At 36.4% G+C, this 288,358-nt stretch overlaps 14 protein-coding genes across 39 annotated transcripts; 10 read left to right on the top strand and 4 right to left on the bottom strand.

The window, feature by feature from the left end:
- The first annotated feature begins 19,242 nt into the window (after positions 1-19,242).
- Positions 19,243-43,193, top strand: LOC106078620 (axin-1-like). Of its 5 annotated transcripts, none has more exons than XM_013239553.2 (11): positions 19,243-19,632; positions 33,545-34,612; positions 34,961-35,098; positions 36,684-36,792; positions 37,074-37,226; positions 37,723-38,399; positions 38,943-39,083; positions 39,292-39,513; positions 39,996-40,124; positions 40,905-41,048; positions 41,600-43,193. In XM_013239553.2, the coding sequence occupies exons 2-11, from the start codon at positions 33,618-33,620 to the stop codon at positions 41,733-41,735; spliced, it is 2,844 nt and encodes a 947-aa protein (XP_013095007.2). In that variant the 5' UTR covers positions 19,243-19,632; positions 33,545-33,617; the 3' UTR covers positions 41,736-43,193. The 5 variants fall into 5 exon arrangements, with proteins under 5 accessions (XP_013095007.2, XP_013095010.2, XP_013095008.2 ...); XM_013239556.2 differs by lacking the exon at positions 19,243-19,632 and adding an exon at positions 28,264-28,416; XM_013239554.2 differs by lacking the exon at positions 19,243-19,632 and adding an exon at positions 29,524-29,641.
- A 3,710-nt stretch (positions 43,194-46,903) lies between these two features.
- Positions 46,904-59,573, bottom strand: LOC106078646 (uncharacterized). The gene is made up of 4 exons (XM_056019294.1): positions 59,414-59,573; positions 56,030-56,131; positions 47,534-47,676; positions 46,904-47,208 (listed from the first exon to the last, which is right to left on the bottom strand). Exons 2-4 carry the CDS (start codon positions 56,126-56,128, stop codon positions 47,028-47,030), a joined length of 423 nt encoding a protein of 140 aa, XP_055875269.1. The 5' UTR covers positions 56,129-56,131; positions 59,414-59,573; the 3' UTR covers positions 46,904-47,027.
- Positions 59,574-59,595: 22 nt separating this feature from the next.
- LOC106078583 (uncharacterized) lies at positions 59,596-78,391 on the top strand. Of its 10 annotated transcripts, none has more exons than XM_056019288.1 (10): positions 59,596-59,747; positions 61,655-61,794; positions 62,667-62,773; positions 63,112-63,193; positions 64,879-65,158; positions 69,020-69,091; positions 69,823-69,915; positions 74,151-74,246; positions 77,084-77,149; positions 77,982-78,391. In XM_056019288.1, the coding sequence occupies exons 6-10, from the start codon at positions 69,081-69,083 to the stop codon at positions 78,085-78,087; spliced, it is 372 nt and encodes a 123-aa protein (XP_055875263.1). In that variant the 5' UTR covers positions 59,596-59,747; positions 61,655-61,794; positions 62,667-62,773; positions 63,112-63,193; positions 64,879-65,158; positions 69,020-69,080; the 3' UTR covers positions 78,088-78,391. The 10 variants fall into 10 exon arrangements, with proteins under 10 accessions (XP_055875263.1, XP_055875264.1, XP_055875267.1 ...); XM_056019292.1 differs by having other exon boundaries at positions 59,597-59,747; positions 69,826-69,915; positions 77,982-78,241; XM_056019289.1 differs by lacking the exon at positions 62,667-62,773.
- LOC106078565 (histidine-rich glycoprotein-like) lies at positions 65,113-67,093 on the top strand. Its single transcript, XM_056018621.1, has 3 exons — positions 65,113-65,158; positions 65,789-65,857; positions 66,678-67,093. The coding sequence occupies exons 1-3, from the start codon at positions 65,113-65,115 to the stop codon at positions 67,091-67,093; spliced, it is 531 nt and encodes a 176-aa protein (XP_055874596.1).
- Positions 78,392-83,504: 5,113 nt separating the features above from the next.
- On the top strand, positions 83,505-104,690 carry LOC106078640 (chitinase-3-like protein 2). Its single transcript, XM_013239583.2, has 10 exons — positions 83,505-83,665; positions 86,692-86,878; positions 88,209-88,455; positions 89,576-89,700; positions 90,745-90,847; positions 99,669-99,854; positions 101,205-101,327; positions 102,325-102,467; positions 102,979-103,268; positions 104,230-104,690. The coding sequence occupies exons 1-10, from the start codon at positions 83,605-83,607 to the stop codon at positions 104,397-104,399; spliced, it is 1,635 nt and encodes a 544-aa protein (XP_013095037.2). The 5' UTR covers positions 83,505-83,604; the 3' UTR covers positions 104,400-104,690.
- A 1,859-nt stretch (positions 104,691-106,549) lies between these two features.
- LOC106078585 (uncharacterized) lies at positions 106,550-130,776 on the top strand. Its single transcript, XM_056018620.1, has 15 exons — positions 106,550-106,919; positions 107,981-108,072; positions 108,242-108,304; positions 111,318-111,493; positions 115,954-116,016; positions 116,176-116,262; positions 116,770-116,889; positions 117,694-117,819; positions 120,524-120,664; positions 121,777-121,864; positions 122,124-122,233; positions 123,305-123,527; positions 126,429-126,571; positions 127,985-128,087; positions 128,704-130,776. The coding sequence occupies exons 2-15, from the start codon at positions 108,006-108,008 to the stop codon at positions 129,234-129,236; spliced, it is 2,043 nt and encodes a 680-aa protein (XP_055874595.1). The 5' UTR covers positions 106,550-106,919; positions 107,981-108,005; the 3' UTR covers positions 129,237-130,776.
- A 3,309-nt stretch (positions 130,777-134,085) lies between these two features.
- LOC106057621 (protocadherin beta-14-like) lies at positions 134,086-155,996 on the top strand. Of its 3 annotated transcripts, XM_056019269.1 has the most exons (11): positions 134,086-134,412; positions 135,420-135,488; positions 139,811-139,989; positions 141,370-141,432; positions 142,926-143,015; positions 146,662-146,781; positions 148,412-148,525; positions 151,614-151,754; positions 152,197-152,284; positions 153,310-153,419; positions 155,304-155,996. In XM_056019269.1, the coding sequence occupies exons 1-11, from the start codon at positions 134,313-134,315 to the stop codon at positions 155,700-155,702; spliced, it is 1,473 nt and encodes a 490-aa protein (XP_055875244.1). In that variant the 5' UTR covers positions 134,086-134,312; the 3' UTR covers positions 155,703-155,996. The 3 variants fall into 3 exon arrangements, with proteins under 3 accessions (XP_055875244.1, XP_055875245.1, XP_055875246.1); XM_056019270.1 differs by lacking the exon at positions 141,370-141,432; XM_056019271.1 differs by lacking the exons at positions 134,086-134,412; positions 135,420-135,488 and adding an exon at positions 135,506-135,618.
- Positions 155,997-158,130: 2,134 nt separating this feature from the next.
- On the bottom strand, positions 158,131-179,424 carry LOC106078566 (oviduct-specific glycoprotein-like). Its single transcript, XM_056019249.1, has 10 exons — positions 179,239-179,424; positions 172,224-172,410; positions 171,543-171,789; positions 171,013-171,137; positions 169,671-169,773; positions 168,686-168,871; positions 165,116-165,238; positions 161,783-161,916; positions 159,422-160,614; positions 158,131-158,330 (listed from the first exon to the last, which is right to left on the bottom strand). Exons 1-10 carry the CDS (start codon positions 179,297-179,299, stop codon positions 158,161-158,163), a joined length of 2,529 nt encoding a protein of 842 aa, XP_055875224.1. The 5' UTR covers positions 179,300-179,424; the 3' UTR covers positions 158,131-158,160.
- A 3,651-nt stretch (positions 179,425-183,075) lies between these two features.
- LOC106078624 (uncharacterized) lies at positions 183,076-195,789 on the top strand. The gene is made up of 4 exons (XM_056019239.1): positions 183,076-183,276; positions 187,506-187,578; positions 188,548-188,617; positions 191,516-195,789. Exons 1-4 carry the CDS (start codon positions 183,213-183,215, stop codon positions 195,329-195,331), a joined length of 4,023 nt encoding a protein of 1,340 aa, XP_055875214.1. The 5' UTR covers positions 183,076-183,212; the 3' UTR covers positions 195,332-195,789.
- Positions 195,790-197,505: 1,716 nt separating this feature from the next.
- LOC106078644 (IQ domain-containing protein E-like) lies at positions 197,506-220,514 on the top strand. Its single transcript, XM_056019250.1, has 21 exons — positions 197,506-197,659; positions 200,969-201,010; positions 203,089-203,167; positions 203,594-203,659; positions 204,633-204,722; positions 205,024-205,167; positions 205,335-205,408; positions 205,522-205,599; positions 207,042-207,077; positions 209,665-209,786; positions 210,118-210,243; positions 210,975-211,129; positions 212,105-212,163; positions 212,341-212,422; positions 213,101-213,233; positions 214,840-214,878; positions 215,741-215,948; positions 216,679-216,771; positions 217,263-217,417; positions 217,519-217,705; positions 218,104-220,514. The coding sequence occupies exons 2-21, from the start codon at positions 200,999-201,001 to the stop codon at positions 218,173-218,175; spliced, it is 2,010 nt and encodes a 669-aa protein (XP_055875225.1). The 5' UTR covers positions 197,506-197,659; positions 200,969-200,998; the 3' UTR covers positions 218,176-220,514.
- Positions 220,515-221,255: 741 nt separating this feature from the next.
- On the bottom strand, positions 221,256-233,527 carry LOC106078568 (THUMP domain-containing protein 1-like). Of its 5 annotated transcripts, none has more exons than XM_056019275.1 (3): positions 233,454-233,527; positions 223,568-223,780; positions 221,256-222,414 (listed from the first exon to the last, which is right to left on the bottom strand). In XM_056019275.1, the coding sequence occupies exons 2-3, from the start codon at positions 223,778-223,780 to the stop codon at positions 221,389-221,391; spliced, it is 1,239 nt and encodes a 412-aa protein (XP_055875250.1). In that variant the 5' UTR covers positions 233,454-233,527; the 3' UTR covers positions 221,256-221,388. The 5 variants fall into 5 exon arrangements, with proteins under 5 accessions (XP_055875250.1, XP_055875248.1, XP_055875249.1 ...); XM_056019273.1 differs by lacking the exon at positions 233,454-233,527 and adding an exon at positions 231,871-231,970; XM_056019274.1 differs by lacking the exon at positions 233,454-233,527 and adding an exon at positions 225,418-225,552.
- LOC106078623 (glutamic acid-rich protein-like) lies at positions 225,872-242,373 on the top strand. 4 transcript variants are annotated; one of them, XM_056019251.1, is made up of 5 exons: positions 225,872-226,009; positions 238,333-238,567; positions 238,834-239,565; positions 240,546-240,799; positions 241,397-242,373. In XM_056019251.1, exons 1-5 carry the CDS (start codon positions 225,999-226,001, stop codon positions 242,052-242,054), a joined length of 1,890 nt encoding a protein of 629 aa, XP_055875226.1. In that variant the 5' UTR covers positions 225,872-225,998; the 3' UTR covers positions 242,055-242,373. The 4 variants fall into 4 exon arrangements, with proteins under 4 accessions (XP_055875226.1, XP_055875227.1, XP_013095013.2 ...); XM_056019252.1 differs by lacking the exon at positions 225,872-226,009 and adding an exon at positions 233,382-233,529; XM_013239559.2 differs by lacking the exon at positions 225,872-226,009 and adding an exon at positions 233,511-233,629.
- Positions 242,374-242,375: 2 nt separating this feature from the next.
- On the bottom strand, positions 242,376-263,903 carry LOC106078633 (serine/threonine-protein kinase/endoribonuclease ire-1-like). 2 transcript variants are annotated; one of them, XM_056019241.1, is made up of 22 exons: positions 263,649-263,903; positions 259,799-259,910; positions 259,526-259,562; positions 258,847-258,989; positions 257,888-258,016; positions 256,933-256,975; positions 256,651-256,709; positions 255,442-255,501; positions 255,131-255,308; positions 254,781-254,862; positions 254,413-254,575; positions 253,279-253,490; positions 252,327-252,420; positions 251,410-251,497; positions 250,710-250,839; positions 250,304-250,463; positions 249,444-249,637; positions 248,735-248,876; positions 247,606-247,733; positions 247,288-247,411; positions 246,873-246,940; positions 242,376-246,374 (listed from the first exon to the last, which is right to left on the bottom strand). In XM_056019241.1, exons 1-22 carry the CDS (start codon positions 263,793-263,795, stop codon positions 245,613-245,615), a joined length of 3,255 nt encoding a protein of 1,084 aa, XP_055875216.1. In that variant the 5' UTR covers positions 263,796-263,903; the 3' UTR covers positions 242,376-245,612. The 2 variants fall into 2 exon arrangements, with proteins under 2 accessions (XP_055875216.1, XP_055875217.1); XM_056019242.1 differs by having other exon boundaries at positions 263,644-263,776.
- Positions 263,904-264,107: 204 nt separating this feature from the next.
- On the top strand, positions 264,108-283,050 carry LOC106078622 (testis-expressed protein 2-like). Of its 3 annotated transcripts, none has more exons than XM_056019245.1 (10): positions 264,108-264,337; positions 272,112-273,525; positions 274,621-275,107; positions 276,064-276,212; positions 276,506-276,820; positions 277,945-278,177; positions 278,743-278,829; positions 279,589-279,795; positions 281,474-281,594; positions 282,007-283,050. In XM_056019245.1, the coding sequence occupies exons 2-10, from the start codon at positions 272,119-272,121 to the stop codon at positions 282,103-282,105; spliced, it is 3,105 nt and encodes a 1,034-aa protein (XP_055875220.1). In that variant the 5' UTR covers positions 264,108-264,337; positions 272,112-272,118; the 3' UTR covers positions 282,106-283,050. The 3 variants fall into 3 exon arrangements, with proteins under 3 accessions (XP_055875220.1, XP_055875221.1, XP_055875222.1); XM_056019246.1 differs by having other exon boundaries at positions 264,108-264,345; XM_056019247.1 differs by lacking the exon at positions 264,108-264,337 and adding an exon at positions 271,383-271,535.
- Positions 283,051-288,358: the final 5,308 nt, after the last annotated feature.

The raw sequence follows: 288,358 nt of genomic DNA, 5'->3' as shown, positions 1-288,358 counted from the left end.
CATTGGTTAATATGCATGACTAAATGCATGACGCGTAGGACGTAATATCTTCTTTTTTGAACTAACGTCTGTATTATATAAGAAGAAGAAGAAGAAGTTCAGATTCTTGTTGTTGACCAAGCAGGGCCATATTCCAAACTTCATCAGGGCAAGGCACTGCCTCTGGTGGGCTTCCACAGCAAGTTCTAGAGAACAAGCATTGCCAAGACGTTCAAAAAGAAATATAGCTAGTCATCACTTTACCCATGACCGCAAACACAGGATTACTCAAATACCATCTTAATGGCTCTTCATCTAGAACTCTGTCGGTCTCAGAAATTATATCTCCCTTCCATTTAGTAAAGTTTTTTATAAGTGTATAATAAAGAGTCGTGCCAAAGTGCATACAAACAGTTCACGAGTATCCACACTCCTACCCTGTACCGCCACATCACTGTGAGTGGTTCCCCCCCCCCCCCGCCCCCCGCGTTTACTAGCAGGTTGAGATGGTGTGGGGCGAATCATCGCAAAACAAATAAATAAGTAAACCTTGAGTTACATATAACCTCTTTGGTCTTTTTATGTATTGTCAGCTAACTTCAATGGGCTGGTTAGCACCGCATGACGGTCCGAATGTGGCCCGCGGGTCGTAGGTGCTCATCTCTGCATATTAGACAGACAAATGGATTTTAGTTCTTCACTGATTCATCAGGGTGTGTGTGTAGTTGTGATGCTCCATTCTTTGTCACAATCGCTAATTGCATCTAGATCTAACACACATACACACACACCGTCACAGACAAACACACACACGCAAGACTTTTCTCTCCCTCCCCCCTCCAAAAAAAAAAAAAAAAGAAAAAAAAGGCATGCACTTCTTTGATTGAACTCATTCCCAGAGAAGCAAATCTCCTAGACGTGTCACAATGACCTACATCAAACCAAAGTTTTCGATTAGTCACACCAAGCATTTCATTGAGAAATATTTTCCAAACGACCTGTCGCCATTGGTCCCACGCACTAACGCCAACATTGGTCACGTGCCTCATCCATCGTATGAATACAACAAACGCATAACCTAATGAATGTTTGCTTTCAATTGACATGAATGGGTCTTTTGTTGTAGTCTTGTTGTTTTAAATATTCAAAGGAAATCGAATCTGTGTTATTGTAGCTTTTCTTTCACCATATTGAAAGAACAAAACAATACGTTCTAGCGGCGTGTTAAATATACATAATTAAAGTCAAGTCCTTAAGCACCTTATCAAATCGCATCACTATTTTTTCATCCAATTTACATTTGTAGGTAAATATGACATAACAGGGCTGCCAACCAAGTTGATAGTCGGTATATTTGTCATTTTTAGATTTTTAGTAACATGCTGTGAAGTGGTGTGTGGTGGCTGAGTGGTAAAGCGGTTGGCTTTCGAACCAAGGGGTCCCGGGTTTGACTGGGAATTTAAATATCTGGATTCTTAGGACGCTCCTAAGTCCCCCATCTCTAATGGGTAGTTGAATTTAGTTGAGGCAAATAATGGTGGTTGGTCGTTGTGCTGGCCTCGTGACATCCTTTTTAACCGTCGGCCATATTAAAAAAAAAGACCTTTACATCATCTGCCCTACAAATCTCCAGGTCTGAAAGGTGTAGCCTACTTAACTTACATGCAGTGATAATAAATAGCAGAACCGAGATTAAAAAACTGTAGGAGGGGCCTCTGTAGAAGGGAAATGATCATCCCAGTGGCGTAGCTAGGGTGGGAGTTCAAGTTCAAAAGCCCCCCCCCCGCGGGAACCGAATGGAGGGGGGAGTCCAAATGAATGTCCTAATTTTTTTTTACCTTAAATATTAAACATTACGCTACTGTCATGTAATCTTGTTATTCTCTTTGAGTAAAAAAAAAACACATTCTTCTGACATCTACAACTCATTATTCATCGTATTTAAAAGGACCTTTTGAAAATGCTTAATTGAAAAATATTCTAATATGAATGTACAGGCCCTTACTTCATTGCAAATACAACCAATTTGTTCCTTGAAAAGATAAGATACCCCACAGATTTAATTAAACTAAAGCTTTAAGGATGGCCACCGAAAAAATAATTATTTGAATATTAATAATAAAATAAACAGCCATGGTAAGGCCTTTCTTTTGACAGCTAGGTGGTCTGGGGGAGCGCTGAAAGCTCCCCCAGTGGGGTCCGGCTAACAGGGGAACGACAATATAAAGATCGGTTAAAATATCAATAACAAATTTAATTACATAGATATTTAATTGTTTCTGTTAACACGCTATAACTTTTTACAAATAAATTGGACCGCCACTCACTCGAAAGTTTATGGTGGGGGGGGGGGTCGGGATGGATGCCACCACCACCTCCCCATCCCAAGAAATCGGCCAACATTCTAGAGAGGGGGGCAGTGGCGTAACTAAGGGGGGGGGGAGAATTTTAAAATACCCCCGGGCCCCCACCTAGGGGGGGGGGCCCCAAATGGGTGTCCGAAATTTATTTGTAAATACATAAATTAATATGTTTGATTGACAAATAGTGTCAACTGGTGTCTTTTTTTTTTCAACATTTATGGATTAAATTTATCACAAAGACTAAACCTAGATCTAGGTCTATCAGTACTGTAGAATATTTGCGTTACACAAATAACAAACTAGTGTTTAAGAGGGAAGACATATTAGGAACTCCATTTATTACGTAAACACAAGCGGTGTTGCACTGACGCGCTAGTGTGCAAATGTACATATATTACTATTATGTTACATCTCTCTTCTTTAATTCAGAAAATCTATTTATCAGAATAACTAACAAACTAGTCAACTAAAAAGTCAATTCACAAATCAAGTCTCTTGGGTTTGTTAACCATTCTGCCTGAGCGTGTTACGTAAGGTTCATGTGGTCTAGCGGTGTTGGAAGAAGCAGTGTGTAGTGGCGGCTCACAATCTAGTGTAGTTTGTAATCTTGGACTCTCTAGATCTAGTGGTTCTGGTTGTTCTGAGATGTCATCTGGAAAGTCATAATTATTGTCAAATCTGTTTGCTTTCTCAGAAGACTTTCTGATGTGTTTTCTGTTTCTTCTGTAGACCTTATTTCCACTTTTGACATTATATCATCTAGGCTTAGAATGCTTCGAAACTACTATTCCTGGTTTCCACTTAGAATTAAGTTGCATTCTGACTGCTGTTCCGTCTTGTAGAATATTTGCGTTACACAAATAACAAACTAGTGTTTAAGAGGGAAGACATATTAGGAAGTCCATTTATTACGTAAACACAAGCGGTGGTGCACTGACGCGCTAGTGTGCAAATGTACATATATTACTATTATGTTACAAGTACGTTGACTTTGTTGACATTTTACTAATTTTTTTCCACACGGAGATCAAAGTTTTTTTTAAAGTTCGTTTTACATTTTAAACTTTGTTGCCACGAATAAAACTGCATGATATACAGCGAATTCCAGGTATCTTGTTACCTTTACTAATAATAGATCTAAATGGCGAGTATTTTATGGCTACACTAATTAACCTTGAAGCAAAATTTACAGAATCAAGTATAACAGATTCAAAAGTTATTCTTAATAATGCTAGAATAGTCCATTATTCGGGTTTGGCGTCTATAATTTCAGAATTAAACTTCACACTCGAGTTATTACCCCTGTATTCATCTTTCCTCAATCCAATGGAAACTCTCTTTTTATTTCCATCTAATCCTTTTGCTTTCGCACAAAACATAAACAACAAACAATGACGTAATATCATATAATATTAGCACATCATTCCTTTTGAAGTTATTATCACACCCATCGTTTTAAAGTTCTTAAGAGTGATATCTACTAGCAGGGCCGGCTCTAGCATTTGCGGGGCCCTATGCGAAACGGATCGCGTGGGGCCTAGTCTAGGTAGGGATGAGCATAATGTCAAAATTATTTTTTTTTAAATTAGAAAATAGGCCTACTTTCGTCTTTGCAATAAATTTTTATCAAATGAAAGCTCGCAATGCCACTTTTTATTCATAGGTACCCCAAAATGTCGATTTCGTCTATTCTTCAGGAGATTTGAATAAATTCAAAAAAGTTCAGGACTTTATCGTATATTTTGCCTTTTCATGAGATTTTCTGGAGGCCCTGGAAAATCAGGAGGTCGCGAAAACCCTGTTATTTTTATATACGTTATAATGGTTTAATTTAATAATGTACACTTAGAATTAGCGCGGGTCCTATGAAAGCGCCGCCCACTGCGACCGCATAGGCTGCAGTGGCCTAAGGCCGGCCCTGTCTACTAGGAACTTTAACAATTCGTCCACTTCTGGTTGTCTTGACTGGCACAACAAGTTCTCTAGATGTTGGTGTATAACTGTCTGTTTCGTTTGTTCCAACAGTTTGCAGTTCATTGTCTCCATCGGTATCATAGTACCCAGAGATGTCTTCATCGAAACTCTTATTCAAAAAGCGTTGATTTCTTCTGTATGTTTTTCCGTTTGTCTTTATGATGTAAGATCTGGGTGCTGAATGTTTTTTTTTATGACAACTGCTTTCTGCCATGTTTGACCTAGACGAACTCTCCGACAGAATAATCTTTAGGTAGTCTAGCTTTAGCATTGCATTTCACTTTGCTTTTCATCTGCCGTTCGTTGAGTAATGTCTCTGCATTTTCAGCTACCGATGGTTTCAATAGTTTGGGATCAGTTGGAATGATTCCCTGAGTCTTCTACTCGTCAGCAGTTGTGATGGTGAATACGGCAGTCCACTTATCGGAGTATTTCTATACTCGAGCATAACGAGATATGGATCTTTCCCACTTTTGTATGCTCTGAATCCTTTTGCTTGCGCACAAAACATAAACAACCAACAATGACGTAATACCATATAATATTAGCATAGAATCTTCTTCATGCAGTGGAAAATTAAGAATTTTTTGCCTATCTTGAATTTTGGTCAAAGCTCTTGCGCCCAATTAATATAGTTCAGAAGAAACTACAAACGTCTGGATTGCATATACGGGAAGCTGCTAAAGAAATTAATACCCTTTCATGCTTTCTGCAAAATGATGAAAAACTGACAAATACCCAAATCCATCGAAAAAGCAAAAGAAGGTAGTGAATACTATGGATTCCCTGTAATCAAAACAACCAGAAGAAAGAAAAGACTTGATGGGAAGTTCTAATGTAGGACTGTCAAAAGAACTGCAATTCAAACGTGTTGCGACAGAAGTGCTGGACAGATTTCATATGGAGATGAAGGGCAGATTTCAAAGGCTGGAAAGAAAATGGATACCTTTGGGTTTCTTCTTGAACCAAGACACTTGTTAGATGAAGACCCGCTTATGACTAACTGTGCTACTTTTCCTGTTTGTATGATGAAATAAATGGCAAATCGCTTTTTCAATGATGTCATTGATGCACGAGCACTTTTCATCAACAAACCAGTAATACAATCACCAATAGACATTTTGAGGAAACAGGCTTCATATGGTAATTACGTGTGCTCAAGTTTTGCAACCTCCTCCGAATACTGTTAACTCAGGCCACTTTTATTACGTCATGTGAGAGATCATTCTCAAAGCTCAAGATCATCAAAAGCTATCTCATGAGCACAATGACACAAGAAAGGCTTATCGTGGCTTTAATGTCAGTGAAGTCACAAATACTAGAAAGTATCGATGTAGTTAATGTTATAGATGTCTTTGCTGCACAGAATGCACGACGTGAAGCGATATCAATTTAGATTTGTCACTTTGGCATTATTTAACTAATAAACAACGGTATTATTCATTAAAAGAGTCTTGATTACTTTTTGTTAAGTTTACTGATATACTGAACAATTTTATTTGGGGCTTATATATTTTTTATATATATTTTATTATCCCATGTCATATGTCGAATGTCAAAATGCAAGGGGCCCCCAAAGAGGTCAATCCCCCCGGGCCCCCAAATCCCTAGTTACGCCCCTGGGGGGGGGGGCGAAATAATCTAAAAATAGATTGAAATATAAATAATTAGTATATATTATTAACATAACTAATAAGTTCGTAAACAAATTGTGTGACTCCTTTATTAAAATTCGCCCCTACCACCTCCCCCCCCCCCCCCCCCAGATCCGCCAGTGGTTAGGACGTAATGATCTTCATTTCTGAAACATCGTCTGAAATTTAAATACTAAGTCAAAACATTACCCGATAAAAGACAGTAAACGAAATAAAAAAAAAAAAACAGAAACGGAACATATCACGTATATAGATCTAGACAAAGTGCAAAGAAAACTGATCTGTTTACTTATGACATAGGAAATCGAAAGAATTTGAGGCGGAAGAAAGAAAACGAAAGCAAAAAAAAAAAAAAAAAAGGATAAAGACATGAAGGAATAAAGAAATAGCTCCTTTATTGTTGCCTTTGACTCTGCTGCTTTGCTTGTGAACATTGCTGATTGTCTTTGTGTGGAGCTAGCAGATCACATGACTTAGAGTTGTGACGTGTTTATGTATGGAGCCTAGCCTACAACAGCTCCATGTCATCAAAGGGAAACTAATGCTGATTGCCAGAACACATGTCAAAGAAACTTTTGATACCAGAGCCGACGAATTCCCCGCCTTTGATACTGCGCGGTACACTCCCAAGCGATTGCGGCTTGAGACTATTGCTGCTGCAACCCTGATCTATGAGCAGTGATTTACTGGTACCGGTAATAGATTCTTTAACTTCTTTATTAAAGTGTTTCTAAGATACTCTCAAAATGTATTTTTCTTTTCCCCCACTTGAATGAAAACTTTTAACACAAATAGCAAAGCTAGAAATGTGTGTTGTGACTTTCTTCTATGACTTATTAGTCGTATAACTTTAAATAGCTTACTATTAGGTGTATCCGGTGTAAATGACTTGATTAAGAATATAATGTGGAAAGTATACTATACATTTTTACAACTGTAAAATCACATTTCCGAACTCGATCACTTCTAACACAATCTATAATATAAGCGCAAAATACCACTCACTGACTGATCCATTGATCACGAGATCTCTTAAACAACCGCACGTATCCGCATAAAATTTCTTACATAGGTTCCTTTGACCTCCTAGGTGCTCACTAAGAACAGTTTCTGATAGATTCACCAACCGAGGACCGCTATTCACAAAAACAAAACGCAAGCTTTCTATCAAACCTTTTTTTTTTCTTCGGTATTTCCCCAAAAGGTCGCAGTCATACACTTATGTATAGTATAATATGTAAGTCTAAGGTCGCAGTCATAGACTTATGTCTACTATAATATGTAAGTCTAAGGTCGCAGTCATAGACTTATGTCTACTATAATATGTAAGTCGAAGGTCGCAGTCTACATTAAATACCACGAATTCCGTATTTTTAAAGCAATATTCTTCTTTTTTTCCCCTAAGTCTACTTATTTGTAATATGTTTTACGTCATTTCCGCTTCCTCCTTTTCAAAATAGACTCAAAAACACTGCATGAATTATTGTGTGACCTAGATCTGATGAGAATGAATAAACGTCTTTCATTTGATCCGTTTTGGTGTCCTGAAATAAAATGTTCAATTGTGTATCATAGAATAACGTCCTTGGTGTGGTTAAATTCGAATATTTTTCGTGAAAATCCTCAATGCGTCAATGTGGTGAGTTGCTTTAGGAAGAAACAAAGCGCAACGGACCTCATTCACCAATCGTAAACAAACAACATTTATCTCTTCTATACTGTGACAGGTGGGGAAATGTGACGTGTGTTTGGCACGTTTTATGTCTAGGGGATGATTATTTTTAAATGCTATCACACCCCCACTTATCCGCATATGAATCGGGAGCAGACACGCAACGAGACAAGCAATGAGAGATTGATACAAATGTTAAAATAAAGGATATTTATTTACATAAATATACATATAATAATAAAAAGGGGGAGGGTTTGCATCTATCTCTAGTATATTCTATGTTTAATCATCACTCCTGCACCTAATAAGAGAGTATGTCACTTTGTCCTCTGACTTAGCTGGTTGTCCTGTTGATGTCGCAGCTGGCTGTGTCCTGGCTTGAGGTTCTGCAGCTGGAGGTGGCGCTCTAGCGGATAGAGGGACGCCGGCGATATAGTTCTTGTGGAGTCTCAATCCCCAGAATCTAATATCTGTAGTGGGCACAGTAGGGCGGGTGGCCGGCTACCGTGGGCACAAGGATACTGCGGGCAGAGCTGATCTGCCGTGGGCAGCGTAGTTGACAGGATATGTCCAGTGGGTTGCAGAGGGTTGGCGTAGCTATGACGTCTCGCACGGATCTGCCTCTATAGGGACGTCGCGCCTAATAGCCTGACAGGTGGGCTGTCGAATAGGCGGGCAATGCCGATAGCGCCAAGTGGTAGAGTTGAGTAGATCTCAGTGGGTAAGTGCAGCGCTGAATAGCACTAAGCACATATGCAGGTAAATAGATCGTTGATCCAATAGTTAGGCAATAGGTGATTCTCGATGGCAAATACAGTGCTGAATAGCACTAAGCATCTAAATAGGCAGACACCTGAGGGAGGCTGCGGATAAATAAAGACAAGTTAGGACATGTCTCTCATGCATCTTATCGATGCCCTCGACTGAGGTGCATTCGTCAGATTGGTAAAATTGCTTTAGAGCACAAGGGGAGATGACAAATGGGATTTGGAGAATAGATGGCAGATAGTAGCAATATAGAAATGTACATAAAAGGGAAAGTAATAATATAAAAATGTACATAGCAGGGGAAATAATAATCTCAAATAACCAACACAGGTGGATAGAGAAAGAAAGGGGGGGGGGTTGAATTGGGCGGTGGTCAGCGACCCAGATGATTGTTTACCGTGAGTGGGTCGAGAACAATGGAGCGTGCTTGAATGTCCCTTCAAGCGGCGCAACTCTCATTAGAGTAAAATGAGTAAAGGGGAGATAATTCATTACAGGGGAGATAACTCATATCTCCTTTCTAAGCGCAGTATTAGTGCGATAGTAAAATTATCAAGGCGGCCAACCGAGATAAAGGAAATAGACTAAGATGTACAAATATATACATGGTTGCATCAACGATCAATTGAGCAACGTAGCATTAATAGATTAATGCAATACATAAATAAATACATAGGACATGTTTATGTTTTCTACTTACGCCAGTGAGAAATACACAATGCACTAATTAAATATAAATGAACCAAGCAAAATACACATGATAATATCCAATGGAAATATACACAGAGTAATTAAGATGGAACTTGTGATTAAGTTCGGCTTACCACCAGGTATTCCTCTAGGAGGGAGAATAAGTGATATAGTCCAGACTCGATAGCTCAGCTCGAATGGGAAAGAGAGGGTCTGACTTTATTTAATCTACTTATATATGCCTGGGAAATGTGGGCGGACACAGGAAACGTCCTAGGCTAAGAATTAGCTTACACGTGGGTGAAGTCCGACAAGCGACGCACCTTGGTGTATCACGCGGTATGTTGACCCGTGTAATCTCTTAGATCAAAGAGAGACGTGGGAGAAAGGGGGGGGGGAGGAGGATTAGCTTGCATTCAAACCAAGGTGGGGTCAACCGCGACCGTCCTTCAGACATCCGGCGGGTAAGACAAAAGAGATAGTGTGATTATCTTTCCCCGATCAAGGGCAGATAAATGAAAGGACTGGCCTAGTTTTCTCCAAGGTGGTGGACTAAGTCTAGCCTGGTATAGAGGAAAAGGTGTGGCGGGTGAATAATTTAGGGGTAGGATGGGGAAATAATTCAAATAAAATAAATAAATAATGAAAAATAATAATTAATGCTGTGATAATTTAGAGCGACTCTGACAGCGAGTTTTTGACTTGTCACATACGCCGCCGCCAAGATGGATCTATCGCAGAAAGATCCATAAAGTGCGAGCAGACTGATGTCACTCTAACTTTAAGATCAGTTGTTATCACAGCATTAGAAAAAAAAAAATTGGAAAAATAAGGGATAGCCATGCCAGGATGAGAGTCTGTCCAAGTCTGTCCGTGGTCTACTTTCCGTCCCTGAGTATGTAGTCACCTGGGTGAAACATTTGGGGTTGCTCGGGAGAGTAGATTGGGCGATTGGGTGAGTAATAATTCCTTCCTGGGGCGGATTGGGGAGGGTGATTGGGGCTTAGGCGGGGTGCCAAAGGCACGTGTGCTCGTTGGGGCTTACCTCCGAAGCCGCTGTGAGGCGCTTCTTTACGAGAGTAAGTAGGCAGCTTACCTCGGTATCGTCTGACACGATCAATGTCAGGGAAGAGTGGCCTGATAAAGAATGTGGAGTTCTGCCGGAGAACGTCCCCACGAGTGCAATAATGTGGCTTACATCGTGGCTTCCTGACATGGTCAATGCCAGGGGAAGGTCGATATTGAATGGTGGCTGAGGAGCCATGGTGAGAAGCGTTTTCACGAGCGCGAGGGTTCGGCTTATCTCGTGACTTCCTGACACTATCAATGCCAGGGGGAGGTTGATTTAGAATGGTGGCTGAGGAGCCATAGGGAGAAGTGTTTTCACGGGCGCGAGGGTTCGGCTTACCTCGTGACTTCCTGACACTATCAATGCCAGGGAGAGGTTGATTCGGAGTAGTGGCTGATGAGCCATGGAGAGGAGTGAGTCCACGAGAGCAAGGGTTAATCTTACCTCGGGGCATTCTGACACTGTCAATGTCAGAGGAATGTTGCATGATTTTGGCTGAGTAGCCTGTGTCAAGTAGACCCTCACGAGCGCGGGTAAACGACTTAACTCGTGACTTCCTAGCAACGTCAATGCCAGGGTGGAGTGGTTTGAGCTTCGCTGATGAGTCAGGACTATGCGTGTTAGTGTGGCGACCAGGGCTTCCAACCTGCTGGTTGCTGCCACGTTTCTGCTTCGTCGATCTACCGACGGGCAGAGAGAAATACGGTTTGTTGACTACTCCAAGAGGGACATATTTGGAGCCTAGAATGAAGTCGTACACTGGCGTGTCCATGACAACTGCATCAATGGTGCCATGTACGTACTTGCATTCTACGTGGACCCTAGCAATAGGAAGAATCTTTGGAGGAATCTCACGGTCAAGGGACTGAATCGTCACAGTTCTATCTGTAAGATCAGCCTGATCAACCAGTGCTTTGCAGATAACTGAACTTACCGCACAGCCTGTGTCAAATAAGGATCGGACGTACCGCCCGTTAACCAGAATGGTCTCTATCCCTGGGGAAGATGAGACAGGGTGAGGAAGTGCCTGTAGGACTTCCGTTTTCGTAGAGCCAAGGGCATTGTGTTCAGGGGCCACAGTCAGTGTTGATATGACGTATGGGTCGCCCGCTGTTCTATCAGTACGTGTTTGCTGATTAGACACAGAGGGTTTGGGGACCGCGGTCATTACTGAAATGCGCTGTGAGGCCTGCTGCTTTTGGTGGTTGGGTTTGTGGCTACGCATGCTGTCGTAGCAGTCACGGTAGGCACGGTCAGTTTTGTTGCCACGCGTGCTGTTGTTGCAGTCACGGTGGGCTTGGTTGTTCTGGTTATGACGAGGCTTACGTGCTTGGTAGTTGCAGTTTTTGTGCAAGGCTGGCTGTTGGGTTGGTGCCTTTCTAGGTTGGGATTTGCTTGAGGGCAGGGGCTGGAATGGAGCGTCGCAGTTTGCAGAACTATTAGACTGAGCTGAAGGGTTGGGCTGGGTAGACAAGGTGGACTGGTCGAGAGAAGGGGCATCAGGTGTGGTATTTTCACCTTTATTAGCAACGTCTGTGTCTGATGGGGCGGTGTGCTCTGTTTCGACATGAGTCATGATTCCACTCTCCTCTGCTTCCTGGTCTTGTCTTGCGGGTGTGCTGTTCAGCTCCAAATTCTGCGGTCTATTGCGCTGTCTGATTTCTAGTATTTCCTGCCTGATCGCATTCATTTTTAGTTCATGGGCTTCCATTCTTTGTGCCCTTTCAATCTGTCTTCGTACGTAGTCTTCTAACTCGAGACCTTCAAATCCACATAATATTCCTTCAGCCTCGAAATCGGAAGCTAATTCAGCTAAGTCCATGGTTAAAGAGGCCGGATTAGGAAGAGGATGAGGTGGAAGATAGTGAGAGGTAAAATGTAGAAAGGAGCCGCTGAATGTAAGAAAGAGTAAAAGGGGAATGTGGTGTCTGCCTACGTTAATCACAAAATTCCTGCAATGAAATAATACAAATTAAATACAGTTGTACTAATAATATAAAAATATGACAGAAGTGACACTCTTGATAATGCGAAGTGATGATACTTATAAATATTTTAAGGAAAAAAAATATTGATATGGAATTTAGTTATTGCTGCCTGTTCGTGCCTGCTGTACTAATGGGTTAAATCCACGGACGGGCTCGCCAAAATGTGACAGGTGGGGAAATGTGACGTGTGTTTGGCACGTTTTATGTCTAGGGGATGATTATTTTTAAATGCTATCACACCCCCACTTATCCGCATATGAATCGGGAGCAGACACGCAACGAGACAAGCAATGAGAGATTGATACAAATGTTAAAATAAAGGATATTTATTTACATAAATATACATATAATAATAAAAAGGGGGAGGGTTTGCATCTATCTCTAGTATATTCTATGTTTAATCATCACTCCTGCACCTAATAAGAGAGTATGTCACTTTGTCCTCTGACTTAGCTGGTTGTCCTGTTGATGTCGCAGCTGGCTGTGTCCTGGCTTGAGGTTCTGCAGCTGGAGGTGGCGCTCTAGCGGATAGAGGGACGCCGGCGATATAGTTCTTGTGGAGTCTCAATCCCCAGAATCTAATATCTGTAGTGGGCACAGTAGGGCGGGTGGCCGGCTACCGTGGGCACAAGGATACTGCGGGCAGAGCTGATCTGCCGTGGGCAGCGTAGTTGACAGGATATGTCCAGTGGGTTGCAGAGGGTTGGCGTAGCTATGACGTCTCGCACGGATCTGCCTCTATAGGGACGTCGCGCCTAATAGCCTGACAGGTGGGCTGTCGAATAGGCGGGCAATGCCGATAGCGCCAAGTGGTAGAGTTGAGTAGATCTCAGTGGGTAAGTGCAGCGCTGAATAGCACTAAGCACATATGCAGGTAAATAGATCGTTGATCCAATAGTTAGGCAATAGGTGATTCTCGATGGCAAATACAGTGCTGAATAGCACTAAGCATCTAAATAGGCAGACACCTGAGGGAGGCTGCGGATAAATAAAGACAAGTTAGGACATGTCTCTCATGCATCTTATCGATGCCCTCGACTGAGGTGCATTCGTCAGATTGGTAAAATTGCTTTAGAGCACAAGGGGAGATGACAAATGGGATTTGGAGAATAGATGGCAGATAGTAGCAATATAGAAATGTACATAAAAGGGAAAGTAATAATATAAAAATGTACATAGCAGGGGAAATAATAATCTCAAATAACCAACACAGGTGGATAGAGAAAGAAAGGGGGGGGGGTTGAATTGGGCGGTGGTCAGCGACCCAGATGATTGTTTACCGTGAGTGGGTCGAGAACAATGGAGCGTGCTTGAATGTCCCTTCAAGCGGCGCAACTCTCATTAGAGTAAAATGAGTAAAGGGGAGATAATTCATTACAGGGAAGATAACTCATATCTCCTTTCTAAGCGCAGTATTAGTGCGATAGTAAAATTATCAAGGCGGCCAACCGAGATAAAGGAAATAGACTAAGATGTACAAATATATACATGGTTGCATCAACGATCAATTGAGCAACGTAGCATTAATAGATTAATGCAATACATAAATAAATACATAGGACATGTTTATGTTTTCTACTTACGCCAGTGAGAAATACACAATGCACTAATTAAATATAAATGAACCAAGCAAAATACACATGATAATATCCAATGGAAATATACACAGAGTAATTAAGATGGAACTTGTGATTAAGTTCGGCTTACCACCAGGTATTCCTCTAGGAGGGAGAATAAGTGATATAGTCCAGACTCGATAGCTCAGCTCGAATGGGAAAGAGAGGGTCTGACTTTATTTAATCTACTTATATATGCCTGGGAAATGTGGGCGGACACAGGAAACGTCCTAGGCTAAGAATTAGCTTACACGTGGGTGAAGTCCGACAAGCGACGCACCTTGGTGTATCACGCGGTATGTTGACCCGTGTAATCTCTTAGATCAAAGAGAGACGTGGGAGAAAGGGGGGGGGGAGGAGGATTAGCTTGCATTCAAACCAAGGTGGGGTCAACCGCGACCGTCCTTCAGACATCCGGCGGGTAAGACAAAAGAGATAGTGTGATTATCTTTCCCCGATCAAGGGCAGATAAATGAAAGGACTGGCCTAGTTTTCTCCAAGGTGGTGGACTAAGTCTAGCCTGGTATAGAGGAAAAGGTGTGGCGGGTGAATAATTTAGGGGTAGGATGGGGAAATAATTCAAATAAAATAAATAAATAATGAAAAATAATAATTAATGCTGTGATAATTTAGAGCGACTCTGACAGCGAGTTTTTGACTTGTCACATATACAAATTACGATCTAATTTTTAATACTCAATGGCTATCACGTGACAGTTTTTTTTTCCCGTTGTTTTATCAATCTTATCACGTGACTAAATGTTTGTTAACGCCTGGTGAATGCGGTCCATTCCAAGCACCTCATCTCAAAGGAGTACTCAACAAGATTGAAACGTGGTGTAGGCATCATGATGGCTTCTTAGCTTTTTTTTTTTTAAAGGGAGAGGTTACAGGGGTGGAGTGGTCGGCTGCGCCGAGACTAATCGTCATAGAAAGCATGAACACTGACCTGCAACGTCGCAGCTCGTAGGCAGTGACCAATAGCTCGTTGCCACGTCACATGTGTGTACGACGATAGGTCTCGGTTACACTTTTGAAAGTTTGATGGACAGACTTACTCTCAAGACTTCTGCTCGGAATAGTGTACATTTTGAAATAACTTGATCACTTCGTTGGAGAACAAAACTGAACTTAGCTTTTATGACAATATAGACAGATTTAACTTAAGATGAAATACATAACATATAATACACTTTAGTAATAATATAAAACGGTATTTTGAACAAAATCTAACGCACTACAAAACGCTGGCATTCTGGAGTCGTCTCCCGTATCTAACCACATAGCCACGTATCTTGCATTATTCACAACCAATTGCTAAACTCTCACCAACGTCACCATAGAAACACATACACACACACACCATAACACGTTACCAAAAAGTGTTCATTTTACCGGTGTCCTTAATTCCAGACACTGATAGCGACGGACAATGATATTGGATGTTATCTATGATGTACAATCATAAGCCAATCACCATTCGCTCCGTCATAATTACTTGACATTGCCTTGAAATGGACGACCTCTGTCCAGACTTCTGCTTCTAGCCAGCTTTTTGCTGCTGATCTGTAAGCTCTTTTGTATGCTGTTGTTTTTGTTCAGCACTGCAATACAGAATGTTGGTTACATTGGGCTGTGGTGGTGGTAGCGTCTGACTAAGGTTGATTAAGATGGGGCATTCAAAAAAGAATATGGTTTTCGGTTTCATGAGGGCGGGCGCAGTGTCCACAAAGGGCTAGGTGGGTGGAATTTATTTTATTGAGGTGTTCTGTCCAGACAAGAACGGAATACTGCAAACATTCATTGGTTCCTTACTCAATATGTATCATCCGGTGTCTGGAAATTTAAGCACTGGATTTTTTGGCACCGGGAATTTAGACACCGCAATTTAGGCACTCGGTAATTTAGGCACCGGTAAATTAGGCACTTGCTGACAAGGTGAAAAATTAGGCACCAGAAAATTAAAACGACCTTTAATTTTGATCATAATTTAAAATGTTGGGACTGATACACTTGAAGCTACGAAACAAGAAGAAACAAGAATAGATGTAATTCATGGCATTCATCTGATTCTAATTCAGCCATTTTCCTTTATGTCTATGTAGGCCAATATACAGATCTACATTTTAGTGAAGTAAACACTCCATTGAACATTTCCTGACAAATCCCAGCCATTGTATCAGCAGGTCTATAATGTGAATTTTTTTTAAAGGGGGGTGGTGGTGTGTGTGTGTGTGTGGGGGGGGGGGTGAAATTGGTAATCCACGAGAGACTGCTTTTATTGTGGTTCTAACATTTGGATGTTCAGCAGTGTGACGTGAACAATCATTGTTCATCCTCCGCATCACGGAGCCCTGTTCTCCCAAGTCAGAACAAAAGCCAATGAGTCAAACGGCAAGTTAATGAAGTAGTGCATTGCCCCCCCCCCTCTCGTTTTTTTTTCCTATGACTTGATGACGTCATTAATAATTCTCTTTGCTAACTGTCTCTCACACCATGAATGTGCGCACCCTCTCGTTCGGTGGGAGATGTGCACTACTGGGGCGGGGGGGGGGAGGGAGTTGAAAGCTAGGGCATCATGACCTCAAACTCACGCCATCTAGCAGTCTTTGAATATTTCTTTTAAAGTCTACACTAAGCCTTTTACTCTTGATCATCCCCCCACTTATCCTTCTTTAATCATTGCTCTCTCCCTCCAACACACACACACACATACACCAATCCATCCGTTCCCCCCCCCCTCCTCCTCTCTATAAAGCCTTCCAAACAGATTAAAGATCTTTGGTGCGACTCAAGGCGACTCCGCTTCCTTTGATGCTGTGCGGAGGGACTGTATCTCTCGAGGCGAGGCATGCCACGCTCCAAGCGTCTTTAAGAACCGGTTGTAAAAAGAGAGAGAGAGACAGGTCTAGGTCTAAGAGGGTCTCAAAGTTAAAAGAGGCCCTTTTTATTTTTAATGAATTGATCTTTTCGTTCAAGTTATTGAACCTAATGACGCAAAAAAGAATGCAGTCGTGCTTAGTAAAATTTAAAATAGAATAACCAAGTGAGCCTTAAAAATGTCAGAGAAAAAATGACGCGCTTGAAATTTCGAGCTTGACCTTAAAGATGCATTATTTCGGTCGCCAATCAATTCTACGAGTTAAGTTTATGAAATTATTAAGCATAGTCTAAGGAGCTTATTATGAGTTAATGATACACAGTAACAGTATGGTAGAACTTCAAGAATCATTCCACGGACAAGGATGTCCACATCTAAGTAAGCCCCATTACATGCATTGCTACAGGGGGTCAGTGGGACAACTGAGCCAGGCCCCACAATTGCAGAAATTGTTATCTTGTTTGTTGATGTTTTTATGCAAAATGTTTCAGAATTATTAGTTGGGTTGATTAAAGGTCACTAAATCAGTATTAGATGACTGGGAACAAAATCTAAGAAGCAAAATCTTACATGCAAAACAATTACAATACATTGAGTACTGTTGTCAAACGGCCAATAGTACCGCACCAACGTAATGTACTATGTTTTGTAACAATAATAAAACTTACTGGTCCCTAAAACATTAAAGGCGGACGAGTCCGTTAGTGTGCTGGGGTGCGGTATATAAAGTCTACGCTTACGGTCACGGGCTCACGTCTGACACTCGCCCCGGGGTCCCGCGTACTGCTAAGGCTGCCTCTGACATCAGTCAACAGATCTAAATACAAGGTCATGTAATCTCGTAGGGCACCTCCTCTAGTGACTATGAAAGCTTACCGAGGAGAAACCTTTACGTTCGTATAGAACACAAAAAGCCTGTGTCTCTCTCCCGGTATCTGGAAATTTAGGCATTGGAAGCAAAAGCAATGTTATTCTGACTTTCTCAATATTTAATAATAATAATTTAATTTAATATAAAACGAAGTTAACAATAACAATGTAAACTCAAGGCGCTGTGAGAACATAAGAAACACAAACACAAGATTCTTTTATTAGATGATCTGTGAGCCAGTTCTTCTTCTTCGTTCTCATTGGAGTGTTCAGAAGACTAGACCAATACATGAGATGAACTGCGCAGTGGTTTCCAAATCAGGGAGCTCTCCATATAGTTTTCTTTCTATTGGGTGTTTTGGGGCCAGTGTCTTATACGGGCCTCTTGGTAAAGAGAGCAGTTTCGGAGGACGTGGTCGGCATTCTCTGGTGATACTCCACATGAGAAGATTTCACTGGTTCCAATTTTAAGCTTCCGGTACATGTGTTGTCGCATTCTGTTGTGTCCGGTCCTGAGTCGAAAGATTAGACATTTGTCTTGTCGGGATAGCTTATAGTAAGCGTCATCTTTCTTGTGATTTGGATGAGAGCTCGTCATTTTCTCATTTACTTTATTTACAATTAATAGAGTGCAGAGTTTATTTGTGAGCCAGTCATAATGTTATTTTTCGATGCCATTTTTTCCGGTGTCATATTTTCTACAACTAATTTCAGACTTTATACTTTAAAGAGCTAGCTTTTTTGGTGTATCCGCTGTACAAAATCAAGGATGTGGAGATGTGTCTTTTTTTTTTTGGATGGTAATTTGTGTCCAGTATTTAGCGCTGGAGAATCGAAAGTTTTAAGACTTTTTGCTCTTCCTATTCCAACACGAAATAATGACGGATTAAACTTTTACTCAATGACTTAAAAACTTGTGTAGAAACAAATGGGCAACTAACTAGCGGCAATAAAGGAGATTTGATACAAAAGTTAACTGCCTCGCTGGAGTGGAAGAAGAGTTGCTGCTCTTCTCACCACAGAGCGTAGAAGGAAACATAGACAGACTTACCGCGAGGGCCAAGATATAGAGAAAGGGAAAAAAGTGTGGGGAAGAAGACGAGAGACAGAGCGAAAAGAGAGAGAGAGAGAGATGAATAAAAGAAGAAACAGAAGTGATTCAAATAAAATACAAAACTGCAAAATTAAAGAAAATTAAAAAGGGGGAGAGAATCATTTGACAGCAGACGATGTTTTAGTTTGTTCTCAAACCGAGGCTTTCCCACAAACCTTATCCGCTCTTCCAACAGAGTGTCCAACATCAAACAAACTCTTAGGCCTAGAAATTTTTTTTGAAGAGGGCGGGATGGGGGGTGTTCGCTAACTTGTGTGTGTAGGCCAGTTGAACATGCAAGATGACGCTATATTGCTTCACCGTTCGACTCTATCAAACTTTGTTCTGCCAACGACTTAACTCGCCCATGCATGAGAAGGCGAAGTAAGAGCGGGCCAGTAACACACCGGCCTCACCCACCCCTCCGTCTCTCGCTCGGCCTTTGATGTCTAAAAGTCCTTTGTAGTGAAGCCATGGGCCCGTTTTTTTTTTTTTTTTATCTCTGCCTTTGAAGCCACAATAACAAAGCGGGAGAAAGAAAAAAAAGAGCGTTGAAGGGAAGGGTGAAGAGTGGGGGGAAAAAAAAGCCCGCCGTCAATAGATCCCCTGGTTGGAAAGGGGAAACTAACTCGCAGAGGGAAGTAACTTGTAAAAGGGGAACTAACTTGTTGATGAACGTCTGCTAGGAAGGTAGCTATGTTGTAAACTCCTCAAAAATTATTTTTAAAACGTTGGCCGTGTGTGTGCTGGTGTCTGTGGCAAGAGGACTAGATCTAGACTCTACACGATTCTGTGGTATTTCAATCTTTGCTTTTCTTGTCTAGATCTAGATCGAAAAGTTTTACGTCTACATCTAGATCTAGACCACATTATTCTAGATTCTAGATCAGTAGATGTGCTAGGAGTCTGTGATTTATTTTTTGGATTATAATTACAAACGCCAAACTATGATCAAATTCAGTACAAGACTACATAATATTGATGATATTATTCGACACATTCGGATTATTACCGGTAAGTAGAAATTCACTTATTAACAATGACTATTAACTCTTTCTCCGTAATTATTTACCACATTCTAGTCAATAGTGGAATCAACGTCGACAACGTTGGTATCGTCAGTTAGGAGAGAAAGAGTTAATTGTATACAAAAACCTATTAATACTAGATCTATTTAAATCTATTAAATTTATTAAAATATAGACTAAATTCTAAAGGTAGACTAGATCTATTATATAATCTATACTATATATAGTCTATTCTTATTATAACTAAGTGTTTCGAGCTATTATTATTATTAGAATTGGAGCTAATAATTGTAGACTCAATGACTAGATTAGTCTAAGTCTACACACAGTGACATAGGCATAGATCTCTAGATCTAGACTAGAATCAAGACACTAATGATAATGATTATGATTATAGACCCTGCCCTAAGAGTATTCTATATTCTAGATATATCTAGATATAGATCTACAATCGATGAGATGTTTTTATGTTGATATTAGATTAAGAATTAACTGGATCTATTATTAATATTATCATATTGAATTTTTGCCATAGACGACATAGATCTGTTTTAGTCACAGATCTGCTTGATCTATTTTTTAAATATAAATCCAGATCTAGATCTAGTCTAGTAAGAACAGGCTACAGCGACATCTTCTTCACTTTTTGTAAATTGACTGATAAACAGAAAGTTGAGAAAGTCTGAACGTGTATGATAGGATACAGATCTACTGAACTAGATCTACATGTTTATATTTTTTTTATTCAAACATTTATTATTTAACCATTTATAGACTGCATGCATATAGATTTATAATTCTATAATATTCTATATAGTGTATGTGTAGGCCTATATTTTATGCTAGATTTATAATCTAGATTCTAGAGTAGTCTATATAGTTACAATCATATTAGTAATAATATAATATTATTAGGCCTACATTATAGATATAGTATTAAATTTAGTAGGCCTTTATAGATCTAGGTCTAATAAAATTGTGTCATGGCCAGAGACTGTGACCTGTGTAGTCAAGACACAAGTGTAGTGAGCACGTTTTGTTAAAGATTTCTTATAAATTAAAAAAAAAAAAAAGATAATTTGATATACATGGAAGACTTGATTGGCGGTTAAAGGATTTTATTGTCTATTGTTATGAAGACGTTTAATGTTGAACATTATATAATAATATGTTTTATTGTGATTGTCCGGCCTTAGCACATTTCTAGTGATATATTTATTTATCTGATGGGTGAAGTGACAGTTTTATTCAGATTTTAAAATTTTATCATTGTATTTTAACAAACAAATTACATTAAAACAGCTGAATCAGAATTAAAATAATTGGTTCATCATCTTGGCAACTTCCGCAAACGTGATTTTATTTTTATTGATGGACGCCATTCCCTTTGATTTGAAGCAATTTAACGCCAGCCTAACAAAACATTAATTGAGAAGAACATCTTGTGTTGAACTTTGACCTCCCTTTTCCCCCCCACCTGTCTCTGTTAAGGTTTTCATATTTCCTATTCAACTCGACTTGACTTATCCGACCGTTTGCATTCACACTTTGACCTATATTTTCTGGCCACGATTGTTGGTGGAAAAAAAAAAGGGGGGGGGGAGGCACGGGTATGCGGGATTATAAATGAATAGCTAGAAAGAGAGCAGAAGTTGGAAAGGGGTGGGGGGGGGGGGGGAGAGGGAACGAACAAGACGCCTCAGGGCTTGGCTTTGTTTGGTCAATCTTCAAAGGCGCTCCACACGATATAAAGTAGGACCATCATCGCCAGACATTTTCTTGGTGTAGTATATTAATGATGAAATGGTTTGTTTGATGTGAATACACCTGTCCGTCGCTGGCGTTGCATTAATTATTGACATTTGTGGCTGTGTGTGTTTCGACACTTTTTTTTTCAAGGGGAGTCAACTAATAGTTTTTATTATCTAAAATTTGTAATGTGTCGTTTAATACAAAATTATCGGTTTAATGTTAACAAATAATAAGTAAATGAAAAAGACTTATTTTATGTATTATAAACCTTTTCAAGTTTAATTTTCCTTTTGGGTACACATTAGGACAAGGAAATCATTCCTAACTTATTATTGATGTGTAAATTACCCCCCTTTATTTGTTGAACTTAAATTTGGCAGGGCAACGTGAACTCTGGGAAAACGTTTAATTATATGTTAAGGACGAAATGAACAAGAAAAGTGTGAAGCGTCCTATAATCCTAGTTCACTGCGGCCAAAGCAGTCACACACACACACACGCTCCCACAAATCTACGCGTAATTAGAACCTTTCGGCTACCGGCAGCTACCAGCCTTTGATCTTTGTGTTAGCTTTTTCCGCCCTCTCTCGCACATTATGCTTTGATGTCGCTGGCCCCTTCGAGGCCGCGCGTCCCAGGGTAGCCGTGTGCACGCGCAGTGTCGCGAAGAGCGTTCGGTCGTGTCCCCCCCCCCCCTCCTATCTTTTTGATGTTTGATGTGAGTACTGCCCGACATCTGGTTTGATAGGATCACACTCACCTCCCCCCCCTCCTTACTCCTTCTCTGCACTCGACTTGAGTTTTTTTTTCTTTTTAGTTGACGACACACCGCCACACCATCGCCTCTTTTTTCCCCCTCCTCTTGTCATCAAAGGGAGGTAGTTAGGTGTCACGCTGAGCGGAGAGACAACGGGGTTACCTCCTCTTGTTTTATCAATCGCTTTGTTTTTGTTGTTGTGCGCGCGTCCGCGTGGGATTGTATTTCCTGGTCTTTGTGCGCATGTCAATAAAGGTCACTTTATAACCGTTTGATATTGTCCTTGTCACTCGCCTGGTCATTAAGACAGCCATCACATCTTCAAACCATTTTTTTTTTATCTTTAGCTAAAAAAAAAAAAGAAATTTTATAGTTTTTAAAAATTCTTTTTGCCCCTTCCCCCATTTTGTCTATTTTTTTGGTGTGTTGATTTATTATGGGCGTCATAGTCAACAGCAAGTTACTGCGGCCTAGAGTCTATACTATAAGCAATGAAGAAATATTACGGCATTAGGAAGGCCGCTCAGTCCTTTAAATTCTTTCTAGGTTAGAGTAGTGTGTATGTGAAAGTGGGAAAGAGGAGGATCAGAGGATCTTGCAGATTTAGCCCCCCTCCCATTTTTCCCCAACACGCTTCGCTACTCGCCCGCGACAGCGTATTGAATATTAAACACAAGAAAGTGGCATAAACAATGTCACAGCTGGTACAACAAGCTTGACCTGGATATTTTTTTTTTTTTACCATACCTGCACAGAAGTCTGTAGGGCTTGTTGGATGATTTTCCGACCAGTTCATCCCCATTCCTGTTTCCAGAGCGTCTCATCCAGCTTCGAGGGTTTTTTTTTTGTTGTTGGCTTCTCGTTGCTTCTTTTGTTTCCCCCTCTATTTCTTGCTGCTGTACATTTCCATGGGAGTTAATGTCTAGGTCTCGAGACACTACAGACTTTCTGACACATAAACCAAAAAAAAAAAAAACGATGCTAATTTTAGCCTTTGTTGGAACTCAGTTAATAATGCCTGATTTTAAACTTGCATTATCACAACGTCGGCTGGTAGAGAAAAGAAATAAGAGAATCTGAAATCAATTATTTTAGAAGCTGCTTCACCAGTACAAAAGCCTCTCTTTCATAGTAGTCCCAAGAACAAAGGTGTCTTTCTTCGCAAGAGAGCACTTGCAGCTACCTCTGTCGAAATACTACCAGAATAGTTTAGCCGTTAAGAAGCTTACATGGGTTGAAGTAGACATTTTAGATCTATTATTTATTTCCCAACGGAACACTTCACACATTCACACCGTTTTTAGAGAGGTTCATTCACGTGGTGGCCTACCAGTTAATTATTCCTGTAGTTCGTGGAACACCTATTCAGGCCTCGAGGAACACTAGGGTTCCGCGGAACACAGTTTGGGAAACACTGATTTATTTGAATTACACTCCATTGTTTTTTTTCGCCACTATTAATTTCAATTTGCAGAACGTTATTGCGGTCTTCCTCCCCCTCCACCAAGCTCCGTTTGTCATTTCTTATAGTAATGGAAACATCATATATTTATATACCACATAAGACAGACATTTTTCTTATCTGTCAGTCTGGAAAAAAATGTTTCCTAACGTCATTTGTCCCACACCCATCCTAGGATCAAGTTGAAACGTTAAGCAATTATTTATTGCACCTAACAAAACATGAATCAATTTTTAAAATTAACCAATTGGTCTATTAATTATTATGTTTTGATATCGAATAAGGGAAATAACCTCTACATTATTGACAGATAGTTGTGCGCGTGGAGTTCTTCCCCCTAGATAAGCTTTTTTTTTTTTTTTTTAAAGAAAGCATTTTTTTATATTTTCAAGTAGTTAAATAGTCCCCAACCCTTCCCCCAACTAAAAACTAAATGAAAAGCGCGTGAAACTATTGCAACGATCCAAAGGTTCTTCGTTCTGCTTCGAAAAAAAAATACCAAAACATTACCATTTATCTCTACATCCCGTGCAGTAAAGTGGTTAGGAGATTAAAGGTCAAAAGTAAGGTTAGAGATTAAAGGTCAAAAGTAACTGGCAGACTTACATTCTACACATTGCATTCACTTCCATTGCGTGGGTGGGTACTGGCGTCGATACCATCACAGGGAGGATGGTGCGGTAAAAAAAAAAATAAAGGTGGATAGGGGTTAAAAAGGGTTGGAGCGAAACACACGTTTTTTTTTTTTGTTGTTTTTTGTTCTCTCTCAGTCATTGTGTCTGTGTTTCGTTTCATCCACAATGCTCGTATTGTCTTTTATCAAGTAGTGAACTTAACATTGTGGGGTGGGTAAAGATGGGGGCTGAGCAGCAGAGAACAATATTAGATCTGGCCGATGGATATTTACTTTTTCATTTTTACACAGCGTATATCAACTCATTCTGTCTGGTAAAAAAAGTTTGTACATATTATTTCTCCCACATCGAATGTCGGATCGAGCTGAAATTTTTCACAATTATTTCTTTTACCTGACAAAAGAATAAATTAAATAAAAAAAAAAACAATTAGTAATTAAATATTGGTAATTTATTATTTTATTAGGTATCTCGAAAAAAGGAAAGAAAATGTACTTTACTGATGCGGTGATATAAGTCGAATTAGTCCCCCTTTATACTTTCTAGGTCGCCGCTTTACAATTTAAAGCTAACAATACTTAACTATAAAAATTCTATTTTCATAAGCGATTCGCTTGCATTTTGATTAATTGATTTGCTTGAGTAATAATACGCTAAATTCTAAAAAGACTAATAACATTAACATTGATGGCGAAGTTAACAATGTACGAACTTGCTGAGGAAGGAATTAACTATAAGTACTAGTCTAGTATAGATTGCCTATTTGATAATGTACATTTTAAATTGTTATGCAAAATAAATATATAACTATAAAGAGAGACTTCATACACACTGTTACCGTACCATAAATATTAATATCTAATATCGGCAACTCTTTGGTCGTACGCATTTATTCATTACAGTTTGGAGTTGCTTCCCTTTTGCCTCTCTTGCTCTCGAGCGTCACCAGCCAAATCAATTTCTATTATCTCTCTCTCGCATAAACCATATTAAAATATTCATCATTCGCCCTTAGGCCGTGGGGCTTCCCCAGGACCCACTTCTTTATCTTCTTCTTTAATCATCCACACAGTGCACCTTGAAAATTAGGAGTGTGTGCTCAGCTTACGAATTTGGTACGAAATGCAGAAACATGGAGCTAATATATGCGAGGCTCGAATCATGGTCAAGAGGGAACTGGATCTATATTCCTTATTCCATTCCTTGGATGTATATAACCACTCTTAGTTTCTGTAATGGAATACCACTGTAATTGGTCTATTGAGCCGTTGGGACACCACACAAGATCTGCTGTCTTTCTCCACTCCTTGGATAGAATTTCTTGCAATGACATGTCTATCCATTCTTTATATTATCTTCGTGTCGCTTTCTCTGTCTGCCTCTTCTTCTTTTTCCTGGTACTGCTACATGAGGGAAGGTCTTTACGAGTCCCGAGAACCTTGTGATATGGCCTTAGAGTTTAAGTTAAGTTTGCCTTTTTATTTTTTTTTACATATGAAGAAACGTTAAAGGTATAGCGTCAATGTTACATTTAGGATGACTTTTTATAGCTATACACACACACAAATAACATATAGAGCTAAGATATTGATATCAATATGTTCTCAAATCTATTGGCTAATTTAACAAGATAATGTAGGCGGTTTTCTAACTTTTTTTTTTAACGTCATTTAAATTAATTTTTTAAAAAATCACATGAAGGCTACAGGAAAAACATTTTCAACAAATTAGATCTATACTGGTTAAGCATTAGGCTCTCAAACCTGGAGTCCTGGGTTCGAATCTCGGTGATTTTGAATTTCGGGATTTTTAGGACCCACTGAGTTCATCCAACTCTAATGGCTACCTGACTTTAGTTGGTCTGAAAGGGAAACTTACTAATCTATGTTTAGTGTCTAATATTGGGTGAGATCTCCCAGCAAAAGCTATATGTCGTCTTCAGTTAAATAAGTCGTAAGTTGAATTTGTTCGCATTGCAAATGTAGCGAGACTGAAGTATTTTAGTTACTTTGAATGTCTCAACATCGCCCCTGAAGTATCTCAGTTACGTTGAATGTCTCATCATCTCCCCTACATTGCCGCTGGAGCCTAACAAACACTGTCGTTTTTTATTTTGAACAGACGCCGTGTCTCCCATATGTGGATGCTCTAACAGCTACACCATCTTTGCCGACTTGGATAAAATAAATGGGCCGAGAGAGAATGTGACTACGGTAAAAATCGGTGTTGGTGGAGGGGGGAAAAAAGAGGGGGGGGGGGCTGACGGCGATCGGCAGATGGAATAAAGCTGAGCAATGGAAACAAGTCGCGCACCTTTCTTTTAACCAGTTTCAGCGATTCGCCTAATGTGCTAGATTACATTGTAACATGTGGTAAGCAGTGGAGGTGGTATTTTTGAAGGCAGAACCCCACCCCTCACATTGTATACCTTCTTCCCAGTTTTTCACATTCTTCGTTTGTTTCTGTACGATCCACGTGCCGTCGTCGGTGCTAGGGCGTCACTAGAACCGGATATGTTACATGTCATGTTTCCTCATCACCGCTATAGTTTCTAACTTCATTTATAGAAATGGATAGGCATACAAGCATACAGTGTAACGCAACACGAGGCGGTGCTACATACATTAAATATGCACGACTACATCACCGGTGTTTCATTAATACTGGACTATATTTAAACATGAAAGACACATAACTAGTACAAAGTACATCCATTATCAAGCCCCAGAGGTGTCCACTCGTAGTATTACATTATGTCTACTAACCGTTACATGTCCGTATGGCACACTAATAGCAGTCTGTTTTGGCTGTGCAGTACTGTTGCTTGCTGGTGGTCCCAGGCTGTCACAGCCGATATTCATAATGATGTAAACCTAAAACATCCACAATTTAAGAGGTTCTTTGCTAGCAGACGTAAAGCATACATATAGCGATTGATACTATAATAGAACACAAGATGTAAGTCATGTATTGAACAAATTGCTTTAGCAAAAACCCTTACCATAAAAAGGATTTTTTTTTAAATAATCGGCCCTTACAGGACAAACGCACAATCAGAACAGAAACATTTCTGAACTTATTTTGGAACAGAAACATTTCTGAACTTATTTTGGAACAGAAACATTTCTGAACTTATTTTGGAACAGAAACATTTCTGAACTTATTTTGCTGTTGTTATATCTAGATCTAGACCTCCAGGTCGCAAATCATGTTGGTTGCAATCTTGACAACTTTTTGTTCTTGTTCATCCTGCTAAAATGTTTAAAGTGAATTAATGTCATTTCTTTTGAGCACCGCAACCATTTCCATTTTTTTTCTCCTCCACGATTCCCTTTGTCTGATTTAATGCTTGGGGTAATGGGGAATGGAGCGAACATCAAAGGCAACACGAAGAACCCGAGTGTAATTTATAGGCCGAATGCTTTTTTTTTTCCTCCTCTCCTTTTTCTCTTCTCTCCCCGTTTCAAAGGCAGTCGAGACTCAGTAGTCTCACCTTGCTCTTTCCCTCCTCCTTTTAACCTTTTCGTTTGTGCGGCATGTGTTTGGTTTTTTTTTTCTACTTTTTTTGCCAATGCTTCTCTCACTTTAAAGAGAAGATGGAATATATAATGTTGGCATTCAAAATGGTGTGAAAAAAAAAGAGAAACAAAAAAAGGGGGGAGGGAGGGAGAACTAATTTGTAGATTAATGATAATTAAATAAAAAGCCTATGCCTCTGCTATTTCAAAATAAAAACATAGTCTTGGTAGTTCCTAAGACTTGAGTGTTTGAATGACCCATATTCATTTTTACAATACAAAACAGTCCTTTTCGTGTTAACAAAAACAATAGTCATTTCAGATGTGTTTGATTATTCTTTAATCTGAAACTTTACTATAAGACCAGTTTACGGTAGTAAAGATTAGCACAGAGTAAGCACACATCATTCTGTATTCTTGGAGGCTTGCTATTGAAGGTTTTACTTTTTTTTTCTGTATTCCGATTGGTGCGGTACTTCTGAAGCGTGTGACGTCAGATCAAATTGGGGGAGGGCACTTTTCGGCGTCGGAACAAAATAGTGACCTGGATTTCCTGTGTAGCTTGGTGTGTTAAGTGTGTAGACTTTTAAAAAAATATTATTATTATTTGGACTTAGGAAATTAAATTAATAAAATGCTTCCAACGGTAAGAACATTTTAATTAGATAGAGGCTATCTGATAGCCTATAGATCTAGATCTATAAAGATCTCATGATCTTCATCTTCAAATAGAGTAATAGAGTCTAAATAAAGTCTCCTTTTTTTCATCATATTATTATTATAGTTATAGATTTTTCTAATTATAATTATTAACTGAAATTTAATTCTAATAGTTACATTTAATCTACATCTAGATAGAATCTTTCATGAGAGATTCTGTTTAAGCTATCTAGACTAGATCTAGTTTAGACCTAGTCAAATCTCCATGATACATCTAAATAAAAGCCTTAAAAAAGGCCATCTGGATTAGATTATTCAGATCTAATAACTTATATTAATGTAAAACAATAATATTTATAAAAAAAAGCAAACAGTGACATAATTACAGCCTTACACTTATAGTTATAGTGTGAACTCAAAACCATTATGTGAATATTTTAAATGTAATAATTTTAGAAGCTAAGTAGAAAACTGGCGTTTATAAGTAATATAGATCTACGTCCAGACCACCCAGAACTTGAATTATCTAAAATTGCAACGAGGAATGGTCCATGTTTGCTATAATTTTTTTTAAAAAAGTATATGCACAAAATGTAGATTTATCTAAGGTCAAAATTTTCTTAGTGTGTGTGTGTGGATGGGATTGTATGATCTAGACTCTTATATCTTCATTTGGACAATCTAGAATCTATCTACTCCCGTGGAAGACTCAGATCTAGAATGTAGCTAGTGCCAGGCACACAAAACGACTAGATCTAGATCTTAGTCACAAGTCTATTACAAAATTGTTACTGAAAATGTAGTTGAAAATAACTAACTGTAACCATGGGCCATGGACTATGCACATAGATAAGACTATGTGTCACTAAGAATTCTAGATAAATAGGTCTATAATATAGAATTTAGATTTTCCCCCTGTATCTAATGTAATCTAGTTTGGAACAGTTTAATTATAAATAATTACATAGATTATATCTAGATATAAAACTATATCTTTATTTAGGCCTATACTAGATATATCTAAATCTTCCATGATCATGTCCATGTGCAAAATAAAATGGGAATAAAAATAGTTTCATTGAGTAGCGCCCCCTATGTGTCCGACCACTGAACCAGAATGGCGTTCGTTCATGGCGGCTGTTTTTATTGTGGAATAAATGGATATGCTATTGTTTTCATCTTTTGTGATAATGTTTCAGTAAACTTGCAAAGTACTTAAAAGTATTTTAGACGTTGTCGTGATGTACATCAAGTAATAATAGGTCTAGATTGTCCACAACATTGAATTGAATTGGAGAGGCATCATAAAAATCGTTTTATTACTTATTTACTAGATCTAGAGTCTAGTCTAGATCTAGACTACTTTAGTACTTACTACTCCAGACACTCTAGTCTAGATTTTAAATTCAGTCTTAGAGTTAGAGTCTAAGTCAGTAAGTGAGTCTATTCTGATAGATTGAAGATTCATATTCATTCTTTTCAAGCCAATTCAATGTTATTCTTATAAATCTAGACTGTAGAAGTGTAGATAATAGATCTAGTGACTGGACCTAGAGACAGAGTCTATAGAATCTAGATCTAATCTACATCTACTAATAGTACTATGTAGTCTAGATCTAGATCTAATTATTAAAAATTATATTTATAATTTATAGAAAAGAAATAGATCTAGATCTGTCTATAGTCTATAGACACTATACTAGTCTAAAAAATACAAATAGATCTAGATTTCTTTAGACTTTAGACTCTTTAACTAATATCAAATAATGAATTATTATTAATATCTAGATCTATATTAAAATTTAAAGATAGATCTAGATCTAGGTAGATTCTAGATCTTAGAAATCTAGATCTAGGATCTTAAATCTATAATACTAAATATATTAAAGATAATAATGGTGATTCTCGCTTCAATATCTATCTGTATATTTTAGATGTAGTCCAGACCGACAACTTCAGTGTTTGATACTAGACTAGATCTATATTCTATATGTCTAGTAGATGAGACCTAGGGCTAAGGTCTAGGACTAGACTATCAAGAATAGATCTCTCTACAATCAAAATGCCATAGATCTAGAATGCTTGATTAGTTCATAATCATTATTAGATAATCATAAAATGATAAATCATTAGAATTAATCTAAATCTAACCATCATGACATGTAGATCCAAGTCCAAGTTATTAAAATCTAGCTCTAGACAATAAACTAGTCTAGATCTTCATTTGTAATGTCAACTAGGTCTAGATATGTAACGAAAAATGGCCAATGGCCATGCGCCCCCATTTTGAGGAGAACAAAAAGTCTAGATTTAAAGGGTTAGTGTAGACCTCACAATTGATTGTTTGTAAATTACATTCATCACCCAAAGAGATTTAAATATTGATATTGTTTTTTTTTTTTTTTTTTCTTTTGTATTCTTGTGTGGTGACAATTTTGTACACTAGTTTTCATTCTTGGCATCTAAAAAAAATTCAGATTCAGATTATCACTCACTTGATTGTTCTCTTTCCTAACTAAACTAGTGAGAAAGAATATGCAAATTTTTTTCTGTACGATCAGCATTTTGATTTGCAACTACAATAAAGCTCAAAAACATTGTTTGAGGGGATTAGTGCTGGGTTTTAGAAAATCCTTTTGTGATGCAAATTTCACCAAATAATGTATGTCAAATGTTACACAGCTCAGTATTTATACAAAATCAAAAAGCAGGAGATCTGACAATGTAAAAGAAAAAAAAAAAAATCCACTCCACATCTTTGTGAAGTACATTTTGTTGCTGTTCTAAATTATTGAATCCTTTCACAATAATTATTATTAAAATAAAAGTTTAGGAAGAATGTTGATTAGTAATTAGTTCATGTTTAGATGTTGTGGCTCATGCATCTTAAAGTTTTAACAGTACTTTCCTTGAGTAGCATGAAAAAAGCAAGTTTTTCTCATTATCAAAGATCTCCCACATGAAATAGTTGCAGCAGTTTTATTGGAATCTTTTCTGTTCTTGAAATCTGCAAAGTTGTTGTTTTATTTGTAATATTTGATTCCATAATAAATTATCTATTAAAAAAAAACTACATCAGAATTTCCCCCTCCCACCTTTTCTCATTTCCCAAACTCTGCAGATGGCAGAGATTAAAAGTCATTACCAAAATTATCCATTCTAACTGTACAATCTTACTGGGCACAGCCTGGCTCACTTATTAGGGCTATTGACATTGCTCATGCAGATCTGTTCAATAATGCATACGAAGGCATTTGGTGTTGGGATGTGTATATAAAGAACCAGCAAATGCATCTTATATAATCCTATATATTTTAGATATTTATTTGTACAAGAACTGAAATTAAAAAAACAAATTGTTAGTTTCTATGCTATCGACCTACCATCAAAATGCTAATATGTTATTTTTCTTAATATTAAATTCTGAAAATTCTTCTGTTTCATTGTCCTTTTATGGCCCTAGATATCTAAGTAGAATAGTTTTGTAAATACATGCCCCTTTTCATTTTTAAAGTTATTAGAATTTGACATGTTGAAAAATGAATGAGTCTATATAGATAGTTGCACTGTTTTTAATCTAAATAAAAATCTCAGATAATCATTAGAAGGCATAATGTTATTTTACTTGATATTTTACAAGTAAGAAAAGACATTTTTATTTAAAACCTGCTTCTTGTTTTTTTTTTTTTTAATTTTGCTTTTTTTTGTTTTGGTGAGAATTTTAACAATTTGCTGAATCAACTAAAAAGTTGTATTATTTATATTTAATAATTGATTTTCAATATATAAACTATGTAATTTTTTTTAAGCATAATTCCTATAAGATGTGAAGTGATTTTGAAATAAACATTCTGGTAGTTCTTTTGTTTGTAATGAAAACATCTTTTACAAAATCTCATAATCAAATTTGTAAGCTAATATCTTTTACAGATTTAAGAAAAAGCTTATTTACTTATATTTTTCTCATTCTAGAAGTGGTGTGCTTATAATTTTTAATAAAAAGTTTCAATAAGCTATTGATCAGGAAAAAAAAAATTGTTAGATTTTTCTTGTCAATTTTCATAGAAGCTTTGAACAAAACTTGTCCACTGCTTCAATGGAATACTTACTGTGTTTGATAAAACTAACATCACATATGTTTACAGATAATGCATATAGTATGTCTATGTTAGTTAATCAGTTTTAAATGCCAGATAAACAAATTTGAAACACTCATGCTTTTGTTTTCCTCGTCTCACTTTAGAAAAAAAAGTTGTAAAAATTTTTTCCACTGTCCACATAATTTTGTCTTCTTCATTCTCACCTCTCTCTTCTCTCCTTCTCTCTCTCTCTCTCTCTTTTGATACTAAACTGGATCTTAGCAAGTTTGATGTGTGTTCCTCTTGGGCTCAGTGTTAAGTATTTTACCAGGTAGACAGCAATGGCTTTGGGATAATAAAGTGGCAAACATGTGCTCAGAGTGGGGCTTTACTTCAGTCCAGAGTGGATTTGATTGGGGGAGTATAATCCTTTGATGTTCTCAACAGCTCTAAGCTTACTCCCCTCCCTACTCCTGGTTTTCTGCCTTCTGTGTATGTTTCAGAAAAAGAGATCAGGATCAAAGGTTTTAGTAAAGAACAAAAAAAAAATTTAAAAAAAATAGAGAGCTACATAGGTAGCATGAGATGTTAAGTTGTCTCCCCCCAACATTTTTTTTTTTGAATATTTCTAGCTTTTACAGTGTCTGTGTTTATTTTATGGTTTTATTTATTTACAAGTTGAAGCTTCAAAGTTAATGAAAAAAAATGTTTGTAGTCATAGTTATCTGTTGCATACTTTACTTAGTTGATCTTGGACAGGGCTTTTTAAAGTATTGGTGTAAGTTTTGTATGCAATGTTGGCAAGAACTACAAAAATAACTCTCTTAACTTTACTCCTTCTTGTTCAAAGATTCAAGAAGTATTTTGTTTTAGAAGACAATTAATGACATAAAAACGTCTGTTTGTTAATACAGTAGTAACGAAATTCCAGTTTACAACTTGTTATGCATAACTGTATTAGATTCTAAATAGTGTTTGTAAAGGACATTCAATTGTTGTTTGTTTTTTTTAACTTTCTTTTTTGTTTCTCCTCAGATAATGATGATGATATAAGTTCAGACTGGCTTTGAGGCTGCACAGGCCTCATGGAATAACACTCACATTTGCCATGACTACTAAAGTAGTTGACTTTTTAAATGAATCAGGGGGAAGCAATTTCACAGAAAATGCTCCACGCCCTCCAACCTACGGGGAGGAGAATGAACTCCAGTCTAATGGTGGGAACTCCACCAAGAGCAGCAGCTCACACAAGAGCCATGTCTCCAACAAATCACATACTTCCTCCAAAAGTGGGACATCCACCAAGGGGGATCATTCGCACTCGCCCGCCACGACACCTCGCAAGTCCAATCTGGAAGGGTTTAAGACAACAGATAACATGACTCACACGAGTCTTTGTGAATGTGAAGACAGTGAAATGGCTGCCCCTCTGGGGTTTGAACCTGAAGGGAGCGCTGCAAACTCACCCCCTTATTCTGAAAATGGCACCCCACCACACCTGAAATGGGCTGAAAATCTCAGCTATCTTTTGGAGGATTCTGAAGGTGTGGATCTCTTTCAAAAATTCATGGATAATGAATTGGAAGGTGGATCCGAAGTTCTTCAGTTTTGGTTTGCCTGCCAAGGGCTCAAAAGGAAGATAGGATTAAATGAAGCAGACAAAATTATCATAGATTTACAGAAAGTTATTTATAAACGTTATGTCAGAGGAGATAAAGTTCGGTGTATATCAAAAGAAGTCAAGAAGGAAATAGCAGAAAATGTTTCAACGTCAAGTACTCTTGACAAAAGTATTTTTGATTCAGCGCAGGAAGAAGTGGAAAATTATATGCGCAATGTGACTTACCCGGCTTTCTTGAGGTCGGATAGTTATGTGCAATACGTTCAGAATTATGTTGAGAGTCCCAAATCGAGTCATTCAAGTGGTTCAAATAGTGCTCGTCCAGTTTCACAGTCAGGTCTTCTTCCTGTGGTGCATGAGGATAAAGAGTTGGAGAGTAAAGACTTTTTATCGCTTTCTTTACCTGTGATGAAGGCTCCTTTAGCCATTAAGAGACCTGAAACTTTTGATCCTCCAGTTCGCCGAATGGAGACAATGACTGGGTAAGTCATTGTAGGTTTAACATTTCCCCACTGATGCTTTTTTTATTTCTGAAGCTTAGCGCAGTTAACTTTGGAAGTGGTGCAGCAGCTGTGTTTGCTGGTATATCATGGCACAAATCTTATAATGTATTATCTTAAACATTAATGTTTGTGAAATCCTGACTTAAAAACAAAAATTCTATATATTTTTGTGATGTTTAAATTAGTTTTGACTAGTTTTTTTTAGTGATTTTTTATTATTACTAATATATTGCTATATTTTATAAGCAGTAAAAATATAAAAACTATCCAAAGAATAATTGGAAGCCACATATTGATTTAAACCTTTCGTCTTTTTTTTTTTTAAAGCTCTCAACTGTATAATCAACGAATACCTTATCCTGTGCATGTTTCGTATGCCCCTGTTTCGGCACAGGATAGTGAGTTGCAAAGTTTATCCAGCGATGCCCTAACAGATGATACTATTTCTGTAACAGACAGCAGTGTGTAAGTTGACCAAACAATATTTTAAAAATATCTTTCCATTCTTCTCTCTCTATATGACTCATTCCTACATTAAGGCTTTACAACTGTGTAATGTGAAATTGTGACCTTATGGATAGGCTTGGTGATTCAGATTGCTTTTATCTGTGGCCTTTATTTTAAAGCATCAAGAACAGAACAATTATGTACAAGTTTACCTGTGAATATTTTATTACTTGTTAACAAAACGAGAAGGTGCTACTGAAAACCCAAGATATCTCAGTACAAGTAAACAATTATAGTTATTTGCTTAAATAAAAGCTTAGACAAATTTCAAAGTTCTGTGTATATATTGATTTGTAGCAACTCTCCTCCCTCCTCCCATTACTGAATTCCCCACTCCAACACTAGTGCATCCTACCAGGCAGACAGGGGAAGAAAAAAAAAGCTCCCTCTCCCTCCCCTTGAAGGAATATCTGTTTGCTCTGCTGTGTATGTGCTGTGTGTGTGTTTCTGTGTGCACTGGCAGTGTGTGTGTGTCAGACTTGTGAAGTTGTTTGATCCTATATTTGATTGATGTCCTTGGCTTGTCTTTGATGTTCCTTTGATCTTTTCAAGTGAGAAACTAGTCAAGGGAGGTAATAAGTGTTTTTTTTCCCCCTCCATTTTTTTTTTTTAAAAGCTTTGCTTGCTAAATAAAAAAGAAATAGTGAAATTAAAGGAGCTGTTATTGGAATATTTAATTACCGTCCTTTTATTCATTTATATTTGTGTGTGTGTGTGTTTTTGTTTTGCCAGTACTCTCCATTCTCTATAATTTTCCTTCAATCTGAATGTTTCAAAAGATGGGAAAAAAAAATGCCATAATGGTATAAGCTTTTATCATAAAAGGATTAGTTATTTTATCTGGTTTTGTAACACAGAGTTTCAAGCTGATTCACTCTGCCCTTTCTTTCTTGGCAAATGCCTTGATGTATAACTTTATCTTCAAATGTAGAACTCATCTTTAGCAATATTTCTTTTGATAGACTTAATTCTCTTTACTTCAAACAATGGCTAACTTTAGGCTGGAGCTTTGGGGGGGGGGGGGTATGAAAAATGGTAACACATCTCCTGGGTCAAAGGAAATTTCAAAGTATTGTATATTTTTTAAAATTTTGTTTTCTTTAACACCATAAGGAAAAAAAGTTTTGGTGTTAGCAAGATGAATAAAAATATAGCTGACATTAAATTTATTTTGTTAATGAAAAAAATTGTTTTCACTAAATACAGAGTTGTGTATGACTTTATTTTTTTTTTACATTGTAAATTTTAACTTTATATCTACTCTGATAGTGACAGCCATGGATATGGATCTATATTATTATATCTAATATTAGATAATCATAAGTCTGTGTTTTTTTTTTATTGTTAATCTTTCTATAGTGCTATAATCAGCATCAATGCTAGTTTCTCAACGTTTTAGCTTTCTGTTCTCACCTTTTCTCTCCAATGTGAATGATCTGAAAAGATGTGTCTAGTACTACTTCCTGAATGATGTACAATTCAAATTGGGCATCTATTTATTGTTTTAAAGGCAACAATATAATTAAAACCAATTTATTCACAGAGATGGTTATCATCATCCGCTAAGAAAAAAACATAGAAAAGCTGTGATGAAAAACCTAGCCCAGCAGAATAGAGAACTTAGAACAGGATTGCATTCACAGATCATCCCAGTATGTAATTTCTTGAACTTAGTATTTAATAACTAGTTGTTTGTTGTTTTTTTTTTGTGTTTTTTTTTTTACAATAGCAGTGTCTTTTGGTTTCAACTCTTGTTTTGAAGTTAAGAAATACTGAACATTTCAAGAACATAAAAAAATTGCCTAATTTTTAAGAAATAGGCTAAGTCGACACAAGTTGTCAATTCTTAAAACATTCCTAAAATACTATTACATAACAATAACTTGAAATGTTAAGAGTGTCTCTGAAAGAAGATTTGACTCTATTTTCTTAGCGTACTGAGCATGCACCAAAAGATAGGAATATAGCCGAAGCTGAACCTAAGAGGTTTGCTGAATTGCTTATAGAGAAGCTAAACAAAGTCTTAGAAGAAAGAGAAACAACTGCAAAGATGGAAGAGAAGCTGAAAAGTATCAATTCTGTTGAGGTAGGTGCTTCTTAAGTATAGTTTCCATGTTTCATACCAACTAGAATAGTGGACATGTCTTGTTTTAAAAATAGCTTTTCCCCATATTTATATTGCATTTTGTTACATATTTTATTCCTCCAACGTTGGCACCATCTGGTTGAATTAGATCTTGGTGGTCCTATATAATTTATTGGACCTAACAAACACTCATACTTCAAAAAAAGATAAATTTTACTTTCTTTCAAAAATCTTGATAAAAGCACTTCTACTGATGTAGATATTGATAGCCAAATTTAAATTGACATTAATTTTCTTAGATAGCTTTATGATACTTTTTTTTTTTTGGTATTGATCAATAACTTAGAAAAAAATTTTTTCTATGTATTGTTTTATTGAATAAGTTCAAAAAGAAACTTTTGACTTTGTTTTTTCTTTATTTTCTAATGGAAAGCTTGTAACACAGTTTAGATTCATTATTTTTACTTATTGATCAATAATTTTATTGTGTTTTCAGGTGGAGAAGGGGGAAGTATTCAGTGATCATGTAGTTTTAAATAAAGGAAATACATCTTCATCATTTATGCCTCTAATCCGTCCTGTGGCCATGGAAGAAGAAACAGCCGAGAGCATTCTAGATCAGCATTGTTCTCGAATCTGGGCATCTTCCTCTCATCACACCCCATCATACTCACCTCCAGGGCATCAGTCGCCGCCACATAACAAGTCCCCAGACCGGCACAAAGATGCTCGCAAGAAAAGCATGAATGTACCCACAATAGCCCAGAATCCTTACCTAAACAGAAGCTATCACAAGAAGAGGGACTTTGCTTCTGTTTCGCATGATAGCGGAATAGAAAATTGTAACTTGATATTGTGTGGCACTGAGACCCACAGGCACATACACCATCACCACCACCACCACCACACGTCTCGGGACTCTTCCAGCAAGAAGACATTTGCTGAGGTGGAGGCCCAGGCCTGTGGCTTGGGCTCCTGGAGGACAGAAAACCCTGCTGGTATCTCTATTGATTACAATCAGGATATTGCAGGTAGAGGGCGATCTAACCTCAGAAAAAGTGCAGGTGGTGTTGTGCGCAAGAGTTCAGATACTAGTAGTAACATTGATAGTGGCATCAGTGTTATGGATTCTGTTAAAATACCACCAGCATGGAATAACCCAACCAATGAAAAGTAAGTAGTTTTTGTGTATGTTCTTTTAAAATTTATTGAATCTCGAGATTTTGAAATCTTTCATGTAAGTTCCTTCAAAAGATGCGTCTCTGAATCATCATCCCCCAGAAACCATATCTACTGAATGTTTATTTTAGTCATAGAGTGGACACTTGTCCAAACTCATTTTCAAGTTTCCATTGTTTCAGTCATGAGTGGACACTTGTCCAAACTCATTTTCAAGTTTCCATTATTTCAGTCATAGAGTGGACGTCCAAACTCATTTTCAAGTTTCCATTATTTCAGTCATAGAGTGGACACTTGTCCAAACTCATTTTCAAGTTTCCAATCTGGATTGTAAAAAAAATAAAAAAATTCATGGTTGACATTTTTCTATTCATCTTATTTTTGTTTTTAATTGTTTTTATGTCAGCTTCAGTCTGGTGCATTAGTTTCCCATAATGGCAAAAGAAAAGTCACTATGTCAAACCTGACTTAACAATCCTTTTACTTTTGAAGCTAGTGTGAAGTCTTAATGAACTATTCTTGTCTCTCACTATATAGGGTTATGAAATGGATGATGGATAGTGATTCAGTTCATCCCGATGTTACTCTTGTACCAGATGTGGATAAGAGTTCTTCCTCTCATAGGCGAGCACAAAAGTTGAATCAGTCAGCCGTTCCAGCACAACAGTCACGGCCAAGGTCAGTGCCAATCTGTAATTACATTTTATGTAAGACTCTTACTGAGCCCAGCCATATGCAGCTAAGTTATCCTATCTCTGAGTATATATATATATATATATATATTGTAATCAATCTTAGCTCTTAGAACTATAACTGACACTTAAGTAAGCGCTGTCCATAAAACAAACATTTATCTTTTTTTAAATTTGTATTTATTTTTGTACAGTACGAAGTCTAAAGCTTTTCCAAGATCCACATCTGTTGATAGAGCTGACAGGGGAGCCTGGAATGGACCATCTGCAATCATGCCAAGCCAACCTTTTGCCCAAGATTCTTCTATGCCTCTGCTAACACCACCAAATCCAACAACGCAACTAGAGGAAGCCAAAAGAAGACTTGAGACCCAGTCTAGAACAACGATAACTTCAGCTTCTCCAGCTAAATCCAAGTTAGTATTGTATCAGGCTCTTTTTCTTCCATTAGGTTCAACCTATTATATATATATATATAGATGTAGATATATAATATATATATATATATATATATATATATATATATATATATATATATATATATATATATATATATATATAAAATGTAAAACTAGAATTGTTGTCAACAACTTATTTACTGGGGATATTTTTGTGGTTTAATTGTCTTTACATCTTTTCATATCCCTCATTTTCTTTTTACTGCTTAAAAAAAACTAAATTTTATTCAGAAATGATGTTATTACATAACATTTTTTTTCTGCAACTTGTATTAGATTTTAAATAGCTGGTTGCTATATTTAAGTTTTGATTTATATGGATTTCATGGCTCTGGGATAGTTGTTGATGTGGGAACTAACAATGTCCAATGATTTAAGTTGTGAAGTACTATTTGTGATTTTGAGTAGACACAATATCTATTGCTGTTTCTTTTCCTCAGAAGTTTTACGGGTATGCGGCCACCACCTTGTGGTACACCTTTACCAGCAGGTGCTAACATGAGATCAGTGCAGCCAGTTAGAAATGTAACCACACAATTGGACACCTCCTCAGCTAGTCAAAGTCTAGAGTAAGTTCATGTTAACTTTAAAGATTATTCAACATTTATTTATTTATTATTAAACTACTTACATCAAGCCACTCTGTCTGGTTGGAATTTTGGACACATTTCTCCCACTTCCACACACAATTATTCATTGTCGATGACAACACATGAATTGATCAAAAAATTAATCAGTTCATCAATAATTGTAATCAATTAATTTAGATTTATATATAGAAAATGTTTTAGCCGAGGGGGGATAATCCTTGTGTAGAGAATAAGGTTATTGCTAAAAATATACTTTTTTAAAAGGCTAAAAACCTTCTGTTTTTATAAATATTTGAATAGCTCAGTGACTAATGTGCCTGTCTTCCATGATGGAGGCTTGAGACCTTGAATTCAGATTTCAGCAACTTTTTTAAAAATGCTTTTGTAAAGGCAACACACAAATCTTTTACCAACTACCCATTCCCCAACTGTCCACACAAGTGATTGAATCATAGGGCACTGAGCATGCTATGAACATTGTGCTGAACAAAAAAATAATAATAAAAATGTTTCCAATGGCATGAATTTAATTATTGTTAGTCTAGATCTATTACAAATTAATTGCATGATTGATTCAAAATAATTGATGCAGTTTCACTCAATATAGGTTTTGGTTTTACTTTTTTACTGCTAATAATCTCTGTATTCTGTTTCAAGATTCTTGCAACTTTAATTTTATATATTCATTTTGATATTGTGATAAATTTCCAGTCATATGTTGCAGCCAATTAATGATCTCTGTATTTATGACTGTTTCAGTTATCGGTTAGGCCAGCCAGCCAACGAAACTATTATAGGTATCTACATGGGCACAGAACCTATCCCTTACAGACACCAGTTACCAGGTCGTGCTATCACCTTAGCTCAGATCAAAACGCTGATCACCAAACGAGGAGTATTCAAGTAAGTCTCTGATCTAAGTCTTCTTTGTATTTCCTTTTGTTTTGAGTTTACAAAAATAATTATTTTTGCATGAATATTGCAACTCATTCATTTATTAGCTGAAGGCTGCTTAATGTCCTAAACAAACAGATTGTCCTTTTAAATACATTTCTGAGTACACTGTGAGGCCCAGGTTTTAGACGTTGGCTTCCAGTTCTTAGGAAAAGTGTTAGTGAGCCTGTTGTTACAGATCTCAGCACTAGTAAATGACTCCTGGCTTTACTGCTTAGTTGCACTTGATGAAAAGTTCTTTCATTACTTTACTGACAAAACAACAACTAATTAGTTGCAGTTAACTATTCTATAACAAAAGAGATCCTTCTAAACATTACTTTTTATTTTTTGAACATTTTGTTTCTAGTCTTTTTAAACAATTAATTATTTTTGTAACTTTTTGTTTTAATCTCAGTTTATGATTTTGTCTTGTCATTTGTTTAAAAGGACAATTATTGCAGTAACTTCAATAACTGTATGATGTGATGTTTTACTATGGTTTACTTTTTACTTGGCAGATATTACTTTAAACGTCAGAGTGATGAATTTGCTGATGGAGCAGGTGCTGTGTTTGAAGAAATCTCAGATGACAATACTATCGTTCCTATGTGGCAAGGCAAGATAGTTGTCAAAGTGGACAGGCAGGAGTTATGACACGAAGTCTGATAGGCCAATAGGATTTACCCCCCCTCCTTTTTCTCTGTGCTCAGAGGCCTACTGCTGTAGCTGTGATTCTAAGTTAATGTCGACCACTGTGCTGTGCAGCTCTGCGCTGACTCAATAGAAGCAGCAGAACTTTCCTCAAGTATGACCTAGCGCTGAGGTTTACTTCTCCATGACATGAAAAATATAGGTCACCTTCACCTCTGGAAACTAACACCAACATACCAATTATTTCCCCTACATTGGGTCAGATTATCTTATAAGAGAAGACATTTGTGTAGTATCATTGCATGTTCAAGGGAAACATATCTGTGCCAGTGCCGCAGCTTCTGTCCCATAGTGTTGTATGGTCAGGTTATGTACATTGTATATTTATTGAACTCAAATGTGTAGGTACACACCATTATGTTGGTTGTGAGGGTACAGATGGCTTGGCTGCAATTAGGTAATTGTTTTAATTGTGTACAAACTATAAATACAAATATACACACAGATATATATTTATAAATATATATATATCTTAATCTCAATATTTAGTGTGAGGCATGTATAGTGGCATGTGTGTGGTACTGGAGAGGGGCATTTTATGTGTGTGTGTGTGTAACATGAGCCAGTGTTACAAATGTGAGGTCTAATTGATAACCTCAGTTGTGCTAAACTTACCATCTTAAATTACTCAGGGAGCTGACCTTGTCCTCTAATGGGGAAGGGTCATTTGGTTAGTGCAACCACAGGGATTTCACATTTGAGCTCACAGCAACCAGTGTGAGTGTGTGTGTGTGTGTTTGTAGAAAACATTTTGAAGTTGTGGTCTTCCACAGTGTTGTGAGGTGTCCACTTGGAAAGTTATTTGTCTTGAGAGAGTTTAGCCGTCCTGGTTCTCCAGCTAGATAATTAGATATTTATTCTTAGTGTTCAATAGCCTATCCTTTAGACTGACAAACAGTACATTAAATTATGAGAGCAATGGTTTGTTACATGCAATACCTAATTGACTGTAATGAGTTTATAATGCATTAAACTGGATTGTTAGTTCATGTTCTTTCACTTAGATCCATGTATAAAGATCAAGAAATGTTAGTAACACTTGTGTTCAAAACTAAAAGCTAATTGCTCTGCAACATTAGTTCTTATTTGTAGTTCAGACAAAATCTTGTGTTACATGTTAGTTCTGGAGTGCTGGTCACTCCAATAAAAGTCAGCCAAAAAGGCAATTCTTATGACAAGGTTGGATGGTTGATGAGGTGTGTGTGTGAACATAGTTTGATTGCTTGCGTGTGAGTGGACAAGGTTGTGTATAATTTATTGTTCCATGGTTTTGTGCAGAAGTTGATGTACAGAAATTATTTTTGTAATTCTGTTCAGTTTTAGTTGGAACAAAACATGATCTATATATATATAGGAAACTGTCATGAAGTTTTAAAACAATTAAATTAATGTCTAAATGTTTCCTGTGTTTTCAGCTCATTTTTTTTAAAATACCGGTATATGGGTAATAAAGGCTATCTGGTACACTTCAGCATTCAGATATTTGTAGTATAATGCTGAAATGTAATATTAAACTTTAAATTGGTGGGGGAAAAGGTAATTGATTAGAGAACTTAGATTTGATTATTTGACACTGATATTTAGGGAAAATTCAATACCATATATTGGGTAAGGAAAAACTTTCGTACATTACCTGCAGAGAATAAGTATTCATAAGTCACAACACTGAAGTACTTGACAATAGTTGTGTATAAAGACACCCACCCCCTTTCTCTCTCTATACATTTGTATAAAATTTTTTATTGTGTATTCACACTGTTACCTGCTTTATAAAAAACTAGTCTGACATTACCCGCGGCCTGCGGGTCTAAGTTTGTGTTTACTAATCTAGTGGATTGGATTTAGATGTTTGTTAAAGTTAGCTAATGATCCTTTCAAGTTTTTTCTCTTTCGCTACGAAAATAAAATTAGTTTTGCGAAAATGGGTTTACCCGAAGCCGATACATTCATATCTATTAAAAACGAAAAGAGCGATAGCTTTGTTAAATGAGTTGGATTATAAAGTTAACAATTAAACGAAATAATTTTTAGTTCGCGATTCATGAATGAATATAGATCTAGGCCTATCTCAACTCGGCTTCGCAGCTTTCGTAAACGAATGTAGTCTCTTAAAAATGCTTTAGAAAACCAAATTTGAATGTTTATTTGATCAAAATATGAAATGAATGGACTATAATTAGTATGTTCATGTGTTAAAGTATAAAACTATCTGTGCGAAGAGAAGTGTTATCATCTTAAAGTAGAATTAGAGTATTAGATCTAGGGATGGGATTATAAAGTAAACAATTAAACGAATTAATTTTGAGTACGCGATTCATTACGGTATTGTCTAATGAAAGTATGTTCGTCAGGAAATCTGTAGTCACAGATATAAGGAACTAATTTATGAAAAAAAATGCTTTTGAAACACAAAATTGACGGTTAATTTTATTATATAATGAAATCAATGGATCTTCTTTTGTATTTTCATGTGTCAAAGTAAAAATCTATCTGCGCAAAGTGTATTTCTTAAAATTAGATCTAGGTCTAAATCCTTTCGATCTTTTCTCATGTCAACATTGTAGACATTGCCTAGATCCATAAAATACTATAGCTGTAATAGAGTCGGACAACTTTTTTTTTTTTTTTAGGGTCTTAAGTTTGTTTTAGGGCTACAATACATATACTAAGGTCTAAGTTGGTACCCAAGAAACATTTCTGCCAAGTTTTATCAAGATTGGTTAAGCGGTTTTGATGTCTATAAGTCACATACATACACCTCACATTCTACTTTATAGTATAGATGTACACGTATAGGTCCATCGTTTTTTTTTCTAGGCCATCAGTATTTACTATAAGTGTTACATTCGAGAACATAATACAAGAAGAGCGGAATCTGAAATATAAAAGCATGGGACATAACTAGTACATTTACTTTCATAAAAACAAATTCTGAGCTTAGGCTTGCACAGTCTGGGCGATAATCTGTGCTCTAGTTCAGACCTAAGTGTAGCTGTCGGTTGGAAGGCCACGAGCTAGTGACTGACACTTTCTGACTGTTGTGGCAGTGAACTCTAGCTGTTGCCTAGTAGCAGCACACTCTAGCTGATGTGATAGTGATGCAAGTTGCAACATTCTGTCTATTGAGTCAGATTTGTGACTGCATACTCTAGCTGTTGTATTAAAGCATACTCTCTTGTATTACCGCATACTCTGATTTATTACAGCAAACTCTGTTGTATTACTGCATACTGTGTTGTATTACAGCTTACTTTGTTGTATTACAGCTTACTCTGATGTATTACAGTATACTTTAGCTGTTGTATTACAGCATACTCTGATGTATTACAGCATGCTTTAGCTGTTGTATTACAGCATACTCTGATGTATTACAGCATGCTTTAGCTGTTGTATTACAGCATACTCTGATGTATTACATGTCTACATGTAGCTTTCAATTGCGATACAAATGACTGGATAGGAAGTCCAAAGGTCTACTGAACCCAAGGGAAGGCAGAGAAATGTGGTTTCCATTGTTGGGTAATGTGAAGTACGTACTCTGGAATAGGGTACTGGGGTACCACACTCTTGACTTGTTTGAAAATACCCCAAGCCCCTGCATGTAGCGTAATATTTAGTTTTTAATGTAAAAAACACTCATTAGGCCCCCCCTCAAGTGGGGGCCCGGGGTATTTTCAAATCCCCCCCCCGAGCTACGCCACTGGGGAAATGTCAAAACGTTATTTCTAATCTGGTGATCACGAATCGTCCATCAGCGCTCTATCAATTTAACTTTTCTGTTAATTTATTAGCGGCCACCGAAAGGGGAAAAGACGCTATTAGTTTTGTGTGGCCTGTCTGTCCGTCCGTCCGTCCCGTTTAGATCATTCAAAGATCTGAAAGCGAAAAATCTGTTTTTTTAAATCAATTATGCAAGCAGTTTTTTGATAAAAATACACCATTTTTACAACTATTCACTATTAATAGTAACAAACACTGGAGGCTTTTTAGAAAGGGAGAACATACTCTACCTTTTTTTAAAACGTATTTATGCAAATGGTTTTAGATTTTTGATCAAAAAATTTTTTTTTACAATTGTATTGCTAAGTTATGTAAGTTCTGTCATACTAAGTACTACATAAAAAAATTTTAACTTTTTTTTTTTAAGGAGAAAAAAATCTTTTTACTATGCAATTTTATGCAAATAAGTTGGACATAATTTTAAACAAAAATTTAAAATAGTTTTTCATATTATCGCGTGAACTGCATAGGGAGCACACCATCGCAGAACACAGAACTAAAGGAATTTTTTTTTTACGGAAATGTTTTTTTTCTTGAGGCTTTGAATAAGAGATTGACCCTTTACAAAACAATTAAATCAATCAGATACTCATTATAAGACATCAGTTAGGCCAGAATCATATCTAACCTCACATTCACTTTCACCTATCCCTTGGTCTGCTGGACCTTTGGGGCACCACACAGGATCTGTCTACCTTCGTTCTCCATTCTTCTCTGTCATTTGCCTTTGATAGAATTTCATTATGATATTCTTTCTGAAAATACTGAAACCTGCCTTTTTACCTGCCTGGGTGGACCACTTCTGATAGAATTTAATACAGATATTCTTCTGAAGATATTGAAACCTGCCTTTTTTCCTGCCTGGGTGGACCACTTCTGTGGCCAATTTTGAGTTTGTGTTTCCACACAAACTGTCTTTGTAACCTTGTTATAGATACAGGAGGTTTTAATTAAATGCATATATTTCGGCCTTAATGTTTTTGTTTTTTTATTTCTTTTGGAGCCACCGTATTCACTTCGCCTAGGGCCTCCGATTATCTAAGGCCGGCCCTGCACATAGAATTAATATTGTATAAAAACAATAATAATAATGGAATTTAACAAATAACTAAATTTTCTAGGTACCGGTACTATGTAAGTCTCCTTATCATTGAGTCTGAAGAAATGTGTATGGGCTACATCGAAAGATGAACACCGTACCGGCGTACCGGCGTACCGGCACTTTAATTGGGATTTCATATTTATGACATTAGTTGATTATCTTCATCCCTTCGTAACCGTTGACTTTGATTAGTTCTTTTACCAGTGTCAAGAAAACAAACTACAATGACTTTAGTTTAAGTTCGTAATTTTACTGTGTGTCCCTAGTCATGGTGACTTCTTGTCAATGGTTTGGAGAAAGGGAAGCAATCGCGAGTATTAATATGTCAAGAATTATTGTAGAGTTGCATCCTTTTATTGACATTTGAAAGTTGGTGGACCAAGAAGATCTCTAAAGTTAGTGTTGGTATCACTGACATAAGGGTTCCAGTGGAACGTCCTCTGAGGCAGATTTGGCATCCAGTTAGGGCAGCTACGGAGTGACATCCACTCTGTCGGTGGATAGTAGCTGGGCAGTTCTGGAAACGGAGGCAGTCTGAGGACAAATAAGAGAGATTTAGATGACATGATTTCTCCGCGGGCAGTCGGCTTGGGCAGTGCCGTCATATTTTTTTTTTCCACCCTAAAAAAAAACAATAAAACATGTAGATTTTATGTTTCTATTTCAATATAGACTTTATTATTAATATCATTATAATTTTATTGATTTGAAAAAAAAAGGAATAACCGTTAGTTAGTAATGGGAACAAAAAAACAATGAGACGCAGGGCATGGGAAGTAAGTTATATAGGTTAGGACCAGGTGATAAGTCCAAGTCAAATATGCACAACTCTGAAATTAACAAAACGATGTCTGCTTACTGTCTACTGAGAACTGGCGCTGGGATCTTGGGCAGAGCTACAGTCCACATAGGCTGCAGCGGGTAGTCACTCCAGTACACTGGGTTCCAGCCGAAGTGAAGCAGAGTGTCGGGACGTCTCTCAACGCCAAGTGGGAAGGTTGGCTGAAAGAAAGTAACCAATGGAACTGTAAGATGAGAACCCCTATAGTAACCTGGGACAACACTTCGGTTTAAGATCTCCAGGTCCACGCCTGGCTGTTAAATAAATTCCTTACTAATGGTCAGTCTGGATAATGGAGCCTACGGTGCCGATTCCATAATGGACTTAAAGATTCCTTCCTGTCTGTTGGAGAAGTTTAGGGTATAAACACAAGGGAAGACAATAAACGGGGTCAGTCAATAAGTGTCAAGCTTCATGTAAGTTTACTTTTGTGAATCTATTAATGATATCAAGTTTAATTAAGTGTTAATTGTGTGTGTGTGTGTTGTCTTTTTACTAATTTTACTTGGATAAATCGTTTTATTTAATGAAGAAGAATTCCTCTCTTTCTCCACCTGAACAAGATTTCCCGGGACACATTGGACTTCAAATCACTTAATTTAGATTAAAAATATATGAAGACACTGTAACAGACAGTAAAAGAAACATACCCCCTCTGAACCCACGCATCAAAAGAAACATATACCCATTATTTCAACCGTAGCGCAGCACGGGTATCAGCTGGTAATTTATACAACTAAAATCCCCATTTAAAAAAAATGGTGACCGCGATTCCTGCCGTCTGGTATCTCCATGACGTCATCCTGTTACATCAACACGTTCATGTAAACATTCGTATTGCACTGCACCATTGAACACAAGTACGTGTACATAAGGTACGAAACTCATGCATTACCTCACAAAAACATTCGTCTGAGCGGTAAAGAACTTATAGTAGATTTCAGAAAAAAAAAAAAAGATACACGAACTCCAAATAATGATCACATCGATAGAACAAGAGAAGTCATATAAATATCTAGGCGTCATCATTGAGAACAAACCCACATAAGAAGACCACATTGGAACTCTGACAAAGAAAACAGTCCAGCGACTATTTTTCCAATATACACTTCATAGCTTTAAACTAAATGAGAAGATCCTAGATAATTCATACGGCACGACTATACAAAATCTGCTAACATACGGAATAACTTATTGGCAAGGCAACACTTCATTTAAAAAGTTGCGCCGCCTAGAAAACATTACAAAAAAGGCATCAAAAATCACACGCACATTACTATATTTATTGGAGCTTTTTTAAACAGAAATGTCTAAGAAAAATCGCAAAAATCTTGGAAGACAACAGCCACCCGCTCCATCATAACTACGTCAAGTCGTCGCGAAGTGTGCGACTTCTGTCAATCAAGACAAGAACAGAGCGGTACAAAAAATCGTTCGTACCTTACTCGGTCAGACTTTATCAACGCCACCCTTTGATCAGGAAACATGAAAAGCACCAAGATGCCTGTGTCTAGTCGCTGAATGAATTCTTAATGTTTTGTCTGTTCTATTTATGTGTATGTTTCTGTTGTGTTGTCTTTATATGAGAAAAGAGTCCTTGTAATCACAACAAATTTTCATAAGGATCAATAAAGCAGTCTTAGTCTTAGTATAATACACTAAAAAGAAAACAAAATAGATCTAGGTACTGTTGAAGAACTGTTCAGGTAGCACCTGTTCTCCCTATATCATCTCCAGGTTCTTCAGAATGATCGATCTAGTTGGCCGATCCATGTCCTAATGAACACGCTTTGAGAATCCTCTATTTCATGCCAATCTTTAAGTAATGTTCCATTCCCGATACGCATACATATTCCTGCCATGTCCTACATATTACAAAGAGCAAGTGTTTGCTGTGTAATGTAAGCCTAGATATGAAAGTAAGGGCCCTACTTGAATCTCATTTAAATCTCCATGACCATTTTTAAAAAAAAATACCTGTATATCTAAACGTAGTTGGCATTTTAGGACAGAACAGTATATATTTAAAGGAGTCTACTTTGTAAAGTCAATGTTTGTTAAAAATTGTGTTATGTCCCTTTCACATAGCTCTATTCTTCAGACGATAATATTCAGTTTGAATCACTCTCTTACTAAAGAAGAACAATTCAATACATTCGATTGAATCACTCGGTTAATATAGATACATTTAAGCCAAGTTCGCTTTTAATTATGTAGACATGATTGATTCGAATCAATCGCTATATCTACAACGTGCACATCATATATTCGAGAGAGAGAGAGAGACAGAGAGAGAGAGAGAGAGACAGAGAGAGAGAGAGACAGACAGAGAGAGAGACAGAGAGAGAGAGACAGAGAGAGAGAGAGAGACAGAGAGAGAGAGACAGAGAGAGAGAGAGAGACAGAGAGAGAGAGAGAGAGAGACAGAGATAGAGAGAGAGACAGAGAGAGAGAGAGAGACAGAGAGAGAGAGAGAGACAGAGAGACAGAGAGAGAGACAGAGAGACAGAGAGAGAGACAGAGAGAGAGAGAGACAGAGAGAGACAGAGAGACAGAGAGAGAGAGACAGAGAGAGAGAGAGAGACAGAGAGAGAGAGAGACAGAGAGACAGAGAGACAGAGAGAGAGAGAGAGAGAGACAGAGAGAGAGACAGAGAGAGAGATTAGTTATGTCATTAAAAAAAAAGAATTACACTTTAACAAAAAGCAAAAATATTATTATTGTTATTATTATTATTATCATCATTATCTAAATCAACGTTTTGAACTTCGTACTGTTAACAAGTGGACTCCTGGTTAAACTATATTTGAACTTTTTCTGAACAATAGCTGTGCTTTATAACATTACAGCGTAATTTGATCTGTACAACAGATTAGCCATTCAACATTGCCTAGAATTCTTCACTGCCGATGTCGCTAGGCGCGGCTCGACCGACCAAAAAATGAGTTAATAAAATTCATATGCAATAAATTGTATCATTGGCGATATAGATGTAGAAAAAATATCACCTTTTTCTTGTCTATATAATTATTTTATTGAACTTTTAAATCCGTTTTACTCACTGAGTATAACGTAAATGCAGGTTTGATATTAATCAAAGATGTATACATTTTAAACGGACTTTATTTTATATTCCTACTGAAAACAATATGATATACACAGTGCTTTGTATTCATGGCGGCGAACATATGCAGGATTAACGCGGGTGGAAGTCTCTTGTACAATTAAAATTAGTCTAACAGTAATTTATATAAAAAAAAGATCAAGTAACGAAATTAGTAATTAGATCTATTCAGAAATGCTTGTTAGTTAAAAATACATTTAAAAAACTGAAAAAAAAAGGTCCAGAAAATCGTATTTATCTTTAAAATGTTTTGGCGGAGCCCCTCCGAGTGGCGCCCGTGGCATGATGCCCCACCTCACTAGGCGCTGTCGTCTCGATGGTCCTGGAGTCGGACCCTTCCCCTTCCCTGGGCGTCTTGCAGGAGGGTTTTGCTTGGATGTAATCAATTAGGAATGAACACACGAAACATGTCAAACAAAACTTTGACTGATCTAGATCTAGATACAAGTTTACATTTTCATCTAATTGCTAGTTAGTCTGGAAGCCAACTGCTTGGTTGCCAACAAGAACACGAGCACAAGAAACTACTTGACTACCAACTAAAATATCTAGTTAAGAAATTGCTTGACTACCAAATAAAATATCTAGTTAAGAAATTGCTTGACTACCAAATAAAATATCTAGTTAAGAAATTGCTTGACTACCAACTAAAATATCTAGTTAAGAAATTGCTTGACTACCAACTAAAATATCTAGTTAAGAAATTGCTTGGCTACCAACTAAAATATCTAGTTAAGAAATTGCTTGACTACCAACTAAAATATCTAGTTAAGAAATTGCTTGGCTACCAACTAAAATATCTAGTTAAGAAATTGCTTGGCTACCAACTAAAATATCTAATTAAGAAACTACTTGACTACCAACTAAAATATCTAGTTAAGAAATTGCTTGACTACCAAATAAAATATCTAGTTAAGAAATTGCTTGACTACCAACTAAAATATCTAGTTAAGAAATTGCTTGACTACCAACTAAAATATCTAGTTAAGAAATTGCTTGGCTACCAACTAAAATATCTAGTTAAGAAATTGCTTGACTACCAACTAAAATATCTAGTTAAGAAATTGCTTGGCTACCAACTAAAATATCTAGTTAAGAAACTGCCTGACTACCAGCTAACAATGAAGACTAGATGTGGCCTCGCAATGAAACTGGATTACTAACAAATTTCAGATGTATAAAAGTAAATACTTGGTTCTTGCAACCAAAAAGTCAATACGAACTAAAAGCTAGCATGGTAGAAATTTTCTTTTCTCTCTCTCTCTCTCTTTCTCTCTCTCTCTCTCTTTTTCTCTCTCTCTCTCTCTCTCTCTCTGTTGCGGACCGACTCAAATATTTGGCGGGTAGATGAAACATTTTGACAGGCTGTAGCCTCGATCTCAATCCGTCGTCTGACACATACATGCAACTCAGTGAATCAACAAAGACTTCACTGACATGTTCAGATATAACGGACGTGGCGATGTGAGAGAGACAAAGTAGAATAGTTTACTTACGTATTTTTTCAAACATGACGTGGATATGGAAATCTCGGCAATACATTAATCGTCCAGCGTAATGAATACGCCTGGTCGTGCGGTTTGCACGCTGGACTGTCGTTTGAATTTATCGATGATCCCGGGTTCAAACTCTACCCGCTCCCATTCCCCGTCGTCCTGCGGGAGGTTTGGACTAGGAAGTAAACTATCTTCAACTCTGAAGGAACATCCGAAACATGTAAAGCATTTTTTTTTTACAATAGTAAATAGTCGTTCTATTGTATTCATCTCGTGTTTTGTTTCGTCGTGGCTAAAAGAATTTTTCTTTTTTTTTTCTCCCCCTACTCTTTGGGCCAAGTTATGAATGTAAAAAATGGGATGTAAATTAAAAGTGTTTCCTTCTTGAAACAAATGCCACATTTCGATCGAATTATTTTCAAAGACGTTTTTTTTCCTCACTATGAAGCCAAAAGTTTTTATTTGATTGTTCTCCAATGAATCTCAATAGTTAGGTAGATCGGCACTTTGGACATAGGTCACGGAGGTCACGGGGAGATGCACTGTCGTATGAGGACGTTGGTCTCCAGTAGACCGAAAGAAAATATGCTGCCGTGGACAGATCGTGGACAGCGAAAAGAAAATCTAAATCGACCACCGGCGGACAATGGTTATGCCTGCGCTGAAAGTGGCAAAATATGTAGATCACAGCTGGGGCTGCGCAGCCACGGGAAATACTGTATTTCTCATTAATGTTCGGACTCGAAGATAAGCCTTAAAATGGACATGGATTGTGAAAGTCACGAAACTACTTGCGTCATGAGGCCCTACAGGCAAGACTTCCGTGGGGCCCACGTCTAGAAGGTTTCCTTACAACCCAGTTTCTAGCCAGTACATTGTGGAATGCCGAAGTGCTGTTGACGGCCGTTGACTTGTAGCCCCAAACTGCTGGTAGACAACTAAACCGCTGCAGGCGTATTATGTTTTAACTTATTTAAACTTGAAATTACTTGAACAACTTCTTTGTGAACCAATTTAATTCACTACCAAAAACACGTCTTTACACTCTGGCTTTCTTGAGACGTCTGGCGTATTTAACACAGCTTACTACAGCGCCGCCTGTCTTGCATAATTCTACAAGACTAACATTAAATTTTTAATGCTCTCTCTCTCTCTCTGTGTCTACAACTAACGCTATATACTACCTTTCTAAATCACAAAGAAAACACACTCCACAGAACGAAGAATACTTTTTTACTATCTTGACTTTAATCGAATTTCATCTCATTCGATACGACCTTTGACCAATACCATCTCCCCCCACAAACACACACATACAAAACAAAAAAATGTAGCAGGTATCCGCAGGAAATTTCGTAATCAGGTTCCTTTTACCCCCCTAGATGCTCACTAAGAACCCCATTTGACATATTTGTAAACTTGACCACTGCTATTCGCTCTCTATCCAACCTTTATATTTTATTTTCTGTATTTCCCCCAAAGGCCGCTGTCCTACTTATATACCAAGGCCGGTGTCCTTCTTATAAAGCAAGACCGCTGTCCTACTTATACAACAAGCAAAGCCGCAGTCTCTACTTATACAACAAGCAAGGCCGCAGTCTCTACTTATACAACAAGCAAGGCCGCAGTCTCTACTTATACAACAAGCAAGGCCGCTGCCCTACTTATACAACAAGGAAGGCCGCTGTCCTACTTATACAACAAGGAAGGCCGCTGTCCTACTTATACAACAAGGAAGGCCGCTGTCCTACTTATACAACAAGCAAGGCCGCTGTCCTACTTATACAAAAAGCAAGGCCGCTGTCCTTCTTATACAACAAGGAAGGCCGCTGTCCTACTTATACAACAAGCAAGGCCGCAGTCTCTACTTATACAACAAGCAAGGCCGCTGTCCTACTTATACAAAAAGCAAGGCCGCTGTCCTTCTTATACAACAAGGAAGGCCGCTGTCCTACTTATACAACAAGCAAGGCCGCAGTCTCTACTTATACAACAAGCAAGGCCGCTGTCCTACTTATACAACAAGGAAGGCCGCTGTCCTACTTACACAACAAGGAAGGCCACAGTCTCTACTTATACAACAAGCAAGGCCGCAGTCTCTACTTATACAACAAGGAAGGCCGCTGTCCTACTTACACAACAAGGAAGGCCGCTGTCCTACTTATACAACAAGCAAGGCCGCAGTCTCTACTTATACAACAAGCAAGGCCGCTGTCCTACTTATACAACAAGCAAGGCCGCTGTTCTTCTTATACAACAAGGAAGGCCGCTGTCCTACTTATACAACAAACAAGGCCACAGTCTTTATTTATACAACAAGCAAGGCCGCAGTCTCTACTTATACAACAAGCAAGGCCGCAGTCTCTACTTATACAACAAGCAAGGCCGCTGTCCTACTTATACAACAAGCAAGGCCGCTGTCCTACTTATACAACAAGGAAGGTCGCTGTCCTACTTATACAACAAGGAAGGCCGCTGTCCTACTTATACAACAAGGAAGGCCGCTGTCCTACTTATACAACAAGCAAGGTCGCTGTCCTACTTATACAACAAGGAAGGCCGCTGTCCTACTTATACAACAAGCAAGGCCGCTGTCCTACTTATACAACAAGCAAGGCCGCTGTCCTACTTATACAACAAGCAAGGCCGCTGTCCTACTTATACAACAAGCAAGGCCGCTGTCCTACTTATACAACAAGCAAGGCCGCTGTCCTACTTATACAACAAACAAGGCCACATTCTCTACTTATATAGCATTTCAAAAGCACGAGACTAGAACGTTCTGTATATTATTTCTTTTCCCCTAAGTGAACTTTTGAAATGTGTGCTTGACGTCACTTCCGCTTCCCTTTAGACGCTGACTAAATACAATTTAAAACAAAATCTTGATAGCATACAAAAAGATAGATGTAGATCTATAGTCATTTTGCTACATTCAAAAGGGGGGGAACAAGTACACAATAAAACCAATTTTATATTTCTTGTTATTTAGAGGACACAATACCCAAATAAATGTAGAGTTGGGAACGGGAATCTAACATGCAATTGGGGCCTTAATAAAATGCATTATTTTAACTCTATGTCTGAAACGTGATGAATAGTCACTCAATGGGAGGAGACTTCAATCAAAAGTTAAAAGTTGTCATTGGGGCACAAAGTGTGAAAGCAGTTGTCAGTGTGTGTCAATGTGTGTGTGTGTGTGGGGGGGGGGTTTACGGTTGAAATGTTAATATAGATTGAATTGAGAAGCCCAAGAAAAGTCCTAGAGTGTACGAAGGACTAAATTTTGTTGGCGGTGTGGAGGGAGGGGAGGGGGAGCGGATCAAGTAATACTAGAATCAACGGTCCCAAAATAGGAGTGCGTGTATAATTCCGGGTCGTATTTGTTGAAGCGTTTTTTTTTTGTTTTTTTTTTTTTTGTTTTCAAATCAAGTCAAAAGTCTATGTCGGAGAAATGCAGGTTAAAAAAAATAAAATAGGGTTTCAAGAGAGAGAGAGAGAGGGGGGGGGGGAAGGAAAGAGAGATCAGGTGGCGAAATTTCATTGTAACAGATACACTAATTGAAGAGCTAAAAAAGTATGTTAGGTTGATCGTTGAAATGTGGCCCGTTTATATAAATAAAAAAAGGGGATGTTCCGGCCATAATAAACTATATAAAGGCTGGGGAAAAAAATCAACGGGAGTATCCGTCGTGTACTGAGAGCTTATTTTATGAACAATACTTTTCTAACAACATACGCCAATGTGATGTTTCAGACAAGGTTAGGGTTAGGGTTATGGAAGCGTGCACTGATTTGAGATTTGAGAAAGCTATGGTGGGTAACAGTCAAAATATATCAAATGGAAAGAAGGAGTAAGAGAGAGAGAGACATCTTATACACATTCTCAATTACCTTGTCAACCGTCTCCACCAGTGGATCTGTTTGCCTTCTTCTCAACTCCAGAAGAACCGCCTCATTAGTGGGTACACCGGCTGGCCAGTCGAGATTCATTGTCTAGAAACACAAAGTGGAACGAAACTGATGTCAAGAATGATCCGGTTGGGGGGGGGAGGGTAGATCATTAATAGAGAAATGTGACTAGGAAAAAAAAACACATCTGTCATTTATTCAGTGAGTACGTATCTTTGTTACTACTATGGATATCTTATCTAATCAAGATTTCCAATGTGACTTGAATGGAGGTCTTGTATTCAAACGCCTAGAAAGACTAAGATAAAGGCACATTTCTTTTTCCATTTGCAAGGGTAAATTTTGTGTTTAAAAAAAAAAAAGTAAAGTTCCCCTCTCAGACCTTGCGATCTATAGGGCAGATGATGTAAAGGTCATCTGTTTCTGTGGCCTACGGTTAACGAAGGTGTCATGTGGCCAGCACAACGACCAACCACCTTTACTTTTCCCCAACTAGTGTCAGGTACCCATTAGAGCTAGGTGGACTCAGAGGCGCCCAAAGATCCCGAAAATAAAAACCCCAGTCTTCACCAGGATTCGAACCCGCGACCCCCGATTTGGGAATATCAGAAATTTTGAACTACAAGCTATCAACAACAACAACCCTATCCCTATCTCCGTCGATACAAAAAGAATAGATTAGTGACCATTGAAAGTGTTGCCAATAGTATTGCGACTGTTACATATAAGACGTCTCATTTTCAAAGTTTGTTTCGCTTTTATCTTCCTTGTTTGACCTGTTTCTAGTTTTCAGTTGTGATCTATTATAATCTACATAATTAATCTATACTTCACTACAGTCAAGATATAAAAAAATGTAAATAAAGCTCTCAACCTTTCGAAAATAGTACTAATTGTATTAATTGTACTAATTCATGTCTGTAGCTCTTCCTTCGTGATCGAAGATGAGAACATTTCTCATTTCCTATGGACTCGAAGATGATTGTTAAGTCCAATCCTCACTTTAAAAAGTCGGCCGAATACGAGGCATGGGTGGGTTGGTCAGTTGCAGATAGGCCTGCTTCTTCTCTCAGTTTTTTTGGTGGTTAGGCGTTCTTTCACCCTGGCCACTCTTCGATGGGCGGGACATATAGACCACATGCCAGACAAGGGGGAGTTGTGTGCAGGAAAGCGCTCCCAAAAAGGTCGATACAAGTGCTATAAAGAGACTCTCAAGAGCTCCTTCAAGGAATGCAATATCGGCATTCACGGCTGGGAAGCGCTAGCTCTTGATCGCTCCTCATGTCTTATCTTATCTTATATAATACAGACGTTACTTCAAAAAAGAAGATGATTACATCCTACGCGTCATGCATTTAGTCATGCATATTAACCAATGACTTAAATTCTGCCAAGTCACTGGTTTTCCTAGCTAGCTCAGGCAACCCATTCCATGCTCTAATAGCACTAGGAAAGAAGGAGTATGTAGTAGAGTTCTATCAGAATTATTATAGATCTAGACTCTAGACATGTGTATCGATAGTCAGATAAAAAAATAAATGAACCCTAGTACTAATACATAGCCTACTAGATCTAGATCTAATATTTATAATAATAGAATCTACTGTCAAATCATAAAAAATCATGATTCATGGGATTGTAGATTCGAGTCTTGAATCAAGACTCTTGATCTATACTCTAGATCAGTGGTTCCCAAACTTTTTTGTCTCGTAGACCCCTTGTCATGTTTTCTGGTTTTCGATAGACCCCCTGCTAAACTTTAACATTTTTGAAAATTCATCAACATTTTTTTAAAACTAATTTCTATCTGTGGTGAGTTGAAAAGTGAAAAAGTGATTTAAAGCTACATATCAAGTTATAGAGATCTATCTTTTTATTGATAAAATTCATAAAATAATATTTATCGATGGAATCTCCAAACACGCTGGAAATGGGTTTTTTTTTTGTCGGTCTATCATTCGTTGCTATGGGTTTTATGTTTCATATAGGAATTTGTTGTTCTTTGAAGTAAGGCTTCAAACATTAAATATTAATTAATTAATTAATTAATTTGCTTTAAGTATCATTGTTAAAATTTTTGCAAAGAGCAGTTTCTCGTGTATTTCTTGATCTTTTTAAATATTGAGTCCGCGAAGATTTTATCACTAACAAGAGAAGGGGCGAAGTCGAGTAACTGTCGTTAAAACCAGTAAGCTTCGATCAGGAAGGGCTTTTTAGCCTTGGCTGGCTAGCAGAAGTACAGCTGAATTCAAAACTCTGCAGCCTTGCAACATGGGAAAGGTTTTATGGGTCAACCCTGAGGAAAAATAAGGAGCTAGCGATCCTTAACAGTTTACAACACTCATCACTACACCCTGTCAGAGCCTGTGACACCGCTGATCCCAAACTGTATATATGTCGTTTGTAAAGAATTACATTAGAAGCTTTTAATTTTATACTTCATGCCACCGAAGTGACCTTGAACTGTATTGTTGCTTAAAGAAATGCTTTTAATAATGATGTTTTCCATATTTTGCCAAAAAAAAAAAAAGTTAATTAAGTTCCCCTTTCAGACCTTGTTTCTTTGGCCAACAGTTAACGAGCAGGGTGTTATGTGGGCAGCACAACGACTTTTCCTAACTTAAGTCAGGTTCCCATTAGAGTTGGGAAGACTTGGGAGCCCTAAAAATCCTTAAATTTTAAAATTCACCGAGATTCGAACCCAGGACCCCAGGTTCGGAAGCCAAGGGCTTAACTACTACCACCGCGCTCCCTATTTTGCTATAAGTAAACAGATATTGTAAGACGTCCACAAACCATTACCATCTCTTTATGATGTTGACGAGAAATTTTATGGGTCTATTCTGAATTTTATCTTTCAATGTTCGAAAGTCTTTCAAATATTTATCTTTTTATTGGGGTGGCATTGTCTCAGATGATCTCCAGCGTAAATAGTTTCATATCATCATAAAAATGGCAATTGGCAACCGCTAGTTTGACAAGGAAGGAATGAACAATTTTAACTAATCACGCTATACAGTTTACATTTTTTTTGTTAAACATTATTTACATGTAGACAAAATTAAGTTATTTAAATAAATATTGAAATTAAATACAACAATTTTTCGTTTAAATAGCAGGATAAATATTTTAAGGATTTACTATGGTACAAATTAAAATTATATCTTAGTGTGAAGAACTACATTAATGGGATGTAAAAATTAAAGTCACGACCTGCTTAAATAAAATCCATTATCGTAGACCCCCGTGGACATCTCATAGACCCCCAATCTATTTTTTTCCTTTCGTAGACCCCTTGGAAGTCTTCGTAGACCCCTGGGGATCTATATAGACCACTTTGGGAATCACTGCTCTAGATGTACTTACTTGAATGAACAGACAACTCGTCCAAGAGGTGCTCTCTAAATAGAAGGCGTCCTAAGGTTGAGACAACTGCTACACAGACATTATCCACTGGAGCAGACGATTTGTTTTCCCAGCTTCTCTCGACGACTACAAGCAAGCCACCATTGTGTCCTGAAGATGGACTACCGATTGACGTCAACTACGGAAGTACGTCATCAATAAATGCATCGTGCACAAACCACACTTTTCCGTCTCACTCTTCACAAACAAAATCGAGTCTAGTCTAAATCAACTCAATCTTCTGGACTGTAGAACACTTTAAAGTTTCGCTTCCAACAGAGAAGAACAACAAAAGGTTTTGTTTAAGAATTAGAACGTTTATAAGATTATACATTTAAAAATGTCTTATTTACATACAAAAATGTCTTATTTACATACAAAAATGTCTTATTTACATACAAAAATGTCTTGTTTACATACAAAAATGTCTTATTTACATACAAAAATGTCTTATTTACATACAAAAATGCATGATATTTTTAATATCAAAGTGATTTGTACAATTGGAAATTTCCGCAAATTAGTTACATTTAAAACAAAAAATGGAATCACGAATCAGACTTTACAAGTTAATCTAGATCTAGATCTATTTGTTTAGCAGACCTATAAAGTTCTTTGGAATTTTACTATTACATAGAAGCTCTAAGGGCTCAAAACAAGTCTACATAAACCTAATGAAATCAATATCTGGTGGTATTGAGTCTATGTTTTGAGTCATTTCTTTGGGAACCTAACGTTATTTGGAGAACTAGATTAGTGAGACGAAAGGCCAATGTGATGGCCACACCACGCCTTAGTAAACCATTGAACATCTAACTGACTTGAGCTATGATTTATTATTTTTGTATCTGGAATGACAACGATATTGAATTTTTGATGTTTTGTGGAAAAGTGAATAAAGTTTATGAGCCTATGTGGAAACCTTTGCCTGTAGCTCTTTCAAGACTTTTCGATCATCTTGTGGATGTGGGAGAGGCATAACATTGTAGAAATATTTTTTTTGTCTGGTTATAATGATAAGATTTAGTGCAGTATGTCTCGTGACAACGCAGACCCAGTTGGAAACAAAGCCGGGGTGTCTTTATGGCGTCTGCGCCAGTGTTCAACAAGGGAATGACTTTGGGTCTGGAATGTGTGTTCTCAAACCTTTGTAAGAGTTTCACTTCACTTTTCTCTTTCAGTAGCTGTCTGGAAAAGTAGATACACATTTGTTAATGAAGTGAGAGAGGCAAAGAAAGAGAGAGAGAGAAAGAAATAGAGAGAAAAAGAGAGAAAGAAAGAGAAAGAAGAGTGAGAGAAAGATAGAAACAAATAAAGAGAGAAAGAAAAGAAAAAGAGAAAACGAGCGAAAGAAAGAAGTGAAAGAAAGAAAGAGAAAGAAAGAGGAGAAGATGAAGAAAGATATTTGGAGAGGAATAATTAGCACGTTTAAAAGTTAGTTTTTTCCTATTTACATTTGTAATTCATTATTTCTTCCTTACCATTCAAACTGGAAGACAAAATAGATCAATTAAACAAGAAATGGTTTATCATACGGGAATGTTGTTGATCTATGGAAATCTATCCTCATTAATCTAGATTCTAGACACACATGTAGATTTAGTTTAAAATCTAAAGTTACTTTAAAAATCCTATGAATACATATGGTAATTTCATGATGATATAAGGTAACCTGTCAATACTAGTCCAACAAATGATCTCTACACAGAATCTTCAAATATAACCTTTGAAAAGCTCATAGGCTCTACATATTTTCCAGATCATTTTAAATTGTGAAAAAAAATCAATCTTTGCTTTTGGGGATTGTAGAAAATAAAACTCAGTTTTTTTTTAAATTTTAATATATTTTTTTTTCTTATTTGCCAGAGGTAGTGGCTTAAGTTAGTTCGCTTCAAGACAGCATCCTTTCCACTGACAGCTTTCAGAGCGACCATCAGTGGCATCAGTCACATCTTTACAGCCATGGATTTAACCGACAGATTCCCTTCTGTATACCTCATAGGCTGCCACTAAGGACGTTCATCGTGGTGGTCCTCAGTTCAATATCTACCCACCTTACCTCCCCTTGCTGTTTACCCAATTATTAACAGTCCTGATGGAACTTCTAAACACTTCAACAATAAACCCAGTCAAACTGAAAGCTATTTTAAAAGACATCTCCAGGAGTTATTCTCTACATTGAATTTAAAATGCATATTTCAGACATGATTAACGCGGAGGGACGGATGGTGGCCAAGCTGACACCCCTCAGAATAGACTACCCCTTCCCAGCTGGAAAAGACAGTAGCAAGAACCCGGATATATACAGGAGTGGGATCGTCATTTCGTCTGCTCCACTTCTGGTAAATGTTAGAATTATTGAGTTAGTTATGTGTTATGTATTGAAAGTCGGTTAATAGAAGTTTCATGGGCGTAGCCTGTGTCTGGGAGGGCTCTGAAAATATTTACACTCTGATCTGTTTATATATAAAGAATTCAAGCCACAGGCAGAGAAAAAAATAATTAAACTACTGCCAACTGATTTGAAGTTTTTGATGTTCGATCCTCCTCCAATACAAAAAATTAATTTAAAAAGTCTCCAAATTCCATGAACATTCAGTCCGAAACATGGGGAGTCAGGAAAACTAACATGGACAAACTCCAGACCTTTGCCAACTGTTGGATATTGGTGGCCCGAAAAGATATCTACTGTCAATTTGTGGAAGAGAATCAAGCAAAAAACCCATAATCCAAATATTTATAAGCGAAAATCTAGCTGATTAGGATACACCTTGCGAAAAGCAATTAACAATATTGCAAGTCAGCACATGATTGGAACCCACAAGGAAGTGGGCAGACCCAAGCAAATCTGGAAGAGGTCAGTCATCAGCGAAGCTAAGGATACTGGAATGACATGGGAGCAGACAAAGAAGCTACCACTTAGACTCAGAGGAATAAGTCAAGTCAAGCCAAACAAAAAAAAAGGGGGGGGGAGATGATTAAGATTCACATAGTCTTCCAGTATAAGAAAAGAAAAAAAAAGTAAAGCAAACTACAATGAACATATTCCTTGATGGAAGGTTAAACCCTTCTCTCCAAATAAAGTCGCTGAAATTCATCAATAAAGAAAACTTTCAAAAATTCAAGATCGAGAAAAACGAAAGTAAAACTTAAAGTCACCAACATTTCTGGGAAGGGTGAGTGAAGCTTTCAGTGTTTAAATTTTTTTCCCCAGAAATCTGCCCCTGGAGCTCATTGGAATTTGCCTGACTCAAGAACGTTTAGCGCGTGCCCAGACCCAATCATAGGAGTACCATTCGACACATCTAAACCAAGGAAAGGGTACGATATATTGCGACCCCCCATACACACCTTTTGGAAACGACACTTGTCCTATACATACAAAGTAGTCCTTTACGATATAAACTAATCTTATACAATTCAAACTAATCTTATTTAACAAAAAACTGATCCTATACAATACAAACTATTCATACACAATACAAACTATTCATATACAATACAAACTATTCATATACAATACAAACTATTCATATACAATACAAACTAGTCCTATAAAATACAAACTAGTCCTATAAAATACAAGCTAGGCCAATTCTAATACAATGAACACAACTATTCAGTAATCTTTTTGTCTGTTCCATGTAACAACCAAACAGGCGATGGGGTGAAACAATGAATACGACAATTTACAGGGACTCGTTGGAAGTAGATAAATATTGGATTGATTACCATGCAGGGGTAAGTATCTTACAGTAGATATAACTGGTATGTCGGATATAAAAAGGTAAAAAAATATAATTACCACTTAAAAGTTCAGTGATGTGTTTCCTGTGAAGAAACCAACAACTAAATTGCAACGATACCATTCTTGACAAACGTACTGTGCCTAAAAAGTAAAGTTCCCCTTTCAGACCTTGCGATCTATAGGGCAGATGATGTTAATGTCATCTGTTTCTTTGGCCGACGGTTAACAAGCAGGGTGTTATGTGGCAAGCACAACGACAAACCGCCTTTACTTTCCCCAACTAAAGTCAGGTATCCATTAGAGTTGGGTGGACTCAGGGGCGCCCTAAAAATCCCGAAATTCAAAATCCCAATCTTCACCGAGATTCGAACCCAGGACCACAGGTTCGGAAGCCAAGCGCTCACTCAGCCACCGCGCCCCGTGTACTGTGCCTAAACACAATGTATTGTTGTTGTTTTTATTTGGTTTTACGTGTTTTAGATGTTCCAACAGAATTAAGGATTATTACATACTAGACCAAAACTCCCGCACGACGGCGGGGAATGGCAGCGGGCAGGGTTCGATCCCAAGACTATCGAGACGACAGTCCATAGCACATACCACAGGACCAGGCAGCCATCCTACTAGTGTAGAGTAGCTAAGAAGTGTAGTGTAATGTAATAGAGTAAAGTAGAGTAGAATAAAGTCATGTATAATGTAGTGGAATCTATCCTTTGGTAGACTAATGTAGCGCATTATGAGGAAATGTTGTGTGGTAAAGCATTGTATAGAAATGTAATGTAGTGTATTGCCATGTAGTTTAATGTAGTGATGACACAGTTTGTTTCGTGAAAGAGAAAGTCACTAACTATAAGTCTATAAGTCAGTTAACTAAAAGAAAAACTAAAGAAAAAAAAAAACTTTAAAAAAATTGTTTGACCATTACTGATTAAATTTGTTTTGTTTGAAATTGTTTTTATATAAAAAAAAAACCCAGCAAAATAAACAGATAATCCTTTTAAAAAAAACAAACAAACATATCTAGGGGAAATAATCCGTCCTTTACAACTATATCTAAAAATAATGTAGAAGTTATACCCCTTATTCGGTATCAAACGAAATAATTAATTACCAATAATTAATTTACTAGTTGGTAATTTTTTTTCAAATTCATTCATGCTCCGTTAGGCACAATAAATAAATCATTGTTTAAAGTATCAACTTGATCGGAGAACCAGTGTAGGTAAAATAGCGTTAACAATTATTTAAGGGGACTAAACCCAACAAATTTAGCCACATATGTCAATACTGAGGAATTGATTTCCCATGTTGGTGTCAAACACAATATTTAATTACCAGTAATTACTTGACTAATTGGTTCACTTTTTTAAAATTAAGTCATGTCTTGTCTACGCCATTGAATAATTGTGCAAAGCTTCAATTTGTTCCGGTAATGGGTGTGGGATAAATAACCTGTACAAACTTTTGACCAGACAGACAGATAGACCCACTAAATGTGTTGCCATAAGCTTTGTTCTAATAATGTATCATACATGACTTTAAGATATTTCTACTCAGATATATTGAACTATTACCACCCAATTCTCTCTGGTAAAAATTCTCTTTTATTCTCTTGATATTTTCCCTGAACTTATTTCCTACTGTCACGTGATGAAGGTTATTACATGTATTCATATAGACCTATCGTTGGAGGAGAGAAGACCTGTCCAAGCAAGACGCAAAGAGAGACCTGCAGAAGAGAATAGAGATCTGTCTGTACGGGGAACCTCGGCGCTATGACATCTTGAAAAACTGTGATTCGCTGGAGAGACAAACTTAACTAAAGAAACGAAATAAATGATAAATAAACAGCAACGATGAAAGCCTCTGTCTAGGATGAATTTTTCGTTCACCATATGACTTGCGTTATGAGATGCATTTAAGGGGGTTGTCCTCCGAGTGTGAGACTGTTATTCTACGTAAGAGAGGCTGTTGTCCTTTATGTGTGAGACTGTTATTCTACGTAAGTGAGGCTGTTGTCCTTAATGTGTGAGACTGTTATTCTACGTAAGTGAGGCTGTTGTCCTTAATGTGTGAGACTGTTATTCTACGTAAGTAAGGCTGTTGTCCTTAATGTGTGAGAGTGTTATTCTACGTAAGTGAGGCTGTCGCCCTCGATTGTGTGAGACTGTTATTCTACGTAAGTGAGGCTGTCGCCCTCGAATGTGTCAGAGTGGTATTCTACGTAAGTGAGGCTGTCGCCCTCGAATGTGTCAGAGTGGTATTCTACGTAAGTGAGGCTGTCGCCCTCGAATGTGTCAGGGTGGTATTCTACGTAAGTGAGGCTGTCGCCCTCGAATGTGTCAGGGTGGTATTCTACGTAAGTGAGGCTGTCGCCCTCGAATGTGTCAGGGTGGTATTCTACGTAAGTGAGGCTGTCGCCCTCGAATGTGTCAGGGTGGTATTCTACGTAAGTGAGGCTGTCGCCCTCGAATGTGTCAGAGTGGTATTCTACGTAAGTGAGGCTGTCGCCCTCGAATGTGTCAGGGTGGTATTCTACGTAAGTGAGGCTGTTGTACTCCGTGTTTGAGAGTGTTATTCTATTTCAGTGAGGCAGACCCAGTTGCGACATACATATTTTGCCAAATCTATGCAGACAAAGTCATTGTCCTCCGAGAGTATGTTTTCTTATCGTCGTCTGCTTTATCGTCACCAAGGTTTCAAAAGTGTGTCTCACCATTCCAGCAGTTGTCTCTTTCAAAGGTCAGATGCTGCTAGCTACTTTCCTCTATGCCAGTGAACTCAAAATTGCGCCTCATTTCATCTTTATAGTGCTACCAGGAAGGGGAAGGGGCACATTTTTTAAACGCCGTCCTCCTCGCCAAAAAACAATTTGACTTGCTTGTGGTCATCCCCCGTAGCGGATAGTGTCCGACCATGCGCAGCGGACAAATTGTAAGTAGTGCTTCTAAACTATTCACACTATTCTCTACCAGAACTTGGTTACAAACATCTTGTAATGAAACAACAAATACTAGTATACCAATACCATGACCATATTCGACAAAATTAGACTACAATAAACAGTGAATGAAACCAGCACGTCTCGCATAACACTGATGCAGTCTATACACACACGCACACACTGGAATGAAACACACACACACTGTATATGACCTTCTGACACGCTGGACGCACGCAGAAAATCAACTCAGTTACACTACACAGCTTTATATTGCTAGTTAGATTTGTTTTAGAGCCCGAGAAACTCTTTTTAATAAAATTTTGGTCACAAAAATATTAGAGGTGGTGTCTAAATTATTTTAAGATAAGATACTTTTATTGTGCCCATGCTTGTGGGTGGAGTTAGGTGGACTGAAACAAGATCTTATTGAATCCACATACATCACCACCACATCACCACCACATCATCACTTCACCACGATATCGCCACAACATCACCACTTCACCACCATATCTCCAACACATCATCACCAGTTCACCACCACATCATCTCCACTTCACCACCATATCACAACATCATCACCACAACACTACCATATCACCACCATATCGCCATCACATCACCACTTCACCACCACTACATCACACCTTCACCACCATATCGCCACCACATCACACCTTCACCATCATATCACACCTTCACCATCACATCGCCACCACATTACACCTTCACCACCATATCGCCACCACATCACCACCACATCACCACCATATCGCCACCACATCACCACCACATCAACACCACCAAATCACCACTATCACCACTACTTCACCACCATATCATCACCACTTTACTAACACCTCACAACCACATCACCAACACTTCACCACTACATCACCACCATATCACCACCACATCGTCACCTAAGGGACAGAATTTTACAAAATAATTTAGAATGCAATTAATTTTTGCGCACGTATTATGGAAAATCCCGGAAAAAAAATGCGTCATTCCAAATAAAATTCATTTCGTTAACATCCATTCCTCTGATGTCTTGTGCACTAAAACAAACAGGTAGCTCTAGTTAAGCTTATCCTAAAATAGTATAGTACTCAATATTAGTAGACTAGAAACTAGTGACACTTGAACATAAAGTGTTTAGTCCAGGAAGTTTCAGCCTCTCTAGATCCTGCTCTGTGTTCATCTCGACTTCAAATAGCTATTTCATTAAAATGATTTGATTGAACAATCCACATCTAGCTCTTCTAAAATCTGTGATTCTATTATTTCTATGCAGACCATACTATTGACTTTCTCAACCCTCTTTAGCATTCTGACTTCATATTGTGCCCCCTTAACTCATTATACTGACGTGCCAGTTTCTTTTTCTTATTCAAACATCAAGCTTTCAGCAAGACCGCGTCTAAATCTCTTTTTATTTTGAAGGCCGAATTTGAATCAGGCGTAGTGAAGGAACAACCGGTAGTGCTACTGAATCTTATGTGAATCAGCAAAATGTGTGGGAATGAAAATGTGTGGGAATGAAAATGTGTGGGAATGAAAATGTGTGGGAATGAAAATATAAATATGATGAGGGGTTGGAAGGACAGACTAAAAGAGTGTGACTCCCACAGGAGTCCAGTGTTTGGAGGGGTGTGGGGGTGAAGGGAGCAAACAAGTGTAAGGCTAAACAAATGCGGTGTGGAAAAAATGCAGAACAAAAATACTTTAAAAAAACAACAACATCAAAGCTTATCTAAGGGGAAGAACTCTAAATTTAAAATTATACCCTAAAATGATATGGAATTTGTTTCCATTTTTTTATCCCAAGCAAAATAATTAGATACCAATAATGGATTGACTTCTTCGTTCTCATTCTTCATGTTGAAGGGTTCAGGTCATCCTATATCTGAGATGAACCAGATCCAGATCAGGCAGTCCCCATATAGTTGTTCTTCTATAGAAGGACTTTTGGACCAAGAAGATACTCGGGCCTCTTGATACAGTATACAGCTTTGAAGAACATGGTCAGTGGGAAAATAAGGTGTACACTTATATAAGGGGACACAACCCCACATGTTAATACTAAAAGATTAATTTCTCTTATTGGTATCAAACAAATTCAAATTAATTGGTTAATTCTTTATATTGAATTATGTTTTGTTGTAAACATGGTTTGAAAAAACACATTAAATCATCCCCTACTTTTTACACCTCAAAGGGTCAGAATTCGGTACCATCGTGACGATTCCAAAGCGCCTACCATACGACTAGAAAGCCATCTTTTTGAGAATGTGAGGTTCCCACAACACAGTTGCTCGAAATTTGAAATTTCAACATTCTCTAAGAGAAATTGTGTCTCACTTTGACTGAAGGTATAAACCAATCTCTAAGGGAAACTGTGTCTCACTTTGACTGAAGGTATAAACCAATCTCTAAGAGAAACTGTGTCTCACTTTGACTGAAGGTATAAACCAATCTCCGCAGTCCTCCCCTCCTCTTATAGTAAAATATAGGTCATGTCACTTCAAGCAGAATAGAACAAAAGATATAAGTAATAATGAAAGTTCAGTACAGACCGTTTGACTTAAAGTGCAGATGATGTAAGAACTACTAAGGTCATCTGTTTCTATGGCCAACGGTTAACGAGGGTGTCATGTATCAAGCACTCAGACCAACCGCCTTTACTTTCCCCAACTAATATCAGGTAACCATGACGTCCCCCGGTCTACGGATATTTATGGGTTGAAACGAAGAATCTAGATGCAATACTTCACTTTCTGGCTTTGTTTACATAGTTTCAGATTTTTTGTTAGAGTCCTTTTTTTTAAAATATAAATAAAGTAATCTTATATTATTGACACTCTTTTACCAGATTTCATCTGTAGAGTAGATTTAAGCAGTCAGAAGTAGCCACCACGCACCACATCGTCACCATGAACAGAAGGTAAGTAGACATCACATTGGTTACGTCTCAAAATCACTCGTCTGTGACAGAACCAACGGATGAATTAAGCAGCCCTGTTTAGATGTAGGTGAAATATCTCCCCCCACATACAATTCTTAGAATGCCGAAACAAGAAAAGATTCTTAAGACGATGGATTAAAGAGTCTATGTGAATCACATGACAGCGCATGCGTAACCTAATTCTTAAACATGTTTGGAAAGGGGAGAGATGTTCTAAAAGTTTGGGTTGCCTTTTCAAGTTTTAATTATTTGCACTAGTCACTTCACACTAGCTCACCCCCTCCTTTTTATGAGTTGTTTTTTTTTTATACGCTACTTCAGTGTAAAGCAGAACTCTTCCCTAGACATGAACAATTGTATAAAATCTGCAAGTGAATGAACAGATTTTCTCTACGAATGTAACACATTCGCTTATGTCACTCTGTAGCAAGCCACCAATACAACGTCTTGAAGCTGTGACACTCCGTAAATGTCTTAGAATAACATTTTCATATTGGTAAATACACTTTTTTTATGTTTCGGACTTTCCTTCCAATTTGAAGACAACTACATTCTAGCCTAAACCTCCCGCAGTCCTTGGGGGATGGAGACAGGTTTGAAACCCGGAACTATCTAGAACGCATACCAATCGACCCGGCAGCTACCTATTTTTTTTTATCTATATCCGTGTTTATTATAAAAACTAAACAAGGACTTTCTTCTGTTGCCAGTAGATGTTGTCCAGCACGTCTACAGTGTACAGTAGAAAGGCTTTGTCCCAAGGCAAGTGATTGTCACCTGGGCTCCAATGATTACCAGTTCAGGTAGGTCATCAATAGAAACGTCATTAGATGTGCTGCGTTGTGGCCAGTGGTAAGACGCTTGGCTTCCGAACCGAAAGATCTCGAGTTATGACTCAGGGTTATTATGACGCCTCGAAGTCCCCCCCCCCCCCCCCAATCTTCAATGGGTACCTGACTAACGAAGTGACGCTGAGGAAATAAACCTAAAGGTACTACAAGCAACTTTCGTTCATCGTCGGCCATAAAAAAAACAACAACAGATGAGATTTACATCTGCCCCATAGGTCGTAAGGTCTGAACGGATCATCATAGATTTATGCTACAATGTATCTCCCACTTAGTGATTCCTTCCCCTCCTGGAAACAAATCGTTCTTGCTGTGTGAACATTTGTTGCCCACCCCCTCGCGAAAGTCTCCTTACCTGGTTGTGTCAGGAGACGTCTAGGATTCTATTTATCTGTTTGTGTCAGGAGACGTCTCTAGGATTCTATTTATCTATTTGTGTCAGGAGACGTCAAGGATTCTATTTATCTGTTTGTGTCAGGAGACGTCTAGGATTCTCTCTACCTGTTTGTGTCAGGAGACGTCTCTAGGATTCTATTTATCTGTTTGTGTCAGGAGACGTCTAGGATTCTCTCTATCTGTTTGTGTCAGGAGACGTCTAGGATTCTCTCTATCTGTTTGTGTCAGGAGACGTCTAGGATTCTCTCTATCTGTTTGTGTCAGGAGACGTCTAGGATTCTCTCTATCTGTTTGTGTCAGGAGACGTCTAGGATTCTCTCTACCTGTTTGTGTCAGGAGACGTCTAGGATTCTCTCTACCTGTTTGTGTCAGGAGACGTCTAGGATTCTATCTATCTGTTTGTATCAGGAGACGTCTAGGATTCTCTCTACCTGTTTGTGTCAGGAGACGTCTCTAGGATTCTCTCTATCTGTTTGTATCAGGAGACGTCTAGGATTCTCTCTATCTGTTTGTGTCAGGAGACGTCTAGGATTCTCTCTATCTGTTTGTGTCAGGAGACGTCTAGGATTCTGTTTATCTGTTTGTGTCAGGAGACGTCTAGGATTCTCTCTATCTGTTTGTGTCAGGAGACGTCTAGGATTCTCTCTATCTGTTTGTGTCAGGAGACGTCTAGGATTCTGTTTATCTGTTTGTGTCAGGAGACGTCTAGGATTCTCTCTATCTGTTTGTGCCAGGAGACGTCTAGGATTCTCTCTACCTGTTTGTATCAGGAGACGTCTAGGATTCTATCTATCTGTTTGTGTCAGGAGACGTCTAGGATTCTCTCTACCTGTTTGTGTCAGGAGACGTCTAGGATTCTATCTATCTGTTTGTGTCAGGAGACGTCTAGGATTCTCTCTACCTGTTTGTGTCAGGAGACGTCTAGGATTCTCTCTACCTGTTTGTGTCAGGAGACGTCTAGGATTCTATTTATCTGTTTGTGTCAGGAGACGTCTCTAGAATTCTCTCTATCTGTTTGTGTCAGGAGACGTCTAGGATTCTCTCTATCTGTTTGTGTCAGGAGACGTCTAGGATTCTCTCTATCTGTTTGTGTCAGGAGACGTCTAGGATTCTCTCTACCTGTTTGTATCAGGAGACGTCTAGGATTCTCTCTACCTGTTTGTGTCAGGAGACGTCTAGGATTCTATCTATCTGTTTGTATCAGGAGACGTCTAGGATTCTATTTATCTGTTTGTGTCAGGAGACGTCTAGGATTCTATTTATCTGTTTGTGTCAGGAGACGTCTCTAGAATTCTCTCTATCTGTTTGTGTCAGGAGACGTCTAGGATTCTCTCTATCTGTTTGTGTCAGGAGACGTCTAGGATTCTCTCTATTTGTTTGTATCAGGAGACGTCTCTAGGATTCTCTCTATCTGTTTGTGTCAGGAGACGTCTAGGATTCTCTCTATTTGTTTGTATCAGGAGACGTCTCTAGGATTCTCTCTACCTGTTTGTGTCAGGAGACGTCTAGGATTCTCTCTACCTGTTTGTGTCAGGAGACGTCTAGGATTCTATCATCTGTTTGTATCAGGAGACGTCTAGGATTCTCTCTACCTGTTTGTGTCAGGAGACGTCTCTAGGATTCTCTCTATCTGTTTGTATCAGGAGACGTCTAGGATTCTCTCTACCTGTTTGTGTCAGGAGACGTCTCTAGGATTCTCTCTACCTGTTTGTGTCAGGAGACGTCTAGGATTCTCTGTACCTGTTTGTGTCAGGAGACGTCTAGGATTCTATCTACCTGTTTGTGTCAGGAGACGTCTAGGATTCTCTCTATCTGTTTGTGTCAGGAGACGTCTCTAGGATTCTCTCTACCTGTTTGTGTCAGGAGACGTCTAGGATTCTCTCTACCTGTTTGTGTCAGGAGACGTCTAGGATTCTGTTTATCTGTTTGTGTCAGGAGACGTCTAGGATTCTCTCTACCTGTTTGTGTCAGGAGACGTCTAGGATTCTCTCTATCTGTTTGTGTCAGGAGACGTCTAGGATTCTGTTTATCTGTTTGTGTCAGGAGACGTCTAGGATTCTCTCTACCTGTTTGTATCAGGAGACGTCTAGGATTCTCTCTATCTGTTTGTGTCAGGAGACGTCTAGGATTCTCTCTATCTGTTTGTGTCAGGAGACGTCTAGGATTCTATTTATCTGTTTGTGTCAGGAGACGTCTCTAGGATTCTCTCTATCTGTTTGTGTCAGGAGACGTCTCTAGGATTCTATTTATCTGTTTGTGTCAGGAGACGTCTCTAGAATTCTCTCTATCTGTTTGTGTCAGGAGACGTCTCTAGGATTCTATTTATCTGTTTGTGTCAGGAGACGTCTCTAGGATTCTCTCTATCTGTTTGTGTCAGGAGACGTCTAGGATTCTCTCTATCTGTTTGTGTCAGGAGACGTCTAGAATTCTCTCTATCTGTTTGTGTCAGGAGACGTCTAGGATTCTATTTATCTGTTTGTGTCAGGAGACGTCTCTAGGATTCTCTCTACCTGTTTGTGTCAGGAGACGTCTAGGATTCTATTTATCTGTTTGTGTCACCTGTTTGTGTCAGGAGACGTCTCTAGGATTCTCTCTAAATGTTTGTGTCAGGAGACGTCTCTAGGATTCTTTCTATCTTTTTGTGTCTGGAGACGTCTAGGATTCTTTTTATCTGTTTGTGTCAGGAGACGTCTCTAGGATTCTCTCTACCTGTTTGTGTCAGGAGACGTCTAGGATTCTCTCTATCTGTTTGTGTCAGGAGACGTCTCTAGGATTCTATTTATCTGTTTGTGTCAGGAGAAGTAATTGGCCACTAAGAACTTGGCTACTGACCATTTGGAACTTAGCCAGTGACCACTAAGAACTTGGTCAGTGACCATTAAGAACCTGGTCAGTGACCATTAAGAATTCGACCATTGGCTATTTAGGCAAGGACTTGGCAAGAGACCATTAAGAACTTGGTCAGTCACCACTAAGAATTAGGACAGTGTCCATTAAGGACTTGGCCAATGAAATAAAGTAACAACGAACTTGCCATTTGATAGTAGACATGCTGTATTCATTTAGCGATTTGCCCTGAATGAAGAAACATCTAGAATAATCTTGATTAACTATCTTATTAGTAAACCTTGACCCTTCACTCCATTCTGGGAATTATTTATTATGTCTGCATTTTAAGTGATTTGTTTTGTCTAATTCTCTTGTGCCTTAGAAGAACGGGCAGACTTAACAGTAATAAAACACAAGTATAATGCATAAACAAGAAAAACATTAAAAACTTAAAAAAAAACAAAGCTTATACGAAGTGTAATTGTATCAATTAGTTTGGATCAGTCATGTCATTACATCTGTTATAGATCTAGACCAACAATAATAAGGGAGAGAGAGAGAGAGCAGGGCGCGTGTCTGTGTAAATGTCACCGTTATCACTTCTTTAATGCATTTAAAAATAAGTTGGTAAGACTTAATTCAAACTTAGGGCTCAAGCCTCGTGAAAAGTACTAATTCAACTTATACTGCCACATCTGTCAAGTACAATTTCTTTCCCTTGTTCGATACCAAACAAAATAAATAATTACCAATAGTTAATAAACAGATTAGTTAATGCTTTTTTTTTTATTTTATTGATTCTTGTTTTGTCAGGTAAAAGAAATAATTGTTCAAAATTTCAACTTGATCAGAGATTGGGTGTGGAAGAAATAACGTGTACAAACTTTTTACCAGACAGACAGACAGAAAGAGTGAGTTTATATAAGTTTTGTAAAAAATTCAAGAAGTGTTTCCATGTTCCACAGATATAATGATGGTCTGTCGTCTGCTATTGGAGCTAAAAAGACCCCACTTGTTTATCATTGCAATGATATGGACTGTATACTGTCCCCGGACCTGTAGTAAGTCATGCGAGATCTACTCGGTTTACTAAGTGAAACATCCATTCATTGAGATCTACTCTGTTTACTAAGTGAAGCTTTCATTCATTGAGATCTACTCGGTTTACTAAGTGAAGCTTTCATTCATTGAGATCTACTCAGTTTACTAAGTGAAACATCCATTCATTGAGATCTACTCAGTTTACTAAGTGAAGCTTTCATTCATTGAGATCTACTCGATTTACTAAGTGAAACATCCATTCATTGAGATCTACTCGGTTTACTAAGTGAAGCTTTCATTCATTGAGATCTAGTCGGTTTACTAAGTGAAGCTTTCATTCATTGAGATCTACTCGGTTTACTAAGTGAAACATCCATTCATTGAGATCTACTCGGTTTACTAAGTGAAGCTTTCATTCATTGAGATCTAGTCGGTTTACTAAGTGAAGCTTTCATTCATTGAGATCTACTCGGTTTACTAAGTAAAACATCCATTCATTGAGATCTACTCGGTTTACTAAGTGAAGCTTTCATTCATTAGATCTACTAGGTTTACTAAGTGAAGCTTTCATTCATTGAGATCTACTCGGTTTACTAAGTGAAGCTTTCATTCATTGAGATCTACTCGGTTTACTAAGTGAAGCTTTCATTCATTGAGATCTACTCTGTTTACTAAGTGAAGCATTCATTCATTGAGATCTACTCTGTTTACTAAGTGAAACATCCATTCATTAAGATCTACTAGGTTTACTAAGTGAAGCTTTCATTCATTGAGATCTACTCTGTTTACTAAGTGAAGCTTTCATTCATTGAGATCTACTCTGTTTACTAAGTGAAGCATTCATTCATTGAGATCTACTAGGTTTACTAAGTGAAGAATATATTCATTGGGATCTACTCAGTTTACTAAGTGAAGCTTTCATTCATTGAGATCTACTCGGTTTACTAAGTGAAGCTTTCATTCATTGAGATCTACTCAGTTTACTAAGTGAAGCTTTCATTCATTGAGATCTACTCGGTTTACTAAGTGAAGCTTTCATTCATTGAGATCTACTCGGTTTACTAAGTGAAGCTTTCATTCATTGAGATCTACTCAGTTTACTAAGTGAAGCTTTCATTCATTGAGATCTACTCGGTTTACTAAGTGAAGCTTTCATTCATTGATGTCTACTCGGTTTACTAAGTGAAGAATATATTCATTGGGATCTACTCGGTTTACTAAGTGAAGCTTTCATTCATTGGGATCTACTCGGTTTACTAAGTGAAGCTTTCATTCATTGAGATCTACTCGGTTTACTAAGTGAAGCTTTCATTCATTGATGTCTACTCGGTTTAGTAAGTGAAGAATATATTCATTGGGATCTACTCGGTTTACTAAGTGAAGCTTTCATTCATTGGGATCTACTCGGTTTACTAAGTGAAGCTTTCATTCATTGGGATCTACTCGGTTTACTAAGTGAAGCTTTCATTCATTGAGATCTACTCGGTTTACTAAGTGAAGCTTTCATTCATTGAGATCTACTCGGTTTACTAAGTGAAGCATCCATTCATTGAGATCTACTCAGTTTACTAAGTGAAGCTTTCATTCATTGAGATCTACTCAGTTTACTAAGTGAAGCTTTCATTCATTGGGATCTACTCGGTTTACTAAGTGAAGCTTTCATTCATTGAGATCTACTCGGTTTACTAAGTGAAGCTTTCATTCATTGATGTCTACTCGGTTTACTAAGTGAAGAATATATTCATTGGGATCTACTCGGTTTACTAAGTGAAGCTTTCATTCATTGAGATCTACTCGGTTTACTAAGTGAAGCATTCATTCATTGGGATCTACTCGGTTTACTAAGTGAAGCTTTCATTCATTGAGATCTACTCGGTTTACTAAGTGAAGCATTCATTCATTGAGATCTACTCGGTTTACTAAGTGAAGCATTCATTCATTGCTTTTATTTCCTTGCCGGAGTGTAAAGATTTTAGTTTCTATTTGTATTTACAAAGCTTATATTAACTCACTCTGTCTCTCTGGTAAAAAGTGTTTACATCTCCCACACCCGTTCTCGGATCAAGCTGAAGCTTCGCACAATTATGCGTTGACATAGACAAGACATGAAAAATAAAAAAAACCCAACCAATTAGACAGTTAATTACTGGTAATTAATTATTTTGTTTTATTACAACAAGGGAACTAATACTTTACTATTGACATATATGGCTAAATTTGCTGAGTTTAGTCCCCTTAAATAATTGTTAACGCTACTTCTCCCTCTCACATTCTCCGATCAAGTTGAAACTTTAAACACTTTTTTATTGTACCTAACACAACATGATCGATAAAAAAAAAAACAACAATTAGTCAATTAATTATTGGTAATTAATTATTTTGTTTGAAATCGAATAAGGGAGATACCTTGTACATTACAGGTTGATATAGCTTAAAGGACGAAGTTCTTCCCTTTAGATAAGCTTTTTTTTTATTTTGCTTGTTTTTTAAATTACAAAGCTCACTCTGTCTTTCTGGTAAACATTTTGAACACGTTAGTTAACCTACACCCATTCTCAGAACAAGTTCAAATTATTTTTTGGCGAAGACTATACATAAATTAATATTACAAATTAAACACTTATTCAATTATTGCTGGTTATTAATTATTATGTTTGATACTAACAATTGGTAAAAATATTAATAATCGCACAGATTTATTGTTGTTATTCTAGATCTAGTAAAATTTAATTAGATGACTGATCTAAACTAATCGATACAACTACACTTAACATAAGCTATGTTTTTTTAAAAAGTATTTTTTATTTATATTTTTCTTGTTTAATACTTTGCTTGTTAATGCGTGAATTGATTTCAGTGGACACCAGCGCCCAACAAGACAACTTGGCCCAAAGCCTGTCAACTGGTGGCCCAGCATTCAAGGGTAAGTATTGTATAGGCGTGAAGGCGTGTGAGACTGATGCCTGTCCGCATAGAACTCTCCACAATCATTTCAACCAAACACTTGTACACATCACACATACATCACACACACCACAAACAACACGCACACAACACACCATAGATCACATACATCACCTACAACTACATACCCTATTCAACGATTATATAACACACTACATTTATATACTCAGTGATAAGGTGCCGGTAATCGGTAGTTGATTGCCTCACTTTTAACTACTAAAAATTAATAATATACGTTAAAATACAAGAAAACTATTTTTTTTTCATAAAGGTGCCGGTTCGCCGTAGCGGTGCGTACCGTCACAAATAAAGCCCTGGATATATATATATATATATATATATATATATATATATATATATATATATATATATATATATATATATATATATATATATATATATATATATATATATATATAGTTCGTCCGTCGTGGTTCGATGATGACCACTTTTGTCATCCAGGGGGCTGAGGGCTTTGCACTGGGGTCTTGTGCCTCTCATGTGGCTGGTGAGACCTATGTGAGCCCGGAATGTTCGGCTTCACACCGGGTAGGTTATTCCAACTGGAGCTAGTGTCATTGGCCTTGCTTTTCTTCTCTGGCGCTTTTCTTCTGCCGGTTAACTGGTGCTCCGCAATTAACCAAATAGCTTTTTTTTTTCGTAATAAATATGACGCGTTAAGTCTATAAATTTAATCCTCTTGTTGGAGTCCAAGATTGTTACATTAGAAAACATTTTTTTTTAAATATTGACAATGAACATACACCAATATTCTTATTTTTTTTCTCTAGACCTGTCTGTCACAATAAGAAGCCAGAATCAAGAGCACGTTTTATTGGACTCCATTATGACATCACTAGAGCCCCGCCTACAGAATATGAAATCCAACACTTTTAGAAGCCAGCGTCTCTATTGCCATGAACATATTCTAAATATAGATTGTTGTACATACAAAAGTATGTAAGGAAAAGAAAGCTAAGCTACGAAACAAAACAAAAAGTGTTAAAATAAAACTAAACCTTTTAAAAAAAAATCAAGTATTGTATTGAATGTATATATCCGTTGTTGAGAACAAAATGTGCTTCTACCAGACCACACATGCCACACTCTCATCCCTCACGCGCACCACACATCCCAAACACACCACACCCTTTTCCACACATATACACCGTACTCGATACAATCGCACCACACCATACACAAACACACACACACATCGTCCGGAAGTCAAAGGTGAATATGGCGACAGTTTACGTGTGTGTGTGGGGGTCTGAATAGTTTCCGATCAAACAGTCAAGTCTCTGAGACTTGTCTTTCAATTGTTTTAAAATGGTTCTAAATCTTCTGCTACATCTATGCACTTCTCCCAGAAAGATAGATAGATAGATAGATAGATAGATAGATAGATAGATAGATAGATAGATAGATAGATAGATAGATAGATTAGATAGATAGATAGATAGATTAGATAGATAGATAGATAGATAGATAGATAGATAGATAGATAGATAGATAGAGAGAGAGAGAGAGAGAGAGATAGGTAGATAGATAGATAAGGATAGACAGAGAGACAAACAGACAGACAGACAGACAGACAGATAGATAGATTAGATAGATAGATAGATAGATAGATAGATAGATAGATAGATAGATAGATAGATAGATAGATTAGATAGATAGATAGATAGATAGATAGATAGAGAGAGAGAGAGAGAGAGAGAGATAGGTAGATAGATAGATAAGGATAGACAGAGAGACAAACAGACAGACAGACAGACAGATAGATAGATTAGATAGATATAGATTAGATAGATAGATAGATAGATAGATAGATAGATAGATAGATAGATAGATAGATAGATAGATAGATAGATAGATTAGATAGATAGATAGATAAATAGAATAAATAAATTGATTTTCCATAAATATTTGTCTGTAACTTTCACCATCACTTTTTTTAGCGGCCCCGTAAGGGGAAAAAGCCGCTATTAGGTTTGTGCAAAAGGTCCGTCTGTCCGTCTGTCCGTCTGTCACACTCAGATCTCGAAAACTAGAAGAGATATGAAAAATATTATTTCATCATTAAATGCGGCTTGAAAAGTTTAGGTGCAACGGCTACTTTTGGTTTTCTAAAAGCAAACCGTTTAATTTATAAAATTAATTATGCAAGCGATTTTTTCATAAAAATACACCAATTCTAAAACAATTACGTAAATGTAAGGGAGGCAATGTTACAATATGCTAACAAAGATGAACAATTTTTGTGTATTTTCAGTATCACTATGTCAAATATATTTTAAAAATGTACAGGAAATGTTTACAACAAATATAAATAATAGTTAAAGATGTTTTTTCTGGTCAACTAGCTGCTAAAATTAAAAAGAAAACATTTCTGTTTGTTTATAAAGGCTAATAATGCACTTTGTATGTAAATATCACGCACATTTTTTTTAAATGGACTTTTTATGCAGCGATTTTCGTGCAGTAGCGTAACGTCGCAACATGATCAGGTGTTAAACCAATTCCTTAAACTTTTTTAAAAAATCTGATTTTATTTATTTTTTGTTTAGTGCCCCCATCCGAATAAAAGAAGATTATTTTTGTGCGTTTTGTCTGTTGGTCGGTCTGTCCGTCACGATTAGATTAAACAAACTAGAACTCTAAAAGCAATTGAAAATCTGATTTACCCTTTTATTTTCCTCCCGTAACATCTCAATAGTTTTAATTATCTAAAAATTGATTGTTCCGGATTTTTTTTTTAAACTAATCAACCCCAACAAATGTTTGTTTGCTCTTCTAATTTATATTACATTCAATTTCCATGCTTAAACGTTGCAAAAACACATTATCAATAATATGTTGTTCCGTTTTTTATGTAAATAGCATATTAATGCTAAATCAAAATCTCTATACTGACTTATATTTCATTAAGTGTAAAAATGTTCTGGATATTGTTTTATAAAACATGAATTATGCCTAATGATTGTTTGAAATCGCATAATTTACTAATATTACACTTATATTATTTGACAATGCGTCACTATAATTTGGTTATCAATATCAAATTGTTCCGTATTTTCATCTTTAAACAAATTTTAAAAATATCGACAATAGGTTGTTCAGGGCTTTAAAAAAAAGTAATTTACTAGAATTGATTACTGAACATTACTTTTTAGACATTTAATTTTCTTGCTGAAACATAACATAGAAGTTTTGTAATCAATAAAGAATTTCCGGATTTTGTTTCTTACAAATCGTCGCCAGAAAGTTCCGAATTTTTTTTAAAATCTACTAACGCCAAATAATTGTTTGAACTCCCTCTTCTAATTAATAAACAAATAATCTTCTCTTTCACAAAATATTTTTTTTACGGATTTTTATGAAAAATATTTTAACTCACTACTCTCATAAAGTACATTTAACTTTCTACCTAAAACATTAAAAAATCTAATTATCGTTAATATTATGTTCCGATTTTTAAGGAAAACAGAATCCAAACACCAAAGTAAGGTATGAAAATCTCTCCACATGGCTGTAGTACATCTAATTTTTATACGAGACCATCCAAAAAATTTAATTAACGGCATTACATTTATCTGAAATTCTCTTTTTCTTTTACTATTTATACAAACATCCGGAACAATCTATTACATAAACTTTTCAATTGTGTTCATACCTAAAAATTATTGCGATGTTTTAATAAAGGTTAATCAATTTTTAATAACTTTTAGTTGTTTTTTTTTTATATCAAGATGACGGACAGACCGACTGACGGACAAAACGCAAAAACAATGCGGCTTTGATCCTCTTTAAATAAATTCTATTAGAACTCAGTGCACCAATGTCTATGAACCCTCGTTAAATATCTCGTGTAAATAAAGACATTTTTTTATGGTAACGGTACTAGCCTATTGTGAGGTAATGGAATTTTTTTTCTTTGACGTCATATAAATGACTCTTTAAATGTAATGCTAAAAGAACGCACTCGGTGCACCAATGTCTATTAACCCTCGAAAATTGCTCGTATTGATGAAAACATATTTTAGTCTAACTAAGCCATGTGATGTAGTGTTTTTTTTCCTTTGACGTCATATGGAATGAATTCTTTAAATGAAATGCTAAAAGAACGCACTCGGTGCACCAATGTCTATGAACACTCGATAAATGGCTCTTATTGATGAAGGTGATTTTTAGTCTAGCTAGGCCGTGTGACGTAGTGTTTTTTTTTTCCTTTGACGTCATATGGAATGAATTCTTTAAAAGAAATGCTAAAAGAACGCACTCGGTGCACCAATATCTATGAACACTCGATAAATGGCTCGTAATGATGAAGGCGATTTTTAGTCTAGCTAGGCCGTGTGACGTAGTGTTTTTTTTTCCTTTGACGTCATATGGAATGAATTCTTTAAATGAAATGAAAAAAGAACTCGGTATAGTAATGTTTATTAAGCCTCGTTATGTGACTCGCGTTTAAAAAAGGAATGATATCTTGATTTAGATCTAATCTAGATTTTTTAAACTAGATCTAGATTTTTATTATAGTATATCTAGATCTGGATTTATATTCTAATTAAAATTATTTTAGAGTCTTGATCTACAATTTCTAGATCTAGTTAAGACTAAAATAGACTAGATTAAGATGTAGAATTTCAATTTCTAAACTTTAAGTGTAAAAAAAAGTGTAGATTTTCATTTCCAAACGTTTTGATCAATATTGCAATGTTTTAATATGCTAAAACTAATCTACTTTTTTAAATTTAATTTAAATTTAAATTTACGGCAAATGAATCTTTGAAACATTATTACTTCTGACCATCAAAATTAAATCACCTCTTGAATATTATTTGCGAATATGCAGAACCGACAGGGATCCGACTTCGACGGGGGCCGCCTCTGAGTTTGTGTAACACAAACTCTCTTTGTAATCTTGTTTTGGACATCACAGTTTGTTTTTCTTATTGTGTAATAACGAAAGCTGATTCTAGGTCCTTCTCTAGTGTAGAATAAGCCGAGACCAATCATTATAGAAAGCCAGAACCTACTACGTTGCAACACGTGGGCAGTTTAGACAAATAGCTCGGTGGGGTTTCGGGGGTTCAGACCCCCGCCCCCCCCACACACACACACACGAAATGAAATCCTCTCCGAAATGTAATGTAAAGAAATATTTATTGCGTACACACACATATATCTATATATATCACCTCATACATACATGACTGTACACCCCGGTACGGCGTACCGGCACCTTTTTAAATGTGGAGAAACGTTTATTATTAATTAATTAGTAGTTAGGCAATATATATATATACCCGATCGTTCAATTGCTTAATTACACAAATATTCCCAAAATGATTTCGAGTATATATCCTTCCCTAAGAAATTATCACCTGGTAATCTCTCTCCCTCTCTCTCTTTATATAAATAATTAATTAAATAATTAAATTATATATATATATATATATATATATGTATATATAGTGTGTGTGTGTGTGAGGAAGTAGAAATCCATTCCCCTACCCCCCCCCCCCCCCGAATAAAAATCCTGGCTACACCAATGGTCTAAATTGCCCACTGGTTGCAACGTCGCAAGTCTTTATATAGGTCTAGAATAACAACAAATTTCGATTAAACAAACAAGGGTCCTCGGATATCCAGGTTAGTACCTTGTGTAGGGCTACTTTTAGTTTTTGTTGAACAGAATCGTCCAAGGTTTATCTTCTGAGTTGTTTCTTAAATAATGCAATAGTTATCTTTTGTTATTTATGTCATTATCTTGAGAGCCCGTCCAATTAGACTGTTGCATGTTAGATTGTCAATTTTATTCCTGATAATAATAATGTTCAACTTTGCACAGCACTCTTTAAATTTATCTTTCATAATACGCCTGGTCGCTTGTACAGGCGTTAGCACAAGATGTCTTATGTACATTAATAGATTATCTCTCTTTGATCAAGAAGTCTACTTGCTAAGCAGCTCAAAGTTTTTCAAACTTATTTTCCCATGACCAAGACCAACTCGTAAATCTGGACCATGATGATGTTGTTGTGTCCATTCGTCGAGACCAGACAACAAAGTCTTTAAAAAGTGGTAAATCTTTGTACTGGATCCACAACCCATTTGGATAAGTTGACACACACAAAAAGAAAAGAAATCTAGATTTGAGAAACATCAAGACTTTCTTTTTCTTTTTGTTAACTGTAGCCTACAATTGTATGAAGATGTTCTCTTTGAAAACTGCCGTGCCGTCATCGAAAGTTTGGGGGTTGGGTTTAAACAAACACTGAACAGTATATAAGTTGTGACAGTAAGTTTTGGTTCATTCGTTCTGTGTCACGCTTCAGTGGATCGTTTGTTCTCTCCCCCCTTCTCTCTCTTTTGAGTTTGAACAGATCCTTCAAGCTGACCGCTAGGATGATTTCACTCAGGACTGTGTCCATGCTGCTCGTTGGAGCTCATTTGTTACTCCTGATTGGTAAGTGTGGCTATCTCTGCATGTTTCTAAATATAATCTTAGCCAACTTAAGGGAGAGACGATTTTTTTTTGTACGGTCTGTCTACCACTTTTAGATTCCAGAAACTGAAATATTGAATTTTCAAAATTTATTGCTTAAAATTATGCCAATAACAAGTTGCAACGTCTACTAAAGTCTTATGAACTTAATTTTTAACAAATTAGATATTCATTTTTATTAAACATAGATCTTCTTGCCAGTTTTAAAACAAATTTATAATGTTATATAATTTAAAAAAAAGGGGAATACTGCATATGGCATGGGAATATCAACAAGCATAGACGCAATTTATTGCTTCAAATAGTTTCATTGAACCCTAACTGCATGTAAAACACTTATATGTGAGCCGATGTGTATCGCAACGTCCATCAGAACCCGCAGCGGCTGCCTTTGAACACAATTGACACAAACTCATTTTATTTAAAAAGTATTAGCAAAGGTAAATTTGTAGCAGAAAACATGCCTCACAGCTGCTATAATAATACGTGTATTGATGTGACTGATTTCACTTTGCCTCTTGACTTGTAATGCCTTTTCAAGTCGTTATAAAAAAATGTTGGATGTCATGATGATTGCCAGAGTTTCCTGCTAGCACCAAGAAAACATAAAAGTCCATTTCTTCAGACAAGAATAAAGCTGTAAGGTCATTGATCACTATACAGTCACATCCAACAAACTTATGGCACAGAAACGCTAGAAATATCTTTCACCCACCTAACATTCACGTGACCCTTGATGGTGGCCAGGGTTTCAGGAAATTATGATTCAAATTTAATATGTACAACAAATAAGTTGTGCTTGTCACAAACAGCCATTGCTCTGGAAGTCAAAGAGTCATCAATGTAAAGATGGCACTAATAAGTTCTCATTGTTTTGTCCTACGCCTTTGCAAATTCATTTCCTTGATAGCAATTTCGTTTGAACCCACCTGATTCTTTGTTTACCATGTTTTAATTGATGGATGATTAATTGTTGATTTGATTCTAATTTGATGATTTTATTATTATAGTATTTACTTGATTCTTTAGATTTCAATAAATATTTAAACTGTATTTTCCACTGCTTAGTAACTAACGTACAATTTACCAAGGTATTTTGCCCATTATATCAGGAATAAAAAAAAAATAGGTACATTAAAGGATTACCCTAGTTAATTTGCACAATACCATGATAATTTGTAAAAAAAAGTTGATTTCTGTATTTTAGCGGTAACAAGTGTATGATCCTTTCATTTTTTTCACATAAACGAATTTGTTGTAGGATATTTGCACATTTACTTGATAATTAAAGTATCTTCTTAGTTAATCCAAACAAGACCTAGATAAACTTCAAATGATCTGATTTATGCATTTTAGCATTAGTGAATTACTAAGTCTCTTCTGTAAATAGACACTTTTAGCTGTTAGTAAAATTTTGTGCGTAACAAAAAAAAGGTCATTTTTCCCGTGAATACGAAGCGGTCTTAGAGGAAGATGATGAAAAAAAAAAATAATTTTCTACCCAATTGTTAATGGCCAACACAAGGAATGAATGAATTTCTCGAATGAATGTCAGGCATGTAGTGGACTCAGTAGGGTCCTAAAATGTCGAAGAAAATGTCCAATATGTACGAGCTAAAAGAAAGAGAGAAGGAGGGAGGAAGAAAGAGAGAATGAGAGAAGAAGAAAGAGAGAAGGAAGGAGGAAGAAAGAGAGAATGAGAGAAGAAGAAAGAGAGAAAGAGAGAAGAAGAAAGAGAGAAGAAGAAAGAGAGAAGGAAGGAGGAAGAAAGAGAAAATGAGAGAAGAAGAAAGAGAGAAGGAAGGAGGAAGAAAGAGAGAAAGAGAGAAGAAGAAAGAGAGAATGAGAGAAGAAGAGAATACACAGGGAGGAAGAAAGAGAGAAGGAGAGAGGAAGAAAGAGATGGAGAAATAGAGGAAGAATTCGAGAGGGAGAGACAGTGTAAGAAAATTTGCAGAGAGAGAGAGAGAGAGGCTGAGTTTAAATGACCTTTAACTGTTTGAGATTTTCAAAAAAATATTTTAACGATATATTGTGTCACAAATTTAAACACTCGAAAAAAAAACAACATTCTATTGAAAGACACTGACTCCATTAGCATTTCAGGTTTGTGCTTAGACTTGATGTGACGTCTTTACAGAAGAGTTCTACATTTCTGACGCCTTACTGCGAGGCCTTGTCAATATTGAGCATATTTAAATATCCATTGAAATTTGGTATATTTGATCAGGGGGGGATGAGAGACGGGTAGATGATGAAATAGATAAAGTATTTTAAAGAGCTATTCGGGAGGGGGGTGGGCAACAAGAGGTTAATAAGAAAGAAAAAAGAGGTAGGGTCAGATCAGGAGAGACTTTTTTTTTGAAGAAACCTGAAAGGAACTGATGTTTTAGTCCGAGAGTTGTGATTACAGGTCTAGGAACTGTTACTTTCAGAGCTCGCTGACTCTTAACGGGTTGTAAGCGGGTTGTAAATGAAATTGAACAACAAAGAATAAAACAAGAACATAAAACAATAAGAAATGGGGAGTTTCAAATAATATGGTGGTTAATAACTAACTTTTTTTTTTGGCGTAAATGGTGTACAAAATATAGAAATTGTTGTTAGGCTGAATTGTAAAAGATATAGGATTTTTTAAAATACTTTTAGCACTACGGAGTCTAATTTTAAAACCCATTTCTTTGTAGCAAAATAACAAAGTATTTAAAAACATATGGGCAACTCTTTCGAGGTAATACTATAGAATTGATAGGATCAAATGGTTTCTAGATCAGGCATGAAATATTTAGTTGACAACAGTAATCTTTCAGTTTAGCGTCATTAATCTTCAACTTTATTTTACGAGGTAACATTTTATGTTTTCTTTTGTGAATTAAAGCACACACACACACACACCTCACAAACACATTTTGATTGGTTAGTGTTTAGCCTCGACCTATTACAGATTTTAAATGCCGCCATCATTGTTCTCCTCCTTACCTTTGCAGCTCCTGTGTCGTCCAAGAATGTCGTCTGCTACTTCCACAACTGGGCTCAGTACAGGCCCAGCCCAGGACAAATGTATGCCAGGAACGTCAATCCTTCGCTGTGCTCTCATTTGATCTTCGCCTTCTCCCAGCTAAGTGGAAACAGCATGGTGCCCTATGAGTTCAATGACGACACTTCTGGTGGACAGTGAGTAGCATATTGCATTTTAGCTGTAGGTTTCATGCTTTCATATTTTTGCAGCATCTAACACTCTGGCTAGCAAATAGAAAGAACTCCTCAATACTAAGAAGAGACGAAAGCTGAGGCCATTCGGTTATATTGCAAGACTTTCAAAAGTCATTCTACAAGGCACAGTGGAGGGAGCATGAAGAAAGGGCGGGGTCCAAAGAAAACAAAGCTGGCTGGACAACGTCAAAGAACAGAGCGCCTCTTTATTGATACCTTGCTTACCGAAAATAAAAAATGGATGGATTTGGTTACGTCAAGTGTCACAGCACCCCTACGACTAACCTCGAGGGGAGAATAATGAGATTATTGACAAAATACACGAGAAGATAGTAAAATGTAAATGTACTACTAAAGAAGTACAGAAGTGTTTATCGCACAGGGTGACGCCGACTCTAGCGACGTTTCCGGCCGAGAGATTGTATATCTTAACACCAGTAGTTGTCGCATTTTATTTTTTTAATATTTTTTTTTTTTGGAATCCTTGTGAAGAATACACAATTAAACTTCGGTATGTAGGGGCTATTAATATGTTTATCGAGTCTTCAAACACAGCCTTAATATCCTTTACAAGTTACTGTATTAATAATAATAGTAAGGCTTGATTAAGTCCTAGCTGGACTATACGGTTCAGAGACACAGAGAGTCACTAAAAAAATTACAGGAAAAAGTTCCAAGACTTTGTTAACAGATGCATACGCCGGATATTAGGAATTAGGTGGCCAGAAAAGATAACTACTGTCAATTTGTTGGAGAGAACGACAAAAGCCCATAGACCAAGACATCAAAAAGCGAAAGTGGAGCTGGATAGGACACATCCTGCGAAAACCAGCTAACAATGTTACAAGGCAGGCACTTGATTGGAATCCACAAAGACAGAGGAAAGTGTGCAGGCCCAAGCAAACCTGGAAGAGGTCAGTCGTCAGAGATGCTGAGGATACTGAAAGACATTGGAGCAGATAAAGAAAGCTGCTCAGAACCGAGAGGTGTGGCTTCGGCCTTATTCCTCTCCAGGGAGTGCACAGGATTAAGTCAAGTCTGTCTAATGTCTCTTGCTAGTCAACTTTACCACTAGTCCTTTTTTCACTTCAAGTACGACAGACCAGGTCATGGTTCCATCAAAACTCGTCAGCATACACAACCAAACCCAAGCTTATTCGCTCTACTTTCTTCATGGTTGCTTCATAAACACTAACATTCACTCCATAACGCTTTGCTTAGATGTTAGAGTAGTTATCTAAAATCAAAGACCCGATTCATTCTCTAACAAGATACAAACTTTCCCCACCAGGTGGCAGCAGTTGAACGAATTGAAGTTGGCCAACCCCAAGCTGAAAACTCTGCTCGCTTTGGGCGGCTACTCACACGGCTCGGCCAGATTTCACCAAATGGCCAGCTCACAGGCCAGCCGAGCTGATTTCATTTCAAAAGCCATTAATCTGCTGCGATACAAGAACTTTGATGGCTTGGATCTTGATTGGGAGTACCCTAGTGATTTATCGCCTGATGATTTCAACAACTTTGCTAATCTGATCAAGGTAAGTGTTTTTCTATCTCCATAATACTATGATGAGCATACTTTTTTAAAATAGAGGAAAAAGGAATTCAAACCTCAGCTGTTTTGCGGGTAAACCCATACTTGGGAAATGTTTCGGGAGTCAACCCTGATCAAAAAAATTCAGAGCCCTGTGACCATTTTAAAAAGCGCTTTACCCTGCGACACCGCTTATCCCAAATTGTATCGGTTATTGCTGTTTCTTTGGACACATCAGCTGCGCGGAGAGAGGGACACTATGTGTCGTCGACATAGATCCGACCATTAGCTAATGCCCAGACTAGCATTCACCTTTTTATTGCTTTTCAGAATCCATTTCTCCTACCCTTATTACTTATTGTGTGTGAAAGTGTGTGTGTGTGTGTGTGAGTTGACTGTGCCGTGTGGGAATGACCGATAAAAGAGAACACCGAATTCAAAATCATTTCAAAATCATCTCTTGATTTCATTTCGATTTCTTAGACTCGATTTCTACACTGATATGAAATTGAGTTTATTTTCTTCATAAAAGATATTTTCAAGCTTTTATTTCAATGTGTAGATCTAGTTAAAAGGTACGCCTACAAATGGAGCAGATCTGTGTGTCTGACCATACAATTACACGTCAAATGAAGGCTGTCCAGACTGATACTCTGTAACAAAATGCGAGCACAGGCCATGTAGCTCTAACGTTGACAATTCCTCAGTACTTTGACTCTCTGTGTTCCTATTTGGGTTATCTTTATAATTATATGCTTGGCTTCCGAACCGAGAGTCCCGGGTTCGAATCCTGGTGAAGACTGGGCTCTTTGGGCGCCTCTGAGTCCTCCCAGCTCTGATGGGTATCTGACAGTTGGGTAAAAGTAAAGGCGGTTGGTTGTTGTGCTGGCCACATGACACTCTCGTTAATGGTAGGCCACAGAAAAAGATGACCTTTACATCATCTGCCCTATAGACCACAAGGTCTGAAAGGGGAACTTTATTTTTTTTTTTTTACTTTAGTTGTTTTAGCTATTTAACATTGTAGAATACATAAAAGCTGTCACAGATAGACGTAGATTGTGAGTAGTGTCCAACCTTTGCCCCGACGTCTTGCATTAAAAGAAACTTGTATATTTGTATAGGAAACAAGAGAAGCCTTCGAGCGAGAAGCCACCATCGTCAACAACCAACGTCTGATCTTGTCTGTGGCTGTAGCGGCAGGACTGAGGAACGCTATTGGTTCTTACAACGTCACGGCGTTAGATCAGTAAGATACGGTTTTGATTATGTAACTATAGCAATCCAAAGTTGGTAAGGATGCTTCTTTTTTTTTTTGAAAGATAAAATTAGTGTTAATGAGATCTAATCCGGGAAGTATTCTTTCAAGTCCTGACTTCCTTTGCAACATCATTCGAGCAGATTATTGTTATTTGTGGGTATTTTATATACAAATGAAGATATTAGAATCACTACAATTGAGCGCAACGATGACCTGCTAACTATCTGTAAAAAAACAACAACAAAAAAAAAAAAAACACCATTTTATAGCTATATCACAAGGTATTCCGGGCTCGCAAAGACGTTCCTTCAGGGAACAGTACCAGGAAAAAGAAGATCAGGCAGACAGAGAAAGCGACGGGAAAGAGAACAGATCCAAGGCAAAAGAGGAATGGAGAAAAACGGTCGACAGATCATGTGTGATGCCCGAACGGTTCATCAGACTAAGTGATGGGTGAAGGTGAAGTTGAAGTGATGTCACAACGATGTCAAGTTGCTGAGAGTGAAATGTAATAGTGACAAAAATTAATGACATCCGGGTCACTGGTGTAGGTCTTAAAAACATTATTTTGGCAATGATATCCATAGCAACGGTCCAACGGGTTCGTATACATTGAATTTCATTTTGTATGTTGATATTGTATTTCGCCATGTTGATATCATTCTTCGATATGTATGCTCTCGATTTTTCATTTCTTCATGAAGTTCATATAAGCTGATATGCCTGTTGTATTTTTCTATGCACATAGTTATTTTATTGTACCGTTTTTTATATTGTATTTTATCATTTATTTTGATATTTCATCATGCATTTTGATATTTCATCATGTATGTTGATAATTCATCATGTATGTTGATATTTCATCATGCATGTTGATAATTCATCACGTATGTTGATATTTCATCATGTATGTTGATATTTCATCATGCATGTTGATATTTCATCATGTATGTTGATATTTCATCATGTATGTTGATATTTCATTATGTATGTTGATATTTCATCATGTATGTTGATATTGTCTTTGTCCAGGTATGTTGATATCGTCAACGTTATGAGCTACGACTATCACGGGCTGTGGGAGAGCGTGACAGGTCTGAATGCCCCATTGTTATCGATGGATGGGTTGGATGTGGTGAGTGTCAGGTTTAGGATTTATTTGCGTTTTTAACTAGCTGTATACTATTAAGGTCCCGGGGTTCAACCTGACAAGAACATCACTCACACACAGTCGTACATACAGTAACCAACTAGATGAATAGTTTAAATAACAAAAATAAATGAATTTAATTGTATGTATGTGTATGTACAATGAGGATGATAAATAGACAATATATATATATATATTGTTATAAACTTGGTGGTGGCACAGATGGGGGTAGTGGTGTGAGTGTAGTCAGCCGACGCAATTCGCCCCAGGCCAGCGCTAGACGAGCGGTCAACCGTGACGAGCTACGATGGTCAACCGAGACGAGTGTCAACAAGAGAGTTCGGGAAGGATCGCCGACGTGAACAGAGCTCAGGGGCGTCACGAGAGTTGTAGTCATCTGACCACCTAGAAACGTCGAGCGGCGTTCTGTCCGGTTCGAGAAGGCCAGTAGGGACCCTATATAAGAGCGGAGGTGACGCAGTCAAGACGGTTCAGAAAGCGGGTTTACGACAGGAGTTCAGAACACGGTCGACTACAGCACAGTTTAGCGGTGTGGTTCTGTACGGAGCATTACGACGGTTCAGTGCGGAGTACTATCAAGTACAGTTGAGACGAACGGCGTCTTGATCTTGGTCTGTGATCGAGTCCGACACAACGAGCCCAAGTGTGTGAAGTCAGTCCCGAACTGTTGAACCCAGTGCAAGCCCGGAACGAGACGGAGAGGCCAGTGCAAGACTTGATACGGCGGAACGGTGTTATCGGAGAGATATTTGTTATCGCAGAGCTATTTGTACTGTTCTACGTGCTGCCAATTGTACAGTATTGGCTGTTATTTATGAACATTAAACCTTTACGTTATTTTGGAGCCCTGACTTGTCAAGTTCTTTAAGTTGGTGGTGTATGGTGCAGTTTGCAGAGAGCCTGGATAGTGAGATTCGTAACAACTGGTGTCAGAAGTGGGATCGGATCGGAATCGGATTGGATCGGATCTACTATGGCTCGTCTGAAACTGCTGTACGAACTTGAATTTAGAGAACTGAAAGAAGAACTCCGTGGACGAAGGCTGAAGACATATGGAAACAAGGAAACTTTGCAAGCACGCCTCCGAGAAGACATGTTGGAAGAAAAAGAAGATCCGGACACATATCTTTTTGAAGTCGAACCTAACTTGCTGGAACAGCTCACCAGTAGCATGCAGCAACAGATCACCAGTACCCGTATCATGCTAGACGAGATGAGTGCGACATTGAAGAAGAACACCAAAGAGTTCTGTAGAGAGATTAAAAAGATGGGTACCTCAGTGAAGGAAATGACGAGCCCCGTGGTGAAAACGATGGACGTGGTGGAAGAAACCCTGTACGACCAAAGAGACTTGAAAGATAAAGGAGCTGCGCCATCGTTAAACAATGAACTACTACCCACCCAAAGCTTTGAAGAAATATGCAGTGACAACGGCAATGCTGATGAATGTGGTGCTGCCTGTGAATCTGAAAACAAGGAGTACAGACCTGTGGAGCCGAAAGAGACAGATGAAGAGACAATGGGAGCTGCCCATAGTTCGAACGAATCTTGTGCTGAAGCTTTACCTGATATGAGCACCTCAAACAGCAAAACAGATCAAGAGAGCGCTGATTCTGCCTACAAGCCTGTTGACGAGGGACGTTTACATGATGAAAGCTACCAGCGAGGCTTGGACCCTACAGACGTTCGTCCAGATGCTAAGCTCAGCGAGAGAAGCCCTGGTGGTGACAATGAGGACCCATTGAAACCTGACGAAGCCGTTGAGAGACATACGCAAGTCGAGAGATACCAGCCAGGTCCGAAACTAACAGACGTTGGTCCAGCTGCCAAGACTGGAGAGGAAAGTCCTTATGGTGGTGAAGAGAATCCAAGAAAGCTTGACGTTGAAGTTGATGGACATTTGCACGATGAAAGTCATCGACCAGGTCTGAAACCAACAGGTGATTGGCCCGATACTGAGACGAGAGAGAAAGGTCCTGATGGTGATGAAGAAAGCCGAATGGAGCCTGAAGCCGAAGACGAGGGACATTTGCACGAGAAGTGTTACCAACCTGCCCCACGAGCATGCCCTCCAGACAAGGCTGAAAATGATGACATGTCCCACAATTCCCTGTCCTGTGGATTTGAAGCCCATCCCAGTCCTTCTTCGCAAAGCCCTATGAAGTCACCTCTTTGGCCAACGATCTTGGTATCCCCAGCCCTTAAATCCTATACCTTTCCATGTGCCAAACGGCTGCCCTCAATACCGAACGACAAGAGAGCGATGCGACCACGACATCACTGCAGTCACATGAAGACTAACTGGCGGAGAAGAAGAAGGCTACTTTTGTTGAATGCAAGATGGATGACGATGCAACCTCGATATCACTGCAGCCACATGAAGACCAACTGGCGGAGAAGAAGAAGAAGGCGACTTTTGCTGAGTGCAATATGGATGACCATGCGATCACGAGGTCGATACAACCAGATGAAGGCTAACTGGAGGAAAAGAAGAAAACGTTTTCTGAACTCAACGTGGATGGCGATGAAACCACGACGGCGAAGCAACCAGGTTAAGGCCAACTGGAGGAAGAGAAGGAAACGACCATTGCTGACTGCAACATGGAAGGCTCCATCAAGCTCAAGAGGCAAGCCAACTGCCACTGATCGACCCCCGCCTGCAGCGATGAAACTTTACAGCCAATGGCATGATGTTGATTCTGTCCGGGACGGACAGATCTAAGGAGGGGGCAGTGTTATAAACTTGGTGGTGGCACAGATGGGGGTAGTGGTGTGAGTGTAGTCAGCCGACGCAATTCGCCCCAGGCCAGCGCTAGACGAGCGGTCAACCGTGACGAGCTACGATGGTCAACCGAGACGAGTGTCAACAAGAGAGTTCGGGAAGGATCGCCGACGTGAACAGAGCTCAGGGGCGTCACGAGAGTTGTAGTCATCTGACCACCTAGAAACGTCGAGCGGCGTTCTGTCCGGTTCGAGAAGGCCAGTAGGGACCCTATATAAGAGCGGAGGTGACGCAGTCAAGACGGTTCAGAAAGCGGGTTTACGACAGGAGTTCAGAACACGGTCGACTACAGCACAGTTTAGCGGTGTGGTTCTGTACGGAGCATTACGACGGTTCAGTGCGGAGTACTATCAAGTACAGTTGAGACGAACGGCGTCTTGATCTTGGTCTGTGATCGAGTCCGACACAACGAGCCCAAGTGTGTGAAGTCAGTCCCGAACTGTTGAACCCAGTGCAAGCCCGGAACGAGACGGAGAGGCCAGTGCAAGACTTGATACGGCGGAACGGTGTTATCGGAGAGATATTTGTTATCGCAGAGCTATTTGTACTGTTCTACGTGCTGCCAATTGTACAGTATTGGCTGTTATTTATGAACATTAAACCTTTACGTTATTTTGGAGCCCTGACTTGTCAAGTTCTTTAAGTTGGTGGTGTATGGTGCAGTTTGCAGAGAGCCTGGATAGTGAGATTCGTAACAATATATATAATGTATATATATATATATATATATAATAGGTATATATAAAGATATTCAATAATTAATTTAAGCACCTTTGCTACTGCTATTAACTTGTCACCCTGGCTTTATGGTCCACCAGACTCTGACCGACTGGCGTCACAACACTGCCAACCTCGGTAATAGTAAAGTTAGACCTCAGATAATCGCCAATTTGACAATGACAATGAAAAAAACTGCAATATGTATTTCTGAGACGGCAAGCGACGCCCACAATTCCAACACTGGCACCCTATAAACGAAATAAACACAATACTCTCAACTTCTACACTAAAAATAGAAATAGTGACAACCTCATACAACATGCATGACTGGGGCATGTCCATTAACACAAAAAAGACAACATATACCATATTCTCACTGTCAACAAAACAACAAACAATAAAATTAACATTAGATAAGGAAGCTTTAGAAAAAAATGACAGCCCTACTTATCTTGGAGTCACCTATGACCCGAGACTAACCTGGAAAAACCAAATAGATAAAACACAGAGTAAAGGCATCCAGAGACTATCCCTCTTGAAAAAATTAGCTGGCACAGATTGGGGAGCTAATCACAACATCCTGAAAAAGACCTATACCAGTTATGTAAGACCTGTACTAGAATATGGTGCCACAGCATGAGGCTCAGCAGCCCAAACCAACCTTAGAAAAATAGACAAGGTTCAAAATATTGGTCTAAGGATAATGACAGGAGCAATCAAAACAACACCCATAAGAGCTATGGAAGAAACCGCTGCCCTGATTTCTCTGGATGAAAGAAGAGAAATAAAATTCCTTTCCCAATTCACTAAATTGGAAACCTTGGAGAGGCACCCACTCAGAACAAAAATCCACAAAACTGGCACAAAAAACCGTCTCAAAAGGACCAATTTCATACAGGAATATCTAAACCTAAAAAAGAAACACCAACTTGAAAAAATTACTCTGGAATCCTCGATACACTATAATGAATCTCCACCCTGGGACGAAAGCCCTCTTCCTACTATAAGGGACCATATTGAAAACATAAAAAGAAAATCTGATTACAGACCAACAGAGCTCAAGGAAATAGTGAACTGTTTTCTACATACCAATTACCCTAGCAATCAGTGGATCAGAGTTTACACGGATGGCTCATCCCATAAAGCCACCACACATGGAGGAGCTGGAATACTTATCGAATGGCCAGATGGAGGAAAACTAGAAAAATCCATTGCAACTGGAGAGCTCTCTGACAGTCACAGAGCAGAAAGGGAAGCACTAGCACTAGCTGCTACCATGCTAACAAATCATCCAAGTTCCCCTCACAGTCAGATTGTCTTTCTAACAGACGCGAAAACAACCCTCCAAAGCTTGAAAAACTCTGATTCCCCTTATATTAAAAACCTCAGAACAGCACTTACAAAGCTCAACAACAACAGCAAAAAAAAAATGTTATTCAATGGATACCAGCTCACATACAACTAGCAGGAAATGAGAAGGCTGACACACTCGCCAAGAGTGGGAGAACAAACTCACAAGTAAACTCTGCACTCTATCCAGAAGAAATGAAGAAATTAATTGTACATAAAATAAATGAGAAATGGACGAGCTCTCATCCAAATCACGAGAAAGATGACGCTTACTATTAGCTATTCCGACAAGACCAACGTCTAATCTTTCGACTCAGGACCGGACACAACAGAATGCGACAACACATGTACCGGAAGCTCAAAATTGGAACCAGTGAAATCTGCTCATGTGGAGTATCACCAGAAAATGCCGACCACATCCTCCAAAACTGCTCTCTCTACCAAGAGGCCCGTATAAGACATTGGCCCCAAATCACCCCAATAGAAAGAAAACTATATGGAGAGCTCCCTGATTTGGAAACCACTGCGCAGTTCATCTCATGTATTGGTCTAGTCATATGAACACTCCAACATAACAATGAGAACGATGAAGAAGAAGAAGAAAAATCTATCTCCCTCTCTCTGGCTTTATGTGTGACTGTCTCTCTCTATCTCTGTTTCTCCCCTCTCTCTCTCTCTCTCTATCTCCCCCATTCTTTCTTTTTCCTCGTCTCATCTCTCTCCATCTCTTCTATCTTTACCTCTCTGTCTCTCTCTCTATCTCTCTCTCTCTTGGAGTCCTAACAAGAGAAGACAACAATTTTTAACTGTAAGTTAAGATGGACAGATGGTGAACATTTACATTGAACCTTCTTATGCAAAGAAATCGTTGAATAGTGAGACATTTTGTTTTAGTTGTGTTAGTACCTCTTCGACTCTTTAATTTAGTTTAAATCTTTATAACTATATTTTACAAGTATAATTATTATATTTTCATTACTATCATTATTATCATGTCACCTTTAGTTATCTGCTAAATATCAGATACAATCTACAGTTCTGATTCTAAAACTTTTTGTACCAAACCTTTATTCAAGTCACTCCTTCATGGAGGAACCTGGATGGATGCGCGGACAGCTGATTTCAAAAAATGGTTCTAACGATTTTCCTAGAAATTTAACAGATGATGTTTATCTCTGAGAAAAGAATTACTAGCTCGCTGGCCACATGCCCGATATAATTTTTCAAAGTAAAAAATAAATAAATGTAAATTTGGCTGGAAATTCCATCTAGGTATAGAGCCAACATGGCGTAGTAAGACAAATAAACGTAATTATGCCATAATTGAGTAAATTTAAAGTTGCTTCAATTTTATCGAAGTTTATAAGTGTTGCTTATATTTGTATGTAAATCTCAAATAGACTAGATCTAGATTCTAGACTAGATCCTAAGAATTCTAAATCAGAACTTGAGGTCTAGTGTTAGATCTAGATGTCCATATAACGCACATACCAATAAATGATTGCACAAGTATACCTTCCTCCATGGGCGTAGCCAGGATTTTTTTTCGGGGGGGGGGTTTTGGGGGGTGGATTTTTTTTTACCCCCCCCCCCCAATTTTTTTTTATATGTATTTATGTGTGTGTGTGTGTGTACATAATCTTTATTGCATTCTGACCCTTCATTCTTTCGGAAGACGTTTATTGTGCCCTAGAATAGGTTCTTCCATGAGTTAGTGGAAAAATTGTAGATTCCCTGCCAATACTAGCAAGGGGGTCTGGGCGAGCGCTAGGAGCTCCCCCAGCGCGGGGCGAAGCCCCGCCGCCAAGCTCTATTTCTGATATTGAAAGCCAACAAAATGCATATTCTGAGATATCTACAGTGCATTTTCCTATTAAAAAGTTTTATTCCAAATACCTAATGTGTTATTCTTACTGACTTAGACCCTCCCGCGACGTTTGGCGCATTTGCCGTCAAGCTGTTTCCATAAAATTGTAGATTCCCAGCCATTACTAGCAATGGGGTCTGGGGGAGCGCTAGGAGCTCCCTTAGCGCGGGGCGAAGCCCCGCCGCCAAGCACTATTTCTTGTCTTGAAAGCCAACAAAATGCATGTTCTGAGGTATCTACAGTGCATTTTCCTGCTATTAAAAAGTTTTATTTCAAAAACCTAATGTACTATTCTTACTGACTTAGACCCTCCTGCGCCTTTCGGAGCATTTGCCGTCAAGCCGTTTCCATAAAAATCTGTCCCTGGTAATGTCTGAAGCCTCTTCCCACCTGCCATGAGGACCTCAATGAATAAGTGGCGTCAAGTTGTACTAGGATATCATTACAACTCTTCTTATGCGTAATTCATTTTGTCGGAGAACATGTCCCGCAAAACCTCATGCGTCGCTCTCTCACAATCTTACTAAAGGGTCGACTCCCAGTTCGGCATAGGATTTCCTTGATTTAAACCCGATCTCAATAACTGACTCTTAAAATCTGTCTTAGCCATCTTTGTTGAGCCATATTTAGTGTTTTTCAATTTCGGCAGATGACTATTCACTGCAGTTTATTAAGGGAGCCCTGCCACTGGTAAAAATATGTAACCTCTCTTGAATACGCTCTTAGAATTATGTGACTGTAATTTGCTTTAGATTTTATATCGAAAAGAGAAGTTTTATCGTCAAAATCATCTGTTGGGGGTTTTCCAACTCAAAATGCTCTGTGGGGGGATCTTAAACTCAAAACCATCTGGAGGGGTTTTAAACGAACTCAATCTGTAGAAGAGGGGTTTAAACTCAAAACCCCCGATTGGATTGGCTACGCTCAAATAATTTTAGTGTGTAATTTGCTTTTATTTTTTATATTGAAGAGCTATTTTTTAGCATTAAACCCCTCTGAAGGGGGTTTAAACTCAAATTCTTTTGGCAACGCTCATAGCATTTTGAGTTCGTAATTTGCTTTTTTCTTATACTGAAGATGTATTTTTTAGCCTCAAACCCCCCTAGCGGGGGGTTTAAACTCAAAACCCCTTTGGTTGCGCTCATAGAGTTTAGAGTGAGTAATTTGCTTTTATTTATATTGAATAGGTACTTTTTAGCTTCAAACTCCACTGGAGGGGAGTTTAAACTTAAAACCCCTTTGACTACACTCATAACATTTTGAGTGTATAATTTGCTTTGTTTTTATTATTAAAGAGTTATTTTTTACCTACAAACCCCGCTGAAGTGGGGTTTAGACTCAAAACTATGTCAAAACCCATTTAGCTACGCTCATAACATTTTGAGTGCCTAATTAGTTTTTTTTTATATTGAAGAGGGGGTTTATCGTAAATTTTGGAGGGGGTTTTAAAATCAAAATCTCCCTTAACTGTGCTCTTGGAATTAGGGGATTTTCGTTTGCATTTTTTTTTGTTTTATAGAAGAGGGGGAGTTAGCTGCAAAAAACCAAAGTAAGCGGTTTAAAACTCAAAACCTCTAGTAGGGGGTTTTAAACTCAAAACTTCTGGTAGGGGTTTTTAAACTCGAACCCCCCTGGTAGGGGGTTTTAAACTCAAAACCCCCTGGTAGGGGGTTTTAAAATCAAAACCCCATTGGTAGGGGGTTTTAAAATCAAAACCCCATTGGTTGTGCTGGGGCAAGTGATGGTTTAGTATTAAAATCTCACCTTAAATAAGCAAAATCAAAGCAAAAAATCATTCACTAAATTCCGATCCCCCCCTCAAGGGGGGGGGGATTTAATTTCGGGGGGGGTTTGAACCCCAAAACCCCCCCCCTGGCTACGCCCATGCCTTCCTCGCTGGCAATTGACGGTGTCGCGGGTTCGATACCCGAAGTGAATCAAAAATTGTTTAAATTATTATTTCAAAAAATTATTTTACTATATTTGCGGTTTAATAATGGAGGTATTGTCTGGTTTTTTTTTTTTAAATATTTTTACCATGTTTTTCTTGTTTTCTCTTTGTCTAGAGTTCAACAATCAACTGGTATTTAGGCCAAGGTCTCCGACCATCAAAGATCCACCTCGGCTTTGCGTTTTTTGGGCGAACATTTACGTTGGCTAACCCAGCCAACAACAACATAGGTGCCCCGACCGTCGGAGGGGGCATCAACGGCACGTACACAAGAACTTCTGGAATTCTGGCGTACTACGAGGTTTGTGCTTTAACGGATACATTCCCAGAGACATTTTGAGGAGGGTTAGCTTTAAGAACATCGATGCTGTGTTATTGCTAGTTGACAAAGTGTTGGGGGGGGGGAGGGGAACAAGAAAGAAAAACACAACTTCATAGGGCGCCTGGGAGTCTAATAGGATTATTTGGTTCAGTGTAGATAGCACATGTGGGAGCGCTTGGCTTCCGAACCTGGGTCCTGGGGGCGAATCTCGGAGAGGGCTGGAAATTTAATTTCGGGATTTTTAGGGCGCCCCGAGTTCAGCCAACTCTAATAGGTACCTGACTTTATGTGGGGGAAAGAAAAGGCGGTTGGCCGTTGTGCTGGCCACATGACACCCTGCTCGTTAAAAGTTGGCCAAAGAAAAAGATGACATTAACATCATCGGCCCTATAGAACGTAAAGGGGAACTTTGCTTTACTTTTTATAGCACATGCTCTAGCTTCATAGGGCGCCTGGCGTCTGATAGGATTCTTTTGGTCGTTGTAGATAGCACATGTAAGGGGCTTGACTTCCGAACCTTGGAACCTGCGTTAACCAGTACAAGAAACTATAACATTTACCCAGTAGTCAAATGAGTTCAAACGTTTTCCAAATATGTTAAAGCTTCAATCAGTTGACTTCACTTTGTACTTTAGTATTCTCCTATATGTAGATATCTATATAGGACTACATCCTGATTAGGTCTCTGTATATGTAGATATCTATATCAGATCACACCCTGATCGAGTCTTTGTTTTGTTGGTGGTTTACTTTTGACACCTCACACAATTTGGACGTTCACCTTCTGAAGAAGAGCCAGTGTCGTCACCAGGGTCAATGTCGCCCGGTGCGGACCATACCCTCTAGTGACGCCAATGAAAAGGGCCCAAATGAACGATTGCGTTTGATTAGTTTGTTTACTACTACATTAGATAATTTGTAAACTTTGCCCATTTTTAGTTTTGTAAATCTAGATGAGAATGTCCTCTTATAAGTACCCGTAGGACGTAATTATCTTCTCTTTTGAAGACACGTCTGTAATGTATAAGAAAGTGTTTCACTTAATTATCTTACACAGAGGATTCATGGGTTGGTTTTTTACTTTTCGACGTCTTATCAATGTAATGAATGGTTCAACGTTTATAGCAATACAAGGGATAGATTCGAGAGTCTTCTTTCAAAACTAGGCTGTCCCTTCATAGATCTGTGATTCATCTCTTTAAAACTATCCCTTCATAGATCTGTGATTCATCTCTTTAAAACTATCAACTCATAGATTTGTGATTCCTCTCTTTAAAACTATCCCTTCATGGATCTGTGATTCATCTCTTTAAAACTATCCCTTCTTAGATTTGTGATCTAATACTCAAAAAAGGCTACACTGTTAACTACGACGCATTTGGCCAACAGAAATATGCCTACAGCGGCAACCAGTGGGTCTCTTATGATGACGTGGACACCATGAGCGTCAAGGTAAAAAATACATGTAGATTTGTTATAGCTGTTAAGTTTAATCACGAGTCAGCTAGTTTGCTGGAAGGAATGCATCCACCATTTATTTTAAAGCAAATAGGTTAATTGACTCTCAACAAATAATCGTTATAGTCAGTCTGGTGCTCACGACTAGATTTCGTATTCCACTGAATCATAATATATGCACTAAATTTGTATCTTCGTGTAAAATCAAAGCGAACTTAAAGCTGATGAAAAGAATGTTCCAGCACGGACTCATCATCGCAGCCTGAGGGGCCGTCTGGTGGGACTGCTGATGTCCCCGAAGTGATCGTATTGGAGATGTTTATACTAAAAGTTATGCACAATAATTTGCTCTTATATACACTGATTTTTTGAAAGAGTTCATTGACGTTTTTGAAGCAATCAAATTTAGTCAGAGAGAATAAAAAAAGAAAAGAAAGCGATAGAATGAAATGTAGTGGGGATATAATGGAAGCTAAAGAAAAATATAAGAAAAAGTATGGAGGAAGATTTGAAGGAAATAATGTCAAAGACGTCCTACAACTAAATCATAGAAAACTACTTTGTGCTACAAGGTAAAGAATGTAGAAATTTGATGATCAGTCCTGCAAAATGCACAGAAATTATTATATGGTTTATTAACATACTTAAATTTCAATGCTTCCGTATTCTGTACATCGGTTACTTAAAAAATCTCGAAAATGCTTCTTAAACTGCGTCGCTAATCTGTACACCGAATAGACTACTTCTAAAAGTCAAGTCAGCAGTATAAAAATATATTTCGTTAAGGCAGAGAAGAAATAAAGCTAACGATCTTGTGAACCCAAACTAAACTAAGTTACCAATTCTTACTATTATTACACTATCAAAAGTATTATTATTATTTGAATAAACACAGGCTTATATCAATACTGTTTACTATTATCAAATCCATGTTTCATACATATTATCAGCCCTTTTCATTAAAAAAGTGAAAGTAATGATTTCCTCCCAGGTTGACTATCTGTTAAGCCAGGACCTTGGAGGTGCTATGATCTGGTCTCTTCCTGACGATGATTTCTCCGGATTGTTTTGTGGCCAGCACACTTACCCACTGACGTCATATATCAGCGGCAGAGTTTTGAACGCTCCAGATAAGTGAGAAACAAATATTTTAGTTCCTCCTGGTTTGTTGCAGGATGTCGCCTTAACTTAATAAACAAGGAAAATAAAAAAAATAATTTAAAAAAAAAAAAAGCTTATATTAAATGTATCAAGTAGTCATTAAATTAAATGTGTAATAAGCATCAAATGACAATCTATAAAGAGGACTTAATCAGTTTATACCACCACTTCAGTCAAGTACTATTTCTTTCCCTTGTTCGAGATACCAAGTAATTTATTACCAATTGTAAATTAACTAATTGGTTGTTGTTGTTTTTTTTAAATTGATTTATGTGTTGTCAGGTAAAAGGAATAATTGTGCTGAATTTCAGCTTGATTTGAGATTGGGTGTAGGAGAAATAAGGTGTACAAACTTTTGTCCAGACAGACAGATACACAGACATACACACAGAAAGACAGACAGTGTGAGTTAATATAAGCTTTGTAAAAGGAACAACGTAGATCTGTTTAAGTTCAGTCATAATTTAGTGTTTTTTTTTCTCAGAACAACGGCATCTACAGCAGCCTCTACTTCGACAACCACAGCCTCAACAAAGACATCCACTACAGCCTCAACTACCACTCCTATCTCGTCGACTATAGCCTCAACTACCGCTCCTATCTCATCGACTACTACTAAAACAACAACCCCTACAGCTTCTACTTCTACTTCCACCTCATCCACTACCACTAAAACAACAACCCCTACAGCCTCCAGCACCACGAGCTCAACAACCACTGTAAGCTCAACAACAGCCTCAGCCTCTAGCCAGCAGCCAATCAAAACAACGTTTAGTAAGTATTCATTTCTGGTAAGGTCACCATGGCCTGAGTGTTAGGGTATGTGTATGCGTGTTTCTGATGTGACCATGAGTACAAGTAGGCGGGTAATTTGGTTGTATAGAATGACTAGATTCTGATGTAATCATAAGTACAACTAGGAGGGTAATTTGGTTGTATTGAATGACTAGATTCTGATGTAATCATAAGTACAAGTAGGCGGGTAATTTGGTTGTATAGAAAGACTAGATTCTGATGTAATCATAAGTACAAGTAGGCGGGTAATTTGGTTGTATAGAATGACTAGATTCTGATGTAATCATAAGTACAAGTAGGCGGGTAATTTGGTTGTATAGACTCTCTTGAAAATTAACAGACGATGCTCTGCAGATCAGTTTCGGAGCAGGCATATAAAGCACAGTCATCACCAAATAACAGGTCCCCGATTATTGCTGATTTTGTTTTTGATTACGCTGAACAGTGTGGATGCAAGGACACAACCTTGTTTTACACCATGGGATACCGCACAGGGTTCTGATGGTTCTTCGCTCTCCTGTACACGAGCCTTCATGCCAAGGTTGTTAATTTGTGAGGGCATCAGTATTTAGTCATGCTCTTTCAGAGTCCTTCTCTGCAAACAGTTTTGAATGCTTTTGTTAAATCAACATATAGAGAGATCAAGTCATTTTATTGCCCCTGGCACTTTTCCTTGGGTTACCATTCGCAAAGAACATGTCTATGGTTCCACGTTCCTTTCTGAAGCCGCATTAACTTTCTGGTTGTAGACCATGCTCCCTTTTCTGTACCAAACTAATATTTTTTTTTTCTATACAGTGTTATACAGTGTCTAACCTCGCGACAGCAAATCTTTTTATTTTTAACAATTAGAAAGTTATTTGAATACTGTTACGTCTTTAAGAAAACTAAAAAAAAAAAATCTTAAAAATAAAAAAAAATGTTTCTTTGTATGTTTCAGCATGTCCTAGCAAATATGGCTTCTTTGCTGACCCCACCAGCTGTCTCCATTACTATGTGTGTAATCAGGACGTTCCTCTACGTGTGCAGTGTCCAGCCAACACCATCTACAACAGTGTCAACGTTGTATGCGAGAATAAAATGACCACACGTTTTGTTTGTACCATCTAAAAATAAACCACTTTTGGTGACTGGGCTTTAGAAGTTGTTGAAAACATTCAGACCTAGCCTACATAGATTACTTCATTTAAGAACAAGAAAAAAAAAACTTTGCTTATGATGTTACAACGTGCTATTCAGAGACGAACTTTGACCTTGATTGCATAAAGTCAAAGTTGAAGGATAAGTCCCCTTGCTGCTTGTAATATAAATAGTATATTTAAAGTTACTGAATACAAATATTTGTAATAAAATCTGTTGAATGAAAGACTTTTGCTTTGGATTAAACTTATTTTTTTGTTTGATTTTGTGTTTTATTTCACGGCTCGGGTAAGAAAGAGCTGTGCTATTGTTTTCGTGCTGTCTTGTCTGTCCTTTTGGTATGTCCGCTTGTTGATTTTAGAGCTAAAAAAAATCAAACAACAACAAAAAAAAAACAAAACACTATTTCAACTCCAATTCCACTTTTGACTTTAGGGTGCTCGATAAAGGTGCAACAGCTACTTTGGGTTTTCTGGAAACGGATATTTTTAAGAATTACTCTATGCGCATACACTTAAGCAAGGAGTAAAACTAAGAATATGAGTTATTTTTTTTATTATTAATTAAATAATGACGATTAAAGCACAATATATCTGAATGTTATCGATAGGAAGATTGCAACACAGTCTGGCTTATCTTGATGAGACTTCAATTGAATTCCTGCGAAGGACCCTAAATTTTTAAAACAAATTATAGAACTAAATGTATTGCCACAAAACAGTGGCGTAGCTAGGGGGAGGGGAGAATTTGAAAATCCCCCCGCACCCCACTTGAGGGAGAGCTCCCAAATAAGTGTTTTTTACATTAAATATTAATGAAAATGAAGGGCCTCCCAAAGAGGTCAAGCCCCCAGGGCCCACAACTGATGGCAAATCCCTAGCTACGCTCCTGCCATAAGATGTCAGTTTAACTTTAGGGAACATAAGGGCACCTTGTATGATGAAATGAAATCAATGCTGGTAGTGTATATATAGCGCTCTGGGCTCACGAACACTCAGAGCTACATGAAAAAGTGTTTTTGGGGGGTAGGTCTAATTAGAATAAGGCTTGTAATGTTCCAGCTTCAGAACTATCTAACTATCATCTGTTTCTTTGGTTGGCAGTGGCCAGCACAATGACCAACCGCCTTTACCTTCAAAATCTAAGTCAAAGCTGGGTGGACTCAAGGACTTCCTAACAAAATCCCGAAATTAATATCCCAGTCTTTTACCCCTCGGTTCGGAATGGCATTGCAAGTTGACCACTACATGGACTGGCTAACCACTAAGCACTACATGGACTGGCTAACCACTAAGCACTACAAAAAGTATTTATTTCCTCAGTTCAATGTGTTTTACTGTCGTCATCGACTGCATCCACTGTTTGTTTTTGTCGGGAGGTCAACAAACTATCACGCACTATATATGGCGCCCAACGCAGCACTCACAAACTGTCACGCACTATATATGGCGCCCAACGCAGCACTTAACAAACTATCACGCACTATATATGGCGCCCAACGCAGCACTTAACAAACTATCACGCACTATATATGGCGCCCAACGCAGCACTTATAAACTATCACGCACTATATATGGCGCCCAACGCAGCACTCATAAACTATCACGCACTATATATGGCGCCCAACGCAGCACTCATAAACTATCACGCACTATATATGGCGCCCAACGCAGCACTCATAAACTATCACGCACTATATATGGCGCCCAACGCAGCACTCATAAACTATCACGCACTATATATGGCGCCCAACGCAGCACTCATAAACTATCACGCACTATATATGGCGCCCAACGCAGCACTCATAAACTGCCATCCATTAATGGATCAGTCTGTGTGCGTTCAATTAGATAAACACACACACACGAAAGGGTCTCTCCCATCTCCCTCAATCGCCTCGTTCCTCTCCCCTTCCCCTCCCCAGTCGTGTCCGGTACAGGTGATGACATTCTCGGAATGACCAGTTCAATCAACTTGTCACTTTCTTCCCAAGACACAATCTATTGACATTGACTGGACAGTCTTCCTCCCCCCTTCCCCTTTCAATTTCCCTGTTTCAAAAAAAAAATCAAATTAGATTCACATAGCTGGCCCAAAACTTTTTGTCTGGACTGGTCTAGTACATGGCAGCGATTTTTTGGTCTGTTTTAAATGTGTTAACATTTAGCGTTGATGTCACATTGTTGTAAGATGAATTTCATTTAAACAAGAAAAATGGATTTGGTAAACATAGATCTAATGGCGGAGTCATAGTCGGAGATTTCTGAGGCCGTTCTTTGTTTACATTTTCTTGAGAACCAGTTGTTAAAATAATGTGAATGTTTCATTTAAACCCTTGTCGTGGATAATCTAATTCTGTTTATTTAGCAGTAACGGATGAGCGCGATCTCTCTGTGTCATGTGCAGTATGATGAGTGGACGCTAGTTCTTCTGTTCGAGAGCGAATGTGTAGGCCTATATTATGTGAGAAGCCAAGAGATCGAGACTCAGGTGAGTCTGTGATACTTTTGGTCTTCAGTTCTCATCTCTGTCGTACTGCCCAATTTCTATGTAACTCTTCTATTGATTTTATGAAGTTCTGGTAATTGTGACTGACCAATAGTTAACAAGAAAGAGTTGTGGCCAGCACATTGCTGCACATGGCTCTCTACTCGGTACGCCACTGGGCCAGCACAATGACAAAATGAATTTACGTAGTTTAATATTTACACGTAGCAAGCCGAGTGGATAAAATATTCAACATTGTCGTTCAAGCTTACAACATTGAAGCGCTCTGCCAGCTCTGGTGGAGGCTATCAACTTTAATATAGTTTTACTCAGTTGTCAATCTTTCTGTAGTCATGTACAAAGTAGACATGTTATCCATGCTTGCAGTAGATACTTATGAAACAAACAAGTACAAATACTCCTTCTCTCCTATTGCCATTAGAACATGGAATGGGTTGCTTGAATCAGCCAAGAAAACCAATGAGTCACTGGCTAATATGCATGACTATATTGACACAGGGACACGCGTAGGACGTAACTGTCTTCTCTTACGTCTATAAGATAAAGAAGAGTATTTCGTTGATGATGCTGTTGTATGGTTTTCAAACTTCAACAGCCAACAGGACAGCTAGCAGAAGAGTCAACAAAGTTCAACTAAACATTGTTCCGTCCTAGAGCTTGCTCGACCAAACACTATGGCAAGATCGAAAGGGAAAGCGGAAGTTCTTTAAAAGCACACAAAAAAAAACGTATTTGCATTAATTCGCTGGAAACTCAAAGAAATGTGAAATATTACTTAACAGTACAAGGTTAAAACGTTAAAATATTTTAAAATATGTTTTAAATATGCATTTATGTTATGGGAGTGAAAATACGTTTTTTTTTTGTCCTTGTATTAAAACCTTACATCTAAGTTTTATTGTGTCTTCTATTTAATCTATGCATAGAAACATTGCAGTCCACTCGTAATCCTAACACAACTTCTTGGTTTGTTGCGAACTATAGTTCCATGAGTAGAAATGTCCACAACTACATGACACGTACCTGTTTGTGTTCTATTGCAGAAGTCAGTGAGGAAGTGTGTCTAACATGTCTCCTTGCAAGTGCAGGCAACTCCTATTTACGATTCTCGTGTCCATTTTGATTGTCGTTACAGGTTAGTAGCGATTGGTTTACAAGTGTTGATATAAATGCCCTTTGAAATACTCCAGCTACATGTTAGAGAACGATTTATAAGTTGTTTTCCTTGAGTTACGGACTCGAATTTATGAATTAGAAAAAAAAAAAGGGAAAGAAACGTTCAAACTTTTGATTTTCATCTCCAGGTCAACAAGAGTGTGACGTCCAGCTTCCTGATTTGATTCACGTGAAGGAGACAGACCCAGCAGGTCAGTGGTCAGTTCATTTTTACAAAGCTTTACCAACTCTGTCTGTCTGGTACAAATTATAAACATACTATTTCTCCAACTCCCCATTCTCGGATCAAGTAGAAACTTTTTACAATTTCAAACAAAACATGAATCAGTAAAAAAAACAAACAATTATTTAATAAAATATAGGTATTTAAAAGTATTTTTTTATATTTTGCTTGTCATTATTGTAATTAAGATAAATTAATAAATCTCTGGCTAATAGATCAAATCCTCAACATGTGTACACAGAATGACAGCAGGAATCAATCAAATCAAGTGCCACTAGTATATGTATATACCATATACGTACATATACAGTCTGGCTAGAGACTAGATTAGTGTCTTAAACTAAGACACTTTGTTTCTGTCCTCTGATTGTATTTTCTTTAAGACCTAATGTAATCTAGTCATAATAGGATGTCTGCCCTATGCAGAAGTTTTCGGAGGTTCCTACCATCTTAGATCGCTGGGAGTATAACAACATATAACGCTCTTTTGAGAGGGGGGTCACTTATACAATTTTGAGAAACATGGTCAAGGAATAAGCATATATAAAACAGCTTAGAACTTTGGTCACTGTTATGTTCCTTGCTTTTATTTTCTTTAACCATTTTCTGCTAGAGGACGGTGTGGGCAGTGTAGAAGCATTAATTATCATTGGACAAAAATCAAAGAACCAGCTGCGTTGGTCGGAAACTAATCCGCATGGGGTACGTGGGAAGCGTAGTGTAGAGGCTAAGCACGCTTGAACTTGGCTACCTATGAAGGGGTCTCAAGGTTCGACACCCGACTCGAGCAGAGTTGTGTTTACTGAGCGCCTAAAGGCAGCACGGAAAACCTTCTCCCAGATCCCGCCCCCCACTGGTCTACAAATAAGATTGGACCAAAGCGCTCTGAGCATGCTATAAGCATGAAAGTAGCGCTATAAAAAAGCCAAAATTTATTTTAAATTTATTTACGACCGCATGCTTACGATCTTTTTTGACGAGCTTAACGGAGGACAGCGTAACAGAGATTCCCCCGGTAAGCGATATAGATATCAATTCATGCGCCATTTTGCCCTCACTGGCATAGAGGAAAGTATATGCCAGCAGATGAAAGAGTTGGAGAGCTCTGATCACTTACGTTGTTGAGTGCTGTGTGACGACCAAAGTTCTCCAAGCCTCCAGCCAAAAGTTATTATCAATAAAGTATCATCGTTCACAAATCAAGATCAAACTGTTTATGACATTAAGATCACAATCTAGATCACAACAAGCAAAATACAAAAAAAAGATTACAAAGACAGTTTGTGTGGAAACACAAACTCAAAATCGGCCCCCGAAGTGGTCCACCCAGGCAGGCTTCGATATTTTCAGAAAGAAAATCCAAATGAAATTATATCAAAGACAAATGAGAGATAAGAATGGAGAAAGAAGGTTGACAGATCTTGTGTAGTGCCCCAACGGTACAGCAGATCAAAGGATAGGTGCAAGTGAATGCAAAGTTAGATGTGAACCTGGCCTAACTAGTTCCCCTTTCAGACCTTGTGGTCTATAGGGCAGATGATGTAAAGTTCATCTGTTTTTGTGGCCTACGGTTAACGAGGGTGTCATGTAGCCAGCACAACGAACAACAGCCTTTACTTTTCCCCAACTAATATCAGGTACCCATTGGAGCTGGGTGGACTCAGAGGCGCCTAAGGATTCCGAAGTTGAAAATCCCTGTCTTCACCAGGATTCGAACCCGGGGCCCCCGGTTCAGAAGCCAAGTGCTTTACCGCTCAGCTACCGCGCCTCTCCTGGCCTAACTGAAGTCTTATAATTGATGTAATTGTTTTGAAAAGGCCCAATCTCTTATTCGAATGCTCAAAAAAAAATAAAAAAATTTCGCAATTAAAAAAAATATTAACGAAAATGACATTTACAAGATTACTATTCGTTTTAATTTAGGTCTAAATTATAATGCATACTAATTAGCTTTTTCTCTTTAAAAAACTGCTTGCATGACTGATTTTAAAAATTAGATTTTTCGCTTTCAGAAAAAAAAAAAGTAGCCGTTGCATCAGAACTTTGAATGGTTTAAAATATTGTGATGTCGGATTTTCAATATCTTTTCTAGTTTACGAGATCTAAACGGGACGGACGGACAGACGGACAGACATTTCGCACAAAACTAATAGCGTCTTTTCCCCTTTCGGGGGCCGCTAATAAAAAAATGAAAACAAAACAAAACAAAACAAAGCTTATCTAAGAGAAAGAACTCCTCATTTACAGCTATATTACTCGATAAAGTTGAAGTTATTTACCTTATTCGATGTCAAACGAAAAAAAAATAAATTACCAGTAATTAATTGACTAATTGGTTAACTGTTTAAATTGATTCCTGTTTTTGCTAAATAATTGTTTAAAGTTTCAACTTGAGAATCTGTGAAGGAGAAATAATGGGTTCAGTTGTCTAAAGGGACGAAACCCTACTTATTTAGTTGTATCTGTAAACACTGTAGGATTTATTTCCCTTGTTGGTATACTAGTAATTAATTGTCTAATTTTTAAATTTTATTTATTGATTCATGCCTTCTTTATGTCAATGAACAATTCTGCAAAGTTTCATCTTGATTGATCCCAGTATGGGTGTAGGAGAAATAACATGTACACATGGACAGACAGAGTGAGTTGATATGGCTTTTAAAAATCTGGAAAAACTTTTTACCTGTTTAGATTTCAAGATAACACTGTTAAGGAATGAAGATCCAACTATTCAGAAGTCAAATGGTACCGTTTATGAATCAAAATCACATTGTTTAGAAATCAAAATCATACTGTTTAGAAATTAAGTGCATCCTGTTTAAGAATTAAAATCACACTGTTTAGGACACAGGATCACACTGTTTAGGACACAGGATCACACTGTTTAGGACACAGGATCACACTGTTTAGGAATCAAGATGTTTAAGTTTTGATACAAAACATACTCAATGCATTATTGTATTGTTCTGTATTCTACCCAGGCACAGAAGTACTAACAGTTAAAGCTTCTCTTGGGACAGTCTGGACATACAGCCTGGAGTCTCCTCAGCACAGTGCACTCAAAGGCTATTTTAATTTTACGCCAAGCGACAACAAGCTGACCTTCATTCTCAGGCTGACCCGACCCCTTGACCTGGAAGCAATCAAGAGGTCATTGGTATGTTCTGCTTTAAAACTGGGCAACTATTACCTACACTTACATATTTACAAATATATGAAGAGAGAGAGAGAGAGAGAGAGAGAGAGAGAGAGAGATTTATGGCCCCAAACTTTTTCTAGATCCTTTGATTGACCTTGAGCTTTAGTTTTCTTATGATTAACTACACATATTTACAGATATAAAAGTTAGTGCAACAGGAAATTAAGTCATCAGATTTCGTTGATTGTTTAATGTCACTCGTGCTTCATTCAACGAAGTGTTTAGTTAAACGATCACTCCCTGTCATAAGTAAACCATGATGAGTAAAGAAATCTAACTTGTTATCCGCTTGAGAAGGTGGGTTGAACCGAGACCATTTGTTGCGACGTCGCAACCTGTGGGCAGTGGAAACCAATAGGTCGTTGCGACTTAGCGTGGCATGTCAGTGTTGAGGTCTACTGTAACTATTGGTCTATGTTGACGAGTCCTGGACGAGTATCATATCAAGGCCCTGCATATTCGTATGATGACAAAAATATATCTTTCGCGGACCCCCCCCCCCTCAGTGAGGAGCTAAGGGCAGTTGCCTCTCTCGCTACCTTTAAAGACCGCCACTGGTGGGCCAATCTTTTCCATCCACAAAATTCTCCAATAAATATGGACAATGCTCCGGAGATAGACCCTAGATTCAAGTTGTTATACCCAGGAGCCACATCTCAGCCAACCAACCAATGTCATACACAGGAGTCACATCTCAGCTAACCAACCAATGTCATACCCAGGAGTCACATCTCAGCCAACCAACCAATGTCATACCCAGCATCCACATCTCAGCCAACCAACCAATGTCATACCCAGGATCCACATCTCAGCCAACCAACCAATGTTATACCCAGGAGTCACATCTCAGCCAACCAACCAATGTCATACCCAGGAGTCACATCTCAGCCAACCAACCAATGTCATACCCAGGAGTCACATCTCAGCCAACCAACCAATGTCATACCGAGGATCCACATCTCAGCCAACCAACCAATGTCATACCCAGGAGTCACATCTCAGCCAACCAACCAATGTCATACCCAGGAGTCACATCTCAGCCAACCAACCAATGTCATACCCAGTATCCAAATCTCAGCCAACCAACCAATGTCATACCCAGCATCCACATCTCAGCCAACCAACCAATGTCATACCCAGGATCCACATCTCAGCCAACCAACCAATGTCATACCCAGGAGTCACATCTCAGCCAACCAACCAATGTCATACCCAGTATCCAAATCTCAGCCAACCAACCAATGTCATACCCAGCATCCACATCTCAGCCAACCAACCAATGTCATACCCAGGATCCACATCTCAGCCAACCAACCAATGTTATACCCAGGAGTCACATCTCAGCCAACCAACCAATGTCATACCCAGGAGTCACATCTCAGCCAACCAACCAATGTCATGCCCAGGATCCACATCTCAGCCAACCAACCAATGTCATACCCAGGAGTCACATCTCAGCCAACCAACCAATGTCATACCCAGGATCCACATCTCAGCCAACCAACCAATGTCATACCCAGGAGTCACATCTCAGCCAACCAACCAATGTCATACCCAGGAGCCACATCTCAGCCAACCAACCAATGTCATACCCAGGAGCCACATCTCAGCCAACCAACCAATGTCATACCCAGGAGCCACATCTCAGCCAACCAACCAATGTCATACCCAGGAGTCACATCTCAGCCAACCAACCAATGTCATACCCAGGAGTCACATCTCAGCCAACCAACCAATGTCATACCCAGGAGTCACATCTCAGCCAACCAACCAATGTCATACCCAGGAGTCACATCTCAGCCAACCAACCAATGTCATACCCAGGAGTCACATCTCAGCCAACCAACCAATGTCATACCCAGGAGTCACATCTCAGCCAACCAACCAATGTCATACCCAGGAGTCACATCTCAGCCAACCAACCAATGTCATACCCAGGAGTCACATCTCAGCCAACCAACCAATGTCATACCCAGGAGTCACATCTCAGCCAACCAACCAATGTCATACCCAGGAGTCACATCTCAGCCAACCAACCAATGTCATACCCAGCATCCACATCTCAGCCAACCAACCAATGTCATACCCAGGAGTCACATCTCAGCCAACCAACCAATGTCATACCCAGGATCCACATCTCAGCCAACCAACCAATGTCATACCCAGGAGTCACATCTCAGCCAACCAACCAATGTCATACCCAGGAGTCACATCTCAGCCAACCAACCAATGTCATACCCAGGAGTCACATCTCAGCCAACCAACCAATGTCATACCCAGTATCCACATCTCAGCCAACCAACCAATGTCATACCCAGCATCCACATCTCAGCCAACCAACCAATGTCATACCCAGGATCCACATCTTAGCCAACCAACCAATGTTATACCCAGGAGTCACATCTCAGCCAACCAACCAATGTCATACCCAGGAGTCACATCTCAGCCAACCAACCAATGTCATACCCAGGATCCACATCTCAGCCAACCAACCAATGTCATACCCAGGATCCACATCTCAGCCAACCAACCAATGTTATACCCAGGATCCACATCTCAGCCAACCAACCAATGTCATACCCAGGAGTCACATCTCAGCCAACCAACCAATGTCATACCCAGGAGCCACATCTCAGCCAACCAACCAATGTCATACCCAGGAGCCACATCTCAGCCAACCAACCAATGTCATACCCAGGAGCCACATCTCAGCCAACCAACCAATGTCATACCCAGGAGTCACATCTCAGCCAACCAACCAATGTCATACCCAGGAGTCACATCTCAGCCAACCAACCAATGTCATACCCAGGAGTCACATCTCAGCCAACCAACCAATGTCATACCCAGCATCCACATCTCAGCCAACCAACCAATGTCATACCCAGGAGTCACATCTCAGCCAACCAACCAATGTCATACCCAGGAGTCACATCTCAGCCAACCAACCAATGTCATACCCAGGAGTCACATCTCAGCCAACCAACCAATGTCATACCCAGGAGTCACATCTCAGCCAACCAACCAATGTCATACCCAGGAGTCACATCTCAGCCAACCAACCAATGTCATACCCAGGAGTCACATCTCAGCCAACCAACCAATGTCATACCCAGGAGTCACATCTCAGCCAACCAACCAATGTCATACCCAGGAGTCACATCTCAGCCAACCAACCAATGTCATACCCAGGAGTCACATCTCAGCCAACCAACCAATGTCATACCCAGCATCCACATCTCAGCCAACCAACCAATGTCATACCCAGGAGTCACATCTCAGCCAACCAACCAATGTTATACCCAGGAGTCACATCTCAGCCAACCAACCAATGTCATACCCAGGAGTCACATCTCAGCCAACCAACCAATGTCATACCCAGGATCCACATCTCAGCCAACCAACCAATGTCATACCCAGGAGTCACATCTCAGCCAACCAACCAATGTCATACCCAGGAGTCACATCTCAGCCAACCAACCAATGTCATACCCAGCATCCACATCTCAGCCAACCAACCAATGTCATACCCAGGAGTCACATCTCGGCCAACCAACCAATGTCATACCCAGCATCCACATCTCAGCCAACCAACCAATGTCATACCCAGCATCCACATCTCAGCCAACCAACCAATGTCATACCCAGGATCCACATCTCAGCCAACCAACCAATGTTATACCCAGGAGTCACATCTCAGCCAACCAACCAATGTCATACCCAGGAGTCACATCTCAGCCAACCAACCAATGTCATACCCAGGATCCACATCTCAGCCAACCAACCAATGTCATACCCAGGATCCACATCTCAGCCAACCAACCAATGTCATACCCAGGATCCACATCTCAGCCAACCAACCAATGTCATACCCAGGATCCACATCTCAGCCAACCAACCAATGTCATACCCAGGATCCACATCTCAGCCAACCAACCAATGTCATATCCTATATCCACTTCTTTTTTGATGCCACATCCATCCAATGTCAAATGTTCCCAGATACAGAGACTTCTTTAAAAGTACATTAAAGTTCAAACGTTGTTTTATCACAGTACAATAAAGACAGACACAACAAAAAATAGCGGCTTTAGAAAAAAAACTGTTTCTAGTTGTCTTTTACGACATACATGTGAGAGACAGCAATAGATTATATTGTGGCAGATTCCATGACCACTTTACATCGAAGCTAATTTTGTATTCAACATACAAGCCAATGAGTCAGAGCTTAAAACAAAGACATTGAGAGAGACGACGCTTCATTGGGATTACTACTATCATTCAGTCAGACATTGCACTACAGATTGCAACAAACAGTTTGTATATGTTTGTATATGTCTGTGTGTAATTGTTTCTGATTGGATGTGTGTAACTACATTGTTTGAATTCAGCCTTTAATATTTTTTCCCTTTTCACAGAAAGTCAACCTGGATGTCCTCCTGTTCTCACTGTACTGTCACTCGGGAAAGCTAAGCAGTATGGTAATATACATTGATAGTACATTGAACTCTGTAACTATAGAGCCGCATAATTTTGCTTCTGCACTTTATTTGATTGATCCTCACCCCCTCCAGCCTAACCCCTAACCCTAACTTTCTATAACACTTTTTAAAAATAATTATATATAATGTATCCTGCAGAAGTATATAGTGCCACTAGGTGTCGCTGCAGTGAACGAGTTCCCGCCAACTTTCAATACTTCCAGAATCAGCCTTGAAGTAAATGAGGCAAGTCTTTTTTCTTACATTCTGTTATCACTAAAACGTATAGAAGAGAACTACTTACAAGATCAAAGACACAGTCTCAAAGTCTAAGGTCCTTGATTTTGTGTGATGTGATCACTTCTCCTCAGTGTGAAGCCGCTAGAAGAAGTAGCTCTCCCAGAAATATTCCATTGTACCACGTCAATTTGTTGAACCAGCTTTTCTTAGAGCGACACTTTCTGGGTGTTTCATTTATGGTTACTTAGGGACTTATTAGCCGGAGTTGTACCCCCTTATAATTCTTGACATGAATCTAGACATAAATTTAGACTCTATACTCTATAGCATGTCAATAAGTGATCTATTTTTTTTTATTTCTTTCCTTGTATCGTTTCTAGTCTAGTATTTACGAAAATACTAAATGATATTTTGATATTAAGAAAAAAAAATGAGGTTTACATTTTTAAATATTACTTTTTTTTCTGCTGTACTTTTGATAAAACTCGTCGTCTGCTCATCGCATTGAAACAGACAACTCCGATTGGTCGAAACTTGCTGTCCTTGGTTGATTGGTCACATGATGATGACGTTAACTTCTCAGAACGAGAGATTTACGACTTTACACTATCAGCCAATCAATCGGACTCACGGGTAAGTCTTCTATCCAGCATGACTCACGGGTAAGTCTTCTATCCAGCCTGACTCACGGGTAAGTCTTCTATCCAGCATGACTCACGGGTAAGTCTTCTATCCAGCCTGACTCACGGGTAAGTCTTCTATCCAGCCTGACTCACAGAATACTGGGGAATTCGCTCTAGACTGTTGCTTTTTAGTCTTAATGGTCCCAGGTCTGAACCCTGGCAGCCGCCATTCCCCGCCGTCCCGTAGGAGGTTTGGGCTAGGATGTAATCATCCTCAAATAGGACGAACACCGGTCATATGTTATGCACACATACATTTAACAAACTTATAAAAAAAAATTGTGTGTTTTTTTAAGGCTTACGCATTTCGTTGGATTAATATAGTGGATCAATTTAAATAGATATTCTCATTGCTAAGCAGCCCGTTCCATGCTCTAATAGGATTTGTATGAATTTGTCTTAACATGTTGAAACTTTGCACGCGATCCTTTGGTGTGCTGTATTCATCACTGCATATTTTAGAATGTAATGTTTCCATGTGCTCTTACTGCATATTTTAGAATGTAATGTTTCCATGTGCTCTTACTGCATATTTTAGAATGTAATGTTTCCATCTGCTCTCACTGTATATTTTAAAATGTAGTGTTTCCATCTGCTCTCACTGTATATTTTAAAATGTAGTGTTTCCATACGTCCTCACTGTATATTTTAAAATGTAGTGTTTCCATACGTCCTCACTGTATATTTTAAAATGTAGTGTTTCCATACGTCCTCACTGTATATTTTAAAATGTGGTGATTCTGTCCTCCTATAGACAAACGCCCTGAACTGGATACACATATCCAACGCCTACGACGGAGTACTCACTCTGAAAAGGTCTTTGGACTACGAGAGTCTACCTGAGAATAAAAAGTATTTGACCACAGGGGTCACTGTCAAGGTCAGCTCGTATTAGTTCTAAAAAACGTGTACATATTTATTTATTTAAGAAAACACAAATTTGGGCTTATCATGCTGAAATATATACGTTTTAATCTCAGTGAAAAGAAGACAAATAAAGTCACGCCTATGTTTTAATCTCAGTGAAAAGAAGACAAATAGATTCACGCCTATGGTAACGAACAAATTCAGCACTTGACTATACACGTGCACAGACCCTTTTCTTAATGACTGTGCCCGTGTGTCTGCTGAAAAACCTGCATTCTGCATTCTGACAGTTGGGAAAGTCTAGCTACCCCCCCCCCATCGCCTAGTTCTTTTACTTCGTGGGGCGAGCATTTTCGCCTTCAGGTGGCGAATTTTCAATTTTCTCTGTCCTGATCTTCCCATATTACCCAGTCTTCCTAAAAGCCATCAAATGATACTTCTGTCTTCCTAAAAGCCATCAAATGATACTTCTGTCTTCCTAAAAGCCATCAAATGATACTTCTGTCTTCCTAAAAGCCATCAAATGATACTTCTGTCTTCCTAAAAGCCATCAAATGATACTTCTGTCTTCCCAAATGCCATCAAATGATACTTCTGTCTTCCTAAAAGCCATCAAATGATACTTCTGTCTTCCCAAAAGCCCTCAAGTGATACTTCTGTCTTCCTAAAAGCCATCAAATGATACTTCTGTCTTCCCAAAAGCCATCAAATGATACTTATGTCTTCCTAAAAGCCCTCAAGTGATACTACTGTCTTCCTAAAAGCCCTCAAGTGATACTTCTGTCTTCCTAAAAGCCATCAAATGATACTTCTGTCTTCCCAAATGCCATCAAATGATACTTCTGTCTTCCTAAATGCCATCAAATGATACTTCTGTCTTCCTAAAAGCCATCAAATGATACTTCTGTCTTCCCAAAAGCCATCAAATGATACTTATGTCTTCCTAAAAGCCCTCAAGTGATGCTACTGTCTTCCTAAAAGCCCTCAAGTGATACTTCTGTCTTCCTAAAAGCCATCAAATGATACTTCTGTCTTCCCAAATGCCATCAAATGATACTTCTGTCTTCCCAAATGCCATCAAATGATACTTCTGTCTTCCCAAATGCCATCAAATGATACTTCTGTCTTCCTAAATGCCATCAAATGATACTTCTGTCTTCCTAAAAGCCATCAAATGATACTTCTGTCTTCCCAAAAGCCATCAAATGATACTTCTGTTTGATGAAATAAATGCACGCATTGTTTACAGATTTAACTCTTTGGATTGTTTTGAATGAGTTTAAAGGGGATCAAGTTAACTTTTCTTCTTACCTCCTTATTACCTTTTTTTTTTTGTTTGTCTCCCTTTTTGCTTCTTCTGACTATAGGCATGTTTCGTTCCGCCCCCTCCTTCTCTAAATGATGCGTCTTAATACATTGCGTGACCTAAAGATCACCCACATTTGGAGTGGGCACCGTCTGGGTTGTGGTGGCAGTAGAGAGGAGAGGCAGGTTTCATTCAGTAGACTAGGCTCTACCTTTTTCACTTATTAAAACAATTATTCCTTTTTTTTCACAACTTCACCATGAATTGAACACAGTGGCTTCGTTGAATCGTATAATGAAAACAACATATCTCTAACAGCGACACTTTGAGCTTGGTCGAAACGTATCTCTACCAAACTGTCAAAGAGATGGTACAAGTGTACTCTGTTACAATGTTGATTAGAAACGAGAAAGATCGATACAGGCTCAGGACGTTATAGTCATGTCTTGAGTAGAAATGTCTGTCGCAAACTAAAGTTCTTACAAAAAAAATTTGTGAAAACAAAAAACTCAGAACTCAGAAATGGCCCCCGAATGTGAACATTCTATTTAAAATTTAAGCTAGCTTGTATAATAGAAAACACTTAATTTAGTAATAATAAGGCTAGTCTTCGAGTCTGAAGATTAGTGAGGAATGCAGTATTTCCCGTGGCTGCGCAGTCCCAGCTGTGACCTACATATTTTGCCTCATCCAGGGCAAGCACAACCATTGTCCGCAGGCGGTCGATTTAGATTTTTTTTTCGCAGTCTACGTTTGTCCTCGGCAGCAGATTTTCTTTTGGTCTCAAATGTGTATCCCGCGGCCTTCATAAGTGACCTCCAGCTGTCTCGTTCTGAGGCCGCATGCAACCAGGTGCTCTCTTCTATGTCAGCCAAGGAAAGTTGACGCCTAAGCTGGTCTTTGAAGCGTTTCGGTGGGGCGCCTCTGTTACGTCGACCACCTTATAGTAATTCTAATATTTAATATTTTTATAGCAAAAGTTTAGAAAGAAAAATAATTTATGCTATATAATTATTCATATACATTTTTCTTAACAATCAGCTCCCTGTTGTTTTTTTTTTTACTTTTAATAGTGAATAGTTCTAAAAAATGTTGTATTTTTTAATGAAAAAACTGCTTGCATAGTTAATTTTAAAAGTTAAACTTTCGCTTTCAGAAAAGAAACTAGTAGCCTTTGCATAAAAACTTGAAAGATCTAAAATATCATGATATCGTATTTTCAATATATTTTCTAGTTCTTATAGATCTAAACGCGACAGACGGACGGACAGACCACACAAAACTACTAGCGGCCTTTCCGTTCGTTCACAGACCTCGAGCAGACTCAGACTTATATTGAAGTAAATATATTCTAATATATTTGCATTCTACCATTTTGAAAACTCCCTCCTTTATATTTTTACTCTGACAGGATATTGGGGGTTTGACCGGCACGGCAATCGTAACTTTGTATGTCCTTGACGAAGATGACCTGCCACCGGTCTTTCACTTTCCTGGATGTATGCCGCCATGTTCAGCCTCCTACAGTGCAGACGTTTCAGGCAATACCACAGTGAGTCGTGTTTGGTATTATATGATGTGGCATGTTGAAAATAGGTCCTTCATCAGTCCCATAGTCTGTTGGGTCACCACACATGATCTTTCGAACTTCTCTCTCCATTCCTCTCTGTCATTTGCAAGAATTATATTTGATTGACAGGCTCGCCCATTCCATAATGTTGTCTTCCCGTAGCTTCTTTTGTCTGACTTTCCTTCTTATCTCTGGTTGTACTGTCCCCTGTAGGAAGGTCTTTGTAAGCACTGAGGATCTTGTGATATGGTCGTACAGTCTTAGCTTGCATTCTTTGACAATGTTCAGAAGGTCTCTGTGGACCACAAATATTGACTAAACATTTGTTACAAAAGGTGTCTAAAAAGATTCAGAGTGCGTTAAGTATTTGTTTTTTATTATTCAGAATATGACACCCAAAAAAAACTTATCACCAGATTGTTTTTACATAACTTTTTGTTGTCTAAGGTCCGGTAAAAGAATTATCTTTTAAATCACTTCTTCTTTTTCTGCCACAATGTCAGCAGTAGTAATAGAACATATTGGTTTTAGTTATAACTTCTGTGGTCTATAGCCACTGTGTTGTTTAATTATTTAAAACTATTCCCTAAGTTATTTGTTGTTTTTTTTTTGTTAATGTTGTATCTCTGTTTTCTAGTTTTTGGAGCAGACGATCCGTCACGATGTTTCTCAGTCTTCACCGTGATTCAAACACAAGTTCTATCATAACAAAAATACAAGCTTGATACCATTTTTTTTTTCACCTTTTGTTTGGTCCAGGGAGGGAACTGACAACAGTTCAGGGGAAAAGTAATTTATGGATTCTGTGCCTTTGTCATTCTAAAGTGCGTTCATGTTTATTCTCTATCAGTTAGAAACGTAACTGTTTCTTATTACAGAAGAAGGAACACATTCGTTGTGTCCACCGACTTTCATAATCAACAATAAAAATATCAAGATTTATGTCTAAACAAAATATATAAATTAGAGAGATTCGTGATTAATTCGAGAGAGATTTATGTGAGTGATTCGCAAAAGATTCGTTGAGGATGGAAAAAAGTTTAGAATGTAAAAGGATGGTCAAACGATAGACACTCTGATTTAATTCATTTTAGGGAGTTCTGACAGACGTAGCACCAGGTCCAATTAAAGCAACAGATGGAGATGCACTGAACTATAACATCACTTACAGTATCAGCCAAGGTTAGAACACAAAGACAGACAGACAGACAGACAGACAGATAGATAGATAGAGTGCCATTAGAGAATGAAATGGGTTGCCTGAATCAGCCAGGAAAACCAACGACTTAGCAGAGTTTAAGTCATTGATCAACATGCATGACTAGATGACACATGAAATGCGTATGACGTAATTATCTTTCTTTTTTTAAAGTAACGTCTGTAATATATAAGATAAGATAAGATGGAACTTTCAAATACCTAACTCTTGATTCTCATTTAGGTCCAGAAAACTTCATCGAATTTTTCCGTATTAACCCAACCTCCGGGGAAGTAGCAATCCTTCAAGAACTAGAACAAACTGGTTTGATGGTCATCTTACTTCTAATTGAGGTAAGCACAACACACACACACACACATAAGTTTGAACTCCGTCCAATCAAATGTAAGTTGACTTTTTGGGTCTTTCTATTTATAGTCTTAAGCCAATAATTAAATATGCAGTTCAATCATATGAAAGAGATTTCTTCAAAGGTCTGCTTAAGCGATAATTCTGTGGACAGCCGCTTCCCATCAGTTTAAGTCGAGAAATCTCAGAGGTATAATAGAATTGCCAAATGCCTAGATCGAGATGTGCATTTGGTCTTAGAAGCTAATCAGTAGCATAATAGTAAAGCTACCCAACAGGGGATGATACCAGTCAATAGCTCCCCCTTTCAGACCGTGGTGTATACAAAATGTAAGAAGTGTGGATTTACTTTGTAATTCAAAAGGTATTTGACACAATAAGCCAATATTTAGCTCTGTAAAATCACATTTCTAATCTCTCTCTCTCTCTCTCTCTCTCTCTCTTGTTGCAGAAAAAAAATGTTTATCTTTTTGTTGGCAGCTGTGATCTTTTCATTGAGCGTCTTGGACATTATTTATAATGAAAAGGTTATCGTGACTCTAGGGTAGATGATGTAACGGTAATCTGTTTCTGTGGCCCCGGTTAGCGAGGGTGTTATGTGGCCAGCACAACGACCGACCTCCTTTACTTTCACTTACTAATGTAGGTACCCATTGCGGCTGGGTGGCTACAGAGGCGCTCAAGGATCCTGCAATAAAGATCCCAGTCTTCACCAGTAGGCCTATTCGAACCAGGACCTCGGTTTTAGTCTGTAATAGCTTCCTATAATGAAAGGCGCTTTACCGCTCAGCCACCGCACCTCCACCAGTCTATATACCATTAAAAAATTGTTGGAATAAACTTTATGTGTGTAATGCTCCACATGTCTAGCCACATATTAATGAGATCGTACTAAAACCTTTTTATTCAGCTTAAACTCGATTTATCAAATTTTGCATAATTAATTTTGAATAACTTTCTGACTCGATTGAATGACCTCCGTATGATACAACTAACTATGTTGTAAAATGTAACCGATACACAAGTTCAACGTGACCTTCTGAATGTTTCCCCAGGCACGTGAGGTGTCGCCACTGAAGAGGTCATCCAAGGTCACACTGCTAGTTACAGTTCGGGATGGGCTGATGGCACACCGCGCCGGCTATCTCTTGGTTATTGTCATCGTCATTGCGATTATTCTCTTCATCGCTGTCATCGCCCTGACCACTGGCTGCCTTGTCTGGAGGATGAAGTACAAGTCTCAGGTCCACTCAGTGGTCATGCAGGAGATCAGCCAAGGTAAGATGTCAACTTTTATTAAAGGTAGTACACCGATATTCATAAAGAGTGTTCCAGGGGTGGCAGAGGGCTTGGCTCTTCTTTTTTTTTTTGTCAGTTCGCTTTTGGCTGGTAATGGCTTATGAGTATTCCATATGTTCAGCTGCAAACTGGGCTTCTTATCGTAGCTATTGGCTGTATGTATTGCCGTAGCTTTCTCATTAGGCACTTTCCTTCTGCTAAAGATGTTTTTTTTTTTAGCCTGCAGTTAATTTTTCACCATATCTCACAGCTCGAGATTGATGCCGTTGGATTCGCTATGATCCTCTGTCATTAACTCGAGTCTCTATAAAGGCAGAGTCTATGTTACGAAACTCTCGAGTCTCTATAAAGGCAGAGTCTATGTTACGAAGCTCTCGAGGACATTTTGGTGGTGTCGTTAAAAGTCCCTAATAGCTAAAGAGGTGACAAAGTGAAGAATTAAAGAAATAATCTTAATGGTTAATACCTTGCAACATTATGCCCAAGAATTAGATTGGAATCCACGCCCCTCAAGAAGTTAACTGTTAATACCTAGTTCAAAGTAATTTAGCAACTCTCCTTTTTTCAAGTCGTACCTCCTTTTTTTTGTTGTAAATGCTTTAAAAAAAACTAATTACGGTAATATTCACACAGATGTTTCTTTCATTGTTCCCTCCTACCCCACCCTTATTTTCCAAACCGGTCCAGATAAGTGATATGATGATACTCACTAGTAGGCTACAGCGCAGACTGTGACGTTGGGCTCCAGGATCCGTGCAGGAGAGAGACAGACAAAGTCCATCGTAGCCAAGTATTAATGTCTCAGGAATTACTATATTCTAGTTGTGGAATCACATGGGTTAAAGAGAACACTTTATAATATTGTTGTAAATCTAAGGCAGGCAACTCAACGAAGTTCTACAGTAAATAAATAAGGGTGTTTATTTACCAGGACAAACACATTACAGCCTTTGCTTTCCAAGAGTCTTGTCACTAATTCTACCAGTCCTTTTACCAGCAACCTGAATACGGACCAACGACAGCCTTCCCCGCTTCGCTCGATGTCCCTACTACAGCCTTCAGGCAGCACCAAAGACGGCTCCTTAGATTCCAAACATTCAGACTCTCCTCATAGGTTGATACCCTCTTCTCTTTTCAATTCCAGCGTCTTTCTGTTCTGGTTCAATAGTGCGATTGTATGCACCACAAGCACTGGTGCAAAGCAGGGTTACAACAATATTATTATTAGTATTTTTTTTACATATTATAGTCCCTACTGTCGTATGAAACGTAGGCCAACTTGATATATTAATAAACATCTTACTTTTTTAAAAATTATGTTCAATGTTGGTGGTTAACGCCTAGGTCTAGATCAGTCTATCAATTTCAAATACAAAGTTGTGCCCAGAGTCAGAGATAATAATGGACTTCATTCACCAATCGTAAACAAACAACATTTAGCCACGTGATAATATTGATAAAACAATGAAAAAAAACTGTCACGTGACAGCCTGTGTGTATTACGTAATTTGTATAGAAGAGAGAGAGAACCTCGTGGCTAAATGTTGTCTGTTTACCATTGGTGAATGAGGTCCATTGATATAATTATTGACTATTGTGTTGTATATCGTCATCTCTGATATTAGCTTTATACATTATATTAGTCGAAGTAGTGAGAACGACTCTAGCCATCAAGAACTGGTATCAAGTTCTTGACAGAAAACACAAACTCTCTTTTATAATCTTGTAATAAAAAAACAACTTCGAATGGATGGTTTTGAGGTCATACGAGGTGAATGTGTGGGCATTGCATCGAATTGGTTTCAAAATCAACCACCGCTAGAAAAAACAAACTAACATATAACTTCAAATGGATGGTTTTGAGGTCATACGATGTGAGTGTGTGGGCATTGCATCGTATTGGTTTCAAAATCATCCACCGCTTGAATCCGCTCTCAGAATAATTTAAATCGACACTCGATGAATCTCCAAGAAAACATTAAAAATCTATATTTTATTTTGTCCTTGACAAAATTGTTTAGTATAGGGATCGAACCCAGGACTTGTGTGTCATTAGCGAGACAACCAGTCATTCTAATATGTGCAGCATTTTATTTTTTAAAAATAAAAGATTCCGTCTTTTACTATACCTAGATCGGCATGTGCCTAAAATGTTGGTTCTAGAATCTTCTATATATATAATTCTCTTCTTCCCTCAACAGTTTAAACAAGAAGTAAAGGAAAGATCACTCTCTTATTTCTGCTGATAGTCCACGAAAAAAACAAGAAGGGGGGGGGGGGAGAACACGTGGGTATTCACACGTCGCTACCGATGGCTGCGCGCTGGACTGTCAAACCCTGCCCGCTCCCATCCCCCTTCGTCTTACGGGAGGTTTGGACTAAAAAGTAAACTATCTTCAACTCTGAAGGAACATTCGAAACATGTAAAACATTTTACAAACACTAAATAGCAGGACTTAAGCATTGTGGGGCCCTATTCGAAACGGATTTCGCGGGGCCACGTTTGGGTAGGGAAGCGGACAATAAGGACATTTAAAAATTGCGGTGTATGCTACGCCGCCGGTCGACTAGTCTATTATATTTCTTTTCTTTTCTGAAACAGATCTCAAATCTGAGTTAACATTGACACAGATACTCCCCCCCCCCCCCCAAATCAGAAAAAGCTAGAAGCACGAATAGCGCTAAACAAAAGCAGTTGATACAAATATTTCTAATCGCACAAATTTATTATTGTTAGTCCATGGAACTATACTAACTAGATCTATTACAAATTTAATGACATGACTGGATCCAAACTAATTGATACAATAACACTTAATAGAAGCTTTTTTAAAAAGTATTAGGTATGTTTTTCTTGTTTTTAATCTGTTTGACATTTAGACTCTGTGATCCGAGCAAACCCCTTTAACGGAGGACACTTGAACGACCACGTGACAGCCAAGAGAGATAATGACTTGCAGCTGGACCAAACAGAGCCACTCAAAAGTATGGAGATTCCAACAACCGAAACAAACCTCAGAGGTGTACGTTCTGACCACAACATTGCAAAGTATTTTTTTTTAAAGAAAATATTTTTAAAAAAATTAAACAATTCAGCTTATACTACCATCCCAGTCAAGTACAATTTCTTTTCCTTGTTCGAGATACCAAAGGTGTGGGAGAAATAACGTGTACAAACGTTTTAACCAGACAGACAGACAGAGTGAGTTGATAAAAACTTTGTTTTAAAAAATGTATTTAGAATGCTGCTTCAAATCTTAGCATGACTGTTGTGCCGCAATAAATGTGGCTAATGGGAAACCACAAGAGACAGTTCACATCCACATTCTCTGTTGTTTGTAGCACTTTCAAACGTATGTTTGTTGTTTGTAGCAGTTTCAATCGTATGTTTGTTGTTTCCTTGATATGTGTCTCTCCCTGGGCTGGATTTAGACTTAATAAGGCCCTAACAATTTTTTTTGATGGGGGCCCCTTGTTATCAACAAAATGCATTTTTTTATGGGGGCCCCTTTGTTATCAACAAAAGGCAATTTTTTATGGGGGCCCCTTGTTGTCAACAAAATGCAATTGTTTCAAAATGATAACAACTGTCCATGGAAAGATTTAGGAGGGGGCTACCAAGTGGGGGCCCTAATCCAAAGCTTATGTTGCCTTTAGGTAAATCCAGCACTGGTCTTCCCGTCATTTCTTAGCATTTTTCTTTTCCTTTTTTCCCGGCTATGTCCCCTGTAGGAAGTTGTTTTTACAAAGCTTATATCAACTCACACTGTCAGGCTGGTAAAAAGTTTGTACACGTTATTTCTACCACACCCAATCTCGGATCAAGTTGAAATTTAACACAATTATTTCTTTTACCTGACCACAAAAGAATCAATTTAATAAAAATAACTAATTAGCTAACTATTGGGAATGAAATTGTAATTAATTGAAGTGGCGGTATAAGCTGAATTAGTCCCCTTTATTGGTCGTCGTATGATTCTTAATGAAAACGACGGGAAAAATTGAACGAGTCTATAGAAACAATAGATAACTAAACAATCTTCGATGTTCAGAAGCTCTCCAATAGCAGAGTGGTTACCGTGTTGGCTAGAGAAGGCTTGAGCTATGAGCTAGGGTTCAGTTCGTATGAGCTCCCCATTTTTTGTTTTGTTTTTATAAATGTTTTTTTTATTGTTGGTCTAGAACTATTGCAAACTTAATTACACGACTTCTCCAAAATTAATTGATACAAGTACGCTTAATATAAGCTTTGATTTTTAAAAAGTATTTTTTATAATTTTCTTGCTTTTTAAAATCTTGTTTGGTTTTGTCCTGACGTCCCATGTACAAACCTGTGTCGATATTCTTGATGTAGTAGTGAAAGATGACGAATGTGGTGTTGAAGAATGACAGTCTAACTGGTGAATAGAAATGTAACCAGGCACAATGTATTTCAGGACTCCATTGATGTCAATTTCAACCAGACGAGTGATTTCTTGCCAAATGTTGAACAGCTGGAAACTGAGTACGCAGAGGTGGACATTGACAACACATCACAATGTAGGTCACTTTCATTCACTTTGGTTTATACTACTAGCTGTTACCCACTGGCTACCACAGGCCTTTTTATGTTAGCATTTCTAAACTCTTTTAAATTGATTTCTTAAGATACTTGACTCCACGTGAAATTTGAACCTGATAATATAAGGAGATAATTTTCATTGGTCCTATCAAATGGAAATTCAGTTTGACTACAATTGACCACCTCTACTGTAACAATAACAATAGAGATGCAATTACGAACAACGATTCCATGATGTGAAAGCGGAAATCTATAAAAAAAATATTTTTCCGATCAGTAAATCTGTTTTGTGGGACATTCAAAGTTTTAAAACTCATTTGGTCTAAATGTTTGTAATCCAGGACTTGATATTAAATGTATTCCTTGAGTCTATACAGAAATAGATGAATGAGATATGTTTTTAAATACTTCACTCTAAACCAGATGAAGTTTTTAAATTGTAATCAATATATAGTCAGTCTAATAGATTTATTACAGCTAGAGTACGTCCGTTTTTATTTGTTAATTTGTCTAATTATAAAATGGTATTTTTTTGTGTGTCATAAATTGCAATATGCTATATGAAATAACGGTTGAATATATTTTTCCAATCAGGGCAGAGGATATCTACTCATGCTCATAATTCTTACGACAAAGGTCATAATGATCTAGCACCACCACCTGCTCAATATGTGGACAACCTTGGTTACGAGCTGCCTCGGAGTTCTCACCGCCCTAGAACGAACTTTGACCCTGAGGGCCGTACGCTTGCTGGGGGATACACATGCAGACCCCTTCCCGTACCCACTGACACCCTGGACGACGAGAACCCGTACGCCACCGTTCACAAGATGAGGTCCTTTTTCAGGAGCGGCTTGGATGACCCCGAGGGTGCGATCGTCAGCAAATTCAAATCGCCTCTCGTTTCGAATGCCGTCAGCATTGACGTCTTTGACGCCACGAGAGACTATCAGGAGCTGGAGGTTTACTTCGGTTCCTACACAGGCACCAGCAGCAGCGGAGAGATGGATAGGTCAGTGGACGTGCAGGATCTGAGCCTTGACCCTCGGGACAATCTCTATTGGACTGTTGTCACAGCTCAGGACGATGATAATCTACCCGAGAGATTCCCAGACAGCTATGTCTAATTAAAAAATAAACATGAATCCCTCCACCATTTTCAAATCAAATATGAACGTTTTCGTTTTAAAGCTAGTTTTTACTAAGTGGAACCCCCTGTAAGAATGTTGTGACCTCTGTTAACAAGCTCATCCTTGGAAGCGTAAAACGTATTAAGGACACCTTTGATGCGACCATAGAGAGAAATAATTATAGAGGAAAAAACTGGGCGAATCATTTTTGAACATAAGTTTTAACCAAGACAACCTCAGGAATCTGGAACTCCCATCGTAGCAGAAGTTTAAACCCAGAAAATTACTTTTTAATCCATTTTAACATTTAACTAAGTTTAAGCCCAGACCTTTGAATTCAGATGGAACGAAAACTTAAGTTCATAATCATATATCCTATCATTACAATTATTGGCCTCCATAATTGTATTGTTATTTACTCTGACCTTAATGTAATCAATTAGAAACGTAAATTTGGCATTTAACAATTCGGTATCAGGCTTAGATAAATGATCGCTTTGACCTCCATATAAGTTCTTAATACCTGGCCACTAGTTTTTCCCTAATTGAGATGTTCGTATAATTGTAATAAATTAACAATATGTGTGACTCTTGAATGGTTTGCTCTAATTGCATGCATAAATATCTATACAACGGATGTAACATTATGATGCCGAAGTATACTAAAATAATCGTATCCATGTTTGCTATCATACTGGTGTACCAGCCAATAGGGGGCGATACATCATTACTGAAAACATATCTTTATTGGAGATTTTCATACAAGGCGGGAAAAAAACTATAAAGAGCTAGCTTTTTGGTGCATCCGGTGTACAAAATAAAGGGAGTGTTGATAAGCTAGGCTTTTTTTTTGAAGGTAAATAATAATTTGTATGCACTTATAAGCACTGCACAGTTTCTAAGCTTTTCCTTTTGTATCCCCCACCACCACCACCAAATAAAATTCACTATAAAGAAAGTACCTTCAGTCTTAAGACTTAAAGCTTTTTTCAAAAACAAATCAAGACCAACTGATACGCATGGAAATATTGTTGACAATTTCGCTCAATTCTTTTTAAAACAGTTGGCAACGGTGAAGCTCAGTTTTGTGTCCTTGACCTTGTTTAGTTTCTCGTCCAAATGTCCCACTTCAAGATCAGTATTTGTAGACATAATATATGTGTGAACTGTGCTGATTTACTGAACACTGGTAAATAGAGGAAGCTTGGAGTAGATCAATCTTAAGTAAATCAATGTGAAGATTAGTTCTTCGATGTAAAGCTAATATGTGTTAAGATTAGTTCTTTAATTTAAAATTTTAATTTTTCTTCAATATAAAGATTTGTTATTCAGTGTAAAGCTAATATAGGTTAAGATTAGCTCTTCAATGTAAAAGTAATCGATACTAAAATTAGCTCTTCAATGTAATGCTAGTTAGTGTAACGAGCCTAACGACTAGCTCTTCAATAGAAAGTATAAAAATGTTAAATCATTTGAAATTAGACAATTTAGATAGAACAATTAGAGATGCTGAATGTGGTACGTATTAAAATATCAATCCTCCTCTTCGTTATGTGCTCTTTGTAAGCTTTTGACAATTTTCTGCTGGTAAATGTTCATCATTACAGAAGCTGTTATTTGTGTGTTTGTAATGATATTGTATCTGCAGTATGAACCAATGCTTACCTACTCAGCATAGTACTACTAAAGTGTTCAGTATTGGTCATCGCGCTTACTGATACAAGAATGGACAAGATTTATCCATCAGTTACACAGTGAAGGTCTGTAACACAGTAACGTTTTTTTAACACGATGAAGCTATTCTGAAAGTCTGTAACATTACATTGTCCAGAAGTTCGACAAAGACAGTTTGCTTTTACAAGCTTAAACAAATCCGTCATATTGCTATGGATAACGCCCAGAAAGTGTTCCTTTCCTGTTTTGTAACCCCTCAACTCAAGAAAACAAAGAAACTAGAACAGATGCAAAAATCTGGACGTGAGATTTATAACAATTATTCACATATGATATTCATATTACTATAATGACATGAACAAATAAACACAGATACACTTTAGGACAGAAGACTAAAATAAAGTCAAGCAACAATAAGATATCAAAGTTATAAATATAATAAACGTAATAAGATACTCAGAAAGACACAAATATAAAAACATATTTCTTATTCTATATGCTAGGTCATATTCATTAGAGTACTCTTTCTTTCTAACTGCCATTACAACATGGAATCAGGCAAACCGATGACTTAGCAGAATTAAAGTTTCTAATGAAAATGCCTGAGTATAAGAGTAACGTATGGATACAGTAGAAGTAATTATCATCTTTTTGAATGAACGTCTTTAATTTATAAGATAAAATATTAAATCTATTATTTCTTTGTTATCGTCATTCTTGGACAAAAAAAAATTTCTCTTCGACTCAAAGAAAAATGAGCATCGGTCTTAAATTTAGTTTAGGAAATGTATACAAGACGTTCGGAACAGTAAGCAATAGCCTTAACTCGTCAACAGACTGCACAGTGTGAGACTGGTTTAGTTTTAAGCCAAGCCATTTATCTTTAATAACATTGCGATAAACTCAATTTTAAAATAAGATATTCTTTTAAAATCCTTTAAAAAAAAACACAAAGCGTATAAAAAGGAAAGAACGGCTCATTTACAACAATATACCTCAATACTGTAAAATTTATTCTTATTTATATATCAAAATTAATAAATTAACAGTAACTATTTTACTGTTATTGATTCGTGTTTTGTTAGGAAAAATGAAATAATTATGCAAATTTCAACTTCATCAGAAAATAGTAAATGTTCATTTAGAAGTGTACAGAATCTGTACGAGACAGAGTTAATATGGAGGTTTCTGAAAATGTTCTATGCTTTCTGAAAATGTCCTAACCTTCTAAAAATGTTCTAAGCTTTCTGAAAATGTTCTGAGCTTTCTGAAAATGTCCTAGGCTTTCTGAAAATGTTCTAAGCTTTCTAAAAATGTTCTAAGCTTTCTGAAAATGTCCTAAGCTTTCTAAAAATGTCCTAAGCTTGGCTTGTGTTGTTCTATCTGGTCTTTATAAAAAAAAAAGATCTGAAGAGGTCTGAGTTTTGAATATATAAACCGCAAGGAAATGTATGACTATGAATGAAAATTGTCTATTGAGAGAGCTTATAAGAATGTGAACCAAATATAACAAGTAATTTTTTTTCTTATTTATTAATTCCTACCTTATGATTCACTACCCCATCTAAAGGATAGTATTATACATTTACATGGGTCTGGCCATAATGGGATATGATATTCAATAATGAGAAAATACAATATCTTATATAACACAGACGTTACTTCAAACAAGAAGACGATTACGTCCTACGCGTCATACATTTAGTCATGCATATTAACCAATGACCTAAATTCTGCTAAGTCACTGGTTTTCCTGGCTAGCTCAGGCAACCCATTCCATGCTCTAACAGCACAAGTAAGAAGAAGCATTGTACAATCTGTCCTAGCATATGTTTCCTTTGAGTCTCATAGAAATAACACTAGGCTTTAACCCTATCTGATATAAACGTTTCGCATGTAAATTATGAGTGAGTCTAGTGTGAATGCATATTTTTGGTTTTCTATAGTTATAATGTTTTGTTAGGTGTAATGCACAAATTGTAAGACAGATTTCATTACGAATAATAAAGATTATTATTATTATTATTAAATAATTTTTGTTTATGAAATCACAAATTAATGAAATGATCTTTCTGAAATGTTAATAAAATGTGTTGAGTCTATGTTTGAAATATCCGCTCGATATCTGATCTTCTTATCTTAAAAAATACAGACGTTACTTTTAAAAAGAAGATGTCCAACGTCCAAGGTCAATTTAGTATAAGATAATATAAGACTTAAACTCTGCCAAGTCGTTTGTTTTTCTGTCTGATTCAGGCAACCCATTCCATGCTTTAATAAAACTAGGGAAGAAGGAGTATTTGTACACATTTGTCCTATCATATGGAACAAGAAATGTGTTTTTATGATAATGAAAAGTAATTAAAAACAAAAGATTCCATTTTTTTAAAAACTATGACGATAGTGAGCTAATAGTAAGAATTAAAAATGTGAACGAAATTTAAAGCACCAAATTCTGATGAGCCAAGCACCAAACTCTGATGAGCCAAGCACCAAACTCTGATGAGCCAAGCACCAAACTCTGATGAGCCAAGCACCAAACTCTGATGAGCCAAGCACAAACTCTGATAAGCCAAGCACCAAGTTCTGACGAGCCAAGCACCAAGCTCTGATGAGCCAAGCACCAAACTCTGATGAGCCAAGCACCAAACTCTGATGAGCCAAGCACCAAACTCTGATGAGCCAAGCACCAAACTCTGATGAGCCAAGCACCAAACTCTGATGAGCCAAGCACAAACTCTGATAAGCCAAGCACCAAGTTCTGACGAGCCAAGCACCAAACTCTGATGAGCCAAGCACCAAACTCTGAGGAGCCAAGCACCAAACTCTGATGAGCCAAGCATCAAGCTCTAATGAGCCAAGCACAAAAGTTTGATAAGCCAAGCACCAAACTCTGAGGAGCCAAGCACAAAACTCTGATGAGCCAAGCATCAAGCTCTAATGAGCCAAGCACAAAAGTTTGATAAGCCAAGCACCAAACTCTGATGAGCCAAGCATCAAGCTCTAATGAGCCAAGCACCAAAGATTGATAAGCCAAGCACCAAACTCTGATGAGCCAAACATCTAATTATAATGGAAGCAGGAATACGAGATGAATCGAGCACCTATCTCTAATCGAAGTTCCCTTGAGATGTGAATGATGCACTAAATATGAACGGAACTTTGGGAAAACACTACCAGAAGTCGATGGAAGCCAAGCTATGAATAGTTGCGTTGTGCATTGCGTCCATTGTTTTTGGCAGTAAAGTCGACGACTAATGTGGCGTACATTTGCACGGTGATTAGATCTAACTCAACATTCTAAGTCTACCAACATCAAGCACACTGGACAGTCATACCAGAGAGACAGGAAGATAATTGTTTCTGCTATAGCTAGTATTAGTTATATAAGTATGGTAGATGATAAGTATGGTAGATCTATTTGAAAACTTAAGAGAAGTAAACTCTCTGTTTATTTGTCTTCTGGTGACCAGTTTAGTACTTCCAATAGTCGCAAAATGTAAGTAGTGTAGATCTAGATTCTAGATCATCGTCTAGTACTAGATCAAGATTTTCAAATATTTGTATCGAATCCATCGACATTATCTGTCTACATCATGACATTATAATTTTTGTCTGTTTAAAGACTAAAATGTCCGTGTCTTCGTCAGTCTTTTAAAATTTATTCCGTTAATCTTCAATGCGTATGTTTACTGTTTCACGCTCATCTCTATACGGATCTATACCCTTGACTTTCCAAAACATTCAAACTTATCCTATTAACTAGTAGTACAATAATTCTCTAGCCTCGTTCGCCATTCAGAGTATTACTTATACCCGTGCTTCTCTGGGCTGAAAATTAGTTTTTCCTGCAAGATGAAATGAAATTAAGAGGGACTTAAATTTTATGTTGTTGTTTTTTGGCCCTTCAATAATTGTTGCCCATAAACCTAACAAGCAAAATAAAAATAAAAAACTTAAAAAAAAAAACAAAGCTTATATTAAATGTATCAAATAGTTTGAATCAGTCATGTAATTAAATTAGTAATAAATCTAGACTAACAATAATATATCTGTGTGATTAGAAATACTTTTTTTTTTGTTTAGCGCAATGTCATGCTTTTAGCTTTCTCAATATGCTATCATCCTCTCACTTGTCTGGACCAGTTGGAAAGGGGCGGGGGAGAAAGAGCGATGAATCTGGGTGATCGCTTTCTAAATGTATTTTTAAAAAATAAAGGGAACGACCTGAATTCGAACTTGTGTGAAAGAGTTATCTAATGTTTCTATTTCATGTCTGCGTTCACTAAGCCCCAGACGACAATGCTATTAGCATGCGCAGTGCACTTTGGTCCAATCTAATATTTTTGTTGGTAGGGAAGGGAGGTATGTAGCAGAAGGTTTCCATTCCATTCTTTTTTAAATCTAACATTCATTAGTTCAAAAGAGCAAAATATTCTATAAGTTATATATAGAAAAAAAATATTTTTGTATGTTTAAACTTTTCCCTTATGTTTCTTGATACAGATGAAAATCCGTGTAACGTGGCAGAAACTCTCCCCTATAACTTAACAATTACGGAAATCGACGGCGAAGGTAAGGACCAAGTTGAGCTGAACGAATGTTTGAGAGTTCAAAGCTGGGATCGTTGATCACTGAGTCGAGTTACTAGACATCCGGCTAAAGGAGGACATGTTCTCCTTTTTGGGGTCTTGTCCTCAATTCGGTAGGCATTGGCTTAAATTTTGAAAATGTCCAGTTTTTACAACACTGGCATTCTACGTATCTTCTGGTCTTAACACACAAATTCACGCATACATTAAAAAATAAACCGTTTTTTTTATTTTCAGAAATCTATTTCTTTAACCAGATATTTCTAGATCTATTTTCTAAGCTGCAGTTGACATAGCCTTATTATCGCACAGACTACAAGATATGCCAGAAAAGGTCGCAGCTTTAAGTGAAGTAGGAAAAAGAGTAGGCCTCAAAATAAACCACCAAAAACAAAAGTACTTAATGTAAACAACAAACAAAGCAAGACCACTAAGAAAAGGACACCACTAGAAAGGGACACCACTAAAAAGGGACACCACTAGAAAGGCACACCACTAGAAAGGCACACCACTAGAAAGGGACACCACTAGAAAGGCACACCACTAGAAAGGGACACCACTAGAAAGGCACACCACTAGAAAGGGACACCACTAGAAAGGGACCACTAGAAAGGCACACCACTAGAAAGGCACACCACTAGAAAGGGACACCACTAGAAAGGGACACCACTAGAAAGGCACACCACTAGAAAGGGACACCACTAGAAAGGCACACCACTAGAAAGGGACACCACTAGAAAGGCACACCACTAGAAAGGCACACCACTAGAAAGGGACCACTAGAAAGGGACACCACTAGAAAGGGACACCACTAGAAAGGCACACCACTAGAAAGGGACACCACTAGAAAGGGACCACTAGAAAGGGACACCACTAGAAAGGGACACCACTCTCGTAATTCAGTCCACTCCGTACACTTCAATTTTTTGCGACAATTATAGAATTCGTTTTTACATCGGTATCTAGTGATGCGCCTTATACACACACTTTTTTCACATTAAATAGTCCCTACCGCCACGAACCTATGAAACAGAATGTTCTCACACACACCAATGCCGGCCTTAGATAATTGGAGGCCCTATGCGAAATGAATATGGTAGTCCCAAACGAAAAATAAAAAAATAAACAGCGAAAAATAAAATAACGCAATTTATGAAAAACATAGTGACTCCTACTACAACATTGGGCACAAGTTTCGTTATTTCTTCTCTAAAAATTATTTTTTTGAGTCCAGTGCGAGGCCCCCCCACCAATCGGAGGCCCTAGGCGGCTGCCTTATTTGCCTATGCCTAAGGTCGGAACCGACATCACCTAAAAACAAGAACTACTTATTTAGAAAATATTACGCGAATCCTCACGGCAGTTGCTGAGATCTCGTTACATACTTCAATGAATGTATTTTAGGAATATATGTATATTGAGATAATGAGAGGTCAGTTTCCACAATTTAGGTCTGTCTCTTGTTAGTTGATTTTTTTTTTAAAGGACGTTTTTCCCCTCTCAAAAACTTCTCTAATAAAAGATGAGGGACGTAGGTTAGGTCAAACTATCCCCCGATCTAAGCTGTAATAGCATAACCTGGTAGTGCAGGGTTCTCTCCCTGAAATGTCCAAATGTATGAAGTGGAGGAGAAGCTTCATGAGTTCTCAGAAAAAAATCTGATTTGTCAGAGATTGTTTTATTTATTCGGTAAATGTCTAAATTTAATAAAAATGATTTTTTGGGGTCCTTTGTAAATATACCTTTTCTTTTGTATAGGAAAAAAAACATGTTAAGTATACAAAGTTGTGTCTTTTCCAAAACATCGATAAAACTCCACGCTCCGAAACGGCCATAGCCAAAAAACGGCAGTCACCAAAACGTCGCGTGCAGAGTAGAGGATAGCCGACAGCAAACAGAAAGTGACAAGCCAGGAAACTCAGAGCAAATGCAGACAAGGCAGCAATTTGCCAAGTCTAGGTGCACCCTGAACCTTGGGTTTTGATACCTAATATTGCGGTACGTGACGTTTTTGCGACGCCGTTTTGGCGACGCCGTTTTGGCCCCGCCGTTTTGGCGACGGGACGTTTTGGCGCGAGCCGTTTTGGCGACGGGACGTTATGGCGCGAAATATCATTTGACGATAATTAATAAGCACGTAGCTTTTATAACAATGTTTATTTCACTCTACCATAATATTGTATGTATAGTATGAATTCTAACACCGTTCGGCGAATAGTTGTTTTTTTTTAATTATAAAGGTTTTGCTTATTTCATGAATATAGGCCTATAATAAGTCAGATTCCTGAATGGTAATGACAAGCTATATGTGAGTTCTGCTAATCGCACTGGATGACATTTTTTGGATTTCTTTCCAAAAGGATTTTTTTTTATTTGACATCAGTGTAATATACGAACTAGCTAAGTATCACACTTTAATATAACAAAAACCATGTTAACATCTAAAGCTCTATTACACTGAATGACGACAATAACTCCACACATAGTAAAGATCAAGACACGGAATGTGGTCAGTACAAACGCTAAAGTGAAAAGATATATTTTGACAAATTGGGTAGGGGTGATTTGGGTGACACATCTCGCATTGACGCAGGTAGAGTTAAACAAATGAAGACAAGACCAGGACCGAGCACTGGTCGTTGGCGTCATGCGTCTGGCGATCATCTCCTTGGGAATGGTCATTACCAGTGACACCTATCCCGCCCCCTCTCTTCTGCTCACATTTCACTCCTTGTATATACTCTTTCCTCCACCCTCCCCTCTCTCACGCGTAAGACGATAATCTGTTTCTAGCACTCCACTTGACGTCCCCGATGTGCTCTGTTTCCTCCTCCTATGTGGTCTGTCTATCAGAGAACACTAAATGGGGATAATCAAACAAACAATTTTGCGGAAGCAGCACATCAGCGACTACAAGCCGAGTTTGGAATGAGCCACCCATCCATATGGAAATTCATTGATGGAATACGAGCTGTCCAGAAAGGCCGTGACCTTATATATGAACAATATATCCGGGGAGACCAGCCGCCTTCTAAACGAAAAAAGTATATTGACACAGACAAAAGAATCAATGTAATTGTACAAACTTATCAACAGAGGAACATCATTGAATACCTCAATGGACTCAATGCACACAACTTTGTAATGAACCCTTGAATTCCAGTGACTTAGGCAAATAACCATGGTGTCTATGTATACTTAACTTAAAGTATTTTGAGAAACATGGTACATGTATTATATTTTTACTTATTATTAGCAAGTGTTTAGTATGTAGAGCTGGAGATACCTTACAGTCATCAAATAAACCAATGTTAATGTAAACAAATAATTGCATCAATTTTTAGTCTATCATCGTTTCATTTTGTTTTTTATTTTTGTTTTTAATTAAAAGGGTGCCTCTTAATAAACACACATACACAAGGCAAAATGTTTATTAAAGAAAATGATGTGAAAAACAAACACACATTTACATTCAGTACGTGAAAAACATGTCTTAACACAAACACTCATGCAAAACATAGATATGAATAATTCTTTTAAAAGAATTAATACAATAAACGTACATAATGTATTTCGCGCCAAAACGTCTCGCACCTAAACGACTTTCGCGCCAAAACGGCGGCGCCAAAACGACATTCGCGCCAAAAAGGGCGGCACCAAAACGGCGGCGCAAAAACGGCGGCGCCAAAACGGCGGCGTCAAAACGTCCTGCTTCACTAATATTGTACGTGACTTCTTGTGTAGTTCAAAATTAGAATTTTTCTTTGTAATCCAAACATTGACAATACCTGCTATCTCCAGGCCTAGGAGTCATGGGTCTATCTCATAAAGGCATTCGAAAACCTTAACTGAAAATTTCGAATTTCAAAACCATAGTCTAGTCTTCAACGGATTAGACCATGATGCACCCTAGGTTCCAAAAAGCCAAACGCTTCAACAGTAGACACATACACAGGCTTCTCCTTCAGGGTTAACTCGAGACGAGTAGAAACAGTTTTCAGCCCCTAAACTTTGATGATGAAAGAGGATGATGAGAAGGAGGAGGGGACTCCAAGATGTAGAGTCAAATCTCAGCCTCTCAAACCCTCTCTCTAATTGAGTATGATGATGCTGATAATGACAACAAAGATGATAATGATGGTGTTGTTATTGTTTATCATTATCCACAGTATTGGTCATATTAAATCAATGCTAAACACATTTGTGTCCGCGAATTCAGAAAGGTCACAAAGGTCATGTAGTATAAATCCTCGTTTATTTATTTTTAGTAGTACCGAAGTTGCATTTTGTTTTTTTTAATTTTAGGTACAGAGTTATTGAAAACAACACCAGGGGACTTTGTCTGGACACTGGATTTCTTGATTGAACCACAGAAAGTGCTGCTACCTTTTTTTAATCTTACCGCTTATGGCAATAAGATTTTGGTGTTCTACACCTTGTCGCTGACCAGGGCACTGGATCTTGAGTATATAAAAAGGACATGGGTAGGCTGCTAAAAATGTTTTAAAAGTCTCATGTAGATCCAAACATCGAGATATTTCTTAGTATTGGCGGGATCGTGATGTATCAGGTCATTGATGTCAGGTCTCGAAGCATTGACAACATCGTGATGTTTTATACCATTGACAACATCGTGATGTTTTATACCATTGACAACACCGTGATGTTTTATAGCATTGACAAGTACGTGATATGTCATAAGATTGACGACATCATGATGTTTTATAGCATTGACAACATAGTGATGTTTATAGCATTGACGTCATCATGAAGTTTCATAGCAATGACGTTATCATGATGTTTCACAGCATTGGTAAAAAAAAGAGTGAAGTTTCCCATTTCAGACCTTGCGATCTATGAGGCAGATGATGTTAAGGTTATCTGTTTCTTTGGCCAATGGTTAACGAGCAGAGTGTCATGTGGCCAGCCCAACGTCCAACCACCTTTACTTTCCCCAACTAAAGTCAGGTACCCATGAGAATTGGGTGGACTCAGGGACGCGCTAAGAATCCCGAAATTCAAAATCCCAGTCTTCACCAAGATTCGAACCCAGGACCTAAGTTTCGGAAGCTGAGCGTTTAACCACTCAGCCACCGCGTATTTGACAACATCGTTATGTCTCATTGCCTTGACAGCAACATTCTATTTGTACATGCTCTACATCTAGGCATTATAATGTCTTCATAGTGTTCCTAGCAATCTACACTATCTAGATATATCAGCATCATTCTATGTGTACATGCTCTACATCTAGGCATTATAATGTTTTCATAGTGTTCCTAGCAATCTACACTATCTAGATATATCAGCATCATGAAGTCCCTTATCTTTAGTTGGCATTATAATGTTGTTTTTCAAATAAAGTAATGCTCAGTGATGCTATAGCAAGTAAAATATATTTTTAAAACGAGCTTATATTAGTGAAATTATATTTATATAAAAACATATATAATGTATTAAGGGAAATTGTAACAATTATTTTGAATCGATGATGTAATTAATTTTAATAGACCTAGACTAACAATAAGAATTGTATTCGACTTTAGATATCTTTATTGCTGTGTTTGCTTAGAGCAATTTTCATACTCTTAATATGCACAGTGCACTTTGGTCCACGCACTTTTGTGGGCTTTTATTTTTTTTTTTTTGACGGTGGGGGAAAGAAGTTTAAAAAAAAAAAAAAGCTGAAACTCGAGGTCTCGTGCCTCCGAGATAAAAAGCCGACACTCTAGCCACTGAGCTATGCTACACTTTTAAAAATCGAAGGTGTTATGGTTAAAAATATTTAGGGTGTGGCCTATCCGTCTCTAATCGTTACCTCAAATGACATTAACGATGATGTTTTGCTTCGTCTTTCTTACTAGAATATCGAATGGAAGACTGTCTATATCAAGCTGACTTGCAAATCAAATATGTACACTAAGCCGGTAACGAAACGAATTACATTTTGCTTACTATTTGTCTTTCTGTTATGTTCCTATATATTGATGCAATGGATGCCGTTTAATGACACACAATGAAATAGCATCATTCGTTTTAATGAAGACAAACGTTTTACGAAAATACCATAAATTAACCTAGCTGAACTTATCCTTCAATTATAGGACCATTTAAACCGAACATTCACGAGAGCTATTCGGTAAATGGAGCTCCTCTGGTTCGTGATATTGTGATATTGACATTGACTGCTGGGAAGCACTAGCTCTCGATCGCTCCTCGTGGCTTGAAGCTGTGAGTCTCGGAGTCACGAGATATGAAGCAAGAAGAGTGGCCAGCGTGAAAGAGCGCCGCACAAACAAAACGCTGACAGCTGAAGCAGGCCCATCTGCAAATGACCGTACTTACCTATGCCACGTATGCGGCTGGTCTTTTAAAGCGAGGATTGGACTGTATATACATCTTCGTATTCATAGGAAATAAGAAACGTGATCATCTTTAACCACTAAGGATGAACAAGATCTAAATAGGATATATATATACTGGTTCGTTTCCAGGAAGAAAGATATATAGCTATATATCTAGATGGCAGAAAAAGCAATATATACATATACATATATATATATATATATATATATATATATATATATATATATATATATATATATAGATAGATAGATAGATAGATAGATAGATAGATAGATAGATAGATAGATAGATAGATAGATAGATATAGATAGATAGATAGATAGATAGATAGATAGATAAGATAGATAGATACATAGATAGATAGATAATAGATAGATAGATATCTATAAAAGTAAAATTCCCATTTCAGACCTTGTGGTCTATAGGGCAGATGATGTAAACATCATCTGATTCTGTGACCTACCGTTTACGAGGGTGTCATAAGGCCATCACAACGACCAACCGCCTTTACTTTTCCCCAACTAATGTCAGGTACCCATTAGAGCTGGGTGGACTCAGAGGCGCCCAAAGATCCCGAAATGAAAAAAATCCCAGTCTTTACCAGGATTTGACCTCGGAACCCCTCGGACACTGCGCCTCTCTATATATACCTGTTTCAGACACTTCGGTTAGTTGGGCGTATGATAGTATAAAGTTCTACGAACGATAATTAAAGGATGTATCATGTAGCCAGCACAGCGTCGAAACGCATTCAGTTTGCCCAACTACGGTACTATCAGGGACCAAACAGATAATTGGGCTCAGCGACATCCTGAACTCTTGAGCCCTCATTGACGAAGCCATTCCTCTAGAGAGTCGAGCCAGACCCAGATCGATGTTGGGGGCCGCGTCTGTTGTTGATTTTTTTTTCCACAATCTAATTTCGATTTATCTGTTTGTGTCACTGTGTTTTTAAATCGGTAAATTAATATAACTCGTCTGAGCTCTCTGTAATCTTTACCTATATAGGACAGAGAGAAAGGGTTCATGCCGTAATGCGTTTCTCCTATTTCAGTTAACCCATAACATGATGATTAACATCCTCGAGAAGAATGAGTTCAGTCCAAGGTTTCACACTTCCAGTTTCGCAGTTCAAGTCAGAGAGGTAAGGGTTAAGCGCATGACAGGATTGCGGCTGTAGAGAATGGGCCTAACCCTAATGGCTTTTAATATAGGATCTAAGTAAGCGAATGACCTGGGAAGGATTTTTGTAAAGGCCTCTGCCCTTTTCAAGCCTCAATATTAATACACAGAATAATGTTAATTAGAGGTAACAATGGCCACCAATAGTCAGCCCTCGCCTTTTTTTGCAACGTCATTTTCCCATCTGCAGAGGTTAAAGTATCTGACGCCCAGCTCTGGTTTGATGATCTTATGTCAAAAGTTCGGGGTTAAAAATGTATAGCTTCCAATACCCGATTTCCCGTTTCTAGAGCCGGCCTTACAACCTGTCACTGAACTGCACTCTACGAAAACGTCCATTAGGGAATCGGATTGCATTGCATTCATGAAAACACAGTCAAACACTGCTAGAGAATACTAAAAAGCTTACAATGTACTTCCTGAAGTAGGTAATTGAAGCAATATTTGTGAAACTAGTTTATTAAGTTAAAAATTTGCGAAAACATTTTGAGCTGTACTCACATTTTAAAGAACTCTTGAGTCAAAGAGCGTATTTCTCCCAAGTCTATTGAGCGTATTTCTCCCAAGTCTATTGAGCGTATTTCTCCCAAATTGAAGCAATATTTGTGAAACTAGTTTATTAAGTTAAAAATTTGCGAAAACATTTTGAGCTGTACTCACATTTTAAAGAACTCTTGAGTCAAAGAGCGTATTTCTCCCAAGTCCATTGAGCGTATTTCTCCCAAGTCCATTGAGCGTATTTCTCCCAAGTCCATTGAGCGTATTTCTCCCAAGTCCATTGAGCGTATTTCTCCCAAGTTCATTGAGCGTATTTCTCCCAAGTCCATTGAGCGTATTTCTCCCAAGTCCATTGAACGTATTTCTCCCAAGTCCATTGAACGTATTTCTCCCAAGTCCATTGAGCGTATTTCTCCCAAGTCCATTGAGCGTATTTCTCCCAAGTCCATGAACGTATTTCTCCCAAGTCCATTGAGCGTATTTCTCCCAAGTCCATTGAGCGTATTTCTCCCAAGTCCATTGAGCGTATTTCTTCCAAGTCCATTGAGCGTATTTCTCCCAAGTTCATTGAGCGTATTTCTCCCAAGTCCATTGAGCGTATTTCTCCCAAGTCCATTGAACGTATTTCTCCCAAGTCCATTGAAGGTATTTCTCCCAAGTCCATTGAGCGTATTTCTCCCAAGTCCATTGAGCGTATTTCTCCCAAGTCCATTGAACGTATTTCTCCCAAGTCCATTGAGCGTATTTCTCCCAAGTCCATTGAACGTATTTCTCCCAAGTCCATTGAGCGTATTTCTCCCAAGTCCATTGAGCGTATTTCTCCCAAGTTCATTGAGCGTATTTCCCTAAGTCCATTGAGCGTATTTCTCCCAAGTCCATTGAGCGTATTTCTCCCAAGTCCATTGAGCGTATTTCTCCCAAGTCCATTGAGCGTATTTCTCCCAAGTCCATAAAGCGTGGATCTATTTACAACGTTCACTTCATGTCCGGGAATCAAATGAAATCAAATGAAATCAAATGAAATCAGAGGAAAACTCATCTTTTTATGAGAATTGTTGAGCAGCTCTGAATTAACCAGAAGATCAGAAGAACCGAATTCGATGGATTGATAAAATGATATTTCAGTAGACACAGTGAAGGGCTGAAAGTCGGACATTTTGAAATACTAGACCAATGGCTGTCGGACTGAGGACATGAACCCCGACAAAAAAAAGGACAATGTGTCCTCCTCATAGACGTATATATATGGCATCTAGACTGGAAATGGGAAAACATTTTTATCCGCGATTGATCGATTCAAACACCTATATATATCGATTTTTATGTAGGCTACGTAGCTCTTTTTGAAGCTGTATGGGAAGTCGCCCCAATCAATCTATTCTGTCTTAGAAAAGTAATGATCTTTAGTTTTCAAAGTTTAGAAATAATGCAAAATCATTTCTTGGATTTTCTGTAGAATGGGCTATTAATCACAGGACTATATATTCACGCAAATATATGAAACAAAGCCATTTCCTGTTAGTTTCCTTTGAGATAATGTTTCAAAAATCCTAGATCGAAATAATTCATGTCTGTTGATTTTAATCATCATATGTACATTTAAATAGATTGATTACCTAGATCTTTCTAGATTATATATCTAAAAATTGCAAAATAATAATTATGAGACAAGAACACTCTTATTTTTAATGTTCAATTACTAGATCTAGATCTAAAAATTAAACTATACGTTACATAGGTTAGGGTTGAAAAAAACTTTACATCTTGTAACTTTACAAAAGAACGCCTTCTTTCAACTTTAAATTTTTTTGTTTACAACAAGTTATGTAGATTTAAAAGATGTCCATGTCCAGTCTAGATACAATATATAGTAGAGTCACTATTGCGGAACAGGCATGTTTGCGGAACAGCTCGTCGAAATTAGTTAAAATCTACTTTATTTTGAAATTTTCTGCTAAACTACTGTAATGGTACTGCGCATGGTCCATGTCTCTACATTTCCAATATAAGGGTTTTCCTTTCACAGCAGAAGATTAATTTTGATTCCAGGTTAAAGTTGACAGGTGTGGAATCGTCCATTATTTTTCACGTAGGGCTACCAGGAGAACCGCATAGGCCAGGGCTCAAGGCTTTTTAAAAATGATAATGACCGTCACCTGCATGATACACCTAATTTTCGGTTTATAAATAGATGTGGAAAACATTATTTCATCGACATTTACCAGGAATTGAATTTTTTTAAAAAATTGGGAGGTGTTTACCCAGTTTTTACCTTTTTGAAGATAGTCACAATTGTGAAACACTATAGATGTTGTTTATTTGACTTGCGCATTTAGCTTCATATTCACAGAGTAATTTAGATTATCGGAATTTTAATATGAGTTTGTATTAGTGTACACACATTTAAAAACGTTAAGAGAATAATATTACATATACTATAGAATTTATGATTACCAGACGTCCGGCAAAAAGAAGACATGTCCTCCTTTTTAGGGCGTGTCCTCCGTCCGGCAGATATAATAGACCCTAGCTATTGGTACAAAATATTTATTTATTAATTTATTTATTTTTACTGAGTATGATTTAATTATATTTTAAATAAATTCAATTTTTGGCCTAGTTATTTTTTAACATCTTTGTTTTTTTTTTTTAAATACTTATTTATTTATTTGTAATCTATCCTGATTGAAAGGCTTTGTCCTCCCTATCTAATAAAATAAGTGCTTTGTTCCGACATTTTTACCGTGTTCCGCAATTGTGACTTCTTAAAAAATCCTGTTCCGTAATTGTGACTGACCATATCACAGTCGATTTGAAAGTAAAATTTAAATATGTGTTGCAAAACTAGACTGGGCATCTATTTTTATCAGAAAATGGATGGGCAATGCCTAGATACTTTTAGTTTTAAAATAGGTCTAACTATTACGGCGCAAAAAAATTGAAAATGAAAAGTACCAGCAAACTATTCCGCAATAGTGACTCTACTACATATGAGTCTATGGTCCTCCTATTGACGAAGTTTGCTAAACGCTTTGTGTTAGAGAGTATTTTAGTTATTTTTAGAAAGTGAACACCTTGCTAATGTATGTTTTGTTCCTTTTTCATTAAAGAACGCCTATATTGGAACACAGGTGATACGACTGTCCGAGTGGGCAACTGATGAGGATGTTACATTTCTAGAACAAGAAATCAAAGGATTTAATGTTTCCTCCCTGGAGTCAGGGCCTGGGGTATGTTGCTGCAGACGGACATTTCCTCTGGATATTTAGCCAGGAGCACGTAACAGTGTATAGTCAAAGTCTAACTGTACCAAGGCGCTGCGATATGATTATCTTTTATCTTATAACTTTAGTACGTAAATGACAATGATTGTATCATGCGTTGCTTGGGATGGTCGCGGGACACTTATTTGAGACCCAAAGAAAATTCATTGCCCAAGATAGGCAAAGATGACGATAGGAAAACTTAACTCTTTCTCTCTGTAATTATTTTCCTCGTTCCGATAGAATTATTCAATTTGCTCATTTTTTTCCCACTATCCTTGATGTTACTTTTTTTTTGTTTGTTATCAGAGAATGTTCTATTTGGTATCGAACTAAAGGGGAATGCATGCTTTTTACACACAACACACGTTAAAGTTTATAAATCCAAAAAATTAATTTAGTTCAATGGAGTATAAAATGAACGTTGGCATCGTCAATTAGCAGAGATAGAGTTAAATAGACCCTATTCAGACAAAAGCTTTGCCTGCTTTGGATCTGGCAAATATGCAAGCTGAAACTGGGTTTACCTTCTAGTGAAATACTGTCCTTATCCTGAATGCTCGGACTCGAGACGTTGCCCTACTTAAATGTATTTAAACCAGCAACCGCGTGGAGCTAAAATTAAAAAAGAGCACAAATAATGAAGGAGAATGTATAACAAACTAATTAGGCTTCTCTACGTTGTTAAAAGTTGTTTAGATTGATCATGTCAATTATTTTGAAAGCACATTATTAATTTTGACTTGCGAATTTTATAAGGGTGGGAAATGCATTCCTTTGGTCCTCTACAACCAATCTTTCATGGTATTGTTGCTTTGTGAGGTCATTGTCGTGAATAAAAAGAAACACTATTAATTATTTGTTGTTTTAAATTTTACTCCACTTATATGCTGCTATGTACTAGTTTAGAGAATATGTTAGTTTTGTTAGACAAATATATTGTTAGAGAGTATGTTAGTTTTGTTAGACAAATATATTGTTAGAGAGTATGTTAGTTTTGTTAGACAAATATATTGTTAGAGAGTATGTTAGTTTTGTTAGACAAATATATTGTAAGAGAGTATGTTAGTTTTGTTAGACAAATATATTGTTAGAGACTATGTTAGTTTTGTTAGACAAATATATTGTTAGAGACTATGTTAGTTTTGTTAGACAAATATATTGTTAGAGAGTATGTTAGTTTTGTTAGACAAATATATTGTAAGAGAGTATGTTAGTTTTGTTAGACAAATATATTGTTAGAGACTATGTTAGTTTTGTTAGACAAATATATTGTTAGAGACTATGTTAGTTTTGTTAGACAAATATATTGTTAGAGAGTATGTTAGTTTTGTTAGACAAATATATTGCCAGAGTATGTTAGTTTTGTTAGACAAATATATTGCCAGAGTATGTTAGTTTTGTTAGACAAATATATTGTGTATTGTTGTAGCGTCGGTAAAAGTAGTGACGTAGTAAGACAAACGAGACCTAAACGGGAAGGACGGACAGACAGACGGGCAGACCACACAAAACTAATAGAAAATATTCCCCTTTCGGGGGACACTAAAATTACATTTTGTTCATTTATTAATGTCCTCTCATGTATGGTTGTCAGATCTACTTAAACGATTATATGCATATCACCAATTATTTGATGGGGACTCTGGTCACTAAAAAGAAATTGGACTTTGAACTTTTCACTAGCCTTAGAGGCATCGTTGTTGTTCAGGTAAGCATTATTTTTTCCTAAGATGTACTTTGGACGTGTTGCTTTTATTCCATAAGAGTTACATTAGAGTCGATGCTTTTTCTTCAGAGGCACTTAAGAGGCGTTGTTTTATCTTATCTTATATAATACAGACGTTATTTCAAAAAAGAAGATGATTACGTCCTACGCATTATGTATCTAGTCATGCATGTTAACCAATGACCAAAATTCTGCCAAGTCACTGGTTTTCCTGGCTGGCTCAGACAACCCATTCCATGCTCTAATAACACTAGGGAAGAAGGAGATTTTGTACACATTTGTCCTAGCATATGGAACGAGGAATGTGCCTTTTTGTTCTGCTATGTCCTATTATTCCATAAAAGTTACATTAGGGGCGATGCTGTTTCTTTAGAAGTACTTAAGAGGCGTTGTTTATGTTCTGTTATGTCCTACCATTTCATAAAAGTACAATTAGCAACCATTAAACCACAGTTACATCAGACATAGACGAAGTGGTCGGCTGAGACGGCTTCTCTCTATGAAAGGTTAAAGGTTAGAGCAGAAAGATTTAAAATTCCTTTATCCAAATTTTCAGTCAGGTGTATCACGGTCACTTGACTCCGAGAAGTAGCCTGCCTAGAAGCTTAATCCATAAAGCGCTGTTTGTGTGTGTGTGTATGTATATTATGTCTGTGATTACTGTTCATTTTTACATCTATATTGTTATTGTTATTGTAGCTATGCTTGCTGGGGTGGACAAAATTGTAGTCAAACTAAATTTCCCTTTGCTTGGACCAATGACATTTTCTGATCATACTGTGTTAGAGGCGTTACGGTTAGGTATGCCCTGTCATTCTCTAAGACGTACTTTAGGCGTACTTTAGACGTACTTTAGATGTACTTTAGATGTACTTTAGACCTACTTTAGACGTACTTTAGAGGTACTTTAGACGTACTTTAGACGTACTTTAGGCGTACTTTAGACGTACTTTAGACGTACTTTAGAGGTACTTTAGACGTACTTTAGACGTACTTTAGACGTACTTTAGACGTACTTTAGACGTACTTTAGACTTACTTTAGACGTACTTTAGACGTGTTGCTGTTATTCTGTTATGTTTCTACGTCACCATTGAGACAACTATCTCCCTACAATTGCTATATGACCGTGTTTCTTCCGACTTCCAACGACATTCTGAATTCTGACTCGAAGTTTTGAACTCTCTGTGTATTCTCTTTATTTACTATGAGCATCAATATAACTGTTATTTGTCTACCATTTGTGTGTGTGTGTGTTTGATGTTTTTGTACTTTAAAAATGTTCATTTCAAGACGATTTATTTCGTTTAAGTAAAAACAAGAACCAACGTTAAGTTTTTTATACCCACAGATAGACTTTTACTGTATCTAGTTATATATACGTGCCCTAGAATAGGACAACAAAGTAAGAGGGGATTGTAGGAAATAGGTGCACTGATATTGACAACTAAAGGGAGCTAAGCTCTCTTTATTACTCACTATTTAGGCTGTCTGTAGTCCACATCAAAACCACTGCGTGACGTTAAAGTTAATTTTTAGTTCATATCGAAGGCTATTCAAGTTCAGACTTATTTTTGTCCACATCTTTAGTGCCTGATACTTAAACTTTATATGAAGTCCACATTACAGCTTCAACATAGCAAACCACAACGTTATGGATATACTGGGAAAAATAAGCCTTATAACCTTTTTTTGTAGTTTTGAACATTCACAACAGAGGATTGAGTGCACAGCTAAAATGTCTACAAGAAATCAAAGTCGTGGTTCGAAACGCCTAGATATGATATACAGATAGTCCAAGCCGTGAAACTATAAATATAAAGGACAATTGTTGATTGTGTAAAAACATAACAAGAAGTTAAGTGCAGTACAGCTTATAAGAAATCTTAGCTGCAAAATATGTTCACTTTTGTTGTCAGATTTATAGTCAGATTTCACTATTTATAAATATATATATATATATATCAAACAGATAATTTTGGCGGTAGTCCTCAGCTCTGTATATCTTAGTATATCTTACACAGTATATCTTACACAGTATATCTTACACAGTATATCTTACACAGTATATCTTACACAGTATATCTTACACAGTATATCTTACATGGAACGTTTTAATTTTCCTTCGGTGCAAGCAAAATAAATAAATATATCAGCTTGAGTTAAATCTGAAAGGAAATTTTTTGCAGAAATATATTTTACTATTCCTCTAATCATGTTGCAAATTCATCGGGTGAAAAAAGAAAACGGTGGAAACCGGTCACATATCTCGAAAATCCTTCTAGCGATTTTTCAAGAAATTTGACAGTTGATGTATATAGTTGGGAAAAGAGTGACTACTTGGTTGGCCACACACTGGGAAAACTCTTGTTTTAGCTTTATAGTTGTTCAAAGTAGAACAAAGTAGAACAAGGAATTTGTCTGGAGAGCTAGAAAATACTTGTCTTAAAAGGACTATATGTCTTCAGGTAGTTCCTTTTGTCTAACATGTAACATAGTAAGAGCAAAATAATCGCTCTATAAGTTCTACAAGAGAGGTCTTGTCTTTCCCCTATAAGTTTCTAAGGTACAATGCTGAAATGAAAGAGTTAGAGAGAGGATTGTAATTTCCATTGTCAACTTAAGATGAACAATTACTGGGCGTGTAGTATGAGCTTAGGATGTATGTGGATGTTCCTGAGTTTGAACCTTGCATCTCGTCCTGCAGGAGGTTTAGACTGAAGAAACAACCCCAAACTTATAAGCCATTAACATTTGTTGGTCTTATGTACGAACTCGTGTCAGTGGGTATTTAAGTAGCTAAGAAACCCCCATCGTATGTAAACAAACCCTTTGGAAAAGAAAAAAAAACAACAACTAAACACAACTAAATCATATCTGATGAACTCTTGGAAGTGCCTTTACTATGTCATTACTTTATGAAATCACTATGACAATCAACTATATGACACTATGATCACTCAACTATATGACATTATGTTCAATCAACTATATGACACTATGTTCAATCAACTATATGACATTATGTTCAATCAACTTTATGACAGAATGTTCAATCACGTATGTTACAGGACAATGGAGGTCTGAGAGGCAAGGCAAACTTGACGATTGACATTTTGGATGACGATGATACTCCACCTGTGTTTCTGTTTCCTCCGTGTGAGGGCTCGTGTCCAGCATCCTACTTCGTCAATGTACCAGATGATCATCGTGTATGATGGGAGATAGATAGATATATAGATAGATAGATAGATAGATAGATAGATAGATAGTTAGATAGATAGATAGATAGATAGATAGATAGATAGATAGATAGATAGATAGATAGATAGATAGATAGATAGATAGATAGATAGATAGATAGATAGATAGATAAGCCAAGTAAAGTACACAATGGTCTTGATTCCTATGAGCGTTTATCCTGGCGCTGTTATATAAAACCATGACTGCTGATGCAGACTACAAGATCATGGACTGCATTCATTATGGACATAATGGACATTATAAATTGATTAATGAATCAGCCGCTATTTTCTCCTACATTTCGCTCTAATTGAACACAATGTGAACGGAGAAAGGGTTTTATAAAAGGACCACATTCTCTGTAGTGTTTTACGATTTCTCCTTGACACTTGAATAATGCTTTTGTTACAGGGTATAATCCCGAACATAGAACCAGGCCCAATCCAAGCCAGGGATGGCGATACTACGGCGAACAGTATCCTGTATACTATCACTAAAGGTATGTTGGCTATTCAAAACTAACTGAATATAAAAATACTTTTTAAAAAAAGGCTTATATAAGGGGGAAAACTCTATATTTACAAATAATGTAGAATTTATTTCCCTTTTCTATATCAAACAAAATAATTAATTACCAATAATTGATTGACTAATTTGTTAATTTTTTAAACAATTGATTCATGTTTTGTTAGATTCAATAAAAAAATTGAATAAATGATTGTTTAAACTTTTAACTAGATCCGAGAAAAAGAGTGAGAGAAATAGGTGTTCAATTAATTATCTAATGGGGGGGGGGGGTAAACAACATATTTAGTCATTTCTTTTAATACTGATGGATTAATTTCTCTTTTGGTATTAGAATAAAAAAATTATTACCAGTAATTAATTGACTATTTGGTTATCTTTTTTTTTTATTGATTCATGTTTTGTTAGGTAAAATAAATAATAAATAATAAACTTGATCCGAGAATAGGAAGTGGGAGAAACAACGCGTTCAACATTTGTACCAGACAGACAGACACAATAAGTTGATATAAATAAAAATAAATAAATAAAAAAAAAAGATGACAGTTACTTCGGTCAAAGCGTCGCTACAATTGGCGTCATCCCAGTGCGACTTTATCATACACTGTGTGGAGAAGCATAAGGGGGCTGGATAGCATGAACCGTAGTTCACTATAGTTTACTTATAAGGCGTCACTGGCATATATACAAAGTTGGATTTGCATATTAACACTGGCTTACATTTACAGAACAGGTGCGACTCTATTAGGGCTTATTAGGTTCTTTCCTAAATATTTTGATTTATATTTTTTAAACGTTGTAACAATATAGTTTTAGTTTGTATTTTTAGCGGCCCTCGAAAAGAGAAAAGCCGCATTTAGTTTTGTGCGGTCTGTCTGTCCGTCCGTCCGTCTGTCGCAAATACTTCGAAAGACGCAAGCAGTTTTTTTTTTCATACAATTAGACATATTTTCAAACAATCTATAAGATGCCCCGAGATCTTTGCATTTTTTTTTACAGGTCCAACTGGCTATGCAGAATTCATATCAATAGATGTTAAAAATGCTGAGGTCATGGTTATTAAGCCTCTTAAAGTTTTCCATCTAAAGAGCTTAACATTAACTGTTCAGGTTGGTGCCAGTTAAAACTGATCCTGTGAAATGAGCACAAAAGAAAAGTGTGAATAGACCACAATACCGTTATACATAATAACATTAGTAACACAAACAAAAACAACCATAACATTAGTAACAACATCGACAACAACAGCAGTAAAGACAGCAACATCACGCAACTACAACAACATCATCAGCAACAACATTAATAGCCACATCAACATCATCATCAAGTATATATAAAAGTAAAGTCCTCTTTCAGACCTTGCACTCTATGGGGCAGATGATGTTAAGGTCATCTGTTTCTATGGCCAACGGTTATCAATAACACAGACCAACCGCCTTTACTTTCCCTAACTAAGGTCAGGTACCTATTAGAGTTGGGTGGACTCAGGGGCGACCTAAGATTCCCGAAATTCAAAATCCCAGTCTTCACCGAGATTCGAACACAGGATCTCAGGTTCGGAAGCCAAGCGCTTAACCATTCGACCACCGCCCCCCCCCTGACGGTGTAAAGGTCATCTATTTTGTGTCCCACGGTTAACTAGGGGGTCATGTGGCCAGCATAACGACCAACCGTCTTTACTTTTCCTAAACTAATGCCAGTTAACCATTACAGTTGGGTGGACTTGGAAGCGCCCCAAAGTACCAAAATTATATATATATATATCCCCCTGACGGTGTAAAGGTCATCTATTTTGTGTCCCACGGTTAACTAGGGGGTCATGTGGCCAGCATAACGACCAACCGTCTTTACTTTTCCTAAACTAATGCCAGTTAACCATTACAGTTGGGTGGACTTGGAAGCGCCCCAAAGTACCAAAATTATATATATATATATATCCCCCTGACGGTGTAAAGGTCATCTATTTTGTGTCCCACGGTTAACTAGGGGGTCATGTGGCCAGCATAACGACCAACCGTCTTTACTTTTCCTAAACTAATGCCAGTTAACCATTACAGTTGGGTGGACTTGGAAGCGCCCCAAAGTACCAAAATTATATATATATATATATCCCCCTGACGGTGTAAAGGTCATCTATTTTGTGTCCCACGGTTAACTAGGGGGTCATGTGGCCAGCATAACGACCAACCGTCTTTACTTTTCCTAAACTAATGCCAGTTAACCATTACAGTTGGGTGGACTTGGAAGCGCCCCAAAGTACCAAAATTATATATATATATATATATTATAGTTTGTCCATCGTGATATGATGATGATCACTTTTGTCATCTGGCTAAGGGGCTTTGCACTTTTGAGCATTTTTGTGTGGCCTATGAGACCTGTCTGGGCTTGACATGATCGTCTGGGTACTGGGCTAGCTATTCCATCTGGAGCCAGTGCGAGTTGCCTTGATTTTCTTCTAAGCCGCTTTTCTTCTGCCAAGTCCTCAGCTATTTATTTTTCGCCAGTTTTCACTATAGGCTATAGATCAAGTATATAAACTATGAATCAGGAAGAAAAAAAAGTCAGGTAGATGAACTAAGAGTCAAGAGGATAAAAAATAAATCAAAAACATAACCTATGAAACAAGAAGAGAAATTACGATCATGAATTATAATCAAGATTAATGAAAAAGATGAACCATGAATCAAGAAGATGAATTATGAATCAAAAAGATAAACCTTGAATTAAGATTTAAATTATTAATCAAGAAGAGGAATTATGAATAAAAAATATAAACAATGAAACAAGATGAATTATGAATCAAGATTAATCAAGAAGATGAATTTGGAACCAAGAAGAAGAACAATGAGTGAAGAAGAAATTATACGAAAATTTAAAAAAAACATCATTTAGAAAGATGATTTTAAAAAACACTATGTTATTATTAATGTATAGCCTATAGTCACTATAGCTATTGCTGTTTTTTGTTTGTTTCTTTTCTTTCTAATCAGGCTGAAGAAGTGTCATCTCTGAATCAGCATACAACTGTAACCTTGCAAGTGAACTCGATGGACGCCATCTTGTACAGGCAGAAGATAGACGGAGCCAAGGAAAAGGGCCAAAATACGGGGGACGAAAAAGGCGGGAGTGAGTCCAGAGGTGCGGGCAATAAAGGGGGCCGTGTTGCAGGTGAGGGTGACAGAGGAGGAGCTGGTACTGTAGGGGGAGGAGGTACAGGGGACCTATGGGGCCAGTATCTCATGGGCGGAGGGGACGACGACAACCAAAAAGATCTCACAAGGGCAAGAATGGAAAACGTGGGTCATGCCTCCAAATCATGGAGCCTCGAAGTGATATTGTCATTGGGTGTCCTTGCCGCCCTCATTTGGGACCAGACGTATCGTCTGTAATTAGCAGAAGGCGGTCTAGGCTGATGTATAAATGTGGTAAGAAACATGGATCTCTAGAAACACAGATCTCCAAATACACAGATCTCTAGAAACAATTGGCCAAAAATGTATATATTCGAGATTTTCCTCTGTCTTTTATGAATTACTTTACTCTTTGTTTATTTGTTTATCGCATCTATTAAAGGAACATTGTCGTTGATTAAATCTTCTGTTAACGAAACCTAAATGTAATGCTCATTTATTGCTAGAAAAAAAAACCTAGAAGCTTTATCTTATTACACACATTAAAACTTATTTTGCGTTTGTTTTTTTGATTGCTTTCTACTTCTTCTCTACAAGCTTGCACACTCTTATGCGTAGGAGGAGTGAAAAAAGTTCATGTTGTATTTGGTCAAGAGCTGTAACATTACGTCACGTGACTTCAGCGGGAATACTCCTTGCCATAAAGAAGCATTACAAGAAATATATTGAATAAGAAAGGATAGACCGCCATCTGTCCCTTGACGTCGTAGGGCTGCTGTGACTGTTAGCGTAACCTTATCCATCAACTTTTCCCGGTCAGCAGCTATTCTTAGCAGAGTATCAAACGAGTGGCCGGTCCATTCTTTTACTCTGTCCAGCCAGCTTTTCTTTGGACGACCCTTTCTTCGTGCTCCCTTCACTGTACCTTGTAGGATGACTTTAAACAGTGAGTCATGTCTTACAATAGGACAGAACCAGATCAGCTTTCGTCTCTTCACAGTATTCAGGAGTTCCTCCTTTTTTGCTAGCCGTGTTGACTTGTCAAAGTACAAATTTATTTTTTTCCTGGTATCTGATACCCAGCAATTTCCTGTAGCATTTACTCTCATAGGCTTGAATTCCTCTGGGGCCATGTTCGATATTTTAATGACAATAATAATTGTAATAATAATAAATATGTCATCAATGGGAAAGTGCTTGGTTATATTAAATTATATTTATTTTATGCTTTATTATTCTTTCTGTAATATATATTTACTTGCCAGCATTCATGAATTAATGTTATGAGATAACAGGACTTTGTATCCACACCACTTCCAATACGGTATTTTTCCATTGTAAAAGTAAAAATCAATGATCATTGCATAACAATACTGAGAGTACAATTTTGTTTCAATCATCAATTTCAAAGTGCCTTAACCACATTGTGAAGATGCCTCATCCATTTCCAGTTGGAGTAATAGAAGAGATTAGTCTTCGGAAACTGATTTGATCACAATCGACTTTTTACAAAGCTTCTATCAACTCACTCTTTCTGGTAAAAAGTTTGAACAAGCTATTTCTCCCCCATCCAAAATCGGATGAAGTTGAAACTTTGCAGTTATCCAACGATCTTAACGATTGTGCTTCAAAATCTTTGATCTCCTGTGAAGTTTATGTCGTGAAACATTTTGCCAGGGCTTTTGTTTTTCTTGTCATGTAAGGACAACTTCTACAAGTTTCTTTAATTAGAATGTGCAATAGACATTTAGTAACTATGAAGATTTAGCGTGTGGCTTGGAATCCTAGCAGGTTGACCTTTCAAATGGCCCGATGGTTGGGGAACCTTAAGGAACGCGTGTAGTTTGTGTGTTGTCTGTGTGTAGTTGTTGTGTTGTCTGTGTGTAGTTGGTGTGTTGTCTGTGTGTATATCGTGTGTAGTTGGTGTGTTGTCTGTGTGTACATCGTGTGTAGTTGCTGTGTTGTCTGTGTGTATATCGTGTGTAATTGCTGTGTTGTCTGTGTGTATATCGTGTGTAGTTGCTGTGTGTATATCCTGTGTAGTTGCTGTGTTGTCTGTGTGCATATCCTGTGTAGTTGCTGTGTGTATATCGTGTGTAGTTGCTGTGTTGTCTGTGTGTATATCGTGTGTAGTTGGTGTGTTGTCTGTGTGTATATCGTGTGTAGTTGCTGTGTTGTCTGTTGTTTTCTATGAAATGTACTCTCACATAACATAAGGTTGGCTTTAGCCACACTCCACTTACTGGAAACGTCGTACTCCTGAGCCCGTGCACTGAGCCCCGACTGAGTCCACACTTTTTGTCAAAAGTATACATGTTTGTGTGTGTGAGTTGTGCTTTAGAAAGCGAGATAGACACGACCAATCAACAAAGAAACATAGAAATATAAGAAGATAGAGAGATATAGGTTGAGACACAAAGATAAAGGCACATTCCTTGTTCCATATGCTAGAACTAATTTGTACAAATGCTCCTTCTTCCCTAGTACCATTAGAGCATGGAATGGGTTGCCTGTATCCGCCAGGAAAGCAAATAATTTTCAGAATTTAAGTCATTGATTAACATGCATGACGCGTAGGACGTATAATCATCTTCTTTTTGAAGTAACGTCTGTATTTTAAAAGATAAGGGAGAGAGAGAAAGATATGTATATATAAATGATTAGACAAAAATAGACACTAAATAACTTTGACCACCTAATATTGTGTTATATTTATTTAGATCGTGCAAACAAATTTCGTGGTCAGCTGATTCTCACACCGGACACTGTCAGAGTTATACACTGTTCCTTGTGGACACTTCACCGGTATAGCAACGCCGGACGAACACACGTAGTAAGCTGAGCAGCTGTAGGGGTCAGCGAAGAAACCATAGGATTTCGGACAAACTGGAAAGAAAAAATAAGCCAAATATAAAAAAAAATTCTTTTTAAAAAAGCTAAGCTTATCTAACGGGAAGAACTCCGCACATACAACTATATCTCTCAATAATGTAGAAATTATTTCTCGTATTCGATAGCAAAAAAAAAATAATTACAAATAGTTAATACACTAATTGGACAATTTAACTGACTCATGTTTTGTTAGGTACAGTATAGTTTTTTTTAATGTTTTAACTTGATCCGAGAATGGGAACAAATCCGACATATTTAGCCATGTAACAGAATATTTCAAACCAGCTTTCGTTATTTTACTGCAGTTTCCTACAACATATTTAAGCGCAGCAAGATTTTCTGATCAGGTTGTAATAAAGTAAAGGTCTAAAAGCAGGCTTGACACCACAGCAGATTTTAGAATTCATCTTACGAGTATCGTGCCTAATATCCACAAAATGTCTTCGGAGTTAATTAACATTTTTTGTTCAGACATTTTTGTATGTATTTATTGTAGACCTAGTTATATATTTGAAAATAAATTTGTAAAAAGCTAAATATAGAATAAAATTATACCCACGGTATGTATAGGAAACAATAAATCCTAAAAAAAAAAAAAAGCCAAGTGTTCCGCTAAATTCTTCAATTGTACTAAGTGTTCTAAGTGTACTAAGTGAAAGTCTGCGAAACACTGTTCTAAATAGTTATTTTTTAACAATATTATACGTATCCTTTATTACAATATAGACATCACCTAGTTTGGATTATAATTGATTTATAGTATAAAATGGTATTTAAAACGTACAAACGTGTATAGTGATTGGTTGACATTATTTTCTTAAGGCAGCGTTACCATGGAAAAAACCTAATAAAATACTCAGAAAGACACAAAGATAAAGGCACTTTCCTCATTCCATGTGCTAGGACGAATTTGTAAAAATGCTCCTTTTTCCCTAGTGCTATTAGAGCATGGAATGCTGGCCTGAGCCAGCATAATTTAAGTCATTGGTTAATATGCATGATTAGATGCATTACGCGTATGACGTAATCTTTTCTGAAGGAACGTCTATAAGATAAGATAAGACAGCAAAAAACCAGGTACTCACTGAAAGCCTTTTGGATGGGTGCTGCGGTCGTGGATGTCTGTAGAGATGGTTGGGTAGTTGGTTTTATTGTTGCAGTTGTTGGCGCACCTGTCGTCGTCATAATAGTGGGCGCAGCGGTTGTAGTGGTTGGTTTTGTTGTTGGTGCAGTTGCTTGGGATGTAGTTGTTGGTTTTTGTGTTGTAGAAGTAGTTGCAGTCGTTGATGTTGTACTAGAAGGTGCCGTCGTTGTAGTGGTTGGCGGCTTTGTTGTTGTAGTTGTTGATATTGATGCTGTTGTTGAGGTTGTAATGGTTGGCATAGCCGGTGTAGTAGTCGGCTTTGCTGTTGTAGTTGTTGTGGAAGTGGTTGCAGAAGTAGATATTGTAGTAGTTGGAGCCGTCGTTGTACTGGTTGGCTTTGATGTAGTTATCGGTATCGATGTTGTTGTTGGGGCTGTAGTGGTTGGTTTTGCAGTTGTAGTTGTTGGTGCCAATGTTATTGACACTGTAGTTGAAGATATTTTGGTAGTCGTTGGTGCTGCTGTTGTAGTAGTTGGCTTTGTTGTTGTAGTTGTTTTAGTTGAAGTGGTCAACGTAGTCATTGTAGTGGTTGGTTTTGTAGTAGTGGTTGTTGGTGCTGCTGTTGTGGTGGTTGGCGTAGTGGTTGTAGTAGTTTTTGTTGTAGTTGTTGGTATAGAAGTTGTGGTTGAAGTGGTCGACGTAGTCGTTGTAGTGGTTGGTTTTGTAGTAGTGGTTGTTGGTGCTTCAGTGGTGGTGGTTGGCGCAACGGTTGTAGTAGTTTTTGTTGTAGTTGGCATAGATGTGGTTGAGGAGGTCAACGTAGTCGTAGTGGTTGGTTTTGTAGTAGTGGTTGTTGGTGCTGCTGTTGTGGTGGTTAGTGTGGGAGTTGTAGTTTTTGTTGTTGTAGTTGTTGGTATAGATGTTGTGGTTGAAATGGTTGATGTAGTCGTTGTAGTGGTTGGTTTTGTGGTTGTTGTTGTTGGTGGTGGTGGAGATGTTGTTGTAGTTGTTGATACTGTCGTTAAAGTGGTTGGTTTTGTTGTTGTAGATGTAGGGGTAGTAGTTGGTATGGTTGTCGTCGTTGTGGAGGTTGGTTTTGTAGTTGCAGTTGTGGTTGCTACAGTAGTTGTTTCAGCCGCTGTAGAAAAAGCTGTCTTTGTTGTGGATGTGACAGTCGTTGAGAAAGTTGTACTTCTGAAAATAAAAAGTTTGCTTTTCAATCAAAATGAACATAAATTAGACATTCATCTAGATCTATAGAACAGAATTTAAGATTCTTATCTTATGCAATCTAAATTCTAAAGCATAAATTTATGAGAACTCTCTAGGACTGGATGTAACTGACTGGATGGCCAGTGTTTTCAAACGTCCAGTTTCCATTCGAATTCGCATTGAGTGACCGGTATAGAAAACAATACCCCCCCCCCCGCCCGCATATACAACAATACTGATTGATGAGTTATCTGTTTTTAAACAAGGAAACAGTACAGTTCCCAGTTTTGAGCCCCGAGTTCGAATTCTGGTTGTTCCCCCTTTTTTAAATAAATGCATTCAAAACGCGATTACGGTAAGATATACCTTTCTTTCACCCCCCCCCCCCCCTTTTCCCCAACTGATCTATATAAGTGATAGGATCATAGTGTATTGTGAAAACTAAAAGCATGCACTAAACAAAAATAATTTAAAAATATTTCTAATCACACAGATTTATCATTTTTTGATAGATACAATTACACTTTGTTGTTTTTTTTTAAAAGTATTTTTTAAACGATTTTGTTATTTATTGCAGTGGTAAGCTTAACACAACGATCGAGTCTCGCTATGGTCTCTGCTAACTTGTAATCAATGTATAGCTTATTCATTTTTTTTTACTAGACAGTGTTAAGCACACAGTTTTACAGTATTTAATGCAAGCGATGTAACAGCATGGCTTTGGTCTATATGACATACTTCGTATCGAAGACGCTCCATTTGAAACTCGACTATAAATATGATCTAACGAATGTGAATATATATACAGTTCGAATGTCTTTAGAGATCTTCATCCACGACGAAAGAAAACTATAAATAGCTAGGGATTTTTTTTGTTGGTGTATCGGTGTACAGGACAAAAGAAGCGTTGATAAGCTAGGTGTTTTTTTTGTATGTGTACTTTTTAGAAATAGAGAAGAAAGTTTTCAAAGCTCTTCCGTTTTTAGTACTTTTTTTTTTAAAGTTGGCAACATACAAATTCAATCTAGCGTCCTTGACATTGTTAAGTTTAAATCGAGTAAATCCCCATCAAAACCTAATGATGAAACAGGAAACAATGGACCGAGTAAGTCAATGACATTGTAAGAGAGTCACGTGGGAGTCTACTTACTGATCGCTCAATCTGCTAGTGACATATCCTAAGATGGAATAGTTGCCCTCGCCGCAGAACTGACCACTGAAGTCATCATCAGACAGCGCCCAGACCATAGCCCCGCCAAGGTTAAACCCGTCGATGTAGTCCATCTTAAATAAAAAAAAACAAGCAAAATATTTTTTTAAATTTTAAAACAAAGCGGAAAACGAAGTGGGAGAATGCCATTTTAGAGTCTCAATACTGTAAGATTAATTTCCCTTTTCTCTATCAAAGAAAACTAATTAATGAGCAGTAATTAATTTTTGTTGGCCTCTTTCAGTCATAGAAAGACAACGGTTAATTTTTTAATTGATTCATGTTTTGTTAGGGACAATGAATAATTGTGCAAAGTTTTCACTTGATCCGTGAACAAAAAGTGGGAGAAATAACGTGGGCAAAGTTTTCACTTGATCCGTGAACAAGAAGTGGGAGAAATAACGTGGGCAAAGTTTTCACTTGATCCGTGAACAAGAAGTGGGAGAAATAACGTGGGCAAAGTTTTCACTTGATCCGTGAACAAGAAGTGGGAGAAATAACGTGGGCAAAGTTTTCACTTGATCCGTGAACAAGAAGTGGGAGAAATAACGTGGGCAAAGTTTTCACTTGATCCGTGAACAAGAAGTGGGAGAAATAACGTGGGCAAAGTTTTCACTTGATCCGTGAACAAGAAGTGGGAGAAATAACGTGGGCAAAGTTTTCACTTGATCCGTGAACAAGAAGTGGGAGAAATAACGTGGGCAAAGTTTTCACTTGATCCGTGAACAAGAAGTGGGAGAAATAACGTGGGCAAAGTTTTCACTTGATCCGTGAACAAGAAGTGGGAGAAATAACGTGGGCAAAGTTTTCACTTGATCCGTGAACAAGAAGTGGGAGAAATAACGTGGGCAAAGTTTTCACTTGATCCGTGAACAAGAAGTGGGAGAAATAACGTGGGCAAAGTTTTCACTTGATCAGTGAACAAGAAGTGGGAGAAATAACGTGGGCAAAGTTTTCACTTGATCCGTGAACAAGAAGTGGGAGAAATGACGTGGGCAAAGTTTTCACTTGATCCGTGAACAAGAAGTGGGAGAAATAACGTGGGCAAAGTTTTCACTTGATCCATGAACAAGAAGTGGGAGAAATAACGTGGGCAAAGTTTTCACTTGATCCGTGAACAAGAAGTGGGAGAAATAACGTGGGCAAAGTTTTCACTTGATCCGTGAGCAAGAAGTGGGAGAAATAACGTGGGCAAAGTTTTCACTTGATCCGTGAACAAGAAGTGGGAGAAATAACGTGGGCAAAGTTTTCACTTGATCCGTGAACAAGAAGTGGGAGAAATAACGTGGGCAAAGTTTTCACTTGATCCGTGAACAAGAAGTGGGAGAAATAACGTGGGCAAAGTTTTCACTTGATCCGTGAACAAGAAGTGGGAGAAATAACGTGGGCAAAGTTTTCACTTGATCCGTGAACAAGAAGTGGGAGATAAAACGTGGGCAAAGTTTGTACCAGTCACACCTACAGACAGACGTGTATGTGTGTGTGCCGCTTGAATTCATTCATACTTTTCAGATAGTCCTTCAGAAATGAGGATTATTACGTCCTACCCTAGTGCACCTGAATATTACGTCCTAGCCCAGTGCACCTGCAGATTGTTACGTCCTATCCCAGTGCGCCTGAAGATTGTTACGTCCTAGCCCAGTGCGCCTGAAGATTATTACATCCTTACCCATTGCGCCTAAAGATTGTTACGTCCTAGCCCAGTGCGCCTAAAGATTGTTACGTCCTATCCCAGTGCATCTGAAGATTGTTACGTCCTAGCCCAGTGCACCTGAAGATTGTTACGTCCTAGCCCAGTGCACCTGAAGATTGTTACGTCCTATCCCAGTGCACCTGAAGATTGTTACATCCTATCCCAGTGCAACTGAAGATTGTTACGTCCTAGCCCAGTGTACCTTAAGATTGTTACGTCCTATCCCAGTGCACCTGAAGATTGTTACGTCCTAGCCCAGTGCACCTGAAGATTGTTACGTCCTATCCCAGTGCATCTGAAGATTGTTACGTCCTAGCCCAGTGCATCTGAAGATTGTTACGTCCTAGCCCAGTGCATCTGAAGATTGTTACGTCCTAGCCCAGTCAATCTCAAGATTGTTACGTCCTAGCCCAGTGCATCTGAAGATTGTTACATCCTAGCCCAGTGCATCTGAAGATTGTTACATCCTAGCCCAGTGCATCTGAAGATTGTTACGTCCTAGCCCAGTGCATCTGAAGATTGTTACATCCTAGCCCAGTGCATCTAAAGATTGTTACGTCCTAGCCCAGTGCATCTAAAGATTTAAAGATTATTACGTCCTAGCCCAGTACATCTGAAGATTGTTACATCCTACCCCATTGCGCCTAAAGATTGTTACGTCCTACCCCAGTGCACCTAAAGATTGTTACGTCCTAGCCCAGTGCATCTGAAGATTGTTACGTCCTATCCCATTGCACCTGAAGATTGTTACGTCCTATCCCAGTGCGCCTGAGAAATTGTTACATCCTTACCCATTGCGCCTAAAGATTGTTACGTCCTAGCCCAGTGCATCTGAAGATTGTTACGTCCCAGCCCAGTGCATCTGAAGATTGTTACGTCCTAGCCCAGTGTACCTGAAGATTGTTACGTCCTATCCCAGTGCACCTGAAGATTGTTACGTCCTAGCCCAGTGCATCTGAAGATTGTTACGTCCTAGCCCAGTGCATCTGAAGATTGTTACATCTTAGCCCAGTGCATCTGAAGATTGTTACGTCCTAGCCCAGTGTACCTGAAGATTGTTACGTCCTATCCCAGTGCACCTGAAGATTGTTATGTCCTAGCCCAGTGCACCTGAAGATTGTTACGTCCTAGCCCAGTGCATCTGAAGATTGTTACGTCCTAGCCCAGTGCATCTGAAGATTGTTACGTGCTATCCCAGTGCATCTGAAGATTGTTACGTCCTAGCCCAGTGCATCTGAATATTGTTACGTCCTAGCCCAGTGCATCTGAAGATTGTTACATCTTAGCCCAGTGCATCTGAAGATTGTTACGTCCTAGCCCAGTGCTCCTGAAGATTGTTACATCCTAGCCCAGTGTACCTGAAGATTGTTACGTCCTACCCCAGTGCATCTGAAGATTGTTACGTCCTACGCCAGTGCATCTGAAGATTGTTACGTCCTAGCCCAGTCCAACTGAAGATGATTACAATTTTATCTACATTGACAGATATATTTCCCTCTATATCAGCCTAAAAAAAAAACATGTCGCTGGGTATGAAACTAAATGAAGTATTATGAATCAAAATAATAACAATGGCTCACCTTTATGTTCAGGGACTGTTTATCATCGTAGGATACCCACTGATCGCCATTGTAAGCATATTTCTGTTGACCTATGTAGTCCAGAGTCTCAGTGTAGCCTTTGTTTCGTAACAGATCACAAATCTGCAATAGAGCAATTCATATCAACATTTAGTGAATAGTCTACATTTAGGCATTTCCATCTAAGGCGGAAAAACTATAAATAATTATATATTTTAGCGCCCCCGAAAATGGAAAAGACGCTATTAGTTTTGTGTGGCCTGTCCGTCTGTCTGTCCGTCTGTCCGTCCCGTTTAGATCTCGTAAACTATAAAAGATAGTGAAAATCCGACATCACAATATTTTAGACCATTCAAAGTTGTGATGCAACGGCTACTTTTTTTCTTTTCTGAAAGCGAAAAATCTAATTTTTTAAATCACTTATGCAAGCAGTTTTTTCAATAAAAATACACCACTTTTATAACTATTCACTATTAATAGTAACAAACATTTGAGGCTCTTTATTAGGGGAGACGACTTTTTGCCATATTTTAAACACATTTATGCAAACGATTGTAGATTTTTTGTCAAATTTTTTTTATATATTTGTATTGTTAAGTTACGTAAGTTCTGTTATACTAAGTACTATATTTACACACAAAAAGAGATTGGCCCTTTACAAAACAATTAGATCAATTAGATATTCATTATAAGACATCAGGCCAGGTTCACATCTAACTTCACATTCACTTTCACCCTATCCTTTGGTCTGCTGGACCGCTGGGGCACCACACAAGATCTGTTAAACTTTTTTTTCTCAATTATTTTCTGTCATTTTGTCTTTGATAGAATTTTATTCTGATAATTTTGAAACCTACCACTTCGGGGGCCGATTTTCAGTTTGTGTTTCCACATAACCTTGTTTACTTTAATTTTGTTTATTTTAGATGAGATTTTAATGTTAAACCATCACTTGACCCAGCGCAAAATTCACCGAATTCTATGAACGAAACCAGGAAGGATTTGAGTTTAAAACCATCTCCGAATTTATTTAGTGTATCTGGTGTACAAAATAAAGATAATGACATAGGCGTAGCGGGGGGGGGGGACGGGGCACGATGATCTCAGGGGGGGGCGCCACACGCATAGAGGTACAAAAGAAATAAAATTATTGTAGTTTATTGTTTATTAAGTAATAAATTCTAAAGCTATTTTTATTATATTATTAAATACATTATATTATAATACTATATTCCTATGTGATTGTCAGTTTTAGGAGTCATTTAGGTTGTTCAATAGCTGAAAGTTAGGTTCCCGAGGTTCAACCTGACAAGAACATCCTTCCCACACAGTCATACATAGAGTAACCAACTATGTGAATGATTTAAATAACAAAATTATGAATTTAATTATATGATACTTATATATGTATATGTACAATGAGAATGATAGAATGATGAATAGATAATAGTATATATACAGCTATATATTCAATAATGACACATAAGCACCTTGCTACTGCTACAATTATCATGATTAATGATGGTTTCATAGTAAACCAGACGCTGACCGAATGACGTCACAATACTGTCAACATCGGCAAAGAGTTAGACCTTGACGGATCCCCAATTGGCACCAACTGTTGTGTAACGGCCACTGACACTCAAAGTCGTCAATGATCGACAATATGACAATGTCACTCAGGACTGTAATAGATATTTCTGAGAAGATAAACGACGCCACCACTGGCAAAGTATCGAGTTCAGTAATACAACTCCAACACTGCCCCCCCCCCCCCACCTAAACAGGGGTCCAAAGATCCTAACGAATAATAAGACCAAGGAACTAGTACTTGTTTAAACAAACTAATAGGCCTAATCTTTTACGGACCAACACACCATTCGTTTCAACCAAATTCAGAAGGTGAACTGCCTCATGACAAAGAGTGACCAATAGATGTCACCGGACTTTGTGACGTAGCAAACAATTCAAAACAAAAATACAATGCGCTCTCGCCGATACAAGGATTGTAAGTAGGTGAAAAAAAACTTCACAGAGTTGGGAGAAAGCAAAAGACACTTGTTCAAACTACTCGTGACAGTGATGTTTATGGAAAATTGCGGGGGTGGGGGGGGGGCGGTCGCCAATAAGGTACCTTGCCCCGGGCGCTTACTACGCCTCTGGTTAATTAGCACTTTTTAGCACACCGGAAGCAAGGTTTCTAAGTCCTGCTGTTGGTAGCTAATTTTTTTTTTTTTATTTTAGTTGGCAACATTGAATTTCAATTAAGCGTCCTTGACATTGTTTAGTATGTCATGATAGTTCCCTACAGGGGAGAAAAGCGGAGCTACTAATTGTATCATTGCTAGAGCTCATTTAAGCCTTTCAACTATTACTATTTGTGTACATTTGCACACTAGCGCGACAGTGCATCGCCGTGTATGTTACATGATAAATAGATGTTCAAAATATGTCTTCCCATGATGCACAATTATATTACAGGCATAGACATAAATAAATATAGACTGGAAGTAGGAAGTTATTTTTATTTGGGGGAAGTCAAATATGTTTTATGTACTATATCTATGTGAACAAAAAATGGCGGCGATTGAGCTATAAATTCTAGGACTAACATTTCAGCCAATATATACCTTTGATCTTTAGTTTTGAAAAGTACAAAACTGCCATATTCCCAATATTTTGTCTTTGTTTCATAATCATAGACATAGGCAAATATATATAGGTTTGTGATGTGGATCTACAAACTTATCTTTTCCCAAATATTTCCGATAATAATTTGTTCTTTGTCGTCCAGTCTATATATATATGTCTATGATTACAGGACTACATAACCTTTGAACCATGTATTTGTATATAGACCTTTTTTTTTCTTCAACTTGCATTTCATAACTCATGGGCCGAAAAGTAACAAGCACTGTAATGCATTATTCAAATTTGAAGAAGTTAAAACAAATTAAAAGCTTGAACACTTTAAAACCTGTTCAGAAGGTTACTTTGAGTGAGATGAATATTTAAAGGTTTGTCAAAGTTATTAAGTCTATGCTAGGAATTATCAAGCTTTAAATGTACTTAAAAATTATAATAGCAACTCGTCTATAGGGACTTCAGTTGCGACACGAAATAGAATCTCCTAACTACCCCATGAGGAGGCGCGGTGGCTGAGCGGTAAAGCGCTTGGCTTCCAATCTGAGGGATTTGACTGGGATTTGATTCGGGGTTTTTAGCTCACTCCACTCGAATGGGTAGTAACTTATGTAGAGGAAGTAACGGCGGTTGGTCGTTGTGCTGGCCACGTGACACCCTCGTTAACCGTTGACCATAAAAATAGATGAGCTTTACATCATCTACCCCCAGAGATCGCAAGGTCTAACTGGGGAACTTTTCATTGCGTAGAGAACCAGGGTTGTATCTCTGGACCCCAGTCTACAAAGTGCCTTGTCCCATGCCGTGCTTTCAAAAACATATTTAAGCCATATCATGTCACACATTTGTTAAAAACTCGAAATGTTGATTTAAAAGAGAAACGAAACAAAAAGTTGTAAAATGTCCATCCTACTTATTGAACTTCACCTCAAAGTAAGCAAGAGTTCCTTTTTCTTTGGTGCAGTTCCCAGCGATGCCTGAGTCTACAGCCGGTGCCCCGACACCGTTCAGACTGGGGTCAGCTAGAGTCCATGTACGCCCATAAAGCGCTATGCCTAAGAAAATCTTGTCAGCTCTCAGCCCATTGTTTGTGTACCAAGTGATGGTGGAGTGCTGAGAACAAAAGAGGATAGAGGGCAGTTTCACCAAAAAAAAAAATAAAAAAAAATATATCAATATATTTTTACAAAAGTTATATCAACTCACTCTGTCTGGTATAAATTTTGAGTATGTTATTTCTCCCACAAACCCATTCTCGGATCAAGATGAAACTTTATTATTAGTTAATATTAGTTATTATATTATTAGTTTATTATTAGATTATTAGTTAATCAATAAGTACTAAATAATTTTTTTAAATAGCAGAAAGGGAGCTAAACCCAGTCATCTGGAGATAACTGGCAGTAATTATTAATATTATTTTTTTGAACGTATTTTTTATTTTGCTTGTTTTATAATCATTGCAGTTAAGGCTTTATTCTAATAAAATGTATGTGGACAGGAGTAATTATCATGAAAATCGATGCGCCAATTTATGTAGCATCAATATTCAATGAGTATGATATTCGATTTTCAACAGAGTATTTTATTGATACATTATTCGATACTCTGCGTGGATATTGGATCAATATGTGATGAATATTAAATCAAAGAATATACAAAGAGGCGTCATGTCTAGCAATATTGCTTCATGGAAAATAACCATTAAGAATACAAAGTTTTTTTTTTTGTTGTTTTTTTAATTTGTCATTGTCAGTGGAAGCCGTTTTACACGCGTACTTCTATTCTCTTACATTCATAGATTGTCTTTTCAATGGTGATTGTCTTAATTTTTAACACAATGTCTTGCAAAAATCTTACAATACAAAACACTCGCTACCTACTTAGCAGGTACATGTTTTTAAAGTCTTACCACATCCAGTCCATCATTAGAGAACATTGGCGCGTTAAGTCCAGTTGTCTTCTGCCATGACCCGTGGTAGTCATAGGTCATAACGTTGACCATATCGACATACCTGATGAGACAGAATACATTATCAGTTTAAATTTGTTCAGGATTTGGACAGGTTACAATTTTTTAAAAGTTATCTGATATATTCCCCTAACTGTAATCACATTTCAACTTTCAGATTGATTAACATATCATCCATCTATTGCTTTGACCATCAGCTTTTAATTAACTTTCAGATAAATGAGCACCTAACAAATATCGGTCTTATAGCACCTATTGTGACCATCGTTGCTCTTGTATAATTGCGAATCTTGAGCGCTAACTGCACAATGAGAGGGGAAGATCCTAGCCATGGAATTGAGATGCTAAAATGGATCCTAGGCATCACCTACAAAGACCGCACCACAAATAAGGAAATTCGAAATAAGATCACAATGGCCTTTGTGCCCCGCGATGACATGCTTACCACAGTCAAACTATGAAAACTGAAACTGTCTGTATATATCGCGAGGTCCCCGAGGCTCAGAAAGACATTACTTTGGAACAGTATTAAGGTAAAGAAAAATAGCAAGATAAAGCGATGGAAAGAGAACATACAAGAATGGACGGGCCTGTCATTGAAAGAGATTCTAGTCAAGGCAAAAAGACAGAGGGTAATGGAGAGAAACGGTTGACAAATCACACGTGGTGACCCTAACGTTCCAACAGTGAAAGAGTACAGGTGAAGCACCAATCAACCATTTTAAATCAATTTAATTAATACCTGTTACTTTTTTGTAGTGCTTTTTTTGTAAACAAAAAAGGTGCCGGTACTCAGTGACTAGGTGCTGGTACTCAGCAATGAATTGCCTAACTTTTAACTACTAATAAATTATAATAAAAGTTAAAAGTAATAATTTTTCCCCACATTCAAAAATAGGTGCCAGTACGCCATACCAGTGCGTACCGTCACAAAAAAAAAGCACTGCTTGTTTGATCAGAACCTATGAAGTATAGATACGACTGAGAAGTACTTGATCGATCAACACCCATCATCTATCGCTTTCATTAGCATATATTGATTATATAGCGATGTGTTGATAAGCACCAATGATCTATTTATCTAATCAATCAGCAGCTATAATCGATAGTCAGTTTTCATGTCAAAATAAATCCCCCCTTCCCCACATGTTTTCACGTATTTTTTTCCCACCAACTAAAATGGAACTTCTAACAGGCGACAAGCTAGATGCTAAATGATTTTCTGTGTATTTATAGTATAAATGTGCAATACTTCTTTAAAACTGAACACTCTATTACGTACTGGTCTAATGACGTCACGTTGTAGGAGGACGATGCCTGCCAGACACCAGAAGCAACAGCTACAGACAAAAGTAGAGGACTTCTCTTACTAGATATGGATTCTTGGTGGAAAGCTTCTCGGAGTTCCTAGTAGAACAACAAAAAAATGAAGAACCTCATTTAAAAAGTGCTGTCTTTTATTATCATAAAGGTAGCCTCAAGCAGAATAAGTATAAAATTCAGCTTCAAATTTGTATTATAATGTGAAAGTGTTTGTACATATTTGTTTAAGTTTGAAGTTTATTTTTCTAGGCTTTTTGTTTTCATTTGTTTTGTTTTTATTGTATTATTGCAGTTGCAATGTTCATTGACATTTCTTTGGCATCAAAATCACTAAACTGGTACTAATATGTTTGGTCAGTTTGATGTTTCGTCCTGAAGAGAGAGAGAGAGAGGGAGAAAGAAAAAGATTAAGTGTGTGAGAGAGAGAGAGAGAGAGAGAGAGAGAAAGATTAAGTGAGAGAGAGAGAGAGAGCATCTCTCTACACTGACCTTTAAAAGCTCGGTTAGATAGGACATGTCGTCTGGCGAGTCGTTCCCAGGATACTCCCAGTCAATGTCCAGGCCGTCAAATGTCCAATTCCTCAATAAAGCAATGGTCGAGGAGATAAACTCGGCCCTGTTCGCTTGAGTCTTGGCCATCAGGTGAAATCTGTAGGAACCATGCAAGTAGCCGCCAACAGAGAGCAGCGTCTTGAAGTTCGGGTTGATCTTTTTCAAGTCGTTGAACTGGCGCCACCTGTCGAAAGATTTATTGAGAGCTAAATAATTTAATAATATAAAAAAAAATAAAGTCAAGTTCACCAATATGTCACTATCTAAGGGAAAATTAGAATAAAAACTAGCCTAATATAATAATTAGAATCATTTCACTAGAATCAAAGATTTTGATAAAATCCCAAGTGGAAATTCCCATAAGTCAATGTCATTTTTTTTCCTAACTGTTGGTGTTGACTTTGAAAAGTTTCAGTCCAATGCATCACTAAATAATGCATCACTAAATAATGCATCACTAAGTCTGTGGCATATTACGTCTCCAGGGATGATCTTTTCCTTTTGCAGCTTCTCGTGAGACTAAAGAGGCTAATCCTTGATTCACAACTGCGGTCTCAGGTTGGGTATGACTAATAATACATGATTAAAGAACTATGATGAAAGAAGAACTGTACTTACTGACCAGTGGGTGTGTCATCATTCCATTCTGTGGGCGCGATCCTGTTTCCGTCTAACTTGGAGAATGCATACACTCCGTGCGTACACAAAAATGGGTTGATGTTTCTGACTGTGTGACTACATGGTGCAGGCCTGTACTGAGCCCAGTTTAGGAAGTAGCAGACGACACTCTTAGGAGATACTGGAGCTAGGGATGTTTGAAATCGACTACTATTAGGAAAAGGCAAGACAGAGAGGAGAGGGTCGGAAATGAGAAGAGAGGCAGAAAGTGAGCCATGGTAGGCAAAAAAGAGAGAGAGAGAACGAAAGAGAATGATAGAGAGTGGAAAAGAAAGAGAGAAAGGAGAGAAGAAAATACGAAGCATGAAAGAGTGATAGAAATGTTAAGAAAAGAGAAAGAACGAGGGAAGAGAATGAGAGAGAGAAGGGAGGATATTTAAGAAAGAGAAGAGAGGCAAAGAAAAAATTATTCATGAGAGAAAAAAGGTGGGGAAAATAAAAAGTTAAAGAGGGTGGGGAAAATAAAAAGTTAGAGAGGGTGGTGAAAATAAAAAGTTAGAGAGGGTGGTGAAAATAAAAAGTTAGAGAGGGTGGTGAAAATAGAAAGTTAGAGAGGGTGGGGAAAATAAAAAGTTAGAGAGGGTGGGGAAAATAAAAAGTTAGAGAGGGTGGGGAAAATAAAAAGTTAGAGAGGGTGGGGAAAATAAAAAGTTAGAGAGGGTGGGGAAAATAAAAAGTGAGAGAAGGTGGGGAAAATAAAAAGTTTGAGAGGGTGTGGGAAAATAAAGTTAGAGAAGGTGGGGAAAATAAAAAGTTAGAGAGGGTGTGGGAAAATAAAGTTAGAGAAGGTGGGGAAAATAAAAAGTTAGAGAGGGTGTGGGAAAATAAAGTTAGAGAAGGTGGGGAAAATAAAAAGTTAGAGAGGGTGGGGAAAATAAAAAGTTAGAGAGGGTGTGGGAAAATAAAGTTAGAGAAGGTGGGGAAAATAAAAAGTTAGAGAGGGTGGGGAAAATAAAAAGTTAGAGAGGGTGGTGAAAATAGAAAGTTAGAGAGGGTGGGGAAAATAAAAAGTTAGAGAGGGTGGGGAAAATAAAAAGTTAGAGAGGGTGGGGAAAATAAAAAGTTAGAGAGGGTGGGGAAAATAAAAAGTTAGAGAGGGTGGGGAAAATAAAAAGTGAGAGAAGGTGGGGAAAATAAAAAGTTTGAGAGGGTGTGGGAAAATAAAGTTAGAGAAGGTGGGGAAAATAAAAAGTTAGAGAGGGTGTGGGAAAATAAAGTTAGAGAAGGTGGGGAAAATAAAAAGTTAGAGAGGGTGTGGGAAAATAAAGTTAGAGAAGGTGGGGAAAATAAAAAGTTAGAGAGGGTGGGGAAAATAAAAAGTTAGAGAGGGTGTGGGAAAATAAAGTTTGAGAGGGTGTGGGAAAATAAAGTTAGAGAAGGTGGGGAAAATAAAAAGTTAGAGAGGGTGTGGGAAAATAAAGTTAGAGAAGGTGGGGAAAATAAAAAGTTAGAGAGGGTGTGGGAAAATAAAGTTAGAGAAGGTGGGGAAAATAAAAAGTTAGAGAGGGTGGGGAAAATAAAAAGTTAGAGAGGGTGGGGAAAATAAAAAGTTAGAGAGGGTGGGGAAAATAAAAAGTTAGAGAGGGTGGGGAAAATAAAAAGTTAGAGAGGGTGGGGAAAATAAAAAGTTAGAGAGGGTGGGGAAAATAAAAAGAGGGAGACAAGAAATAAAAATAAGAGATATAATAAGAGAACGTGTAAATGGAGAAAAAACAGATTTGTTGGAAAAAATAAATAAGAAAGAGAAAGATCAAGAAAGTGAAATCATATTGACTAATAATATTTAAACATTCAGCATCGATGTCATAATTTGTAAAAAAAAATAATGTATTCTGGCATTACTAGACACTGTCAGAGAAACGCGAGAAATCCGATAAAGTTGAGAAGAACAGAAAAGACTTCTAGGAGTGAAATTAAAATAATTACAGGCTTGTTTGTTTTTTTCACTGTGCAATGGTTGCATTCACTGAAGAGATGGACTGGTCAGTCCCACGGGTTATATAATCACTACAAAAGCTACAAACTTGTCTTTGTCTTAAGTAGACGAACTGGTGGACAAGAGAACCGAACCAATATTAAACCTAAAAGTAAGGAATATTAAGTTTGAAATTTGGTTGAAATAAACAAATACAATTGAGATATTTCTGAAATAAACCGACAAATACATAACATCAAGGGCGCCATTTTGATAGATCAGGATTAGAAATTAGATTTTGTAGTGATACAATCAGCCCAAAATTATTAGATTTATTTGCTTTTTTAAATGCATAGCTTATCAATACTTCCGTCTTTCGTTAACCGGATACACCAAATTTCCATTTAGAAAAAAAGCCCCCATACGTTAAACCATACGTTAAACCATACGTTAAACACTGCGGCATCTGTCTAAAGAATATTCTACACGGAGAGTAGAAAAATTAAAATTTCACTTGGGAAAATAAAAAGATAAATCAAACACACATTCAAGAAAACGGAAAACGAATAAAAGATATTTAAACAAAGTTTCATAAAGTCTTCTATTATGTCAATACAGGGTCCATTGATAGGTCAGAGACTCAACTGTGTGACGTACCACGCCCACATCATACACACATAAGGATGTTTGGTTCCTTTTATTTTTTTTATTTCTTTTCAAAATGCATGAGTTTGTATTTTATTTAAATCTGACACACTGCGACAGAACCAGATCATGAGCAGCAATGTTTATGATAGGGGTCTACCAAAGGTAGGGTGTCGGTTGCCTATGTGGTGTTCTGGTCTAATTGAACAAACAAAAGGTAATGTACATGGATCAATTCACGTTTCCCCTCTCCAATCTTTGAACGCCCAGGATACTCATTTTTCTCATACAATGGAGCTATTGTGATAGATTGTTAAATTAAACAGCATTCACGGTATTGAATGGCCTACACGTTTTCTGTAGTCTCTCTCGGCTTCACATTTCTACTGGTTTTGTAGTATGGCTTAGGTAGAAGCGTAGGTCATGGAGAGGTGGAAGGGGAAGGGGAGATTGGGAAGGTGAGAGGGGGACGTGAACACTTGATGGAAAGGGGAGAGAACGAGAGAGTGAGCAAGAGAGAGAGAGACAGAGAGAGTGAGGAAAAGAAAAAAAAAAGAAAGAGATAAAGAGACACCAGGTCAGAAGAGAAGGAAAGCTAAAAGAGTTGGAGTGGGATAAAGAGAGAGAAAGAACGAGAGAGAGAGAGAGAGAGAAAGAGAGAGAGAGAGAAAGAAAGAGAGAGAGAATGTAATTGGAAGATGGGAGCAAAAGATAAACCAAGAACGAAAGAGATAAAATGGAAACTTTGAAAGAGAAGGGGAAGTGACAGATGGTAAGCTAAAGAGAGAGATAGAAAGAGAAAAAGAGAGGGAGATAAATGAGAAGTCAAAAGAAGGTAAGAGAGCGGGGGGGGGGGGAGAGACAGTGAGGAAAGGAGAGATCGAGAGATAGAGAGGGAGAAAGAAAGAGAATTTCTGAAGAGACTTCTGGGAAAGCAAACAAAATGGTTGTTGTTGTTTCCACTGTACAATAGTTGCATTCCATGAAGACCATTTCTCTTCAGCTCTTCAGAACGAAAACAAACAAAAAATCTTCAGTTTGTAGTTTTTCGAGTCATCACTAATATCTACAGTGTGTCTTACACTAGAGTATATTTCCCCTATATTTGATTAGTGTAACACGATGGTAGTACTATTGCTCCTGATATAGGAACATCTGGGAACCACACCCCTTCCTGTCAAAATAAAATCCTTTCAAACCGTCAGGATTTTTATATTTTTAAAGGTAAACACTTTCTGTGACCGTGTGACGCTATAACTTTCTCGTGTGGTCTTTAAGATACTGAAGATGTTCCCTATATGGCGGCTAACTGTAAAGAGTTATCTATTTGATGTAAATTGTAAATATCTATATTATAAAGTAGAATGTGAGGTGTATGTATGTATGTTACTTATAGACATCAAAACCGCTTGACCAATCTTGATAAAACTAGGCAGGAATGTTCCTTGGGTACTAACTTAGACCGTAGTGTATGTATTGTAGCCCTAAAACAAACTTAAGACCCTCAAAAAAAATAAAGTTGTCCGACTCTATTACAGCTATAGTATTTTATGGATCTAGGCCATGTCTACAATGTTGACATGAGAAAAGATAGAAAGGATTTAGACCTAGATCTAATTTTAAGAAATACACTTTGCGCAGATAGTTTTTTTACTTTGACACATGAAAATACAAAAGAAGATCCATTGATTTCATTATGTAATAAAATTAACCTTCAATTTAGTGTTTTAAAAGCATTTTTTACATAAATTAGATCCTTATATCTGTGACTACAGATTTCCTGACGAACATTCTTTCATTAGACAATACCGTAATGAATCGCGTTCTAAATATTAATTCGTTTAATTGTTTACTTTATAATCCCATCCCTAGATCTAAAACTCTAATTCAACTCTAAGATGATAAAACTTCTCTTCGCACAGATAGTTTTATACTTTAACACATAAAAATATTAATTAAAGTCCATTCATTTCATATTTTTGATCAAATAAACATTCAAATTTGGTTTTCTAAAGCTACATTCATATACAAAAGCTGCGAAGCCGAGTTGAGATAGGCCTAGAATAGATCTATATTCATTCATGAATCGCGTACTAAAAATTATTTCGTTTAATTGTTCACTTTATAATCCCATTCATTTAACAAAGCTATCGCTCTTTTCGTTTTTAATAGATAAGAATGTATCGACTTCGGGTAAACCCATTTTCGCAAAACTAATTTTATTTTCGTAGCGAAAGAGAAATAACGTGAAAGGATCATTAGCTACGTTTAACATACATCTAAAACCTATCCACTAGATTATTCAAAAGCATTTTTTACATAAATTAGTTCCTGATATCTGTGACTACAGATTTCCTGGCGAACATTCTTTCATTAGACATTACCAAATGGTTACACATTAACTTAACACATCTCTCTACTGAGTATTCCTAGGCCTAGGTCTAAAACTCTTATAGAACTCTAAGATGATAAAACTTCTTTTCGCAAAGATAGTTTTATGCTTTAACACATAAACATACTAATTATTGTCCATTCATTTCATATATTAATCAAATTAACATTCAAATTTGTTTTTCTAAAGCATTTTAAATACATTCGTTCGCTGTTCGCTAAAGCTGCGTAGCCATGTTGAGATAGGCCTATATTCATTCATGAAAAAAAGTTCACGCATGCGCAACACAGATTGAACTCTATAAAAGCCAATTTTTAACTCCAGATTAGTGTAGATTTAGATCTATGTCTACCTCAAGATCTACTTTATACTTTATACACATGAACATACAAAATTTAGTCTATTCATCTCAAATTTTAATCAAATATATGTAGGCCTACAAGCAAATGTTTTAATTTGAAAAAAAAAATGGATTTAAGCCTATTAGCTATTTTGATTTGATAGCTTCATTCACACTATTTTTACATTGACACATTCGCTTTACTTATTACATTATTATTTCGTTTAATTGTTTACAAAACACTCTCAGTGACTATATCGAAAGTAATGCGCAAATAAAGACCCGCGGGTCGCGGGTAACATATGTCTAGTTTGATATAAATTGTAAATATTTGGTGTAAATTGGAAATGTTGATAAGCTGTGCATTTTTAAAAGATGGTGTTTTTTTTAAGTTGTGAGACTTCAATTCGAACTCGAAGGGCTCAAGCCTTCTCAAGGGGACTAATTCAACTTATACAACCAAATCTTTCAAGTACAATTTCTCTCTTTTTAACTGCTCTAACTTGTACAAACCTTTGATTAGAAAGACAGACTGAGTTGATAGAAGCTTGGTAAAAAATGTCTAGTCTACATTCGGATTAGAACTTCAGCCTATCAGTCAGGTTAATGCCACTCAGCCACTCATCCTTGTGTTAGTGTGACTATAAAATATAATAGTTACATCTTGGGAATGGTTTAATTACATAGTTTATATGAAATCCCTCTGTCTATTCTGTGTGTATGGTCAAATGTTTGTACACGTTATTTCTCCCACACCAAATCTCGGATTAAGCTGCGATTTTGCACAATTATTTTTTTAACCTGACAACAAAAGAATCAATTCTAAAAATGTACGAATTAGTTAATTAACTATTGGTAATTAATTATTTTGTTTGGTATCTTGAACAAGGGAAAGATATCGTACTTGACAGATGTGGTGGTATAGGTTGAATCAGTACCTTGAGAACACCTGAGCCTCGAGTGAAATATTTTTATGCATTTAAAAAACGATCATGTAAACATTCACCAAGATACCCCCTTCTTCCCTCCCCTTTCACAACTGGTCCAGACACGTGATAGAATCATAGCGCATTGAGAAAGCTAAAAGCTAAACAAAAATAATTGATAAAAATATTTCGCTGAGATTTATTATGTCTGTCAGTGATGCATATGTCTGATCTGATCCAATGTGATTGATACAATTACACTTCATTTAAGTCTTGTTTTTTTAATGTATTTTTTTTTCTTGTTTTATATTTTATCTTGCAATTTAAAGACTTCCACCTCCTAGAATACTACTAAAACAACAGTCCCTACAGCCTCTAGCAAGCAATGTAAGCTCAACAACAGCCAGTAGCCAACAGCCAACTAGCCCAGTGGCGTAGCTAGGCTGCGGGGAGGAGGGGGAGAATTTGAAAATCCCCCAAGGGCCCCCACTTGAGGGGGGCACCAAATGAGTGTTTTGTACATTAAAAATCAATAATTACGCAAAAAGCAGGTGCCCCCAAGCCATCCGGTCCCCCAAACGATGGAAAATTCCTAGCTTCGCCCCTGAACTAGCCAATAGAATTTAGACAGAGTTCCTTAATAATAAAACAAGAATATTATACCCTAACTAAAGCCCTATTTCATGTGCTTCAAGAAGCGCTGTTCCTTTGATTTTATCCGCTTTTTTGTCACTTACCTATCCAAAGAACTACATAAGCTCCAATTATCACCGATGTCATTATGCTGTGTGTTAACATTCTCACGCCAAAGAAACACTAAACGAAGCGAAGTAAAAAAAACTTGGACTCGGACACACGGACTGCCAGTCGAGTATTTCCTAGAGACCCGTCAAAAGCAACACGAGGACGTTTATATATAATGCTCCAAGGGGAAGTGAAGCAGCGTGATAAATGGTGACTAGTCCATCTATTGACTTACACTCACTCAAATAAAGGAACCGATCAGACAGGTTTCTTAACGGGGAGATATTTGCTCAAAAGTGGATGCAGGGGAGGGTGTATTTACTTGATAAGAAAAGTCAAGTCTTTATGGTTCGAATCTAGTACAACTTAAAACAAAAAGACATAGAAATATAGAGAAGCTTTTTTATTTATTTACGTCCCTTTGCAATGGCATTCATACCTACAGGTAGCTAACTTCTGATATGTGGCTACGTCTGATATATGACATTAGATAAAAAGAGAAGTGTACATTGTTATATGTGATTATAATTATACAACGCGTATATCAACTCAATCTGTATCTTTCTTTATGTTTACATCTTTCTGGTTTATTTCTCTTATGTTTGGTACTTTTGCTTTTTTTTTTTCGACCACTTCTCATCCAATCGTTATCAAATTTTGCTCGATGACAACACATGAACTATACAAAAAAATCAACCAAATAATAAATCAATTAGTATTACTTAATTACTTTTGTTTTCCTATTCTAAATGTACTAAGCTAGGGGGGGGGAGATATGCCTTGTGTAGCGAATAAGACGTTTAGAACTGAAAGAAAGCTAGAACATGGCTAGAACATGGCTAGAGTACAGTAAAATCATCAAACGTTAATAGCCCAATTATATCAGACTGTATGTATATTAATCAATTATAAAGAAAAACTTTGTAATGGATTTGATAATTAACATTACCTTTATTACCATTTTCACTTTTGATTTTTCCTGTTACAAGGATAATATCAAATTAAACTATTTAAAATATTAAGCGCGATCATATATTACTGTAGAGATAGAACGTCGCACAGGCTAAAATAATCCATGGATGGTATAGATGTCAAAGAAAATAGCTCGTAGACTAAGTGCACTAAAACGTAGGAAATAGTTCATATTAAATTTAAAAAGCGTTGGGTGTGAATTTCACTTTAACTCCTACTGAACACACACAAGGCTATGATTATTGATTCATTGTTTCCTACTTTTTAGTGCGTTTTAATTTTTTTTTCTTTACTATTTATTATGTTAAGTCACTCTGTAAGTTTTTTTTTAAATAATTAAGAATTGAGTTTGTAGAGACAGCGATGGAATAAGTCTGAATTGTTGCTGTTTCTCATCCTCCCCCGACACACACACACACTCAGCAGCTGGATACATCATTAACATGACTAGAACCATGAAAAAGTGGCCAAGCGCTATGTAAGAAATGTCTCTTTAATAACGCAACTAATTGTCGAACTATTCTTAATATATGAGTGGTGGTGGCTGATGGTAAAACACTTGTCTTCCGAACCGAGGGGTCCAGGGTTCAAATTCTGGTTCGAATCCTAGTGTGAAGACTGGGATTTTTAATTTCGGAATTCACCCAGCTCTAATGGGTGCCTGACATTAGTTGGGGAAAAGTAAAGGTGGTTATTCGTTTTTCTGGCCACATCATCGCAAGTTCTACTTTGTTCTAGATAAGTTCTGTAAATTCTATTTCTACTTTCTATTCTGAGTTCTGTCCTGAGTACATCTAAATTGAATTCCTAGATATACAGCGGACATAGTCCCTAAAAGGTTGACACCTATTTTCAACATGTCTTTGCTTACTTCCCAAGCCTTGAAAAAAAGAAAAATCCAGTCAAACCATTGTGCCCGAACTTTTCTTTCGCTACCACAAGTGTAAGCTTGTATATAGACAGACGACACAATGCAGAGCTAAAATAAATGTATATATATATTATTGTAGACATGAGTCAATGGTAGGTAGTCAAAACATCTATTCATTATAGAAAGGTTTGAATGGAATCTGCGAACTTCATCAGATACACGTCTAGCAACAAGAAAGTAGCGTGTTCATCTACATAGACACGCTCTAAAATTCCCCACACTTTTTCCTGTCATAACATTCCCACAGGGTAAAAATAAGCATGAGTAACGGGGGGGGGGGGGAATGAACAATAAATAATAAAAAGAAGGAGACGCTGGTAGGATTAGAGTCAGATTAGGAAGAAATAAAAGTATCTTTGTTACAGAGCAGGTACTGAACACTCCATTCCAACCCCATACCCAACAGATGAGAAAAAAAAATGATTAAATATTATCATTGGATATTATACATGGCTGTTTTTTTTTTCAGGGATTTATCAAAATTCAGAACATAATATCTAGTTAGTCATTGGATTGTTAGTAGTTGTTGTTTGTCAGTCACTGTTAATAGGATGCTAGTCACTACAAAAGGGCTATTAGTAAATGGTTGTTTTGCTAATCACTGCTAAATGTTAATGGGTTGCCAATCCTAGTTCAATTATTTAGCGCAGGCCTGCAATACTATAAGAAATTTAATCAGCAGGCACAGTGTGAACTTTTATGCCAAGTTTTATCAAGATTGGTCAAACGGTTTTGATTTTTATTACAGACATAAATACATACATTCATACACACACATACATATACATACAAACATACATACATACATACATGCATGCATGCGCATGCATACATACATACATACGTACGTACGTACGTATATACATACATACATACATACAAACATACATACATACATACATACATACATACATACATACATACAAACATACATACATACATACATACATACATACATACATACATACATACATGCATGCATGCATACATACATACATACATACATACATACATACATACATACATACATACATACATACATACATACATACATACATACATACACCTTACTTTCAATTAAATATATTGACAAGAAAGATTTAAATCAACCAGATCTACTTATTGAGAAAAACAAACGATTCACAACAACTATTGACATTGTGGTACATACAACTAAGTCTCTTTGGGTAGCTTTAAGAGGACGGTGTAATTGAGGTATCCCCGTAAGCGCTATAAAGATCCACTCAGGTGCCCATTTGCCCTCACTGGCATAGAGAAATGTAACTAGTAACAGATGGCCTCTGAAAGAGACTGTTGGAAGGCTCTCACAATGGCTGCGGGACAAACATTAAAGACCCAAAGAATTAAGAAAAGCCTTTATTGAAGACAGGTGCAGAAGTGGAAAAGAAAACTTATAGACCGCTTGAGATGCGAAAAAATATGCAGATCGCAACTGGGTTTACGTAGTCATGTGAAACACTGCACTCATCCTTAATCTTCGGAATCTTATCTTATCTTATATGATACAAATCTCTCACAACGTTTAAAAAAAAAAAGAAAAAAAAATAGAACTGCTGAAAGTTTAAAAAAAACAACTACTTTTTAACGTAAGCAATTCTAAAAGTCGTACGCCCTAAATGTGAGATTTAAAGCGTTGGATTTTTCGACAACAGACCTCGCAGCAGTCCACGAGGGGCCTCAACTTAGGCCTTCCTAAGGGTCGGGTCGGCATTCAGGGAGAGGTACTGCTTTGGACTAGACAAATCATTAAAAATCTCTTAGTGGACATTGAAAACTACAAGGAAGTGTTTCCCTTTTGGCTTTATGTCTATGGCTTTATGGTAATCTCGATCCCTGCCAGAGAAGGACCATGCATCACGTTTCGGGATTTCCCAAGACGAATTTTGTACAAAACGGAAGTGTGTTCTCCCGAAACGATGGCCATAGAATACTGCTTTGAGAAAGTGAAGTCAGCTAAAGACATCAATGTACTAAGCTATCAACGCCAACCCATAGAGAAGATTGCGGTGTTGTAACTAAAGCTAACATCAGTTATTGAGAAGCATGAAGAAACTAGCGACTCCTAGTTTTATAAATGTTCATCAATTAATTTTGCAGCACGAAGAAGGTGACTACAGTAGATCTAGACTTTATTTTAGAGTGTACTGCCAAAATTCCCACATTTAGATCTAGATCTAGACCTAGGTCTAAAATAGAATTCTGAGACAGAATCTTAAATATAGATTAGATCTACATGAATACAATCATCAATTAGTATTACAAAGTTTTTTTAAAACTTACTTTCAATTATATACTAACAGGGCCAGATTTAGGGAAGATCAGGCGAGGCTAAGCCTAATGCCTCGGAGTATCACAAGAAAGGGGACCCCACGATTCGGCTCCATTTTGATGAACTGGCGGAGCGTGGTTTCAGTGAAATCATAAAGGACTTTTCATCGAAAAAAAAAACAGCTCGTTAAGTTCCATTCGTTAACGCGGTAATTTTGTATTTGATTTCATTAATTACTTCATTAGACTTACTTATTGCGCCGTTCGGTGCATTGGGCAGCAAGCTGTCTCCACAAAGATTTGTCACTGCCAATGTCTGAAGCCTCCTCCATGCCATCGCAACTCTTGGTATGTGTAGTTCATTTTGTCAGAGAACATATCCCGCAAACCTCATGCGACGCTCTGTCACAACCTTACCAAGGGGTCGACTCCCAGTTCGGCATATGATTTCCTTGTTTGGTACCCGATATATAGCCTATAAATGACTCCTAAAATCCGTCTTAGCCATTTTTGTTGAGCCACATTTAGTCTTTTCTCAATTTTGGTAGATGACTTCCATTTCTCACATGCATTTGTTGCTGTTGGGATCCTATAATTATTACATTCTTTATATTCTTTATACATTATATTCTTTGGCAATACATTTTTGAAAGACTTGACGGAAAAAGTTGTTCCTTTAATTCAAAAAATAATTAGAGGCATCCGTCGTTACCCCAGGGCCTCATAACATATATAAATCTGGCCCTGTTAATTACAGAGTTTTCAACTTATTTTCAATTATGTACTAACATTGTTATAATAGATATTAGGTCTAGATCTAGAACTAAAACTATATTATTAGAACTATGATAACGTATGGCTGACTCGAAGTGTCAAATATCTTCACAGTTATAACAAATAGACACAGGAGAAAGTACACGTACACACAGACTATCGAGCTAGATAATAATGTGTACGATATGTATTACTTTAAATAAAATTTCTAACACATTTAGAATTGCTTCAAAAATAATTGGTACTATTATTAACCTAGACCTTGTATTATGTTATGTTGTATTATAGACTTAGCAGATTGTATCAAGGGGAATAATCAAATTTGAAGATTCGAAAGACTAGACGAATGAACTGAACATACTCAATATCCGGCTGATGTTTAAGCTTGTTATAGAAGTTGATCACAAAGCCGTTGGTGGCAATTCAGCACTAGAAAGACACTTTTATTTGTTGCGGATTTGATAAATATAAAAACAGATATATTTTATGAAACCAAAAGAAGAAATCTTTAGTTAAGGTTGGAAATTTAGACCCACAGAGTTTAATCATTACTGCATTACATATAGGCCTGGCAGCACTGGCGGATCCAGGGGGGGGGGGGGGGCCCCCCACTCGGCCGACCCCCCACCCCCAGGGGTGGGGGCGGACGAATTATAGTATAGAATTCACACAATTTGTATGCGAATTTATTACTTATGTTAATAATATATACTAATTATTTATATTTCAACCTATTTTTAGATTATTTCGCCCCCCCCCTTCTAGTATTTTGGCCGATTTGGTAGGGTCGGGAGGGGGCGATGGCATCAATCCGCCCCCCCCCCCACCATAAACTTTCGAGTGGGGGGGGGCGGTCCTATTTATTTGTAGAAATCACAGTTTGCTAAGAGAATCAATTAAATATCTATATGATTAAAACTTGTTATTGGTATTTTAACCGGTCTTTATATAATTTCGTTCACCCGTTGGCCGATTGGAAGGGGAAGAGAAAATACCTCCACCGCCCTTCCCATCTAAACCCTTTGAGTGGGGGTGGACGATCGTGCATTTATGGAGAAATCAAAGTATGTGAACAAAATTAGTCGAATATCTATATAATATAAACAGGTGGAAGTGCGATACATGCAATCCCCTTCCCCCCATCGGACAAATCAATACTTTTTCTTTTTGTATTATAGTAAGAAATTACAAAATTAAAAGAATCTGTCACTAATATAATTTATATATGCTATAAAGTAAATTCTTATATCGAGTCGCCCAACCCCTATTCTTTAATGCAAAATGCAATCAATAGCAGAAATTATAAAAAGGAGCGAGAATTAATAGTTTTCATTTTACCACCCTTGCCCTTTCCAGACAGAGTTTGTGTAATTTGACATGAATTTATCATAACTATTTTAAGAAAGACTTTGCTTTGGAAAAGTTATAATTCAAACGAAATTTTTCAATATAACAGTCACGGTTGAGATTAGTTCAAAAGCCAGATAATCTTTTCCTAGTCGACTTTTTCCAACCTTTACTCTATCTCATATTTTTCTAGTTAAATAAATTTAGGACTATAACTCACAATGTATGGTAGAATTTTATTGAATATTATTAATCGAATATTTTTTTTTCGGCGGAGATCCTCAAAACCTTAATCTAAATATGTGGGGTATCTAATCTTTTCAAAGAACATATCGGTTTTATTTGCAATGTATTAAGGGACTATAAATTCATATTAGAATATTTTTCTCATTATTCAAAAGGCACTTTATAATAGAATGAATAATGAGCTGTAGGGCACGAGAATGCGTTATTGCAGTGAAGAATGCCAGAAAACGCTTTTAGCGTCGAGGCTTCGCCCCAAACCTCACTGATGAATAATAAGCTGTAGATGTCAGGAGAATGCGTTTCTGCAGTGAGAAATGCAAGAAAACGCTTTTGGCGTCGGGGCTTCGCCCCGAACACCACTAATAAGTAATGAGTTGTAGATGTCAGGAGAAGGCGTTTCAGCCGTGAAAAATGCAAGAAAACGCTTTTAGCGTCGGGGCTTCGCCCCGAACCCCACTGATAAATAATGAGCTGTAGATGTCAGAAGAATGCGTTTCAGACGTGAAAAATGCAAGAAAACGCTTTTGGGCGTCGTGGCTTCGCCCCGAACCCCACTGAAGAAGCTTACAGCGCGCTCCCAGGCCCCCAAGCTTGCAAGAGAAAGACTGTTTTTTTTTCTGTTTTTTTGCCGAAGATTGAGAAAAAGTCTTATTTTATTCTCATATATCGAATATATATATATATGCTGTACGCACGTTTATGCATAGGGTTAGGGTTTACTGGGCGTTAGGGTTAGGGTTTGGAAAAAATCGCCCCCCCCCACTCCAAAGTTCTGGATCCGCCAGTGCCTGGCAGACTATATAATCTGACATTCTCGCCCACATATTGAGTATCAGTCCTAATGATATGCAAATAACTTATTAATGCTTCGAAAACTGAATATATGCATTACATGAGTGTATGTAAGTCATTGTAGTGCATTACATGAGTGTATGTAAGTCATTGTTGTGTCACATGCTACATGTTATAAGATTACCAGTTGTCCGGAAGTGTGCAAGCTTTCCTTTTCTGTATAAAATCTTTTATAAAAGGTAAGGCGAGTGCCCTGTATAAGAAAATATGAAATCTTGTAAAAGAATTACTGTCATTCAAAGCGCCCAATTGGGTACTGGCCCACCGGGCATTTGCCCGATGCCCTTATAGCCAGTCCGCCCCTGGTTGTTTAACCCCAAAACCACTTGATGTTTTTTTAGTGGATGAGTTCAGATAAATTGATGTGACGTGATTCACAGGACCGTCGCTTTCTTCTGCCTTGAAATCAAACTGGACACACACGCACATAAAATGCTCAATTCCTCACAGATGAGTTGTCTATCCGTTCCTGTGACTGGGCAGATGAATCGCTCAACTGAATGTTAATCATGATGATAACTTCTTCTGTAGCTTATATCAACTCACTCACTCTCTCTTTCTCTCTCTGTATAAGTTGAGTTAGTCCCCTTTATACTTTGTTGCTTAAAAGTTTAAAACTAAAACATAGATAACTATACTACCTTCTATCTTCATAATCACTTCGTTGACACAGCCCTAGAGTTAGAATTTAAGTGGTACAACTTTTTAAAAAATAAATACATTTAAAAAGCTATCACGTAACCTTCGTCTTTCTTTCTCCAAACTAATTGATACAATTACAATATACATTTTGTTAACAAATAGTATTTCTTATAGTTTTCTTGTTTTTTTTCTATTTACTTTGTTTAGTCCCTGAAGTCATGGCAGTACACTCGATTGAATGGATGCTTCAAGGCATACTAACCTCCCTTCTGTCTGGCGTGTAAGTTACTTATTTCTACGCTGATTTAGAGTTTAACTAACAGCAAGGCTCAAAGAACGCTCACCCTCTTCTGAAACTAAACTAGACTGTCATATTTAAGCGAATCCGTAGACTATACGTAGAAAATGTATCTTCTAAAACAAGCAAAATATAAAAAAAATACTTTTTAAAAAAAGCTTATCTAAGTTAAAGAACTGAACATTGGCGGTAATATATAACAATACTGAAATATTTATTTTCCTTTTCCCATATCAAACAAAATTAATTAATGACCGCTAATTAATTAATTAGTTGGTTAATTATTCTATTGACTCCTGTTTTGTTAGGGACAATGAATAATTGTGCAAAGTTACAACTTGATCTAGGAATGGGAAGCTTATATAACTGTACATTTATAAACAGTTCCCAAACTGTTTCACTTACTCAAAAACAAACGTTCAATGACGAAATTTATTGTTAAGAAAGTTACAGCAGCTAATTTTATTAGTAAACTAACATAGATCCTAACATAGATCCTAGGTCTACATGTTCACTCCTTGGCAAAGCCGGATTTAGATTTGATAAGGCCCTAAGCTTTTTTAGATATCAACCACTTAAGGCAATAGTTCCTTTGCTCTCTCATCAAAACGATTGAAAATATCCTTGAAAACATTTGGGGGGTCGGGAGCCAAACAAGTAGGGGCCCCAGTGTATAACTTATGTTGCTTATAGTTAAACTGTTCCCTTAGCAATATGAGCGACTAGACACTGACAAACATGCTAACAACTCTAATTAGTCCAGCCTTTAAATGTCCCTGAGGTCAGATAATAGACATACATTTGTGTGTCTGACATCAATACTAATACAAGAGGGAAAGGGGGTAATGGTCCTTTAGAGTGAAGTCACACCCTTAATCATTATACCTGGTTGATGTATAATTGTAGGCATTTGTCTGTACTCTATAATAACCTTGCTGTTTATCTCTGCAGTGGTTTCTACATAATTACCAGGGCCTTGGAATACGCTAAAAAGTATTGCCAGAAGGAGAGACAGAAACAGGTGAATTGTTTATCATAAGAGAAGACCATATCTTGCGTGTGTTTACAAACATATGTTTATGCTAATTTGCTCAATTGCCTAGCTTATATTTTTTATCGGATCATGAAGGCGCTAAATCCATTACAAAGGGGAAACAATTTGTACATGTGTCGTATTACCTTCTACAAACGAAACATGGTATTACTTCCCTGGAGACCCTACATCTCGAAAGCTATGGCCCTAAATGTTTAGTAATGAACGGGGAGGATAGTTTAAAAAATAAGGTTTTTAAGCTGAAGTAAAATCTGTATTTTTTTGACATCTCCAAAAAAGCAAACAAATTAGAATTAGTAATAAAATCCTCGACTTCCCAATTGTTAGAGTATGTGTGTGTTTCTGATGTAACCATGACTAGAGGTTATAGAGGTGAGCAGATGGTTTGGTTGTGTAGGCTGAATAGATTTCTGATTAAATCACGTGGTTTGTGGTCTGTCGTAGTTCAATTCCATAAACACTCATGTCAACGTTGAAGAGAGGAGAACAAGCAAACGATGTGTGACAGTAAGGCGTGTGACAGTGGGACGTGGGACATAATGTAGAAGCTATCTACCTTTTCGATGTCAATAAAAATAATTAATCACCAATGACTTAAACGACATTGGTTAATTTTTAATTGATTCGTGTTTTGTTAGGTACAATACATAATTATTTAATGTTTCAACTTGATCCGGGAATGGGTATGGGAGAAATAAAGTGTACAATTATTTAAGAGGACGAAACCCAACATATTTAGTCATATATGTAAATACTGAAAGGTTTATTTCCCTTGTTGGTATCAAGAAAATAATTAATAACCTGTTATTAATTGACTAATTGGTTAATGTTTTTTTTAATTAATTAATGTATTGACTACGCCAAAGAATAATTTGTGCACATTTTCAACTTGATCCGAGAACGGGTGTGAGAGAAATAACATGATTAAACGTTTTACCAGACAGTTGATAAAAGCTTTGTAAAACAAAATGAGTGAATTAAAAAAAAAACTATCGCCTCTTTCTCAATGACAAGATTTGTAAACACACATTTCTTCTATTTTTTGCATTAAATAATTCACTAGTGCACAAGTAAATAGTCACGAATAGGTTTATTAGCCGTTATAACATGAAGAGTATTTAGTGTAAAGTAATACAAAATACATTTATAATCAATTTTAGTATTCTTCAATTTTAAAAGAAGAAAAAATTTCAAAGATAATTATGAATTAGATCTTTTCCTTTGTCTGATTTTGATTCCGGTAAAAATTCTTGGTTGATCAGCATGCATATCACATTCTCATTTGAATCTAGGGTCCTACCTTTGACTTTGACGTGTTTTTTTTTTACTTTCGACGTGGATATCCTACGTATGACTTGGATGTCATACCTTTGACTTGGATGTCCTACCTATGACCTGGATCTCCTACCTATGACTTGGATGTCCTACCTATGACCTGGATGTCCTACCTATGACCTGGATGTCCTACATATGACCTGGATCTCCTACCTATGACTTGGATGTCCTACCTATGACCTGGATGTCCTACCTATGACCTGGATCTCCTACCTATGACTTGGATGTCCTACCTATGACCTGGATGTCCTACCTATGACCTGGATCTCCTACCTATGACTTGGATGTCCTACCTATGACCTGGATCTCCTACTTATGACCTGGATCTCCTACCTATGACTTGGATGTCCTACCTATGACCTGGATGTCCTACCTATGACCTGGATCTCCTACCTATGACTTGGATCTCCTACCTATGACTTGGATGTCCTACCTATGACCTGGATCTCCTACTTATGACCTGGATCTCCTACCTATGACTTGGATGTCCTACCTATGACCTGGATGTCCTACCTATGACCTGGATGTCCTACCTATGACTTGGATGTCCTACCTATGACCTGGATGTCCTACATATGACTTGGATGTCATACCTATGACCTGGATGTCCTACCTATGACCTGGATGTCATACCTATGACTTGGATGTCCTACATATGACTTGGATTTCATACCTATGACCTGGATGTCCAACCTATGACCTGGATGTCATACCTATGACTTGGATGTCCTACCTATGACCTGGATGTCATACCTATGACCTGGATGTCCTACCTATGACCTGGATGTCATACCTATGACTTGGATGTCCTACCTATGACCTGGATGTCATACCTATGACTTGGATGTCCAACCTATGACCTGGATGTCATACCTATGACTTGGATGTCCTACATATGACCTGGATGGCATACCTATGACTTGGATGTCCTACATATGACTTGGATGTCATACCTATGACCTGGATGTCCTACCTATGACTTGGATGTTATACCTATGACTTGGATGTCCTACCTATGACCTGGATGTCCTACATATGACTTGGATGTCATACCTATGACCTGGATGTCCTACCTATGACCTGGATCTCCTATCTATGACCTGGATGTCCTACCTATGACCTGGATGTCCTACCTATGACCTGGATCTCCTATCTATGACTTGGATGTCCTACCTATGACCTGGATGTCATACCTATGACCTGGATCTCCTACCTATGACTTGGATGTCCTACCTATGACCTGGATGTCATACCTATGACTTGGATGTCCTACCTATGACTTGGATGTCATACCTATGACTTGGATGTCATACCTATGACTTGGATGTCATACCTATGACTTGGATGTCATACCTTTGACTTGGATGCCATACAATGACTTGTAGAGTCCAACGTTGGACTTGTAGCGTCATGCATTTGATATAGAAGTCATAACTTTACCCGAAAACTTATTGTTTTTTTAATTGTAATTTCCTGAGACCGATGTGAATTTATTATTTATGTTTTTTTGTTGTTTTTCTTGTTCCTCAGAATGTCTTTCAAAAATATTTCACTGAAGATGAAAACTTCCACTGGAGAAACTTTCGAGTTCAAGGGTCGAGTCTTGTGGATGACCGTTTTTACAATCGAGCTCCAAATCTCTTCGCGGCCTACAAGCGATCGCCTGGATTCCTCTGTCACAACAACGTGACTGGCAATGAGTCCAGCAGTGCAACATCGGTCAACACCAACGGTAGACCGCCTCAATGGTCTGACCTTGACCTGACAGACTTCCGAAACATTGCGCCATTTTCCTCCATGTTGAAACTCGCGGAGCAGACGTCGCACAGACGTGAAATCAATGAAGGGACGGAAGTTGGGCTGAAGAAAGACTCCTTCTGTTCCTCTCCATCCAACGTCAAAATTTGGAGTATCTCCGACAGTTACAACAAAGTCGATTCAAGCCGGGAGTCCTCCAGCTCCAATTCAGCTCCTCGTTGTGAATTAGGAGCTAGCTACTGTCACGGCGTAGGTAGCCAAAAGAAAGACGAACCCCACAGTACGGTCACGAAAAAGTTTGACGAGAAGGCCACCGCTAGTGGCAGACGAGCAAGAAAAGCTTCTAAGATTGCCCACTTGCCGATCACAAAGAGGAATCAGGTAGCTAGTAAAATTTCAGAATGTGAAGTTAGAGTGATCAAGTCAAAGGTTATGAGAAGCGTCTATGACGTGGATGGCTCGGAAACAGATCCAAGTCTCTCATCCGGAACAGAACGTATTTATAACGCATTCGATTCCGTTATCCAAGAGGTCAAGCAGACAAGCTCGGTCACTATTAGCAGCGCAGCTGGAACGACAAAGCAGCACTTTGTGGAACATTGCAAAGATCAGAATGCCGTTTGCTTTGTCTCCGAGAAGAGCCAACGTGAGCTCAACTATTTCCAAAGCTGGGCATCCTGGTTCGCCACCCCGCAAGAATCGCAGGTGTCTTTAGATTTATCTAAATCCGCCCTGGAAATGTCACAATTCTCAGAGGTTAGTGGGAAAAAACAATTTAGTAGTTTAGAAGATTGGCAGTTGTCCGTGGATGGTATAGAAAGAGATTTGGAAATAGAGGAGCAACGTAAAGAAGAAACGGATTCGGTAAAGTCAGTGAGACCTGATACAACGACAGACACTCGACGTGTGACCGAAAAGATATCTCCAATTTCTGAACAGTGCACAGCTGTTAAAACTTTTGAGAGAACGCAAGTCAAAACTTCAAATCAGACGCAGGATTTTGATTACAAAATTGTACAAGAAAAAATATCCCCGGCTTTGACGTGCAGCTTTAGATCTGGCTCAACTAGTGTCCCAAATAGCGCACATATGCATACATCTGGGTCTCCTAAGGGAAGAAATGCTGAAAAACAAAAAGCCTCTAGTACCTCCTTGAAAAAGTCCGAGAAGAATGAACACTCCCCAACCGTAATTAAAATTAAAACGTCACCTCCTCGAACACATGAGACAAAAGCGATCAGCAAAGCAAAATCTATAGATAGTGCTTCTCCTTTACACAAGAAGCCACCAAAGCTCCAAGACAGAGGTAAAGATGAGACCACTCCAGAGACGCTGACTGCTTGGTCAAGGAGAAAACGTGCTGACAAGACAAGAAAACTCGATAGGTCTGTTTCGTGTAGCCCGACAACTAGTGAAAAATCCACAATGTGTAAGCCTTCATCTATGGAGAAAGCTTCTGGTAAAGAGCCTGACACCAAAGACCAATTAACAGAAATGTGTTCCTTAATGTTGGTCAATGATACCTCAAAGTGTTTTGGCTCTACTGACATTTACCAGCTCGGGTCATTATCAAACGAGGGTGACATGATTGATGTGGACATCCCCAATCAGGATGTAGACAGAACAAAGTCTTTGAGCAGCAAGCAAATATACGCACTTTCTAAAACCAACCAACGAGTGCCCTCTTTCAAAACTCAGAAGCATAAAAATTTATCGAAGCTTAAACGAGCTGCCAGCAAAAAAAATTTGAATAAGCAGATTACAAAAGTTGACATGTCTCTAGTTATTACAAGAAAAGCTTCCAAAGAAATGGCCAGCAAAAGAGAAGCCAAAGCTGGTAGTACTAAGACAACAGAGATTGTTAACAAATCTGGAGACCAGGAAGAGGGACAAACCAAGAAAACGGCATTAAAGATGGAGGGCAGTAGTAGCTTCAAGAAACAAAAGAATTTAAAAATACGAAACTCACTGAAACACAAACAAATCGACTCATTGGAAGAACACTTGTTCGAAAAGTCTGAAAAGGAAGATCTAATACCATTTCAGTCAGATGTCAAACAATGTAAAGAAACTGTTCTCCAAAAATGTAACAGAAGAATGAAAGTCCATCCAATAAAAAGTGTAGACAAATACAGAACTAAGAGGCAAAGTTTTCTCAATAAAGATAAACTCTCAGACAATGCAAAGCCACTTGCACATACTCCCACTGAGCTTCTCCATTTGAAAGACAACTGCGTCGAGTCACCGGTAGATGAGATTCATCCTCTTTTTACCAACCAACCTAAAAGTCATGGAGTTGACTCCAGAGTCGTAGAGTCGACGTCAACTCCAAGAGAGTTCTCACTGAAACTTTGCGAGCCTAAATATTTAGACTTCAATGGACAAACATTAGCAGAAGCTGCGCAGTTTTTCTTAAACACTTCCGAGTCCTCGGTTGATCCCGAAACAAAGCTGGACGAAAGATCATCACTGGTTCATTTGTTTCAGACAAACGGGGCAATGAATAGTTCGGTTTACTCACCTTCCAATCCACTAGACCTAATGCTATCTGCTAGGCTATCACCAGAATCTGAACATGCAGCGTCTTCAAAACTAAGCGCACCCCTGTCAACAACACATGCGTGTAAATCTGTGGATAAGAAAATCTTGGAGTCTAATATTAGTAAGACATCATCATCCGCTGAGAAGATTAACAAGATGGACATGCCATCATGTATTAACAGGAAGGACATGCCATCATCAAAGTCCATTTTAAAAAATAAAAATATGCTTAGCAAAGAAACGCAACAAATTAAGGGTCCGACAGAAAAATCTAACGTTAGTAAACAAGCAAAGGTATTGCCAATGGGTACTTCAAAATGCAAAAAGCGAATTCAGGAACCGTGCCTCTTAAAATCCAAAAACTGGTTGGAACCAGCGGAGAAAATGTTGCTTAAAAACGAAAAACACAATGTGCTCAAACCAATTGAGACCAAGTGTGCCGTTTCAGATACTAATGCTCAGGCAGCAGGACAAGAAACTCCAAAGAGCTGTTTCATCAGACCATCTAAAAACAAGCCTCAAGTCAGACGGGAAGCTAAATCTACGGACAGACCAAGCCCCAAAACAACAATGCCATTGAAACAAAATGAGAAAGCAGATATCAAAAGAAAAGCAGCGGTACTGAAAAAATCTACAGCTGAGTCCCCCCAGGTCATGTTCAAAGAGAGATCCATTGCCAAGAAAGAAAAACTCCTTGGTATCAAGAAGAAACCCGTGCCTTTGTTGCCACTTGAAATGGCGCAGTCCTTCCCTGAAGCCCAATTTAAGCATGAGACTTTGATCTCTACAGAACGAAACGCTTCGTCCAATGGCGTTGCTAGAAGATCAGTCCCGAGTCAGGCGTGCTCTAGTCAAGTACTACCTCGACCTGTCAAGGCTACTGTCCACTCTGACGAGAGCGTCATGACCATCAGAAGCTATGACCTGGATTCCGATCACGAGAATCGATCACTTCGATCCCGACCTTTGAATGCAGACAAACAGCGCAGGGTTGTTTTGAAAAAGTCTGCTTTGGACGAGATTGTGAAACAAATGCAATCACCGTAATAGACAACAAACTTTCATTAACAGATGTATATGGTACACTATCACAAATATTCTTACACTAAAAAACGGAGTCTTTTAAAAAGCAGTCTGAAGCCATTTCAATTATTTACTCAAATTAAACAAAAATAACATTAAGCACTTGTAATTCAGTGGCATGGGATTGTCAATTTTAGAAATACATATGGACGCTTGTTATATTGCTAACAATGAACTATTAATGAACGAACCATCTTCTACAAATAAATATATGTGAAATGTGTACAACTAGACTGTCTTGCTTGTGTATTTTGAAGCCAGTTATATACAATTAATAACTATGCTTCGCTTATGGAAGATTTGGTATCTGTACAATGTTTTAAAATGGATGTGTGTGTTGATACGTTTATTTTTATATATTTTTTTAATAACAAATATTTGGAATTTAGATTATTTAAAAATACATACCATTGCAAATTAGATTAGAAAGATTTTTTTCCTTCTTCCAAAACATTCATTAAAATGATCTATTGGAATCAAATATTTTTGCTGAGTAGCTTTCCACTGCATTTACTTTTTCCGGTGACTTTTGCCTTCTCGTGATTGAAATATGTAGTGTATTCATTCACTTGTCAACACTTAAGTACATTAACTTGGTCACACAAATGAGATGGTCTGAGTTGGTCATGTGTCCATTGATATATCTATAACGTTTTTTCATTCAAGTATCTGTCAAGTTAAGTCACATCCTCGTGATAAGTCTTGCGACCTTCGTGTAGTTGTATATAACACCTAAGTCTTGCGACCTTCGTGTAGTTGTATATAACACCTAAGTCTTGCGACCGTTGCGTAGTTGTATCAAAAACTTGGTGTGTCTTGTTGCTGTAACATTATAATAAAGGTTTTTTTAGTTAAAAAATTAAGGAGGTCCCAATGGCGACCTACATATTTTGCCACATCCAGCGCAGATATAACCTTTGTCCGGCGGGGGTCAATTTTAGCGTTACCAGACGTCCCGCAAAAGGAGGCCATGTCCTCCGATTTGGGGGCTCTCTTTTATGTCACTTAAAGCAAGCTGATCTTCAAAGCGTTTTCGACCAAAAAAGATTGTCTTTGGCAAACGGTGGTCCCCCATTGGGGATAAGTGCCCTGCACAGCGTAGCTGTCGGATAAGCAGTCTCTCTTTACAATCCCTATCGGCATTCGCAAAAACATCGGTATTTGTAGTGTTGTCTTGCCATCGTAATGCATTGATGGAGCGCAAGCACCTTTGGTGAAAGCGTTCAAGAAGTCTTAGTTGCTTTCTTTATAGCAAACGACCAAATGACTTTTACTTTCCCCAACTAAAGTCAGGTACCCATTAGAGCTGGGTGGACTCAGTGGCGCCCCAAAAATCCCGAAATTCAAAACTCAGTTTTCGCCGAGATTCGAACCCAGGACCACAGGTTCGGAAGCCAAGCGCTTAACCACTGCTCAGCCACCGCGCCCCCAGTCTGGGCGATAAGTAAATGCATATAAGCGTCGGCTTAGATAAAGAGGCATCCCAAATTGGCCTCTGTATCAACTTGGATAAAGCTAAAATTGTGCGAGTAGAATATAAGGCAGTGGATGCCCCAATCAAACTTGGTCAGTAGGAGGCAATGCGGGCCGCCACTATCCTAGCTTTTCTTTCCCGCCACAATAAATATAGGACCAGATCTAGATCCTTCTGCACAACACAACTTCGCTCTTTCATTTCTTTAATTTTAATTATTTACACAGGTTGTGTAACTCCTTTTTTTGTTTCGATTCTTGTCTCTCGGACATAGAATGTCACGTTCCAACTCCTTCCCCACTTTCCCCCCTAACTTTATGATTAGGTTATAGTCCCATGATTAGGTATAGCCTTTTATTTTTTTAAATAATCGACTTTAAAAAAAAAAAAGATCGATTACACTGTTTGATTACGCTGGCGATAAGCAACACTTGCCTATATATCACTCTAAATAGTTATGGAACAATATAGCTTCTTTTTTTTTTTCTAAATTTGTAGAAATAGAGCATACAATTGTATTTTATTTTCATTTAAAAAATATTAAAATCGTCTAAGTAAGAGCAATTTATATTAAGTGTTGAAAACATAGATTTATTTATTTAAAAAAAATTATTTTAGTAATGTCAGTGGCATACTGGATTGGAGAGTATTTGTTTACATCCCGTTGCGATGCAAAGCTATTATTTAATTCCGGTGTGATTATAATCAATGTTTGAGTTTGCACCTGCAAATGCTCGCTATTAATTGATAAAGCTTATCCAGATCTATATAGATCTAGTCTCAGATATAGAGATATATAGATCTCGAGGTCTAATCATGTATGTCTTTGTGAAATTTTCATCATTTATTCTTCACTAATTCAAAGAAATATGCTAAATTTAAAAAAAATAATTAAATTCAAATGAAATACTAATGACTAATGTAATTAAATGTAATACTAGATCTATGTCTATGTCATTTACTGTATGATTAGTATGATCTAGTTCAAATAGTTACAGGTTGAGGTTACACTTTACACTTATTAACAGTTGAGTAAATTACAGTACTAGACTAGTACTACTAGATAGTAGAGTCAGAGTAAATCAAGGTACAAGACTAGAGTAATACTAATGTAACTAGTAGTAGAGTTACAGAGTAGATCTAGCCTAGATCTAGATCTACTTACTAGAAATAAATAATAATAATTATAGTAATTTACTAATTATAAATATGGCTCCTTTTGTCTCGAAAGGCAATGGATGCGCCCAAATGAGTCACTGGTTTTGGCTTAATCTTGAGACTGGGCAGAATCTGGTGTGGCTAATCAAGCCAATTCCAGAACAGCAGACTTTGCCACAATTCGTACATGTGTATGCCTCTGATTTAGGGCTAGCAGACAGGGCAGCTTTCTTTTTTTTCCCTCTTGATTAAAGCTGCTTCAATTCTTTTGTTCTCAGCAAGGGTTGTCCCAGCACGCACAGTCTGTCTCCATGCACTCCGGTCTTTGGCTATGTTTTCCCACATACTTTCACTGATGCCTGAGGCTCTCATGTCTTGCTTGCAGACATCTCTATATGTTAGTCTTGGGCGGCCCTTGGGTATGACTCCTTCCACAAGCTCAGCATATAAGATATCTTTCGGGATTCTACCATCTGGCATGCGTGTGACATGTCCGAGCCAGCGTAATCTTCTTTGTGTCAGGAGAGCATACATGCTGTTCATATTGGCCAATCTCAAAACTTCCTGATTGGAGACATGGTCCCTCAAAGAGATGCCCATTATGCGTCTCAGGCAGCGCAAGTGGAAACTATTCAATCTGTGCTCTTGGTACATGTATGTTGACCAGCTTTCACTGCCATAAAGGAGAGTGCTCACAACACAGGCGTTGTAGACTAGGATTTTGGTCGCTGTGGTCAATTTACCATTTTCCCAGACGCGCTTGGAGAGTTTTGCCAATGCTGTGGTAGCTTTTCCTATCCTTTTTGTCAGCTCGATGTCTAAGTCTAGGTTACTGACAATTGTTGAACCCAAGTAGGTAAATTCCTGCACCACTGAAAGGGTGTGGTTCCCAATATGTATTATAGGTATTTCTGCGACGTCTTGTGCCAGGATGTCGGTCTTGGAGAGACTTATAGTAAGGCTTAATTCTTGACAAGCAGCTGCTAAGGCGTTCACTAGCTTCTGTAGACCTCCTTGTGAGTGAGATACGAGTGCCGCGTCATCGGCAAACAGCAAGATACGACGCCTTTTCGTTTTGGCTTTAAGACGTGCCAGGTTAAAGAGCCTTCCATCGGATCTGCTATGGATGTATATTCCGTCTTCCAGGGATTTAAAAGCACTGGATAGTACGACTGAGAAGAAGATGCCAAATAGTGTAGGGGCCAGTACACATCCTTGTTTTACACCGCTCTTAATGGAGAATGGCCTGAAGGAAGAACTTTCAAACTGAACGGTGCCCTGCATATGAAAAGCTGACACTAGTTTTCTTAACTTATTTGGGCAGCCGATTCTCTCTAATTATAAATAGGCCTATTAATAAAAATAAATATCTCTATAATTCTAAATTAAAGTATCTAGACTTAGACTGATACTAGTGATACTTAAACTCATACTACTCCTCAAAGAATGATAGTGACAGATCATCAATATTATAATCATCAATATTTTTAAACAATGATTTGTTTTGAGCTACTTTTATTTAAACATTTTTGAGATTCTTAGACTAGAGTTTAGTAAGTTAACTATTGCGAGAAGATGTTAGATCTAGATCTATTGACTGTCTCTAGAATCTAGATTAATTGTTAAGATTATATTTTTTTTTACATGTTAGTAATATGTAGAATCTAGATATCTATTCTAGATCTAGACTAGATCAACATCTAGAATCAAGAAAAGAAAATGCATGATAGATTTGTCATGACTAATTATGTGATAATAACTGCTTACAAAATTAGTGAAGCTCATACTATATAGGCCTATATGCCACTAAAAGTAGTAAAAGAATTCAAATCCAACCCAAATTACATTAAGGAAATGGGATATAAATTACAAGTCATAAGTCTGTCCTTATGATCAGATATGTCTTCCTTAAATACAGTTATAGCATTTTTTTTTCATAGTGGAAGAATGATAACTATGGACATATTCAATTAAGCATTATAGGCTTACTAGTGTGATGAGTAGGTAAAAATGGAGGTTGTGGCAAATGGCTTACACAGTCAAGGAGTTATTAGTTCTCTTAAGAGATTGACAGGGATATCTCAATATCTGGCTAAGATCAAGAATTGTGTAGCTTGGCCAGCACATTTATTAACCATTTTTATTAAGATATCAAGTTGACCTACACATTAAGATTATGTTGACTGTCATGGAGCGAAAGTGTGCAAGGCCATTTTGAATTACAATTATTTATTCTTTCATTGGTTGAATGTTTGCATCACAAGGTCTTGTTGGTAGATTGTTGACAAGATTTCCGTCAGCTTTAAAAATAACATAAAAGAAATGGTTAGAAATCATAGTTCGGGTTAGGTAAGTCATAAGTCATCGCAAGCGCATGAGAGAAGCTTGGATAATATTTTTTTAAAAGGCAGGAAAAGGGATGGTAAAATGTATTTAAGCAGATGCATTGGTAGTATTGGAATGAAATTATAATATACATTGTGTATATTATTCAAGTGATATGGTTCCAGAATTAAAGCTTTGTATTTATTGTTTAAGGATCTCAGATAACTTTACAGTTACATCTCTGGCATCATGATATTGTTTGAGTGTTCAGTAATTGTTGAAAAGGAGAGATCTATACAAAATTATAACATCAGAAATGCATTGCCTGATCAACACAATCTCATAGTAATATCAACCAAGGCATTGTTGGCATTTGACTCATTGACCTACACATCAAGATATCAAGTTGACTATATATATATAATACATTTAGTTAGGGTTAGCCATATCATATATAATAAATGTAGTTCAAAAAGTAAGCAAGATGAGCTGCAGCATTCAAATCGTTTATTCAAGGAAGAAGTAGATTGTAAATTACAAAGCAATCAGTAAATAGAATATTATATTTATGTATACCGGCATACAATTTGTTATCCTCTATCATTTAAAATTGTTTTTAGCCATTAATTTTAATTTAATTTCAGATCCTGTTAAATTAATTGTGAGAACATGATATGGCTGATGTGGTAAGTTAAATATTGGTATATCATTTGTGATATACATGTTATAAATTTAAAAGCTATTTGTATTTAATTTGTTTTTATTAGGGGTGCACCGGATAGTTCCTCCGGCTCCGGCTTCTGCCGAATATCCGGCATTTTTTACTATCCGGTGCTATTCGGCTCCGGTCGGATATCACTACCGGATAGAAAACCGGATAGTAAAAAGTACATAATTTAATATGCATAAAGTGGACCTAGTTCCATTACTGTCTGTTATAGAATGTATTAATGTTTATATGAAAACAAAATAATGTGCTTAAAAATAGAGCCATTATGAATATGCACTAAACATCGTTTATTATAAAGACAAGGCGTGTTAATAACTTAATATAAATAGAGATGAAACTTTACATCATAAATGCGCTTTACATACAGAGCAGCAATGGCTGGCACTTTTTTCAATTTGTCTTGACCTTTGAGTAAGTTAGTTAACATGTTAAAATGCTACATTCCTTGACTTACGGTTAAATAATTTTTCTAACGTGTTAACTTGAATATTACTCCTGCATTTAAGTGTCTTGATTTGCTAACAATATTCTTAATAATTTGTGACAGTCAATTAACTCCTTGTTATTACTTTTTTTTTTACTTAAGATGCGTACTTAGCCACTGTGTATTAGGCTAGGACGACTTTTACACACCTGACATCCATAGGCTTACTATCATTCACTTTTGTAACAGTTACTGAAACCACGAATAAAATAATAATAATAATAATAATGGCTGATAAAAAGTCATCACTTATATGGCGTTACTTTAATGTCAAAACAATGGACAACTCTAAAGCAGTTTGCAATGCTTGTAAAATAGTAATGTCACGTGGTAAACCAGGCAAACCTAAAGACTTCTCAACCACCACTATGATTAGTCATCTACGCTCAAAACACCCAGACTTATTCAACGAAATGACTGCATTGAAATCAGCATCAAGTAATATCACTGCCTGTGCCAGTACGTCTACGAGCTCCAGTGATTCGTCAAGCCTCACACACAAGCAGCAACCAGGGATTAAAGAGGTCTTAGACAAAGCTAAATTGTGGGATATTAATAGTGATAATGCTAAACGCATTCACTTGGCCATAGCAAAGATGATTGCAACTGACATGGAACCTTACCAAGTAGTTGAGAAGCCTGGATTTATTGGACTTTTACAAGTACTGGAGAAAAGATACACTGTGCCTAGTCGCAAATATTTTACAGAACGTGTTATTCCAGATATCTACGACAATATTTCCTCAAAGCTTCGTGAAATGCTATCTGATGCTAAAAGCATCGCTTTCTCAACGGACACTTGGACAGCTGATAATACCACCGAATCATATTTTGGTTTAACTGCCCATTGGTTGAATGAGTCATTTGACCGAAGCAGCTATGTTTTGCATTGTACAAAATTTAATGGCCAGCATATGGCTGCAAATTTGCTGTACTTAAGATATTTACTAAGCCATTATCTGTATTAGATACAAACCAGAAGCGGTTTGTGGCATTTAAAACACGAGCCTAATGACAAGTTGTTGGTGTCAAATACATGAACACAAACATCTACCCACTATACAACTTAGATTGTACTTAAGAAAGATTTACGCTATAAAACCAAGAGTGAACTTTACCTTTGAAAGATTTACATTAGTTACATATAAGTTTATATATTCTGCATGAGTTATCCCACATTCTACTTTACAGTACATACGCACACACCATCTCATGTTACAAAGATTAGTTTATGATAAGCATATCTGTAAAAAAAAATGTTGTTCATTTTAATTTATCAATCAGTGATAGAGTTTAAAGTAAGAAAGTAAATAACAAAATAATATGAATATAGGTATGTTATATAGAAGATTTGCAAAAACTTCAGTAAAACGAGCTGTTTGAGTCATGTAGGTATCCGGCTCCGGCCGAATATCTAATTTTACTATCCGGTTATATCCGGCTCCGGTCGGATATCAAAAAGTACTATCCGGTGCACCCCTAGTTTTTATCTATAAGTGGTAGCCAAGCCTTGAAATATTCTTTCAATAAACACTATAATTTTCATTTAGATTTCAAGGAATATTTCTAGTCCAACTCCAGCAATGCAGAAAAGTAAAAAGTCAGCTAGACGAACTCCTCGACGACCAGGTAATTAAAAATGTTAGGATAAATGTATCAATTTTTAATTGTTCTATTTTTCTAAACAACAGCATTTCTTCAAAAAAAGATAATTACATCCTTAGTGTATCCATAATTATACAATATTATTGTATTATTGTTTTCCAACATATCCATCCCTATCTTTAATGTGGTTAAAAACACTGTACAAAATATTTCTCAGGCTAAGAAACATGTCCTTCTTGATATGCTTAAAGTGAACTGAACAATTGAAATTTTCATGTGAAGCTGCAACTGTTCCCATAAAAAAAATTGTTACTGACTAGACAATATCATGTGTCTTTCTTAACAAATTATAAGTAGAAACAAATGCTATAGACTAATTGTAAATAGTTTGTTAAATTTATTTACAAATATGTGTTTGTTTTATACATATATATATGTATTTTGCACCAGTAACACCTGGAAAAAATAAAACAGGAAAGGATTTATGGATGGCTGCAATTAAGAAACGACAAACCTGTAAGTCTATTCCTACTAAATCCTTACATTATTATTAACAATAATCTCTTCTCACATTTTTAATACAAGTTTTTACTTGTTATGACTTTAGGAATAAACATAACATATAATATAATGCACTAGGGTTCAATTTTGAGAAAAGAAGACAAAGAAAATTATAAGTTTCTGTGTCACAAACACTATATGGATGTCTTTATTCAGCTTCAGTAACAAAGAATATCTCCAAAACACGTCATTATAATTTATAGACAAATAAACATTAGATTCCTTGGCAAACATTTTACAAAGTTGTCCAGAGGCCATCTCAGTGACCACCCTTATATACTTTATTCCAACAAATGTCAAGTAAACTATAGAGCTATAGATGATCTATTTAAAAATCTCAACGTCCAGAGGATTTAATGTCTTTTAGCTCACACCAAGCTACTATTTCACCACTTGGTTACCATGCTCCTCACCATTTAACTAAATCTAATGAACACATTTTGTTTTACTTTAAGGGCACCATATCAGAATGTTGTAGATAGAACTCTACAATATAGCTTTTTATGCACAAATCCTTCATACCTTCCAACTCGAACCCAAAAAACTCATTATTCATATTTAAACTACTAGTAAACTTAATAATGTATTTTTATCTTCAAATACTTCATGTCTTCTTACTTTCATTCCTTTAAATGTACTTTGCCAGTACTCTCTGTAATATATTTTTAAATACTTCATGTCTTCTTACTTTCATTCCTTTAAATGTACTTTGCCAGTTCTCTCTGTAATATATTTCTAAATACTTCATGTCTTCTTACTTTCATTCCTTTAAATGTACTTTGCCAGTACTCTCTGTAATATATTTCTAAATGCTTCATTCTTAACTTTCTACTTCAACTCATTTATACTTATCTTACCAGTTGATGTAAACATTGAAAAAAAAATTCTTAGCTGACTAAAGCCATTCTCTTTTTAATTATAAACCCAGTGACCCTTGGAAATGGTTATCGACCAACCAATCCAAAGCACAAGACAACGACAGAATTTTTTATTGATACACTTCGTAGGACTGGTGTTGGTAAGTTCACACTTTTTTCCCCCTCATGTTTCATTTGATCTCCCCTTGTTGTGCTTTCATGATTCTAATTTTGTTTTACATCTACGTATATATTGATACCTTGGCCATATAATATTTTTCTCGAGCATTAGAAATTTTGTATATATACATTTTGTTTCGATTTTTTTACTCTCATAACAAAATCTAGTTTGTGTTAAATTATTTAAAACAAAAATTACAATTTTGTAATTAAATGTTTATAACAGAAAAGTTAAGATTGATATATATATACATACACATATATTTTATTTTCATTATCCAGGTATTAGTGCAGAAACTAATAAGAATCAGTCCATGTCTGGGTTGCCTCGGGGTAATACCAATGCATATCCTTATCTAAGTACATCTCACTTTATAAGGCAGGTGGTAGGAGTGGAAAGTTCACCAAGGGTAGACAGTGCTCAAGGTTAGTTCTCAATGTTGTGGCTTTCATTTTGAATAAATATTCATCTGCTCTTAATCATGAACTGATTCAGCCTTGTTTATTAACAATAACTTGTACTATATTGAACAATAATTTGCACGATATTGAAACAATTTTCTTAATGTATATATTTTCCTTACAAATGACAGTGCGAACTAATGCAGGGACGCCTGCCTACAAAACACCAGAGGAATACTATGATGAAGTCTTAACCTTACGTAAGGTACGAAGCTTATTGCCCTCTTGACTTTTATTTTATATCCAGAACTGATCTCCATCCTATTTTTATTGTTATTATTATTTTGTGACACTTCCTTGATTTTTTTGTTTTCTCAGCATATAGCAGCCTTAACATTAGAGTCCAATACACAGAAGACAAGAATCAGACGTTTAGAAGAAGACAATCAGAAAAAGGTTAATGCTGCATAATTTGAATTAAGAATTAATTTTTTCTTGTCTAGAGGATTTTTTTCAAGTGCATTGGCCAGATATATCATTGATAATACTTATTTGTATGTTAAATTAGCAAAAAATATGCACACAGAGAATCAAAATATTTATGTAGAAAATAAGCATCACACTTATACATTGTTATAGTGACAACTGATGGTTCATGTTTAGCTTGCAAAAAGTAGCTCAAATGTAGAATGTAAAGTATTTGGATTACTTGTGTTTAGATTTAAAGCTACAAATCCTAATATTTAATAATATCAGAAAAGTATTTGAAAATTATGGCAGTACAAAATCAGTTTGATGTACATGGTAGTCCAGGTTGATTTTGATAATATTTTGATTTAAAATAATTAAATTTAAATATGTAAATAGATTAACAAAGTTATTTTCTTTAGCAAAGATCTGTATAAAATATACCGGTGTGTGTATGTATATATGGACCGTTGGGACAAGATACAAGATCTGTTAACCTTCTTTCTCTATTCTTCTCTGTCATTTGCCTTTGATAGAATTTCATTCTGATATTCTTTCTGAAAATATTAAAACCTGCGTTTTTACCTGCCTGGGTGGACCACTTCAAGGACCAATTATGAGTTTGTGTTTCCACACCAACTGCCTTTGTAACCTTGTTGTCTTCTGTGCCTGTCTTCAATAAGGGCTTTACTTTAGGCTTCAAATATATGTCCCCCAGCCTTTGTGACAGCTCTCTGTCTCTTTCAGAGGTCATCTGCTGCCAGCTACTTTCTTCTATGCCAGTGAGGGTGAAATAGCACCTTTGTTGATCTTCATAGTGCTTCCAGGGTGTGCTTCTGTTACGCCTTCCTCCTATCTGCTATCTCTGTAGAGAATGGTGTAAAGCAGGGTTGTGTGCTTGCTCCAACACTCTTTGCAATATTCTTTGGAGCAATGCTAAATAAAAATGAGGCGATGCCTGCATGACAGCATCTGCAACAGGTTCTTCTCCGATCAAAGCATATTTAACATACAGCGCCTGCTTTCCCATACAAAAATTAAATAGATGATTGCTACTGAGCTGCTTTATTGCTTCAATAGCTTCCATCAAAGCTACCTTCAGTCCATAATGGGCATATGCTGGCAAGACTACATTACAAATAACTATGTTCTGTTGGAGGCTGGTGTGGACAGTGACTATTTGGTTTAACTAACTGGATATTCATGCTCATATTATCTTTGAACAAATTCTCTAAATGATAATGAAAATTCCCAATATTTTAAGATGCAGGTTTCATCTGTTCAAATGATATTCTTCTTAATATTTTTTTGAAGAGAATTTTAAAAATTCGTTTTATTTTCATTCTTCAACTTTTTTTGTTGCTTTTTTCCTTAGCTCAAATTTAATTTCTTTTTCAATTTGATAAATTTTTCTACATTTTATTTTTCAGGAAAAAGAAATTGAGGGCCTTCTTAATCCTGATAAGGTTTGTAAACTTATAAAATTATGTACAATGTAGAATAACTTAACAGCATGATTTCGTCTTATTCTGTAGGGAAAGTAAAATATGTGATAAAGGTTCCTTCAAATCTGGAAGAATGGGTCGACGCAGTGACAAATTACATCAAATTCTGTGAAAACATGTGTGTCAGTACTAAGAGCATCAAGATATACCCCAACAATAAACCATGGGTCACTGCAAAAATAAAACGGGAAATAATCAAAAAGAAAAGAGCATTTATGAGTGGCGATGGACAGACAAGGAAAATTGCTCAACGAAATCTCAACGTCGTTCTTGAGGAAGGGAGGAGAAACTACCGCACCAAGCTGGAAGACTCAATTAATACAAGTGACATGAGACAGACGTGGGGCATCATGAACAAAATGGCAGGAGCACAAGTCAAATTTAAAAATAATCTTGCTACAAGAGACGAAAAAACATTGGCCAACGAGTTAAATGATTTCTATTGTCGCTTCGACACGAAAGATTTTAATTATCTAAGACTCAAACCCCTTGAGGATGTCAATGTTAACAACTGCTTAGAATTAGCGATTACTAAAGAGCAAGTTTGTAACATTTTCAAAAACGTCAACCCAATGAAAGCTGGTGGGCCTGATGGAATAAAAGGGCGAATCTTAAAAGAATGTGCTGAACAACTAGCTGAACCTTTCCAAGATATTTTTTCTACTTCATTACTAAACCATGAGATACCACCTGTGTGGAAGTCATCTATAATTGTACCTGTGCCAAAGGTTTCCAAACCAAAGGAAATGAATGACTATAGACCTGTTTCACTTACTTCCATTGTGTCTAAATGTTTAGAAAAATTGGTTAAAATGTTTCTTCTGAATGATCTTTGTAATAAGTTAGACCCTTTACAATTTGCTTACCAAAAGGGTAAAGGTGTAGACGATGCCATCCTAAATATTTTAAACTGTGTCTACAAACATCTGGACTTACCGAACACTTATGTAAGATTGCTCTTTATGGATTTCTCATCAGCTTTTAACACTATACAACTTCATTTACTCATTGAAAAGATGAAAGCGTTGCAGATTAGTCCATACATAATACTATGGGCTAATGAATTTTTGACCCAGAGAGCTCAGAGGGTTAGGGTAAACAATGTTATATCTAATGAATGCATAGTTAACACAGGGGCGCCCCAGGGGGCTGTAACATCGCCATTGTGGTTCATTTTGTACACCAATGATTTTCAATCCGATAGTTATTGTTGCTCCTTCACAAAATTCGCTGATGATGCGGCTCTTCTTGCCCTGCTCTCAGAGAGCTCAGACGTAAATGAGTATTTCAAAGAACTAGAACACATTGAGAAATACTGTAAAGATAATTTTTTATTATTAAATGTAAAAAAAACCAAAGAAATGATAATCGATTTTCGTAGGGACAAGAAGGGAAATGATATTGTTTCTGTAGCTGGAGAGACTATTGAAATTGTGCAAACCTTTAAATACCTTGGTACTATCCTAGACAATAAACTAAATTTTACTGCAAATACTGATTATATCAGCAAAAAAGGGCAGCAAAGATTACGACTACTAAGAAAACTGTCCTCGTTTAATGTTAGCGAAAAGGCCTTGGCTATGTTTTATCACGCTCACATCTGCAATATTTTAAGTTTCAATATCACTGCCTGGTATGGCAATCTGAGCATTAAAAATAAAAATAAACTTAATAGAATCCTAAATGCTGCTGGCAAAATCATTGGCAAAAAACAAACCCCATTTGGGCAGTTGTTTGAGACAAACATCTATAAAAAAGCTAACAAGATCCTCGAAATAAAGAATCACCCTTTGTGTCAGGACTTTGTGATTTTACCATCACAAAAGAGATACAAGACACCGATAGCAAAGACAAACAGACACAAACACTCTTTTGTTCCCCTGGCAATCAAATCATTAAATAAGAACAATCTGGTATAAACTTTGTCACATGCAAATTATGAGTGAGTCTGGTGTGAATGTACACTTTGGTTTCTTATAGTTATAATGTTTTTTGTTTGGTGTAATGCACAAATTGTTAGACAAATTTCCTTACGGATAATAAAGATTATTATTATTATTATTATTATATTATAGAGATGAAAAGAAGCACTAGGAACCATTGTCTTCAAGCTTCTAATTCTATCAGCAAACACACAGTTTAGATGCTGACTTCTGGGAATAGCCTTTAAATACTCAGTATAAAATGGCTGAATGGGGCACCTATTCACAGTTAACCTTTGGACTAAAAAATCTTCATGATCCCCCCTACCCCCAAAGTGTAACATTTTAGGAGAAATAAGAAAAAAAGAGTCTTGATCAATAAAGCATATCAACACATCTAAATCTAATTTTCAAAGTTTAATTTAAATTGAAGATAAAATATGAAATTACAAAGTTGCTACATATTGAATGGAGCATATTTGACTTTTCATATGGTAGAGCTAATAGTGATATTAATAAACAAGTGAACTTAATATTTTAATGAATGTTTTTGAGCTTGCTATTTATAGAATTGTAATTTCCTTTTTTTTTTTTGTAAACACTATATTAATGTTTGGTATTTATAGAATAGTGAACTCAGGAGAACTATAGGAGATAGGAAAGCAGACTCTGGGGCTGTATTGCATAGTTATAAACAGAAAATTTTAAAGTTGGAAACACAATTGAAAAGTCAGGAATCAGCATATAGGTAAGTGCAGTTTGTGTTCTTTGAACTGTTCAACTTAAATACTGGTTAAAATATGAGGGATTTAGCATATATTAAAACTTCAAGAGCAAACATTAGATTTTAGTCTAGAATTGTATAGTATTCTAAGAAGAAAGAAAATATGTAGAAAATGTAGGAAAACAGGTTCACAAAAGAGATGAACCCATTGTGCACTGAGTAGGCTACAGCATGAAAGATTCACAAGTTAAAAAAAAATGAAAAAAGTGTTTAAGTTCAATGTAAAGTACAAAGAAAATGATGTTTCATTAATGTTGTATGTTGTTTTAGTGACAATTTTTTTCTTGCTTGTCAGTAAACTCCAGTCAGATTTGAAAACAACAAAAATTGATGAAATGAGAGTCCAGCTTGAAGTGCTTTATTCAGAACTTGTTCGACTCCAGATGATGAAAGACTCCACAGGATCAGCAGAAAAGTCCAGGTACTTTCTTGACAAACTTTTGCTTTTAGCATGAGAATAGACTCAGATCTGAAATCTGCTGTCAAAAAAAGTCTCAATAGTTTGGGTAATGAAAAATAAATTTTGTGTCAAATAACAAAAATGATCATTTATTTGATTTGCATATTTTGTATTAGCTCAAATTTGCTTTTTAAAAAAAATTTTGAGTGGAAAATGCAGAAAAAAAGTTATGAGAAGTTAGGCTTAATACTGAAAAGTGGATGCATTATTATTATCAATATGATTGTCAAATTGTGTATAGCAGAGCTTCTAAAATGACTTTTTAAAAAATATGATGTCAACTAAATTTTTTTTATTACAATAAGTGAAAATATTAACTTAAATCATTTACTTTTGTTATACAGAAATTTTTATCTTATAAAATACATGATTACATCCTACATCTTGACCTGCACAGAAATCTCTCTTAAATCACAAAGCTATCTATCTATCTTGTTATCTCTCTTTCTCTCTGTCATGCTTACATGCTGGTGTGCACACACAGACACAAATGTCTATGAAAAGCTTTGGTCCAAACACTCTTAGCTTGCTATATAATCGCATGGAGACATTAAAAAATGATGACCAAAAAAAAAAGTTCCTATTAATTGCTCGATACATGTTTTGGTTTATAACTCTTTACATTGAAGAGATTTTAGAATTAAAATCAACATTTTTGAAAACAATAAATTCAATATTATTCTTTTCTTCAGTCCTGCTAAAGAAACATCCGCCAAAGTGAAGGCATTAAGTGAGACAGTTATACGCCTTAGTAAAACAAATGAACAATTACAGGCAGAGAACAAATCTCTGAAGGATGATCTGAACAGACTAATGGAAGAGTCAGATACCAACCTGGAAGTGAAAAGTAGGTTTGAAAATTTTGTTGACATTTCTTTCACTAATGTTTTCTTTCCTGCGAAATTAGTTGGGTTTTTTTTAAGTCCATATTTGTATCATATCCAGGCACTCTGAACTTTAGGAAAATTTAAGTCCATATTTATATCATATCCAGGCACTCTGAACTTTAGGAAAATTTAAGTCCATATTTATATCATATCCAGGCACTTTGAACTTAAGGAAAATTTAAGTCCATATTTGTATCATATCCAGGCACTCTGAACTTTAGGAAAATTTAAGTCCATATTTATATCATATCCAGGCACTCTGAACTTTAGGAAAACTTTATTTGAATTTCAATCCTTTTTTTTTAGACCAACATTTCTTTAAATAGTTACATAGTGTAAAGAAATAAAGTTATCCTTTCAATTTGTTAATATCCTATTTAAAAAAAGACATTCTTGAATTGGAAAAAAATAATTTTTGAAAGAGATTTTTTCTTCTTCTTTACTCTTCACTCTAATTTTAGAGGGATCAGATAAGTAGTTCTTTGCCTGTATTGTAATTTTGGAGTTGTATTGTGCAGGAGTCAGCTGTTATGCACAGATTTGGTTCTTTTAGAGGTTATCATGTGGCCTCTTAATACAGTTTGCAGGCTCAGTTTTTCATGTTTTTGGAATATGTAGTGTCTCATTCTGCTATGTCAATATTTGTCAAGAAGGGATAGCTTATAGTGGGCATCATTTTTCCTGCAGTTGGATTGATTGATAGACTTTTTTTGTTTGATGTCTTTCACCTCTTCCAGACAGAGCAGTATTTCTGATTGCTTGCTCCTTTCCTGATTTTTACATGTGGTATTTCATTTCCCTAGAGTTGTGTGTATGCTGGGATTGTTTGAAAAATAGTTGTCTGCTTTTTTTTTTAATGTAAATATTTTTTTTTGCTATCAAACAGTACAATTTTTTCACTAATCACTGATAGCTTTTTAAAACTGTTCTGACAGAAGACTATGCTGACATGAATAGAAAAGAGCTGCTGAAGACAATCAATGCCTTGGAACAGGTAGATTGTTAGACTAGTCATCATTTCTTATTTTAACACTTCAGCTTAGACTAGTCATCATTTCTTATTTTAACACTTCAGCTTAGACTAGTCATCATTTCTTGTGTAAAAAATGCCATTAGATGTATTTCTATAGAGAGTAACTTTGTATTCACTATATTTGATCCACTATTACAGAAAATCGCCCAAGCTGAACTAGGAATGTTTGAAAAGGATGATGGCTCTGTGAGATCATATGGAACACCACGCAGAGTGCAAGGTCTGTAAATAAAATGTATTAATCAAATACAATTTAAAAGTCCACTAATGACCAGACAAGTACATTTGTTTTTATACATAACTAGATGGATATGACCTGCAGCCTGTTGGCCTTAGTTTGGGTATTACTGATCTAGTGGAATGGATTTAGATCTATGTCGAACATGGAGAATGTTCCCTTAACATTTTTTTTTTATTTTGCCACGAAAAGGAAAGTAGATTGTGTAAATGGGTTTACCCGATTAGCCAACATTTTAATATCAAATATACATTACTGTGAAAATGGGTTTACCTGATTTGTTAAAAAGTTTCATTCTTTAATAGAGACAAATTTAGGTATTTTTTTTAGGGCCTTTGGTTGTGGGAGAGATATTAAACATACACTACGGTCTCCACCATGATCAAAGGAACATATATGCTAAGTTTTATCAAGATTGATCTAACGGTTTAGATTTCTATGCTGGACATACATACATTCATGCATACATTCTACTTTATATATTAGATCAAGTATACAAAAATACAAAAGAGAGACTCTTATAAATGACCACAAAATGTTCTGTTTTTTACTGTAAGTTTTAATGATAATATATTTTAAAAAAAGAAGATAATTTTTTTGTTATGTATGTATACATTGTTTGAAAGTTATTTAAATAGAATTCAATGTCTTTATGACTAGGTAAAATGGATCTAAAAGGCAGCTTGGAAGATAGATTACAACAATTGGATGAACGAGAAACACAACTGCTTCAAGAAGTGTCTAGACTTCAGACAATTGTGAAAAGAGAGCGAGACAAAAAGGATGAGAAACAGTAAGAGTCCTTTCATTGTATTGAAGCTGGCAGAGTTTGTGGAAACCTTTTTTTGTTTTGGAATATCTGTTTTTCCTGTTGATAAATACATACATTTAATGCATTATTCAAACTGACTTATTGTTTCTTACTTGAGTGTTATGCAGGTTAGAAAAAGAAGACACTGGAACTTGGTGATAAACTTAAGCATGTATAATTTTGAATAGGAACAATAGTTTCTCTGTATACATTGAAAGAATTGCATGCATTGAAATTGAACTGAATAAATTGACTGATCCTAATCATGTCTCCTACTACTTATGTATCACTGGCAGTGACCTGGAAATCGCTACAAGATTATTTTATAATTTCAACACAGCTGTTTTAATATAATCTTAACACATCTTTGTTTTAATATAATCTTAACTCTTTCTCTCCTAACTGACGATGCCAATGTTGATTAGACCCCATTAAATTAAATTAAGTTTTGGTTTTATAAACTTTAATTTGTGTTATATAAAAAGAGCATGCATTCTTCTATAATTCTATACCTAATATATAACATTTCCTGATTACATACAAAAAAATATTATTGAAGTTTAGTTATAACAGTCTAGTGAAATACAAATAAGCAAAATAAATACTTCCATCGGAACGTGGAAAATAAATACGGAAAGAGTTAACACAGCTGTATTTTTAATATAATCTCATCACAACTATGTTTTGTTTTAAATATTTAATATAATCTTAACACAGCTATGTTTTAATATAATCTCAATGCTGCTGTTTTAATATAATCTTGACACATTGATATCTATGTTTTAATTTAATCTCAGCACAGCTATGTCTTAATATAATCTCACCAATGTTATGTTTTTATATACTCTCACTACACCAATATTTTAAGTTTTAAAACCCTTCAAGCCCACATCTCCATTGGACTGGTGTAGCTCTTTTCCCCTGTTTGCTTTGAAAAGTCATAGTCTATGACACCATATGTGAATATTTTTTATTATTATACAGTTAAAATTATCAAATGCATTTTTATTTTTGCATCATTAACGTCTGATTATTTTTCTTTTATTAAAGTTGTGATTTCAATTTTTGCCCTAAAGCATTAATAGAAATCAAACATTCAGGAAATGAAATGCACAAACTGTCAAAATCATAACAATAAAAACATGCTGGCCCTCTGTATTCTTGTTTTCTCTATACCTTACAAAATAATCCAGCTTACACAGTTTTGGAAGGCATATTCATTTTTACTTTTTATTTTAGCTGAATCAGATTCTTGGCCCAATTGCAGACATTTATTTAGATTCTCATTTATCTCTATCTGAATTATTTTTAATGTTTTTTCCACTGTGAATTAATTTTTCCACTGTATATAAAAAAAGACTGAATCAAATTAACAAGTAGCATCATATTTCAGTGACAAAATAATATTTTGAAAAGGGTATCATGTGAAGTGAACAAGAAAGTAATACTTTGCTTGATCTAAAATATTTAGAAAAGGTGACAGGCTCTCTATTGTATGTTGGGAATATTTTTATTACTATTAAAAAATATTTTCTTACAATGAAATTATAAATAGAATATTAACAAAATATTGTTTATATTTTACCAGTACATCATCTCTGCCACCCACACCAAGAAAAAGACAAAGGTATTAAGTTTTATTATCTATGAAAAGGGCTTAATGATCTTTTTTTTTAGGTACCATTTTCTTTCATTTTCAGACAGAAATTTGTAAACTATTTTGTCTTTTACCAGAATATAGCATATAGCTTGTAAAAAAAATATCTTTAAGTATCATAAATCATGTGACAACATATAAGTGATGAATCAGCTGTCAACAGAACCCTTGACTGCTGAGCTAAGGTCGCTCAAAATGACTGCACTTTTTTTGTTGTTCAGAATTGGATGACAGCCCTGCTTCCCTCACCCTTTCCTCCAGCCTTAATATGAAGCTGACATTGGGTGAAACAATTAAATGGAAGCAGGTCATTGTTTTGGAATAGGAATTATATACTTAACACTACATGGAACTTGGTATTGAAGTTTGAAATTATATTGTAGTAGGACAGGCTTAGTACTTACAAGCTTTAGCTTTCACTGCTATGATCACCTTCACCTATCCCTTAGTCTGTTGGCCCTTTGGGGCACCACACATGATTTTTCAATCATCTTTCTCCATTCTTATCTGTCATTTGCTTTGGATAGAACCTCTTTCAATGTTGTCTCCACATTGCTCTCTGTCTGCCTCTGCTTCTTTTTCCTGGTACTGTTTCCTGATGGTCTTTGCAAGCCCTGAAGACCTTGTAATGTGGCCATAGAGTTTTAATTTCCTTTTTTTACAATAGTTACACTGCTATGATATAATTGTACAAATGATACTTGCAACATAGATAAGATACTAATAATATAAACATATTCAATTCCTTTTTTTTTCTTTTTCTAAAGGAATGACAGATAATATTTTTATTTATTATTAGTTCTAAAGATAATTTTTATTATACAAAACACAGTCTAGTTACAAATGAAGAAAAAATTGCTCAGCCACTTAGAGCTGAAAAAAGTTCAAGACCAAACAGTTCAAGGCGATCAGAAGCCGGGTCAAGGCCCGGTAGCTCCAGATCAAGAGAAGAGAAAGTTGAGAATTTCCAACAGAAGCATGCGGCTACAAGTATACAGCGACTCTGGAAAAAGAGACAACAGGAGAAGACTGATAAGGAGGTAATAAGTTTGGTGTTTATGTCAAGTTAGTGTTTGATCCACTTGTACAGGGCCAGCCCTAACAATTGCGGGGCCCTATGCGAAAAGGAAATGCTCGGGGCCCAGTCTGGGCTGGCATAATGTCAACATTAAGATTTTTTATTAGACAGTACATTCATCTTTGCCATAAAATTTTATTAAATGAAAACCGTTTTTTTATCACGCTTAGGATTGACACCCCAAAATGACAATGGTATCTTTTTTTCAGGAGATTTTATATGTTTTCAGATTTTAATCATTTCCAGGACTTTTATATATATATATTTTGCAATTACAAGAGATTTCTAGGAGGCCCTGGAAAATCAGGAGGCGGTGGAAACCTGTTATTATATATAGGTTATAATGGCTTAGTTTAATAATTTACACCTAGAATTAGTGTGGTGCCTATGAAAGTGCGTGACCTAAGTCCGGCCCTGCACATGTACACCTAGTTGTATATTTTCATTTCTTTCTTAGTCATTCTTACATGTGTTGAAAGAAAAACCTATTAGTTTTAGAATTTCTGCTTTTAAATAACAAAATGATATCCAACAGCAAGATGAGGAACAAGTTCTTCAAATATGAAGATTGAATAACATAGCCATCTTTGGTTGTACGAATAATAAATTTGTCTGAAAAGAAACTTCAATCTCGTGCTTTAACATGTTTTTTAAGAACTATATTTATCATATATTTATTTCCTTTGCTTCAGGTACAAGCCTTTAGAGAAAATCTGGCCGCTAAAAGAATACAACATGGCTGGTTGGAATATAAACAAAGACATATAGATGAAGACTTAGATGATGTAAGTCATTAGGAACATTTCAACTTTTTCAATAGCGCAACACTTGCAAGATATGCTAGAATAAATTATAATTTAAAAAAAAACAATATAAAAGCAGAGTTTCTTAAATAAGTAATATAATTATTTTTCTTAAAATTTAATCCAACTTTATAGTACCGGTAAACTAATCATTCATTTTTACGATTAGAAAAATGGAACGAAAAAAAAATGGCCTGTGTGGTATTGAACCCATGACTTTTGCATTACTATCATGATGCTCTAACAATGTAGCTAACCAGCCGTACTAATATGTGTGAAATGTCTGCTCAAATTTGATTTGAATTCTTTGATTTTGTGGTTTTGAGTTTTTGACTTGTGGGTTTCACTGTGAGCTAATAGTAGGAAAGGAAGAAGCTGTAACAATTCTAGACATAGTAGTTGTTCAGGACCATTTTGATTTTAGTATTTAAATTTAAAAAATAACCTTAACTTGTCAACCTTAATATTTTCAGGCAGCATGTGTCATTCAAGGTACTCTTAAAGGTCATTATACAAGGCATAAATTTATGGTCCAACCAGATTATACAGATGATGATGTATATTTAATTCAGTCCAGCCTTAGAGGTCACAGGGTCAGAACACGAAATTTGCGTAACATGAGAAATGTGTAAGTACAAAGTTTTGTATCAATAAATTCGTAAATGGTTGACCATGCTTAATCATGTGCATTCATTAAAAAAATAATTTATTCTTTGGTGCTCATTATAGAGAAAGGATGGATAGCGATTTGTTAAGCCTTAGCCGTCAAAGCTCACCGACGTATAGGCCACCAACAGCACAGCGCAAGACATCTATCGGAAGCAGGGGGAGTGCAGCCCAATTCGGAAGTCAAGTGATAAATTCTGGTAGACGCACATCCCCAAGTTCAAGGCCATCTTCAGCTTCAATGTCAAGGGTAAATACTGTGTGTGCATTTTTTTAGTTTATGAAGCCAGGATTTTAAACTGAGCATTAATCTTATTCTGGCGTGTACATAGGGCAGATGATGTAAAGGTCATCTGTTTCTGTGGCTTGCAGGTAATGAGGGTGTCATGTGGCTAGCACAATGACCAAAAAACTTTACTTTTCCCTGAACATTACTAAAACACTGACCTCGGTTAACTGTGAATTTTATTTCACTTTCCCCTAATTTTTGTACTTAGTCTTTTTTTTTAATGTAAGCAACCTATATTTTTTTTAGGACTGACTGTTTACTTATAATTTTACACTATCTTATTACTTTTTTTTATGTTTTTATTGACTTATCTACTTTGTTAAGCTCCTCAATGTTTTTTTTATTCAATCTCTTTACAGAGGAAATCAAGTCAGATCTTTCAGGCTCGTTATGATGCTGAAGCTGATGATGATGATGACATTATGACATAAAATCGTCACACACTAACGCATTAGATTAATTCAATACCGTCTCTCTTCTTGAATTTATTTATACTTCAGTTTTAAATGTAACTTAATAATTTTAACAGATGTTGTTGATAACTAACAGAGCTGTAACTAATCAGTTTTAGAGGCTAGTTTAGTGACAAAATATTGTATTGTGTATCAGGGTATATGAATAAACTTTGTTAAGAATTAATTTATACAAAATTTTGTATGTTACAATAACCATTTTAGCTTACATGTAATTTTGTGGGTTTTCATGTTAAATTAGTAATTGTTTGCAAGGACACAAATGTAGCCAAGTTAATGCCAACAGATATAAGGAATACCAGGAATATATATCTATTTATAATTCTATTCTACACCTTATATCTGTTTGCTTGGTACTTTTTATTGTACTATGTCTGCTTGCATTGTTTTCATTAAATCTAGAAAAGTCTTGTACTAAAGGAGCATGAGACTTTTATTTAGTCAGTTTTTATTAATGATAGTATATCTGGAATAAGAAAGCACAATTTAAATAGTCTACATACTAGTTAAAACTACATGTAGAAATTAAGAACAAAACATCACAACCTTATAACATACAATACTTTAGCCTTGCAGATTTAGCCTACATTTTTGTTATTACTGGTACATTATTTGTTTTTATTTAGATTAGAATTGTATCTAGAATATACTATTATTATTTCCTCTGCCTAAACAAACAATAAATGTAGTCTTTCAAACAATGTTTACTTAGAAATTTTTTTTTTTGTTGTTATTGACAGTGCCTGTGAACATTGAAAGCCAGAAAATCCAAGGTTATACTAATTTAAGAATTCCTTGGTGTAGACTTATGTCTCAATTAAAAGTTTTATGATATATTCTTTGTGCCTAATTACATCATTGTCATCTTACATGCTAATCATGTTACAGTGGAACCCCAAATGTACTACTGTAGCTTAACATGCTTGAAACTTTGCAGAGCCTAAGTGTCCAAACCAATTTTTTTCTGTTCTTAATTCACAAACCTGTTCCCTTTTCTCATTCTTTGACATGCTTGTTTTGGATGTTAGTATATAAAGGAATCATGTTCTTCACATTTTGTCCTAATGACTATACCAAATGATCTCAATGTTGTTGTTGTTATTAGCAGCTCACATAAATGTAAAACATGTTTCACAGAAAATCAATCTGATTTTCTCTGATTATGATTATTCTAACTTTACTGGATATGTCAATGATTCTATTATGTATCCATCACCAATGGTAGATCAAATCCCCACATTTTCTCTTGTGAAACTTGCCTATACTAATATTTTATAGGATACACACATTTTCTAGGGCAATAATCACACAAGTGTCATCACTGAGAGACCATACTTTCCTTCACCAATAACAAAAATGTATTTAAGTCTGTCAGATTAATGAGTCCTCTTCCCAAAATCTCAAAATAATAATAAAAAAAAAACTTGTTTCTGTGATTTAAAACTTATTTTCATATAGAAAAAAAACTATTTTTGAAACTTTATTTGGATTTCATTTTTAATGTTTAAATTTTCATTGGCATTACCAAGCCAACTAATAATATAATTGTTGTACATGTTGTACATGTAATATTTTTGACACTTGTAGACCAACAATAGATCTAATTGATTAAAATGTAATTGAGAACCCTTTTAATAAATGGAATCCTCTCTTCTCTTGAGTCTATTTTTATAATTCATGAAGGCTGCCCAGTGTATTTTCAGTCATGGAAAATCTACCTATGACAAATATGTGGATGAATATTTGTACATATCACAAACCCTTAATTAATACTGGTAACTCAAGAAATACATTGTAGGGCATAGTGAACATTCTAAGGTTTTTAGGCAGATTTTAAGACTCAGTGTTTTTATATTGTTGAAAAAGGTTATAACATCTTTTAAAGACTGTTTTGTCTCTATATCGTTACATTTGGTTGTACAAGTTACACAGTGGACTAAGCATACTTAGTCTTTGTGACTAGTCCCAAGTTTTACTGAATTATAGACATATTTTGTAATAAACATTTTATATACTTTTATCTCTACATGCTAGATCTATGTAAATAATTGTTTATGAAACAGCTGTCTATGTGATAATTTATACCTTTTCATGTCATTTTGCACTTTTAATTTTTATTTACACTATTTACAAATTAACCTTTTAGATATGTAGTAACAGAAACACAATTCTATTTATTCTTCATGATATATATTAATGTCTCATATCTACCTATGAAAAAAAGAAAGTATCTCTGTGTTTATAAAATGCACCTATGTTCTGTTTTTAAATAAACTTTTAGGCTATACAGTATCAAATTCTTTGTATTGTGTTTGTTGTCATCTTTGTACTAGAGTGTTACCTAGGTCATTTACTTGATAAGTTACAAGCCACAACAGCAAGTCCAGAAGGCATTGCCTATAACAATTTTTATTTTCAAGAGGAAGTTATAAGTTCTACTATACCATGATGTCACCACTTGGTGAATTCTCTAGTTCTTAATAGAAAAAGATCAGAAATTCTAGTTAATAAATGTAGCTGCCTTGAAAGGACTTAAGCTTTTGAGTATGTTCTGGTAGAACAAGAACAGCTAGGATTGAAAAAAGGGAGACAACAAAAAAAAATGATGTCATTGGGTTGAATAATGTGGTTCTCTTAAAAAATTTAATTTTACTATAGGCCTACCGAATGTTCCTGTCTAAATATTCAGTACAAATTTGATTTGTTTTTACATGTTTCGGATGTTCCTTCAGAGTTGAAGATAGTTTACTTCCTAGTCCAAACCTCCCGCAGGACGACGGGGGATGGGAGCGGGCAGGGTTTGAACCGTCGATAAATCCAAACGACAGTCCAGCGCGCAAACCGCACGACCAGGCAGCCATCTTTTGCATTGAATGAAAGGGAAATACAAGTCACACATCCTAACAGTTCTCATATTTGTGATAATCACTACTGGCTGTCTTCATTTTAAACTAACCAGGGTATCAGTGATAACAAAATAAAATTTAAGACTTTGACTATAAGCTATTACATAAAATATTTCTCAGCAAAAATTCAAAAGACTCTTATATTTTGAAGTTTCTAATATAATTTATTTCTTAAAACAACAGGCAGAAAACTAATGTAAAATGTATATATTACATTATTATTTAAGATTCACAGTACCAGTACTCAACTGACCCTATGTTTTGATCAAACTTGGTTTTCTGTACAGTTCATTTTGTCTTCAATAATATTACTAACACTGTTACCATCAAGATCTTTGACATCAATTATACTGGGACTTGATACCTCACTAGAAGCAACAGACTCCTGGGAGGAATAGGTATTTATGGGTTTATCACAACATTTTGGCTCAGTAGATGCATCTTCACAGTTGAAATCCCTAGAAGCAACAAATGACAGTTTATCATTTCCAGTCACCAAAGCATCTTCTTCGCTACCTTTGTCCATCCTTTCAGAGTCAACTACGGTATTACTTTCATTAAGTATTTCTGAGTCTTTTAATAAGACATTGCTCTGTTTGTCATCACCAGGCACCTCTAACCTGAAGCCTTCATCTTCTTCCACTTGATCTTTAACAAAACTTGTCTTGGTGGACTCATCATTTAACGCCCTTGCCCCCTGCTGTAGCTCTTGCAGATTGTACTTCCGTAACCTGGTGTAGTCTGGGGCCACACCTAAACAGCAGATAGTGCATACTATTTCCACAAGGATGGCCACTTGAAAGTCTGACCAAGAGAACTTAACCTGAGGGTTAATGTCAGTGATGACTGACCGAATTGAGGAGATGACCTGATTCTTGCCACAGTTGGTTCCATTATTGTTTCTTGATTTGTAAAGTATTGTGTATGATGATGGAACATTAGAGCTAGTTGAAGAAAATGCTGTCGACAGAACATTTTTGGACAGTTTTTCTATATCATCAATGTTGGCTTTGCATGTGCCCACGATAGGAAGTATGCGGGCTGCAAACCTAGCTTTTTTCAGACCATTTTGAGCAATGTCTTCCATTATTTTCAAAGTGACAAGTACAGGGTCCTCAACTGTAGACTGAATAAAAATACAATTTTTGGCTCGACTTTTCACACTCTGGAATCTTTTTTGTTTGAAATCTGTATTTTTGATTTCGTCAACTTCTTTCTTTAAAGCTTTCTCAATATCCTCCTCCTCTTCTTCTTCTTCACTACAGTCATTAGAAATCTTATCACTTGATGCCTGTAGAACAGAAGCAAAAAGAAAACTTGTTTAATGTAGCCTGGAACAGAATTGTAAAAAAAAAAATAATCAATCAAGGTTTTGCTATTTATTCTTTCTGATCATCTATTTTATAATAATAATAATAATAATCTTTATTGTCCGTATGGAAATTTGTCTTACAATTTGTGCATTACACCAAACAAAAAACATTATAAATATAAGAAACCAAAGTGTACATTCACACCAGACTCACTCATAATTTACATGTGACAAAGTTTATTTCAGATTGTTCTAATTTAATGATTTGATTGCCAGGGGAACAAAAGAGTGTTTGTGTCTGTTTGTCTTTGCCATCGGTGTCTTGTATCTCTTTATTTCGAGGATCTTGTTAGTTTTTTTTATAGATGTTTGTGTCAAACAACTGCCCAAATGGGATTTGTTTTTTGTCAATGATTTTACCAGCAGCATTTAGGATTCTATAAAGTTTATTTTTATTTTTAATGCTCAGATTGCTATACCAGGCAGTGATATTGAAACTTAAAATATTGCAGATGTGAGCGTGATAAAACATAGCCAAGGCCTTTTCACTAACATTAAACGATGACAGTTTTCTTAGTAATCGTAATCTTTGATGCCCTTATTTGCTAATATAATCAGTATTTGCAGTAAAATTTAGTTTATTGTCTAGGATAGTACCAAGGTATTTAAACTGTGTTTCATTTTTAGTTTTCCCAAAATACCAAAGAATATATTAAAGTCATTTTCATGACAAAAAAAATAGGTCATGTTAGTGGCACACTTAAAATATTGTTATGACTCTACATTGCGCACTGTCATTTGGCGCGACATTGTGTACCAGAGGACATGATAGAGAACAGAGGAAGGAAGATGGCCGATGATTAGCGATGTAAACAAGAAGGCCTGAGATGTGTTTCTAAGTTTGGCTCTGGTTGTAGTTTATAATTGATTATTAAACGTTCTGTTTTATATCACTTTCGTTGAGGTTGATTGCTAAGTTATAGAAATATGAAAAATGATATGACATTTAATATTTCAGGCAAATATAGAAAAAATTATTCATAAAAGCAAATAAATGGTGGAAATTGTGTAATTCTATTCATAAAAGCAATTAAATGATAAAAAATTGTGTAATAAATCTAAATTAGCCTACCTGGTCTCTGCCATATATATTGTCTGCATATTCATTAAGGATGTTGTAGGATTCCCTGACAGCTCCACTTTCATTGTGGTTGCACATCACAAGAAAACCTTTTATCCCAGGCTCCAATGTATGGGCTCCTTGCTTTGCTCGCTTGCCAGCATTGGAACATTTCTTATAGTAAGCTTTGCTCCTTTTCTTTCCTTTAGACTCTGTGCCAGACATCTGAAATCAGTTAAAAAATTACATTGATTTTTTAAAGATAAAAATGCATAACATATCTGACTACTTATTCCCCTTGAATATTACTACTATTATAGTACAATTAAAGGAAACTCCGATGGTTTTGACAATTTTTGATATAATATTTTTTTTGAATTACAGATAATGAATATATTATTCTTTTTTTTTTTATTTGCAATAATAACTTAGTAATTGATGTTTTTCCAACGTAATTTTCCTGCGCATCCAAAACAGTCAGACTTTCACTGGGTTTCTATGTAATGTCACAACTACGTTTAATTTAATCTATTGACTTCTGTATAACGGGAGACCATACAGCAAAGATTACATTCTTGTAAAAGAAATATATCTTCGTCTATGCAGTTAGATCTAGGATCTTGTATGCAAAGAAAAAAATGCGTATTAAAAGTAGATTTACATGCTTGACTAACCATGGCAGTGTGTATTTTCTCGCCAGACCACTCAACACACAACAAACACTATCGCTTGGTTTTCTTACTTTTCTTGTCATGACCGACTACACGTAATCTCAACTAGCCTTACACTGACCAGTTTGTTTGAATCAGTCAGACACATGATCTATTTACTTCTTGGAACAGGGAAAGGCTTAGATGAAAATGTTACTTTTTTTCTCTAGTTGGTTATCTAATGCTTTTTAGATCTATTTATACAAGTTTGTTTATATATATATAAACTGTATCATAGATCTGGACTAGGCCATCACTAAGCCTAACAGCTACTGTAAGAATGAAGCGATACGATTGGTTAAATGTAGTTTCTCTTTCAGTATTGTTGAGGGAAGTGATGTATGAACTAGCTTAAAACAAAATCTCAAAGAATCCCGTTTTTTTTTTAGATGTCAAGAATTTACTGACTAATTTATTAAATATAAATTTTTCTAAGCATTTAAATACAAAAATGGTAAAATGTTTACTATTACAGCTTTTCCCGCAGAATTTAAATATGTCAATAGCTCAAATTTGAAAAACCTTCGGAGTTTCCCTTTAATTGGAGAATAGAAAAGGCGTGTGGTCATTGTTCTGGCCACATGAGACCCTCTTTAACCATGGGCCACAGAAACACATGACCTTTACATCATCTGCCCTTTAGACCACATGGTCTGAAAGGGCAACTTTACTTTTTTTTTTTTCATAAAATAAGATAGATAATTTTATTGGTCTAAACAAATGGAAATTCAGTTTGATTGCATTTATCAGCCTCAGCATTACTACTAAATTTACAACAAAAATATCTAGATGCTAATACAAACCACCTAAAACATTCACACACAACCAGGGCTTAATGAATTGGGATTTTGGGTACATCTCTGTGACAATGAATGACCTTAAAACACCCTGAATTAGAAAGGAATAAATGATTTTTTAAAAATCTTTATATTCTAGCATTAATGGAGAGCAACCAACCACTTCATCCATCCTTTTGTAATTGAGGTTTATTGTGTTTTTTTAACTTTGGCACATGAAAATTACAAAATATAGTCTATTGATTTCATTATTTAATAAAACTAATCTTCAAATTTGTGTTTCAAAAGCATTTTTACATAAATTCATTCCTGCGAATTAAGAATTCCTGACGTACATTCTTTCATTTGACATTACCCGAAAGGTTACACATCTCTCTATTCCTAGGTCTAAAACCCTAATTCAACTCTAAGATGATAGAACTTCTCTTCGCAAAGATAGTTTTATACTTTAACACATGAACATACTAATTATAGTCCATTCATTTCATATTTTAATCAAATTAACATTCAAATTGTTTTTTCTAAAGCATTTTTCATACATTCGTTCACTAAAGCTGCAAAGCCGTGTTGAGATATATTCTAATAGTTTCATTCATGAATCGCATAATCTAATAAAAAAGGTCACGCATGCACAGAGCGAAGCCTTCACGCACGTACAGAATGAACTCTATCCAAGATTAGTCTAGATCTAGATTTAGCAAATGTTTTTATTTGAAAAATGAATTTAAGTAGATTCAAAAAGTACTATCCGGTGCACCCCTAATATTCGGTTGGAGCCGGATATTGCAGAATCGTAAAAAATGATATTCGGCCAGAGCCAAATACCTAAATGTCTTGTAAATAGCTTGAGTGTTAAAAAACCCTTTAAGAGCTCTGTAACTAGTGAAGGGGTATAATTTATATATATGCTTGACTGACCATGCCCTGGGAGGGTCAATGTTAAATATGTAAGTATATATTTAAGAAGTTACTAAAGTAAATCTCTCAAAAGTAAAGTGCAATCTGGCTTGTATAGTGGTTGCATGTATGTGTTCATGAATTTCAGACCAACAGCTGATTATCAGGCTTGTAATTTAAAGTCCAAGGAGCACTTCTAGTTCTGTATTCAAGGGCTTAATACTAATAGTAGCTGTTAGTTATTAGTTCGAATCTAAGGCATAGTAGTAGGCGTATTGTTTTAGATAAATCCATTTGCTGCAAACGATATTTATTAACAGCGGGAACATAAATTATACCTATTTATATCTTGAACCTTAGATGTTGTGAAGCATAGATTTAATTGTAGTCTGTAGGCCTATTATTGATATCTATGTTTAGATGTACTGTTATATAGATCTAAGAGCATTAGGAAAACTAACTATAGAAGAAAAAACTCATCCACCAAAAAAAAAATAATAATAATAATAAACTGTGTGTTCGACTGATTGCAACAACCTGGTCAGATAGACATAGTGAGCCTACACATGTAGTCCTAGTGTAGTGTGTATAATTGATGGTGTTGACCATTACACGTTTTATTTTCCTTGGGCATACGCAATAGTGTTGAGTGGTCAGGCAAAAAAGATAACACATTGGCATGGTCAGTCAAGCATATAGATAAATTATACCCCTACACTAGTTACAGAGCTCTTGAAGGGTTTTTTAACACTCCAGCATATTATTTCTTTGTTTGCTAGATCTAATTGCAGTACTATTGTTTAATTTCTTTTATGCAATTTTACTGTAAGATTTTCCGTTATTTATGAAGTCAAAAGAATTGAACAGTGAAATTAGCTTTCTTTCTACAGGTTTTAATACAAGGCTAAAGATACACTTACACAAACATGTACATTTTTATTTTATTTTATTGTGCAAAGAACGTATGTTAGAAACATTAAATTCAAAGAACGTATGTTAGAAACATCTTCCTTAATTATTACTGATTTTATCGTGGTCTCTATGACTGTTACAAAAGGGTGTCAGGTGTGTAAAAAGTCGTCCTGGCCTGATACACAGTGGCTAAGTAAAAAAAATAGTAATAACGAGGAGTTACTTGACTGTCACCAAATTATTCAGAATATCTTTATCAAATCAAGACACTTAACTGCAGGAGTAATATTCACGTTACAAAAAGTAATTTAACCGTAATATTAATTACTGTGTAGTATGCTTTCTTAACACATGTTTTTCCATTCTGGCTTAAAAATGGTCAATGTCTATCAATAAATTGAGTGTCAAGGACCAAATAAATAAAATAAGGAGTAGGGGGTGTTTAGCTCTCCATTTAAAGATAAGTTTGGTTGTGTCTCTAATGCTGATATAGTTTTTTTTCTACAAAATAATTAGTTACTGGCTTACTGGGCTATGAAATCTCGTGGTTTGTGTTTTTTTGCAGCAAAGGGTCATTCGTTTAGGTGTGTAATCTTTAGTCCAGCTTACTAATCGAGATTTATATCCAAGTAACTTGGCACAAGTGATAAGGTGTGGCCTCTAGTCCAGCTATGTAATTCAGATTTTTCTTCAAATAAGCAAACTCTTTGTCAGGTTACCTGTGTAGATGTGTGGCTTGAAGTCAAGCCCCCTAATTAAGATTTTCTACTAAGTAAAGAAACCTAGTTCCTCGTGTGACCTCTAGAGAATGCATACGTCCATCGTATTTGACTTGTGGTCACCTGTCAATCAATGAACTCAATGTGATAGACTAAACAAATAAAAGGGGGTGGGAGTTGTTCATCTATACCTCTGGAAATATACCTGGCTACCAGTGTAGAGGTGTGGCTTATAGTCCAGCCCCCTACTAAAGATTTAATACCCAGTAAACAGACTCAGTTATCTCGAAAGGTGTGACTTCTAGAGAGTGTCAATACGCTGACATTAAACCTACGGCCATCATATTTAACTTGTGGTCACATGTCAATCAATGAATGTGATGGACTAAACAAATAAAAGGGGGTGGGAGTTGTTCATCTCTACCTCTGGAGATATACCCGCACAGCTAGACGTAGTCAAGGAATCTTAACATGTTAACTAACCCACTCAAAGGTCAACACTTAATGAAATAATGTGCCAGCCATTGCTGCTCTGTATGTAAAGCGCATTTATGATGTAAAATTTCATTTATATGTATATTAACACACCTTGTCTTTATAATAAACGATGATTGGTGCATATTTATAAAGGCTCTATTTCTAAGCACATTATTTTGTTTAAATATAAAAATTAATACATTCTACAACAGACATTAATGGAACGAGGTCCACTTTATGCATATTAAATAGGTGTACTTTTTACTATTCTGCCAACTATTCGGCAGTGATATTCGACCGGAGCCAAATATTGTTAAATAGTGAAAAAATGCAGAATGTTCGGAAGAAGCCGGAGCGACTATCCCGTTCACCCCTAATATATATATATATATATATACACACATATGTCCCGCCTGTTTGTGTGATACATTGTAAAAATACACAAAACTATGACTATGCATTTATTTAATCAATTATTGTTACTTGATTTTAGAAATAATAAATATCTTGCCAACATCCCACCCAGAACAGAAACGTCATCAGCTGTGGTATGTCCACAGAAAATGTGATGAATGTAATGAAAGTTATTTCTTAATCAAGTAACAACTTGACTGTCATCCCAAAACCTCAAACAACCATTTATCATTTATTAAAGAACATTACAAATGATTGCTGTTCCATTTTTTTTTTTAATAAGAAACATTTTAGAGATGCCATAATTAGTTCATAATGATAATGAGATAATGATAATGAGTATTCTCTGTTGTGGAAATGTACATTTTAAGTTCCTATGTGTATCTTATAGATACTAATACTAGAGACTAGAGTCATTGTGTGCATATAATATTAGTAAATATTAGGTAATTAAAGTTTTATTCTTTTATTAACTGTGCTTAAAACCTACTCATAAAACAGAGCCGTAAATTACAGTGTAATACACAGGCCTATTTGAAGTATTCAAGTATTTGTATGTTTAGTCTTTAGTAAGTCACTGTAAGTTGGAAGTTATTAAGTACCCGGTAACTTTAATAGAATCTAAATCTAGAATCTAGTAGTCTAGTCCTACTAAGTACAGTAGATTGTGAGTAGCTAGATCTATAGTAACTGACATCAATCGAACACCTTCATGTTAAGGTACTTCTTGAACACCCCACTGTATTTTTAAAAATTCTCCTTTAATTCGATGATTATGACGAAAATAGTCCATTCCTATTGTGCATCGTCCATCTATATTATAAAGTAGAATGTGAGGTGTATGTATGTATGTATGTTACTTGTAGACATCAAAACCGCTTGACCAATCTTGATAAAACTAGGCAGGAATGTTCCTTGGGTACTAACTTAGACCGTAGTGTATGTATTGTAGCCCTAAAACAAACTTAAGACCCTAAAAAAAATAAAGTTGTCCGACTCTATTACAGCTATAGTATTTTACGGATCTAGGCCATGTCTACAATGTTGACATGAGAAAAGATAGAAAGGATTTAGACCTAGATCTAATTTTAAGAAATACACTTTGCGAAGATAGTTTTTTACTTTGACAGATGAAAATACAAAAGAAGATCCATTGATTTCATTATAAAATAAAATTAACCTTCAATTTTGTGTTTCAAAAGCATTTTTTACATAAATTAGTTCCTGATATCTGTGACTACAGATTTCCTGGCGAACATTCTTTCATTAGACAATACCGTAATGAATCGCGTACTAAATATTAATTCGTTTAATTGTTTACTTTATAATCCCATCCCTAGATCTAAAACTAATTCAACTCTAAGATGATAAAACTTCTCTTCCCACAGATAGTTTTATACTTTAACACATAAAAATATTAATTAAAGTCCATTCATTTCATATTTTAATCAAATAAACATTCAAATTTGGTTTTCTAAAGCTACATTCATTTACGAAAGCTGCGAAGCCGAGTTGAGATAGGCCTAGATCTATATTCATTCATGAATCGCGTACTAAAAATTATTTCGTTTAATTGTTCACTTTATAATCCCATTCATTTAACAAAGCTATCGCTCTTTTCGTTTTTAATAGATAAGAATGTATCAACTTCGGGTAAACCGATTTTCGCAAAACTAATTTTATTTTCGTAGCGAAAGAGAAATAACGTGAAAGGATCATTAGCTACGTTTAACATACATCTAAATCCAATCCACTAGATTATTCAAAAGCATTTTTTACATAAATTAGTTCCTGATATCTGTGACTACAGATTTCCTGGCGAACATTCTTTCATTATGCTTTAACACATAAACATACTAATTATTGTCCATTCATTTCATATTTTAATCAAATTAACATTCAAATTTGTTTTTCTAAAGCATTTTTAATACATTCGTTCGCTGTTTGCTAAAGCTGCGTAGCCGTGTTGAGATAGGCCTATATTCATTCATGAAAAAAAGTTAACGCATGCGCAACACAGAATGAACTCTATAAAAGCCAATTTTTAACTCTAGATTAGTGTAGATTTAGATCTATGTCTACCTCAACATCTACTTTATACTTTATACAAATGAACATACAAAATTTAGTCTATTCATCTCAAATTTTAATCAAATATATGTAGGCCTAAAAGCAAATGTTTTAATTTGAAAAAAAAAAATGGATTTAAGCCTATTAGCTATTTTGATTTGATAGCTTCATTCACACTATTTTTACATTGACACATTCGCTTTACTTATTACATTATTATTTCGTTTAATTGTTTACAGTGACTATATCGACAGTAATGCGCAAATAAAGACCTGCGGGTCGCAGGTAACATATGTCTAGTTTCTTTATAAATTAGATATATTTAGTTTTATTTTCACCCAAGACTCAATCCAAGCGCAGATATCAGACAAACACACAACAAAAAAGGGTCAGTGATAGCGCAACACAGAGGTGTAAACCAGGCCATCAACACAGCCCCAAAACATTGTTCAAGTTGTAGTAAGAACAATGTTGAGGGGAAAGGGGGAGGAGCCATCAATCAAGTACCAATGGTCAAGCCGCTAATTAGGTCACAAACACTAAGCGTGATAGATACGTATTATATATAAAGATACCTTGTGTGTGTGTGTGTGTGACAAATACTAAGCGTGCTCTAAAATACGTTTTTTGGTCAACCAGGTGGCTTGGGGAGAGCGGATCTATCTTCATCTATAGGTAACACAGTTCACAAGCTACCATAGCTTTTTATCCTTGCCCTGATCAAAAAAATATCTAGCACTGACTTTTGGGCTGTTACATACACTGAGCATGCTAGATACATAGAGCAGCGCATGTTTTGTTTTTAGATCAACCACGTAAACTGTTGAGTCCTCCAATGGCTTGGGTAGGGCAGGATTATCTATTGGCTACCAAAGCTTATTAGGTTCTCCCCCAAATAAATAATATCTGGATTTATATATCAGTAATACGTTACTGGGCTTAGCACCTTACACTTATAAGTATCGTCAGTTTCTAAGCAGAGATGGGCAATATGGAGCGGCACCTTTGATATGGAACATGTGAAAATGACTAAAAAATGACTAAAAACATAAAAAATGTCCGCGACTGAGCTTAACAGTCAACTTGTTTGATTGATGTCAATTACTCTACTAATTTTACTACAATGTGACTTTAGACTTTACTTTAGAAGTCTAAAGTGACTAAAGTCGTAAAAAAAGTCTAAGACTAAAGTGACTCTGTACAGTCTAGATCTAATTACTCTAATTATGACTATAACTATACTATGGTATCTCAGATTAGTATAATGAATAATACTAATAGTACCACTTGGTGACTTGCATAACAATAACATTCCTCACTTCGATGGGAAGTTAAGTTTTACAGATCTACATCATCTAGATATGTGAAAATCTGTAAGACCAGAAGTAAAAAAATGTCGTCAAATATTGAGTTCCGTTTTTCTTACTTTCTGTTCATAGGCCCTTGATTGAAATCGATTATGATTTTAAATCCATTGAAATCGTTGCTAAAGTGGGTGAATATGGATACATTTTATATTGAGGAACATTTTTTTCATGTGGACTTAAAAAAAAAGTGTATTTTCTTACTTTTTTAAAACTTGAAAGTATACATATTTTTATTTTTACTGATACTCATTTCAGGTTATGTTTTAGAACTTAATTTTTTTTTGTGCTAATATAATATAATAATATATATCTGGCCATATTTCTGCCAAGTTTTATCACGATACCATGCTCGTTTCAATTGTTATCGATTATAATGTTGATGCATAAATTTGCACTGCTCCCTATGGGATTTTTAATTTTTTTGAAAACTAAACTATTTTAACAATAAAATCTTGCATAGGCTAGTAGATATAGCAATTATGTATAGGTCTAAATAGATTTTAAAGAGTTTTTTTGGTCACTTCTATTTTTTTTTTAATTTTAAAGCGCAATTGAAAAAAATTGTTTCAGGCAATTTTGATCCCACTGTTTAAATATTTTGTTAATTTTCTCCCATCACAACGCCGCCATTTTGTCCACACCCCTCAGACATTTCTTGTAGCTCTAGACTCGATAATTTGTTTATTTTATCAATTTTTACATTCTAAACAAGTGAAGTTCATAATTATAAATGAAATCAGATTTGTGAACTAGAAATTTACTTATAATACTAGATCTACTATTAAATTTCTTATTTAATAAGTAGATCTATCGTCTATGAAACTCAATTCCAATTTTTAACTTTTTGAGCCGGGGGGGTCCTCGCCGGCTGAGCCAGCCAGACGCTCTCATCTTCATTGTTCCATGTCAACCAATGTTAGGTCAAAACGCCACCAAAAGAATCATAACTTTATAACTGTTTAACTTACATTCATAATTTATACACCATTGGAAAGTTCTTTCAAAGTATTTTAATAATGTACTAACGAAAAATTGTTTTTTCAAAGATAATTTTTTTATTTCAGAATTTCACATCCCTACGGCCTACCTAAGCCTACATCATCTAGATCTATCTAGTTACTCAGGATTCTAGTAAAGTTAAAGTAGATTACCTTTTAAATTTTTCGATATGAAATCTAATTATAAAGATAATTTAAAGAAATCATCTAGGATCTTGAATAAATCTAGATTGAGACACACTCTCTATCGTCTCTATCAAGATCTTAGGGTCTTAGATCTATAAAATATAAAAAGATATCTAAATCTACTTTAGATTCTACTTTTTGAGAAACTGTGATAAATATCAGTACGTAGACGTAGAGTATAAGATGATAATCTAGATCTAGAATATAATTTATATATCTTATTATCTAGATATAAATCTAGATCTAGACATTTTATTAAAAATTTTCACATTTATTTCTTTTACTGCTTTGAATTGTTTAGAACTGGATTTAGAATACTTTATTATTTAAAAGAAATTAAATAAATCTCACCACAGAACTAAATCTAGATCTAGAATCTAGATCTGATGCGTTGAAATCTTTGCACACGTTTGTGTGAATAGTCACGGTAATTTAAAAAATTCACATTGTAGATATATGTGGTTGTAGATTTATGGAGAATCTTTTTATAATTTCCTAATTTTTATTTTAAGTGGATTAAGAGTCAAGTAATTATATCTAGCATCTATTAGTATCAGTGCTAGATCTACTATGATCTAGATAGATCTAATCATTATCATAATAATCAGACATTATCGATTCTATAAATCTAATCTATCTCAGTATCTGCCTGCTAGCTGCTAGATCTATAGATCTAGATCTAGATCTAGTAGATTCTTATAGATCTAGTTATAGATCCAGAATCTAGATCTATTAGGCACACCGTATTCGGGAACTAGGTCAAATTTTTATTTTATTTTTTTATTTGGGGACGGTTTAACTTACAAAAAAACTGAAAGCAGATTCTTATTCTGCAACTAAAGGACTATAAAAATAGCTGTGATTCTTTGAATTACCAAACATAGTCAAGATTTTATTTTAAAATGAATCAGGTCACTTCATGCTCCTATAATAAACACAGTTTTTGTGCTTTCTCCTTTACTTAGCGCACATTGAGCACCGTTAAGAAACACCACTATGTCCTATGTTATTTAAACACCACTATGTTATTGCTAATAAATTATATCTGTGTTAATTAAAAATTATTTAGATTGTATTAAAAGAAGTAGATTCACTTCTGCAATATGTATTTATAGTATATTGTCTCTCTCTATTTATGTATATATATATATATATATATATAATTTTTATAATATAATAATATATATATATATATATATATATATATTGTTTATAGTTTATTTATTTATATATGCCTACCTATATAATCTATGTGTAGAAACAGACAGAAATAAATCTATATAAATTATAGATCTATAATTTAATTATTATAATTTAATAAAGATGATATTTTCAACTAGGCTACATGTATTCTCTGTCTCTTTCTTTTAATTCCCATCCAAGGACCCTCTTCTTTTCATATTTGGACATTTTGGATGTTCGTTTTGTTACACCTTAACGTCCCCTCCCTCCCATAGATGCTTATAATTCTTTTCATGACTCTCTCCCCCTTCCCTCCACTGCCTGTATGATAGGTTGTGACACTACACGCTTAGTGTATACCTCTCCTCACCACCAGCGCTCGCCTGGCGTGATCACCTGCAGTGGGCATGGTCTCTGGCTTCAAATTAGCAGCCCGCACTTTTTCTTTCATTCATAAATTATATATTCTAGATATCTCGATCTAGGTCACTTTTATTCATTGAAAAAATCATAGATTTATTAATCCCAATAATATTTCTTATTACGATTTTGCCTTGTGCACTATAGGAGAATGTGTTAAATTCATTATTATTGTTGAAACACCTCCTTTTTTAATTTTATTTAACAGCTAACAGTATGAATGTGATTGGAATGTCTTTCTAAAGATGTTTGGAAGCTTATTTTGATATATCCACCAGCCTACGATCAAACAGGCTAATAATATAGCCTTCATCCCTTATATGGGTATGAATTGCCGGGGGAGGTTAAAACAATAGCTTTACATACTTGGTTACAGAGAATCTAAAAAACTGCCATCTGCTTTGGAAAAGCGGAACAAAAATACAGGAACTTATCTAAAATTGGACATGCACTGTCCCGAAACATCGTTTTTAGCTCCAAACATAAAAAAAAAAATAATAATACACAAAAAAGCGATGTGTTTCTTAAAGGAGAATTCTATGAGCTGTTCCTAATATAAGAAGCTACTATAGATCTAATTATAAAAATTATTCACAGACTCGTACTCGTCACTCTTACTCAAGTTACTGTCTTATAGTGTCTTAGTCTTACTCTTACTCTTGTCCTGACTCCTGTCTCACTGCCTGTCTGTGTAGTGTGTGACAGTGTTACTAAGTTACTTTACTAGATCTAGTCTTACTGTTAGTCTTAACTTAACGACTTCGACTTCACGACTTACACTTAAGACTTCTTAAGTCTGTCACTGAGACCTTTGAGTGTCAGTCTGAGTGAGAGTCACTCAAGTATCAGGTCTCACTGGTCTGTCAGCGGTAAACTCATGTAAATTGAAATGGCTTCTAATCATACCTAATGTTACAGGTAGAAATCTAGTTCTAGAGTAAATCTCTAGAAGTGAAGTCATCACATCATGATCATCTTCTACTTCTATGAGTCCTAGATTTGTTAATAAATTACTAATTAAATTTAGAATAATTTAGGTCTAGATCTATTCTATATACTTACTAAATAGTTAGAGTGAGTAACTTATGATGACTTATATCAAACACCCCACCATATTTAGCCATATTAAATATTATTTTTAAAAGTGTCTTTTTTTAATCTTTATAATATAATATTATATAATATATATATGTACTTTATATAAATTTCAATGGTTGATATCTAGATGAATACACCTGTGTATTATGCCTTAGGCAACAAAGACGCATCATGGCACTGTGTACAGTGTGGGTTACCTCAGTTTACATCAGGACTGTTTGATTCCTTTGATTCTGACACTTCTAACCCATACAACATCCTAAACACCATCCCAAACCAAACTCACCAACCACTAGCCAGATCCACTCCTGTTAAACCTAAATCTACTCAAATTAATACAACAGCCTCACTAAACAAACCTACTAAAGAAGTAATACCAGTTGTTAAGAGTAACAAAAAACCTAAAACAAATTAATTCCACTTATCTTATTCATGGCAAACCAGTAACACAGACTAAAAACGCAAAATACCTAGGTGTTATAATAAATGAAAAACTGTCATGGAATCCACATATTGATGAAATTATTAAAAAATCAAACAAAGCATTAGGATTTATTAAAAGAAATTTCTATAAATCAAATAAGAACATAAAACTAAAATGTTATTTAACCTTGGTTAGGCCAATAATAGAATATGCATCCTCCGTTTAGGACCCCTCAACTCAAGAAAACATTAAGAAACTGGAACAGACACAAAATAGAGCAGTGATATTCATAACAAACGAATATTCACATTTGACTAGAGTAACACCTTTAGTAAAATCACTAAATTTAGAAAGCCTTCAGGACAGAAGACTCAAAAGTAAAGTAGCAATTATACATAAAACACTGAACCATAATCTTCAAATCTACAAAAACAGAATTTAATAAAATACTCTGAAAGACAAAAAGATAAAGGTACATTCCTCGTCCCATATGCTAGGACAAATTTGTACAAATACTCCTTCTTCCCTAGTGCTATTAGAGCATGGAATGGTTTGCCTGAGCTAGCCAGGAAAACCTGTGACTTGGCAGAGTTTAAGTCATTGGTTAATATGCATGACTAAATGCATGACGCGTAGGACGTAATCATCTTCTTTTTTGAAGTAACGTCTGTATTATATAAGATAAGAAGATAAGATTAGATTCTAGGCTACGCCTAGAAAGCCCTAGATTCTAAAGAGTAAAGTATCTAGAGATTATTCTAGATCTAGTAAAGTCTATTGAAATTAACCCAATAGCTCCTATTTCCGATTAGGAAAACCCTCCCAGGCCCTAAGCAGAGGGATAACCCCGAATTTAAAAAACCCTAAAAAATATTTTTATTTTGAAAAAATAATCAAATTCAAGATCTAATACATGTAAACAAACAATTGTAAAAAGTAGAACGATACATCTAGTTTAAAAAAAAATATATATATATATATATAATACTTGTATACCATTAAAAAGCTTCAAAATACCTATTTTCCCCGGTTGGGGCTTATACAATGGGGCTATGGGCCTGTTCTTTTGAAAAAATTTTTGGGGGTAGGGGCTATTATGTTGTGATGATTCTCACTATCCAGGCTCTCTGCAAACTGCACTACATGACACAAATAATTGAAAGAACTTGACAACTCAGGGCTCTAAAGTAACATAACATTTTATGTCCAATAAATCACAGCCAATATTGTACAATTGACAGCGCGTAACACTGACTGTAAACATTTTTCAATTCTTGTGCCACTCTATCAAATTGACTGGCCTCTCTGATTCATCCCGAACTTGCACTGGGTTCCACTGTTTATGACTGACCACACACTGGACTCGTTGTGTCAGACTTGATCGTTAGAAAACACCAAGACGTCATCTTGTACTCGCGAGGTGTCTTGATTTTACTCCGCACTGAACCATCCTAATGAGCCGTACAGAACCACACTGCTGAACCAAGTTGTCTATAGTTAACTGTGCTGTAATGAACCATCTTGACTGCGACACTTTCACTCTATTATATAGGATTCCCGCTGGCTTTCCAGTAACCGATGGAACATCACTCTGCCATTCTGGTTGATCACATGGCTACATCTGATGTGACTGGCCTGCGCACTATTCACTTTAAATGTTTCTTAAAACTTTGCCAGTCATCGCTGTTGACCATCTCCACTCATCACGGTTGACCACTCATCTAGCTCTGGTCTGGGGCGCTTTGCGTCAGCTGACAACATATACACTACTACCCCTATTCGCACCACCACGAGTTATAATAATGTTAACTTATTGGGCATAAAAGTCTGTTTTCTACTCACTGATTTTATCCAGAACGTCAAAGTGAAAATTTAAATCTTAAACTGAAAGGGGGAGGATGCGTCTGGGTCCCTAAAACCAAACATAAATCAGTTTTAAAAGTTTCTTTTTCACTAGTGTCCTATAGTCTTTACATTTAGGCTTAGGCTTTATAAGATAGCACAGACCATCCCTCTAGGACTTTGAGAGGAAATAGTGTAATTGGGTGGGGTTTAATATCAACTGTATTTCTTTTAAGCTTGTAATTTTTTTTATATATATTTCAGATTCAATTCAATAGTATCCATTTGTGTATCTGAAAAAGCCATGTTCGGACATCAAAGTTTTGGACAGCAGTCCCCACATGGAGGATGGGACTTGTATGGTGGACCTCAGGAATATATTGAACCAGGGTACCGTGGCTTTTTAATTACAACATTGCCAGGAAAAGAAGAGTTTGCAGTGGATGATACTATCACACTTCTTCGCCAAGCTTCCATCAAAATATACGGAGCTGTTCAGGTAAACAACCAATTTTTTATTTTTTTTAATTTTCCTAAACAATGATTACCTTGCAGAAATAGTTAAGAATATATGTCATACAATTATATTACCTAATTTAAGGAGTTTTATCTTGTTTCTTTTTTATACATCTTTACAGAATTATTTTTCTTGACTTGTATTGTTGAATGAACATTTAGCTTTTAATTAAAATATTTTGTCATAATATGAAATGACTTTTTTTTTTTAATGGTTAATTTATTATTTTTTTTTTATCACCTGTTAAGATTCAATCAAAGAAACTTGCATTAAATCCAAGATATCTAGCAATTGATTTTATGGATCCAGCTAATATAAAACTATGGCCAACCCCTGAGGAAGAAAGAGATAGAGAGGAGGAGGAAGAGGAAGCAAGAGAGAAAGAAAGAGAGGAGAGGGAAAAAGAGAAAGAAAAGGAAAAAGAGAAAGAAAAGGAAAAAGAAAAGAAGGACAAAGAAAAAGGTAATAAGGAAGATAAAGAAAAGAATGATAAAGAAGAAAAAGAAGCCCTGGAAGAGACCTCAGACAAAACATCTGAAATTAAAGAGAATGAAAATAAGACTGAAGAAGAGGAAACTAAGAACGAAGAATCTCAACTGGAGTCTGCTGCGGATAATAATGCCATTGACAACAAAGAAGAAGAAGAAAAAGAGTCTGAAAAACAAAGTGACAGGAAAGAATCTGATCAAGACAGAAGTAAAGATCACAAGTCTGATCAAGCTAAAAAAGAAGCCAGCAAGGATAAGTCTGCTTCAAGTGTCCCAAAGAAGAAGCAGTTTCCTATCATGCGCAGCATTTACAAATTCAAAGCCTATCGCACAGAGACGAGGAATGTGATGTTTATCAAGTCTGATGTTCCTGACCCACTGGCCCTGGCTGAGGCTGCCATGGAGCTGTTGTTGGAACGTAGAAGAGTCTATGAGGATGGTGCATGTCAGTTGCTTCCTGTTATTGGAGTTTGTAACTTTGATCTTGAACAGGTAATTAAAATCTTAAAATGATAAAACAAAAAATTATTTTATTCATCCTCACCAGTATAATTGGATACAAGTAAATTCTCTTTTTCCAGCTTACCACAATAATATTCATGCTTACATTTTGAAAACTAACCTGAAATTTAACAAAATAACCGAATGTACGAATAAAAAAAAATTAGAAGAATTTTTAATAAAAATGTCATACATAAAAAAGAGTATACTGAACACTAATAAATCTTAGCGTCATTAAGAATAAGTGTGACAAAAATGTGCCTTGATCTGATTTTCATTATTTCCAAGAACCAAAACAAAAATAATCTTTCAGAATGTTTTTGTATAAATTCAATCAAAACATTTCAATTATTAAAAAGGACACTTTTGTATTATAAATGAATAACTTAACTCTTAATGTATTTGGAATGTTTTCCTTGCTGGTCGAGGATGTGGAAAACAACCTAGGCACTCCTTCAAGTAAACAACTTGTTGAACTGCTTTCTTCTGATTACTTTCAACTTAGCCAAGAAAAATTTGTGTTTTAAACAAATCTATGAAAGGCTTATCAGTCTAGTAGCCGTTTTGAAAGTCATCCCCAGATATTTCGTTAACCAGCAAACATTTTTGTAAACATTATTTTTTCATTTGTAATTGAAATTCTAGCTTCAAATTGTCACTACATATGTACCATTTACTTCTTAAAGTAGTTGAATAAATAAATTGATGTACATGAACATGCTGGCACACCATCTTATGCAGAAATCATGAGCTGGATTGTTAATATAAGAATTTGATTGTGCAAAGCTCACTGGAAAGACTTCTTGCAATAGCAAATCATTACAAATATAAATAAAATGAGAAATTATAGAAGACTTTATCAGCTTCATAAAAGAGGAATTATTTAAAAAAAACACTTTTTTTTAAATTTCCTGATAGATAAACATTAGAAGCAGTTCTTGGTTTTAATTTGATTTTGTTTTTATTTTCAGTTAGAAGTGATGTCTAAACGTGTGCTTTCTTCCATGTTTACTGCATCTGTTGAACCCAAAAACTTCAGTGTCATGGTCTTAGAAAATCTTGGTGGGCCGAGTACAGAAAACGTGCTGGAAGTTGTTCGCAACACAATCTGGGCACTGAACCCATCAGCTTGGCAGACATCTCCGCTCACTGAGCCAGATATCTTCATACAGATTGACTTAGTTGGCAGCAAGCTGATCATGTGCTGTGTTACCAAATACATGCAGTAAGTTTCCAGGTTCTATCAGTCAAACCAGATGTATTAGTAATGATGATTGCTTAAGTTAAGTTGATTTAGATCTAACCAAGTTCACACTGGTTCAAACTTCAGAAGATAGTCCCTATTCTTATTGCTCAGATAGTTTTCATCTTTAAGACTACATCACAGAATGCAGACTATCATAGGCTTGGCTATTAATGTGATACCAAAGTGATGAACAGCGTGACAACCAAACCGGTCATCTAGGGTTCAGCTTCTGGAAGAGGATGAGATTTTTAAAAATTCAAACTAATGATGTCCCTGAGTCTCAAATAGAATCCTATCATTGTTTGGTAAATGTAAAGATGGCTACACGATACCCTTGTTAATTGGTCACATAATCAAATGAAACTGACACCATCTGCTCCTATGACTAATATAAGAGAACTTAGCAGATTTTTTTTTCACATCTAAAAAGTATGCTGAAAATATAACTCAGACCAACTAAATCCCAGTAGATTTTTTTTTAAGCTCCAATAATAAACATTCAGTTATATTAAATGTCTGATTTTTACATGTCATCTGCATAACATTAAAAAAGTCAACTTCTTTCCGATTTAACAGCTATCGTTACTACAGTCCTAACCTTTTGGTCAAGCAAGGTCGTGGAGAACCAGAGGATGACGATGGCACTTGGCTGACAGCAGCAGAAAGAAAGCAACAAGAGGAGCAAAGGCTGGCAAGAGAAAGGCAGATAGAATTTGAGAGACAGAGGCAAGAAGATCTCAAGAAGGAAAGAGAACGAAGAAGAGCTTTTCTAGAGGAAAGAAGAAAAGCTAAAATGAAAGCCACTGTAGAAGGCAAAAGTCGTAAAAACAGTGGGAGCACATCAGATAAACAGGAAGGGTCCAAAAAGAAGGCAGCTGATGCAGTAACAGAAGATGGAAAAGAAGATTTGCCCCCAAGTAAAAAACCAAAGCTAGATGCAACAGAAGAAAATGAGAATAGTTCCGCTCCTGTTGACAGTGAAGCCAAACCAGAGGATCCAATCCAGACAGTGGTTGAAGAGTCTGCGCCACCAGCTCCAAGTGAAGAGGTGAAAGTTGAAGAAGTGAAAGCTGAAGAAGTGAAAGCTGAAGAAGCGAAAGCTGAAGATGAAACTAAGGACCAAGAAGAGATGGAGGTCACCACTGAAGATACTAAGGAAAAAGAGAAAGAAAAGCCAACTAAAAAGCCGACCACAAGAGGTTCACGCGGTGGTAGATCTAGGTCCAAGAAGTAATTGTTTTTGCATTGTTCTCTCTTAAACATTGTTTTAATTGTTTGTTATTGTTTTTTTATTTTTTGTCCTAGAACTAACATTAACATATGTTGTCATTTTTCACAATGCTAGGAAATGGGTGGATGTATGTTAGAGATTGAGTATTTGATAACATTATTAATTTAACAATGCTTTTTTGTGCTTTGGACATTATCACCACAGATAAGTTTGTCCTAAGTTTTCAAGGATTTTGTCACATTGTATTACATTTCACTTTGAAGAACTTATTGAGCAGATGGTCACTTCTTTGTGTGAAACTCAATTAAAAGAATACACATAAGATCAGCCTTAATTTTTTATTTACAATGTATACACTTTATAATATAGATACTTCAATAAACCAAAATGACACTTAAAAACTAGTTTTGTTAAAAAGAAAATGTAACAATGTGAGAGGACATAAAAAGAACAATTTTTGTCACAGCAAATGTAGAAGCTAAGAATCATTTCATTAACTTGTAATGGTGCCTGACCATCTGAAGGTTAGCTCAGCTAACTCCACTGATAAATATGAAACATTAATATTAGTAAGAAGATAAAAGGCACAATCAATATAAATATTTTACATTGAATTTTTAAAAATAGATAAACATTGCACAAAATACCAGCCATTCATTTTCAATTGTTTTGTATTGGAATGGGGGGGGAATCTTTAGAAAATATGCTACAACAAGAATAACTCAACATGTACATTTTCGTCTAAGAAAATCATTTTTTTAAGCTATATAAAGGAAAATAATTTGATTTGCATTTTAAAATTTTTACAGAAGATAGAAGAGGGTCTTGAAAATGTATTTGCTAAAGTACATTAAAAAAGAAATAGATCTTTACATCAACAAAGATTAAAATGCCAATATTTTGAAAGGGGGGGGGGGTCATAATGTTGAAATGAATACATTTCTATTTAGTGGTAATTGGTTGATTTATAAATGTATTAAAATGTGTATAGATGTAGTCCTCCATAAAATCAACAACAAAAAATATAAATAAATAAATTATGAATTTATATTGAAACATGACACAAAATACCCTTGAAAACAAAGAGTGCAACAAAGTCATGATACATGTAGGCCTACATAAAGGTTGACAAGTTATGATGGCAGTCTAAAGTGTAGACTTCAACTTGCTTCACTGTTCAGCCTTAGATCAAAGGAATCCTATGTTCAGATTTATAGTTTGGTTGCTTCTTAACTGGCATAAATGTCCAGGCTACAACTACGTAAATGTTAACCCTTAAAACAACAACATAATAAATCCAGGCTATTTCCTAAATTTAGATTAGGCTTGACAACCTAAGTACCCCTGCCACTGTACATCATAGGCGTAGCCAGGTTGAGGGGGGTTCAATTCCCCCCCCCCCCCCCCCCCCCCGAATTTAGTGACTGATTTTTTGCTTTAATTTTGTTTATTTTAGGTGAGATTTTAATACTAGACCATCACTTGCCTCAGTACAGCCAAGGGGGTTTTGAGTTTAAAACCCCCTCTTCTATAAAACAAAACAAAAAAAAATGCAAACGACTATCCCCAAATTCCAAGAGCACAGCTAAGGAAGATTTTGATTTTAAAACCCCCTCCGAAATTTACGATAAAACACCCTCTTTAATATAAAAAAGCAAATTACACACTAAAAATTCTATAAGTGTAGCCATAGGGGGTTTTGAGTTTAAACCTCTCTCCTCCAGATGGCCTTTTTTTAAGTTCAAAACCCCCTCCAGAAGGTTTTGAGTTTAAAGTCCCCCTACAGAAAGTTTTGAGGTTGAAAACCTATCTCTTCAATATTATTCTAAAGCAAAGTACATTCACCAAATTCTATGAGCATAGCTAAATGGAGTTTTGAATTTTAAAAAAAAAAAAATTTAACTTAGTTAAACACCCACCCAACAGATGACTGATGATAAAACTTCCGTTTTCGATATAAAATCTAAAGCAAACTACAGTCAGCTAATTCCAAGAGCATAGTCAATAGAGGTTACACATTTCTACCAATGGCTCCATTAATAAAGTGAAATGAATAGTCATCTGCCGAAATTGAAAATCACTAAATGTGGCTCAACAAAGAAGGCTTATACGGAGTCAGTTATAGAGATCGGGTCTCAATAAAGGAAATCCTATGCCAAACCCCTTAGTAAGTGACAGAGCGTCGCATGAGGTTTGCGGTACATGTTCTCCGACAAAATGAATTACTAAAGGCATAATGAGAGTTGCGATGACATCCTAGTAAAACTTGGCGCCACACTTTCATGGAGGTCCTCAGAGCAGGTGGGAAGAGGTTTCAGACATTATCAGTGACAGATATTTGTGGAAACAGCTTGCCGCCCAATGCGCCGAACGGCGCAGGAGGATCTAAGTCAGTAAGAATAGCACATTAGGATTTTGAAAAAAAAATCCCTGAAAAAAAATCATGGCTACGCCCATGCTGTACATAGTATCTTGGAGGAGACTTAAGGCTATTGTTAACTAAAGATTAAATAGTCCAATAATATACATTTAGATGTAAAAAGGCCTGATATCAGGTATTTATTTGGAATGTTCAATGCATAACAGCCAGAAGCAATCAGCTCTACCAGGGAAAATCAAGGCTAATGCCATTCACTTTAATCTTAACAATAGTATTAGTAGTAGTTTAGAACAAGGTCACAGAAAAGGAAAATGGATTGCCCATCATTATGTTTACAGACTAAACCACAAGACTCCAATATCTGTGCTTTATCTCTCAGACAAAAGTGGCTCATAATTGCTTGAAACTAACTATATATATGCTTGTAGTATACTTTTAGGAGGCAGAAATATGATTTTGGAAAAAAAAAAAAAAAAAAAAAACCCTAAAGAGAATGGAAAGACCATGCTGATTTTAGGAGTTCATACTTGTATTCTTTCTTAGTGTCATTAGACCAAATTGAATGAGTTGTCTGAATTAACAAGAAAACTCAAGACAGAAGATAATATGAACACACAGTACATGTAGGACATAGTAATTTTAGACATTTTTTTTGTTTTTGAAGAAAATCTTTTATAGGACAGGAAGAGCACCCTGACTTAAAGGTAGTTTGGAATCACTGAGATAATTCCCCCCTTTTTTTTTAAACACTAGTTTGGAATTCTGCTATCAATATTTTGTGATCACTGAAGGAAGGGGGTGAGGTAGATTTCAGGCTTCAAAAAGTAGGGAAGAGAATAAACTTTTTTAATTTTGGCTTTATACAATAGCATGAATGTGGTACAGGTATGTACAGGAACAGAAAGACATGGATCCATATAGTTGAATGATATTTGATTTGTTGACATCCTCACCAAGAAATCAAATCTAAAAAATTGTATAAATGTAAAAATGAGCATAATGGCAATATTGTATTGAAACAATGTCAATCTGATAAAACATTTTACCTTTATCCCTGTCTGGGAAGTCAGTCCTCTTGCTGGATGATGTAGACAATAGCTCACAAAGAACATATCTACATCACACACAAAGAAATATACTGGATAAAACAATGGGTTTCCAAAAACTGTAAGGACAGTTGGTTAAGTCTGTGCTGTGAACGCTGCTTGTGATTTGTTTCCTCCTTTCCTTCTTCTGAAATGGGGGTTATAGTGAAACTTAGCCTGTTGTTTATGAGTTTTTAAAGGAGACTCATTAGGCTGAGATGAAGTCTGATTAGGCTGTGGTGAAAACTGAGTAGGCTGTGGTGAAGTCTGATTAGGCTGTGGTGAAAACTGAGTCGGCTGTGTTGAAGTTTGATTAGGCTGTGGTATAGTCTGGTCTTTAACCATAAGATCTAATGGAGCATGAGGAATGAGATGATTAGATTGTAACAACGTAGATGTTTCCATATTGTTGTGATCAAAGTCAGTCATGTTCAACAATGCTTCATTATCAATTCTGTTGGTCTGGTGATTAGGAGGGCCATCCTGATGAAATCTTATAGATTTATTCTCCTTACCAAACCTATCAGTATATTTCTCATGAAACTGCTTCTTATCAAACCTATCAGTATATTTCTCAAGAGAATTGGTCTCTACTATATCTACATCACCTCCATCAGGGAAATTTTCATCTGAGTCTAGATCAGAGGTAAAATTGTCCTCAACTGCACGATGGATTTGTCCATGGGAGCCTAAGTAGTAGTAGGGTGACATCAGTCGCTCATGCTTGCAACATTCAACAGCGGCATATGTGTGAAGCAGAAGCCTCGGAAAACGGCTGGTGAAGTAATAGACAAACTCATCTGGAACTGCCCCTAGACTCTGCTTAACAGGGTCAGGGAGTTGGCGATAATGGTGTTTCTGTAAATAAACAAAAAAGTTTAACTGTTGACCTCTTTAAAAAGATTGTCAAATTTCTGCTATAGGGCAATCTTTAAGCATATACTTCAAACTTAAAAACAATAGTTTAAATGTCTCAATTATTAGAGGTGTCAAGGTAGCTGAGTGGTAAAGCACCTGGCTTCCAAACCAAGAGGTCCCGGGTTCAAATCTCGGTGAAGACTGGGATTTTGAATTTTGGCATTTTAAGGCACCTTGAGTCCACCCAACTTTAGATGGGGAAATAAAGGGGATTGGTCATTGTGCTGGCCCTATGAAACCCTCATTAAATGTTAGCCATAGATGACCTTTATATCATCTGCCCTATAGATATCAAGGTCTGTAAGGGGTAATTTCCTTTTAACTATAAATTATTAGAATTTTTGGTTTAAAGTCATTTTACCATTTTCTTAATAAAATTATTAGTAACTCAGCATGTCCTTAAATAGTTTATTTCAATATCAATTTCATACTACTGACCTTATTTCTCAAAGCTCTTAATAGATCTCTCACAGAATCTCCTCTGTATGTACGAAATTTGCGAAGATCTGTCAAAGTGAACAAAGATTGACAAGGTTTTAACATATTTTTTGTTTATAAACTTAGGTTCAAAATGTTTCATAGCTACATGAAGGAAGTTTCCATAATGTTTCTAGATTTCTCAAATGGAAACTGATACTCTAATAAGAAAAGCAAAGTATAAAGCAAATATTTTCTAATCATATGAATACAATTAATAACAATTACATTTTATGGCCAATCTTTTTGAAGTTTAGACATGAGATGAAAAATTCATAAAATTAAATGATATATACAATTTTTTTATCAATTTTATAATGAGACTTTGTAATATTTTCACACACACAAAAAAAAACCAAAAACCTTATCTACCAACCTTCTTGTAATTCAAGGCTAATCACTTGCCGCCAGTCTTCTTTTATCACAGGAAGTCCATTACACTCCAGTCGACATACAACTTCACATTCCTCATCTTCTTTCTCCAATCGATCACTGACATCCTTAAACAAATATAACAGATATAAAAAATGAATAAGATCAAAAAGATTGTGAAAAAGTTACATTTTTCTGACAATATAAAGAACAATTAAACATTAGAAACAAAAATTTCCATTGGTACAAATTTGGCAAGTTTATGCCCGTACAGCATAAAATGCTGAAAGTAAAAATGTGAAATCAACAGATCAGAACTTACTTGAAAGAAAGCCAGCTGAGTTTCTCTTGACCAAAAAAATGGATGCTTAAGAACTGCTCCTGCTACAGGACGTTCATCAGGATTAGAAGAAATCATTTTCTCTATCAACTTTCGGGCCACAAAATTATCTAGAAGATTTGAATTTTATTGTTATAATTTAATTATGGGTAAATTTATAACTGTATTAGATATCAATTTATGTTCAAAATTAATTTATACTTATAGAGCCAAACTGAAACATGCTCTTGACAAGATGGCTGCTTTCTGTTTACAGTTATCAAAATGAGTTAAATTTTTCGTTTTCTTGTATTAAAATCAAACCAAATTCCTTAACAAGCTATTTAACTAATAAACTAATAACTTTAACTTTTTATACATTTAACTTAATTCAGCATTATTTTCACTAATTAATTTAACTTAACAACTTTAAATTTAGGACTACTTTATCTTATCTTATATGATAAAGACGTTACTTCAAAAAAGATAATTACGTCCTACACGTCATGCATTTCGTCATGCATATTAGCCAATGACCTAAATTCTGCCAAGTCACTGGTTTTCCTGGCTAGCTCAGGCAACCCATTCCACGCTCTAATAGCTCTAGGGGTAGGAGCATTTGTAAAAATTTGTCCTAGCATATGGAATGAGGAATGTGCCTTTATCTTTGTGTCTTTCAGAGTATTTTATTAAATTTTGTTTTTGTATTTGAAGATTATGGTTCAATGTTTTATGTATAATTGCTACTTTACTTTTGAGTCTTATATCCTGAAGGCTTTCTAAATTTAGTGATTAGATAATTTTATTGATCTAATCAAATGGAAATTCAGTTTGATTACAATTGAAAACATCAGCGTAATATGCATGACTAAATGCATTACGCGTAAGACCTAATCATCTTCTTTTTTGAAATAGCGTCTGTATTATATAAGATGTCAAACTACATACTTAATATCTAACTTTCTTTGGAATAACTGAATATTAATGCAAAAATTACAACAGATGATTTAGATGATTGGAATAATTGGTGCACTGAGTCCACTGTTAGTGCAGCCTTATTGTACAGGTATGTAAATCAGATCATTCACAAGTTATCACTGTTTTACAATTAAAAAAAAATGTGTATACTCACCATCCCCCTGTAAATGCTGTAGATTATAATCACCATTCAGTATATTAGCTTGACGTCTTAAGCTGTTGCCAAATGGATGTCCACCTTGAGTCAGTACATAGTAAAATACACAGCCAGAGGAGAAAATGTCTACAGCATAGGTCTAGGTAAGAAAATAAAAGAATTTCTTTTTAACAATATCCATTCGAGAACATAAAGAAGAGAGTATAAACATCAGAGTATTTAATAAAAAGTTAATTCAAAAAATTTATAGAAATGGCAAATCATCTTCTATTTATATTAGAAAGGATTTAGTTAACTTGTGATGAAGTCCATTCGCTTGGGTTTTTTTAAAGGATAAAACTCAAGGAAACACAGTGATCCACTTTAAAAAACTTAGGGACCTAATTGTCCTTTCTGAAACTTCTACAGTAAAAAAAAAAAATTTAAAAGTAGACTTCCCCTTTCAGATCTTGCAATAAATGGGGCAGATGATGTAAAGGTCATCTTTTTCTGAGGCCCACGATTAACGAGGGTGTCATGTGGCCAGCACAAAGAACAACCACCTTTACTTTTCCCCAACTAATGCCAGATACTCATTAGAACTGGGTGAACTCAGATATATGATCCATATATTAACCTCAGTCACTAAGCCAATAAAGAAAAATGTAAATAATTTACAAAAAAAAAAAAAAAAGACTTTTGTTCACAAAGAATCAAGTAAACTTACAGTTCTCTCATGTGAAATGAGCATTTCTGGTGCGATCCATCCATCTGTTCCTGCAGCTCCAGACCTTCGTGAGAAAGAATATCTGTCTGCTGCAAGTTTCTTGCACAGACCAAAGTCTGATATCATAACACGAACTTCATTTTTGGCATTAGGTTGTGAGATGAGCACATTGTGTGGCTTAATATCTCGATGAACTAGGATTTAGGGGAAATTTTTTTTTTATTATTTAGCATACTATTAATTCTGTACTTAGCTACTTTAGATTTAATATAATCAGCAATATTAAATGTAAAAGAAAAAAAATGTATCTCATAAGATTGCTAATGTTCCAGCTGTAACCATCGACAGGTAAAATTAGTTGACTCAAAAATAAAAACATTGGAAAAACTCTTTTTCCAAACAGCTTGTGTGTAGTTAAAATAAAACCTATTGATTAAAATTGATATTGACAGTTTCTTTAAAAAAAAATAGTTGTAGAAATTTATTTTTAAAAATTTATGATGAATAAATTTTAACTAAATATCAACAGCTTTTGAAAACCGATCCTACAGGGAACAATATCCAGGTCATGAATGCAAGAAATACTGAAAAAAACTGATGTGTAGATGACATTAAATACACAAGTTTATCCCTTGCATTTCTAATAACAGCAGAAGACTGAGATGTAAATGACTGGTGCCTCATACACTCTCAACCAAAGGTAGACAGCAGAAAGAAAAAGAAACCTGGTAGGACTAGAAGTCTTACTGCAGCTCAAGATATAAGAGTAACAAAAAGTATTATACCTATTTCTTATAACTCATCTAAGATACACATTTTTAGGGAATGTGGATGAGCAATAGCAGACATTGCTTAGTTACCTATGTTTAGGGAATGTAGATGAGCAATACCAGACATTGCTTGTTTCAGAATATCTATTGCCTGGAGAGGAACTGGTGGAATGTATTTCTTTTCAATGTAGTCTTGGACAGTTGCTGCACATAGTTCTAAGGCAATGTAACGAAACTGACTGTCAGACTCCTGAAATCAAGTCAAATTCAATAAGGTGATTAGATGACTTGACATAGAAAGGCTAATATGTATATTTACTTATATTTTTGTTAATTAATTTTTATTGCTTTGATGTAAATAAAATTGAGATTAATAGTTTGGAGAGCAATGGTCACAAACCTATTCACTGTTTATTTCCAGGTTTTAAAATTTCTAAGCAAAGTGGGAATATAAAAAAAAAGGAATAAAATATTGAAATTCAAGTCATTTACTGACCATGCAGTAGTATCGAATGACATTAGGATGCTGGTCTGATTCACGGAGCAGCTCAACCTCTCTGTCTGCAAAACTGAAACATTCTGGTAACAAGCGCTTGACTGCCACATTGCGGTTATCAAACTGACCACTGGAGATGAAATTTAATAGAATGATATAATCTATTTCATAATGACAAAAACTGTAAGTATTTTGATTATTGTTATTTGCAATGGTAAGAAGGCAGGTTCACTACTAATGTCTGAACCTATCTAATCATGGCCCTCAACAATTCAGTAAATAGAAATGGGAAAATGGTTTGAGGGCTGAGACAAGTTCCAAAAAGCCTGCAGAGTCTGGGAGCATATGGCTCAGGACAAAACTTCAACTCACTGTGCCCCTGCTGAGAGGAAGAAGAAACTGGGTTTCATATTTTTTGCCACTGCCCAAGACTTGCTGATCTCTGTGTCGACAGGTCTGGGAAAATACAAGTTCTTTACCTGTATGGTGAGAAACATGCACTACGCATAAAAGCAGGGTTTCTGTCCAGAGTTTATACAGGATTTGAACCTTTCAAGCACTCACTCAAATGGAGTTAGATGATGATGAAGAATTTTGGCTCTACCTACTTTTACCTCAAAAAGACAAAGTTACCTTATGTAATTAAATAACAAAACAATCAAAATGTAAGTAAATAAAAAAGAGATCAAAGATCCCTGACCTGAATACAAATGTGCCTTCACATCCATGACCCAACACTTGTTTACTGTTGTAGATAATCTGACCAACTTTTGTTATACCACTAGATACTAGACAAAACATAGGCACAAATTAAAAAAAACTAACATAAAAACTTATTTTTTCTCTATCAACTTTTTGTGGAATGCAATAGTAATATGGACAAGTTTACATGCTACTAAAATAATGGATGAATCAGTAATTTGCTTTGCTAAAATTTGGGGGAAAAAAAAGAAAAAGCCATTATTAATCATTCTATGTTTAATTTAAACAAGACTAATAGAAGATTATAAGTAGACATTCAACAAATATTTGTGATGCTAGTAGAATCTGGAAACATGTTTGACTATTTAACATAAGTAAGTACAGCGTGTTGGTTACTGGCCCGGGCATGCTACCATGCCTCATAGTGGTGCCCAGGTGGAAACGATCGTAAGAGGAAACGATTAGGCCAAAGGGTAGCAAAACAAGACTCCCGTGGGGGTGCCTAAGGGGGTGCGAGAGCATCCTCATTGCAATGTGCGGAGTTGTAAAAAAGCTCCCACAACCTTGTCACAATCCAGGCCGTTACATAAATGGCATGTCCCGCACAGTTAGTCTGGTATAGAAAAGGAAAATGGTGGGGGTATTAGTGTACACGAGTCTGACCCACCCATCAGACAGAACAGTGTACACTGTTCTCATTCAGGCTGGTGAGAGGGAGCTCTTGTTCACTTTTGCTGGCCTAGAGTTCCAAGAGCCGAAGGCTCAACTCTACCTGACAGTTTAAGAAGAAGAAGAAGAAGAAGTTGGTGGCTGGAGAGTCTTAATAAACTACTTTAAAACCTAAGGATAGATAAGAATGGACAGAAAGAAAAAGAAAACAGCATAAACTGAGTACTAAGCCAACATTATACTTACCATTAGTGGTAGATGAGTCAGAGCTTGGTTTGTTTGTGTTGATGCCAGCTTGTTCCAACTGTTCTAGAATAGTCTTGAATGACTGCTGATTGTTCTACAGAGATAATGGACATCATGAGAATACTGGACCCAGTTTTGTCAGGGTAAATAAGCAAAACAGTAAGTCAGTAAGATGTATTAGTAATTTTATAGACATATCTATATGATACTAGAGTATCTTAACTTGCCCTTAAAAATTATTCCTTTCAGACCTTGAAATTTATGGGGGCAGATAATGTCAAGCTTATCTATTTCTATGGCCAACGGTTAACAAGAGTGTCATGTGACCAGCAAAACGACCAACCACCTTTACTTCCCCAATGTAAGTCTGGTTCCCATTAGGCATCCTAAAAATCCCAAATCTAAGAAATGTTTAAATACATGTTGGCTATACATTACTTTTTAAAGAAATAATATTTGCAAATGTCATTATATAAAAACCATGATGTTTTGGATGTCTTTTTTTTTTTCATTTAAAATTTTCCCTGAGAAAAAAAATGCAGAGAGCCAACCATATTAGAAATTTCATTTAACTTCAAAATTTACTATTTCTTTTTTTTTTTACTTGCTTTTGTACAGAGCAGCTTTTATGCTAATAGCATGCTCAATCTTTTTTATGGACCAGTGAAGGGGTGGGGGGATCTGGGAGAAGGTTTCCCTGCAGCCTTTAGGTGACAGCAAACACAATTCTGATGAGTCAGGATTCAAACTTGAGCCCCCTTAATAGGTAGCAAAGAGATTTTTGAAACTCAGCCACACATACTTAATTTTAGAGTTTTAACGTCACATCTCATCTTTATGTAATTTTTTACAAAAATTATTCCTTGACTAAATTTTAAAAAGTGATCTTATAGATGACTTCTTCTGATAGTAATATAACAAAAAGGTTTCACTAAATATTTTAAATCAATACCTTGGGTAATCTATACAGGACTATTAGTATGGCCACAAAAAGTGTGACAATGATAATGAATTGGTAGCCTTCTTTGACGTAAGTCCAAATCACATATTCCTGAGATGTCTTTGTACTGTTGTTGGCAGAGATGACGTTCTGGTGACTTTTATCTGGTAGTTGGTATGCTGGAGATAGCCGAGATACAGACTTGTCTGGCAATTCATGGTAGCCTGAAATGGATGATATATTAAGCAAGCTTTTTTTTTCCCTGAGATATTGAAATATGTAAATTAATTCACATGATTTTGTTAATTATGGTTTCTTTAATATAACAAGATTAGTTATTGAAGCTATGATATGTAGAAGAAAATAAATAGAAATAATTCAGTGTTTTAAAAATATGGTTCATTCAGGTTACGTAATGAATCAAATACACAGGGCTTATTAATTTAATTGTGAAATTTGCTGGGAAAAAAAAAGGAAAAAGCTCAAGAATGAAAAAAGAAATTTTATTAATTAAAATCTTCAGATTAGAAATTGAGGTTTTAAATAGATAAAAAAATCAATAGTTATACATAGTCTTAATCAGTTCTACTTGACTTCCTTTGAATTCTCTTTTTTTGATAATTAAGATAAGATAAGATAATTTTTTTTGATCCAATCTAATGGAAATTCAGTTTAACTACAATTGACCATCTAATCGTAACTACTGTACAATAACAATATAGATGCAAATACGAACAACATTCATACCCCAAAACACATACACACTCACAAGCAGCGCTTTATGAATTAGATGTCTATATACTTCTTGATGCTTTTTTAATTAGTCTATTCAGTCAATGTGAAGTATAACCAAACCAGCAGGTGATGGCAAAGTTAATTAGCCTGCTGATGGTTGATGTATAGAAAAGTTTAATTATTGTTTTGTTGATGTTAAATTTCCTTAGCTTTCTACATAGAAGAGACATTGGTAAATTTTGGTGTAAAGGTTTCGACTGTGTTCACGCCATTTCAGTTTGTTGTTGATGTTGTACCTATGTATTTATGTTCTTGCACTTGATAGAAGGATATTATATCATGAAATATTGATAACTTCTTTCCCTAACAAAGCTTTATGAACAAAAATAAAAGAAACTAAATGTCACTCACCTATCATAAGTACAGCACCACCCCTGCGAACTGTTGTAGCCTTTATCAGCTCAATGTGAGAGTTCGGGTCAAGCTCTCTTGTGTGCCAATCAAACTCTGGCTCCACCTCCCTTTCATCTTTACTTTCAGGTCCCTCAATTTGAAGAACTTTTGGAGTTCTGGCCTGACAGGAAGATTACAGCATTTTACTGTAGTAATAAGTTGATGAAGCAAAAAGGATCTAATTGAAAAGGTAGGTTTGTCATCTTAAAAGTTTGCCGTTTCAAACATGTTAATCATGTAGATCACATGGCAATGATTCTAAAAAACAACATACCATATATTAAAGACAACTGTATTGAAAACTATCCTTAAAATTGTGTGCTTACTGTAATAGTGACTGTGTTCTCATCCACTAATGTAATTAAAGCGTAAGCTCCATGTTGGGACTCACCAATATACAGCTTCAGGCTGATCATCAAAATAAGAAAGAAATATTTTAGTAGACTAAAAGTATTAGTGATCATTAGAAGTGGTGTTTCTGGTGTATAGAGACAGAAATAGAAAAATGAAAGTTATAGACATTCAACAATTGTTTTTTTTTCTTTTCTTCTATCAAATCACAACTTCTGATCATCAAAACATTTTCTAATTGATTATAAAACTACTAAGGTTATTTTATGCTCTGCTTTTCCAAATTACATATTTGCAATCTAATTAGGTATTTTACATAACTTACTAAAAAGTCTTCAAATTCATAAATCGTTTCTTCCACTGTGTTGAGGATAGTTGACCAGTCAGGTGATCTAGAGTTTCAGCAGCAAAGCTTGCAAAGGGGACTCGCTGGAGTCCTTCATGGTGCATCTGATACATAGCAACAACTGGGGAGTCAAACTCTCTTTGCCAAGACAGTTCACCTTAGAAAAAAAAAAGTTTTTTTTCTGACAAAATAATTCAACCTTAGTCATTAGCATATAAGTACACCCAATTACCTATAAAACAGAGGGAGATTGGAATACAGTATATACATGAAAACCCACGTGAACTCACCTGTTTTACTGTCTAACGTCACTGCTGTTCCTGATGAGCTTGAAACAAAGTGTCTCATCTCTGAAGTAGAAACACAAATCATCTAGAGTTTGAGAATTTAAAAATTCTCTGCAAAATTTGCAAATAGTATTAGCATAACAATGATAATGTCTTTTCTTAACCCTTTGGAACAGACAAAAAAATTCTTTGGCAAAGAAAACAAAAACAAACAAATTTGTGAGGCTTTAAGCTGCTCTGCATTGATTATCAAGGATGTTATGAGCCCAACACAAATACTAGGAATCTTGACTTTCCCCAATCTTACTGACACTCTAAGCAAACTATCACCCTGGCTTTATCCCATTCTCTTGTCGCAGACAAATATTTTATTGTGTAGACATAACTTTCTCTTAACAAATTAACTATGCCTCGAGTTTAAAAAAAAAAGAGATAATAGGACTAAAACAAGTTAGGTCTTTCAATTCTAGTGATTCAGCAAGCTAGTTTACTTCAACTTTCTACACTATAATAGTGCAATGCAATGTTTGGTCAAGTATGAGAAGTCACAGTTTTTGTTAACATCCTCAGTGACAACAGAAAAGGTGACTTATTATGCATGAATACATTTCAGTTCTTAATTTTCTGTTCCCGGTATGACTAATAAACACAACTCTGACCTAAATTTCTTTACTCTGGAATTGAGGAAATCACACAGTCTACTGGCTGACGATCAAAAAGGGAGCTAGACACAAAACACACTTATAACTTAATAAGCTTTACCATTTCTAAAGTGAACTGTACATTTTATTTTATCTTACAGCTTTTTTTTAACTTTAATCAAACTTAAAAACTTAATCATAAAATTGTTAAAAGGTATTTGCAAAAGTAACAAAGTCCAATCATATCATAAGTAGATTCTGAAGTGGGGAAACTAAATGCTCTTTCACCATTCAGAAGACCAAGACAAATCAATAAAATAAACCAACCAAATGTTCTTTAACTCCTATAATTCTATACCATAAGTAACGTTTTCTGATTACAAACAAAAATGTTATTGGAGTTTAATCATAACAGGCATTCACAGGAATGCACAAATGTGAAAAATGAACAATTCTGTCAGAACGTGGAAAAATAATTATGGAGATAAAGAGTTAATTAAACTGTCAACACAGGTCTCTAATACACTGAACTAAGAAGCATAAAAAAAAATTAAGACTGTCAAAGACTCACCATAATCACTGACATCTGGTGCCACATGTGAAGAGTAATCCATATAGGTTGCATTCCAGCTAAACAAATCAACAAGAACAAACACATGAGTTGAGGCAGTAATGGTAGACAGCTAATAAAGTCAAGCTAATACAGCACATATGTTTGCAAGTGTAAGACACTGCAGATGTAGTACTGTATGCAGTAGAAACAACAATGGCAGTAGAAACAACAAAATCCAATACAGTCCTGACATTTCCAAACTAACAGAATTCAGTTCTATACAGAAATATGAGAACCTACCTTCTAGTTCCAGTTTTTCCATCAAACATTGTGATGGAGTATTCTGTAAAAGAAAAACAAGAAAAACATTTTAAAAATACATTTAAAAAAAAACAAAGCTTACATTAAATGTAATTGTATCAATTAGTTTGGATAAAGAATGTGTCATATGTATGATTTACCTTGACATATAAATCTGTGCGATAGAAATATTTTTACCTATTGTTTTTGTTTAGCTTTTAGTTTTCTCAATGCCCTATGATCCTATCACCAGTTGTGAAAGGGGGAAGGGAAAAGGAGGTATCTTGTGAATGTTTACATGATTGTTTTTTAAATGCATAAAAAAAAAAGCTCACTCAGGGCTGAAGAGTCCTCAAGGGGACTACTTCAACTTACACCACCACATTAAGTCAGCAGGCCCTCCATAGAAAACAAATTCCCATAGGGGGTACTACCATAGGCAACAATATTTGGTAATCCCAGTTTCAGTCTCATAGTCTTAGATGGAGGTAAAGAATAAAAACTAATAAAATTCAATATTTTTATCATTTGACAATGTATTATCATTTTATTAACTTTATACACAATTAATACTGATCAGTATTATAAATAATGAATGGGATTTCATGAAAAAAAAAAACATATTGAATTCAAAACAATAGTGAAAACATGACAAAGCAACACTGGTTTAAATTCATTTTAGTTGTGTAAGAAACAAAATAATAACTAGGCCATACAACCAAATTAGTCTTCATTCTATTTCCAAGCTTAGTTGATAACACTCTGAGAGTGAATGATTGATTTTAGTTAACCTCCCTTTAATCCACATTAATAGCTATTGAGCGATGCAGTAGTAGTGTTGCAGAGGAAAATTTCCCCACATTTTCACATATCAAAAGTTTATCAAATTAACACAGTGGGCTAGAAGAGTAGCTTGAATTTATATGTCAATCGAATGTACCCTAATGACACTGACCTGTTCTGCCTATGTAAAGAAGATTATCATTGGAAGTGGGACAAACTTTTTGTGCACCTTCTGAAGAAAAAGTCTGGACTTTGGCACCTGTTGTCGTGTCTATGGCAAGCCATATATCCCTTTTAGAGCCTAGTAAGCAATAGTAAAGTGCAAGCTTTCAACACTTTTTTTTATTGCTCATAATGAAAGTCAATTTATAATGGTGAAAAAAAATCAACATTGAGTACTTTACAAATACAGAAGTCATTTGCTACTATTTCGATTCAGTTATTGAATACTGTTATCACCTCAGACTAGCGTTATCAGAGGTTGTGAAAAGATGTAATGATTGTAGCAAATGCAACAGTTATAAATAAAAAGTAAAATTTAAGTACTAATAGCACCTTAAAAATGAAATCTATAGAAAGATCAATTCTAAATATGTAGTCTAAACAATTAAGATGACACAATCTATAGAAAGATCAATTCTAAATATATAGTCTAAACAATTAAGACGACACAATCACTTTATCATATTACTCAATGGATGTAAATGAATAAACAGGAATATTTCATTTGTCATTAGTGTAATTGTTTTGGTTTAAATGTTTCAGATGTCCCTTCAGAATTGATGATGATTACACCTTAGCCCAAACCTCCTGCAGAAAGGTGGGGGATAGCAGCAGGCAGAGTTTGAACCAAGGACCATTAAGAGTGCATAACACAAGGCCATTTGTTCAAGTAACTCAATTGAAAAATGATACATGACAGGCTTAGAAATTATTTTTTTTAAATATATTGCTGTCGCTGTGTTATAATCTCATCTTGACCTGATATGTTATTATATACAATAGAAACAAAGGTTTTAAAGCTACTAATTTCTGCTATTATGTATGTTCCATATATAAATTAAGTATGTTCTATAAAATTAATTTAATTAAAACAGCATCACAGTGTGACAAATTATTTTTAGCTAATACCTGTATAAAATATGCCCTCAGAACTTTTACAAGGAGCAGCTGTAACAAGTTCAGGTATTGTAAATGGCAATTTTTTAATGGGCTCACGGTTTGCACTGATGGCATACAGGCTTCCATCCCTTGGATCTGGCAGGAAGCTGGGCCTGAAAAAAAAAGACATTTACTGCAATGGCTGAAAAGTTTAGTATTGCCCTGTTCTCATTAACATGACCACCATACCACATGAATCAGATATTTGGTGGCTAAGGGGCACCAAGTTATTGGGTTGTTATCCTGGAGGAGGTGAAGGTTCAAATTCTGATGAAGAGTGAGATTTTTAACTTCTGGATCTTTAGGGTGCCTCTGAGTCCATTCAGCTCTAATGGGTACCTGACATAACTTGTGGAATAGTACAGGACGCGGTGCTGGCCACATGACACCATCATTAACAGTGGAAAGAGATAATCTTTACTTCATCTGCCCCATCCATCAAAAGTCTCAAAGGGAAACTTTACTTTACTTTTTTAATTTGAAATTCAGGTACAATGAAAAGATATTGAAATTTTCTAGTAGCCTATTAATTTTCTTTTTCAACCAATGAATATAAGATATTATCCACCTACAATTTTTATTGTCTCATTATGAATAATCACAAAAAAAATGATTTTATATACTTTTGCATTAAATAAAAATATCTTACCCAGAAGAAAAATCTAATGGGACTCTTAAAACTGGATCTGTTAAGAATGAAATGAAAAAATATATATATATATATATATTATATATATTAGATCTATATCTATATCTATGTGTGTGTGTGTGTGTGTGTCTACTAAATTATACAAATATTTGTTTAATTTATGTAATATTATTACTGCTAAAATCTAAATCTTCTTTTAAAAGTAAAATAGTTAACAATACCGTAATGATTTCTACATCTTATAATACAACTAAATTTCAGAAAAGTTTTTACCTTCCTTCAGTGACCACATAATTTGGCCTGTGCTGCGACTAATTGCATAAAAGCTCCCACTCAAAGTAGACACAAATAATACAGGATCATGAATGCTCAGGTGTTTAGATATCTTTTGCCCAGAAAAAAAAGTTACAGATCTGAATTATTGTACTGTATTCCTGCTAGAGTCTAAGATAACTAAGCTAATTAAGTTAAGTTAAAGTTCCCCTTTCAGACCTAGTGGTCTATAGGGCAGATGATGTAAAGATCATCTGTTTCCATGACCTACGGTTAATGAGGATGTCATGTAGCCAGCACAACGACCAACTGCCTTTACTTTTTCCCCAACTAATGTCAGGTACCCATTAGAGCTGGGTGGATTCAGAGACGCCCAGAGATCTGAAATTAAAAATCCCAGTCTTCACCAGGATTTGAACCAGGGAACCTCGGACCAGAAGCCAAGAGCTTTACCGCTCAGCCACCGTGCCTAACAGATCTAGAGTAATCTAGACACCTAGACTACTATTGCGACTAATATTAAAGGGAAACTCCGATAGTTTTGACAATTTTTGATATAATATGTGTTTTGATTTATAGATAATGAATATATTATTCTTTTTTTTTTATTTGCAAGAATAACTTAGTAATTGATGTTTTTGTGACATAATTTTTCTGCGCATCCAAAACGGTCAGATTTTCACCGAATTTCTGTGTGACGTCACGAGGGTGCACTCAAATCCTATAATTGAATTCTTTGGCCTGGAAATCCAATGTATTGTTGGTACTGCACCTGGTATTAGCTTCATTTTTTTTTCAAATCCCATTTCCACAGCAATGAAGTTGCTGAAACAGCTTCTCTCAAAATGGTTTGAGCATAAATAGGAATTAGCTAATGCCTTTGTAAAATATTTGCTCTTCATGCGAATAAATTTTTCCCATTTTCCCTTTAAAACTTCATCTCTTAGAAACAAATGAAAAGAGACACTAATTTCTGTGTCAGCATACTTGCTGATTTTATCTTTGTGATTGGAACTACTGCAACAAGCTGAAGAACAGTATTTCATTTTCTTCAAGTAGAAATAGAGGTTTAGATCTAGAATATTATTTATAAACAAAGACCGATTATAAATCAACGTGGAGACTACATCTAAATAAGTCAATAACTAAAATTTGAAAAACTATTGGAGTTTCCCTTTAAATTGTATAGATTCTGTTACATCTTCTAGGCCTCATCATTAACACAATGTGAGTGAGGGCTTGAGAGGCTCAACCCCTCTCTTCCAAACCCCAGGCCAAAATCACTGCAGTTGTAATCAATGCATCATTTGCATTTATGTCAAGAGCCTGTTAAAACTGAATTTTCGACAAGTCTGGAAAAGTCAAAAAGAATATTTTAGATAAGATACTGTTTCCTCTTTTTCCCTTCAGCATGGTCACCATTATTAGGCAGATTGAACCAATGCAACAAAGGCTATATTCTGCACTTTGCTATTTAATATAAATAACTAGATTGTACTAGATCAGATAGATCTATAGAATCTAGACCTAAGTATAATATTTGTTGGCCTCCTTCAGTCATAGAACGACTATATTATGGTTCATCTCGCACACTTCCTCATGTGGCTGTGGAGCCCTATTTTGGAGAGACACTCCTGTCCACAAATATCGCAGGTTAAGGTGGCTTTTACTTCAGTGGTAGAGGAACTGGCCATTTTTCATAATGTATGTTTTTCTTCCTGAGCTGAGACCCATGTTCTTTCACTGTCCATAGCTTTCTTGGTCACTGTCTCTCTCCATCTGGTGCGGTCTAGAGCTATGTCTTCCCTGATTTGAGGTCCTGTTTTATGATGCTAAGATACTCTGTGCTGTGGTTTAGTCTTGAAATAGGTATTTAGTGACACCAAGGGAGTATAATAAGTATAATATTAATAAACGCATAAAAAAATTAATGGCATATTATTAGATATAAGTAGACTAGATCTAGATATATATTTTTAGTATATTATAGATGTATAATATATATATATTGATATAGCTACTAGACTAGATCTAATAGCTTGTGTACAAGTTTATAGCCTTTACCTTCCCTTGTAACACTTGTTCAGACCTAAAATAAAATGGCTAAATATCATAGACTACTAAACTCTGCTTATTTTATATTATCTTATACCTAGAGTCTACTAGACATTTTGTTTGTTAACAGCGCTTTATAAATAAAATTATTATAATTATTATATACAGACATTAATTCAAAAAAGAAGATGATTACACCCTATGCGTCATGCATGTTAACCAATGACCTAAATTCTGCCACGTCTTTGGTTTTCCTGGCTGGTTCAGGCAACCCATTGCATGCTCTAATAGTAGTAATTTAATAGCACTAGTGCCACTAAGGTCACTAGGAAAGAAGGAGCATTTAACTATTTTGTCCTAGCATAATATGGAACGAGGAATGCGCCTTTATCATTGAGTCTTTCTCAGTATTTTATTAGGTTTTGTTCTTGTATCTGAAGATTATGGTTCAGTGTTTTATATTAAACATAAATAATTATAGGTTCCCGGTCATTTCATCCCCTGGTCACTTTATCCCCGGTCATTTCATCCCCTGATATTTTCATCATCTGATCATTTTTATCTAACAAATTGTAATTTTAAAAATCATGAAATGAGTAGTATATTTAATGTATTCATTTTTTATTTAAATGACAAAATTGTAACACGTTAATGTTTAAAAGGAATTAAAGCAAAACTTATACAGGCGACATGATATCCCGAGGATGGGTGAACTCCACCTTTATTAGAAAAAAATAAAACCTTACTTCAAGGCTAAAAATGACGTGCCCATTTTCAAGAGAGAGCGATTGAAAAATAAAATAAAGTGAAACATGGACGTACTTTCACCACACCTTGGCCTTTGATGATAAGTTATCAGCGGCATGGTCATAATTATTGTAATCGCACTTCTATCTCTCACCACACCTTGGCCTTTGATGATAAGTTATCAGCGGCATGGTCATAATTATTGTAATCGCACTTCTATCTCTCAAAAGATTTCTACTACTTGCACCACACCTTGGCCTTTGATGATAAGTTATCAGCGGCATGATCATAATTATTCTAATCATACTTTTTCTATCTCTCAAATGATTTTCACTACTTCCACCAAACCTTGGCCTTTGATCAGGATAATATTATAATATTACATCCCCAACATCCAATAGAAGTGCTTTCTAGCTAAGTACACACCCAGATTTACAATATAATATAAGATTTCTCATTAAGAATACAAAGTGGAAGAGGAAACACTATAAACGCATTAGTAACATGTCATAAAATGTCAAAAAGCATTCTACATAATCATATTTATAAATAAAATATTTAATTGGGGATGAAATGACCTGGGGATGAAATGACCGGTCACCTAATTATATATTTTAACAATTTTATGATAATGATGTAATCGTAGAGATTTCAATATTTCCTACTTTACTTCATTTTAAAATTTTCTACTTCTATCCTCAAGGCTTTCTAAATTTAGATCTATAAGATAATATGTCATACAATGACAAACCTAGATCTAGTCTTCTAGATTCTTGTCTAGGACTAGTAAAGTCAGTAAAGAAAAGACTAAAGTCAGTATTTTGTTTTTTTAAAGATTTAAAATTTTAAGTTTTGACTTTACTTTTCCCCAACTTTTGTCAGGTTAGAGTTGGGTAGACTCAGAGGCGCCCGAAGATCCCGAAAATAAAAATCCCAGTCTTCACCAAGATTCGATTCTGAGACCCCGGTTTGGAAGTCAAGCGCTTTACCGCTCAGCCACCGCACCTCCAAGTTTTGACTTACTTAAATTTAAACTTTTTTACCTTACCTCTGCCTCTTGATGATGAAATTCTCCATTCGCTGATTTAACAGCTGGCGATGTAATAATCCCAAATATTATACAGAAAAGTATAGACGCCATCACACTGCATTTTACCTTTAAGAGGTATAACAAAAATATCACGAAAGAAGTCATTTTTTTTACGTTAAAAATTATCAACTTTGTTTATGAAAATAAACAATAACAATGTCCTCCATTTTGATGTGTCGTATACATTAGTCACGGTATTTAGAAGTCCCGGGTTAAATTCATGCTACTTGTGGATTTAGTCTAGCTTTAGAAATAGAATAGGTGGTAAATTTTTAAAAATCTAATAATAGATCTATCAAAATAAAATATTTTTTAAAAACGTCTTGATTAAAAATAACAATAAAGCTTTTTTTAAAAATATATTTTCAATTTTGTGACGTTTATCTAACTCTATCATGATCATCTATGTCGTATATCTAAAGATCAGGGGCAAGTTACCAACACCAAACAAAACAAGAAAAATGAGCGATAATGCTATCATAAGGCTCTGTAGACCTCTGACTATATTGAATATTGACTGATAATTTCAAGTGCAAGTGTTATCCAAGATACGACTTGAAGCTAATTAAGACGGAGATGTTTGTTACAATGTCACCAAGAAGGATAATAGATAAATAGATTTATTTCTTAGTTGACTGTTTCAGACTGTAGCACTGTACGTAAGTTTTTAAAATCTTAGTCTTTTTTAACTTTTTACACTTTTGACTTTAAATAAGTCTTTAGTCAATTAGTGTCTTTATTTAGAATCTAGTCTTAAATTTAAAGTCTTTTAGGTCTTACTTCAGTCTTAGACTTAGAGAAGTTAGACTACTTAGAGAAAAATAGATTTAGATTAGTTAAGTTACTAATGACATTATAATGTTACTTAGTAGGTGACTAGCCCGTCACTAGATCTAGGTCTTATTTAGAATATCAATATATAGTAACTAGATCTAGTTACTACTATACTAGACGTCTAGTTATTAGCCCAAATTAGGGCTAGGGATTAGCCATTAGGTCTTAGATCTAGATACTAGATCTAGAGATCTAGATCTCATCTACTCTACTAAGTAACTATGACTATGAATAATGAAGTATGATAATATCATAATATGATATACTTTTAATTTTAATAGATTTTATAGATCTATCATCTACTATATCTATATTATAAATATACTTAGATTTAGATCTAGAATCTAGTATTAGATTTCTAGAGTGTAGATATCTTACTTATGTCGGCTATGACTTATAATGACTTATTTAATTATCAGACTTAGGACTTAGGTCACTTAGTCTTAGTTTAGTTTTTAGTCAGTAAAGTTAGTTACACTTAGTATCTAGATCTAGAAAATAGATCTATTAAAAAAAATTCTTTAGTAAAAATTAAATTATAATGAAATTATTAGAGTCTAGACAGTCTAAACTCAAGATATCATATATACTCATCATCATGTAGATATAATTATAATATTAATACAAATTAATAGATTATTAGATCTAGATCTAGTAAAACTAGTAGAGATTCTAAATCCAGAGTCTGGAATCTAGTGACTCTCTCTCTCTACTAGTCTATTTCTAGATATCTTTATAACTTAGCTAGATCTATATTATACTATAAAATTGTATATAGATATATCAATCCAACAATGATGATCTAATGTCAAATACTAGAAAACACATAATATCTCTAGCAACATCATAAATCACTTAGACTTAGATAAACATAATGTCCTCACTTCATATATTATATACCAACATGGCTTCAGGAAGTATCTATCATTCTTTGTCATGTGAAACTCAACTAAACATAAATGATTTACCAAATTGCATTAATTCAGGAACAAAAGTCAGATTATTCACAGACGATTGCATAATAAAAACAACACAAAAGATACAGAAATTTTACAAAGAGAATTAGATGAATTACAGAAATGGGAATCAAATTGGAGCATGTCTTTCCACCCTGAAACATGTCAGTTATTAAGAGTAACAAAAAAACTAAAACAAATTAATTCCACTTATCTTATTCATGGTAAACCAGTAACACAGACTTAAAACGCAAAATACCTAAGTGTTATAATAAATGAAAAACTGTCATGGAATCCCCATATTGATGAAGCTATCAAAAAATCAAACAAAGAAATTAGGGTTTATTGAAAGAAATTTCTATTAATCAAATAAGAACATAAATCTAAAATGTTATTTAACCTTGGTTAGGCCAATAATAGAATATGCATCCACTATTTGGGACCCCTCAACTCAAGAAAACATAAGAAACTGGAACAGACACAAAATAGAGCAGTGAGATTCATAACAAATGAATATTCACATTTGACTAGAGTAATACCTTTAGTAAAATCACTAAATTTAGAAAGCCTTCAGAAGAATCAAAAGTAAATAGCAATTATATATAAAACACTGAACCATAATCTTCAAAAACAAAATTTAATAAATTACTCAGAAAGACAAAGATAAAGGCACATTCCTCATCCCATATGCTAGGACAAATTAGTACAAATACTCCTTCTTCCCTAGTGCTATTAGAGCATGGAAAGGGTTGCCTGAGCTAGGCAGGAAAACCAGTGACTTGGCAGAATTTAAGTTATTAGTTAATATGCATGACTGAATGCATGACACGTATGACGTAATCATCTTCTTTTTTGAAGTAACGTCTGTATTATATAAGATAAACTAATAGAATTAGATAATACTAGTGAGCAAATCTATATAGATGTAATTTTATTAGACTTTTCTAAGGCATTCGACAAAGTTCCCCACCATAGCCTGCTTAAAAAACTAAAATCATCATCATCATCATCATCATCACTCCTTTGAGTTCCTCATGGAACATAGGGCCTCGACAAAAACACGCCACTCTCCACAGTCTCTTGCTAGCTTTTTGATGGTGTCCCAGCTCTTCCCGGTGTTCTCTGCTTCTTCAAGTACACTGCGTCGCCATGTTCTTTTGGTCTTCCTCTGCGTCTTGTTCCCTGGGGGTTCCACTCTAAGGCCTGCCTAGCTCTGTTGCTGGTATCTTTTCTAAGGGTGTGACCAATCCATCTTCACTTCCTCTCTAAGATCTGCATTTCTATATTTTTCTGTCCACTCATCTCCCACAGTTTGGTGTTTTCTACTTTGTCATACCAGTGTATTTTTAGGATATTTCTCAGGCATCTGTTGATGAAGGTCTGTATTTTTTTTGTTGTGGCTTCAGTTGTTCTCCATGTTTCAGAACCATACAGTAGGAGAGCCTTGACATTAGAGTTAAAGATTCTTAGTTTAGTCTTGTTTGAGATGTAAGGAGATTTCCAGGTTGGTTTTAGCTGTGTAAATGTCTGACGTGCTAGATTTATACAGCGTTTAATGTCTTCATCTGTTCCACCTGATATACTGACTACACTCCCACGGTATATAAAATTTTCTACTTGGTCTATTGTCTGAGAATCCAATACTATGTCTCCACTTTGTTTATTGTTTACTTTAAGTACTTTAGTTTTTTGGTGGTTTATTTTGAGGCCTACTCTTTTTCCTACTTCACTTAAAGCTGTGACCTTTTCTTGCATATCCTGTAGTCTGTGTGATAATAGGGCTATGTCATCAGCGAATTCCAGATCTTCCAGCTTTTGTGTGAGAGTCCATTGGATTCCTTTCCCTGCGTTAGAGTAGGCTTCTTTTGTGACCCAATCCAGTACTAGAAGGAACAGGAGTGGTGAAAGAAGACATCCCTGTTTGACTCCTGTTGTGACTGGAAATTCCTCTGACAGCTTGCCACAGTGGGTTACTTGGCAGGTGAAACCATCATATAGGTCTTGATTATGGTTATTATTTTATTGGGGATCCCATAATGTCTCATTACAGTCCAGATAGATTCTCTGTCGACACTATCAAAAGCTTTTTCAAAGTCAACAAAAGTTGCATAGAGAGGAGATTGCCATTCGACACATTGTTCTACAATTATCCTGAGTGTAGCTATTTGGTCAGCACAAGATCTCCCTTTTCTGAATCCGGCCTGTTCTTCCCTTAGGTGTTCATCACATGCTCCCTTTTTTCTGTTTAGTAGGATTCTGCTAAAAATCTTGCTTGGTACTGACAGCAAAGTGATGCCTCGCCATTTCTCACAACTAAAATACTTTGGCATTAATGGTCCATTAAATCAATTTCTAATAGAAAAACAACAAACTGTAGGACTAATAATAAATGGCTTCAAATCCACACCAATAATAGAAAATTCCTCAAGGAACAGTCTAAGGCTCACTACTGTTTCTAATTTACATTTATATAAATGATCTACCAAATTGAATTAGTTCTGGAAAAACGTGAGATTATTTGCATACAGTTGCATAATATAGAACAATAAAAACAACACTAGATACTGAAATTTTACAAAAAGAATTAATTAGTCTAGGAGAATTACAGAAATGGAAATCAAATTGGAGTATGTCTTTCCACCCCAAAAAATGCCAGATTAACAAAAAAACTAAAGCAAATAAAAACTACTTACTTTATTCATGGTAAACCAGTCACACAAAATAAAAACTCAAAATATCTAGCTAGGTGTAAAAATAAATGAAAAGCTATAATGGAATACCCATATTAATGTAATTCTTAAAAAAATTTGAAGCAAAACCTTTGGGTTTATTAAAAGAAATTTTTACAAATCAATCAAAAACAAAATTATAATGCTATTTAACTTTGGTTAGGCCAATATAAGAAAATATATATATATATATATATGTATGTAATTATATGTGTGTATATATATATATATATATATATATATATATATATATATATATATATATATATATATATATATATATATATATATATATATATATATATATAATTTATTGCTTATTGCTTTATTATCCTTATATGTGTGTGTGTGTGTATATACATACATACACACACACCTGTATTCTATAGTTCTATACCAGTGGACCCCTTGCAATCTTTTCCAGTTTTCGGTAAACACCCAGCTTAGCCTATAGATGTATTTATTTAAAAATTCATCAACTTCAAATGTGTTATTCACACTGATTATTAATTTATTAATGAAATTTAAATTAAACAAAGTAAAATAAAATTTAACATGCAGGCTAATACCATACCAAACAAACAAACACATATAGTGGGCTGCTATAATACTTAAGTGGGTGTGTGTGTTCTGTGACATACTCTACACAGTCATCACAGTGTAGTCTGTACTACAGTACAGTATCATGAGTTGTGAGTAGAATCTAGATCTAAATGATGCTTTTGTATACAATATACTCCAAGATTTTTTCCCAAAATACTATTAAATTATTGAATGAACCCTGCAAAATCAAACTTTTGTGGGGACAAAAACTTTAAATGTAAATTCCATTATTAGTATTTTAAAAGTAGGTGAAATATATTAATTATAGACAGACTTTTACTTGAATTTTAATATTAGTATCTTTATACATATTAGTTAGAAGGCCTCTTGTACATTAGATAAAATTTTAAAAAAATATCCATTTGTCTTGACTCTAAATATAGATCTGCATTTGACTTAGTAGGGCAGGGAACTTCTATATTTATCTTTATCAAAATAGCCCTAATCCTACCACATTCAGCCCTCTTATCATATTTTATACATTTACAAAGGATGATTTCAAAATAATGTCTTTTACTCTGGGTCTATTTTATTTTAAGATTCATGGGATGTGATACTGAACATTATCTATTATTCTTGTGTCACATTATTTACTAACCTGCCCTCCAAAAAAATATTTGGCTAAATTGACAGACACATATGACTATTTTTTTAATATAAATTACAAAGCCTACACTCACAAAAATTAGACTCTTCACCCACAAAATGTTTCCTATTGCACATGCATGTCAATTTACTATTTTATTTCAATAAAAAAATTATCTAAGTTCAAATGCATTTTAAAAAATCTTATGTAAAGATGTTCAACTATGATACAACATCCTTAAATCAGAGTAGACTAAAGAACTCAAAATGAGCCATGACACTAGTTGCCCTTGAATTGTTAGGATTTAAAGGATAAACAGTGGGATAAAAAAATATTTTTTAGTACAAAAAAATTAATTCTATCTCATTTATTTATTCATTCAAATGAACATTGCTAATATGCGAATACATTAACATAAAGTTTCAAGCAGTAAGAAAGAACTATAAGCAACACATTCTTGACAGTTAGGAATATATCAACATTTATCGTGGGGAACAAAACTTTTATTTTTTTATAACCACATAATACAAGGGCTCCATGAAATAAAAAATCTTCAGATCCCTAAAAATTTACATCCTCCAATAAAAAGTAGCATAAAATGCTTCTTGGTTTGCTACAATTCAATAGGAACACCCTCTTTTACACTGTAATCCTCCCCCCAAACACCCATGCACTCCTTTTGGGCTCATAAGCTGTTGGGTTAAGGATAAAATAACTTTGCTTTGTCTCCGCCATTGCTCCCCCATATACAAACAAAAACGTATTTGTCTCATGAAAATAAAAATATATTTGCATCTATATACTCATTTCTTGTGGAACAGTCCGAGAGATCACCATTTTCACCACTTAGTCACACACTCACTCACTCACTCACTCACTCACTCACTCACTCACTCACTCTTCTATAGTTCATCCGTTGTAGCCTATAAGGTTAAAATGCCTCTCTGCTTTGCTTTGTCTGCAGCATTCCCCATACATACACATACATTATAAATCCCTCAGTTCTAAAAGTTCTACCTGAAAGATAACATTTCTTTTCTTTTTTTAAACCAGTTCTATAAAAACACCTATTTCTACAAAGACACCTCACCATTCCCTTTCATATGTTTGTCAATTCTAGATCTAGACTCTCCATAAAGTCCTTAAGGATTAAATATCTTTGCGTTGAATTTTTAATAAAATAGAAACCCTTTTCACAAATCAGTATGGAATGCCATTGTGCTTAGGCTTACTGTTTCCAAGGATTGTATGGAAAAATGAAATAAAATCATATTTTAGATAGATGTTAACAACGTAATGAAAAGGTCTTGATGGGAGCAACATGAACATAATGGACATTTTCTAGTGGAAAAACTATGTTAAAAAAAAATTTTTAGATAGCTTATAAGAGGGACAATCAGTAGTCAGTAATAAGTCAGTTAGTGATTAAGTAGTATTTTTATTTAGTTAACTCCTTAATTAAAAATTGATTTTTTTTTTCAATGGCCGTTTTTTTATTTTTTATTTTACCTCACAATTGCATACTCTTGGAAAATCATATACCAGCTGGATTTTCGTGAGAAAAAAAAATTGGTTAAGATTTAATTTTTTTTGTGTTTGTATGTATTGCAATGGTATTACAAGCATTTTTCTACAAACTAATAGGATAATAGAGTGCTTAAATAAGTTATCCACTCAAGGAGTACTTAAGGGGGACTATAGTATAAAAGCATAAACTCATTTTTTTAAATTTTTAAATGTCAATAATATGCAGTTTCCTCCAGGAGACTATGATGTTGCTTCCAATTAACTTCCTATTAACACACAATTAGACTACAATTTCTACTTGTCTCTTATCTTCTGCAAACAATCTTTCAAAACAACGATGTCACTTCCTGTTTAATTCTGTTGCTTCTTACACATAGACAGTTACTTTGTTAATATATTATCATATTCCTAAATGAGGCTTAGTTTTTTTTAAGTGTTGACAGTTTGCTTATATTGGAAATTCCCTTAGACCATGTCCTGTTTGATAAAACCCTTCAAGTGGATTAAGTAGATTTCTTCCAAGTTGCTAATTGTCATAAAGCAAAATTAATCCAATATATATTCTCCTATAAATTGAACATTCACATTTCCTCACACAATGGATATTTTGGTTAGTAAGGACAACATTGGCAAAGACTATAATGGCTCAAGACATTTTTTTGTTTATTAGTTATACAACTTTTTAGTTTTCTTTTTAAATTATTTGTAGACCATTAAATGACCTGTTTCTCTATTGCGTAATTATATTATTTTTAAACAAATGTAATAGCAATTTTTACTGTCCAATTATAGATATTTTAGATGTGCAAATTGTTTTGAGTTGTGTTTTCATTGCCATTAAATAGTCTCATTACGTTTTGGTTGCAAAGCATTATTTTATTTATTTTGATTGTTATTACACCATTAGATGATGCTTCCCTGTTTTTACTTACTCTGCAAGCACTTCACCACTCTGCCACTCTAGATCTAGATATTAATGCTTGTTTTATAAAGTGCTTGGCTTACAAACCTGTGAAGCTTGGGATTTTTAAGAGGCTCCTGTGTCCACCCAACTCTGATGAGTACCTGACATTAGTTGGTCCTTGTTCTGGCAGTTATAATGTTTGGCACACCAAGGCTTTACTTTAATTGTAATATTTTTAAGTAGCTTAATATAACTAATAAGCTTTATTGTATATTCTTACAGGCTAATTATGACATCAAAGAAAAGCCTTTTGAAGCCTGGTAGGCCTCCACCACCAAACCCTAGTGCATTGAAAGGCGGCATCAGCCTGTCTGGGTTTAGTTTCAAGAAGCTTGAAGAAGATGATATTGATGAGGATCTAACAGCATTCACTGGAAACTACAAAAAATCAACAGAAGAATCTCAAAAGTCTTTAAAGAGAAGTGATAAGCCATCTAGCAGTTCTTCTCTGCCTGATAGCATTCTGAAAATGGAGAGAAACAGTGGTGAGTCTAATTCTACTAAACCTACTCAAAAATCTAGTGATGCCACCAGCTCACCACTTAGAACTGCAGCGAAAGCAAAATTTGATTCATCCAAAGAACTCTTTTCAGGGCTTAAAGGTAAAATTACGGACAAAATTTCCAGAACCATTGAAGAGTTTTCTGGTGATTCTAGTAACAGCCCAAGTCCAGATAAAGAAAGATTTAAAACATTCCCCATTCCCAAAAGCAACAGTTTTGGTGTGGTTGAAAAGGAGGAAGCTCCTGTTTTACATGCAGCGTTACCTGTGAGAGAAGGTGTATCAGAAGGTCTTACCAAGAAAGTGGCCTTAAACTTTTCGCAGAATCACCAGTCAGCTGGGGATGATACTGATGGAGAAGTTGCCCTTAATAAAATACTGGATGCTGTACCAGATGTGTCTCATTCTAAAGAAATCCAATTGGTGAAAGATCACCCACTGGCAGAATTGGAAGACGACTTTGAGGATGTCATTGAGGATGCAGACAATAATTCTCATGTGAAATCAAAATCTGCTGCTAATGACAACTTCAAAGATGTTCGTTGTGATAATCTGAACATTGAAGTCTTTGAAGAGTACTTTACCAATGAACCTGCTGAAGATTTTACATCTTTTCCAGGAATACAAACATCTACTCACCTTAAGCCACGTTCTAAAATTGGCAGACTAATAAAAAAGGAGCAAAAAACATCAGCAGTAGCCACCATGTCAAATTTGCATTATACCCCAGATGAAGAAATTGCTGATCTTGGGGAACACAAAGTTTCAACAGAGGAAACTAAGAAACAAAATGAAACAGATCACTTAAAGAGTGAACGTGTGAAAGACTCCAGTAAAGTACAAGAATCCACTTCCGGCATGATTTTACGTCAGATTAGCTTAGACATCACGGTTGTGCCCTATCAAAAACTGGCAACATTTACGGTTGTGATGTTTGCATATTTCATTATTCCATTCCCATCTTACATTTCTGGTCTGTTGATGGGAATTTTCTTGGCCTCAATTGGATGGGCTGTGTTCATGTGGCTCAAGCAGCCACCCACACCTGAAGAACCATATGTGCCTCCTCCCTTTGTTGAGCCGCCACTCCCTGAAATGAAATTACCCTCAGAAAGTGAAGAACATACTTACAAGGTAAGTGAAATAGTATTGCTTCCTTCAGATTCTAAATGACATGATTGACACCCATCATAACAGACTTATTCAATTGTTAGCTAAATAATAAGGATTTCTAGGTTTTTGTTGTTTTTTTATATTTGAAGCCACTCAATTTTCTTTGTTTTTTAAATGACCTAAAAATGTCATAAGACATTGTTTTGGTTTTGTGTACAAATACTTCAAATTAAGCTCAAATAGTTATATTTTATACAAGTTTTACTTTCTATTCTGTTTAGTTGGGGGCATTATCAATTTCAGTTTCACTACTTTATCTGTCTTGAACCTCTGCTGTTCTAAATCAGCATTGCCTGTTCACTTTATCCACCTACAGCACTGTAACTTTTGCTGCAATCAAGACTTTTATATTATAACATAAACTTTTTTTCAAATGTTATAATTCTACAATTCTTTAAAAGGACAAATTTCTAAATACTATGTAAATTATTCTAAATCTCAACTTAAGTATTTCATTAACTGGGTTGTATGAATGAGCTCACAGTCTATAACTTAACTTTGGTATTTCATTAACTGGGCTGGATGAATGAGCTCACAGTCTATAACTTAACTTTGGTATTTCATTAACTGGGTTGTATGAATGAGCTCACAGTCTATAACTTAACTTTGGTATTTCATTAACTGGGTTGTATGAATGAGCTCACAGTCTATAACTTAACTTTGGTATTTCATTAACTGGGCTGTATGAATGAGCTCACAGTCTATAACTTAACTTTGGTATTTCATTAACTGGGCTGGATGAATGAGCTCACAGTCTATAACTTAACTTTGGTATTTCATTAACTGGGTTGTATGAATGAGCTCACAGTCTATAACTTAACTTTGGTATTTCATTAACTGGGCTGAATGAATGAGCTCACAGTCTATAACTTAACTTTGGTATTTCATTAACTGGGCTGTATGAATGAGCTCACAGTCTATAACTTAACTTTGGTATTTCATTTGCTGGACTGTATGAATGAGCTCACAGTCTATAACTTAACTTTGGTATTTCATTAACTGGGCTGTATGAATGAGCTCACAGTCTATAACTTAACTTTGGTATTTTCTTCACAGGGCTGGATGAATGAGCTCACAGACTATAACCCAGATGATTATCATATCAATAAAACTCACTCAGTTTTTATCAGCCTCGAAAACACTAACCTTCGATTGCAGCGACCAAAGAACTCCATACCTAAACGTGCAATGTGGGATGAAGTGCTCCCAAAACCACAGTTTATTCATCAGCGGCACTTTGATCTTGCTGGCTCCATCGTCTTTCTGCTGCCACATGGCTTGGTGGACAAGAGGATCTGGAGTAAGAAGTATCCAGTATGCATATCCTTGCCCTCCAAGATAACCGGTGATGCCAGCAAGTTGAAGCACATATCATCTGACACAACCATGACAGGAAAAAAAGAGAAGCTCACTGACATGGGCTTTGAAATTGTGACTGAAAAAAAGTGTGAAAATAATATTCTGTATCTTTTCGCTAGAACATGTCGTGAGAAAGAGGAATGGTTTAAAAGGTTTACTGCTGCCGCTAATGGAAAACCTTTAGGTACATATATGTTATGTTCTTTTTGCATAGCCTACTAGTTGTTACTTCTTTTTGTTGTAGCTTTTTAGTTATGAATTTTTGTTACTTATTTATAAACTTATTTATAAATTATCATTAACACCTAGTGTACGTGCCACGGTCTCAAGAGAAGTGTAAACAGGAATTTTACTTACACATTGGATTCTCGGATTAGAGATAAAAAGGTTTAATGTTATTTCCGCTATGATTTAAAAACTTCTATACATATAGAGGAGACAAGTTTGTTTCAGAGTGGAGTAATCATTTTTTTCAGTCAATAAGTTTTTAGCTTCATGTTAAGCCTAATTTTGTGAATCTATTATTGAAATTTTTATTTAGATTTCTTTTTCAGAAACGGTTATATCTAATTAATTATCAATTAGTGACTTAATTTTTAATGTATATATTATATGGTGTGAGTAACATAGCAAAGTGAACTTTCATGTTATTTTTGCATAATGTTGATATAATTTTCATACATTAGACCATATAATGTTGACTCGGTTTTAACATAGTTTGCATACATTAGACCCTTTTTTTAATTGCCACCACTATTTGTAACACTACCTGTGAATACTTGATGTGTACTTGATCCTGTCCTTTCAACAGTGACATTCACAGTCTGTTTACAAATTTTATTTCCTTTTTTTTTTCTTTACAGGAAATTCTGTCAGAAAAACATCAGTATCAATTACTTTTTTAAATTAAATAAAACACTTTTTTACTTTTCATACATTGAAACATATATTATTTGGAAAATATTGAAAAGTTGAATGCTTGTTTCCCAACTAACTTGAATTAGAAAGATTTTTTAAAAATATTTTGTAGAGATCAGGCCCTCAGTTCTGCCGTGGGGGAAAAAAAATTGTAGAGATAATTTCAGTTTGCTTCAAGTTTTTAGTGTCAAGTTTTTTTTTAATTGTCAATCTTATTTCTAGGAAATCATGTTTTAGAAATGAAGCGTGCAGTGTCTCAGAACACATCTAGAAAAAGTCAGGAGATACCAAGACACAAACGTGAGGGTTCAACAGATTCTGTTTCTTCCTTTACCGAACTTCAGTCAGATATTCCCAGAAAAGAATCTGAAGTGAGTTATTAAGCCTGAAACAGAAATAAAATGAAAGACAATAAATATTATATTTTAAAATCTCCCTTATAATTATCATACCATTTTTTTTTTCTGAACTTTCCCTTTGTAAGTCAAAAGACTTAACACAAACAATATAACAACCTATTTCTTCTGTTATGAAAATAGAATGTACTTTTAGAAATTAGCTTAAACTAGCTTTCCCCATTAAAATTTTTTTTTTTTTGCAAAGCAGCAAAAAAAAAACAGACCATTAAATTATTCTCATTGTTCTCAATATTTTTGTTGTTTAGTCTGTTGATCTTCTTACCTTTGCCCACTACATGGGTCGCCTGATGCCTGCTGGGTCACTGTCCCCTTCTACCAGTCCCACACATTCCAGCCAAGAGAAGGAAGGTCTGGTCAAGAATTTCAGCTCTAAGGATGTCACTAAAAGTAAAGAGGGTGAAGAGGCCAAGGTCACCCCTGCTTCTGGAGAACTCTCTTGTGATTGTCAGCTGTTTTGGCTGAATGCACTCATTGGCAGGTGCTTTTTTGACTTCCTGCGGGACAAGACATGGATGGAAAAAGTCAAAGAAAAATTACAGAGGAAGCTAAGCAAAATACATGTAAGTTGTAAATACATTTTAACTTATTGTTTAAAAGAAGATATTTGTTTTGTAAAATGTTTGTTTTACGTATTTCGGATGTTCCTTCAGAGTTGAAGATAATTACTTCCTAGTCCAAACCTCCCGCAGGACGACGGGGGATGGGAGCGGGCAGGGTTTGAACCCGGGACCATCGATAAATCTGAACGACAGTCCAGCGCGCAAACCGCATGACCAGGCAGCCAACCAATGTATTTTGAATACATGTCTATGGGTAATTATTAACAGTTAAAAATTATTGTACAGTTGATTCCAGACAATGAGACTACATTGGGGTACATTTATGATTGTTTCTAATGACCTGCTGGTTCTATTATACTATTTTCACTAATATACTTTGTGTTACAATACAAAAAATACTGCACATCTCATTAATCTTCCGACTAGAAGACAATCCACATTATTATTAAAATGTCATGTATTACACATGAAATCAAAAAAAAATTACTGTTGTTTATGAACTAACTGTATATTAATTGAAAAACAAAGTTACAAATTAATTTAACAAATATTCTTTTTGATAACCAATATGCTAAACATAGTACACTGTCAAATAAAAATGATCTTAACATATTCTAGAATATTTTTGTTGCTATTTTTGGTATTGTTTCGACAAATTGCACTTGATAAGATAGGATAATTTTATTGGTCCAAACTACAATTGTCCGCCTCAACAGTACTACTATAACAATAGAAATTTAGATACAAACATGAACAACATTCACATATGTAATGTGCGCACACACGACCAGCGCTTTGGTTTAAGCTTCTATGTACTTCTCTGTGACAACCAGTGACCTTGAAACACCCTGACTGAATGTGGGCTAAAAGAGTTTTCAAACTTTCTGTTCTAGCCTTAATGGAGAGGAGCTGACCACTTGATCCAGATTGGATGTAACTGTGGTTTAATGGGTGCAAAGTACCACAAACATCTTACTTTGCATCATTTCTGCCTAACTTCCTTGTAAACTGTTTGGCTAAGGCAAAAGTCTTAGAGAGCTAAAATCTTAAAAGGAAAAATAACATTATGAAATTTGAAATGTTGGTGATAATGACTATGATTATGTACCTTGTAATTTCCTCAGGTTCCTTATTTTATTGAAGAACTAAAGGTGACAGATATTCATTTAGGATATGAAATGCCAGCCATCCAGCATGCCTATAAGCCCTACCTGGATGAGAAAGGTCTTTGGGTTGATTTGAACATTACTTACTCAGGTGGTTTCAAGATGACCATAGAGACCAAAATCAACTTGATGAAGCTGAAGGAATCTCCTCATGTGTCTTCAACTTCTGTTGACCATGTTGAGCATGTGAAGTAATGCCTTGATCTGTGGTTTTGTTTTGTTTTTAGCAAGAAATTAATTTACATCTAGACTGGTGTAAATAATTAACATTCCTCCAAGGCTAAAACCTTTATTGGGCAAATGATGAAAGTTAATATGTTACTATGGCCAAAGAAAGTTCAGGAATTTCTGAGTAGATCCAGGGTTATCTTAAAACTCCATTAAGATTTCTTGAGGCATACAACTTGACTGACAATCCGCTATTTGATAATTGTATTTAAATAGATGCTGTTTTTTTTTCCTTACTTTCATAATTAAGGTTTTAAATGAAAAAGAATATATGGTCATAATTCATTAAATTGCTTAGCTACTTAATGTAGCAGAATGGGATTTATTTCAACTGTAAGTTACTTTTTGAACTTAATATCACTAAAAGGGTTAGACGTGAGACCTTGGTTAGTCATATTATAGGCTGCCTAAAAGAAACGGACTTCTGACATCATTAGGGGAAAAAAGTTTGTAGAATTAGAGAAAAAAAAAAAACATTTCCTTTATTGCTTTCAATTTCTTTTCATTCTGTTTTGCTTTTCTTGTTAGGTCTCCAGTGACTGATGCTGAAGAGGAAGATAGTGCTGAATCCTCAACAGATGAAGAGGAAGAAACTCCTTCAGCATCTGAAGACAGGTTTGGCTAAGAAATATATTGTTTGTTTATTTTTACATGTGACTGACAAATGGCTTAATATTTGTCCTCTTATTTCTTTATTTTCTTTTGTGTAGATATTGTCAAAGTAATTGTTGAAATATGATTTTATAGTCATGTGGAACAATTTCTAATTTTATTTTTTAAGCGGACAAATGGATTTTATTTAATCAGCATATATCAAGGCGGAGGCGCGGTGGTAAAGCGCTTGGCTTACAAACTGGGGGTCCCGGTTTTGAATCCTGGTTAAGACTGGAATTTTTAATTTCGGGATCTTTTGGCGCCTCTGAGTCCACCCAGCTCTAATGGGTACCTGACATTAATTGGGGAAAAGTAAAGGAGGTTGGTCATTGTGCTGGCCACATGATATCTTCGTTAACCATAGACCACTGAAACAGATGACCTTTACATCATCTGCCCTATAGACCACAAGGTCTGAAAGGGGAACTTAACTTTTATATATCAAGGCAATTTATTTTGATAGCTATTTATAATTGTTTGCATCTGTTCATCAGAAAACAAAAATATTTGTTTACTATTAAAAAAAAACGTTTTTATTGTTATTTGTCTTTTTCCTTACCTACAATATCCAGTAACAGTTTTCTTTATGAAAATGTAAAAGTAACAGTTCAACACTATTACATTACTAATTTTCCTAATTTATTTTTCCTTTTTAAGTAGACAATGAATTTTATGTCAAGGCAACATTTTTAGCTTACTATTTGTAATTGTTTGCTACAGTTCAGGGGGAGGCACAAGCAAGAAGCTTCTTCGTTATCTGAATAAAATCACCCAGTCTAAGTACTTTCACAAAGCCACAGAATACAGTGTCATCAAGCGAGCCATGGAGAATGTCTCCAACACACCTTTGACCTTGACTGTCACTGTCAATAGTTTGAATGGTACATTAGCAATGAACATACCCCCGCCTCCTTCTGACAGACTATGGTAAGTAATTCCTTGTCACAACACTTTCATAAGGCTTTAAAAAGCATTCTTATGGTGGCTCAAGAAGTACATGGCCAGGAGAGGTTGACTAAACTCTTTTCTGTAATTGAAGGGAGACAAACAGTATCTATCGATTCAAAAATGTTTTTCTTTACTTTTTCTTTGTTGCCTTTTTATCAAAATTAACATCAAAATCAATTTTAAAGTCAAGTAGCTCAATGTACAATGTGAAAGCATCCTACGTTGAAAAAGAGTTCATAAGTAAATAATGATTCAATTGATTTTTATCTAAAAGACAAAAAAAAACAAATCAAATTAGCTTAGTTAGAACACCCAGTCCTGATCTATTTCAAGAACAATGCTAGAGTTTCACAACTGAAATTAAAATTTAAAAAATAGATAAACCTCATAATCAGCTTCCTACATTGTTTAAATCAAAGATCAATGTGGCTAATTAATAAAGCATTGGTAGACAATGTTAAATAAACTGTTTCATGTAGAAGAAATAGACACAATAAGCAGACAAATAAAATGTAAAGTCTGTGTTGACTGTTGATTTAGCATATAAGGGTCATCTTAAAAGTCGAAAGAGTCATTTTGTATCATTCATCTAGCCTGTTAATTGCACCATTACGATTTCAGTTCAACAGTTGAAACAGCTCCAGTGAGCTGTTTTAGATGCCAATGCATTTTTATATCTTATATCTTTTTATATTTTATATATATATATTAAGGGTATAAAGTTATAAAGAATAATATCGTTAGATCAAAACCATGGATTTACTTAGAATAATTTAGCAGTGCCATGCTTCAGTAAACAAGCCAGGAAGGACAGAGCTTGTCTCAGTGCTGGTCAGATTATTATGTTACGTTTTGTATTTGTATGGAAAAAAAACGTTTTTAAGGCTAGCCCGAACAATCTCAAAGACTTGGAGAGAGATTGATGTAAGCAAACCTAATATAGGAATATTTAGAAAAAGAAGGTCAGGAGAAAAGATAATGAAGCTTGAAGGAAAAACTAACAATGACATAAACAATCCAAAAAAGTCTGTAAAGGACTATATAAGTAAATTATTCAGTGTCATATCCTGTGATGGATAGTTATTGATCTTCACTGTGCTTTAATTATTTTTAATAATATTATATGTTAGTTATGTTATTATTCTATTCATACAAGTGATTTATATTTTATGTTTGTTCATCGATGGATTACTTGTTTTATTGGACAGAATTTTAAAGCATTTAACTCAGGGAAAATATATTCAACACAGTGTTTCTTGAGTGTGTTTAAGTAGTGGCATAGAGGCACTTATGTAATTCATGTAAATTGAGGAGACAGTACTACTCTCCAACATAAAGTCAGACCATCAGGTTGAGAAATGGCTAATGTGTATGGTGATCTTGAAATTATTTGATCAAAACATTTCTCGCATAGAGTTGTTTCAGGCAACGCTGATACACCTTCAGTTTTGTATTGGGTTGTCTCTTCATAATTGTTGAAATGTATTTTCATTTTAGTAATCACTTTCAGAGAGAATTGGGGGGACTTAATAGTAACATGAGATGTCAAAGATTTTCCCTTTTTTTAACAAACTTTCACTGTTAAACACATTTAAAAAAAGGATAAATAGGATAAATAGGATTGAAATTACTTATATATGCTTTTAATTTCCAACAGGTATGGCTTTCGCAAAAATCCACATCTTCGTCTTTCAGCCAAACCACAAGTAGGTGAAAGGGCAGTAACCATTGTTCACATCACAGACTGGATAGAAAAGAAATTAGCCATTGAGTTTCAGGTCTGGAATAATTTATTACTTGGCACCTTATGTTAATTATAGATATTACAAGTATTTATAAGCTGGTGCCTCAGGCATCCAACATCACAATCAACATTGCTTATTTGTATTTGGCAGTAAATTTTACCTTTATCCCATTCGTTCTAAGAGAGTAATAATTACTCAACCACCTTATCCAGCCCTACAAGTACTTTTGGATGTGTAAATTCTATTTCATAAGAGCTAAATTTTGTTGACTTAAAACATTAGCCCACACCTACGTATATTACCTTGCTTGGCAAGATGTAGTCAATAATTGTTGGTCGCCTTTAATGATAAAACCACAATGTTAACTATTTGAAGCCTTATACTTGAAGCTTAGATTTAAGTTTTTTACTTAATAATTGGTCAATAAATTTATTTATTTTTTCAGAGAGTTTTTGTGATGCCAAACATGGATGACCTGATCATTCCAATTCTTGTTCCAGGCCAGATTAATGGAACCACTATTTCAAGATCAATTTCATTGTGATAACTTCTAATTTCCTCCCTCAGCCCCGAATAACTTGCCTCTCAGTGCTTATCTTCTTGTTTTTTTTATGAACATATTGTCATAATTGCTTATTTGTTGTTTGATATAAATATATATTGATGAATGTATTGTATTATAACTGCCCGATAGCATAATGAATGAATGGCCTCATATACATATCATAACACGGTTGTCTGCATAATGAGAGAATGACACTCTATGGGTATAATGACTTGACAGATTTTGTGCATAATGAAAGAATGGCACTAGGTGATGGATTTTATCTTTTATTTCACCAGAAAATAGGGTTGGTTTTCTAATCCTTTTCTTTTTTTCAAGGATATCAGTGTATCATTATTTTTAACAATATCATTATATGATATTGTGAAATATACCAGTATATCCCAGTGGTTCCTTTAACTGTGTTCCGTATCCCCATGGTAAGAAGATCCTCCTGACTGACAGTTTAAAACTGATGACATTTACAATACTGGCTTTAGGAGCACAGAGGGATAATTCCAGTCAAAAAAGGTGCTGGGGGACCCACTGGTAGCTTATATTCCTTTAGAGGATATCAGTTTGTCCTACATTAGGGATATCCTATATTTAAAACAAACCTATTCAGAGGATAACTTTTTTTTTTAATTTAATAATGACTTTAAGATGTAGGAATTATCCTGTGTTGAGGAATAACAAAAATATTTTATGGTTTATTATTTGAGATTCATATAATGTGTCCTGCATAGAGGATATCATCAATATATCTTGTGTTGTGCTCATTGTGTGTTGGAGATAGGTGTTTAAAGGATTAAGGTGTGCTCTTTGCTCCCAATTTGATACTTGCTTTTTTTTTAGTTTGAATGCCATGTTTCCATACACTTTTTATTTATTATAATTTTACTTTTATTATTTATTGTTGATTAAAGTGGCATTTGCTTCACTGCATTATGGGATTGATTTTATTACTTTCTACATCATCATGTTCAATGTCATTAGTGCTGTCTTTATATGTAACAAATTGTCACAAGGATGGCCGCCTGGCCGTTTCGGTTTGCTTGCTGGACTGTTGTTTGGATTTATCAATGGTCCCGGGTTCAAACCTGCCCACTTCCGTCTCCCGTTGTCCTGCGGGAGGTTTGGACAAGGAAGTAAACTATCTTCAACTCTGAAGGAACATCTGAAACATGTAAAACATTTTACAAAACATTTTACAAACATTCTGATTGGTTTGATTAAGAACTTAGATATTATAGTATCGCTGCCAAATATCAAATGTATGTAATACTAGAGCAATGTTTTTCTTCTCCTGTCCACTTTCATTAATTCTCCCCTCAACAACTGTCGATACCCGGTGTGATTGAGTTGTAGCTCCAAACAGCTAGTGCAACTAAACCTTTGTAGGCGGATTGGTATCTTAATGCCAAGCTGAAATAAAACCTGAACTATTTTCTTTTTCAGTGAGAATGAATATCGCTTTCATTAACAGTATATCCATAGATCTCAAGTTCAATGTAGAAACAGAGATGATAACTAATGATCACCAAAATACAACTCACTCTAAACAGAATGCATTTCTTTCTGTCACTCGTCTCTCGCTTGTCTCCCCTGCTTCAACTTTCACTCCCCTATGTATATAACCTAAAACTTTCCGCCTAGTTGTACTCATGAGAAACACGCACACATACACTAAAAGTAACTCAAGACTTTTGACTAAGTAGCTTACGGGAGTTTGTAAAGCTAACAGTGGACATTTAAAAATGTATGTGCGTAGAGTGTTTAATACATTTAGATAGATAGATTTATATATACCACGTTTTATTAATCTTATGATTATGATACATTCATTATATTTTTTTTTTATTAAAAAGGTGTGGAAAGGCTAATTTATATTACAGAATTAAGCTTATTTAACTTATTTTTAAACTTAACTTTTTGATCTATAATGATTTTAATAATTGAAGGGGATACATTTGTTTTCAAAAGTGACTTAAATCCGCCGTCGCAGTAAGTTCTCTCTAGAGATATGTCACCTTCGATAAAGTCCAGTAGGGACTCGGCGCCGAAGCAGCCGTTATCCCGTTGATCGTTGTAAGGCTTTTATTCAACGTACAGGTCTGAACCGGGAGCTCTACGCCCCAAGTCCTGTCTGAGGACTGACAAGAGTAACGGCAATGGACCGAGTAAGGGGACCGTACACAGCGCACCGCGCCTGGTTCCCATTCGCTAAAAGTGGCCAATGGCAGCGCTAACCATAGGGAGTTTGCCTCATATTCCAATAATAAAACCGCCACGCTCCGTGCAGGGACCGCCACTCCCGCCAACTGCACACTAATGTCGACCCTTTTGTTGAACGGTGTGGAGGACATTTTGGACTGGGGTTAACGGGCTGTGTATACCATCCCCACAAATGCTCACCCAAAGTATCCCTATCTAGTTCCACTACTACACGTTTCCACGGAGACGACACGCTGAGATCTGTCACAATCAACTTCAGCAGCGTCTTCCCAGCCAGGATGTGGGACGCCATGATGGATGTTGACGACCCTGTTTTCGCTTTCTTCTTTCGGTTATCGCTTTCTTTGATAAACGTGTTTCGTCTTATTTCCGCTAATCCCATGGGACGTTCAGTCACCACTTCACTCTGGGGGCGAGTACCCTTGAGTTAGATGGTAACATGATATCCGTGTGCTATTTTTAGGATCCTTCCGAGTCATCGCTCCTGGGCCTCTATGGATGACTCGCAAGCGTAGGTGACAGTAGGGACAACGATTGTGTGATCCTGGTCTCCAGGCTAATAGAAAAAAAAATGGATTTGTGTGTTCAAATAGGTCCTGCTTTTAAAAGACAGATCCTGCTTTCTTTAACGGCATGCTACATCTTTGACCTGTTGCCTATATGCATAGCTTTGGTTTTATCTAGGTTTATCCGGGGTCAGATTTTGAATGGGCCTTTAACCAGACTCTCCGTCATCTCTTCCGCAAATTAAATGTTTGTCTCTAGTAGTGATATATCATCTGCAAAGTCTGTCGTTTCGGTTCGCGCCATAACATACTAAAGGCATTCTGGTTCATTTTTTTTATCATGACAAAGTCAATGGCTTGTGGAATTAAGAGCATAGACCTAAATAAATATATGTCTAGGATTAAGAGAAATGGGGATGTTATTTCTTCGACTGTTCTGACTGAAACAAAAAGTGAAAGTAAGGCGAACAAAAAGACGAGATGTTATTCAGTTTGCTGAACAGGCTTAGTCTACAGCTTATATTCATACAGTAAAGCATTCTCTTACCTGTGAAGTATTGTACAAGGTTTGATCAGAGATGCACTTATAGTTTCCTTGTATTGAAACAAAAGTTTGTTTGCCAATGCCAGGGACGATTTTGATACCCCGTCCGACCTAGCGTTTATCTCAAACCAATTTCCTCGACTAACGTACCATCATAATATTGACGTTTTTTTTTTTTTGCGTGAACAGAACAGACCCGCTACAAGACGCCTTTCTAAAGATGAGGATGATCTGAGGACAACAAGCCCATTACAAACTCGCATGAACTACTGCAGCTTTCCTCAAGCTGTGATTGGGAGGGGGGGGGGCTTGGGAAGGGGGCAGACGTTCTTTCATGAGGGCGCGACGCCCTGACCAATGGGGAGAGGGTGAAGCAATTCAAATTATTTTAAACAGGTAAAATTTAAAAAGTCTGTTCATTGTAGTTATCAATGAAATTTTGAATATTAACCCAGAGAAATGACATTATCAATGTTTAAAAAGTTAAAATAATGTAAGATAAAGACTTCGTATTTTCTACCAAAAAGGATCTTTTAAAAATTTACCATTTTTGAGTGAAGCGTCTGCAAAAAAATCAATTAAAACCTTTTTGAAGAAGACCTTTCAAAACGTCTCTACTGAGTGATTCTTTTTGAATGGTCAGAATGGTCAAAATTCTCTTGTCAGAATGGTCAAAATTCTCTTGTCAGAATGGTCCTAATTCTCTAGTCTGAATGGTCAAAATTCTCTCAAGTGTTTAAATCAGCTCAGATTCCAAGAAAATATTTCTTTATCAGAGCGTCCCACTCTGTTATAGTTTACCATTGACATGGGCTCTTCTTACTCCGGGTAGAAAAATACGTTAAAGACGACACGAAGGAAAACGCTTGGAGGAGCTAACGGCGCTTCAACCTTTCTGGATGGATAAGGAATCTGATGTCTCTCTAATACTATCTCCAGAAAGAACGTATTCGGTTATACAAAATAGTCTAAAATTATGTACGTAGCACTATTTCTGAAAAAAAGAAAAGTTTAGTGGGCGAAGACGCCAACGGTAAAAGTTTGGGAAACACTGCCTCGAATGTCTCTCACACTTCAGATACGGCGTGCAAACTTCTTTCTAGTAGAAATTGTACAAAATAGATTTAAGGAAAATGAGTTTCTAAATCTCAGAGATGCTGAAAAATGCTTGGTGCCCGGGGCTTCGCCCCGGACCTCGATTTACTTTTTAACTATCCCTTAGTCTGTTGGACCGTTGGGGCACCATGCAAGATTCGTCGACCGTCCTTCTCCATTCCTATGTCTTTTGCCTTAGTTAGAACCTCTTTCAATGGCAGGCCCGTCCATTCTTTTATTTTGTCATCCCATCGCTTTCTCTGTCTGCTTCTTCTTCTTTTTCCTGTAACTGTTCCCTGAAGGAACGTCTTTGCGAGACCCGAAGATCTTGTAATATGGCCATAGATTTTTAGTTTGCGTTTTTAAGATAGTTAGCAGATCACCGTGGTGTCCAATCGCTGCAGTAACCCTGTCTTTGATCTCTTGGTTTGTAATGCGGTCTTTGAATGTGATACCTAGGATCCTTCTGTAGCATCTCAATTCCGTTGCTAGGATCCTCCTCTCTAGCTCTGCAGTCAGCGTCCAAGACTCACAAACATATAAAAATGTGGCCATGACCAGGGAGCGCATCAGTCTTATTTTGGTGCTGAAAGTGCTGCTGTGGACTGGCGAAGCGCAAGTTAGTAATTTTTTTCTTTCTTCAATGCTTACAGTACCTTCAGAGCCTTCAAGAGCATCTTCCATTATCCTTGCAAGGACCTCGATAGGTGCTTTTTAAACGCTCCACGAGACCAATAGATGACTATATATGGCTCCTTTTGTCTCGAAAGGCAATGGATGCGCCCAAGTGAGTCACTGGTTTTGGCTTAATCTTGAGACGGGGCAGAATCTGGTGTGGCTAATCAAGCCAATTCTAGAACGGCAGACTTTGCCACAATTCGTACATTTGTATGCCTTTGATTTAGGGCTAGCAGACAGGGCAGCTTTCTTTTTTTCCCTCTTGATTAAAGCCGCTTCAATTCTTTTATTCTCAGCAAGGGTTGTCCCAGCACGCACAGTCTGTCTCCATGCACTCCGGTCTTTGGCTATGTTTTCCCACATACTTTCACTGATGCCTGAGGCTCTCATGTCTCGCTTGCAGACATCTCTATATGTTAGTCTTGGGCGGCCCTTGGGTCTGACTCCTTCCACAAGCTCAGCATATAAGATATCTTTCGGGATTCTACCATCTGGCATGCGGGTGACATGTCCGAGCCAGCGTAATCTCCTTTGTGTCAGGAGAGCATACATGCTGTTCATATTGGCCAATCTCAAAACTTCCTGATTGGAGACATGGTCCCTCCAAGAGATGCCCATTATGCGTCTCAGGCAGCGCAAGTGGAAACTATTCAATCTGTGCTCTTGGTACATGTATGTTGACCAGCTTTCACTGCCATAAAGGAGAGTGCTCACAACACAGGCGTTGTAGACTAGGATTTTGGTCGCTGTGGTCAATTTACCATTTTCCCAGACGCGCTTGGATAGTTTTGCCAATGCTGTGGTAGCTTTTCCTATCCTTTTTGTCAGCTCGATGTCTAAGTCTAGGTTACTGACAATTGTTGAACCCAAGTAGGTAAATTCCTGCACCACTGAAAGGGTGTGGTTCCCAATTTGTATTACAGGTATTTCTGCAACGTCTTGTGCCAGGATTTCGGTCTTGGAGAGACTTATAGTAAGGCTAAACTCTTGACAAGCAGCTGCTAAGGCGTTCACTAGCTTCTGTAGACCTCCTTGTGAGTGAGATACGAGTGCCGCGTCATCGGCAAACAGCAGCTCCCTTATCAAGATACGACGCCTTTTCGTTTTGGCTTTAAGACGTGCCAGGTTAAAGAGCCTTCCATCGGATCTGCTATGGATGTATATTCCGTCTTCCAGGGATTTAAAAGCACTGGAT

The sequence above is a fragment of the Biomphalaria glabrata genome, chromosome 2 (assembly GCF_947242115.1).
Source record: "Biomphalaria glabrata chromosome 2, xgBioGlab47.1, whole genome shotgun sequence".
Lineage (NCBI taxonomy): Eukaryota > Metazoa > Mollusca > Gastropoda > Planorbidae > Biomphalaria > Biomphalaria glabrata.
Note: the sequence above shows the minus strand (reverse complement) of the source record. Positions and strands in the feature narration are given on the sequence as shown.

Bases quoted from the DNA above. Each gene is read 5' to 3' on its own strand.
- LOC106078646 (XM_056019294.1), bottom strand. From the start codon at position 56,128: ATGAATCTCGACTGGCCAGCCGGTGTACCCACTAATGAGGCGGTTCTT. The intron at 47,677-56,029 runs GTAATTGAGAAT...ACTTTCTTTCAG, and splicing joins TGGTGGAGACGGTTGACAAG to CCAACCTTCCCACTTGGCGT. The intron at 47,209-47,533 runs GTAAGCAGACAT...ATTTGTCCTCAG, and splicing joins GCGCCAGTTCTCAGTAGACA to ACTGCCTCCGTTTCCAGAAC.
- LOC106078566 (XM_056019249.1), bottom strand. From the start codon at position 179,299: ATGTTAACACACAGCATAATGACATCGGTGATAATTGGAGCTTATGTA. The intron at 171,138-171,542 runs GTCAGTGTAGAG...TTGTTCTACTAG, and splicing joins ATCTAACCGAGCTTTTAAAG to GAACTCCGAGAAGCTTTCCA. The intron at 165,239-168,685 runs GTGAAGTTCAAT...GCTCTATTGCAG, and splicing joins GAACTCTTGCTTACTTTGAG to ATTTGTGATCTGTTACGAAA.
- LOC106078623 (XM_056019251.1), top strand. The intron at 239,566-240,545 runs GTAATTAAAATC...TTTTATTTTCAG, and splicing joins GTAACTTTGATCTTGAACAG to TTAGAAGTGATGTCTAAACG. The intron at 240,800-241,396 runs GTAAGTTTCCAG...CCGATTTAACAG, and splicing joins TGTGTTACCAAATACATGCA to CTATCGTTACTACAGTCCTA.
- LOC106078568 (XM_056019275.1), bottom strand. From the start codon at position 223,780: ATGTCTGGCACAGAGTCTAAAGGAAAGAAAAGGAGCAAAGCTTACTAT. The intron at 222,415-223,567 runs GTAGGCTAATTT...TCTGTTCTACAG, and splicing joins ATATATATGGCAGAGACCAG to GCATCAAGTGATAAGATTTC.
- LOC106078640 (XM_013239583.2), top strand. From the start codon at position 83,605: ATGATTTCACTCAGGACTGTGTCCATGCTGCTCGTTGGAGCTCATTTG. The intron at 89,701-90,744 runs GTAAGATACGGT...GTCTTTGTCCAG, and splicing joins AACGTCACGGCGTTAGATCA to GTATGTTGATATCGTCAACG. The intron at 90,848-99,668 runs GTGAGTGTCAGG...CTCTTTGTCTAG, and splicing joins CGATGGATGGGTTGGATGTG to AGTTCAACAATCAACTGGTA.
- LOC106078585 (XM_056018620.1), top strand. From the start codon at position 108,006: ATGTCTCCTTGCAAGTGCAGGCAACTCCTATTTACGATTCTCGTGTCC. The intron at 108,073-108,241 runs GTTAGTAGCGAT...TTTCATCTCCAG, and splicing joins CATTTTGATTGTCGTTACAG to GTCAACAAGAGTGTGACGTC. The intron at 121,865-122,123 runs GTTAGAACACAA...ATTCTCATTTAG, and splicing joins CACTTACAGTATCAGCCAAG to GTCCAGAAAACTTCATCGAA.
- LOC106078622 (XM_056019245.1), top strand. From the start codon at position 272,119: ATGACATCAAAGAAAAGCCTTTTGAAGCCTGGTAGGCCTCCACCACCA. The intron at 279,796-281,473 runs GTAAGTAATTCC...AATTTCCAACAG, and splicing joins CCTCCTTCTGACAGACTATG to GTATGGCTTTCGCAAAAATC. The intron at 281,595-282,006 runs GTCTGGAATAAT...TTATTTTTTCAG, and splicing joins AATTAGCCATTGAGTTTCAG to AGAGTTTTTGTGATGCCAAA.
- LOC106078620 (XM_013239553.2), top strand. From the start codon at position 33,618: ATGACTACTAAAGTAGTTGACTTTTTAAATGAATCAGGGGGAAGCAAT. The intron at 34,613-34,960 runs GTAAGTCATTGT...TTTTTTTTAAAG, and splicing joins CGAATGGAGACAATGACTGG to CTCTCAACTGTATAATCAAC. The intron at 39,084-39,291 runs GTCAGTGCCAAT...ATTTTTGTACAG, and splicing joins GCACAACAGTCACGGCCAAG to TACGAAGTCTAAAGCTTTTC.
- LOC106078624 (XM_056019239.1), top strand. From the start codon at position 183,213: ATGAAGAAACTAGCGACTCCTAGTTTTATAAATGTTCATCAATTAATT. The intron at 187,579-188,547 runs GTAAGTTACTTA...TTATCTCTGCAG, and splicing joins ACCTCCCTTCTGTCTGGCGT to TGGTTTCTACATAATTACCA. The intron at 188,618-191,515 runs GTGAATTGTTTA...CTTGTTCCTCAG, and splicing joins AGAAGGAGAGACAGAAACAG to AATGTCTTTCAAAAATATTT.
- LOC106078644 (XM_056019250.1), top strand. The intron at 212,164-212,340 runs GTAGATTGTTAG...CCACTATTACAG, and splicing joins CAATCAATGCCTTGGAACAG to AAAATCGCCCAAGCTGAACT. The intron at 213,234-214,839 runs GTAAGAGTCCTT...ATATTTTACCAG, and splicing joins GACAAAAAGGATGAGAAACA to TACATCATCTCTGCCACCCA.
- LOC106078565 (XM_056018621.1), top strand. From the start codon at position 65,113: ATGCATTTAAGGGGGTTGTCCTCCGAGTGTGAGACTGTTATTCTAC. The intron at 65,159-65,788 runs GTAAGAGAGGCT...ATTCTATTTCAG, and splicing joins GTGTGAGACTGTTATTCTAC to TGAGGCAGACCCAGTTGCGA. The intron at 65,858-66,677 runs GTATGTTTTCTT...CATCATCACCAG, and splicing joins AAAGTCATTGTCCTCCGAGA to TTCACCACCACATCATCTCC.
- LOC106078633 (XM_056019241.1), bottom strand. From the start codon at position 263,795: ATGACTTCTTTCGTGATATTTTTGTTATACCTCTTAAAGGTAAAATGC. The intron at 249,638-250,303 runs GTAACTAAGCAA...CCTAAATCCTAG, and splicing joins TCTACATTCCCTAAACATAG to TTCATCGAGATATTAAGCCA. The intron at 247,734-248,734 runs GTGAGTATACAC...CAAATCTTCTAG, and splicing joins ACAGCATTTACAGGGGGATG to ATAATTTTGTGGCCCGAAAG.
- LOC106057621 (XM_056019269.1), top strand. From the start codon at position 134,313: ATGATAAGTATGGTAGATCTATTTGAAAACTTAAGAGAAGTAAACTCT. The intron at 134,413-135,419 runs GTAAGTAGTGTA...TTCTTGATACAG, and splicing joins ACTTCCAATAGTCGCAAAAT to ATGAAAATCCGTGTAACGTG. The intron at 153,420-155,303 runs GTTGGTGCCAGT...CTTTCTAATCAG, and splicing joins GCTTAACATTAACTGTTCAG to GCTGAAGAAGTGTCATCTCT.
- LOC106078583 (XM_056019287.1), top strand. From the start codon at position 61,657: ATGATTAACGCGGAGGGACGGATGGTGGCCAAGCTGACACCCCTCAGA. The intron at 62,774-63,111 runs GTACGATATATT...ACAACCAAACAG, and splicing joins ACATCTAAACCAAGGAAAGG to GCGATGGGGTGAAACAATGA. The intron at 63,194-64,878 runs GTAAGTATCTTA...GTATTCATATAG, and splicing joins GGATTGATTACCATGCAGGG to ACCTATCGTTGGAGGAGAGA.